Genomic DNA, 288,358 nt, shown 5'->3' with positions numbered 1-288,358 from the left:
GGTAGTAAATAACCGGAACGCCGCATCAATGTCTGTTTTGGCCATTAGGGTGACCCTTCCCAACTTCTTGATCCGCCTGATTGCCTTCTCAAAGGATGTACAGTATATACTACTGTACTTGGTTCCGCGTCGATGTTCACGTTTACGTTTTTGGCACAACTCACAATGGGGATACCGCCATTCTACCTAAAGATATTTCTTTTTTTAATTTTCTTGTCACGACGTCTGGGTGTTGGTAGGCTGATTTTAGATTTTTACTCCAGCCTTTCTTGATTTTAGAAGGGCATGACATGCCTATATCTGTGTCTCCCCCTCCTTTTACTCCTCCACCTCTTTTCTTTTCGCATGACTATATGTACTTGTCACTTTTCCATGTGTTAGTTGTGTCTTCTGAGCAGTTTGTCAGCTTCTGGACACCTTTGAAGTGTTTTCTATGTGTTTTCTATGTGTTCCTATGTGTTTTTGTTTGCCTGCCATTGGTTTTAACGGTGTTCGAAGGTGTTCGACGAACAGTTCGACGAACAGTTCGGCGAACATACGGGTGTTCGACGAACCGAACCGAACTCGAACACTACGGGGGTGGCTCAACACTAATGATAAGGAGTATGCAGTGCCACTGTTGATCCGATCATGGTACATATTTCTTGATACACGCATGAGGAAAAGGCTGGTCCCTGATCACTTTCAATAACTTCTGGGACTCCATACCGGTAAACAGCTTCAAAGACCAGCTTCTTGGCGGTAGTCTTGGCAGTCATGTTTGGAACGGCGAATGCTTCTGGCCAACTAGAAAACATATCCACTACCACTAAGCAGTATTCATATCGTCCTGCTTTAGGGAGAGTGCTGTGATCAACTTGCAATCGTTGGAACGGATACTCTGGTTTGGCACGGCGTTTTGTTGGTACATTCTGTAATCTACCTGGGTTACAGGTTTGGCATATTGTGCAACCTTTGTTCTGTGCACTCAACACGGTGGAAATTCCTGGAGCCCAATACAGCTTCTGTACCAGTAGCAAAGCTTGATTCTTCCCTCGATGCACCGGTCCATGGGCCCAGGCTGCAACGGCTGGATAAGGAGTCGAGGCAAACAATACAGTTGTTCCTTCTTCCATAGCCCATCTATCAACTTAGCACCTGCCTCCTTCCATGGCTGGCGTTCTTCTTTAGAGACTTTTTGCTGTGTGGAGCGTAGCTTTGTGATTGGAGGGACCGGTTGATGCTCTTCTGCAGGTTGATCCTGGGTTGGCACGGAATTTAGCTGTTTAGCCTGTTGCCGCGTAACAGCCATGGACATGGATGTCGGAAGAAGAGCTGCTCGCTTAGCATGGAGATCAGCAAGTGCATTACCTCTTGCTTCAGGGGCATCTGGCCGGGTATGAGCTTTTACTTTTACGACAGCCAACTGTCTTGGTAGTTGTACTGCTTCCATCAACTGTCTGACGCTTTCAGCATTTTTCACAGGAGAACCTGCAGCCAGAGCTTTGAGCTCTGCTTCCTGTGTTGACATACTGGGAGGTAAGGCTGCAGCCTTTACAAATGTATCTTCAGTTGTGACAGCATTTTCAGTATGAAACCTGCCAGTGTCTTCTTTTAATCGTCATATAGGGGCTGCATCAGACGTGAGGCGTCTGTGATCCTTTGTCTGCAATATGTACATAGTCCGAGGAACTGTTGCAGCTCTATGGGATCTTTTGGGAATGGTAGCAGGTAGATGGCCGTCTTCCTTTCTTCTGTGAGATGTCTGGCACCCTGAGTAAGGCAGTGGCCTAAGAGGACCACTTGACCGAGGCAAAACTGAAGTTTCGAGGCTGAGACTCAACAATTCAGTTTTGCTAGATGCTTGAGGAGGCTAACACTGGCCCTGATGGACACTTGCTCCGTGGGGGCACACAAACGAGGATCATCCACTTATTGTAAAAGTACTACCTCAGAGTTGTCCAGCTGCCACGGCAGCAGACAGCTAGACATGTTCTTTGCAAACTGATTAGGGCTATTCTGCGCACCCTGCAGCATTACTGTCCAAGTCAATTGCCTGCCCTGATATGTAAATGCAAACAGAAACTGACAGTCTTTGTGTAGTGGAATGCTAAAAAAACAAAACAAAAAAACGTTTGCTAAATCAATTACTGTAAACCAGACAACGTGTATGTGCATCTATTAGGAACTTAAGGATACATGACCATCTAGAGAATTAGTTTACATCACCATATTTAAGCCCTAATGTCAAAGTGGACATAAATATGTGCTGTTGAGGGTAGTAGATTGATCAGCCAACTTATCCTGAGCCCATATTTTAAGGGCTTGACAGAAGTCAACCCCACTCTCATACGTATTGGCGTCTAAATGCTCTGTCACACACTGATCATGATGATCTTCCTCATGCACATTCCGGGTGTAGTGTGTATTGCTGCCTGTATTCCGGGTGTGCCAAGATGGCCGCCACCAGAAGGAAGCACACTACAGGAGGGGTGCACCAAAATGGCCGCCGCCAAAGGGACATCTGGTCAGAGGCCGGAGGTGATTTAATGGGTGTAGCAACATGGCCGCTGCAGGAAGGGTTGGAACTTTGGGCGGACATAGGTATAACAGATGAGGATGGGGCACTAGGAGTGGCTTGGGTAGTAGCGAGGGGTGGGCCTCCTGAACGGGGTACGTGACATGCAACACAATAATCTTTTCACAGGAATTTGTACAGGTACATCCCCCCGTCCGCCATTATCGGGCAGTGGCTGGAGAGCAGTATCTTTGTAATACACATAACATGGCATTTTTCCCTTATTGTCTGTATTTTCTTCCTCCATCCACCTTTTTTTTTTTTTTCACAAATTCTCTGCTGTTCCGTACCAAGCCAAAGCTATTTGTAACAATCCTTTATCTTCTAACTTGCCCTTTTTCTTCTTCAAAATTAACCGGCCCTTATCTGGTAGCACGCATAACTTTTCCCTTGTTTCAATAAACCCAGCGCAGCATTTTTTCAGCTGCATTTTGTAGCACAAACAGTCAGACACTCCTGTTACAGTATCAGAAGGAAGATTAGAACCGAGTGTATATATATCATAAATATCTGAATAATCTCCATACTGCAACCTACTCTTAGGACCATATATCTCAGGCCATTCGTATACAGAACAATATATACTGAGGTGACGAAGCAAGAAATACTACGAATGTATGGCCAATATATTGGAAAAATAGAAAATCACTTTATTGAGAAAAACTTTTTTAAAAAGATCATTAAAGTCATACGGGACTTCGGTGGCACAACATATGTCAAAAATAAATTACACATAGATAATTAAAACATAATTAAGAACAGACATCAGGTGTTGCCACAGGGTGCAGATATCACATCCATCATTATATTCAATTGCATTTATATTGCACAAGGGGACACTGTGAGGATTGTATGTATATTCATATACATGGGGGCTGGAAGGAGGTATCATAACAAGGTATACATGGCCACAAATAGAGCCTCACTTATGGACCTAAACCTAAAATCCACCCGTCATAGATGTAAATAACTCACAGAACACATATCAAAAAAAGAGAGAAAACATGATTCACCTTGTGTAAACATAGAAGCTGCATGCTGTGTGGCTCACCATTTTTTCACATCAGCTGCATTTTGTAGCACAAAACAGTCAGACACTCCTGTTACAGTGCTAGATAATTCTCCCTTCTTTACATAAAAATAATTAAAACAACCAGGCTTCGTCTCCTCCTCTGCGAGCGAGATGGCGGATGGCAGGCTGAGGTCTCCCTCCCACAGGAAAATGTAACACCTTAAACACTTTTGGTGCATTCTTAAATGATCTTTTCTCTTCTCGACCGATCATGATATTCATCACATCCTCTCCCTCCTGTCTCTCTCTCTCACCTCCTGTCTCTCTCTCTCACCTCCTGTCTCTCTCTCTCTTTCTCACCTCCTGTCTCTCTCTCTCTTTCACCTCCTGTCTCTCTCTCTCTTCCACCTCCTGTCTCTCTCTCTCTTTCTCACCTTCTGTCTCTCTCTCTCTCACCTCCTGTCTCTCTCTCTCTCACCTCCTATCTCTCTCTCTCTCACCTCCTGTCTCTCTCTCTCTTTCTCACCTCCTGTCTCTCTTTCTCTCTCACCCAACAACAAAGATCCTTAATTTTGTGCACAGCGGAGTCAGGCCAGAACTCCCAGCTGTTCCACTGACTTTTTTCACCCCCTCCCATCGGGGAAGTCTTTCACGACAAATGAAAGGAGGAGCGCTTTTGCAGCTTTGCAGCGCTCCGGACACTCGATATATGTATATCTACGTGCGTGCCCTACCCAATCTTCGATCACCTGCCGCGACTGAAACTAACAATGTCCAGTCTCCTAAGAATCTTTGTCAGAAGTTAAGGAAGGGAAGATTCACACAATATTCACTTGTCAATCCGAGGTGATACTGTTTTGAAAGTAAATAATATCAGACCCCTAATGGGACTACACCCCTTATAGTCTCACCTTTGACTATATCCAACCAGGACGTCCGGAGATACTGCAAACAACCACACACCACGTGGAAACCACGCCAAATGGTCAGTAACACTAGTAAAGAACTGGTGCACTTACCGTGGCTTTTTGTGGGGGATGATCAGTCCCAATTCCAGTGAGGGAGGCTGAAGGCAAGTCTCTCTTTGTGGACGTCCAGAGGTGGTGGGGCGTCCCTGGTTAGGGATCCGAGTCACGACACCAGCTGTTGACCTGCTAACCCCCAAATCCAAGCGACACTACTCCGTCCTCCTCCTCCTGGACCTGTCATCTGCCTTTGACACAGTGGACCATTCCCTCTTACTACAGACTCTCTCATCTCTTGGCATCAACGACTTGGCCCTATCTTGTATGTCTTCATACCAAACAGACCGGACATTCAGCGTCTCCCACCTCCTCATCTCGCTCCCTATCTGTCAATGCCCCCCAAAGCTCAGTTCTATGGCCCCTGCTCTTCTCCATGTACACCTTTGGCCTGGGACAGCTCAGAGTCTCATGGATTTTAATATCACCTCTATGATGATGACACACAGAACTACCTCTCTGGACCTGATATCAACTCCTTACTAACCAGAATCCCACAATGTCTGTCCGCTATTTCATCTTTCTTCTCTGCTAGATTTCTAAAGCCTAACAGGGGTAAAACTAAATTCATCATCTTTCACCCACCTCACTCAACAACCCAGCAGCAGGACCGCTACCTCCTCCTTTGTGCAAGGAGAAACAGGAGGAGCACTGCCAGAGCCCTGCAAAATGACCTCCAGCAGGCCACAAATGTGCATGTGTCTGCACAAATGGTTAGAAACCGACTCCATGAGGGTGGTATGAGGGCCCGACATCTACAGATGGGGGTTGTGCTCACAGCCCAACACCGTGCAGGATGCTTGGTATTTGCCACAGAACACCTCCACAGTCACCAGACCTGAACCCAATCGAGATGGTTTGGGGTGAGCTGGACCGCAGAGTGAAGGCAAAAGGGCCAACAAGTGGTAAGCATCTCTGGGAACTCCTTCAAGATTGTTGGAAGACCATTTCCGGTGACTACCTCTTGAAGCTCATCAAGAGAATGCCAAGAGTGTGCAAAGCAGTCATCAAAGCAAAAGGTGGCTACTTTGAAGAACCTAGAATATAAGACATATTTTCAGTTGTTTCACACTTTTTTGTTAAGTATATAATTCCACATGTGTTAATTCATAGTTTTGATGCCTTAAGTGTGAATGTACAATTTTCATAGTCATGAAAATACAGAAAAATCTTTAAATGAGAAGGTGTGTCCAAACTTTTGGTCTGTACTGTATACATATACATATCAGAGCTAGGCAGGCAGGCAGTGTATGTGGCAGACTGCAGTGTTTAATACAGCACAAGTGGGTCCACTGAACGTCCTGTCTGCTTCTGCTGTAATAATTACAAATATTTCTAGACATAGCCCCAGATATCAGGGGCCAGGGCACATTTTTTTATCTTAATCCTGGTTATTTGCTTAAAAAGCAATCCAGAGTATACCATTTTTCTGCTCACTGCAGAATAAAGCCAGATCTGTTCCATATTACAGTGATAAAAATCCAGAAATTTGAACTGAACGTGTAAAATATTGTCCTCCTTTTCCATTCCGTTGCAGTGTGTCGGTGAAGCTATTCACACTAGGTCTCCGTGTAGTATAATATTAGTAAATTACAGGCCTACAATTTAAAGCCGTGGTTCTCTGTCAGACATATCACCAAAAAGACTTCAAAAATCATACATTTCTTCCATTTTCATTCCGTTGCAGTGTGTCGGTGAAGCTATTCACACTAGGTCTCCGTGTAGAATAATATTAGTAAATTACAGGCCTACAATTTAAAGCCGCGGTTCTCTGTCAGACATATCACTGAAAAGACTTCTAAAATCATACATTTCTTCAATTTTCATTCTGCTGCAGTGTGTCGGTGAAACTATTCACACTAGGTCTCCGTGTAGAATAATATTAGTAAATTACAGGCCTACCTGAGGAAGATAGCTTCTGCTATCGAAATGCGTCGTGGTATTAGAGAGCGTGCTAAACAATAAAAGGTTTGTGTGTTATAACCTAATCCCCTGACTAGTTGTTCTAGCGCTTCACTAACACCGCTCAATTCCTTCTTTCTTGATTGCTAATCTCCCCTGTGGAGAGCGGTGGAAGCTGCTCTGCTTACAACTAGCCTACTACAGGACCTTCCGTGATGTCATTGTGGAACGCCCACTTCGGTCACACGGTCCTGGTCATGTGACCGCTGAAGCAGACAGAAACTCCCTACAGCAGTTCCTGCTAAGCTGCGGTCATCATACAGACTCCCACCTGGAAGCGTTTTCCCTTGTTGTGCGGGGCTCCTTTGCACAACAGGACCAGGTGAGTGGTCACAACATCCTCCCCCTTCATTCCCCTCCCAAACCTCAGGCTCTTCACCATTGGTGCTCCAACTGCTTTTATTTTCCAGATGTATCACATATAACTGCATTCCAAAATCAGCCATTTCTCGCAAACGTGGAAAATATTGTCCTCCACTTAAAATGGGCAAGGTGCGTGGCAATGGACAGGGAAGTGGACGTGATGGTGATGGTGCATGCAGAGGCTGAGGATGTGGCCGTGTGCAAGGTGAAATTGTGCTACAACAAACACCCACATCTTGTTGCTCGACCTTCCTGTCCCAATTACTAGGGGACCGCAGAGCACCACTATTGAACACAGAGCAGTGTCAAAAGGTTATTGGTTGGATAGTAGATAATGCTTTCAGTCACTTGGCCACCACCACCTCCACCCTGTCTTCCACACGGTCAAGTCTCAGTAGCCGTGAGTCTGGACCGCATATTCCTCACCCTGATCCTACTTCCTCCCACCATGCCGAGTGCCTGGAGACAGCTGATCCCACACTTGGACACTCAGAAGAGCTGTTCACTTTTCCATTTGTAGATTCGGGCCTCTAGCCCAGCCAGTTTCAAGAGAGTCAAGGGGAGAACGCGTGTAGCGATGCCCAAGTATTGGGGCAGCCATGGTCACATGAAGGCGACCGTGGTAAAGTGCAACTACTGTTGCAAGAGATAGATGATGATGATGATGAGACACAATTGCCAGAAAGTCAGGAGGAGGACCAGGGTGCGGAAGTGAAAGACAAGGTGGTGAATGATATAATCACTGATACAACCTGGCAGGGGTACACACAGAGTGAGAACAGCAGCACACAGGGGGAGGGAGGCGTATCACCACAACAGGCAGGAATAAGCATGTGGTGGCCGCAAACACAAGGCGGGAAAGCATTCCTCGTAATGCCAACACGACGCAAGTTGCCAGTACAACTGTTAGGTCTTCCCAAGTCTGGTTATTTTCTAAAGACTCTGCAGATAACCCCAAAAAGGCCATTTGCACCACCTGCCAGGCCAGCATCAGCAGGGGTAGCAAAACTAGCAACCTGAGCACCACCAGCATGATCAGGCACATGGCAGCAAAGCACCCGACTAAGTGAACCGAACCCCAGGGTCCAGCAACAGGGTCTGCGGGTGACACCACTGCTTCTTTCGGTGTTGTGCGTGCATGCCAATCCCCTGTCCATGGCGCACGCCAAGATGCCTTCCACCCTGCACCTGTCGTTACACACTCTCAAGTAGCAGCTTCAGCAAGCATGGAATAACAATAAGAAATATTTCAGTGAATAACAGTACAGTCCTTTGCAACAGTGTGATGCACCCAGTCGTGGGAGACACCACGTAAGTTTGCTTTCTCTTTATATAGCCCTAGCGGTGGTCACCGGTTCTTCCCACTAGGCCGCAAGTCTCTTCCAGATAAAATCTATCAGATCCCGTTTAGCCTCCCATGCACCAAACAGCCCCCACCCAACCTGAGATCCTAATCCCAACTGTCCCCAATATCAAAGGTGAGAGTTGTAAGTGACAGCTCTGTTCACTTGGGTGGTTCCTCCACTGCTGCTGGCACGTCTTTCCTGTCACGGTCTTCTCTCAGCTCTTCTCGGCTTGACCGTTGATGGTAATCGCTCATGCTTGGGGGAAGGGAGTCCCGACCTCGGCTCTCGACGGCAGCGTCGGGTCCCAGGAACTTACTCAGTATGGGGAGCAGGTCCTGACTCTGACCAACATGCTCAGGGCTCAGGGGGGGCTTCTGTGAGGAGTGTGGAGCCTCTCAGGCAATGCTTAACTCTGGTGCAACACAGCCCTCCGGATGAGGCCTGTCACGCTGGGCTCTGCTGTCCCTCTGGAGCATGTCTGCTCCACTCTGCAGCTTGGTGCCAAATCTCTGGCTGCAGCGTCTCCTCCGGTGCACATCCACACCCTGCGCTCTCTTGGCGCCGAAAGACCCCTGCAATCTGGCACACAGGGCCTTTATACCCAGGAAACTCTCTGGGTCACATGATCAGGTCCAGTGCACAAAAATCCCTCCCCTTGCAAAAACTGCTAGGAACATTTGGTTCCTGCTAACACAATTCTTTGTTTCACTTTAGGTTTGTTCCAGGAGAAGGTGGTGTTTGCTTACAGTTACTTAGTCTCTCTTGTCCATCTCTCTACAGCAGCACTGCCTCGGCCAAGCGGCAGCAGGCTGTGCTGAAGCTAATATGCTTAGGTGACAAACCACACAATGCTGAAGAGTTGTGGACAGCTCTGAAAGACCAGGCAGATCTGTGGCTGACATCGCTGAACCTACAGCTAGACATGGTCATGTGTGACAATGGCTGGAACCTGGTGGCAGCTCTGAGGCGAGGCGAGCTCACACATGTACCATGCCTGGCCCATGTGCTTAACCTCGTGATTCAGCGGTTTCTCAAAACCTACCTGGATCTGCTGGATCTGCTCTTCAAAGTATGCCGCCTATGTGCCCATTTTAGAGAGTCAGCTACAGCTTCCGCCGCCCTTGCTGTGCTTCAGCAGCATTTGCAACTTCCAGCTCACCGACTGATCTGCGATGTCCCCACGTGTTGGAACTCTACATTGCACATATTGGGAAGGATTTGTGAGCAGAAGAGTGCAATTGTTGACTACCAGCATCAACAAGGCCGTCAGTACTCAGGTCAGACTCCAAACATAAAACCTCTGTAGCGGACATGAATGTCAGACATCTGTACCATCCTCCAAAACTTTGAGGACTCCACCAAGATGGTGAGCGGCGATGACGCCATAATTAGCATCACCATCCCGCTTTTCTGTCTTCTGAAACGCTCTCTGCTCTCAATTAAAGAGGATGCATTGCATGCGGAGCACGATGAGATGGAGCAAGGAACCCTACAGGGTGATTACACACATCCCAGCCTCATGTCATCCCAACTTAGATTGGGTGACAATGAGGAAGAGGAGGAGGAGGAAGAAGAAGAACAGGAGCTAGTTTCCTGCGCTATAGAGGGTGCTACCTGCACAACCGTCATACAGTCTGTTCAGCGCGGATTGCCTGAGGACCACGAGGAGGAGGTTGAAGAGCAGAGCATGGTCACTCATCCTCTTGGTGAGGACATGGAAGTCTTGCCTCTTTGCAGTCTGGCACACATGGCTGAGTTTATGTTACGCTGCCTTTCCCGTGACCCTCGCATTGTCCAAATTTTGGGTGACAGTAATTACTGGTTGGTGACGCTTCTAGCCCACACTTCAGGGAGAACTTTCTGTCTCTTATTCCCTTGCAGGACAGGCCTAATAAAATGGTGCAGTACGAGAAGGCCCTTGTTGTGGAATTATTTTAAAAAAATTCCTAAAAACTCTGGCAGCAGAGGTCACAGTTCGTTCGACAACCAAGGAGTACAGGTGAGAGAGACACAAATGCAATCCAGCAGAGGCAGGGGAACACTGTCAAAGTTCTGGGACAGTTTTCTCAGACCCTCTCATCGGACAGGCCCGGAGGCGCGGGGTACTCTCACAAGGAGTGCAAAGTTTCGGAAGATGGTGAGGGAGTACCTTGCCGACCGTACCAACGTCCTCCGTGATTCCTCTGTGCCTTATAATTATTTGGTGGGTAAGATTGGCGTGCACTCTGTCACAGGTTGAGGTGCAGATGTAAAGGGCCAGTAAGCCCAGGTTGAGTATAGTAGAGTTAATACATCGCACTCTCGTATAGATGCAAAGTGTGGTTTATTAAAACAGCATATAGCGAACAGTGAAGACGTTTCGGCTCACTCGGCCTTATTCAATTCAGTCGCTATTTCTACTGGTTAGTATATGTATAGAAATGATAGCTGTTTATTCAGGTAGGTAGGGTTCTTTAGAAGCTAGACTCTTAGTCCAGGTAAGCGTGTAGGGACTGGTAAAACATCCGGTTATAGGCTGTCACGTAATGCTGGATAGCGGTGCTGCCAGCTGATCCACAGAGCAAGGTGCTGGCAGCACCGCAATCCAGCATTACCTGACAGACTATAACCGGATGTTTTACCAGTCCCTACATATACTAACCAGTAGAAATAGCGACTGAATTGAATAAGGCCGAGTGGGCCGAAACGTCTTCACTGTTCGCTATATTCTTTGTATTGTCGCCTTCTACCACTGGTCTGGTTTAAGTATTTCTACTTATGCTGTTTTAATAAACCACACTTTGCATCTATATGAGAGTGCGATGTATTAACTCTATTATAATCATTTGGTAGCCAAGCTAGACACATGGCATGAACTGCCTTGGAGGTCCTGCCCTGCCATGCCACTAGCGTTTTGTCATAGTGAGTTTTTAGTGCCACCGGTGGAATTATAACCGAAAGGCGCATCCGCTTGTCAACTGAAAATGCTGACAGGCTGACTCTTATAAAAATGAACAAGGGCTGGATAGGGCCAGACTTCTCAACACCACCGAATGATAACAGCGTAACATAAACTCCAATACAGTGTCTTTTTTTGGTGAGGTCTAACTCTATTCCCATGCACCTCTGTCTTTACACCCAGACATGGGTATACGATTCCTGATTTTGTCTATTTCCTCTTGTCCTCCTCCTTCTCCGCATCCTCACCCTCCACCACCATATGTACCATATCAAGATACAGTATCTACATACTTGTGCTTGCATTCCAAGGAATGGGTTATGGATAACAGAATGCTGCACTGGGACAAGAACGTGGACGGTGATTATTGCAAGTCTGCATCGACAGGTGCATGGCGGGAGGCATTTTGCATGCGCCTAGGATCACTTATGATGGGCACACTTTTAGGCAGTGACCTGGGAGTCAGAGATGCTTCCAGGGGTCTTCTCCATGCTGTTTCTATGTCTTTTCAGCACTGTATTTATGTGTCTGATGATATGTCACACGCCACATGGCCAGATAAGGTTGTAAAATGTTAAAATTACATTTCCCAGTGAATGCATTTGTCTTGGTTGAAAGAAACGCAAAAACGCACCAAAAACGCTGCGTGTGAACATAGCCCAAGGTGTGGAGAAACATTTTTGTTTTAGCTTATTTATTTTACCTTATATACAAGTCATTACCCTGGAAACGATGTTCCTTAACATTTTTCGCAGGAAAATCCATTTTGGTTTCATTTTTGCATCTTTTATTGTGAGTCCGTAAAAGTGGCGTAATACCTCTGACAACATTGTTGACAGCAGTGACCTGGGTGTCCGAAATACTTCCAGGGGTCTTCCCCGTGCTGATCCCATGTCATTTGAGTACTGTTCCCATCGATTTGGGCAATTTTTAGGCCCTCTGCAGACCGCCGGAGGGAGCCACCGGAAAAATGCTTGAGTTTCCCATAGACTTACATTGGGCTCGTTACTCAGTCCGAGCACTCAAGCATTCCAATTTGCTCGACTCGAACAATGAGTACTCAAGCATTTTAGTGCTCGCTCATCACTATGCAAGACCATAACCCTGTCATACAAAGCCATCCACAACCTGTGTCCCCCATACATCTGGAACCTAGCCTCCCGGTACGTACCTACACACAACCTCCAATCCTCACAAGGTCTCCATCTGTACTCCCCTCTTCTCTCCTCTTCCTACAATCGCATACAAGATTCCTTCCGTGCATCCCCCCTATTCGAACTCTCTACCCCAACATATCAAAGACTCTCGCCTAGCATGGAAACCTTCAAAAGGAACCTGAAGACCCACCTCTACAACCTGCAGTAACCATCGCTCCACCATACTGCTGCACGACCAGCTCTACCCTCACCTACTGTATCCTCGCCCATCCCTTGTAGATTGTGCGCCCTCACTGGCAGGGTCCTCTCTCCTCCTGCACCAGACTTTGACTCGTTTTATTCAAGATTATTATGTTACTGCTATGTACACCCGTTTTTCACATGTAAAGCGCCATGGAATAAACGGCGCTATAATAATAAATAATAATAAACGCCCTGCGATCTCCAGATGGCTTTTAGGCTAATTTTGGATGAATCCATTCCTCTGGATTATGACTTATCTTCAGAGCTTCCACTAAACTGTTGATGTTGTTGCTTGCCACCAGATAGCTCTCCATGAAGTAGCATTGGAAAAGATCTTCTGTATGTGGTACTGGGTGTATTGCAGATGGAATGTTTGGATACTGTAAAGTCCAAAACTCTTTTCCTCATGGGGGGCACCATGCAGAAATAGCAACTGGCAGTGTGATCAGGTGGCTCTCTCTAGATCATTGGGACTGCAAAAAATAGAATTAGTCCTTACCGGTAATTTGGTTTCTAGAAGCCTTCCACGACAGCATTGGAGGATGTTGTCTACGCCCTATTGGGGGACAGGAACACAGAGAGATTAAAAGCCCCTCCCCACCGTCAATCCCCAGTGTTTACCAAGATCACCTGGAAAAAATGGTTACCTGACAGTTATATGGAATCCATAGGGAGGGAAATTCATGCTGTCATGGAAGGCTTCTAGAAACCGAACTACCAGAAAGGACTAATTCTATTTTCTCCATACGCTTTCCACGACAGCATTGGAGGAATACCAACGATATTTTATTAGGGAGGGACAATAGCTTGTAGGACTTTCGTACCAAAGGCTAAATCCCTAGTGGATGATAAGTCTAATCTATAATGTTTAGAGAAAGTATGAAGGGAAGACCATGTGGCTGCCCTGCAAATCTGCTCAGTAGACGCGCCCGCTCTTTCGGCCAATGAAGTTGATGCGGATCTGGTAGAATGAGCTTTTAAGGCAATCGGTGGATTCATTTGTTGATTGCTATAAGCTTCCACAAGCCTTTTTGATCCAGTTTGCTATAGTGGACTTAGCCGCCTTCCTTCCTCTGTTCTGCCCTGAGTGTTGTATAAATAGGTTTCCATCCAATCTCCAAGACTCAGTTTGTTGAACATAATAAAGAACAACTCTTCGGACATCTAGGAGGTGGAACTCTGCTTCCTTTGGATTGGAAGGATTCTGGCAGAAGGAAGGAAGGATGATTTCCTGGGAACGATGGAAGGCCGTAACTACCTTTGGGAGAAAGGAAGGGTCCAGGCGAAGCGTAATCCTATCTTCGGTCACGTTCATGTAAGGTTCCCTGATAGAAAAGGCCTGAAGTTCTCCTACTCTCCGTGCTGAAGTGATGGCTACTAAGAAGGCAGTCTTATGAGACAGAGTCTGTATTGAGCTAGAGGATAGAGGCTCAAAGGGAGAGAGGGCTAAACCCTTGAGTACCACATTTAGATCCCAGGATGGGACCTGAGACTGAATTTTTGGGTGAAGCCTGAGTGCTGAAGTTATGAATCTCTTGATCCACCTATGAGAGGCTAAATCTTGGTCGAATATGGAACTTAGGCTGAAATCTGCACCTTAAGAGTGCTAGGTTTGAGACCCAATTACAATCCACTCTGTAGAAAATCAAGGATCCGAGCAATGTTGGGGTGTGAGGTGTCAGAAATATCTGGAGCGTACCATGATAGGAATTTTTTCCATATTTTGCCATATATAGCGTTGGTTACTGGTTTCCTACTCTGTTGAAGAGTTTTTATAACTTCTTCCAAGAGACCTTTGGATCTTAAGATCTCGGCTTCAGTAACCAGGCTGCAAGGTTTAGCCACTGAGAATTGGGATGAAACAGGGGCCCTTGAGAGAGAAGATTGCTGACTTGTGGTAGTATTACCGGACCCTCTAGGCAAAGTTCTGTGATAGCCCCGAACCAAGGCCTTTTGGGCCACAGAGGGGCCACCGGAATGGTTGCCACTCTCTCTATCCAGACTTTCTGGATGGTTCTTGCTATCAGCGGTATCGAAGGAAACGCATAGACCAGCCTGAAATGCCAGGGATGCGCTAATGCATCTGAACTCATGGCCTTGTCTCGTCTGTCCAAGGAAAAGAAGAGGGGAAGTTTTGTGTTTGACCGACTGGCAAAGAGATCTACCTCGGGGAGACCCCATTTGGCTACCAGCAACTGGAAGATCTGAGGATTCAGGCTCCATTCTCCTGGCTGGATATCTTCCCTGCTTATAAAGTCTGCTTGGACATTGTTTGAGCCTTTCAGGTGGATTGCTGAGAGTGATAGGAGATGACGTTCTGCCCAAAAAAATATTCGGCCTGCAATCTGTTTTAGGCTGTGTACCTTCGTACCTCCTTGATGATGAAGGAAGGCAACTGTGGTCACGTTGTCCGAGAGAACCCTGGATTAAGTCGACTGCCACACTGAGCGTTTTTTTCTACTGCCATTAGCTCCCTGAAATTGGAAGATCTGGCACTGATCTCGGGACTCCATCTGCCTTGAAAGGGAATCTGGGCCACCATAGCTCCCCAGCCTCGTAGACTGGCATCGGTAGTTACTGTAATCAGAGGGTCCTGGGTCCAAGAAACCCCCCTCTGGAGATTTCGGGAGCTTAACCACAAAAAAAGAGAAGTTTTTATCCGACCGTGGGTCCTGCACCGTTTGTTTAGGGAGTCCCTTTGTCTGTTCCAGGATGTTAGGATATGATCCTGGAGAGGCCTTGAGTGGGCCTTGGCCCACAACACCGACTGGATACAGGCTGTCATGGACCCCAATACAGACATTGTCGCTCTCAACGTTGGATTCTCTTGGTGTCTGAAATTTGAGATTTTGGATCTGAGAGCTGTCTGATGCCCCAATGGTAGAAAGGACATCTGTTTGTTGGAGTCCAGAGATACACCTAGGAATTTTCTCTTTGATGAAGGGAGAAGTTCCGATTTTTTTAGGCTTGGAATCCAACCCAGAGACCGTAGGGTTCTTAAGGTTACAGAGACGTGAAGATTGAGAGCTGCTACTGAGGGAGCGACAATCAACATGTCGTCCAAGTATGGAATTATGCACACGCCCTGTTTCTGGATGAGTGCGATGAATTCTGCCATGATCTTCGGAAACACCCGGCAATCTGGATGGCAGATTTCGGCTGCGATCGAGCCTGTCATGTGAATGTAGCAGAGCTGGAGCCGTGGTGGGAACCATGGAAAGGTAAGGATGATGTTGGTTTATTATTTTACTTTTATTGCAGAAGACATTAGCTTCAGCTGGAATGGGCGTGGTGGTAAGTTTGGTTTAATTTAGAACAATGAAGAATTGTGTGTTTAGTTCAATTAAAGGACTTTATTCTGGGTATTTGTGTTTTTTTTTTTTTTTTTAACTTTGACTATGGGGTTAGTAATGGGGGTGTCTTATAGACGCCTCTCCATTACTAACCTGCGCTTGATGTCAGCTGGCATTAAAAGCTGACATCAATCCCAGCCCTATTACCCCACTGCCACCGCTACAGGACAGTGGGAAGAGCGAGGCTAAGTGCCAGAATTGGCGCATCCTATGGATGCGCCATTTCTGGGGCGGCTGACGGCTGGTGTTTCTAGCCTGGGAGGGAGCCCAATATTCATGGCACCCTTCCTGGGCTATTAATATCAGCCCCCAGCGGTCTGCCTAGCCTTTGCTAGCTATTAACCCCTTAAGCCCCGCGGGTGGTTTGCACGTTAATGACCGGGCCAATTTTTACAATTCTGACCACTGTCACTTTATGAGGTAATTACTCTGGAACGCTTCAACGGATGCCCCTGATTCTGAGATTATTTTTTCGTGACATATTGTACTTCATGATTGTGGAAAAATTTCTTCGATATCACTTGCGTTTATTTGTGAAAAAAACGGAAATTTGGCGAAAATTTTGAAATTTTCAAAATTTGAATTTTTAAGCCCTGAAATCAGAGCGATATGTCACACAAAAGAGTTAATAAATAACATTTCCCACATGTCTACTTTACATCAGCACAATTTTGGAACCAAAATTTTTTTTTGTTAGGGAGCTATAAGGGTTAAAAGTTGACCAGCGATTTCTCATTTTTCCAACAAAATTTATAAAACCATTTTTTTAGGGACCACATCACATTTGAAGTCACTTGGAGAGGTCTTTATGACAGAAAATACCCAAAAGTGACACCATTCTAAAAACTGCACCCCTCAAGGTGCTCAAACCCACATTCAAGAACTTTATTAACCCTTCAGGTGCTTCACAGGAACTTTTTGAATGTGGAAGAAAAAAAATGAACATTTAACTTTTTTCACAAAAATGTTACTTTAGACCCAATTTTTTTTATTTTCACAGGGGTAACAAGAAAAAATGGACCCCAAAATTTGTTGTGCAATTTCCCCTGGGCACGCAGATACCCAATATTTGGGAAGAAACACTGTTTGGGCGCACGGCAGGGCTCGGAAGGGAAGGAGCGCCATTTGACTTTTTGATTGTAAAATTTGCTTGAATAATTAGCGGACGCCATGTTGTGTTTGGAGAGCCCAAACATTGGAGCTCCCCCACAAGTGACCCCATTTTGGAAACTAGACCCCCCAAGGCACCTTTATAGATGCATAGTGATCACTTGGAACCCCCAGGTGCTTCACAAATTGATTCGTAAAAATGAAAAAGTGAAAAAAAACACTTTTTCATTTTTATGAATCAATTTGTGAAGCACCTGGGGTTCCAAGTGCTCACTATGCATCTAGATAGGTGCCTTGGGGGGTCTAGTTTCCAAAAGGGGGTCACTTGTGGGGGAGCTCCAATGTTTGGGCACACAGGGGCTCTCCAAACGCAACATGGCGTCCGCTAACAATTTGAGCCGATTTTCCATTCAATTTGTTAGCGGACACCATGTCGCGTTTGGAGAGCCCGTGATGTGCCTAAACAGTGGAGCTCCCCCACAAGTGTCCCCATTTTGGAAACTATACCCCTCAAGGATTTTATTAAGGTGTATAGTGAACATTTTGAACCCAAAGGTACGGCACAGAATTTGTTTACATTAGGTCATCATATTGAATAAGTTGTCATTATTCTTGAGCACAAGTGCTCGCTACTTGAGTTTGCATTGGGTACTCAGGTATGCACCATGTACAGCGTGTGCTTGAGTGACATGCTCGAGTCCCTGCTCCGCATGTTTCACGGTTATTAGACACCCAAAAAAAAACATGCGGGGATCGCTCGTGCATGGCAGGCAATCCCCGTAAAGTTTTTTGGCCGCGAAGCATATGGGGCAGAGACTCGAGCATGTCACTCAAATACCCACGATACTCAATGCATACCAGAGCACCCGATGCAAACACAAGTAGCGAGCACTTGCTCTCAACACTAGTCGCCATATCGTCATCTTTTTTTCTTACTTTTGAAAAAAATCCCAACCCCAGCCCTAACCCTAGCACAACCCTAGCCCTAGCACAACCCTAGCCCCAGCACAACCCTAGCCCCAGCACAACCCTAGCCCCAGCACAACCCTAGCCCCAGCACAACCCTAGCCCCAAACCCAGCCCTAACCCTAGCCCAATCCTAACCCAAGAGTTTATTTTTGACGCCGTTCCTTGTGCGGTATAAGTGATTAGACGACTTTATTCTTCGGGTCGGTGTGATTACAGCAATGCCAGAATCATATGGGGTTTTTATGACTGACAGCTGTCACACACTAAAAGACGCATTTTTTGTAAAATCTAGTTTTTGCATCGCCATATTTTGAGAGCTATAATTTTTCCAGATTTTGGCAGACAGTCATGTGACGGCTCGTTTTTTGCGGGATGACTTGACGTTGTTATTGGTGCCATTTTCAGGCACGTGACATTTTTTGATCGCTTTCTATTCCGATTTTTGGGAGGCAGAATAAACAAAAACCAACAATTCAGGAATTTTTTTTTTTTTTTATTTATTCTGTTCCGCGTGTGGTAAAATTGATGAGGTAGCTTTATTCTTCGGGTCAGTATGTTTACAGCGGTACCACATTTGTATCATTTTTCTATGTTTTGGCGCTTACACAATAAAAGCTATTTTATAGAATAAAATATTTTTTAGCATTGCTTTATTCTGAGAGCTATAACTTTTTTATTTTTCGGCTGATGGAGCTGTATGGCAGCTTGTTTTTTGCGGGACGAGATGACGTTTTCAGCGGTATCATTTTTATTTACATGCATCTTTTTGATCGCGTGTTATTCCACTTTTTGTTTGGCGGGATGGTGATAAAGCATTGTTTTTTGCTTAGTTTTTTTTTTTTTTTTTTTTTTTTTACCGTGTTCACTGAAGGGGTTAACTAGTGGGACAGTTTTATAGGTCAGGTTGTTCCGGACGCGGCGATACCAAATATGTGTACTTTTATTGTTTTTTTTTTTATAATAATATTTATTGATGGGTACATTATATTTTTATTTTTGGTGCATTATTTTTTTTATTTTTTTATAATATTTTTGCACTTTTTTTTTTTTTTTTTTTTTCCAGTTTCAGACAGTTTGTACACTTTATTACTTTGTCCCACTCTGGGACTTTCACTTTTTTTTTTCTGATCGCCTGCATGGCACAGGAATGGAGCACCATCCCTATGCCATGAAGGCTGTCAGAAGTGCACAGTGTGAAGATTGCTTGGAGATGCACTGTGTGACACCCCAGGGGTCTGGTTGCCACAGTGATAGAGATATTACGTCTGAGAGCAGGTGGGAGGTCTCTTGGTCAGGAATCCTATGCATGCCACACCTCCTGCACAGTCCTGGGAGGGGAAGAACTTCCCCTATATAAAACTGGGGCTGAGGCAGGGTTAGTGAGTAGAGAAGAAGTAGAGACAGAGAAAATAAGCAAATATAGGAACAGAACATCAGGAGCTCTGTGGGAGCAGTGTTACAAGGAGTCAGGGGCTGGCAGCTGCAGAGCTCGCCCTGACTGAGAAGATTTCTTACCGGACCCGGAGTCCGAGGCTGTGGGGACTAACTCCTACCCAGCAGCAGAATCCGTCAGGCAGGGGATTCCAGGTCCTCTGGCCAAGAAACCCGAAGGCACGGTCACACGCATGGGACCAGCACCGCCGTCGTGGAGCGGAAGCTACTAGAAGGCCCCGAGTCACCGGCCATACGGGTGAGCACCACACGGTACACTGAGGGACGTGGGCTACTTATACCCGCCTCTAGCAAGGTAGCCAGAAGAGTACAGTTAGTTTGGGAGGCCTACAACTCCGCCTGGCCAGGGGAGATCCCATCTGCTCAAGGACTGACCAGTCCCCAATCGCTAGCCAGTACTCCGGGAGGGTCTATCTTTGTCACCAGTAAAGACCCTGAACTACACCGTACCGTCTCCGAGTGGTTCCTGCTATCCCCATCATCCACGTCGGCTGCCCTGAGGCCATACCCCTCCCGTTGGGGGTTATACTATCACGCTGCACAATCCTACCACCGGCCTCAGCTGTCTGCCCTGCAGCAGCAGCTCCTTAGCTGTACTCAACGGGTGGCGTAGTCGTCCAACATCTACCGCTGATACATCGCCGCTCAGTTTGACTCCCTGGGCACGGACCGGGTCACCGCCACGAGACTACAACCCTCAACAGATCCGGCTCCGGGTAAGCTCCCGCGTGCGCAACGCAGCGCGACACAGGCCCAGGGGCGCGTCACACTGCGCATGTCCAAGCAATCTTCCTGCTCTCTGGTGACCCGGATGTTGTCATGACGACATCGGGTCGTCATGGCAACACCCAGGAAGCCGCTGCAGACTGCGCTGGAAGCCGGAAGAGGAGGTGAGTATCGCCGATCACCTCCCCTTGCCCCCGCAACGCCGCGATCGATTTCGATCGACTTCGATCGCAGCATAGCGGGGGTTAATGTGCTGGGAGCGGTGCAGGACCGCTCCCTGCACATTGTCACAGCTGACACCCGGCGGCGATCGCGCCCGCACAGCCTGTGTGCACGCGCGATCGCGATGACGTACTAATACGGGTCTGGCTCTTAAGTCCCAGGGCACAGACGCGTATTAGTATGTCAGATGTTAAGGGGTTAAAATAGGGGGACCCCACGTCATTTTTTTTTTTGGGGGGGGGGGGGTCCCCCATTTTAATAGCTAGTAAAGGCTAGGTATTCAGCTGATGGCTGATATTAGTAGCCTGGGAAGCTCCGTGGGTATTATCCCCTTCCCAGGCTTCAAACATCTGCCCCAGCCGTCTGCTTAACCTCTGCTAGAGACTAAGATTACGGGGAACCCCACGCCAATTTTTTTTTTTAATAAATCCTTTATTTTAACACTAAATGACAAGTTCTGTAATCAACACCATCACTGTACTTCTTATATATGTGACTGACATGTTTCTATGTATCTAATCTATGTGTGATGCTCTATTCTTTCTGTTATAAATTGTCGGGTACCGGTGTACGCCGCTGCTGAATTGCCGGCTTTTCATGTAATACATTCTACATTATTCTTAGTTGTTTTCCTTCATGTAGAATTAACCTACAAGGAAAGAAAGGGTTTATTTTCATTCCGATATTTGTGTCCCATTGACTTGCATTGGTTTCCGTATCGGAATCGGCGATATCCGATATTTTTTGAGTATCGGTCCGATCCAATCCGATATTTCCCGATATCAGAAGGTATCGCTCAACACTATTGGTCACCCTAAGAAGATAAAATACTGAAGGCTCAATAGATGACGTGATAGACTACTAACAATGAAATAAAGATGCAATTTTTCTATAAGCCTGCATGAAAGGTGTCATACGTGATTGCTTCTAATTTTCAAGATCCATAGGACGTTGTAATCAGCAAATTTAAGCATCATATTCATTCTCAGCACCATAAAATTAGTTGCGTTCAACTGTTTTCATTTCTGAGCCAGTTTGGCTGTAGAACAGTGTTATCGCAGCCATCATCTGCCGGCAAAGATGCAGGCTCTACTTGAGTGCCCGTATCAAAGACAAGGTGGCAGCGTATGACGTAATCTCTATGTCATATATGGTTAAGGATTTAAAATTAAAATACAGCTATATAGCTACAGTACATGTCATGTCACATCACAATATTCTATCTAATGATTTCCTAGTGTCACATTGCAACCACTCTCCACTCCAAACAAATTTGGAAGCACTTGCAACTATGTTGACTTTGCTGCTGGTAGCAAGTTGCATCAGACTCATTTGCTTTAGAGTTCAATCCAAGTCACATATGACTTGTCTGCAATTTAGCCATTTTACAGCAAACTCACATTAGTAAAATAGCCATGCAACAGAAAGCCACTGGCAAGTTACATTAGTATTTTTGGTCATGTGTCTTTGACGCGCCCCTGGGCCTGTGTCGCGCTGCGTTGCGCACGCGGGAGCTTACCCGGAGCCGGATCTGTTTAGGGTTGTAGTCTCGTGGCGGTGACCCGGTCCGTGCCCAGGGAGTCAAACTGGACGGCAGTCTGTTAGCGGTAGAAAATGGTTGATGACTACGCCACCCGTTGAATGCAGCCAGGGGGCTGCTGCTGCAGGGCAGACCGCTGAGGCCGGTGGAAGGATGGTGCAGCGTGATAGTATAACCCCCAACGGGAGGGGTATGGCCTCAGGGCAGCCGACGTGGATGATGGGGGTAGCAGGAACCACTCAGAGACGGTATGGTAGCGTTCAGGGTCTTTACTGGTAACAACGATAGACCCTCCCGGAGTACTTGCTAGCGAACGGGGCCTGGTCAGTCCTTGAGCAGATGGGATCTCCCCTGGCCAGGCGTAGTTGTAGGCCTCCCAAGCTGACTGTACTCTTCTGGCTACCTTGCTAGAAGCTGATGTAAGTAGCCCACGTCCCTGAGTGTACCGTGTGGTGCTCACCCGTATGGCCGGTGACTCGGGGCCTTCTAATGGCTTCCGCTCCACGATGGCGGTGCTGGTCCCACGCGTGTGACCGGGCCTTCGGGCTTCTGGGCCAGGGGACCTGAAATCCCCTGCCTGACGGATTCTGCTGCTGGGTAGAAGTTAGTCCCCACAGCCTCGGACTCCGGGTCCGGTAAAGAATCTTCTTAGTCAGGGCGAGCTCTTTAGCTGCCAGCCCCTGACTCCTTGTGACTCTGCTGCTTCCTATGCTGCTCTTGTCTCTACTCTTCCTGGACTCACTAACCCTGCCTCAGCCCCGGGTTTATACAGGGGAAGTTCTTCCCCTCCCAAGGCTGGGCAGGAGGTGTGGCATGCACAGGATCCCTGACCAAAGGACCTCCCACCTGCTCTCAGACGTAATATCTCTATCACTGTGACAACCAGACCCCTGGGGTGTCACACTCCCCCCTAGTGAAATTTAGTACTCCGGGACTAAACACTTTTTAGAAAAATATAACAAGGTATATCAAAGAACAATAAAATACAATAAGGAAACACAATAAGATGGTCACGGATGTCCGCAACCGGGTGCAGTCTTTGAAGAAAAGCAAAGGTGTCCATTTCACCAACACAGGGAGACGTAACCAGGTAGGGGTCTGTCCTACCCCGAGTCCTTATCAGTCTCTAGTCCATCCTGGGTTACGCTCCAACTATATACAAAGGATTCTCGGTAAATCCACCGAAGACTCCTAAAAACAACTAGAAACACAAAATTACACACAAGCAACAATAAACAGGTAAACATTGTAAAACAACTTAAACATTTAGATCCTCCAACGTGCGGGTAACTGGCCTCTAGTGGCCCTAGTGGACCTACGGAGCTGACTGTCTGGCCCTGAACTACAGGGTGTAGGAGCTGTCAAGGGTAAACTGGGCAGCTGTCTACCGGCTCTTTGTCTCACTAGGGGTACGGCAGGCTCACTATAAGCAGAGGGTGGATTCTCCTGTTCCGCTTGGGTGGAGTCTTCTGCCTCCTGGACCGGCTGCTCTTCCAGCTCTACCCGTTGCTCCGTAGGTTCTTGGGATGATGGTTGGAGGAAGGTGAGTACGGGTACCACAACTGCACCATTGACTTGAGTCCAAGACCGAGGGAAGTCCCCGAGCACGGTACTAACCATATCTTCCCTTTCTTCCACGGGTCGATGGTCTTCCTGTTCCTCCTCAGGGTTCCTCAGTTGTTCGGGGCACTTCTTCAGGTGGTCCCGGGATACAATGGCTGTGGTTTCCCCTCCGTCTTTACTGATGGTACAGACCTTCGGGTTCTCGTGGCTTGAGGGCAGTACGGTGTACGGGTCCTTCTCCCACTGGTCGTCCAACTTGTGGAGCCGTCTCTTCCTCTTCAAGACCTTCTCTCCGGGTACCAGGGGAACAGCGGGAGCATACTGGTTGTAAGTCTTCTCTTGTCTTTCCCTAGCCTGACAGAGACTTCGCTCCACGCTCTCCTGTACTTTCCGGTACTGCTGCTGCCTCTCTGTGTCCCAGTCTGTTTCTGGTGAAGTGTCCTCGGGCGTCAGGACTCCCATTTCCAGGTCAACAGGTAACTTACCAGGTCTTGCCCTCATTAGGTAAGCCGGGGTACAGTTGGTGGAACCTACCGGGATGTGGTTGTATAGGTCCACCAGATCGGGCAACTTCTCAGGCCACAGACTGCGTTCTTCCAGGGGCAACGTTTTTAGAAGATCCATTACCACCTGGTTCATTTTCTCACAAAGTCCATTAGTTTGCGGATGGTAGGGTGTCGTCCTTATCTTCCGGCAGCCATACAGATTGCAGAATTCCTGGAAGACCTCCGCTTCAAAGGCAGGTCCCTGGTCCGTCAGCACTTGGTCCGGGTACCCGTGTGGACGGCAAAAGTGCTGCTGGAAGGCTCTAGCTGCTGTTCGAGCCGTTAAGTCCTTGACGGGGACGACAACCAGAAACCGGGAGTAATGATCCACGATGGTTAACGCGTAGACGTAGCCACTTCTGCTGGGGGTCAGTTTTACATGATCCAAGGCTACCAGTTCCAACGGTTGCCGGGTGACGATGGACTGCAGGGGAGTCTTCTGGCTGGCCCGGTCCTTCCTTCTCAGATTGCACGGGCCACAGTCTCTGCACCACTTCTCGATGGTTCCCCTCATGCCTACCCAGTGGAACCGCTCGCGCAGCAGGAACTCCAGCTTTTTCCACCCGAAGTGTCCAGCTCCGTCGTGGTATGCCTCCATCACCATGGCTGCGTCTCTTCGTGGCACCACTACTTGCCAGAGTAGTTCATGCGTCCTGGAGTTAACCATTCTGCGGCACAACTTCCCCTTGTAAAGGAACAGTCGACTCTTCTCTGCCCATAGTTGTTTGGCTTCCTCTGGAGCGTCTGATTCCAGGCTAGCCTCCGGGCGAGTCAGCATCTCCTTCACCAGTCGGACGGCAGGGTCGCTGTCTTGCGTTTCCGCCCAGTTGTAGTGAGGTAAGGGGTTCAACGTAGCAGCGTGCTTACTCCTTACCCGGTGGGAATACTGGATAGTCCCATGACGGTGGAACGCAGGGAGTTCAACTTCTTCCAGTCCCTCCGGATCTTCTCCTCCGTCCGGCAGGTTGGGCATCCTGGACAGGGCGTCCGCGTTGGTATTGGAGCGCCCTGCCCGGTATTTAATTGTGAACTCGTAGTTGGACAGACGGGCCATCCACCTCTGCTCCAGGGCACCGAGTCTTGCCGTGTCCAGGTGTGTCAGCGGGTTGTTATCCGTGTATACGGTGAACCGGGAAGTAGCGAGGTAATGCTTAAAGCGCTCGGTGACTGCCCATACCACGGCCAGGAACTCTAGCTTAAATGAGCTATAATTCTCGGGATTCCTTTCGGTGGGTCGCAGTTTTCGGCTGGCATAGGCGATTACTCGCTCTTTCCCCTGCTGAATCTGGGACAGTACGGCTCCTAGCCCGACGTTACTGGCGTCGGTGTAGAGGATGAAGGGCTGGCTATAGTCCGGATACGCCAAGATTTCATCCCCCGTGAGGGCCATCTTCAGCTGGCGGAAGGACTCTTCCTCTAGCTCTTCCCATTTGAAGGGCGGCTTCTGGTTCTTGGCCTTCCGGGACTGGCCTATCAGGAGGTCCTGCATAGGCGCCGCCTTTTTGGTGAAACCGGGAATAAACCTTCGGTAGTAGCCTACCAACCCTAGGAACTGCCGCACTTCTTTTACGCTGGAAGGGCTTGGCCATCCTTTGATTGCGGTGATCTTATCGGGGTCGGGAGCCACTCCGTCAGCGCTCACCACGTGTCCCAGGTATTGCACCTTTGGTTTCAGGAGGTGACACTTGGAGGGTTTCACCTTTAGGCCGTAACTCGCCAGAGCTTCGAACACCTCCGCCAGGTGTTTCAGGTGGTCCTCATAAGTTTTGGAGTATACGATGACATCGTCCAGGTACAACAGGACCGTCTCGAAGTTTCTGTGGCCCAGACAGCACTCCATTAATCGTTGGAAGGTTCCTGGGGCGTTGCAGAGTCCGAACGGCATGCAGGTGAACTCGCTAAGTCCCATCGGGGTGGTGAATGCGGTCTTCTCCCGGTCCGCCTCTGCTACAGGAACCTGCCAGTACCCGCTAGTGAGATCCAAGGTAGAGAAGAAGTTAGCAGATCTTAAAGCAGCCAATGACTCCTCTATCCTTGGTAAGGGGTACGCATCCTTGTGTGTGATACGGTTGATTTTCCGGTAATCTACACACATCCTCATGGTGTTGTCTTTCTTTTTGACTAAAACTAGTGGGGCTGCCCAGGGGCTACAGCTATCCCGGATTACCCCAGCCTCCTTCATGTCTCTAAGCATCCCCTTGGCGTGTTGGTAATGTGCAGGGGGTACGGGTCGATACCTCTCTTTTATGGGAGGATGATCTCCCGTGGGGATGCGGTGTTCTACCCCCTTGACTCGCCCGAAGTCTAACGGGTGTTTACTAAACACTCTCTCATACTCTTGAACCACCCGATAGACTCCTTGTTTCTGGTGTGAGGGAGTGGAGTCAGTACCCAGATGTAGTTGCTGACACCAGTCCTCCATGTCTTTCTTAGAGCCGTTACCTTCCTCCGGGTGAGATGGAGGCAAGGGTTCCACAGATTGTATAGAATTTTGATTAGTGGTATATAATTTGGCTAGCGTGGCATACCGGGGCAGGTACACTTCCCTCTCCCCGATATTTATTATGCGAACGGGCACCCTCCCATGGCGTACATTGACCACCCCCCGTGCTGTCAAAATGGTGGGCCTACTGTCTGAGTAAACTGGTTCTACCATTGCCTGGTAATCTCTACCTCTCAGACCAATAGCTGCCCGGCACCAAATCATCATTTCACTTTTTGGGGGCATGGCAATAGGAAAAGGGTCACACATTCTTACGCTACCAATCTCACCGCCGGAGAGTTCCACTTGTTGCCGTTGCATCAGTGCCCGGATCTCTTTCTGGAGCACCCGCTGCTCGCCGGAGCTGGCATTCTTGGCAACCTGCTGTAAAAGGAAAATCACCTCTGCAAGACAATTTTCAATTACATTAGTTCCTAGAGTTATTTTTGGGTGACTCTCATGTTTGTCAATATCTACAATGATCAGTCCCTGTGCGGCCAGTTCGACTCTACCAATTTTGATGGTCACCTCTTTAAATCCGATCTGTGGCACGGGCTGACCATTGCTGGCGATGATACTCAAGTCGTCGTCAGGGTAGCGGGTAATATCCGAGTCATTCCAGTACTGCTTGAAGAGCACGTACGGGATGGTGGTGACCTGTGACCCGGTGTCCAGTAGGGCACTCATGGGAATGCCATCCAGTACCACAGGCAAGACTGGACGTCCTCCCACATATCTGTCGCGCCAGTTCGATGGGCCTGGTGATCTTTTTCCTGGGGGTTGGCCCTCTACCCCAGGTTGTGCCCGTTTAAAGAACAGTACCTTTCCATATGTCCGGGTTGATTGCAGCGGCGGCAGATGGGTCGTCCGTCCTCGCTGTATCGGTCACTGGGTCTTCCTCTGGCCGGTGGGGTCCTCCTTGGTCGACGCCACGGGATGTCCTCCGGTCCGGATGCCAGCTGGATCTTCCCTGGAGTGGAAACCTGTAAAGACTGCACAGTTCGGGTTAGCGCAGCAACGCTTTTAGCTAGCTCTTGGACCTGATGGTGTAGGTCTGGAGCCGGGTCATTGTCCAAAGCCTGCGCATCAGCTCCCACAGGCCCTGCTGACAAGGGCGCCGCCTCCTGGTAGTAAGTGGTAGTGGGGCGTCTGTGGGTCACAACGCCACCTGGTGCCGGTTCTCGGAGCACCCGGATGGCTCTGTCCTTGAACTGTGCAAATTCTAGATGAGGGTCCTGTAAGGCCATTGCCCGCAACTGGGTGCGGTGGGCATTGCAATATAAACCCTCTATAAATTGTTCGGTCAACAGCCTGTCCTCGTTTCCCACTCCATTAGGGTCGGTCTGCTTAATGGCCCTCAGGGCCTCTTGTAGGTTGAGTGCATAGTCCCTTATACTCTCATGCGCTCGCTGCTTGCACCCGTAGAATCTAAGTTTAATCTCGGCTGAGGTGCGGGTATCAAAGGTGTCCTTCAGCCGGGTTAGTATCCCTGCGACAGTCTTCCTCCCAGGTGGCCAGGATTTTACTTCCCTTTTGGCTGCCCCAGTTAGTTGGGCCACCAGGATGCTCACTTTTTGCTCTTCTGTGAGGGGGTACACCTGGAAGAGGCTATCCAGCTTTTCTCTAAAGTCATGCAGGGTATGTGACTCCCCTGAGTACTGGGGTAGCCAAGATGCACCCGGGATATAGGGCATGGTGAAGGGCATAACTGCAACAGCGGTAGCGCTGGCGGGGGTTGAGGCAGTGGAGCTCCCCTCCGTATCCGAAATCTTCCTCCCCCCTAGTGGACCGTGGCCTACCTTGCGATGATCCTGTTCCGTAGGCCGCGGCTCCGCAGTGGATCGTCAGGGTTGAGGACCTTCCGTCGCGCTCCTGTGACGTCGGCGTCTGCTGGGCTCCTTCCAGGACCTTACGCAACGTCCGGACGTGAGGCGGGGCTTCAGTTCTCGCGCGCTTTCGGAGTCCACGCCCCTCTTCTTCCCGCGCGGCGTCCTCAAGATGGCGTCGGATGGCGGGAAGAAGGCTGAAGATGGCGCCGGATGGCGGGAATCTTCACCGATGGCGGGAATCTTCACCACTGGTAAGTTTGAACAGTCTTTGCTTTTCAGGCACGCAGTACCCGGTGGTTGCGGGCACGTGATCCTGCCGACTACGCCAAAGTTGACGCGCCCCTGGGCCTGTGTCGCGCTGCGTTGCGCACGCGGGAGCTTACCCGGAGCCGGATCTGTTTAGGGTTGTAGTCTCGTGGCGGTGACCCGGTCCGTGCCCAGGGAGTCAAACTGGACGGCAGTCTGTTAGCGGTAGAAAATGGTTGATGACTACGCCACCCGTTGAATGCAGCCAGGGGGCTGCTGCTGCAGGGCAGACCGCTGAGGCCGGTGGAAGGATGGTGCAGCGTGATAGTATAACCCCCAACGGGAGGGGTATGGCCTCAGGGCAGCCGACGTGGATGATGGGGGTAGCAGGAACCACTCAGAGACGGTATGGTAGCGTTCAGGGTCTTTACTGGTAACAACGATAGACCCTCCCGGAGTACTTGCTAGCGAACGGGGCCTGGTCAGTCCTTGAGCAGATGGGAACTCCCCTGGCCAGGCGTAGTTGTAGGCCTCCCAAGCTGACTGTACTCTTCTGGCTACCTTGCTAGAAGCTGATGTAAGTAGCCCACGTCCCTGAGTGTACCGTGTGGTGCTCACCCGTATGGCCGGTGACTCGGGGCCTTCTAATGGCTTCCGCTCCACGATGGCGGTGCTGGTCCCACGCGTGTGACCGGGCCTTCGGGCTTCTGGGCCAGGGGACCTGAAATCCCCTGCCTGACGGATTCTGCTGCTGGGTAGAAGTTAGTCCCCACAGCCTCGGACTCCGGGTCCGGTAAAGAATCTTCTTAGTCAGGGCGAGCTCTTTAGCTGCCAGCCCCTGACTCCTTGTGACTCTGCTGCTTCCTATGCTGCTCTTGTCTCTACTCTTCCTGGACTCACTAACCCTGCCTCAGCCCCGGGTTTATACAGGGGAAGTTCTTCCCCTCCCAAGGCTGGGCAGGAGGTGTGGCATGCACAGGATCCCTGACCAAAGGACCTCCCACCTGCTCTCAGACGTAATATCTCTATCACTGTGACAACCAGACCCCTGGGGTGTCACATCTTTTCTAAAAATTGCTGTTGCACATGTAAAGCCCCTGCTTTATGGCTCATGCAGATGTCAGCTGCAGCTAGTTGGTGCATTGTGGTCTAAGATCGGACTGAAATCCAAGGACATCTGAATGAGCCGTAACGCAATCCAAGTATTCACTACACAGGACAAAGTATGGTACCTCAAAAATAAAAATCAAGCTAAATTCCAGATTGAAATAGGTACATTATATATATATATCTATAAATTGGTTATTATCTCATATGAATAAAATGTGAGGAAGTCTGTATATTCCATTTATTAACATGCAAAGTTGCTTCTGTCAATACACAAGTAAAGTGCTGCATCACATGTACAATGTCAGAGGTGGCAAAAAGAAGGAATACAGTGGTATTAGAAACTAAACTTTTCCTATAAAGCAACCAGCATCTCTGAAAAGATTTTAGAACCTACCAACAACTGCAGTAATTAATTAAAATGTGATATGCAATAAGATTATAGATATTAGTTCCAGTGAAGTGTCATTATACTCAATGTGTGGATTGATAAGCTAATAGCAGGGTGTCCTGCTGCCTCAATTTCCAGGAATCAGCAGCTATCTGTGAGGAAAATCAAGTGTCTATTCTTAATTCCTTTGTAGCGCCACCACCAGGAAAATTTACAGTGTCTACTTAAATTGTCAAATTAATGCATGCACATATTGGGTCCTCCACACTTTATATCTATTCTTTTTCAAAGAGGATTTATTCACCCCCCCCCCTTAATTCCTTCAAATTTACTAGACAATTAATACAAGCAAACTTTCAAACGCTGTATGGCTATGTGCACATTGAGTTTCTGCTCTGAAAACTCAGCAAAAAAAGACTCCAAAGTTTTTGAGGAGGATATGGAGAGTTTCCACTCAGTTTCTGCTCCAAAAACTCTTCTAAAGAACTCCATGTGCACACACACCTTATAAAAGCACACTGATTACTTAAGGTAATTTTGCTGAGGCACTATTAAAACTTCGTTGTTCAACATTTGAATATAGCCACAGCTACAAAAACTGCCAAGACACACAGAGCTCCAAGTACTTTGGTGATGGATAAGAAACTTGGATCATCTTTTTTTACAACACGAGTCTTTGTTGGCTTTAGAATTCGATCCAATGTTGTTAAGATGGATTTCCTGGCAGGGCTCCACTTCCCTGGGCCATTCAATCTGTAGTGCGCTGGTGTACAAGGGCCAAAGAAGAGTGCTAGGGCAAGCAGAGGATCGTATAGAAATAATGGAAAAATACTCGGCTTCACGCCAACAGCAGATGCCAGTTCATCCAGGTATTCCACATAATCCACTTGCAAACGGTTCTCCCTACTTGTTCCAAATCTGTTATGAGAAAAAAAAAGGGATTGATAAACTTCCATAATATACACACACATCCATCACTTATTCATAGAAGAGGTTATATTTCATATTTGTTACTCCAACTTTTCACATCTACTTTAATTATGTTAAAAGTGGTGGTCCGGTCCAAATTGTTAAGTTTGCAGTTACCCTGTGCAATTGCAGACTTCTGAACCCCACCAGCTCATGCACTATGCGCTTCAGAGATTTGCCGATTTGAGACTCTGGACTGGAGGGCATGTATGCATTATACAAACTCCCAGCCAGGGCCAGTCTAGTATGCGAGGCCCACTCCAAACACTTGTACGGAGCGAGGCTGACACAGGTGTGTCAGAAGATACAGTCACCCTGCAGTTGGTTGCAGGAGATCTCTTCATTTGGCATTACAGACACCTTCTTAGAGGCTGTCTCTCTAGGATCCAGCGGCTACCTTCCTCTTGATAATTAACACCCTGGCCTGGGTGTACAAATACTTGCTATCTGCTACAGAGAGGTGCCGGCAATATTCACATTACTCCTTGTGAAGGCTCGGAGCAAGTGCAAGTGCATTACTTCTTCCTCTGGAGCTATGAGTATGGGTGTTCATCTCTCTCAAGTAGACTAAAAGCCAAGTGTGAAGACCCGGGGTCTTCCGTGGGCATAACACTACTCAGACAACACAGGGTGAGGGTAAAACAGAGTGGCAATACTTTACTGAACCACCAAGTGGACAATAAACACATAGAACAGTCCCAGCAAGTACCCAAGATGGTACAACATTACACAGTCTCACCCTTTCTTCTCCGCCCACCTGGGATAGAATAGCAGCGACTTTGGAGACTTCCAGGGAAGACTACCTCAACCAGTGGCCCCTTGCTTCTTGCGGGCCCCCACAGAGACTGTAGCGGCAAGCTTAGGAACTAGCAGTCCATTGAGGTACAAGACTAGGATATCCATGGGTCCCAACCTGTCCTCAGAGTTTCCATGGGGAAAGATGGCCAGTGGGACAGAATCTGGCTTCTCCGAATGTCTCTGTGGGTTGCAGGTGACTGGTGGGTCCCTCCTGGCAACCCCAAACATATCCATGAGGCCAGGTGACTTATTCGTCCCAGCCCTGGTCTCCCCAAAATGTATCCATGTCTCTCTGATGGTCAATGGAGCAGGTCGGAATCTTTCCTGTCAAGGTCGATACCTTTAGACTAGAATCATGTAGAATTCAAATCTGTGTCTCTTTGGGCAATGCCATACAATTTATCTACTTTCCTGGATGGTGGCTCTCATTCTAATTGTAAAGCCTTTCTGATTCTAAGTCCCAAGTCTGACTGCAACAAAAACACAAGTCCCTTCTGCTTCTCTGGTCTCAGCCCCTTGAATGGCTGAACTGCTCTCAGCCTCCCTCCCCAAAGCTCAATGTGCATTAGTGGAGGCATCTCTCTCAGGTTGACTGCATCACCTGGGTCTACATGTGAGACTCCCTGTGGTGAAGGCTACGCCAGAACTTCTTTCAACACTTACGCAATGGGTCTAGACAATTTTTGAACAATGGTTAGAGGCTCCTGAGATACTAATGAGATTGTTGGAATGCTGGACACTTTACAAGTTAAATTAGTGTACATAAACTGATGAGCAAGCAGAGAATTAATAAAGCACAGCCGCAATCTCTAATAAAACACAAGGTATTTTTCTTGAATTAACAAATCTAAACATCTGGCTTAAGATTTTAGGCTGTATCGTCACACTAAGCCATCGTCCTTCTTGTTGTCTTTAGTTGTCAGTGGGGATCGACTAGTGCTCATCCCCCTCCCTTCGCTAGCCAGGGCCTGACACCAGGGAAAGACAGGGTGAGGATCGCGTGCGACAATTTGTGAAGAACAAATATAGGAACGTTAGTGGAGACAGGGTGATATTAGATCAGCCTAGATCTCCACTCCCCCCACCCCCACAGTCAGGGCTCCCTTTCCCTCTCCCCTTTGTGCAGCACTAAGTATTTCCCATACCTTGTGTGACAGAGGTCTAGTTACACAGTCATCGAGTGGGCATGGCCAATTAGAGGGCGTGGCCTTCCTCCATACAAGTGTATGGAAGAGTCCGCGCCCACTGGCCGGGAGCATGTAGAATGCAAAGAACACATTTAAACATTTATGACATACTTCTACAGTGCCCGGGTGGAGCGAGCACATGCCCATCCTCAGCATAAGCCATCTATTACATACAAGCTGTCTCCAATCCTAGCCATTTAACCTCTTAGATGATGTAGTCACTAGTGACCATGTAATTGTGGGGAAGGACGTAGCCTTCCTTCGGCACTGATGTAGTTGAAAGAGAATGTTCCCGGAGTTAGATCTCTCTGAACTGTTGGTAGGCCAAGCTAAGGGGTTAGCTGCAGTGGTCCAGTCAGTAGAGTAGAGGGGGAACTTCGTGCCATGAACAAGCCTCGAGTGTTTATAGATAGAGATGAGCGTTGTTCTACTCGAACTGTTCGCCAATCTCAAATTCGAGCTGTTTTGGGCGGTGTTCGAGCCGTTCGGCGAACACGAACAATTTGAGAAAAATTCGGCTGTTCGAGGTTATGTTCGATAACTGTTCGTGCACCAAAATCATAACTGGATTTTTTCTCAGTAATGATGAAAATTAATGTTAATACGCAGTTTGAGTGTACAGCGGGGTGGGGGGAGGGGCAGGGGATGGATCTCTGCAGGAACAATGAAGATCTCCATTTTTTTTTTCTCTTTCCCGCATTTACAGTGGGGAGGTGCAATCTGTCAGCCTATCAGCAGCGCACACACGGAGCGAAGTGCTTTTTTTCACACAAGCAAGGGCATGTGTCATTGGCAGTGTATGTCACATGTCCTTGCCCTATAAGGCCAAGCCATTTTCCCCGTCGCCACCATTTTCTCACTGCTGCAGCTGCGTGTTAGACGGCACCGCTGTTGCTGTGTGCGCTATACCTTGTTAATTTCAAGCCAATTTTCGCATAAATCTACAGATAGCTTGGGAGTAGGGAATAGTTGTGATTGCAGTCCTTTTAAGGACTAGGTTACAGCATTTCCTATGACTTTTATCAGGCAGGTCTGTGCTCTTAAATAGATAGGTTGTGGGAGTAAAGACTAATTGTAATTGCAGTCCTTTTCAGGACTAGGTTACATCAGTTCCTATCAGTTTTTGCCAGGCAGGTCTGTGCCAGTGCTGTGCAAGTTTTTTTCACAGCATTTGGCTGAATCTAGCAAAGCTAATCCTTTTTGGCCTATTGCAGAGTGTGTTAGTCAGTGGAGTAGCCTATCTGTGTTGCAAGATATACCACCTGTGTATAGAATACCAATTTTTTTACTGCACCTAGTGAAGTAAAATCTTTTGGGCATAGCATCATTCTATTAGTCCATCTATACTGACCTCCATCAGGTTGCAAATTGAATATAATTTTTTTCTGCATCTAGCTCTGAAAAAATATTGGGCTTCTAGCTGTGTGTGGGATTTGTTGTATTAGTCCATCTATACTGACCTCCATCAGGTTGCAAATTAAAAATAATTTTTATCTGCATCTACAGTACCTCTGAAAAAATATTTGGGCTTCTAGCTGTGTGTGGGACTTGTTCTATTAGTCCATCTATACTGACCTCCATCAGGTTGCAAATTGAATATAATTTTTATCTGCATCTAGCTCTGAAAAAATATTTGGCCTTCTAGCAGTGTGTGGGACTTTCTCTATTAGTCCATCTATACTGACCTCCATCAGGTTGCAAATTAAAAATAATTTTTTGTCTGCATCTAGCTCTGAAAAAATATTGGGCTTCTAGCTGTGTGTGGGACTTGTTGTATTAGTCCATCTATACTGACCTCCATCAGGTTGCAAATTAAAAATAATTTTTATCTGCATCTAGCCCTGAAAATAATTTTTCCCAATAGTGGTAGCAATAGAAATATGGGGCGCGCGCCTGGCTAACAAAAATATACGCTTCATAACACAAAACACCAGCCTAGCGCACTGCATTAATAAGATGGCATCATCGTCTCTCCCAGTGCTAGGCCTACTACGCAGGCTAGTATTCCTGTGCCTAAAACACAATGTATGGGTCCGCGCTAGCCACTATGCTGAGGGGTATAAAGCTGCTGCTAACGCTTTATAACAATTCAATTGGCAGATTTTCACAGAGCTCTTCCACAACGCCCACCCATCGGGCAACAGTTGCCCACCCTCCCTATGGGATCTAATGGCGAATAGTTGATGCCATTAATCAGAGCGTCAGTTGCCCCGTCAACGTGGCAAGCATACGGTAAGGCATGGGAAGAGTGGACACGACTAGTAGCAGGCAGACGGGTTGACCAATGTGAACAAGCCAGATCACAAGTCACCATAGAATTTCTCCACCAGCTAATGATGAGGGGCATATCAGGGGCGTCAGCGCAGCGGTGTCTGATCGGAGTAGCATTTCACTTCCAACTACTGAATTAGGGAGATGTGACAAAGATTCATCATCAGACAATCCATAAAAGGGTGGAAAAGGGGTCAGCCAAGTCAGGAATGTAGACGTCCCGTCCCGTGTCACTAAAACTGATTTCTCACATCATATCCCTAACACCATTAACATGACACTCCCAATTTGAAGCAACACTAATGTCTACTGCATTTGTGATCGCCTTCTTCGGGGCGCTATGTATAAGCGAATTAGTCCCTCAATCCAAAATTACCACCAGTGGACGCTTATTACACCAGGAAGTAGTCATAGCCAATAATGCAATACGTGTACGCATACACCAATCGAAAACGGTTCCAGCGGGCAGGGGTACTTGGGTACTTCTACAACCCACAAACGGTACACTGAGTCGGGTAACAATAGTAAAAACATATCTAACCATCAGATCACAAAGTAATTTCTTCGTATCACACATTGATGGAATGCCATTATCAAGATACCTGTTCCAAGCTATATTTAATAAATGCAAAACATCGGCAGGGAACCACCCCAAAGATTACGGGACACACTCATTCCGCATAGGTGCGGCCACGGAAGCAGCAAGAGCTGGACTGTCAGAAACGGAAGTTCAGAGGATAGGGAGATGGCGATCCACGTGTTTGGCGAGATACATAAGACCGGACTTGTTATCCTAATGTGGTTTGTTTCTTTTACAGGTGACGCTAAGCCAACAGTGTGAGTGATAGGCCACTCGTATATATATTGGGCACAAAAAAGGGCGAAAGTCCGCCCAGGCGGGAGGAAATTAGAGTTTCATAACACATATTTCAACTGGAGAGGTATTAGAGGCCTGCTATGGCCACAGGTACTAATGGAGGTAATCAAGGTAGGGAGAGAGGCAAGAGGTCCGGTCATCTTAGTTATACAGGCCGGGGGAAACAACCTAGGTCATCACAAGAGCGCATAACTAATGGCAATAATGAAACTAGACACTGAGCGCTTCAGAGAATTTTTCACAAAATTAGCTATAGTATGGTCAGAGATTGTGCCGATAGCGGTATGGCAAGGTGCGCGAGACATCACGGCCATCGAATGGCCAAGGCGGGTAATAAATAGTCGGATGGCAAAATTTAGAAGAGACAAAAGCGGTGTAGTGATACAACACCGACAACTGGAAGGAGATAAAGCAGGCCTCATACGGCCCGACGGTGTTCACTTAATAGATATTGGACTGGACATATTCCTGTCAGGACTCAAGGACGGAGTGGAACAAGCGTTAAGAGTGATGGGTGGGGGTCAGAGTCCTGCATACGAGTACGCTGGATCCTTCATGGCCTGGAAATAGAAAGGACATGTTGGAGAGTTACACTTGTTGGCCAACTTGCCGGAGTGGGGACCCAGGGCATGCTGCAACAAGCTGAATTATTTTAGAAATAAAATGCCTTTCTAATGGAATGAGTATAAAGAGTTAATAAAGCTGTGACCGATCCTCACCCATCCAGTTGTAAGAGTTACATTATTGGGTTGTCCATGAAAGGGGGACGGTAGGGGGGCTGAGCATCTGGGTTTGGTTGGGGGTCCCCACAGTCTGCCTAGGCTAGATTAATTTAAAAATTCTTATTAGATACACAGGCGGTGCAGCTTGCTTCGCAGCTGGGCTACTACGCCCAAAGTATTGCCTAGGCTAGATGCAGTTAAAAATTCTACACTGACTAGCAGACACTGAAGATTTGGAGCAGACCTCTGAGTAAACAGCTCTTCAGACTCAACCATCTGTGTTACCCCAAGCCATAGTGTATGTAGTTTCTTACAGTTAAAAGGGGGGGGTGCGACCCAACCCACCTGGAATTGACGATGCCAACGTCACGTAAGCCACAGCAAGGGGACTCCCAAAATTGTGGCACAGACACCACTTAACCCTAGAACGCATACCTGTGGCCTTGCAGGCCCGCCCAGTTAATTGTTTTCTATTTTCTGCAAGATTGCTTTAGTTAGAATTTTGAAACTCTAGGTATTCTTCATGTATATAGTTGTTTGTCATTTGAGTTTGAGTTATTCCATGTTATTTGCACACGGGCCTAAAGGGCCCCAGGTATGTGAAAGTGTAGATTTTTATGGTCATGCGTTCTAGGGTTAAGTGGCATCAATTGCCCCACTGTTGCTTAAAACGGTTGGTGAGGTGATTTTACCAAATCCCCAAGCTTTTAGTCTCCCAAGGATGACACAGGGGTAGAAATGTCCTTGCGAATCCATGATTTGATCTTTATGAACGTGAGTCTGTCTACATTCTCAGTGGACAGCCGCGTGCGCTTATCTGTCAGCACACCACCAGCAGCGCTGAACACACGTTCAGAGAGAACGCTGGCTGCATGGCATGACAAGATCTCCAAGGCGTGAGTGGCGAGCTACGGCGATTTTTCAAGATTGGAATACCAAAATGAGCAAGGGTCCAGTGACACAGTCATGGCTTCGATGTTCACTTGGAGATTCTCCTGTACCATCCTCTCTAGGCATTGACTATGTGTCAGACTTCTTGTCTCCTGTGGCCTTGCAAAGGATGGTCTAAAAAAGTGGTGAAACGATTCCACAAAATTGCTGTTACCAGCAGATACTGTGTTACTGTTACTGTTTGAGTGATGAAGACTCGACAGTCCCACCGTTGGCAAGTTAGAACTGTGAGATTCACTACGTGCACCACTGGTGTCTTGTGGAAAAGCACATGTAAGATTCTGCAACAGATACTCCTGCATTCGTCAATACCTTTTTATGGCAGGAATTATTTCGGCAAGTATACTTTTGTACCGGGGATCTAAGAGTGTGGCAACCCAGTAGTCGGGATTACTTCGAATTCTGACAATCCGAGGGTCATGTTGCAGGTAGTGCAGCAAGAAGGCACTCATGTGTCTTGCGCATCCAGAAGGACCAAGTCCTTGTTGTGTTGGTAGCGAGGTAAGAATCATGCTTCCTTCCTCTGCCCTCTCCCTCCAACCTCGCACAACAGAAATGTGATCAAGGTCTCCCTCATCTGTTGAGTCTTCCATGCCCATTGCCAGTTCATCCTCCACTTCTTCCTCGGCTCCTGCACCTTCCTCAACAGTTTGGCTGCTACCATGCGCCCTGGTTAATCCCTCTACCCCACCCTCCCATGCCTGCCGCCTTGGTGCTGCCAACCGTCTGGACCTTGGAGATGTTATCCCTTCCGCATACGACTCCTCCTCTACTTCCTCCACCTCCTCTTGTCCCACCACCTGACTCCGAATTCTGTTTAACATGTGCTCCAGCATGTAAATCACCGTAATAGTCATGCTGATAATGGCATCGTAAGCACTAAACATCTTCATCGCCATTTCAAGACTGTGCAGAAGGGTGCATAGGTCTCTAATCTGAGACCACTCCTCCAGCATGATTTGCCCCACCTCTGGATCTCGTTGGCCCAGGCTATACGTCAGAACGTATTGCACCAGGGCTTGTCGGTGCTGCCACAGTCGCTGCAACATGTGCAGAGTTGAATTCCACCGTGTCGGCACATCGCATTTCAGCCGGTGAACTGGCAGGCCCAACGACTTCTGTAGAGATGTAAGTCGTTGAACTGCGGGATGCGAACGGCGGAAGTGAGCACACAGCGACCGTGCACTCTGCAGAAGGCCATCTAGTCTGGGATAGTGGGCTAAAAATTGCTGGACAACCAGGTTCAACACGTGAGCCATACAAGGCACGTGTGTGACATTGCCCCGGCGAAGTGCCGCACCCAGGTTTGCAGCATTGTCGCACATGGCCTTCCCTGGTTGCAGGTCCAGTGGAGACAACCTTTCATGAAACTGGGTCTCCAGAGCTGACCAAAACTCCCCAGCTGTGTGACTCACATTTCCCAGACATTTCAAAGTAAACACTGATGCGTTGAGCCCCGCTGCCAGCATAGTAAGGAGGTGTGCAGGATTCCTTCTGCGCAGTTAGAAAGCAGGTGGCATTACCAGACAGGCTTTGGGTGCAGGTGGAGGACCGAGAGGAGGTTGAGGAGGCAGAAGCAGTGGAGGAAGTTCGAGATAAAGAGGATTAACACACAACTCGTGGGGACAGTAAGACTTGGACAGCAGCCCCTTGTCCTGCTGTCACCATAGTTACCCAGTGCCCAGTCAGCGACATGTAACGCCCCTGTCCATGCCTTCTCGTCCAAGTGTCTGTGGTGAAGTGCACCCTGTCACACACAGAGTTTCTCAAAGAAGCGGTGATGTTGTGTGCGACATGCTAGTGGAGCGCAGGCACACCTTTCTTTGAGAAGTAGTGCCGACTGGGCATCTGGTACTGGGGCACTGTGACGGACATAAGGTCTTGAAAATCCTCTGTGTCCTCCAGGTGGAAAGGCAGCATTTCTGTAGCCAACAGCTTGCAGATGGTGAAATTCAACCTCTTAGCTTTCTCATGGCTAGGAGGAAATGGTCTTTTACTTTTCCACATCTGAGGGACCGAGGGCTGGCTGTTGTGCTTAGACGGTGTTGAGTAGGGTGTCCCCGGCAACTGCCGGTCTGTGAGGAAGATGCAGGCGGACATGTTAGGTTGCCTTGATCCAAAGGTGGTGCTCTCGATGTCGGAGAGCGCTCAACACTAGCAGGTGTTTCCACTTCCCAATGAACTGACGACCTGCCAATCACACTGGCTGTTGCGGGTAAAGAGGTGGCAGGTCTGCGTCCAAAAACATGTGTGACTGCTGTCCCCCCAGTCACAGAGGATGAAGAGGCTGCGGATGCACAAGATGGGGCAGACGGTGGTTGGCCCAGCCGGCTAGGCCGAATTGTAGCACAGTGAGCTTCCCACTGCAACTTATGCTTCATATCCATGTGACGGTACATGCATGAAGTACTCAAACTATGTATTTTTTGGCCTCTACTTAGCTTTTGCTGACAAATATTACAGATAACACGAGTTGGGTCATCCTTATCGATCTGAATAAATGCCCAGGCTATGCAAGGCTTAGAGCCCATGTGACCTGAAGAGCCACTACGACTTGTGGTCAGAGGCAGAGTTGTGGTTGAGGATGCAGTTGTTGACGTGCTTCCAGTACTCCGTCTCTGTTCAGGAAGGCGCAACCTAACCTCGTCGTCAATTGCATCTGTGATGCCCCGCTGCGCTTGGTATCACAGATCCTACAAGAGTGCATTGATGGAATCCTCCACAAGAGGCCCCCATAAACATTCACACATCTCCACCTTCCACCTCAGACCAGCAGAAGGAGCCCGTTAGGGATATAAATAGGGAAGGTGGAGCTAGGCAGTTCAGTTCTTCTGAAGAGTTCCTGCAGTAGAGAAGCCTAAGAGAGGTCAGTCTGCAGTGGAGCTCAGTCTAGTCTAGAGAACGCAGTTAATAGTTCAGCAGTGGAGCACGAGGCTCCTGCTTGCTAGATTCAGGGAGCCCAGATAGAGCTTAAGGTGTGCCGGTGCCGTAAGATCAGTGAAGCGCGGCAAGCTGCCATTAGTGTGTATAGCCTAGTGAGGGCCCGAGCAGGCCGAAGGCGAGTGGCGAGTTAGTACATAAGGGGCAGAGGAGCTTAACCAGCTCACCCCGAAGCATTTACCGGACACAGGATCCGAGCTTACCGGTATCTCTATGACCCAGTAAGGCATAACCGGAATCCCTGGAGAACTACGAGTCCCAGGATCGCTAAGGTGCTGATATGTAACAGAGCCAGGAGACGCTTAGGCCCCGCATACTGGGAGCGTGAACTCCAAGACAAGGCCCTACCACAAGGTCAGCCAGCGCAGGACAGAGACAAAGTTAGGCCTAGCTCCAGGCAGGTCAGAAACTTACTACGCAGAGGCAAGAAACAGGAGGCCCTACACCCGCTCATTGGGGAGGATCCTGATATGCACCCTTCACCCTACAGTGCTCCGGGATGTGCCTGAATTTCCACCAGTAAAAGGTACTGAAGTGACTACAGTGTCCGTTCCCGTTCTTGCTCTGACCCAGCTGGGTCTCGCCTGTCCTGCATTTCCCCTGCATACGCTGCCCTGAGACCTAGCTCCACCTGTGGGGAGCTATACCATCGAGCTGCCTTATCACCGGCCTCAGTGGACTGCTGCAGCGCTGGTGCTTGTCACCAGATACCACAGGTGGCGTCATGAACTCTTATAAAATTAACAATTATCCACCCTTTTAAAGAGAGACCCCAGGGTACGGGCCTGGGAGCCGACCACCGCGACATCCCCAAGGCCAGGCAAATGCCCGGGTACCGAGTCATCCCCATCCCCAGGGCTAGTCACATCCTCCTCCACCTCCTCTGCTGACCTCATCGACTGTCTGACTGTGGGTTGACAGTAAGTGGGATCTCCAACCTCGTCATCATCACCCTGTGTGTTATCACACCCGTCGCCCTTCCTGCCCTGACCGAAAAGTCAAGTTGTCGCTCCAATCAGGTATTTGAGTCTCATCATCGTCTTCATCATTGTCTCCACCAACAGGAGTTACAGTTTGGGAACAAGGGTCTACATTATGCTCAGAACCTTCTTCATCTGGTCCTGGATCCAACTTATAAAGATTCTGGGCATCGGATCAGATCATTTCCTCATCTGGATTAACAGAAGCTCTGGAGCAGACCTCCGTTTCCCAGGCTATAGTATGAGTATACAGCTGGGCAGACTCAGCCATCTGTGTTACCCCATACTCAGACGGGCAGCTGGAGACTTGGGAGCTGTGAGGAAGCAAGTGCGATTGGGGTGACACCTCTGAGGACTGGAGTATTTGTGATGTTGAAATTGAGGTGATGGAGAGCCCACTTGAAGGAGCACTTGATATCCGTTGAAGCACCTGCTGTTTTTGTGCCTCATCTAGAATTTGTAGCGATGGGCGTGTCCGTAAGAATGGGATCGTATCACATTGTCCACGAAAAGAAGTCGACATCTTAGTTTGGCTGGAAGATGGTCTTTCTTCTGCAGATGTTACTCCCTCCCCCACCGTGGGGGGCCTTGACCCACCGGCGGACAGGCACCAGTATTGGGATAGGGGGGCTGGCCGTCAGGGTCCACCGCGGCTCTGGCACAAACCCGGCGACACAGAGGTGGCACAGGCAGGAACGGACTGGCCGTGTCGGCTTCTCACTTTTTGGATTTTAGAAGGGCATGACATGCCTATATCTGTGTCTCCCCCTCCTTTTACTCCTCCACCTCTTTTCTTTTCGCATGACTATATGTACTTGTCACTTTTCCATGTGTTAGTTGTGTCTTCTGAGCAGTTTGTCAGCTTTTGGACACCTTTGAAGGTGTTTTCTATGTGTTTCTATGTGTTTTTGTTTGCCTGCCATTGGTTTTAACGGTGTTCGAAGGTGTTCGACGAACAGTTCGGCGAACACACGGGTGTTCGACGAACCGAACCGAACTCGAACACTACGGGGGTGGCTCAACACTATTTATAGAGCTTGTTCCTGACATAATACCTTGTGGGCTGCAGTACTGGTAACCAGCCACAAGATGCCACGTTGGGTCTGCCAGCAGTATTGCAGACAGTGATTGGGTTAATGGTGTGTGATGACAGCCCACAGAGGGTGGGCACATTAGGAAAATCACTGCTTAGTTTCCAGAAGCAGGAAGTGATGATTCACTAAGGATTAGGACAGTGAATCATACGGGCAGCCTGAGTATATGGTGGCTGCTAAGGTAGATGGGAGCTCCATACCCTCAGATAGTGGGATCATCAGTGTAAAGATCTCCCTGCACAAGAGTCCTGTTAGCCGGCCGGAGAAGCTCAACGGAGGTATTGAGAACCCTGTGCACTTCTAGTCTGCAGGTAGCAGAGGAAGATAAATAGGACTCCAGGATAAGACGTGGGGTAGATATTGGATCCGGAACACTGCCGGTATTGCAGAAGAGTCTCTTGGGCTAGAGATTAGAGTCACAGAGATGCTTCACCTAAAGAGGGAGCCAGGGCTGAAGATGTTACCAGCGCCTGTGAGGGAGATAATACAATGGATAAGGCCCGACAGGTTATCTGCCTGTAAATATTGTACATATTCCTCTTCCCCAAGTAAAGTCCAAGTTATGATTGAGAATCTCGTGTCCTCTGAATTTATTGCTGCCCTGGTCCCAGATGAGAAGTGCCTGAAGTAAGTGGAGAGTCCCACATACACAGCCACACATCAGAGGGAGGACACGAATTGTCTGTAGGGTGCCAGAGCGAGATGGGGCTACAGCCCGCCCACGACTGCATCGCCGGGGCTCCTTACAACCACATCTTCAGGAGGAGTTGATAGTGGGAGAGGGCTCCCTCTCATCTCATGCTCCCTTACACGCTAGAGGCTGGATCTGATTGGCTGTATTTCAGTATAAAGTCTTATTCACATGTTTTTATTTTGAGCAATGTCTTCAAAACACAATTCAATTATAGTCTCTCCTATAGGTTCCACCTCTTATTTTGGCTTATAAATACTGATGAAACACTGACAAGTAGAGCAGTGTTTTATGCATGTCTGTTTTGGGCAAAGTCCCACTACCAAGTGATCAAAGAATTTGCATGTTTGTCAGGTCTCAAATGTAACAAAAAATAAAAAGCCTCCTGGACTGGCATTGTTCCTTTGCTCTGAGCGCCGATGTCCTTTGCATTCTTTAGCTCACCTGAGCATTGCAACCTACTAGCAACAGCCAATGGGCTGCAGCCTTCATACTTTGACAGATAAGACCGTTCTGTCTGATGGAAGTGTGAATGGCACAAGATCACCAGTGACCGTGTTCGAATGGCCACAGTTTGGGAGGAAAGTGTGTTTTTTTTCTATTTTTTAATTTTAGTAGGCACATTAGTGAAATTATTTAAACAAAACATTGACTTCCTGAAACCTGAATACCCTGTTAAGAATTTACCACCAAGATTAGTAATCACATACCTTTTTATAAAGATTTTGTTTTTCTTTGCCATGTCATCCATCACAATCTTTAAGGGAGGATATGGACACAGTCCTAAGGTGAAGAGATGCAACATTTAAACATCCCAATATTGGAACATTGTAAGGATGGAGACTTTTGCACCACAGGAGGTCCTAGGTTCAAATCTGACCAATGAAAAAGTCTGCGTGAAGTTTTGAATGTACTGACTATGTTTGCCTGGATTTCCTCCCATATTAAAGATTAACCCTCAACTGGTGAGGTGCGTTTTTTGTCACGCAACTGGTGATGTAGGGTTTCCTATACCCCAGTGTTTAGAAATCCCTTATTTTTACAGAAAATGCAAAGATCACATTTGTTTTAATCGTTTTCTTATTGGCGATTGATTGCACATGAGTATAACAAATTTTTGACACCCACAAATGGATGGAAGCTAGCGAGACACGTATCCTCATACCAGCATTTTTCAAAGAATGGCAGCCGAACAAAAATTCCCTGGGGTGTGGCAAACCCCACCTCATCTGTTGAGGGTTAAGCTCACAATCTAGATTCCCTATTGGGAAAAGTGACCAGTGGTCCCCAACCTTCCTTGATACCCACATTCAGGTCAGAGAAGGTCGCAAGCTACATCCAGGACTTTCCCTACCCCTCCCTGAGTAGTGACATTCAGCGCCCACCTTCATCACAGTAGTGACACCAAGAGCCTACATTATCAGCATAACGACAGCCAGAGGTTCCCCACAGAAATAGCATGGAAGTATACTTTCATCCAATGGTTCCCACCATTGGGTATTTTCACATCAAGCGTCTATCACCTACTCCATCATCCCATCTCCAATTTAGCACTTAATTTAGTTCTCCAACCTCAAGGCCAGTAAATGAGCATCCAGATCGTCACTTCTTTGCATGGCTACTGCTAAAAAAGTCACCAAAGGGACACCTGTCATTTGAAGTGGTTTGCTAGACAGACGTAGTGCTAATGCACCAAGCTGGCAGATAACCAGCAGCTACACATGGACCCACAAGCCACATATGGCTCAAGAGCAAAATTTTTGGCGATTCTTGGTGTAAAGGAATATGTTGGCACTATATAAACAATAGAATTACACTTGAAAAATGTCCAAAGTTTTAGGGATCATGCAGACATCCGTGAAACTCCATCCAAGCATGACCTCAATGCATTGACTGTCTGGGGGTCTCCAGACCCAAACAAGAAAGCATTATACATCCATATCAGACTGTCAAGCTTGGGTCAAGAGACCCACAGACAGTCAGTACATTTTGGCCCATGCTAAGAGTTTCCCGGATGTCTGTATAAACCCTAAGGATATGTTCACACAGTTTCCATTCCAAAAACTGTGCAAAAAAAAATTCTGTTTGAACACCTACCGGTAGCACCCTTGCCATTTAGAGGTCTTTTAGCAGAAACTGTAAATCATGTCTGGATGGCAGACACTGAATTTAAGAGCCCATTGGGACCATATGGCTTTCACAGTATTAGGTAGTTATCTTACCACCACTACCTCCAAAAAAACTTGTTACAGCAAGGAGCCAAATTGAGGTGCCGACTGACGAAACTCCTAAAAGGATTGTCGAACTTCAACTAAAATTGCTAAATTTAAATATAATATATTTCATTTTACATTTATTTTTGAAAAAAAAAAAAAAATAGGAGCAGCATTTCATATTATGTGAAAAAACGCTAATATCACAGAGGAAGAGAAAACTCTGTGTTGACAATCTAAAGCAAACACAGTTGCCAATAATGTGACCCCCAGTTTGAATTCTGCATTTAATCCATATGGTTTTAATGTATTTAATCTCCTAATCCATTGAAGTTTTTATTTTCAAATATAAAATTTTCCAAAATGGTAGGGAATGTTATAATGTGTTTACATTTTACATTACATGCTTTAACCCTGATGGATTCACCACCACCACCGGCTGCTTCCTATAAAACTGAGGCAGAATTGCTATTGAAATGATGGCTTTGAAAAGTCAATCCTTCATGTAGATAGCAATTCACTTAATGAATTAAGCGCATCTTACAACTGCCGTGCGCTTCCGCCAGAAGTGTTACAACATCCATTATTGGACTACACAAATGTGGTATAAAATTTGATGAGTTTTGTCGGGACCCACCCCATTCTATCTTCACCCACTTTGGCAAAGCTGGCGTAAAAACTCCCAAAGTCGCAGAATTTTTGAGCAATTTCAAGTTGCATAACTTATTATTATAAATGTATATTAGCTACACTTAGTCTTAAAATGCCTTCACTTTACCTTTGAAAACTCTGGTTAGCCAGCGTCCTTGTAGCTCTGCTGTTGGCATGATGGGTCCAAGTGGTTGAATAAGGCCTAAAATTCCCAGTGTTGGCTTTTCAAGGGTAGGTGGAAAAACATTTTTGTATAGGTGGATTTTGTTTTTTTCCATATTGATGACGGATTCGTCCAAGAACGGGAACGAAAAGGAATATCCTGTCGCAAATATAACAACATCAATGTTGTCCTCAAATGACCCATCTTCAAATTTTGCAACAGTTTCAGTGAAGTCCAAGACAGATGGTTTTACCACTACAAAGCCGCACATTATACGGCTTGGCAGCTCATCATTAAGCAAAGGCTCTTTAAATTGTGTCCTGCAAATTGGAGAGAGAAAATAGAGAAAGGCAAAATTGGTTTGGTTCTCTACTGAAAACAGCAACCATCTACAAGAAGATTACATTGTTGAGCGCTATTGAACTTAAACACTGGCAGCACTGTAAACTTTGGATTAATTTGGGAAGGACAGGAGAGGTCCAGGTGTAAGGTCACCTGAGGTCAGCATATGACAAGGGACATAGCCATTATGAGCCGATTGCTGGTAATGACTGAAACATAGTGCCTATGTCTCTATATTCTCAACAGTTTTAAATATAAGCTTATGTTAATATAATTGGAAGTTTTAATATATATATATATAATATTATACACACACACACACACACACACACACACACCTCTAAAATATTCACATAATATTTAAAATATACACATACAGTACAGACCAAAAGTTTGGACACACCTTCTCATTTAAAGATTTTTCTGTATTTTCATGACTATGAAAATTGTACATTCACACTGAAGGCATCAAAACTATGAATTAACACATGTGGAATTATATACTTAACAAAAAAGTGTGAAACAACTGAAAATATGTCTTACATTCTAGGTTCTTCAAAGTAGCCACCTTTTGCTTTGATGACTTCTTTGCACACTCTTGGCGAGCTTCAAGTGGTAGTCACTGGAAATGGTCTTCCAACAATCTTGAAAGAGCTCCTAGAGATGCTTAGCACTTGTTGGCCCTTTTGCCTTCACTCTGCGGTCCAGCTCACTCCAAACCATCTAGATTGGGTTCAGGTCTGGTGACTAAAGGCCAGGTCATCGGCGCAGCACCTCATCACTCTACTTCTTGGTCAAATAGTCCTTACACAGCCTGGAGGTGTGTCTGGGGTCATTGTCCTGTTGAAAAATAAATGATGGTCCAACTAAATGCAAACCGGATGGAATAGCATGCCGCTGCAAGATGCTGTGGTAGCCATGCTGGTTCAGTATGCCTTCAATTTTGAATAAATCCCCAAAGGTGTCACCAGCAAAGCACCCCCACACCATCATACCTCACGGTGGGAACCAAGCATGTAGAGTCCATCCGTTCACCTTTTCTGTGTCGCACAAAGACACGGTGGTTGGAACCAAAGATCTCAAATTTGGACTGATCAGACCAAAGCACAGATTTCCACTGGTCTAATGTCCATTCCTTGTGTTCTTTAGCCCAAACAAGTCTCTTCTACTGGTTGCCTGTTCTTAGCAGTGGTTTCCTAGCAGCTATTTTACCATGAAGGCTTGCTGCACAAAGTCTCCTCTGAACAGTTGTTGTAGAGCTGTGTCTGCTGCTAGAACTCTGTGTGGCATTGACCTGGTCTCTACTCTGAGCTGCTGTTAACCTGCGATTTCAGAGGCTGGTGACTCGGATAAACTTATCCTCAGAAGCAGAGGTGACTCTTGGTCTTCCTTTCCTGGGGCGGTCCTCATGTGAGCCAGTTTCTTTGTAGCGCTTGATGGTTTTTGCAACTGCACTTGGGGACACTTTCAAAGTTTGCCCAATTTTTCAGACTGACTGACCTTCATTTCTTAAAGTAATGATGGCCACTCATTTTTCTTTACTTAGAATTTGTATTATGGCAAGAAAAAAGCAGCCAACAAGCTGCACAACACAACTGATGGTCCCAACCCCATTTATAAGGCAAGAAATCACACTTATTAAACCAGACAGGGCACACCTGTGAAGTGAAAATCATGTCTGGTGACTACCTCTTGAAAGCTCATCAAGAGAATGCCAAGAGTTTGCAAAGCAGTCAAAGCAAAAGGTGGTTACTTTGAAGAACCTAGAATATAAGACATATTTTCAGTTGTTTCACACTTTTTTGTTAAGTGTATAATTCCACATGTGTTAATTCATAGTTTTGATGCCTTCAGTGTGAATGTACAATTTTCATAGTCCTGAAAATACAGAAAAATCTTTAAATGAGAAGGTGTGTCCAAACTTTTGGTCTGTACTGTACATACAGTATACACATACTGACATTTTGGGCGATTTTGGGCAGTTTACCAAATCTTTATCCAATTATCAAAGTATGCAGAAGGAGCTAATTTTAGGTTTGGATGTGAATCACTGAATGGCTATGACTAAATAATAGGTTTAAAAATGAAATTGTACCGATCAATAGGCTGGAGCCCATAGTTAGAATGGCTAAACCACGTGTTTATATTTGTCTCAGTCAAATGTGCCACAATTGACATGGGGAGATTGTTTCTTTTGAAAGTCTCAAACCGTGTATCGTAACAGAAATCCCATGGGTATCCATGATCATATACACGGCTCATCACCCATGCACCTCTCCTCGTACTGAGAAATACCTGTAAAGAAAAGGAGAAGCAGATCTTTACTTATACACAAATTAGGAGAGAACTTTCAAATCAAGCAGGACAGAGAAAATTGAAGAAGTTGGATTGACCTTAAAATCTACTTTTGTGGAACTTTTGAGTGCATATAAAGAAAACATCAAATCATGGTGGCAAATGCAATCACTAGAAAACTATAGCAAGCATAAAATGGTTCCTCGTGGACTTAGGATCTACATTACTAACAATGAGGGGGATCTGTATCTAGGTGCACGAGTAAAGTGGTAAGAAGAGTCAATATCTTCTTCAGTACGATTTATGCAAATCCTGTTAGAGGAAGAGAAAGCGAGAAATCTTCATTAAGATTAAAATAAATCATTGAGAGGGCATTAAAACATAAATCTGCTCTAGATTTCTGTAATAGAGAGGAGAATCTAAAACTAGCAGTAGAATGATATCATCTGAGTATAAAGGAAAAGAAGCATAAGCGGTTTGTTAGGAACTGTTCTGAGTTTAAGGAAAAGCAAGGCTATCCATCTGTATTAGGGGTAATCAAATTTACCCACAGATGTTTCAACATTTAAATAATGAAGGGACATGACCAGGGCTCTTTGGTTGTAAAAGGGAATCAAATTATTAATTTGTCCTCATATTATACACAACTTTGATTTGGAAAGGTCAGTTTAGAGTAAAGGGTTGACATTTCTCTACAACCAGATTTGATCTATTTACATGGAAAAACGATAACCTGTTCATGAGGAAACTTAAATAGAAGATTTTTTGTACACAATGATGGGGCTAAATGTCAGCAATTGGGTATATCTCCTGATGAGCTTTCAGATATTTACAGAGCTTTCGGAGGAGGGTCAAAAGGTATTGGGTAAGGACCCTTCTCGGACCTAAAACCTAAAAAGCACAAAGATGTCTCCCACTGCAATATGTGAAGTATAGACATTGTTTTGAAATTCATTACAGAGGAGATATGTAACATTAATCTCAAATATGAACCTATCTGACCAACTTTGTCATTCACAGAAAGAAGAGCTCTTGATATGCTAAATGGGAACAGTCAGATCGTCATAAAACAATTAGACAAAGGTGAGAACACTGGTTATGGCATGTGTAAAATATGTGGATGTGTGTCTTCCAATTTTATCAGTCATACGATTCTACATATGAGATTCTCCAAAGTGATCCTACTAAGGAGTATATCACAGAATTATCTGGGTCACTTCTGGAGGCTCTCCATACAGGCTTTTCTTCTAAGAACAAGTTTAAATTTCTAGTTCCAAAGTACCCCCTAACAGCAACCTTCTATGAACTTCCGAAGATTCATAAAGGCATCAATCCCCTTAGGGGAGGACCTATGGTCTTGGGGATTGATGCCATTTGTCAAAACTCAAGTATTTACCTAGACAGGCTTTTAAAACCATTCGTGACAGCACACCCCTCATATTTAAGGGATACAACGGATCTTTTAAATAAGTTAGAAAGTATTACAGTCAATCCAGGCTCCATTCTGGCCTCAATAGATGTTGAGATGCTTTATAGTGGTATTCAACATAATGTAGATCTTAAAGCAGTGAAGTACTACTACCTTAACAGTACATATCTAGGGCCCCACAATAGGTTTCTCCTCGAGTTGTTGGATTTGGTTTTACAGTATGACTTTTCACTTCAATGGCAAGTATTTCCACCAACTCAGGGGCACGCCAATGGCGAGTCCATGTGCCCATAGGCCAATTTGCTCCTGGGTTGGTGGGAAAACACTGTAGTCTTCAGAGATGGGGGTTGCTATATATTGACGACATCCTTGTCATTTGGGCAGGTGACAGAGCGTCATTTGAATCCTTTATTGAATATCTAAACTAACAAACTGAGCCTGTCTTCTACACATGAGGTTGGGGAGGACAAGATTGTCCTTTTGGATGTCTGTATATTGAAAGAAATGAGGACTCTGATATTTCAAAAGCCCACTGCGACCAATAGTTTACTTAAGTGGGAGAGTCACCATCCAACCCCACTGAAAAGATGTATTCTAAAGAGGGAGTTTTACGGTCAGGAAAATCTGCTCTTTGAATGATTTTCAGGTCCAATCAAAACCTTAGGAAGGTTTCTGGATAGGGGATACCCTAGGCATATTGTTGAATCAGCATATGAACATGCATTGGGAGCCAATAGACCATTCTTACTGACCACCAAATCAAATTCTGATTCAGACCCCATAACACAATTAATAGGGACTTAAGATTATGGAAATTCTGAAAAGGTACTGGCAAATTTTAAGAGCTGATCCACATATCTTCAGGTTTGCTTCCTCTAAACCATCTGTTACCTTTAGAAGGGCGAAATCGATTAGGGACCATGTGGTACACAGCCACTTTACTCCATCAAAAAAGGAGGGGACTTGGCTGGACAAGAGATCTTCAGGTACTTTTAGATGTCGTCATTGTAGCATTGAGCACAAGAGTTTGTCTTTTTGTATTTATTGTTTGCTTGTTAATACATCTTTGTTTTGGTCCACGGATACGAATCCATCTATTGGAAGTTGGTTTAGGGTGGGATAAATGGGGAACTCCCTTTTTTGTCCTAAATGTGTATTGCCCCGCTACATAATCATTTCAATAATTGGGCCGGGGCATAAAGCAAATCTTTAACATATGGCATTGCAGGTTTATATCATATCGGAATATGTGTCCCTTTTAATAGCTGGACCGCAGGCAGCGCTCATTAACATTGATTTTTCCTGTGGAGCGCATTTCCGTTCCATACCCAAGTTGAGGACATCATATCCGGTACATGCGTTTGGTATAGTGATCATGGAACGCCTTAGGTGTTTCATGCGCCCCTTTGTATGCAGTTCACGCCTTTGGATGAAACCTCGAGCACTTCGATAAGATGACAGCGCCCGAAAAAGTTTTCAATGAGTCTCTATCTGGTCCCCTGATGAACCCCAATGAAGGGTGGGAGTGGGGTGAAGGGGAGGGGTGGGAATGCATCAGGACATGAGAGATTATATATATATATTTTTCTCTGCGGTATCTGTGCATCATGAATCGTGGTATGTGTTAAAGGGGCCCACAGACTTTCGCCCGGGGCCCAGAAAAACCTGGAGCCGGCCCGGTTTTGAGAGCTTTTTTTTACATGAATTTTATCAAGTTTTTGATGCTGTGTATTATCTTTTTGCTAGGTCATGTTTTAAATAAAACTGCTTTGTTTTTTGATAGTTCCTCGTATTTCACTGACAAAACTTTGTATGTTGATTACATGCATTTTTAATGCATTTCCGGAGTGGAAACACTAAAAATTAAAAAATACCGGCAAGACAAGTTGACATGTGAATTTGAAACTGGTACCCAAGAGGTCAATTTACACAGAGAAAAAAAAATAAAAAAAGCACAGTGGACATGAGATTTCTATAAATCCCATCCACTGCTGAAATTCTAAGATGCTACATTTTTGAAGGAGAAAATATGCAATGTCAAATACTCACCAAGAACTCATCATGGGCACAGCCTCAAAGTCTTGCCAAAGTGTACAATTAATTTTACATTTGTCTGCAACAGACTGTTCTTTGCTTGCAAATTAATAAAATGTATCTAAGGTTTCTTATTTTGGTTACCTGGGAAGCAGTACGACTGAGCTCGACAGCAATATCAGCTGCAGAATTCCCCATTCCAACAATAACAACCCGTTTGCCTTTGAAGCCATCAGAATTCTTGTACTCTCGGCTATGGAAGCATTGTCCTTTAAACGTTTTAATGCCTGTAGAACAGTTAATCATTTATATTATATATTCAAGTAAGATTTTTTACTACTTTTGATACTAAAAGGAAGGAGAGGTTGTAGCAGAGAATGTAGATTGCACCTATTGACAATGTATTCCATAGAAGCAGAGGGTAAAATGGGAAACTACTGTAATATTACATCCATTTGGAATCATTAGCAATGGAGGGAACGGTAAATGATTAATGTCATTGGAATATGCTTTTAGGATTCCATTGGATTCATGCTAATGTCAATTGGCCATTACTGTACTAATCACTGATTTCAATGTAGATATAGTTCAAGATTTTTACTGGATAATAAACAAACAATACATTGTAGTAAGGGAATTCTTACCGGGATAGGATTCCAGTGGATAGAATGGATCAGTATGGTGACCAGAGCAAACCATGACTGCATCAAAAATAGTTGTTTCCAGCTTCCCATCCATTTCGGTGGTGACATTCCACCGGCCACTGCTTTCAAAGTCTTCACATTTTCGCACACTGACGACAACAGTCTTGAGGAGGACAAACGGGATAGTGGCTAATGTTATCGTTCAATGTCCACATGATATTGATGTAATCTATTTTCTGGCATTCCCCACTTGTTAAAAAAAGTATTTGGACATTGGAGAGAAGTTGTCCTGTATTTAGAGAATCATCATGTGGAAGAACTATAATTTGTGCTGAAAACTTATGTAATCACTAGAGACCAACTCATACAAATGAAGCAATTTCATCAGGGGTGTAACGATCACAGTTGCAGACAGAGTGAATGCAATCAGGCCCGTGCGGGAGGGGTCCCATCAACACCAGCAGCTATTTCAGCTGGATGTGCATAAGAGGATGCACATTCAGCTGAAATGTATTGTGGCACAGAGACTCACTGGGTCCCTGCACTGCAATAGACTGCCAGCAAATCAGATGCTGGCAGCTGAAGTCCGTGTGCAAGCTACTGGAGACACATGGCTGCAATGTCACGTACTGGCTGTTGCTTGCACTCTGAAGTCAGCTGCAGTCATCTGTGCTGGCTATGGAAGAGGATGCAGCGCAGCGTGGCAGCGGAGGAAGGCAAGTAGAATTTTTTTTATATTTGCTGGAGAAGAGCAGAACAAGGACATTATGGCTAGGTGCCCATGATAAAGTTACAGCAGCGTTTTGGATGCAGCATATTTTCGCAGCGTCCAAAGTGCTGCGTCAGATCCCGCAGGTAATCCGCATGGTTCAATGAACACATGCAGATTTAGTGCATTTTATCCATTCTATTGTGGAAATTTCTGTTGCCGAGACCAGCGTCACCACAACAGAAATTAACATTCTGCTGCGACTTGTAAATAGTGTTGAGCCACCCCCGTAGTGTTCGAGTTCGGTTCGGTTCATCGAACACCCGTGTGTTCGCCGAACTGTTCGTCGAACTGTTCGTCGAACATCTTCGAACACCGTTAAAACCAATGGCAGGCAAACAAAAACACATAGAAACACATAGAAAACACCTTCAAAGGTGTCCAAAAGCTGACAAACTGCTCAGAAGACACAACTAACACATGGAAAAGTGACAAGTACATATAGTCATGCGAAAAGAAAAGAGGTGGAGGAGTAAAAGGAGGGGGAGACACAGATATAGGCATGTCATGCCCTTCTAAAATCCAAAAAGTGAGAAGCCGAGACGGCCAGTCCGCTCCTGCCCGTGCCACCTCCGTGTCGCCGGGTTTGTGCCAGAGCCGCGGTGAACCCTGACGGCCAGCCCCCCTCTCCCAATACTGGTGCCTGTCCGCTGGTGGGTCGAGAGAGCCCCCCTGTGGTGGAGGCAGCTCTAAGCTTTTTAATTTAAATTGTCCCTCTAATTTGAATGAATACACTTTAAATCCATTTACAAGGATCTATTGGAGGGCAAGTCTCATGCCAGCAGCCGCGTAATTCCAACTCCAGTAGCGTCCACTAAAGCTGCTGCAGTTAAAAAGCTTTTATAAGGATCGAGCTCGGCTGTCCACCGCAAGGCATCCTAATGCCAGTCCCAGCCCCTATGCCTTGGGGTGCCTCCTGATGCTCTTCACTAAGTATCCCGTGGTCCCGAAGCATTTCCTTTGAAAAAATTAAGTGTCCAAACTACAGGTGGTGTAGCTTGCTTAACAGCCGGGATAATCCGCTGACTAGCAGACACTGCTACTAGGCACAAAGTATTTCCTGGGCTAGATGCAGTTAAAAATTTGTAAGTAGATACTCTCGTTGGATGCTGAGAAAGCATTCCATAGAGTCTCCTGGCACGCCATATATGATTCTCTTAAAAAGCTTGGGGTAGGGGTCTAGGGGACCCTTTTATAGCCAAAATCATGGCCCTGTATCACAATACGTCACCTAGGCTGAAGATAAATGGAACTGTAGCACCGAGGGCTCGGTTGCTACAGACGTATTGCACCTCACCCAGAGGTGTGATATCTCACTCTCAGATAAGGATGGAGTGTGGATCAGGACCCGACACCTGCATGCATTACACCACATTGCCGTGGGGCAGGGCGACCAATATGCCCCTGAGATGGGCACGACAGTCCCTGTCCCTGGCTGGAGTGGGGGGAGGGAACACTGAGGAAGGGGAACCCTGCAGTGCAGGAGCAGGGAGGAAGCAGTTCCTGGGTGCATTGAGAAGGGAGTATAAAAGGTGGGCACCATCTTAGTTCAGTGCAGAGAAGTCTGAGCAGAAGTGGCAGGGAGCAGGGGCTCTGCATGAGCTCTGCTCCGGAGGCGGGCCTAGTAACAGAGGCCCAGGCCTGCAAGAGGGAGAAGGAAGGAAGAGGAGCGGAGAAGGCTCCAGGAACGAGGAATGAAGGGATCCCAGGGGTGCGGACGGGCGAGTCGCCACCGCACGCCCGAATCCACCTGCGTGGAGGGGTCAGGCCAAAGGGGGAGACCGGTCCCCGAACTAGTGGAGGCAGGAAACGACCCTCAGCTAGAAACCGGAGGCTCTGACATTTTAGGTGGCGCAGCCCCTTGCTCCACCCGCTAGGAAGGCACCACATAGGGTCAGGGAAACTGGCGCCAAGTTTACCAAGAGGAGGCCCGAGGCAGCCGGACAGAAGTGTTGGTAAGAAAGGCCAGACAAAGGACACACAAAGGGGGTCCTGTGAAGCGCTCCAAAGTTATCTGGGAGTTGTCTGAGCCCCTCACCTGGTGAGCACAGTACGACGTGGGCAGCCGTTACCTGCAGACGTGGTCTGGATAATAAGAACTGTGAGTAAAGGCCCTGAACTGCATCACTGACTCCGTGTTGTTACTGCTGCTGCCCTGCACCATCACCCCCATCCTCCGCATACACTGCCCTGAGGCTATACTCCTCCCGTGGGGAGTTATGCTACGCTCTGCTGCACCCACAACACCAGCCTTAGCGGTCTGCCCTGTAGCGGCGGTTCACTCTGACCGCAATCCACGGGTGGCGTAGTCGGACATTTAAACATCAAAACCACATAAATAGTTCCGCCACTGGTTTGACCGCCCTGAGCCACGGAACCGGATGGCCGCCACGAAGACTACAACCACCAGCATCCACCAAAAAGGGTCCGGCTCCGGGTGTCCCAAGGCCCAGGGGGTGCGTCAGAACATTTTCATCACCTTTCACAATCACCAATGGGACAAGGCAGGGATGTCCTCTGTCCCCTCTCTTATACATCCTAGTGACGGAGCACCTGCTCTCATCAATTCGCCATAACCCCAATATTAGGTGCATTGAGGTGGGAGGCACCGAGTACAAGTGCTCTCTATTTGCTGATGATGTCCTAGTATATATCACTCAATCACATATATCCATCCCTGCTGTTATGGCTGAAATAGATCACTTTGTTACATGGTAAAATTTTAAAATCAATGCAGCGAAGTCTGAGGCCCTCGATGTCTCCCTCCCTAAATCCATATAGGATTCCATCCAGTCCAACTTTCCCTTTGCCTGGCCCTCACAGGGTATCAAATACTTAGGAATTCCTATTCATAGAGACCTCTCCCATCTATGTTATCTTAATTTTGGGCCCTTTATTGAACAATTCCATACAGACCACGGTTGGCAAGTTAGAACTGTAAGATTCACTACGTGAACCACTGGTGTTTTGTGGAAAAGCACATGTACACCGCGTTCCAAATTATTATGCAAAAAGTGTTTAGGAGTGATAAGGGAAGAATTTGTTTGTTTGTCAGTTAAACTCATTGATGGTGATGTGTGTCAGGGCTCTTTATATCACTGTAAGCAATTGCAGACACCTGTGCTAATTAGTTTGGCAGGTGTGTCCAATGAAAGGCAAGACTACTTAAGAAGGCTCTCTCACATTATTAAGCAGCCTACATTTTCTGCCAAAATGGGAAAGAAAAAGGATGTGTCGGCTGCTGAGAAGCAACAAATTGTGGAGTGTTTAGGTCAAGGCATGACTACAATCAACATTGTGCGATGATCAGGATGAAGTGTCTTGGCAATCAAGAAGTATGTAGCTGATTCACAGTACACACGTGTGCGTGCTGATAAGGGCAAATTGAGGACTCTTTCCTACAGGCAATTACGTCAGGTTGAAACAACAGCGGCAAAAAAGCCTTGTCATAGCAGCAGACAAGTTTTTGAAGCTGCTTGTGCCTCCAACGTCCCCCGAACAACAAGATGCAGGGTCCTTCAGAGGTTTGCAGCTGTGCATACGCCATCCTGTCGACTTCCTCTATCCACTTCACACAAGCAGAAACGGCTCCAGTGGGCCAAACATTACATGAAGACTGATTTCAAAACTGTTTTGTTCACGGATGAGTGCCGTGCAGCGCTCGATGGTCCAGATGAATGGAGTGGAGGATGGCTGGTTGATGGACACCCCACGCAAACACGGCTACAGCGCCAACAAGGAGGAGGTGGAGTAATGTTTTGGGCTGGAATCATGGGGAGAGAGATTGTCGGCCCCTTTAGGATCCCTGAAGGCGCTAAAGATGAACTCCATAATGTATGTGGATTTTCTCAAACAGCACTTCCTGCCATGGTTCAAGAAGAAGAACCGTGTATTTCACAGCAAGATCATTTTTCTGCATGATAATGCACCATCTCATGCTGCACATAAAACATCTGCATCTCTGGCTGATATGGGCATAAAAGGGGACAAACTTATGGTGTGACCCCCGTGCTCCCCTGACCTCTACCCCATTCAGAACCTTTGGAGCATCATTAAAAGGAGTGTCTATGATGGCGGGAGGCAGTTCACATCTAAGCAACAGCTCTGGGAGGGTATTCTGTCCTCATGCAAAACAATTGAAGCAGAAACCATCCAAAACCTGACAAATTCAATGGACGAGAGAGTTCAGAAGCTCCTTTCGAACAAGGGGTCCTATGTGAAAATGTAACATCACCTAGAATAAAGTTTTGAGTTGAAAACTGTTTGATTTCAGTTTCTAACAACCTGCTAATGCTTATAATTTCAAAAATGACCATTTTTTTGGTCTTTATTAAAATTAAAAGGTTGATCGAAAAGTTTGGGGGATCTAAGAGTGTGGCAACCCAGTAGTCATGATTACTTCGAATTCTGACAATATGAGGGTCATGCTGCAGGTAGTGCAGCAAGAAGGCACTTATGTGCCTTGCGCATCTCGGAGCCCCAAAATTATTTTCTGGGCTAGATGCAGCTAAAAATTATTTTTAATTTTAAATCTGGTGAAGCTTTAGTATAGATGGCCTAATAGGATCAGTGCTGCACACTGCTACAAAGCCCAAATTATTTTCCAGTCAAGATACAGATAAACATGATTAGTAATTTGAAAGCTTAAAACGTTTGGTAGGGTGATTTTAACCAATCATCAAGCTTTTACTCTCCCCAGGATGACACAGGGGTAGAAAAGTCGTTTCGGATCCATGATTTGTTCATCTTTATGAACGTGAGTCTGTCTACATTATCAGTGGAGAGCCGCGTGCGCTTATCTGTCAGCACACCACCAGCAGCGCTGAACACACGTTCAGACAGAACGCTGGCTGCGGGGCATGACAAGATCTCCAAGGCGTAAGTGGCTAGCTCCGGCCATTTATCCAGATTGGAAGCCCAAAAAGAGCAAGGGTCCAGTGACACAGTCATGGCTTCAATGTTTACTTGGAGATACTCCTGTACCATCGTCTCTAGGCGTTGACTATGTGTCAGACTTCTTGTCTCCTGTGGCCTTGCAAAGGATGGGCTAAAAAAGTGGTGAAATGATTGCGCAAAATTGATGTTACCAGCAGATACTGTTGTTCTGTTACGGTTTGAGTGCTGAACACTTGACGGTCCCACGGTTGGCAAGTTGGAACTGTGAGATTCACTACGTGCACCACTGGTATTTTGTGGAAAAGCACATGTAAGATTCTGCAACAGTCTCTGCTGATACTCCTGCATGCGTGCATCCCTTTCTATGGCAGGAATAATTTCTGCAAATTTACTTTTGTACCGGGGATCTAACAGTGTGGCAACCCAGTAGTCAGGATTATTTCTAATTCTCACAATTCGAGGGTCATGTTGCAGGTAGTGCAGCAAGAAGGCACTCATGTGTGTTGCGCATCCAGGAGCACCAAGTCCCTGTTGTGTTGGTGGCGAGGTAACAATCATGCTTCCTTCCTCTGTCCTCTCCCCCCAACCTCGCACAACAGAAATGTGATCAAGGTCTCCCTCATCTGATGAGTCTTCCATCAGTTCGTCCTCCACTTCTTCCTGGGCTCCTGCACCTTCCTCACTAGTTTGGCTGCTACCATGCGCCCTGGTAAAACCATCTCCCCCACCCTCACATGCCTGCCGCCTTGGTGCTGCCGACCGTCTGGACCTTGCAGATGTTAGCCCTTCCGCATACAACTCCTCCTCCTCTACTCCTCCACCTCCTCTTGTGCCACCACCTGACTCCGAATTCTGTTTAACATGTGCTCCAGCATGTAAATCACCGGAATAGTCATGCTGATAATGGCATCGTCAGCACTAAACATCTTCGTCGCCATTTCAAAACTGTGCAGAAGGGTGCATAGGTCCCTGATCTGAGACCACTCCGCCAGCGTGATTTGCCCCACCTCTGAATCTCGTTGGCCCAGGCTATACGTCAGAACGTATTGCACCAGGGCTTGTCGGTGCTGCCACAGTCGCTGCAACATGTGCAGAGTTGAATTCCACCGGGTAGGCACATCGCATTTTAGCCGGTGAAGTGGCAGGCCCAACGACTTCTGTAGAGATGTAAGTCGCTGAGCTGCGGGATGCGAACGGCGGAAGTGAGCACACAGCGACCGTGCCCTCTGCAGAAGGCCATCTAGTCTGGGATAGTGGGCTAAAAATTGCTGGACAACCAGGTTCAACACGTGAGCCATACAAGTCACGTGTGTGACATTGCCCCGGCGAAGGGCCGCACCCAGGTTTGCAGCATTGTCGCACACGGCCTTCCCTGGTTTCAGGTCCAGTGGAGACAACCATTCATGAAATTGGTTCTCCAGAGCTGACCACAACTCCTCAGCTGTGTGACTCACATTTCCCAGACATTTCAATGTAAAAACCGCCTGATGACGTTGAGCCCTACTGCCAGCATAGTAAGGAGGTGTGCAGGATCCCTTCTGCGCAGTTAGAAAGCTTGTGGCATGACCAGACAGGCTTGGGTGCAGGTGGAAGACCGAGAGGAGGTTGAGGAGGCAGAAGCAGTGGAGGAACTTTGACATAAAGAGGATTGACGCACAACTCGTGGGGACGGCAAGACTTGGACAGCAGCCCCTTGTCCTGCTGTCACCATAGTTACCCAGTGCCCAGTCAGCGACATGTAACGCCCCTGTCCATGCTTACTCGTCCAAGTGTCTGTGGTGAAATGCACCCTGTCACACACAGAGTTTCTCAAAGAAGCGGTGATGTTGTGTGCGACATGCTGGTGGAGCGCAGGCACACCTTTCTTTGAGAAGTAGTGCCGACTGGGCATCTGGTACTGGGGCACTGCGACGGACATAAGGTCTCGAAAATCCTCTGTGTCCACCAGGCGGAAAGGCAGCATTTCTGTAGCCAAGAGCTTGCAGATGGTGAAATTCAACCTATTAGCTTTCTCATGGCTAGGAGGAAATGGTCTTTTACTTGTCCACATCTGAGGGACCGAGGGCTGGCTATTGTGCTTAGACGGGGTTGATAAGGGTGTCCCCGGCAAACTGCCGTTCTGTGAGGAAGATGCAGGCGGACATGTTAGGTTGCCTTGATCCAAAGGTGGTGCTATCGATGTCGGACAGCGCTCAACACCAGCTGGTGTTACCACCTCCAAAGAAAATGATGACCTGCCAATCACGCTGGCTGTTGCGGGTAAAGAGGTGGCAGGTCTGCGCCCCAAAACAGGTGTGACTGCTGTCCCCCCAGTCACAGAGGATGAAGAGGCCACGGATGCACAAGATATGGCAGACGGTGATTGGCCCGGCCGGCTAGGCCGCATTGTAGCACACTGAGCTTCCCACTGCAACTTATGCTTCATGTCCATGTGCCGGTTCATGCATGAAGTACTCAAACTATGTATTTTTTGGCCTCTACTTAGCTTTTGCTGACAAATGTTACAGATAACACGAGTTGGGTCATCTTTATCGATCTGAAAAAATGCCCAGGCTATGCAAGGCTTAGCACCCATGCGACCTGAAGAGCCACCACGACTTGTGGTGAGAGGCAGAGTTGTGTTTGAGGATGCAGTTGTTGACGTGCTTCCAGTACTACGTCTCTGTCCAGGAAGGCGCAACCTGACCTCGTCGTCACTAGCATCTTCCTCCACCTCCTCTGCTGACCTCATCTCTTGGCTGACTGTGGGTTGACAGTAAGTGGGATCTCCGACCTCATCATCATCACCCTGTGCGTTATCACACCCGTCGTCCTCAGAGCCAACCTGTTCCTGCCCTGACAAAAAACTAAAGTTGTCGCTCCAATCAGGTATTCGAGTCTTATCATCGTCTTCCTCATTGTCTCCACCAACAGGAGTTACAGTTTGGGAATGAGGGTCTACATTATGGTCAGAACCTTCTGCGTCTGGTCCTGGATCCGACTCATAAAGATTCTGGGCATCAGTGCAGATCATTTCCTCGTCTGGATTCACACAAGCGCTGGAGTCGACCTCTGATTCCCAGGCTATAGTATGAGTAAACAGCTCTGCAGACTCAACCATCTGTTCTACCTCATACTCAGACGGGCAGCTGGAGATTTGGGAGCTGTGAGGAAGCAAGTGCGATTTGGGTGACACCTTTGAGGGCTGGAGTATTTGTGATGTTGAAGTTGATGTGGAGGAGAGCCCACTTAAAGGAGCACTTGATATCCGTTGAAGCACCTGCTGTTTTTGTGCCTCATCTGGAATTTGTAGCGATTGGCGTGGCCGTAAGAAAGGGATCTTATCACATTGTCCGCTAAAAGAAGTAGACATTTTAGTTTGGCTGGAAGATGGTCTTTCTTCTGCAGATGTTACTGTTGCTTTAACACCTACCCCACGGACACAACCTTTTTTCCCCTTCCCAACACGCCTATTCCCCTTTCCACCAGCAGCAGGCCTTTTTCCACTCATTTTGGTGGTTAACTAATTCACAACTCTGGAGTTGTTTGCACAAAAAAACAATGGATGGTAACCGAGCAGAGCTGAGTGGCCAAACTGTGGTATTAGGCCAAAACTATTGGCTGGGTTAGATGCAGAAAAAAATTATTTTGAATTTGCAACCTGATGGAGGTCAGTATAGATGGACTAATACAAATAGTCCCACACACTGCTAGAAGCCCAAATATTTTTTCAGAGGTACTGTAGATGCAGATAAAAATTATTTTTAATTTGCAACCTGATGGAGGTCAGTATAGATGGACTAATAGACCAAGTCCCACACACTGCTAGAAGCCCAAATATTTTTTCAGAGCTAGATGCAGAAAAAAATTATTTTTAATTTGCAACCTGATGGAGGTCAGTATAGATGGACTAATAGACCAAGTCCCACACACCGCTAGAAGCCCAAATATTTTTTCAGAGCTAGATGCAGAAAAAAAATATTTTTAATTTGCAACCTGATGGAGGTCAGTATAGATGGACTAATAGACCAAGTCCCACACACCGCTAGAAGCCCAACTATTTTTTCAGAGCTAGATGCAGAAAAAAATTATATTCAATTTGCAACCTGATGGAGGTCAGTATAGATGGACTAATAGACCAAGTCCCACACACTGCTAGAAGCCCAAATATTTTTTCAGAGCTAGATGCAGAAAAAAATTATTTTTAATTTGCAACCTGATGGAGGTCAGTATAGATGGACTAATAGACCAAGTCCCACACACTGCTAGAAGCCCAAATATTTTTTCAGAGCTAGATGCAGAAAAAAATTATTTTTAATTTGCAACCTGATGGAGGTCAGTATAGATGGACTAATAGACCAAGTCCCACACACTGCTAGAAGCCCAAATATTTTTTCAGAGCTAGATGCAGAAAAAAATTATTTTTAATTTGCATCCTGATGGAGGTCAGTATAGATGGACTAATAGACCAAGTCCCACACACTGCTAGAAGCCCAAATATTTTTTCAGAGCTAGATGCAGAAAAAAATTATTTTTAATTTGCAACCTGATGGAGGTCAGTATAGATGGACTAATAGACCAAGTCCCACACACTGCTAGAAGCCCAAATATTTTTTCAGAGCTAGATGCAGAAAAAAATTATTTTTAATTTGCAACCTGATGGAGGTCAGTATAGATGGACTAATAGACCAAGTCCCACACACCGCTAGAAGCCCAACTATTTTTTCAGAGCTAGATGCAGAAAAAAATTATATTCAATTTGCAACCTGATGGAGGTCAGTATAGAAGGACTAATAGAACAAGTCCCACACACTGCTAGAAGCCCAAATATTTTTTCAGAGCTAAATGAAGAAAAAAATTATTTTTAATTTGCAACCTGATGGAGGTCAGTATAGATGGACTAATAGACCAAGTCCCACACACTGCTAGAAGCCCAAATATTTTTTCAGAGCTAGATGCAGAAAAAAATTATATTCAGTTTGCAACCTGATGGAGGTCAGTATAGATGGACTAATAGAATGATGCTATGCCCAAAAGATTTTGCTTCACTAGGTGCAGTAAAAAAATTGGTATTCTATACACAGGTGTTATATCTTGCAACACAGATAGGCTACTCCACTGACTAACACACTCTGCAATAGGCCAAAAAGGATTAGCTTTGCTAGATTCAGCCAAATGCTGTGAAAAAAACTTGCACAGCACTGGCACAGACCTGCCTGGCAAAAACTGATAGGAACTCATGTAACCTAGTCCTGAAAAGGACTCCAATTACAATTAGTCTTTACTCCCACAACCTATCTATTTAAGAGCACAGACCTGCCTGATAAAAGTCGTAGGAAATGCTGTAACCTAGTCCTTAAAAGGACTGCAATCACAACTATTCCCTACTCCCAAGCTATCTGTATATTTGTGCGAAAATTGGCTTGAAATTAACAAGGTATAGCGCACACAGCAACAGCGGTGCCGTCTAACACGCAGCTGCAGCAGTGAGAAAATGGTGGCGACGGGGAAAATGGCTTGGTCTTATAGGGCAAGGACATGTGACATACACTGCCAATGACACATGCCCTTGCTTGTGTGAAAAAAAGCAGTTCGCTCCGTGTGTGCGCTGCTGATAGGCTGACAGACTGCACCTCCCCACTGCAAATGCGGGAAAGAGAAAAAAAAATGGAGATCTTCATTGTTCCTGCAGAGATCCATCCCCTGCCCCTCCCCCCGCCCCGCTGTACACTCAAACTGCGTATTAACATTAATTTTCATCATTACTGAGAAAAAATCCAGTTATGATTTTGGTGCACGAACAGTTATCGAACATAACCTCGAACAGCCGAATTTTTCTCAAATTGTTCGTGTTCGCCGTCCGGCTCGAACACCGCCCAAAACAGCTCGAATTTGAGATTGGCGAACAGTTCGAGTAGAACAACGCTCATCTCTACTTGTAAAGTCGTGCCGCGGGTGAGTTTACGCAGTGTCAAATAAAAGCACAGTGGTCATGGGATTTCTATAAATCCATCCACTGTGCTTCTACTACACAACCCAGCATAGGTGAGCTGCATCCAAAACACTGCCATTATGGATTGTGGGCACATAGCCTATTACTGGAAGAAGCCCAGGATGCGGGACATATTACCATGGTGGATGACATTATACAAGGATGGGAGACATTACTGGAGGGGACATTATTTACATGAGTGGGCTAACATTTCTTCACAGGATCTGGAACGCTACAAATGCCCGTACATGTGACGAATATGTAGGTGGGGGAATCTGGTCCAAATTGTGCACCAGGGTCCATTGGACTCTAATTATGTCACTATTTCATATTATATATTGTAAGGCGGCGGTGTTCACACCGTGCAGTAACTGAGGCAGTGACCCAAGCAAGTCCAACACACAGCTTTATTCAGCAACTCACAGGTAAACAGAAGAGTCCTCCGGTTCGCAGCCGGGATAACAAGAGTCCTTAAACAACGGTTGCCGTGGGCAACGGCCGCGCCAGGCCGCTCAGAGCCTGACGGGTGCAGAGCCTTCCCAGGCGTGGGTTCAGCTACACACAGGCCCACCGAGCTTTCCTGCTATGTTTCTAACAGGTCCCAACACTGAACACCACTAATCCTTAGTGCAGGGTTTTTAAAGGACCTGTGGCAAGAGCCACTGGAAAACCCGGGTTGGAGGGAGGAGGCCGCCCCACTGCCTCCTGTGACCTCCTCCAAGAAATGAAGGGTTTTACTAATCTGCCTTAGCCAGATAGCCTGACGAGGTCAATGCTCACCTCCATTCAATTATAGCCACAGGTGAGTTTGTGACTGCAATGCACTCCAATGGCTTTAATAAGTATCTGTACACATTCTGGGGGATATATAACGTGCCTCACAATATATATTTGACCCCAATGAATTTATCCATCTGTAGTAATCTTTCCAGTGATACATGTACTAGATCAAAGTGCAGATAGGGTACCTTCATGTAAATGATCTGGGAATGGCCAGTGATGCAAGTTCACAGGTCAATTTGTTCCTGAGAGTTTGTCCTCCAGTGAATTGTCAGCTGGGTTTGGAAATGGATTTGATCCTCAACAAGTATGGAAGACTCTTATAAAGATTATTTATGTTTTATGCTAGAAATTGTCTTATAAAAAAAAAACCTCTTAAAATGCTCTCCTTTATGAATATTGAGCAAAAACACCTTTCCCTTAATTCATAAGCATATACAAAAGTAATAGATAACCAGTACCACAGAAATTGAATAGCCACCCACCAGAATTGGCTTCAATAGGAACCTATTTGTCCTATAGAAACAATTCCTAGGCAAGCCTCTGCCTTCCGTGAAGGTTTGTACCCTAAAGTTTACGTAAATGGCACTCCGCTCACCAAAGACTATCCCTTTATATTCCTTATTAACTCTCTCATATACATATCTTAAGAGGGTATAAGCAACCATCGATACATATAACAAATCAATGAGTATAAATAGGGTTACAGAAACTTTGATAATGTGTAATAAAGAGTTCCACAGGTGTGTTATGGACATCTTGAAACCAATTCTGGTGGGTGGCCAATACATTTCAGCGCTACTGGTTATCTATTAATTTTGTATATGCTTATGAATTATGGGAAGGGTGTTTTTAATCAATAAAAGGATAAAATTAAGGCTTTTTTTCTAAGACAACTTTTGTTTACCCGTTACTGAAACTTATATTGTGAACCGGTTTATGCTAGAAATTTAGTTTGAATTGAGACTACCACTTGCGTAAGACTACCTACAAGGGTTGCCAACTTGACTTATTTTTCTCTGGACAGCTCATCAAAAATATCATGCACACACAATATTTTTTATGAACATATTGTAAAACCTTAATAATCCATTATGATAAGTGATACATGTCTACAGCCCATAATTCTGACAAGAGATTTGCTGCATTTACTGTCAAAACAATTTGTTTAAGTTTCTTCAGTTTAAAAAAAAAAAAAAAAAAGTCCTATTTTTATGGAATTTCTAGACTGTTGGCAACCCTGCCACCTCATTAGTCAGTGAGCACAAATTGTAGAAGCAGCCCTGCCTGTGTAGAAGTTGACATACTCTGCTGAAGAGACCCCTAACAGATTCCTACACATTTTGGAGCCATTCAATGACGGCTTTGCTTTTGCTCTGAAAAAGAACAATCTTAAGGAATGGTTTATGAATAGCTTTAAGTGAACATGTTTGCTCTGTGACTGTACTCCGGTTTCCCTAAGTGTTGGACATACTTTGTCTGATGTCTGTATATCCAATTTTCAATTACATTAGTCGCTAATAGACACAGAACAGTATTCTTAAGGTCAATTGGGAACAAAATTGCAAAAAATACAAACTATTAATAAATGTGTGGACCTTAAATTTTTTTTTTTACCTTGAATTGGACATATTTCAGGAGATTAAAATGTTCTGCATATTTTCTTAGGTACTCCAGTAGCTTGGAATTAGGAAGAAAGTTTGGAAAGTCCTCTGGGAACGGGAAATCACTGTAACACATAATTTCTTTGCTAGTATTGCTGACAACAGATTGATAAATGCTGGCTCTGCCATCCTCTATGTTGTCCTAAGGAAGTAGATAGAAAGGATGATTTATGCAAAGGAATTTTCATAGATTTACATAAGCATATTAATTTTAGTTAAGAGGGTGTCCTGTATGCTCAGTTAACCTTATACCAGCGATGTTATCTGTGGACCTAGTTGCCAGACAACCACAAATGCTGCTTCATGGCACCACACTGGTGTTTTTTTTTTATTTCACTACTGTAATGGGATCATTGTTCCATGTTCCCTGTGCCTCATAATATACTTACAAGCCACCATGTTCTCTTCTTCCCGGCGCTGCTCCAGTCCCTCTCCGCCATCTTGTAACTGCAGCTTCTAACTGGCTGAAGGTTAGAGTGAATGGTCACAATTGAGAAGTGACCTTCAGCTGATTAAAGGGAATCTGTCACACCCTGGGACTTTTCAGACCTCTAATATGGACATACAGGTGATAGAAATGTAAATCTCTACATACCCGTATGTCCCATATTAGAGGTTTGCTTGCTTTCAACTTCCTTTTTATTAAATTTGTTTTAACATGCTTCCCATCCGGGGGACGTAAAGAAATCTCTGCCTATTAACTTAATTTCCATATCCCCCCCCTCCCCGTCACAGTGCCCTGTGACACGAGGTTCCCATGGCTGGATCCCGCACCTGCGCAATTTACCTTGACCACAAGGCGCAGTAATCCCTGCTGTCTGTATAGCCTTGTAGAGCAAGGAACTTGTGCGCAGGCGCCGGGAAGGCTGAGTGACAATTCGAGTAATCCTGTCTACCTAAGGAACTCCCCTGGCTAAATTTTGGTCCTTAAGACATTCCATTGTAGTTCCCTGGTGTGAAACTGGGCCCACAGTACAGTCGGAATACAAGAGGTCAGGGAACTCAGCTGTGACATGGCTTTCCTCAGGGACATGGAGGGGGATTTCAATACCTGTGATACCTGGCCGATAATACCTTCTATTTTTTCTTCCGGAAGGAGACATTCCTGTCCAGTATAAGACAGAGGAACTCCTGCATGTTTTTTTTTTGGGCTGTAGTTTTGACTTTAAATTTAAGAGCCATCCCAAGGAAGTCATAACCCCTTCCAATTGATTTCTTCAGTCTTGGACTGAGTTGCCTACTATCAAATAGTCACCTAGAGAAGGAATAATCAGAATGTCTTTCTCCCACAAGTGCGCCATCACTTCCACAGTTTAGTAAATACTCGGGGAGCTATTGCTATGCCGAATGGAAGGGCTCTGTACTGAAAGGGTCTGATCATTCCCTTTATGGAAATCGCTACGCTGAACTTTTGGTGATTCTTACGTATGGGATATGATAATATGCGTCCTTCAGGTCTAAGACTCAAAGCAATAAGGGAAAATAATTTTTACAGTCTTTATTAATTCCATTTCTAAAGTCTGAATTCTCAGGAATTTGTTCCAGCTTTTCAGGTTGATGATCATCCTGAAGGCTCCACCCGGCTTTTTAACCAGAAATAATGGGGAATAAAATTCTCTCTCTCCTTCACCTGGAAGGAAACCTCCTTAAAAGGGCCGGTTCCAGGTTTTCATGGGCCCTGGGTGAAAGTCTCAGTGGGCCCCTTTAACACATACCACGATTCATCCACGATTCATGGTGAACAGATACCGCAGAGAAATAAAGGTATAGTACAATGCCGAAGATTTCACTTATATCTTACGTTACATGAGTGATATCTATTTTAAATCCTATAATAGCTCAGAAACCGGCGAATCCTCGCAGCGCACAGTGCATGCCCTGAGGGGGATTCAAAAGATTTCATTTTAGACTGGAGTGTATAGTCCTCCACGCAGAATTATGGGCACCACAGTCTTACACACAGTATAATGAACCCCATATAATGCTCCATACAGTATAATGAGCCCCATATAATGCTCCATACAGAAAAATAAAAAATCAAATGCTCACCTCTCCCTCGCTGCAGCTGCTCTGGACTCCTCAGCATTGCTGTCTTACCACTCTCTGCATTGTGACTGCTCAGCAGAGGGCAGACTGAAGTGACATCATCACGCTCTCTTCCCTGAGACGTCACAGTCCGGAGATGCTGAACCTGCGGAGGAACGGGCAGAGGCAAGTATTGCAAGTACCGGTGCTCTGAGCAAGCAGGGGGGGTGGGTATCCCCAACAGAGAGTGGGCCCCCCCCCCACTTGCCCGGGTGCTGACACCAGACCTGCAATGCTGGCCCAAACAAAAATTTGCCCTCACAGGGAATAGAACAGAGTTTAGATTTTGTTTGAAGATCCCTGAGCCAACATTTTAGTCAGATGGCCCTACTAGCCTCATTAGAAAAAGCCACCGACTTGGCTGCCAACCTAACTGAATCGGCAGAGGCATCTGCAATACAGCTGCCTCCCGCATCAGAGGAATGGTGTCTAACACATGGTCCCTTGTACCTTGTCCCAGATCTGTTTCTCTAAATGATCTATTCAGATCATTAATGATCTCACCGTCCAGGTTGCTGCTACAGTTGGCTTCAGACCCCCACCTGGAACCTTTAAAGGAGTTGTCCACTACTTTCATATTGGATTCCCTATCCGTAGGATGGGGTATCAATGTATGATTGGCCAGAGTCCCACACACGGCACCCCCACTGATCAGCTGTTATCGGTCCTGGGGGCGACGGTCAAAAGTCCTTACCTGTGGTGCCTGGCCGTCAAGTTGTAGTGGCCAATGCTTGTTACTGCACATCTGACTCCCATTCAATTGAATGGGAGGCGGATGTGCAGTACCCCGAGGCGGCCACTACAGATGGACCGCCAAGCACCGCAGGTATGGACTTTCGGCCGGCATCAGTAACAGCTGATCGGCGGGGGTGCCGCGTGTGGGACCCGAGTCGATCATACATTGATGCCCTATCCTATGGATAGGGCATCAATGTCAAAGTAGTGGACAACTTCTTTAAGGAAGGCATGTTCCTCTTTATATCGGGGATCTTTCAACACCACCATGTCCTCAAGGGGTAGGGAAAACTTTTCAAAGGCTTTAGTTATTGCTACATCTAATTTTGGAGCTTTGTCCCAGGATGATGGGGATTAATCTTCAAAGGAATACTTCCTTTTTGAAAGATGGGAGAGAGTGATTTTTCCCTTTAAATTTTTTCCCACCCATTCTCTTTTAAATTAATGATTGAATTTTCTCATTATAGGGAAAATGAACGGCGCTTTTTCTGCTCTAGACCGCCGAACATTATGTTTTGTATAGACCTTTCTGGTCTTAGATCCACAATGGGTGTAGTAGAACCAATGGCTTTAACAAGTTTATCAATCTCTTCCACCGGAAAGCAGTGATGCCTTCTTAGGTCTTCTTCTGATGAAGTTGAAGTAGATGAGCCTGTGTCCCTCTTTTCCCCTTCTTCCTCTGAAGGATTGGAAACATCAGACTGTGCACCATTTCCTAGATTTCTTATCCCTACTACCCTCCCTTTGGGACAGGGATGTAATGGAATTTTTTACTTTAGTTTTAAATTATTGATCTTATTTCGGAGACAAAGTTAAAGGTCTCCTCACAACATTTGTTTACTGCATGACTGGCAGAGTTTTTTCTCCCAGGTAACTGGCAACTCATTCTCTCAAAGTGCACAATCCCTGTGCTTGGCCTTCGTTACACAATTTCTTCCCTACAGCAAATGAGAAGAAAGGGGACCCCTATTACAAATTGAATTTTTCCAAAGATCACTTACCAATCAGAAGTAATCAGGGGTACCGGATTTGGAGGAGGGATCATATCGGCTGATAGATCTCCTCTGGAGGTCGGAGATTTGTCCACCGTGCTGGAGCCTCTGCTCTTCTGCGTAGACCTGCTGCTTCTTCCACCCTAAAGTCCACTGCCATGCTCACGACGCTGTGAAGTCGTCTGGGAATCCTCATTCTGCCGCACCTTTTGCTGCTGCCACTGTTTCTGCTGCTGCTGCCACTGCTTCTGTTGCTGCTGTTCTTCTGGCTCCTTAGATTCCTTTATTTTGCCTGAAGGGATTGCAGAAGCTGGACAGAACACCTTCCTGGTATTTCAACTGCTTTTCAAAAATGGAACCAGCCTCCAGCGTGTTCCTCCCGGCATCTTCCGGCTCCATCGTCCGACACTACTTTGGGACACACAACCCTGGTTCCCACATCAAAGCACCTCCGGCACACCCCCCCCTGTAGAACGGGATGCGTGGAAGCTGGCAACCCACAGTTGTGGTGCCACGGCTGCGCTCCTCTGCTCACCCATGATGGCCCCTGGACCCAGTGGTGGTGCTTCAGGATCCTGCACCAGCCAAGGCAGGGGCATCCCTACTGCCTGAATCGACCTGGCCAGGCCTGGAAAACTTCCTGATGTCCATTTTCTTTCAGGTACGCCCACTAAAGGTTCACCCATCAAAGACAGGAAACCAACTGATGTGAGGGAGACGTACCGCCCTTTTATTCTGTAGGTTTCCTGTCCTTGAATGGCGGATCCCCTCTCTGAGGTGCTGTCATTGATGAGAAAAATAAAAAATAATCATTTTAGTTGTGATCTCAGGCGGCCTATTTCTTGCATTTCCATTGACAATGAATGGAGAGAATGCTGAGCAAGATCTATTCAGGATTAGGCTGCAGAGCTTCATTCTCAGTAGTGATGAGCGAGCACTAAAATGCTTGGGTACTAGTTGCTCGGGTTGAGCAAATCGGAATACTCGGGTGCTCGACCCGAGCAACGAGCCCAATGTATGTCTATGGGAAACTCCAGCATTTTTTCAGGCGGCTCCCCCCGGCGGTCTGCAGAGGGCCTAAAAATTGCCCAAAATCGATAACAGTGCTCAAATGACATGGGAACAGCATGGGGAAGACCCCTGGAAGCATTTCTGACTCCCAGGTTACTGCTGTGAACAACGTTGTCAGAGTATTACGCCACTTTTACGGACTCACAATAAAACATACAAAAACTAAACCAAAATGGATTTTCCTGGGAAATATGTTAAGGAACATCCTTTCCAGGGTAATGACTTGTATATAAGGCAAAATAACCAAAAATACTCCTCCACACCTTGGGCTATGTTCACACGGTGCATTTTTGATGCGTTTTTTGCACTTTTGCATTGCTTTCAACCAAGACAAATGCATTCACCAGGAAATGTCATTTTAACATTTTACAACCTTATCTGGCCATGTGTGTGACACATCAGACACATGCATAAAGTGCTGAAAAGACATGGTAACAGGATGGGGAAGACCTCTGGAAGCATCTCTGACTTCCAGGTCACTGCCTAAAAGTGTGCCCATCATACGTGATCCTTGGCGCATGCGAAGATGCCTCCCACCATGCACCTGTTGTTGCAGACTTGCAACAATCACCATCCACGTCCTTGTCCCACTGTAGCGTTCAGTTGTCCCTACCCCATTCCTTGGAATGCAAGCGCAAGTATGCAGGCAGCCAGCCACCCACAGGCTGCAATACTGTACTGCCAAATTTTTGACAGCTGCTTGCACTTGAAATGTGGCCTATTAAGCTCGTGGAGGCGGAAGCTTTACATAACCTCATGCCGGCGGCGGCCGGGTGTCCATACTCTGTCCCCAGCCGCCACTATATTTCCCGGTATCGCCTTAGCCTTCCACAAGCACGTGTCCCACAACATTACCCGTGCCCTCCCCAGTGCACTTACTGGGAAGGACCGCCTAACCACAAACACATGGACAGGTGAATGTGGCCAGGGACGGTACGGAGCCAGTCCACAACTTTTTTTTGCTAACAGTTGTATTTAGCTCGGTGAAAGGACTGGCATAGAGGGAAACCCTATCTAGCCTGCATGTCAGTTCTCCCAGGAAGTCCTATAAAGCTGCTTGCACTTGAAATGTGGCCTTTTAGGCTCGTGGAGGAGGAAGCTTTTCACAACCACATGCCTCGTGTCCATACTCTGTCCCCAGCCGTCACTATTTCTCCCGGTGTTGTCTGTCTTCTGCAAGCGCGGGTCCCTGAACATAACTGCTGGTACTTTTCTGGGGGAATTTGCTTGCCTCCTACCAGCCTGGAATATTTCCAGCAAACTATGGTACGACACCATGGTATTAGCATTGCCCCCAGTACCAGTAGAGAAGCCATCTCCAATTTCCTTCTCAGTAATTTTATTTGGTAGACTGAGTGGCTGCCCAAATACATTTTCTCACAAAGGAGCTGAAGATAGAGTGGCAGTAGGTGCAAGTTTCTCCAGCCAGTTAGATATTAGAGGGTGAACGGCAGCACATTGGATCAGTGGTTAGCACTGAAGACTTGCAGCGCTGGGATCGTCGGTTCAAATCCCAGCAAGGACAACATCTGCAAGGATTTTGTATGTTCTCCCCGTGTTTGCGCATGTTTCCTCCTCAGTAAAAATAGAGCGTCCGGGAACCTTCCACACAGTTTTCTTAGCCAGGACTGCTTCTCAGCAGGGTTGGACGGTCCCACCAGAGAATCCTCTGGTGTGCCTTGGCTTCTACCTCAGGAGAGTTCATGATAGTGCTAACTTTGCAGCTGCTGTGGGGTTCTTGAGCGAGGGAGAAAGGTTAGCCCTCAGAATCAAATCCTCTGGTGGGCACAATGTTTTTCAATCTGAAACAGCTTCTCAGTGGGAGTTGTATTTCACCACAGCCATATTCTTTAGCTCGGTGAAAGGACTGGCGTAGAGGGAAACCGTATCTACCCCGGCTGTCATTTCTCCGTCACCAGGTTCCACCCATTGTCACACACGACCATGCCTGGCTGTATGTTCAGCGGTGAGAGCCACAGTTCAGGCTGCTGTGTTACAGCTTTCAACAACTCTGCAGCGCTGGGCGGTTTGTCAATTAAGCATTAAGTATGTTATCTTCAGCACAGCCTGTTGCCGCTTGGCCAAGGCAGGTGCTGCAAGCTTGTAACTGATGTGGTCATTTCGGAGATGGAGGAGGAGGTGCATGAGCTGAACAATGTGATTACATTGTTGGTAAATTGGCGACGCTGTTTTTTATACTAAAGAAAGATCATATTTTGTTTTGTTTTGTTTTTTAAGACAAATGCATTCACCGGGAAATGTCATTTTAACATTTTACAACCTTAGCTGGCAATGTGGTGTGTGACACATCATCAGACACTTCCTGTTTTATTTATGATGGAGGGACTCTGAAAGTCATAAAGCCTATTTTTATAGGGACATCAGACGGCCCTTACTATTCTAAAAAGGCTAGCAGTCGGCCCTAGCTATTGTTAGAGAGCCATCAGCCGACTATGCTTTGTTGTTCCCATTATTAACAAGTGGGTCTCCCATACTGTTATTGCGTATCCAGTGACTGCAAGGGCTGCCAAAATTTTGGACGCAACCCAATACCCCTTTGAAGAGACAGAGGAGGGTCTCAGTATAAAAAAAAAAAAAAAAAAAATGTTCCCATTATAAAGGAGAGGGTCTCCTATAGTGGTAATGCCCATGCTGTGACTGCAAGGGCTGGCAAAATTTGGGAAAAACCCCACTAAATTTAAAGACACACGGAGCAGGTCCACAGTAACCTGGTACGACATGTTCCCATTATAAAGGAGAGGGTCTGCTATACAGTTATAGGGTATGCAGTGAGTCCAACAGCTGACTAATTTTAGGAAAAACCTCACTAAGAATTTAAAGACATAGAGCAGGGCCACAGTAATGACAAATTCCCATTAGAAAGGAGAGAGTCTCCCATAGTGTTGGCCTATGCAGTGAATGCAAAAAATTTGGAGGCACTTCAATGCCCCTTGGAAGAGACGTGGAGGAGGGCCTCATAAAAAAAAAAATGTTCCCATTAGAAAGGAGCGGGCCTCCTATACTTGTAATGCCCATGAACTAAGTATATGGGCTGACAAACATTTACCCCTGGGGGGTATACATGAACATACTGTATCAAAAAAAAAAAAATTCATTACAGGCATCATAAACACCCTTTAAAAAAATTAGGTGGGTGTTGCATCACGGACCATGGTCACCGTGATGATATGATGGTTGAGGATGAGAAGAAGGAGGAGGATAAGAGCAAATAGCCAAAATCAGGAAGCGTATACCCATGTGTGGGTGTGAAAAGGTGCATGGGAATACACCTCTCAAGAAAAGACACTGGATTGGAGTTTGTAACGCTGCTATCATTCGGTGGTGTTGAGAAGTCTGAGAAGTTAGCATTTTCAGTTGACAGGCGGATGCGCTTATCACTTATAATTCCACCAGCGGCACTAAAAACCCGCTCTGATAAAACACTGGCGGCAGGGCAGGCAAGGACCTCCAAGGCATAGAGAGCCAGTTCATTCCACATATCCAGCTTGGATACCCAATAATTATAAGGCACAGCGGAATCATGGAGGACATTGGTACAGTCAGCAAGGTACTCCCTCAGCATCGTCCCAAACTTTGCACTCCTTGTGAGAGTACCCCGCGCCTCAGGGCCTGTCTGATGGGAGGGGCTGAGAAAACTCTCCCAGAACTTTGACAGTGTTCCCCTGCCTCTGCTGGATTGAAGTTGTGTCTCTCTCGCCTGTACTCCATGGTTTTCCAACGAAGTGTGCCCTCTGCCGCCAGCATTTTCAGATGGGAATTTTTTTTTTTTTTTTTTAATAGTTCCACAACAAGGGTCTTCTGGTACAGCACCATTTTTGTAGACCTGTCTGCCTCAGGAATAAGAGATATAAAGTTCTCCTTGTAGCGTGGGTCTAGAAGTGTCACCAACCAGTAATGGCTGTCACCCAAAATTTTCCACGCTGAACAGATGGTATGACAGCTGTGCAGGTAGTACCATCTATAGTGCATGAAACTAGCTCCTGTCCTTCCTCCTCCTCATTGTCACCCAATCCACGTTGGGATGAGATGAGGCTTGGCTGTGTGTAATTACCCTGTATGGTTCCTTGCTCCAATCTTTGATTGTGAGCAGAGAGCATTTCAGAAGACAGAAGCGGGAAGGTGAAGCCAATTATGGAGTCATCGCCACTCACCATCTTGGTGGAGTCCTCAAAGTTTTGGAGGATGGTACATATGTCTGAAATCCATGTCCACTCCTGAGCTCTTATGTGTGGAGTCTGAACTGAATACCGACGGCCTTGTTGATGCCGGTACTCAACAACTGCCCTCTTCTGCTCACAAATCCTTCCCAACATCTGCAGTGTAGAGTTCCAACGAGTGGGGACATCACACACCAGTCTGTGAGCCGGAAGCTGCAAACACTGCTGAAACACTGCAAGGGCGGCGGAAGCTGTAGCTGACTTTCTAAAATGGCAACACAGGCGGAGTACTTTAACAAGCAGATCCGACAGCTCCAGGTATGATTTCAGAAACTGCTGAACCGCAAGGTTAAGCACATGGGCCAGGCATGGTACGTGTGTGAGCTCGCCTCGCTTCAGAGCCGCCACCAGGTTCCGGCCATTGTCACACATGACCATGCCTGGCTGTAGGTTCAGCGGTGTGAGCCACAGATCTGCCTGCTCTTTCAGAGCTGTCCACAACTCTTCAGCCTTGTGCAGTTTTTCACCTAAGCATATAAGCTTCAGCACAGCCTGTTGCCGCTTGGCCGAGGCAGTGCTGCAGGGCTTCCAGCTTGTGACTGATGTTGTCATTTCAGAGATGGAGGCTGAAGAGGAGAAGGAGGCTGAGGAGGATAAGGTGCAGGAGCTGTAGACCGTGGGGGCAACCCTGATTGACCTAGGGCCCGCAATCCTTGGTGTCGGGAGGACGTGTTCCATCCCAAGATCCTCCTGGGTCCCGGCTTTCACTATGTTAACCCAGTGTGCCATCAGCGAGATGTACCGTCCCTGCCCACAAGCACGTGTCCATGGTTAGGTGGACTTTACCTTTAACTGCATTGTTGAGAGCACGGCTAATGCTTTGGGACACGTGCTTGTGTAATGGGGGACGGCACACTGGGAGAAATAGTGGCAGCTAGGGATAGAGTACCGAGGGACGGCTGCCGCCATTAGGTTGTGGAATGCTTCCGTCTCCACGAGCCTAAAAGGCAACATTTCGAGTGCAAGCAGTCGGGAAATGTGAGAATTTAGTAGTGTGGCCTGTGGGGCGTTAGCTGCATATTTGCGCTTGCGTTCCAAGGACTGGTGCTTCCTGATGCTGCTACTTGAGAGTGTGCAACGACAGGTGCAGAGCAGGAGGCATCTTCGCATGCACCATGGACAGGGGATTGGCTTGCATCCACAACAGCGGAAGATGCAATGGTGTCACCCGCAGACACTGTTCCTGGACCCTGGCATTAGGCTCAAAGTCGGGTGCTTTGCTGCCATGTGCCTGATCATGCTGGTGGTGGTCAGGCTGGTCATTTTGACACCCCTGCTGATGATGGCCTGGCAGGTGGTGCAAATGGCCTTTTTGGGGTTATCGACAGAGTCTTTAAAAAACAACCAGACTCGGGAAGACCCAACAGTTGTACTGGCAACTTCCTTAGTGTTGGTGTTATGGGGAACGGTTGCCTGCCTTCTGTCTGCGGCCACCACACTGCTTCTTCCTGCCTGTTGGGGTGCTCTGCCTCCCTCCCCCTGTGTGCTGCTGTCCTCGCTCTGCATGTCAGGTTTGATCAGTTACTATATCGTCCACCACCTAGACTTCCACTTCCGCACCCTGGTCCTCCTCCTGACTCTCTGGCAATTGTGTCTCATCATCATCCACCTCTTGTGACATTTTCCCACCGTCGCCTTCATGTGAACGTGGCTGCACAAATATTGGGGCATCGCTACACGCGATCTCCTCCTGCCCCGCTTCAAGTGGACCGGGCGAGAGGCCCGAATATATAAATGGAAAAGTGAACAGCTCTTCAGAGTGTCCAAGTGTGGAATCAGTTGTCTCTGGGTACTCGGCATGGTGGGAGAAAGGAGGATCAGGGTGAGGAATATGCAGTCCAGACTGGAAGCATTATCCGCTATCCAACCAACAACCTTTTGACACTGCTCTGGGTTCAATAGTGGTGTGCTGCGGTCCCCTAGAAATTGGGACAGGAAGGTCAGGCGAGAAGATGTGGGTGTTTGTTGTGGCACAATTTCGGCTTGCCCACGGCCTTGTCCTCGGCCTCTGCATGCACCATTACCATCACGTCCAGTTCCCCGTCCCTTGCCCATTTTAAATGGAGGACAGTATCTTCCACGCTCACTACACATGACTGAGTTTGGAGCGAACTTATATGTGATCCGTGGGACGGAGAAAACAGTTTTAAATACCTGGCCTGTAGGTAAGTAGTTTGAACAGCAAACTGCTGTGAATTGCTTCACTGACACTGAAATTTTTTTTTAATGGAGGCCAGAAATGGCAGTATTTTTTGAAAATGTATATGTGAGCCATGTGACGGAGAAACACCAAGGTTACTTACCGGTAGCCGGTTTTTCCTGAGCCCATGACAGCACACCATGAGAGGATCCGCCCCACCAAGGACAGGAAACCGTCTGGAATAAAAGGGAGGCACCTCTCCCTCGCTTCAGTTGTTTACAGAGCATTGAGAGGACCTCCCTAAACAGGTTAGGCACATAACCAACACCACAATATACATATACACACCACCCCAAACAGTGCACACCAGGGTGTGAGAAACATAGAAAAAATAAGGGGGGGAAACTACGGGTGCTGTCATGGGCTCAGGAAAAACCGGCTACCGGTAAGTAACCTTGGTGTTTTCCCCTCCCCCATGACAGCACACCTTGAGAGAATTTTGGAGAATTTATGAGCACCCTAGGGAGGGACCACCGCCTGAAGTACCCTTCTCCCAAAGGTGAGATCAGAAGAGGATAGATCCAACCGATAGTGCTTAAAGAAGGTGGATGGTGTAGACCAAGTAGCAGCCCTACATATCTGCTCGATCGAGACGTCTGCTCTCTCTGCCCAGGAGGTTGCAACGGCTCTGGTGGAATGAGCCCTCACATTGTCCGGGGCTGGAACCCCTGTGGACGTATAGGCTAAGCAAATGGCCTCCCTGAGCCACCTAGAGATGGTACCCTTGGACACCCCGTGACCTTTCCTACACCCTTGAAAGGCCAGGAACAGAGAACAGTCTTTCCTCCACAGACTAGTCATGTGAATGTACTGTAGCAGGGACCTCCTAACATCTAGGCTATGGAACCTGACTTCCCCTGGGTTCTTGGGATTGCTGCAGAACGAGGGTAGCACAATCTCCTGACTACGGTGAAATCTAGATACCACCTTGGGAAGGTATGCTGGATCTGGCCGCAAGGTGACCCTATCCTCAAAGATTTGTGTGTAAGGAGGATTAACCGAGAGGGCCTGCAGATCACCCACCCTACGGGCTGACGTTAAGACCATCCTCCTAGTGGCCTTAAGGGTGAGAATTTTTGGAGAAACCTTGTGTAGGGGTTTGAATGGTTCACTAGTAAGAGCGTTCAAGACTAAGTTCAGGTCCCAAGGAGGAACACCCATGGACCTAACCGGTCCTGCTCTGGCACAGGACTTGATAAACCTCGAGATCCACCTATTCCCAGCCAGATCACAGTTGTAGAGTGCTCCCAAAGCTGAAACTTGAACCTTAAGGGTCCCTGTAGCTAGACCCAGGTCCCGCCCCTTTTGCAGAAATTCCAGGATCCCTCTGATCGGAGGTTTGCTCGATAGCGGGATATCTATAAACTCTAGGAATTTACCCCAAACCCTGCTATAAATCTTAGTTGCAATTGGTTTTCTGCTCCCCAATAAAGTAGAAACTAAGCCTGGTGAAAACCCCTTGCTACTCAATAGCGACCTCTCAAATTCCATGCCGAAAGATGGAACCCCCTGGCCTGGGCATGGAATACTGGTCCCTGCATGAGAAGGTCCGGCCTCTCTGGTAGAATCCAGGGATCTGACACGGACATTAGCCGAAGCAGAGAGAACCAAGGCCTCTTGGGCCAAAAAGGGGCTATCAAAATCACCCTGGCGCCTTCCTCCCGGATCTTCCTCACCACTACTGGAATCATCACTAAAGGCGGAAAGGCATAGGCCTTCCTGAACCCCCAAGGAATCTGGAGGGCATCTACGGCATGGGGATTTTCTGCCGGATTTAGGGAGCAAAATCTCTGCACCTTTCTGTTTGCCCTTGTGGCGAACAGGTCTATGTCTGGCTGCCCCCATAACTGGACAATCTGATGGAAGACCTCCGGGTTCAACCCCCACTCCCCCTGTCTTAGGGTATGGCGGCTTAGAAAATCTGCTTTCACGTTTTCTATCCCCTTTATGTGAAGAGCGCTGAGGGTTAGGAGGTTTCGCTCTGCTAGACCAAGGATCCTGTCTGCCACCACCATCAGAAGGCGTGACCTTGTCCCTCCTTGGTGATTCACATAGGCTACTGCTGTCCGGTTGTCGGACCTGACCTGGACATGGTGATTTTGGATGTGAGGGAGGAAGCCCCTGAGGGATCTTTCTACTGCCCAAAGCTCCTTTAAGTTTGAGGATGCTCCCCCCTCGTGGTAAGCCCAGTGACCCTGTATTGAGAGTTCTGCCAGATGACCCCCCCATCCGGAACTGCTTGCGTCGGTCGTAATTACCCGATCTACTGGTCTGGACCATTGAACGCCTGCGGTCAGATTTCCCCTGACTGTCTACCACGAAAGGGAATCTACTACTTCTGGGGAGAGAGAGAGCCTGCCTTCTAAACGCCCGTTGCAGGACCTCTGTGCTGACAGGACCTCCCACTGAAGCCGCCTCATATGCCCCTGGGCCCACATTACTGCTGGGAGACAGGCAGTCATAGAACCCAGGAGGGACATTGCCTCTCTCAGAGACATCTCTGGAGCTTGAATGGCCTTAGAGACTAATGCAATCAACCTGCAGATTTTGTCCTCTGGGAGGAAGCAGGTTTGGTGACGAGAGTCTAGGATTAGACCCAGAAAGGTCTGAGTCCTGGAGGGGGTTAGTCTTGATTTTTGGAAATTTACTAACCACCCCAGCTGATGCAACACTTCCGTGACCACTAGGAGCTGACTGGAGCAGTGGGCTTCTGTTTTCCCTATTATCAAGAAGTCGTCTAAATATGGCACGATCACTACATTCTTGATCCGTAGGAAGGCTGTCACTTCTGCTATTAGTTTCGTAAATATTCTCGGGGCAATGGAGAGGCCAAAGGGTAGGGCAGCAAACTGAAAATGCCTCAGCTTCCCCTGAATAAACAGGGCTACTCTCAGATACTTCTGATACTCCGGATGGATTGGGACGTGATAATATGCGTCCTTCAAGTCTATTACAGCCATAAAGCAGTTGCGATGTAAGAGCTTCACTGCCGAGCTTACTGACTCCATCTTGAAAGTCTGGTTTTCTACTACTTGGTTCAGACTCCTGAGGTTGATGATGGTCCTTAAGGACCCGTTTGTTTTTTTTATCATGAATAGTGGGGAATAGAACCCCCTCCCTCTCTGTGTTGCTGGTACTTCGAGAAGGACCTGCTTTCCTACTAACTCTAACACTTCTGTTTCCAGGGCTAATTGTTCTTCCTGGACCTTTCATAGGGGGGTAACCACAAAGGTCCGCCAGGGGGTCTGGCTGAATCGGATCTTCAGGCCCCCACTGATAATTTTCAGAATCCAGGGGTTTGCTGTTATCGCATCCCAAGCTGGAAGAAAGTGGGAAAGCCTTCCACCCACTTCCAGCCTGGCGTCATTGGGAGGATCTCTTCAAACTCGAAGATGGTCCTCCAAACATGTAGCCCGATTCTTTTTTGGACTTGGCTTCCCATTTCTTTTTGTCTCCCGGAGGACGACCCCAGTTAAATTTTCTCCTCCGAAAACTAAATCTTCTTGGTTCCCCCGAAAATCCCGGGAACCCTTTGGTTTTATCGCCTGCTTTTTCTAACAGGTCTTCTAACTTTTGGCCAAACAGGAGTCTACTATCACACGGGAGGGAGCACAGTTTCTGTTTCGAAGGTAGGTCGCCTGGGCAACCTTTGAGCCACAAGGCCCGCCTGGCTGCGTTGGATAGTCCCGCTGCCCTAGCTGACAGTCTGACCGAGTCAGCTGAAGAGTCGGCCAGGAAGGCCGATGCTGTTTGTATTAGAGGTAGCTCTGCAAGTATTGCCTGTCTGGAGACCTTTTTATCTTTAAGCTGGTCTTCCAGCTGTTGGAGCCACACCATCAACGACCTCGCCACACAGGTGCTAGCCACCGCTGGTTTTAGGCCACCTGCCGCCGCCTCCCACGTGTGGCGCAGGAAGGAGTCAGCTCTTTTATCCAGGGCATCTTTTAGGACGCCAGAGTCCTCCAAGGGCAGGGAAGATCTTTTCGATGACCTTGCCACAGTCCCGTCCACCTTGGGGATCTTATCTCAAGGTTCCGCATCCTTCTCTTCGAAGGGGTACCTTCTTTTGGCGAAGGAGGGTAAAGCCCCTGATCTCTCAGGTCTCCTCCACTCCCGGTCAATGAGGCCCTGAATCTTACTGTTAACCGGAAATGAGAGTCTCTTCTCTCCCAAGCCCGCAAACATGATGTCCTCCCGGGATTTAGATGCTCTCTCTTCCTCCAGACCCATGGTTGATCTTACTGCTCTAACCAGTCTGTCTGTATTCTCAATGGGGAAGCAGGGTCTACCGCCCCCCGATGAGGAAGAGGACGATGAATCCCACTGCTCCTCGGACTGGGAGGAATCAGACGGAGGAAACCTCTCTACGGGGCCTTTTCTTCCCTCTAAGGAACCCTTTCAGGGACCCCTGAACTTCTGCATGTACTATGGACTTTAAATTTGCAGCAAAATCCCGGGAATTCTCAGCTATGGTTTTGGTCACACAGCCCTGGCAAAGTGGTTTCTGCCACTCTACTGAGAGAGAAGCTTGGCAAAGGGCACACATTCTATGCTTTTGCTTGGCACTACTCTTCTTAGGCTCCTAAAAAAAGGAAGCACATAAGAGACTTCCCGTTACTAACCAGTGACATTCACGAAGCTCACTCACCCTCGGAGGTCACAAACGGGTACCGGATTCCGAGGCTGTCGCGGAACCGATGATTCCATTCTAGATGGTCCCGAGGCACTCGAAGCCTTACTCCTGCGGCTGCCACTACGATTACTCGAGCGGCTGTCTGTATACGATGCATCCCTCTGCTTTTTCTGTTGCTGAGGTGGGGGGGTAAGCTGCTGCTGCTCCTGGCTATCTGGATCAGCCATGTCTCAGAAGCGCACCACGCTTCCAGGATAGCTCCCCCCCCCCCTTAAATATAGGGCCATCCAGCCTCCTCCGGTCTGTGGGCCCTCCCCCTTCCTCAGGCCGGAGCGCCGTTGAAAAAAACCGGCCTGGGACGCACCGATGGGCGCCGCCATCTTGGATCGGCGCCGCCTCCTGACGTCACCCAGCGCGCCGCTCCCAGCGTGCCCTGCACCGTGACGTCAGGCGCGTCACACCCGGAAGCATTCCACACTGCAGGGGGAGGACGGCGCCGCGATCTCCGGGAGGACAGAGCCTGCCTCACCTCGTGCGCCCCGCTCAGCGCAGAGACCCCAGGGGAAGCTGCGGACGGCGCTTCTGGGATACTGAACCCGGTGCACAGGCCAGTGCCCGCTCTTCCACACTGGGACAGCCTCAGGTAAGTCTTCTTTCTTCCAGACAGGTTCCCCATCAAGGACCGGAAACCAACTGAAGCGAGGGAGAGGTGCCGCCCTTTTATTTCAGACGGTTTCCTGTCCTTGGTGGGGCGGATCCTCTCAAGGTGTGCTGTCATGGGGGAGGGGAAAAACAGTTTTAAATAGCTGGATTTTTAGCACTGTAATATGGAAAGAACCTGGCTGTATTCTGCAGTGCCAACAAGCAAATGGCGCAGAAAAACTGAGTTCTCTGGATTGCTTTTTAAGCAAATAATGAGGATTAAGATGCAATTATTCCTGGCCCCTGAGACCTGGGCCTATTTCTAGAAATATAACAGCAGCAGAACGAATTACTGGAATGGAGCCTCTTGTCCTATGTGCACTGCAGTCTGTTATATATCCTGCCTGCCTATATACACTGCCTGCCTGATCTCTCTGCAGATGGATTAGTTAGTCCTCAAAAGGACTGTTTGTTAAGATGGATGTGTAATGTACGGTTTTTCTCCCTACACTACCTAATACACGATTAAATCTCTCCCTGACACAGCAGCAGCTCTCCCTACACTGTCTGATCCAGAGTGACTGACGAGTATGGCGGCTTCAGGTCTGATATAGACCTGATGACGCTGTGCAGCCAGCCAATCACTGTAATGCCCACAACGAACATGGCTACGGCATTACAGTGCACGTATCATTGGCTCTCTAAAGAGCGCCAAACATGCTGGGAGGGGACCCGAGTTCCCGCCCGAGCAACCCGGAAATACTTGCAGAGCGCCAAGCACCATGATGCTCGGGCGAGTACCGAGTAGTGGCGAGCGGGTTCGCTCATCACTAATTCTCAGGGCTCCCAAGACCTAATCTTGCAATCACTGGGAGATTTGGTGTTTGAGCACCTACCAAGCAATCCTCTACCCAAAAAAGATCCTAGTTACTTACCGGTAACGGGATTTTACAGAGCCCATGACAGCACCACCTGAGAGAGGGTATCCGCCCACCAAGGACAGGAACCTACTGAATAAAAAGGCGGTACCTCTCCTCCGCATCAGTTTTTTGTTTCAGAGCATGAGAGGGCCTCCGAAGACAGGTTAATACATAACCACCACCTCAACATATGTACTAAACACCTTAAAAAAAGTGCACACCACAGTGATAAAGGGGAGGGAATTAATAGGGTGCTGTCATGGGCTCTGTAAAATCCCGTTAACGGTAAGTAACTAGGATCTTTTCCCCTTCTCCCATGACAGCACCACCTGAGAGATTTATAGAGATTAAATACCAGAGGGAGGGATCACCGCTTGCAACACCCTTCTACCAAAGGACAGATCAGTAGAAGAGGAAAGGTCAAGACGGTAATGTTTGTAAAATGTAGCAGGGGATGACCAAGTTGCCGCCTTACATATAATGTCGATGGGCACATCCGCCTTCTCAGCCCAGGAAGCAGCTACCGCTCTGGTGGAATGGGCCTTCAGGTTCTCAGGAACCGGCAGATTGCTAGAAGAGTAGGCTAAGGTAATAGTATCCCTGACCCATCTAGCTATGGTCCCCCTTGTAACCTTAAGTCCTTTCCTAGCCCCCTGAAAGGATATAAATAAAGCGTCACTCTTTCTCCAGGCTTTTGTCACTTCCAAATACTGGACTAACACCCTCCTAACATCTAAGGTGTGAAGCTTATATTCCTCAGAATCCCTAGGATTAGGATAGAAGGAAGGGAGAGTGATTACTTGAGTCCTATGGAACTTGGAGGCTACCTTTGGAAGATAGGCCGGGTCTGGTCTTAAGATTACTCTATCCATACATACTTGAGTGAATGGATGGTTAATGGATAGTGCGTGTAAGTCACTGACTCTACGAGCTGATGTCAGGGCCACCAATAGCGCAGTCTTTAAAGTTAAGATTTTTTCTGAAACCTTCTCTAAGGGCTCGAAGGGAGGTTTGGTTAATGCTTCCAGAACTAAATTAAGGTCCCAAGGAGGCATTCTTGGAACAGGAATAGGTCTGGATCTATGACAGGCTTTAATAAATCTAATGATCCATCTATTTGCTGCCAAGTCATAATTATACAGTGCCCCCAGAGCAGATACCTGTACCTTAAGAGTACTGGTGGCTAGTCCCATGTTTAACCCCTTCTGGAGGAATTCTAGTATGGCCTCAATAGGAACCCTCCCTTTGGCAGACTGACCCGAGGTAGACAAGAACTTAGCCCAGGTTCTACCATAGATTCTAGTTGTTATCGGCTTTCTACTTGCTAGAAGGGTAGCAACAAGATCTGGAGAAAACCCCCTTTGCGTCAATAGCGACCTCTCAAAATCCAAGCCGTCAAATGCAGGCCCGCTCTTTGGGGATGACAGACTGGGCCCTGCCTGAGGAGATCCGGGATGTCCGGAAGAACCCATGGATCTGCTTGGGACATTCTCTTCATCCAAGTGAACCATGGTCTCTTGGGCCAGAACGGGGCGATCAATATAACCCTCGCCCGTTCCTCTCGGATCTTCCTCAGGATAGTAGGGATCAGTACTAAAGGGGGAAAGGCATAAGCTAGAGTGAAATCCCACTGAATCTGCAGCGCGTCCACCGCAAACGCCCCCTCTTTTGGATTCAGGGAGCAAAAGGTTTCGGTCTTCCGATTGTGTCTGTTTGCAAACAGATCTATCTGGGGCTGTCCCCACCGATCCACAATCTGCTGAAAAACGGCTGGATTCAACTCCCACTCTCCTTGTTTCAAGATGTGACGACTCAAGAAATCGGCCTTTATGTTCTCTTCCCCTTTTATATGCAGTGCCGAGAGCGTAACCAGCCGACTCTCGGCAAACCTGAAGATCTGATCCGCTATTAACATCAGAGGGAGAGACCTGGTACCCCCCTGATGATTGATGTAGGCGACTGTTGATCTGTTGTCTGACATTATCCTGACGTGAGGACCCTGAAGAACAGAACTGAATTCTTTTAGCGCGTTTCTGGCTGCCAACAGCTCTTTCATGTTGGAAGAGAGGCTTGTCTCGCTGTTCGACCAGAGGCCTTGTACAGAACGATCCCTTAGGTGAGCTCCCCAACCTTCCGCACTTGCGTCTGTTGTAATTGTATCCGACACCTGGAAGGTCCAAGGAACCCCCAAAGATAGGTTGACCGGAGATGTCCACCAGTCCAGGGAGTTGATCACAACATCTGGAAGAGATATTTTCCCATTCAGGCGACCTTTGAGCCGCCTGTCCGCTGCCAGAATCTCCTGTTGAAGACATCTGGAATGGTGCTGGGCCCACTGAACCGCCGGAATGCAAGACGTCATTGTACCCAACAGAGACATTGCACTCCTCAGGGTGATGGTCGGATTGCTGACAATCTGAGATGTTAGGGATCTGATCTTCAGTTTCTTTTCCTCTGGCAGAAGACAGGTTTGGTTTTCCGAGTCCAGAATGAGACCCAGGAAAGACTGAACCCTCTTTGGTTCCAGCCTTGACTTCTCCAGATTTAACAGCCAACCTAGGCGTCTTAGACTGGCCATGACGTCCGCCAGGGCTAGAGCACAGAGTTGACTTGATCTGCCCACTACTAAGAAGTCGTCCAGATAAGGGATGACTAAAATATCTCTTTCCCTCAAGTGCGCTGTGACCTCCAGAATGATTTTTGTGAAGACTCTCGGCGCCATGGAAATGCCAAAGGGAAGAGCTGCGAACTGAAAATGCCTTACGTGCCTGCCGAATTGTACAGCTACTCTTAGAAACTGTTGATGATCTGGCAAAATCGGGACGTGGTAGTAGGCGTCCTTCAGATCGAGGACGCACATAAAACAGTCCGGAAATAACATCTTTATGGCTGATTTTATTGTTTCCATCTTGAAAGGCCTGTAGATTAAATGGTCGTTCAGTCTCTTTAAGTTCGCAATGGTCCTGAAGGAGCCGTCCGGCTTCTTTATTAGGAAGAGGGTCGAATAGAATCCTCTTCCTTGCTCGGGTGCAGGTGTTTCCACCAGAACTCCTTTCCTGAGCAGAGAGAGAACTTCCTGCTGTAAGGCTATCTGTTCCACTAAACCTCTGGGGGCTGATATTTTGACAGTGTTCTTGGGCCTGCTCTTGAACTCTAGTGTGAGCCCCCTCCTGATTATCCCTAAGATCCAAGAATTGGATGAAATTTTCTTCCAGGCAGGCAGGAAGTGGGACAATCTTCCTCCCACCTGGGGGGAACTGTCACTTAGGGGCTTTCTTATTCTCGGAGGAGGGACCCCCAAACATGAAGCCTCTGCTATACGGATTTCGGTCTTTCCAGCTACCTTGGTCTCTGGGAGCTTTACTGCGGCTGTATTTTCTCTTCCGAAAGGAACTGTTAAATCAGGAACCAGACACCGTGGGAAATCCATGTTTTTTGTCTGCGGCTTTATCTAGGATGTCATCTAGACCTTTGCCGAACAAGAAGTCCCCCTCACAAGGGATTGAGCACAGTTTAGACTTTGACTGCACATCTCCTGGCCAACTCTTGAGCCATAGCGCCTTACGGGCTGCATTAGAGAGGTTTGCAGACCGGGCAGCCAGCCTAACTGAATCTGCCGATGCATCTGCCAGGAATGCAGCCGCTCCCTGCACAAGAGGAAGGTCTGATAGAATTTTCTCCCTGGACACATTCCCCCTGATCTGGTCTTCCAATTGTTGAAGCCAGATCATCATAGATCTAGCAGTGCAGGTCGCTGCTACTGCCGGTTTAAGGGCCCCTGCTGACGACTCCCAGGTTTGCTTAAGGAAGGACTCCGCTTTTTTATCCAGCGGGTCTTTTAAGGCTCCTAAATCCTCAAAGGGCAGAGTGGATTTTTTTGAAGATTTTGAAATGGCCACGTCAATCTTAGGGGTTTTGTCCCATTTAGCCGCATCCTCATCCTCAAAGGGGTACCTCCGCTTGGAGGATGACGGCAGCTGACCCTTCCTCTCCGGTTTCTTCCATTCCCTTTCTATCAGAGATTTAATCCTGTCATTGACCGGGAATGAGCGTCTCCTCCTTTGGTCTAAGCCCCCGAACATAACATCCTGGACTGTTCTGGGCACTTTGGTATCGGTAATACCCATAGTCCCTCTGACGGCTTTAACTAGTCTCTCAGTATTATCAACCGAAAAACAAGGTCTGCCCCCCCCCATTATCATCCGAAGACTCCGATGACGATGAGGAGTGATTAGAGGAGGAAGGCAGTTCTCTCGTAAAACGGGACTCCACTGATTCCTCTGATTCTGAAGAAACTAGTTTTCGCTTCTTCTTTTTGAGTGAGGTTAAGCCTCTTAAAGACTCTCTGACCTCTGTCTGGATTAGATCCTTTAATTCTAAAGAAAACCTGGGGGACTCCTCTGCAATGGTTTTCTGAATACAGTCTGAGCATAGGTTTTTGGCATAGGAGGTGGGAAGACCGATTTTGCATAAAGCACACTCCCTGTTTTTATTTTTAGCACTACACTTCTTCGCCTCCTGCCCCAAGAAATAAAAGGAGAAGAAGGAGGAAAAGAGAGAGAGAGAGAGAGAGAGAGAGAGAGAGAGAGAGAGAGAGAGAGAGAGAGAGGAGCACATTATTCAAGGTGAGACTTTCACGAAGATCACTCACCACACTGCCGTTCAGACTAGGGTACCGGAGGCGGTGGTTGCCGTTCACATGAGGGCTCCCATCTGGCGGAGGTGGACTGACGAAGTCTTTTCTGACCAGTCTTGCCGGAACTCGTACGCCCCTCACTGCTGTGACTTTGTCGATGGGAAGATTCCCGTTCCATTTGTTTGAGCTGCTTGCGCTGCTTTGATGGCTGTGGCTGCTGCTGTACTTCCTGTGGCGGTGACAGCTGCTGCCCAGGTGACTGCGGTTCCTCATTCATCATGGCGGGGATGCAGACACCGCCATCCTGATTGCTCCCCATCCTTAAAAGCAGTAGGGCTCCACCTCCTTTAGGCTCCTCCCCTTCCGGCAGCGTGCTCATCTCTTTTTTTTTTTTTTTTTTTTTTTAATTTTAGCCAGCTGGCGCGCTACCCGCAGATCCACCTGCCTCTGCGCGTGCGCAGCCCAGCGGCACCCGGCGCGCTTGCAGCGGGATGACAGCTTCCCACCCGCGCATGCGCAGACCCGGTTTCCGGCGCACTCCGTGATAGGGCGCGTCAGCACCCCGCGCGTGCGCAGCCCGGACTTCCGGCGCGCTCCGTCAGAGGGTGCGACGCGACCCCCACGTGCGCAGCCCGGAAGACCTGCCGGCCGGCGCGCTCAGTTCATCTTTGCGAGGTGCAGACCCGGCCGCAGGCCCCGGCGCACGCGGGGAGGCATCTGAAGGAAAACAGCACCTCCTCCCCACACGCAGACCCGGGCAGCAGCCAGACGGGCTGGGAACAGGGACCATCTGCTGCTTCCACGGCCTCCAGGCCGCACCGTCCATAATCCAGGTACGTGAGGTACCACCTGGTGAGGCTCCCATCAGGGACAGGAACCAAAAACTGATGCGGAGGAGAGGTACCGCCTTTTTATTCAGTAGGTTCCTGTCCTTGGTGGGCGGATACCCTCTCTCAGGTGGTGCTGTCATGGGAGAAGGGGAAAAATAGGGGATTTTTTTTTTTATTTTTTTTAGGGGGGGTATGGTGTGGGAATAATCTCCCCAACCCTGATAGACAAAATTCTGATGTAGTTCTTAAAGAGATGGACTATAAGGCTATGTTCCCACCATGAGCTTTTGATGTTGGAGTTTCTGCACCATTTCTGTCCCTATTAAAGCGAATCTGACAGGTGATTTTTTTTTTCATAGCTTACCAATAGAGATGAGCGGTGTTCGACTAGAACTGTTCGCCAATCTCAAATTCGAGCTGTTTTGGGCGGTGTTCGAGTTGTTCGACGAACCCGAACGATTTGCAAAAAATTCGGCTGTTCGAGGTTATGTTCGATAACTGTTCGTGCACCAAAAGCGTGTCCTGCATGTCTGGCGCTATTCAGAGCACCAATCATGCAGGGATTGTCTGCCACTCACTGTAATGCCACAGCCATGGTGGTTGTGGCATTACAGTGATTGCCCAAATCGATGGGAACAGTGCCAACAGTGAAACATGAAAAGCCGGCAATTCAGCAGCGGCATACACCTGTACCCGACAATTTAGAACCGAAAGAATAGAGCTTCACACATAGATTAGATAGATATAAACATGTCAGCCACATATATACGAAGTACAGTGACAGTGTTGCTTACTGTACTTGTCATTTAGCGTAAAGGATTTATCAAAAAAAATAATAGTGTTTTCATGCACCGTCTCTTTAAAAAAGCCGGACGGCAATTCAGCAGCGGTACCCGACAATTTATAACAGACAGAATAGAGCTTCACACATAGATTAGATAGATAGAAACATGTCAGTCACATATATATGAAGTACAGTGATAGTGTTGGTTACTGTACTTGTCATTTAGTATTAAAACAAAGGATTTATTATTAAAAAAATTGGCGTGGGGTTCCCCTTAATTTTAGGCTCTAGCGGAGGTTAAGCAGACGGCTGGGGCAGATGTTTGAAGCCTGGGAAGGGGGTAATACCCACGGAGCTTCCCAGGCTACTAATATCAGCCCCCAGCTGAATACATAGCCTTTACTAGCTATTAAAATGGGGGACCCCCCCAAAAAAATGACGTGGGGTCCCCCCTAATTTAATAGCTAGCAAAGGCTAGGCAGACAGCTAGGGGCTGATATTAATAGCCCAGGAAGGGAGCCATGAATATTGGCCCCCTCCCAGGCTAGAAACACCAGCCGTCAGCCGCCCCAGAAATGGCGCATTCATAGGATGCGCCAATTCTGGCACTTAGCCTCGCTCTTCCACGCTGCCCTGGTGCGGTGGCAGGGGGTAATAGGGTTGGGGTTGATGTCAGCTTATAATGCCAGCTGACATCAAGCCCAGGTTAGTAATGGAGAGGCGTCTATAAGACACCCCCATTACTAACCCCATAGTCAAAGTTAAAAAAAACACAAACACCCAGAATAAAGTCCTTTAATTGAAATAAAGACACAATCCTTTATTGTTCTAAATTAAACCATACTTACCGTCACGCCCATTCCAGCTGAAGCCAACGATCTCCTGCAATAAAAGAAAAATAATAAAGCAACCTCATCCTTACCTTTCCATGGTTCCCACGACAGCTTCAGCTCTGCTACATCGAGATGACAGGCTGGACCGCAGCAGAACGCTGCCATCCAGCCTCTCATCCCGCAGACACTGAGAAGCGCAGGCTTGCTTGCGCTGCTCAGCGTCTCTCTGTGACGACATCCAGATGAGCCGAGTTCATGTCCAAAGAACTCGGCTCACCTCATGCACGTCACTGACAGCGTGGGAAAATTCTCACGCTGAAGCGGTGAGTGCAGGAGAATTCTCCCACGCTGTCAGTGACGTGCATAAGGTGAGCTCATGTCCAATGAACTCAGCTCACCTCCTGCACGTCACTGACAGCGTGGGAGAATTCTCCTGCACTCAGCGCTTCAGCGTGAGAATTCTCCCACGCTGAAGCGCTGAGTGCAGGAGAATTTTCCCACGCTGTCAGTGACGTGCATGAGGTGAGCCGAGTTCATTGGACATTAACTCGGCTCATCTGGATGCCCTCACAGAGAGACACTGTGGAGCGCAAGCAAGCCTGCGCTTCTCAGTGTCTGCGGGATGACAGGCTGGATGGCAGCGTTCTGCTGCGGTCCAGCCTGTCATCTCGATGTAGCAGAGCTGAAGCTGTCATGGGAACCATGGAAAGGTAAGGATGATGTTGCTTTATTATTTCAGGAGATCGTTGGCTTCAGCTGGAATGGGCGTGATGGTAAGTATGGTTTAATTTAGAACAATAAAGAATTGTGTGTTTATTTCAATTAAAGGACTTTTTTCTGGGTGTTGTGTTTTTTTAAATACTTTACTAGAAATTCATGGTGGTCATGTCTAATATTGGCGTGACCCCATGAATTTCGGGCTTAGGGCCAGCTGATAATGCCAAGCTGGCCCTAACCCCTTTATTACCCAGTGAGCCACCGCATCAGGGCCCTGGATGAGTTGGGTACAGCGCCAGAAGATGGCGCTTCTATGAACGCGCCATTTTCCGGGGTGGCTGCGGACTGCAATTTGCAGCGGGTGGGGCCCAGAAAGCTTGGGCCTCCCTGCGCTGCGGATTCCAGCCCCCAGCTGCCTAGTTGTACCTGGCTGGACACAAAAACAGGGTGAAGCCCCACGTCAATTTTCTTTAAATTATTTCATGAAATAATTAAGAAAAAAAGGGCTTCCCTATATTGTTGTGTCCGGCCAGGTACAAATAGGCAGCTGGTGGTTGGGGGCAGCCCGTTCCTGCCTGCTGTACCTGGCTGGACACAAATATAGTGCGAAGCCCCACGTCAATTTTTTTTTAATTATTTCATGAATTTCCTGAAATAATTTAAAAAAATTGAAGTGGGGCTTCGCACTATATTTGTGTCCAGCCAGGTACAGCAGGCAGGAACGGGCTGCCCCCATCCACCAGCTGCCTATTTGTACCTGGCCGGACACAACAATATAGGGAAGCCCTTTTTTTCTTAATTATTTCATGAATTTCATGAAATAATTAAAAAAAATTGAAGTGGGGCTTCGCACTATATTTGTGTCCAGCCAGGTACAGCAGGCAGGAACGGGCTGCCCCCAACCACCAGCTGCCTATTTGTACCTGGCCGGACACAACAATATAGGGAAGGCCTTTTTTTCTTAATTATTTCATGAATTTCATGAAATAATTAAAAAAAAAAAGACGTGGGGCTTCGCCCTATTTTTGTGTCCAGCCAGGTACAACTAGGCAGCTGGGGGCTGGAATCTGCAGCGCAGGGAGGCCCAAGCTTTCTGGGCCCCCCCCCCCCGCTACAAATTGCAGTCCGCAGCCACCCCGGAAAATGGCGCGTTCATAGAAGCGCCATCTTCTGGCGCTGTACCCAACTCATCCAGGGCCCTGGTGCGGTGGCTCACTGGGTAATAAAGGGGTTAGGGCCAGCTTGGTATTATCAGCTGGCCCCAAGCCCAAAATTCATGGGGTCACGCCAGTATTAGACATGACCGCCATGAATTTCTAGTAAAGTATTTAAAAAAAACACAACACCCAGAATAAAGTCCTTTAATTGAAATAAAGACACAATTCTTTATTGTTCTAAATTAAACCATACTTACCATCACACCCATTCCAGCTGAAGCCAAGGATCTCCTGCAATAAAAGAAAAATAATAAACCAACCTCATCCTTACCTTTCCATGGTTCCCACGACAGCTTCAGCTCTGCTACATCGAGATGACTGGCTGGACCGCAGCAGAACGCCGCCATCCAGCCTGTCATCCCGCAGACACTGAGAAGCGCAGGCTTGCTTGCGCTCCTCACTGTCTCGCTGTGACGGCATCCAGATGAGCCGAGGTCATGTCCAATGAACTCGGCTCACCTCATGCACGTCACTGACAGCGTGGGAAAATTCTCACGCTGAAGTGCTGAGTGCAGGAGAATTCTCCCACGCTGTCAGTGATGTGCATGAGGTGAGCTCATGTCCAATGAACTCAGCTCACCTCCTGCACGTCACTGACAGCGTGGGAAAATTCTCCTGCAATCAGCGCTTCAGCGTGAGAATTTTCCCACGCTGTCAGTGACGTGCATGAGGTGAGCCGAGTTCATTGGACATGAACTCGGCTCATCTGGATGTCGTCACAGAGAGACGCTGAGCAGCGCAAGCAAGCCTGCGCTTCTCAGTGTCTGCGGGATGACAGGCTGGATGGCGGCGTTCTGCTGCGGTCCAGCCTGTCATCTCGATGTAGCAGAGCTGAAGCTGTCGTGGGAACCATGGAAAGGTAAGGATGAGGTTGCTTTATTATTTTTCTTTTATTGCAGGAGATCGTTGGCTTCAGCTGGAATGGGCGTGATGGTAAGTATGGTTTAATTTAGAACAATAAAGGATTGTGTCTTTATTTCAATTAAAGGACTTTATTCTGGGTGTTTGTGTTTTTTTTAACTTTGACTATGGGGTTAGTAATGGGGGTGTCTTATAGACGCCTCTCCATTACTAACCTGGGCTTGATGTCAGCTGGCATTATAAGCTGACATCAACCCCAACCCTATTACCCCCTGCCACCGCACCAGGGCAGCGTGGAAGAGCGAGGCTAAGTGCCAGAATTGGCGCATCCTATGAATGCGCCATTTCTGGGGCGGCTGACGGCTGGTGTTTCTAGCCTGGGAGGGGGCCAATATTCATGGCTCCCTTCCTGGGCTATTAATATCAGCCCCCAGCTGTCTGCCTAGCCTTTGCTAGTTATTAAATTAGGGGGGACCCCACGTCATTTTTTTTGGGGGGTTCCCCATTTTAATAGCTAGTAAAGGCTATGTATTCAGCTGGGGGCTGATATTAGTAGCCTGGGAAGCTCCGTGGGTATTACCCCCTTCCCAGGCTTCAAACATCTGCCCCAGCCGTCTGCTTAACCTCCGCTAGAGCCTAAAATTAAGGGGAACCCCACGCCAATTTTTTTAATAATAAATCCTTTATTTTAATACTAAATGACAAGTACAGTAACCAACACTATCACTGTACTTCATATATATGTGACTGACATGTTTCTATCTATCTAATCTATGTGTGATGCTCTATCTTTCTGTTCTAAATTGTCGGGTACCGCTGCTGAATTGCCGGCCGGCTTTTTTAAAGAGACAGTGCATGAAAACACTATTATTTTTTTAAATAAATCCTTTACACTAAATGACAAGTACAGTAAGCAACACTATCACTGTACTTATTATATATGTGACTGACATGTTTCTATCTATCTAATCTATGTGTGAAGCTCTATTCTTTCTGTTCTAAATTGTCGGGTACCGCTGCTGAATTGCCGGCCGGCTTTTTTAAAGAGACGGTGCATGAAAACACTAATATTTTTTTTAATAAATCCTTTACACTAAATGACAAGTGCAGTAACCAACACTGTCACTGTGCTTCTTATATGTGTGACTGACATGTTTCTATCTATCTAATCTATGTGTGATGCTCTATTCCTTCTTGTCTAAATTGTCGGGTACCGGTGTATGCCGCTGCTGAATTTGCCGGCCGGCTTTTTTAAAGAGAGTGTCTTCTGAGCAGTTTGTCAGCTTTTGGACACCTTTGCAGGTGTTTTCTATGTGTTTCTATGTGTTTTTGTTTGCCTGCCATTGGTTTTAATGGTGTTCGACGGTGTTCTAAGGTGTTCGACGAACAGTTCGACGAACAGTTCCTCGAACATCCCGGTGTTCGACGAACCGAACCGAACCCGAACACTACGGGGGTGGCTCAACACTACTTACCAATAGTATCCTGAAATTTGGCTTGGGCATCCCTTTCAGAATATGTAACATTTATTGCTGTACCTTATCCCTTTGTCTTGCTGTAAGATCCAGACAATTCAGAGTCGTGCGCCGGCTAGTCAAGTGTATGTAAATATTCATGCCCACTGTCTGTATTGACGTCAGTGATGGGGTGTAGTCAGACTGCCATATTACTCGCTCATCGTTCGCATCGTAATCCTCGGACTGGCAATCATCTTTCCTGACCTGAGCATGACAGCATGTATTTCTATGCAGCTGTCAAGCTCAGGTCAGAAGATCCAACAGCCAGTTCGAGTATAATGAAGTGTGAGTAATATGGCAGTTTGACTGCAGCCCGACCTCTCAGAAGGCGTGATAACGTCACTACAGCGTGCCCTCTGTACTGAGCAGTGCAGAGGGCCAGAAGACGGTGAGGAGACTGGAGCAGTGGGGGAACAGGGAGAGGTGAGTATTTGATTATTTATGTATGGAGCACTATGTGGTGCCCATAATATTATATGGAGCACTATGTGGTGCCCATAATATTATATGGAGTACTATGTGGTGTCCATAATACTTAAAGGGGCCCACAGAGACGTTTGCCTGGGGCCCAGGAAAGTCTGGAGCCGGCCCATGTTATAAACATGCCCCGACACTTTGATAGCTCGCTCGGTACTCAACAAGTTGTCAATGTGCCCTGACAAAGCCAGAGGCTCCCAGGAGTAAATAAGTTTTTTTCTTTTGGTGGCTGTGTTTCTAGTAAGGTGGTTGGACAGCATTGTAAAGCTATTTGCCTGCAGATTAACCCTAAATTTGCAAGTAAATATAGTATTTTTTGAGGTGACAGTTTACCTTTAATAGCTCAGTTGGGGACTCCAATTCAATCCTGTTTTTTATGCACCACATTTGCTACTGTACAGAAAGCTAAGCAAATTTCCAAGTATTAACCGTTCAGGACATGCCATGTTACAGATCTATGCTGTAAGGATTCATAATAAAGTGCCTGTCAGTGGAATTTTCTTCCTTAACAATTCGTAATCGTCCACACCTGAATTCGTAAAATAATCTGTTATTTATTGATCATGCAGCATGGAGACAGAATGAATGCCAATCATTAGCATAATCATAATGTCTACCCTTATTTCATTCCATGGCAGTTCTATAGGTAAAAATAAAGGCGTGTCATAATAATGATTCTAGTACAGGAAAATATAATTAACAGAAGATGAAATGCAGCTGTTCTGTGAAGGTCAAATAATCTGGCTGTAACCTCTAATTATTGGATTTTAACGAGTGAGCGAAGAAACCAGCTAACTAGAAAGGAATTCAACAACAAACCCAAAGATGTTCACTTAGAGATAATAATTAGCTCATATAAGATGGAGTCTAATATATATGTACCTTCTAAAAATCTATATAATGAGGATTATTAAAATAAGCAAGAAATTACAATTATAACCGCAATATTGCTATGGGTCTATACTGTATATATTTTTGTCAAAAAATAACCATAATCTCATGATCAAGAAAATACTGCCGCACACAGGCACCATATGGTGGCAAACTGAATCTACAGGTCTGTAAGACTGGCCTGTATGATCTAGTTCCATCAAACAAGCTCAGCGTGCACAACATAGCCATGTGTGAGCCTGACGCATGTATTGTACACACTTCCTCAGGGGGCGTCTGAGGAAGTGTGTACGAAATGCACGTCGGGGTAGAGAGAAGTCTGACAGCCCTTGCCATTGCCTGCATTAGCTTCATATTATTGGTATACTTTTTCTTATATATTGTTTAGCAATTTATTTTCTCCTAATCACTGACACTTTACTAGCCACGGGCTTATATTGGAGATATATATTTGCTGACTTTAAATGCACCTGCTCTTTCTATGATGCTTACATATATATGAATATGACAGAGAGACTAAGAACTCTCTTTAACCCATCATAATGACAGGCATGGGGGTCACCAGCAGACCCCCGGCCGTCATGACAATCCATCGGCACCCCGCGATAACATCATAGGGGCGCCAATAGGCGGGATGAATGTTGCACTTCCGGCCAGTGTGTGTTAAATTCCACTGTCAGTGATTGACAGCAGGATTTAACTGGCTAACAGCTGTGGGCGGAGATATCCACATTTTTCTAAATATGTAAATGAGCTGTTCTGATCTATATGTGGCCTACCCGTAGTTCTTGCAGGCACCATAATGATTAGTGAAGGGGCCAGGGACTGCGAGGGTTAAAAAAGAGAAAGGATGGAATAGGATGTGCGGTGGGCTTGAGATCAACTAAGAGGGCAGATTGGCTATGGAAAAGAGAAAGTGTCAAGAGGGGTATATAAGGTCAGGAGCGGGGGAAATCTCCCTCTTTCACCTCTGACCTGAGGACAACAACCTTAGACCTGGCCACCACTATATAGTGACATGCTTGAGAAGTCCATATTGGAGCGGATGCAACAGCAGGGATCTGCCTGGTTACTGCAGCTCATGGCACGTTCGCAGCACCAAGGGCCCAGCGATCAGCCACTGGACGGACCTAGAGAAGGAGACCCGTGCCATTCTGGACCCCTGAATTCTCGAGATAGACCTTGACAAAGTGCGGGCCCAGACCCATTTATCCCCAAGCATATATCAATGTTCGCTCTAGGGCCCCAGCGCATGTAGCATCGCAGCCCAGTTCAGGAAAGGAGGTGTCGGCAGGACCTCTAGTCACGTGGCAATGTGGCCAGACGCAGGACCTTTATGGTCTGCGGGTCCACAATCGGTCGGCAGTAGCGTGTGGCCATGAGGAGGAACTACCAGGGGCTGCCAACCCGGCGGCAGCACAGCAAAATAACAGGGGAGGCGGTCGGGAGAGGAGACAGGGGGGGGGGGTAACGACACATACCTGAGCGCCGATGTCCATGTGCAGACGCTGAAGCGGCGGGAGGCACATGCATAAATCCCATTCTGAGTGCGGGCACACGTGGTGAAGCTGCAAGAAGTGCTAGCTGCCCCATTGCCCCCAAAAATAAGGACCAAACCACAAGCTACAATAAAAATGCTAGTTGCCCTGTTGCTAACAGAGAAGGGCAGTGCCACCTTTCTGGCTAAGGGAAATGGGCCGAGGGGTGGGTAAGCAGGACAGCAAGAAAACGTTGTGCCTGCTATTCATAACCACAACATTTCTTAACCTACCGAACCCGGATCATTCACACCTACAAGGCAGCAGCGTACGGCTGTGCCTGGCATAAACTATCCCAACTATTGGTCACCCATTACTGTCACCCCCGCCACTGCCAACCTGGGGAGGCGGAACTCCGCAGGGCCAAGCAGGCAGGCTGAGGTTGCAACCTACACCAGGCCAGTTTTTTGTTCTTTAATCTCCTCAACAGGCAGTGATAGCAGGAGATGCCACCACAGCAGTCAGCGATGGCACAATGAGTGTAGACGGCGCAGATCAGCCCGATCAAGACACATGCATCACTAGGATGACCAGTCTTCAAGCACAGAATCTTCGCCACCCTACACTTCGACCGAGGACTCATCCCCGGTTAGAGGTTGGAAGAGGCGGCACCAATGCAGGAGGAACCTGGACCATGGCCGCCGGACGCCTATGGGTCAACCCAGCCATCGCTCAACTGCATCCGCCCATGGCTCACCCGACGTAAGACCGCAAAGTTCCGCTCCGCCATCACAGCCTGAGGCAGCAGCCAGGATACCTGATTCGCCTGCTGGGGGCGAGTCGGCCTGCAATAGGGCCTGGCCCTCGGCAGACCTTAATAGTCTGGATAACCCATACAACAACTTCCTTGACACCTTAAAATATTTGGTAGCAAAGTTGGAACAGAGGGATGGTGGCCCGTTGCACACAGGCCCTCCCGGGAATGTATCATTCTGCCGAGCCAGCCAGACCCCGGCACCAACTTCGCCTTTCGCAATACAATTTTTTGCATTAGGCACGCATGTGTCCTCGGAAACTAGGGGAAAAAAAATAATCAAGCATGAATTCGTCGATGTTTGGTCCCTTGTTCCTGTCGATCTTGTGACAAAGAACATAATTTTGAACGCGGATCGGACAAAAGGCCCAAGGTAGCAAAAACATTTGGATCCAGGGTTTTCCTACATTAGCCTTCATACTAGCGCACAGTTTCTCCGAAAAAGGGGAGGAGCTCTTCGTCTATCTTGACACTATACACAGCGTATAAAAGCTGCACGGAGGTACAGCTTGGTGGCGGTACGATGAGGAATTCCGCCGTCGTTTGGCCTTATCACCTACAATCGGTTGGGCAGCAAAATCTACCAATGTATGGATCCAACTGATGATGTCACAGCGGCCACACCCCCGCCCTTTTCACAGGGGAGCCGCTGTGCGAGCATCAACACCCACAGTGGCACAGCGACCCTCTTCAACGAGGGTCAGTGCAAGTTTTTGCAATATGCAAATTCCGGCATGAGTGCACCATATGTGCCGGTCCTCACTCAGCAATCCAATGTTTTAGAAGGAATATGCAGCACGAAAAAATTGCAGGACCCAGTCATGAAAACGCCAGTCCGCATCAACGCGATGCGCCATTGGCTAGACAAGTACTCATGGAGAGAGGGAACAAACATCATAATTAACAGCATTTCAACCGGTTTTCACATACCGTTCAAGTTGTCCCACGTCGGTAGCTTCTCAAAAAATTTGAAGTCAGCGTGCGAAAAACCGGAGGAAGTCAAGAAAAAGATAGAAGAGTTAACTGAGTCGCACATTGCAGGCCCCTTCACCGCTCCCCCATACAAGAATTTGCGGGTTTCCCCACTTGGCCTCGTTCCCAAGAAGGAAAAAGGCAAATTCCACTTAATACAACATTCATCGCACCCGCGCGGCGAGACAGTAAACGACGGACTATCAAAAGAAGAAGTGGCGGTGTCATATACGTCCTTCGACGTAGCAGTTCAATGGCTAAGATGGTGTGGAAAACGCGCGCTACTAGCTAAGGCCGACATCGAATTGGCATTTTGCTTGCTACCCATTAACCCATCATGCTATCATCTCCTTGGCTGTAGTGTAGAAGGGCTTTATTTCGTAAACATGTGCTTGCCCATGGGATGCTCAATTTCATGTTACTACTTCAAAGTTTTTTCAGCCTTCATAGAGTGGGTGGTGCGCATCGAAATGGGCATCCCATCGGTCATACACTACTTGGACGACTTCTTGTTCATAGGTCCTGGGAATGTCCACACATGTGCGTACATGTTACACGTATTTCACCAGCTAATGCATAGGATCGGCGTCCCAATTGCAGAAGAAAAAACAGAAGGCCCAGTCACTACCCTTTGCTTTTTATGTGTTGAGTTAGACATGGTAGAAATGTTTTTTTTGGTTGCCCCAAGATAACCTAACAAAACTCACTTCCTTAATTGATCAGTTCATAGCCGCCAAGAAGGCCAACTTGAAGCAGGCACAATCACTGTTAGGCTTATTGGTCTTTGCTTGTAGAATAATCCCCATAGACCGGGTATTTTCTAGGCGGTTGTCGCTAACAACCAGAGGAGTGCAGATCACTTTATAAGAATTTCGAGAGTCATAAAGGAAGACTTGTGGGTCTAGCAAACCTTCTTGCACATATTTGATGGGAGACTTTTTTGTCAGGAGTTGGAAGTCACAAGCTGCGAATTCAAATTTTTTACGGAAGCGAATAACTGGGGTTTTTCCGTCATGGTGGGACCTCAATGGTGCAAGGCCAATTGGTCATTGTCGTGGCACGACCAACCTTAACGGGTGATTCGTTGTAACAGGACTTATTCCCAATAGTCGTGGCGCTGGAGGTTTGGGGGCGTACAATGGAAAACAAAAGAATCCATTTTGGGTCAAAAAAAACAAAACAAACAAAAACAAAAAAAAAAAAACCACCAACACACAATCTGCTGTAAATGCAATCAACTCTTTGACATATACGTCAATGCTAGTCCTAGCCCTGCTCAGACATTTAGTACGTAGATGCCTCCAACTTAATGTATGCTCAGGGCCTGATGGGTCCCAGATTTCAACAAACAAATAGTGACTGCTTTGTCTCATTCGCAGATGGATCAGTTCAGGGAGCTATACCTGGGTGCAGCCAAAACAGGCTGCAACTACCCAGATCACTTATGGACTCTAGTAGAAGCGACCTTAAGGCTTACTTGAGGGCTTAGTGCAGTCTTCAGTGGCACGCACAACGTGGCAAAGCCACGCTGCCGCATGGAAAGCTTGGTTGGTGGTGGCAGGTCATAGATTTCCCATGAGTGATCAGTTTCATCTAGAGGTAACAATGTCATTGCTAGTTGATTGGAGAAAAAGGCATCTCTGGAACCAGTGCTTACAAAAGGTATCACCGGTGTGGCACTCATGTTAAAACTTTGGGGCATAAGAGATATTACAAAAGGAGTTTATTGTACGTCAGATCTTAAAAGGATGGAAAAAGGAGCACATAACTAGCAACAGCAGGCACCCAGTATCCTTCACGTTGTTGATTAAGATCACTAGATGATGGCCCGATTCTAATGCATCGGGTATTCTAGAATAGGTATGCGGCCGACCGGGCGCAATTAGCAGAGCGGTGTTTAAATTTTGCGCCAAAATCGCTGATTGGTCGCGGTTGCCGAACGAGACCAATCAGCAAAGCGGTGTTTAAATTTGGCGGCAATATTGGTGATTGGTCGCGGCCGCCGCCCGCGACCAATCAGCGTACCGTGTTAGTGAGGACTGGAGAGCGTGTTTAAATTTGGCACCAAACTCGCCGGCGGCGACCAATCAGCAGAGCGTTGCTTAAATTTGGCGCCAATACTGCTGATTGATCTCGGCCAGCGACCGCGATCAATCAGCAGAGCGTTGTTTAAATTTGGCGCCAATCTCGCTGATTGGTCGCGGCTGGCGTCCGTGACCAATTAGCACAGCAGTGTTTAAATGTCGCGGCAAGATCAGTGATTGGTCGCGGCCGCTATTTAAATGTGGCGCCCAAATCGGTGATTGGTGGCGGGCAGCGGCCGCGACCAATCAGCAGAGCGGTGTTTAACTTTAGCGCCAAGATCACTGATTGGTCTCGTGCAGAGAGCACGACCAATCAGCGAATCGTATTGGTGAGGAGCGGGGAGCGGAATCGTATTAGTGAGGACCGGGGAGCGCCGCTGACTGTGCGGCTACTTCCACTCCGAGAAGCCAGGAGATGAGCGACTGCTCGCAGCAGAAGTATCCCGACCCGCAGCGCCGCTCCCCGGTCCTCCCTTCACACCCTAGCCGCTGATGTCCCCACAGTATCCGCATGGTGTTACTAAGGTCCGGACATTTGTGTTAAAATCGCTGATTGGTCGCCGACGCTGTGCACGACCAATCACCGATTTGGGCGGCACATTTAAATAGCGTCCGCGACCAATCAGTACAGCGGTGTTTAAATGTGGAGCCAAGATCGGTGATTGGTCGCGGCCGATATTTAAATTTGGCGCCAAAAATCGGTGATTGGTCGCGGGCAGCGCCAGCGACCAATCAGCGATATTTAACACAAATGTCCGGATCTTTGTAACACCATGCGGATACTGTGGGCAGATCAGCGGCTAGGGTGTGAAGGGAGGACCGGGGAGCGGCGCTGCGGGTCAGGATACTTCTGCTGCGAGCAGTCGCTCATGTCCCGGGTTCTCGCAGCGGAAGTATCTGCACAGGCAGCGCCGCTGACATCTATGCGGCTAGGGTGTGAAGGGAGGAACGGGGAGCGGCGCTGACATCCATGCGGTTAGGGTGTGAAGGAGGACTGGGGAGCGGCGCTGACATCCAATTGGTCGCGGCCGCTATTTAAATCTGGCGCACAAATCGGTGATTGGTCGCCGTCTTGGCCCGCGACCAATCACTGATCTTGGCGCCAAAGTTAAACACTATTGTGCTGATTGGTCGCGGATGCTGCCCGCGACCAATCACCGATTTGGGCGCCAAATTTAAATATCGGCCGCGACCAATCACCGATCTTGGCTCCACATGTAAACACCGCTGTGCTGATTTGTCGCGGCCGATATTTAAATTTGGCGCCCAAATCGGTGATTGGTCGCGGGCAGCGTCCGCGACCAATCAGCACAGCGGTGCTTAACTTTTGCGGTAAGATGAGTGATTGGTCGGGTCCAAAGACTGCGACCAATCATCGAATAGTCTTGGTGAGGACTGGGGAGCGCCGCTGCCTGTGCGGCTACTTCCGCTGCGAGAACCCGGGACATGAGCGGGCGCTCGCAGCAGAAGTATCCCGACCCGCAGCGCCGCTCCCCGGTCCTCCCTTCCGCATGGATGTCAGCGACGCCGGTGGTCCTTCCGCTGCTACCAGCCGGGAGATGAGCGCCTCGCGCCGCTCATCTCCCGGCTGCATCTCCGTCCTGCAGATGGGTCCGGCGGTCGAGGTCCTTCTGCCGTTACCGGCCGGGAGATGAGCGCCTCGCTCCGGTCATCTCCCGGCTGCATCGCCGCTGAGCTCAGTCCGGCAGATGAGCCGCTAACGGCAGCCATGTTTTTTCAGAAATCCAGCGGCGCTGATTGGCCGCTGGCGGACCAATGAGCGACGCGGGATTTCCTAGACAGACAGACAGACGGGATAAGACGATTATATATATATAGATGAGGACACTGCCCGTAGTGACCCCTAGCGCCTTCGAAGCATCCATTGTTTCAGCAGCCTTCACACTGGCCTTTTTTGCAGCATTACGGGTAGGCGAGTTGGTAGCACCAAGCGCAGAGCGATCAGGAGGGTTGACAAAAAACGACCTGCTTATACAACATGGGTGCTTAATAGTTTGCGTGCGTATATCCAAAATAGATCAGCACGGAGTTGGAAGTTGGCTATCGATAAAGGCCATAGATAATGCCTTTTGCCTAGTACAGGTCGTACAGGAGTACATAGAGAAACACCCTGTGTGTACGCAGTTCCTGGAACATCAGGCACATTCCTTACGCTCTATCAATTTAAAGCAATGTTCAATTCTTGCTTGAGGAACCTGGGCATGGATGTGTCACAGTTCGGGACGCATTCTTTTAAAATCGGGGCAGCAACCAAAGCAAGCATGTTGGGACTGAGTGACAATACAATAAGTAATCTGGGGAGATGGAAATCATCATGCTTTAATACTTATGTACGACCGGACTTGTTAGTAAAGCCAGATGATATCGTTTTATGTTTGTTGTTTCCGCAGACAGCTCAATTCCCCATGTATGGATCCTGGGACACTTTTACATATATTGGGCCGAAAAGAGGGCGATGATTCGGCCAATGGGATCCACGCTAGGTCAGACGAACACAGTAGACCACTGGGAAAGTTATCGCAGCTTGTGGTGGTTGGAGGTGTTGGGACAAGTCTAATCCATAAGTCAGAGGTGCAGAGGTCAGGTGGTTTTAGTTATCCATGCGGGCAGCAACGACCTGGGGAAGATAAAATTGGCTGAACTCCTCAGCCTAATAAAAACAAACAGACTGTGCCCGGTTTAAGGGGTTTTTCGAACAACGTTGTGTTTTAGTGTGGTCGGAAATAGTGCCCCGACAGATCTGGAGAGGAGCCCGCAATCCCTCAGCCCTGGAAAGGGCACGTAGGTTGTTGAACATGAGGGTCTCCCGCTTCATACGATCTACAGGGGGGATAGCAGTTAGACACCGGATGCTTGAGGGCGACAACAGCGATCTTCTGCTAGTTGACGGGATTCACTTAAACTACATTGGCAATGACATACTGCTGTCTGGCCTGAGAGATGGTGTGGAATACACTTTATTTTTGTTGGGTGGCGGTGGTCGGAGGGTCGAGGAGGGGTCTCGGCCTCCTCCCATGGCAGAAAGTTTTTGCTCCTAAATTACATGCTCACTGGTGGTAAGTGACAGGCATGTGCCTTATAGGAGCATAAACAATGGTGTTATATAAAAGAAATGTTAAATAAAGCTGTGGCCACTGTTTTATCCAACAAAGCTGGTTAACTGTGAATTATTAAATTCGGTAAGAGCAACATCCGAGAGATCAAGAGCATGATCAAAGCAGTCTTAAGAGCAGACAGTCAGTTACTACATGTCTCATACTGGTATGGTCTCCTTTTATTTAAAATTAAGCTTTGAAGGTAACTTCTCAGGTAGATGAATGTCCGGCCCATAGATCTTAACAGCTCATTTATACATTAAGAAAAATATTTAATTTCTCTTGAATAAGATATTGGATTGTAGATATCAGTGTCATTTTATTCAACTCTCTATGACCTGCATGCTCATACACATTAGGATGGTTGATCCTACATTCAGATTCCCTTTTAAGAGCTGTATACATGTTTTTCAACATTTTTCACGAATACCACATGTATCAATTATAATCTATGGTGCAATTCACTTGTCTGTTTTTCAATGGACTGAGGCGTGTCCATGCAAAACAAGTGGAGACATGTCCATTTTTTCTGGCAGTATGGATGACAATGGTCAGTACAAGTCTATAAGTCCATGAAAAACACATACAGCACACGGATAGCATCTGTGTGCTCTACATATCTAACATTGCAAAAGATAGGAGAAGCTTTTATATTCATTCAATTCTTTATCCATCCGTGAAAAAAAAACACTGATGACACACTAATGGTAAAAACAAACACGTGGATGACACACTGACTGACACCAGTACTATTTTTGCACATACGTGTTTAAACACGGACATGTGAATGAGGCCATAGGTTGTTTTTAATGATGATGATTAGTTAGGAATGCAGGCATCATGAAAAGGAACTTTCCCTGGGAAAGTACTGTAGATTGCAGGGCAAAAGCTCTTTTTTGCATGTGTCTTATTCCTTCTTAATACCACAATGCTGCTACAGAGAACACAGAACATACATCACATCAACGGATGCTACAGTCAGATAAAAAAAAAAAAAGGAAAACCTAAATTGTGGTATAGAAGCTATCACTACCAGGGTCGGACTGGGGCACCAGGATACCGGAGAATTCTCCGGGGGCCCGGGTCCTCGGCGGGCCCCTGAGCAGGACGCATGGGGCCTGCTGGTTAACATGGCTGCCGGTGCACCTGCATAGGGGTCCGAAGGAAAAGGGGGAGGCCCCTGCAGTGCGGCTGAGGGCAATCTGGCCTGCTTCGTGGACCCCCAGGCTCTGGCAGGCCCATGGCCAGATTGCCCTCATAGTGTGTGGCGGGCAGGGAGCGATGCGATTCCTCCCACTCCGCTGCTGACGGGAGGAAAATGGCAGCTGCCTGACATCACAATGCAGCATGGGCCTGTGTCAGGGAGAAAGATGCCTGGCAGGAAGCAGAGGACGATGCTGCGGGGGAACGAGCAGAGAGGGCAAGTGTTTTTTTTTTGTTTTTTTCTTTTAACTAATACAGTGGTGATTGAGGAGGCGTAGGGGGGGGAGATGAGGGAGAGCAATAGTGATGGAGGAGGTGGGGCGGGGGATATGGCAATGATGATGGAGGAGGTGCGGGGGGGGAACAATAATGGGGGAGAGCAATGATTTAGGAGGTGGGGGAGAGAAATGATGTGGAATTATTTGGACCCTATATGCTGTTGATATCTGGTCTGGTCACGGTGTGGTGGTATTTCTCACTTGTATGTGGTATTATTCGGTCACTATGTGGTGGTAATATATAGTTCAGTCATGGTGTGGCAGTATTTCTCCCTTGTATGTGGTACTATTGGTGTTGGTATAGTGGATTGTGTTGTATATGGCAGTCTCTCTGATATTAATTAGAAGATTCCTTATTTCCATTAGTGATTAAATACTTGGAACAAGGTGCACTTACAAGGGTTCTCCAGGGAAAACAAGTAATCACCTCTCCACAGGATAAGTGATAAATTAGTGGGGATCTGAATGCTGGGACCTTCACCGATTGGTAGAATGTGGAGCTTTTATCCCCATTAGACTGGAGCTCATGTGTGACTTGACCACTAATCCATTCATTCCCTCAGTGGCTGTTCTTGTTTTTTCCTGGAAGCCCCAAAGAGAATGAATGGAGATGTGATCAGACGTCCCACCTGCCGCTGCATTTTAAAATGGGGATAACTTAGTGTCCTGTCAGGGACAAAACGTCCCCATTCTTCTCATCAGTGCGTTTTCCAATGTTCGGACCCAAATGATCAATAAGTTACTACCTATTTTGTGGAGTCCATGGATCGGTGATAACTTGTTTTAACCAAAGAACCCCTTTAATGCAAACTAACATAATTGTACTTCCCAGTTATAGTGTGGGCACAGTAGATGTACAGGAGCCGCCTGTGATTTACAGTCGATGCTACACTATAACAAGGATAATGGCTAACAGGTATTTGCATGTTGCTGTAGGGTGGGCCCTGAGGATCAATGCCTCCTGTGGGCCCCAGACACCCTAGTCCGACACTGATCACTACTTACAGTAAACCTCCACAGCCCACCGATATCATCGCTCCTTTCAAAGCAGGTGGGTTCCAACCCTTCATCCAGGCAGCATTTAATGGATGGCAAGCCACTTATGCCTGCTCCAATTACGGCAACCTTCATATTCACGGCAACTTAAGAAGAAAAGTTCAGAACAACAAAAAAAAGTTAATATAGCCACATTTATTCTTAACAATATTGTGCATAATTACAAAAAACACACACACACTTTACCTTTATCAACCTCAGTAAAGAAGGATAAAATATTGGGACATCTGAAGAACAAAATAAATACAAATTTAAGGATAGATATGGCAATTCTTTAAGAAGCACATTCAACAGAAAGGGAAAAAAATTAAAAATTGCTTGGGTTGGAAGAATTCTCTTTTTTTGTAAAAAACAAAAAAACAAAAATGCATGTGCAAAAACACATTAGGCTGTATGCCCACGATCAGGCTATAGCAGCACATTGGAAGCAGAGTATTTTTGCTGCGTCCAAAACACTTTGTCTAATCACGCAGGTAAATCTGCATGTGTTCATTGAACAATGCAGATTTACTGCATTCTATTGGTGAAATTTCTGTTGTCGAGAATTGTGTCTCCGCAACAGAAATTGACATGCTGCGGATCATAAACCTGCGCCACGGGTGATTTTATGTGGCATCAAATAGAAGCACGGTGGGCATGGGATTTCTATAAATACCATCCACTGTGCTTGTATTTTACAACAGAGCATTTTGCACGCAGTACAGGTGAGCTGCATCCAAATTGCTGCTATTACGGATTGTGGGCATGCAGCCTTATAATTATAAGGGCTTCCTTAATAATACCAATATACTGCAGGATGCAGACAGATCATGGTGATAAAATGCAGATGGAGTACAGCTGCAAAATACTGATGAACAAGCCCTTAGGGTATGGTTACTTGTTTTCTTTCCAGAAGTTCTTGGAGTTAAAACACTCCAGAAACATCACATGATCTTTCATGATTGGAGAGTTTAACTACTGGGTATTTTCAGTTTTCTCAGGAACTTTGTTGCAAAATGTCTTCAAATCAAAAAATCATGGATTTTGAACTGCTTGTGATTTTTTTTGGAGAGTTTTTGCTCCAAAAACCCCTGAGTAAAAACTACTGCGTGAACATACCCAAAGGGTTCATTCAGACGTCAACATTTTCTTCAAACAAGAAAAATGGACATATTACTTTGGCCCAAGTATCAGTTTTTCTTGCTCGTGGAGACACACACACACTATGTACAAATGCTATCCGTGACAAAGCACAGATGGCACTCATGAGAAAATCAGATGTGTGAACGAGCCTTAAGACTCGTTCACAAGATATTTCTATCTCCTTTAGGCCACATTCACACATTCAGTATTTTACCTCAGTATTTGTAAGACAAAACCAGGAGGGTAACAATTAGAGGAAAAGTATAAGGGTATGTGCACACGATGCAGAAATGCTCAGGATTTTTTCCTGAGCGTTTCTGCATCTCCCTGGCAGGAAAAAACGCATGCGGATTGTACATGCGGATTGTGCATGCGGATTCCTGCCAGGGAAATGCGGAAATGAAGCGTTCTTCACCTGCATTTCCGCATGCGGGTTGACAAGCGCTTCCCAAGCGATTTTAGCATCACTTGGAAAGTGCTTGTCAACTTCACACTATATAAATCCATGCGGGTTGCATGGATTTATATAGTGTGTGAATGTCAAAAAATAAAAAAATAAATAAATAAATATATACTTACCCTCCGATAGCCCCCGGTGTCCTGCTTCCCTTCGTCCCGGCTGCCGGCAGTGTAAGACTGAAGGACCTGCCGACGTCAGCGTCACGTGACCAGTCACATGACTCTGACGTCAGCGTAGGTCCTGCATTCAACCGCGAAGTGCCCGGGAAGCCAGGAGGACGCTGGAAGGTAAGTAATATATATATATATATATATATTTTTTTTTTTAAATGGTACCTGGGTCTGGATGAGAGTCCTCTCATCAAGACCCGGGTACCATCCGCACATTAGAACGCATGGAATGTGCATCTACATATACAGTGATGCAGATTCCATGCGTTCTAATGCAAGTCAATGGCGGCGAAAAAGCAGCGTTTCCGCAAAATTAATGGACATGCTGAGGATTTTTGATCGCAGCGTTTACGCTGCGGAAAAATCCGCATCATGGGCACAGCACATGCGGATTTCCATTGGGGAACATTGCTGCCCTTCTACCATGCGTTTTTAATGCGTTTCCGCAGCTGCAGAAACACATTAAAAACGCATTGTGTGCACACAGCCTAACAAACACGTCACCACTTCTGTATTTATCAAACACTCCTGGCTTTGGCTTACAAATACAGATACAGAACGTGTGAACGTGGCCTTAAAAGGAGCATGGCAGAGACTACAAAATGTTTGCATTTTCATTTTTATTTTTCCCTTTCACCATATAATAAATATTTTTATATTTTATTAGTTTGGGCGATCATGCAAACAGCAACATACCAAATATGTTACTTTTTCTTTGCTCCCTAAACATAAATCATGAATTGAAGGAATGTATACATTAAGAAAAAAAATTTAATTTTTACTTAGCTTACAGGAGATTTGAACCGGAGATCATTTATGTAATATATTGTGCGGTATTGATAAATGTACCATCTTCAATGAAACAGAGCCACAGCCTGGGCACCATGAGAGATCCCACATTGCAGACATATAGGCCATCAAAAGACCCTCAGCTGTCATGGCAACCAGTTGGCACCCCTGTGATTATGTTGCGCAGGATACAAAAATGCCACCATTTTTTAAGCCTTTCAAAAATCCACTGTCATGCTTGACATCAGCATTTATAAAGTTAAACTGATGTGACAGGAGATAGCTGGAACCAGACAGCAACTACAGCTATGGAATACTACATGAGGTGGGCCATAGGCCACGACCCCACCATCAGTATTCCGTCAGTATTTTTTCTAAGGAGTGGGAGCCAAAACCAGGAGTGAGTGATAGATGGTGATTTTTTTTTATTTTTTATTATATCTTTTCTCTGATTGTTCCTCACCTGGTTTTAGCTCCCACTCCTGAGAAAAATACTGATCGAATACTGACCAAATACTGATAGTGAGGCCGTGGCCATACAGTAAGAGCGCATGGCTGCCATACATCTATAAAAGTAACTTAACGTAATTTATAGTAATATATTTCTAAAGCACAAACATTCTCAGCACTTTACAATTCAATAAGGCTGTGTGCCCGCAATAGGATTTATAGAAATCTCATGCCCTACAATGTTTTGATGCTTTTTATTGTATTTTTTTGGTTGGTATTGCAGAATGTCAAGTGTTTAAACACTCCAAAGAAAAAAAAAGATTAAAACACTTGACATTCCGCAATACAAGTACCCATATACTACAATGGTTGATAAGCATCATGTTAATAATTTTTTTCTACTAATTTTAGTTGATTCCCATATTAATGGGTATGCTTATGCATGTTCCTGACTATGGGATATGCAGACTGACAAGTATCTTGAATTTTGTCTTTTGATTATATGAATAAGGATACAAACTGTGTATACAACTGCATACCTGAAAAGTCTATTGCTTCTTTGGGACATTATTTCAGAGCCTAGAGATTGTGTGATGAGCAATATATGTATACTGAATCTTATGTGTTCCTTCATATTGATGGATATTGCTTCCTGCATAATTTGAGTAGTTGCTAAATGTATTGTTTCATCTATACATTTGTATGGATACCTCAATATGATATATTATACTACTGGCAGACATATACATGTTTTATATTTTGATTACACATACATGGTATTCATGAATTTTTTTTACTATCTCTGCTATATACTGATTATAATTTAGGTGTGTAATAGGGTATTCAGGGATAACAATGTTGAGTGGGGGTGCCATATCGCTAGCATTAGAGTGCCAACGTCTGTGGCAAGGTAGGGTAACTGGTAGTAAATTAATAGCCCCCCATATACCCTATCATAATATATTTGTATTTTTGGTCTACCCTGGATACTCTACTTTTTACCTAGTCACATCTCTATAATATCATTTTTTTGGGTGTCTTTTTGTGAGAGTTTTGTGCTTTTTAATATAAATGATAAAGGTTATTTTTTAGGGGTCTATCTTTTTTGCTGGTTCCGAGGTTCTTGAGGCCCTGCTGTTTATCAATATTTTGTTTTCTATTCTATATTTGTATCCCAAAGAAAAAGTGTTTCAATTATGCAGTCATTTATATATACCTGAAACCCCCACTGAAAAATACTACAGTTTGTCCCACTTAAAACCACATCAACAAAAAAATAAAAAAATGATGGCTGCCTAATAGAGGAGAAGGAAAAAAGAAAAACATTAACTGGTTATTAAGGCCCATTCAGGGATTAATAATATATCTTTGAGAGAGGTCATCAATGAAAAGATGTCATCAACATGCATAAGAGAATCAGAGCACACTGAGGAGAAGATGGAGACCAAAGTGTCTCCATCTTCTCCATTGTGTCAGTGTGCAGAAATCAGACTGCATTCTAATGTTATCTGAGTGCAGTCCAATGATTTCCATGCACTCATTGACTTGCATGGCTGAGTGCTATTTGAAATATTGGATCGAATTGAAAATGTGCGTGACCCCATAGAATAACATTGGTCCAAGTGTGATCCGATGTTTTGTAGGATCGCACTCGGACCGAAAATGCGGTCATCTGCACCTGGGCTAATGGCAGTGCTAGACATCGGACCCTCACATATCTGATATTCATGATCTAAGAAGTATAGATTCACTGACACATTATTAGATGAAAATCAACTTTATTAGAAAAGTTCATCAATGATTTGTACAATTAAAATAGAAAGCTTTTTCAATTGTTTTTTTTTTTCATTACAAAATTAGCATAGAAAATATATTCTAACCTCTAATCAGTTAAACCTGTTCAATCTCTTAAAAGAGGACCTGGTACCAGATCAAAAAGTGGCCAGTTTTTTGCTCTTGTGAGGCCATGTACACATTCAGTATTTGGTCAGTATTTTACATCAGTATTTGTAAGCCAAAACCAGGAGTGGGTGATAAATACAGAAGTGGTGATGTGTTTCTACATTTCCTCTGATAGTTCCACTCCTGATTTTGGCTTAGAAATACTGATGTAAAATACTGATCACATACTGAACATGTGAACTTGGCTTTAGATTCCTGCTACTCCCCTGAGTATTCCGATATTTTTTGTTTATTTTTTTTAATCCATAGGCTCCTTTTAATTTAATGTTTATTTTTATTATCTTACCAACAGGGCATGGCACAAAAAAAAAGTTGAAAAGTCTATAGAGCAACAAGAATAAAATAAGAGCAAAACTTCCCACTTTTGATCTGGTAACAGGTCATCTGTAAATACCCATTCTTCCAATCACTGTCTGATAATATACATATATTACATCAAAATGTTAATCTTTCATATGAATTTACTGTAATTATAACCACATATGCATTAGTTATTTTCCAGCCGAAAGGGCTGATGTCCAGCGTCTAAAATCAATCTACAAAATATAGGAAAAACAATAGAAACAAGAAGAGGCAATTAAGAGTATACTTACTGTTTGAAGCCTGAACTTTCTTTTCAACAGACTAGAATTCTTTGCTACACAAGAGTAATGCTAGGGGATACAATTAAGACTAGAGAACAAGATGATCCTCTTATAAGACATAATAGTTTGAAATGTTCCCTTAGGCAGATGTGATGAAATATATTACTCCACCCAGTAAAAAAAATCTTTTAGTGCGGTGTAGTAAACACAATGCAACATCCTGTATACAAAGCAGAGGGAAAGTCAGGAGTACTTCATTTAAAGCACCACTCATGAGATTTTTTTTTTTACTTCTGGAGTGTGCTTAAAATCCAAGTCTGATACTCACCTTCTGGCGTTTTCATCTGTTTTCGCCCCCACTCCGGTCCGTCTCCTGCAGTTTGTGACCTGCCGGCTGCTCCAGTGTTTCATGTAGCGAACCGGAGGTCACTAATCAATGTAAGTCTGCTAGAACCTCGTTCTGGCTCTCATAGACATGCATGGAGAGCTTGTGATGTAGCTTCTGAGTTCCGGCCAGTCAGAACCTGCGATCAGAAGATGTCACCACAGCGGAGCGGTGCTGAAAAATGGGGGCCCGGTACAGGTGACTTAAGTTTAAAGCACCACTTCAACGGTGAAAAGAAATGCTGGAGTGGTGCCTTAAAGGGGCTGTCCACTACTAAGACACCCCTTTTCATACCCCACGCTTGGCCCCGATAAAATAAAAAAGCTTATTCTCACCTCTCATGCCGGCGCCGTTCCAGCAGTGTCTGCACCTGCGGTCCGGGGGCTCTTATGCGATTGTGGTAACACGTGACACTGGCGCCCAATCAGCGCTAGCGTCACTGTCTCCACCTTCATACATTTTGAACATGAAGAGGAAGTCTGGGCTGCAGCTAATCTCTCATTTCCTCTTCATGTTCAGATCGTACAAACGCGGGGACGGTGACGCCAGCACTGATTGGGTGCCGGAGTCACGTGTTACCACAACCGCACCAGAGCCCCGGGGAGAGCGAGTGCTGACAGCATGAGAGGTGAGTATAAGCTTTTTTATTTTATCGGGGCCAAGCGTGGGGTATGGGTACGGTTGTCCTGGTAGTAAACAACCCCTTTGAGGGAATAAATGACAGAATAACAATTTAAAAATGCATGATAAGGGAGTACCTTGATTATATGTATGGTATATAAATAATACCAAGAAGTTTTTAAAATGTATGATCAGAATCCAGATAATAATAAATTGATATTATATAGATGAATAACAATACATAAAGTGACTTCAGATATGTAAACAATTAAAGAAAAGTGACTAGTACAGTGACATGCTGCATGATTGAACTGTGAGGAAATGTTATGCCCAACTGATAATCTAAAATAAAGTGCAAGTGCACACCACATTGTTGCATTTCATCATGCAGGAATGTGAAAACATGTATGTGGCAACATGAAAAAATCTGAAGAGAACATTGAATATATAAAGTAGGTACTGACCCCTATACAGAGATGTTGTGCCCCTCTGCACAACACAATGCAGCACCCTGTGTACAAAGCAGAGCACCTAAGTGCGATACCTACCAGCGCTGCATTAGGACTTTTGTGTATAATGGTAAAATACCTTTCTTTAGACCTAACTTAGCAATGGGCAATGCGCCAAGGACAGCACAACATGACAGATTTACGAAAACCTTGTGATATCTGCATCCATAACTGTAAAACTTGTGAGCTATTTTATTGGTGAATTCATTACATATTTTGAATCTGCAGAACAACATACTAAGTTTTGTTTCTTAAACAACAGTATCAAGGTCCCAGGGATATGTGTAAAATGTGGAATATAAAGAATCTGAACAATGTATATGTGGAGCTGGGTTACTTTGAGGGTTATTATTTGGGTGTGTGGCACCCTGCTGTGCACAGGTACCACAGGACCCAGGGGGCATGGACGGACTTCTCCACAAGAGGCCCTCATTACATACAAACACCTCCACCCTTCCACCTCATACCACCAGAGGGAGCCCGTTAGGGATATACAGTGGTGGCCAAAAGTATTGGCACCCCTGCAATTCTGTCAGATAATACTCAGTTTCTTCCTGAAAATGATTGCAATCACAAATTCTTTGGTATTATTATCTTCATTTAATTTGTCTTCAATGAAAAAACACAAAAAGAATTGTCCTAAAGCCAAATTGGATTCAATTCCACACCAAACCTAAAAAAAGGGGTGGACAAAAGTATTGGCACTGTTTGAAAAATCATGTGATGCTTCTCTAATTCGTTTAATTAACAGCACCTGTAACTTACCTGTGGCACCTAACAGGTGTAGGCAATAACTAAATCACACTTGCAGCCAGTTAACATGGATTAAAGTTGACTCAACCTCTGTCCTGTGTCCTTGTGTGTACCACATTGAGCATGGAGAAAAGAAAGAAGACCAAAGAACTGTCTGAGGACTTGAGAAACCAAATTGTAAGGAAGCATGAGCAATCTCAAGGCTACAAGTCCATCTCCAAAGACCTGAATGTTCCTGTGTCTTCCGTGCGCAGTGTCATCAAGAAGTTTAAAGCCCATGGCACTGTGGCTAACCTCCCTAGATGTGGACGGAAAAGAAAAATTGACGAGAGATTTCAACGCAAGATTGTGCGGATGGTGGATAAAGAACCTCGACTAACATCCAAACAAGTTCAAGCTGCCCTGCAGTCCGAGGGTACAACAATGTCAACCCGTACTATCCGTCAGCATCTGAATGAAAAGGGACTGTATGGTAGGATACCCAGGAAGACCCCACTTCTTACCCCGAGACATAAAAAAGCCAGGCTGGAGTTTGCCAAAACTTACCTGAGAAAGCCTAAAACGTTTTGGAAGAATGTTCTCTGGTCAGATGAGACAAAAGTAGAGCTTTTTGGGAAAAAGCATCAACATAGAGTGTACAGGAAAAAAAAAGAGGCATTCAAAGAAAAGAACACGGTCCCTACAGTCAAACATGGCGGAGGTTCCCTGATGTTTTAGGGTTGCTTTGCTGCCTCTGGCACTGGACTGCTTGACCGTGTGCATGGCATTATGAAGTCTGAAGACTAACAACAAATTTTGCAGCATAATGTAGGGCCCAGTGTGAGAAAGCTGGGTCTCCCTCAGAGGTCAAGGGTCTTCCAGCAGGACAATGACCCAAAACACACTTCCAAAAGCACTATAAAATGGTTTGAGAGAAAGCACTGGAGACTTCTAAGGTGGCCAGCAATGAGTCCAGACCTGAATCCCATAGAACACCTGTGGAGAGATCTCAAAATGGCAGTTTGGAGAAGGCACCCTTCAAATATCAGGGACCTGGAGCAGTTTGCCAAAGAAGAATGGTCTACAATTCCAGCAGAGCATTGTAAGAAACTCATTGATGGTTACCAGAAGCAGTTGTTCGCAGTTATTTTGGCTAAAGGTGGTGCAACCAAGCATTAGGCTGAGGGTGCCAATACTTTTGTCTGGCCCATTTTTGGATTTTTGTGTGAAATGATCCATGATTTGATTTTTGCTTCATTCTCTTTTGTGTTTTTCCTTGCAAGCAAATTAAATGAAGATAATAATACCAAAGAATTTGTGATTGCAATCATTTCAGGAAGAAACTGAGTATTATCTGACAGAATTGCAGGGGTGCCAATACTTTTGGCCACCACTGTATATATGGAGGGTGGAGCCAGGCAGCTCAGTTAGTTGTTTTAGTCAGACTGAGAGAGAGTGTGAGAGCGTGCTGACGCTGAGAGCAGCGAAGACGCAGAGCATCTGCTGCTCAGTTCTGAGGGCCCCGAGTGTGGCCGAAGGCAAGAGGAGAGAGGAGTTGAGGGGGCAGAGGAGCATCATAGGCTCACTCCAGTATACAAACCGGACACCGGGTCCGTGCCTACAGGGTCGCTTTATACCCAGTAGGGATCACCGGCATTCCAGGAGGACTACAAGTCCCTGGCAGACCTGAAGCTAGACCCATCACAGGACCAGGAACCACGAAGGCCCCAGCGTTACCAGGGATAGTGGTTGCCAGCAGAAGGTCCTACTACCGAGCGACAGGTGAAGGAACAGCACGACACATAAGCTAGGCCCAGTTGCAGGCTGGCCAAGAGCATACAGAGAGGCAGACACGGACCAGGAGGCCTTATATCTGCTCACTGGGGAGATGTCCTGAAGTGCACCTGTGGCGCCCCTGAGGGTTCAGTCGCCACAAGGGGGGATTCTGCAGCCTGTCAGCAGGTGTAGTGTCTCCTCACCCAGGTAAGGAAGGTACACTGGTCAGGACCCTGATCTACATTCAACACTACACACACTCCTGACGTATGGGAGGCAAGTATGCACCATAGTGCTGCCTCAGCAGGATCACAAGTGAGGGGACCCAAAAGTAGGGGGAACCATGTAGTGGGTGAAGGGTAGAACACAGTTTTAGTTTGCACACATAATTTGCTATTTAATAGCCAGCCATCTTAGGCAAAAGGTTCTTGTCCTTGGTTCCGTTCTCGATTCTGAGTCCTATTGATGGAGTGTGATCTTCACAGCTGACAGTGGCCATGTGTTGGAGCCTGCAGCATGTTGAAGATGCACGGTCCTCGTGCCCTGACCTTGACACGAGGAGTGGGTATGAGTTAACAGTGTCTCTGCCCCGGTCAAGTTCCCTTGCTCAAGAAGGTTGGGAGCTATAGTGAAATAGCTCCACAAGCAAAAGGATCCCATGGACTATGAACGGAGCGGCGTACGCCACCTGTACTCTCCATCCTGGCCCTGCCACGGGGGTTCCTGCTGCAAGAGGGGTACCGGCCCCCGACATCTGACTTTGAAACTTCATGTCTCTGTCAGAGAAGCCCGGAAGGATCCCGTCGCGGGATGGACGGAACAGCAATTGCCGCCGTGCCCCAAATCTGTGCATAGTCCAGAGGGAGACCCAGCCTTTGCACGTACGTGGACAGGAGAGGTCGAAGGGGACAGTTTAGGAACACTCAGAGGGTCCTGATCGAAGTGCCTGAATATCCTGGGTGCGCTGAGCCCTCGTCTCTGGTGACCGCAATGATCCGTGAGGAGCAGGGAGAAGCCTTGCTGCTGCTTACAAGAACGTGAGTAAAAGACCTGGAAGACTACCCCTAAGGCCTCTGGACTCTTTATTCTGCACCGCACCACACAGCACCAGGGTATTCCTATAACTACTCCTTCCATCCTCCTGCTCCCCTGCCCTGAGGCCCTGCTCCACCTGTGGGGAGTCATAACATCTCAAGCTGCCATAACATCCAGCCTCAGAAGACTGCTAGCAGCGCTGGTGGCGCATCACCATACACCGCAGGTGGCGTAGTCTCAATTCCACCACTCGTCCTCACCAACACCGATAGCCCATTAATTTTTAAATGTTACGGCCCTGGGCACGGAACGGGTCCAGGCCACGGCTACATCCCCCTCGTCATCTGACCCGGCTCCGAGTACCCCCATCATCTTCCCAGGGCAGGGCTGCGAGCGTCACACACCCATCCTACTGAGTACCCTGTACCATACCTGACATCCGCACCAGTAAACGTATTGAAGTGAATCCCCTGTCTCTGTCAGTTACTCCTGCCACGCCATCTGCATGCACTACAAGTCCCAGCATCACCACCATCAAACTCCACACCGCCCCGTGGGCCCGCTCCACCCGTGGGGAGCAGAAACACCTCAGCTGCCATCCCGTCACCCCCCGGAGGTCTGCAGCAGTGCTGGTAATCCTTACCAGGTACCACAGGTGGCGTCACAAACTATTTATTTTTATCCAAGTTACAATCCCCCTTTTTGGTTGACCGCCCTGGGCCACGGACCGGGCCAGCCACTGTGACATATCCCTCACCAGCATCCATAGGCCCGGCTACCGAGTACCCCACAGCCCTGGGAGCGCATCAGGTGCACTCTTCATCTTAGGTCTCGTGCAGATGACTGTATAAATCGGACGAGTGCTATCCATGGTTTTGATAAATTGCATTTGTCCCCATTTTATTCCATGGGGCTGTGATTTTTCCTTCCGACCAAGTGATCCAAGGAAAAAAATTGCAGTATGCAAGATTTTGCCTCCAAGATTCAGATGGCATTCGCTCATGCATGTCTAGTGCGGACCGATTTTCATAGACTAACATAATAGAGAGGGTGGAAAAACTTTTTTTTTTTTTTTCTCCATCTCCGAGAAAATTGGCTCCCACTCTGATCACGCTCTCATCAAACTCTGATCAGAGTCTGATTAACATAAATTGGACCGATTTTCTCGAATGTGAGAAAATTATTGTCTTCACCTTCCCTTGCAGATACAGTTGCCATCAAAATTATTTAAAGTGAACCTGATATGTTCTGCCCATGGATTGGGCAGCATGTATCAGGTACTGGCTGTACAACCTTAGCCAAGTATAATTGACTCTGAAATACTATGTCACTTCAGAGCAAAACACAATCTAATAGCCGCCGGGGATTGAGACACATGGCATATTAATTGGACAGTTGGGTCCCTGATGGCTTCTCCTACTCGCTACCCTGCATTGACAGGCCTCTGCCTACGTGCACGTATATTCAGAGACCTGTCAATTCAGGGCAGCGAGTGGGGAGAAGCCACCAGGGACCCGCCTGTCTGACTAGTCTATAGCGCAAGCTTGGTCCTATTAAAATTATGTTTTTCTCTGAAACACCAACGTGTTTCATAGTCTAACATACTGTACATAGCTGTTTTCAAACAGCCAGTGCCTGATACATGCTACCCAATCCTTGGTTAGAATGTATCAGATGTCAGATTCTCTTTAAATCCCATTGCTTATTAGGTTTACAAGCAAAACATAAACTTTTTTAGTATACAATAAACCAATGAAATAAGAACACCACAAGATGTTACTTTTTTTTAAACTCATTCTATTGAAGATTATACAACATAAAAACATTACATCATAGAACAAAAGAACAAACAGTACTTCTCATTGCTTATTAATTCTGTCTTGCTAAGGTTAACCTTGCCCTTAACATAAAATGAGTCTAATAACTTATCCAATACCATAACACAGGGTTCCCCAACTCCAGTCCTCAAGGCCCACCAACAGGTCATGTTTTCAGGATTTCCTTAGTATTGCACAGGTGATGGGATTGTTGCCTGTGCAGGTGATGGAATTATCACCTGTGTAATACTAAGGAAATCCTGAAAACATGACCTGTTGGTGGAACTTGAGGACTGGAGTTGGGGAACCCTGCCATAACACACCCAGGTCAGGCACCAAATATCACATACTTTATCATGAGAGAATACTCCTTATTGCCTGGGAACTAATGTGAGTCAAAGGGGAATCAAACCAAGGCTTCCATGCCTTATCAAATTTTTCAGCTCAGTTTTTATTTTTATATACCACACTCTCCATAGGAAGCCACAGTACTTACCATATTGAACCAGTGTAAAATTCACAGAGGTCTTCTATCCATCCATCTCATGGCGATAGCCTTGTGAGCCAAAAACAATGTTTCCCTGAAAAGAGTGCAAGGATAGTGAGGCCAGGTCTCCTCAAAAAGGTTTCCTAATAAACACATCTTAGGGCAGATTTATACAGAGGATTATATGATTTTGATGAGGATAACTATGACCTCTTTCCAATGGTTTTCAATATGAGGGCAATACCACATCAGGTGTATAAAATCTGCAGCCTCTTCCCCACACCTATGGCAATCTGCAGTGGTGGATCTACCCACTTTATATAACCTGCTAGATGTCAGACGGCATTAATGGACTGTATACATTTGGACTAGCTACTATTAATTGCTGGTGAAACATATTGTGGGGAGGTCAAGGCCTCGCTCCACTCCTCCTCTTATAAAGAGGGTATTACTGTCCTAAATTTGGCCTCAACCAACAATGGCGATGAGGACCATCTCTTGCTTAGTAACTGGGTGAATAAAAAGGAGATCAGCCCATTGGGTCCCTGACTCCTTAGAATCCCAATCAGGTGGTATGAGAATATAAGAGAATTTCCAATGGCTGGGAACTGGGTATTTAGGGCATGTCTTAGTTGCAGATACCTAAAGAAAGCATGTCTGGGGACATAATAGAGCTGTTCAAAATTTGCAGTCTTGTGTCTTAGTCAACAATTTTAAGATAAGCATCTTTATTCAACTCACATTTCATTAGGTTTATTAGTAATATTTTCAAATTTTATGATGTTCACAATAAATCAATAAAACAATAACAACTTTATTAGCTCAACGCAACTAATATAACAAGCAGTTTCTCCAAATTCATCAAAAATGCCACTTTTAATTGCAACTATAGCACTAAAATAATTGAACTCCTACATGACAAGTTGCGTTAATATTCAGTAGAGCACCTTGGGCTGTTATGAGCTGCTGCAAGCATGATGCAAAACCAGACACCAGCTTCTAGCAGCATTCCCATTAGGAATCTTAATTAGTGATGAGCGAGCGTGCTCGACACTGCTAAGTAGTCACCCGAGCATCTCACTGCTCGACATGCTCGGCAAGTATTTCCGGGATGTTCGGGTGGGAGCTCAGGTCCCCGCCCTGCATGTTTGGCGCTCTTTAGAGAGTTATTGAACATACAAGGATTGTCTGCCACTCACTGTTATGCTGTAGCTATGTTGGTTGTGGCATTACAGTGATTGGCTGGCCGCACAGTGTCATCGAGTCTATATAAGACCTAGTGCCCCTAATCTCGTCACAGTCCACCCCAAAAACAGAGTAGGGAGAGGTGCTGCTGTGTGAGGGACAGAATTAGTGGTGAAATAGCTAGGTATGGATATTCCACACCAAGATACATATCCATCTGAACTAACAGTCCTTCTGAGGACTAATCCAGCTGCATATATTCAGTAGTGATAGCAGGAGTTAGGCAGGCAGAGAAATTTGTGAATACTATGTAATAATGGGGAAGGGCGTAGCCTTCCCTTGGTACTGAGATAGTTAAAGGAAGTGTTCCTAAGTCGGACCTCTCTAACTGTGGTAGACCAAGCTAAGGGGGTTAGCTTTAGTGGTCCAGTTAGTAGAGTAGAGGGGGAACTTAGTGCCCGGATCAAACCTTGAGTGATATAGATCTTGTTCCTGGCATAATTCATTGTGGGCTGCAGTACCTGTAAACAGCCACAAGATGCCACTGTCCTGGGTGCAGATGTCAGGTTGAGTCTGCTAGCAGTGTTACAGACAGGAATGAGTTAATGCTGTGTGATCACAGCTCACTGAGGGTGGGCACATTAGGAAAATCTCTGTTTAGTTTCCAGAATCAGGAAGTGATTCTTCAGTAAGAGATTGGACAGCAAATCGTTCAGGCAGCCTGACTATAGTGGCTGCTAGGGTAGACGGGAGCTCCATACCCTCAGACAGTGGGATCACTAGTGCTACAGTCTCCTTACGCAAAAGCACGAGTCCTGTTAGCCACCCGGAGAAACTCATCAAAGGTAGTGAGAACTCGGGGCACTTCTAGTCTGCAGGAAGCAGAGGAAGACAAACAGGACTCCAGGCTAAGACGTGGGGGAGATATCGGATCCAGGTCACTGTCAGTGTTACAGAAGAGTCTCTTGGGCCAGAGATTAGAGTCACAGAGATGCTTCACTTAAAGAGGGAACCAGGGCTGAAGGAGTTACCAGCGCCTGTGAGAGAGATGATAACCTGTCGGGCCTTATCCATTATATCTGCCTGTAAATATTGTATATATTCCTCTTCCCCAAGTAAAGTCCAAGTTCTGGTTAAGAACCTCGTGTCCTCTGAATTTATTGCTGCCTTGGTCCCAGAAGAGAAATGCCTGGAGACAGCCATGATCAGATGGCTTGAAGTAAGTGAAGAGCACTACATACACAGCCACACTTCAGAGGGAGGACACGTATTGTCTGTAGGGTGCCATAGCGAGAGGGGGCTACAGCTCGCCCACGACTACCTCGCTGGGGCACCTTACAACTATAACGCACAATAGTGTCCATTGCACGTTCTGTCTGCTTCTGCTGTTACAGATATCCATAGACATAGCCCCAGATATCAGGGGCCAGGGCTAATTTTTTTTTTATCTTAATCCTGATAAGTAGCTTAAAAAGCAATTCAAAGTACACCATTTTGCTGCTCCATTTGCTTGTTAGCAGAATACAGACATTTTTTTTTTCATTTTATTCACATTGCTATATTGTAGAAGCCGAGACAATTTTCCATCATCACATATGATTCCATATTACTGCCGTAATAATGCAGACATTTTGTGGAGCGTGCCAAATGTACTCGGTTTAAAGTCAGCCAGCTGGGTGTTGTTGAACCTATTCACACTTGTCGCTGAACAATACTATACTAAAAGGCCACAGCCTAATCCATTTTCGTCATACCTGATCCCATATTACTGCTGTAATAATAGACATTTTGTGGATGGGACTCATTCACATTGTATGTTGCTCAGACGCAGCTTTGATTGTTCCATTTTCTCCCTGTGTAGATTCTTCTTCTCTGACTCGGAAAATTGGGTGAAGTGCCCTCCTTGCTCAGTAGATTTTTTCATTTGTAGTCAATAAAGTATTTTTTTTTTAAAATATGGTCTGTCCTGGAGGTCACATAGCAGGCATGAGTGTTAGCTGCGAGCCACAGGCTGTACTTCTATCACCCTGAGTATACAGAGTGGCCGCTGTAACCGCGCCCCCGGCACTGACTGTTACTGGTTCTACATTGAGGGCAGCTGTCAGTCAATGCTTGGGGCGCGGTTACAGCGGCCGCTCTGAGGGTGACTGAACCTGCTGTGCCCCAGACCACATGACTTCCCCATCCTGGTCCCCCATCATGGTATATGCTCCCTCATCCTGGTATATGCTACCCCATCCTATTATATATGCTTCACCATCCTGGTATATGCCCTCCCTTCTGGGTATATGCTCCCCCATCTTATTATATGCTCCCCTAGACTGCTATATGTTCCCCCATCATATTATATGCTCCCCCATCCTATTATATCCTCTTCCATAGTGGTCCCCCATCCAATTATATGCTCCCTTTTTCTGGTCCCCCATCCTATTATATACTCCCCCATTCTGGTCCCCCATCCTGGTATATGCTCCCCCATCCTGGTATATGCTCCACCATGCTGGTATATGCTCCCCCATTCTATTATATGCTCCTGCATACTGGTCCCCCATCATATTATATGCTCCCCCATCCTATGATATGCTTCACCATCCTGGTTCCCCATTGTATTATATGCTCCCTCATCCTGGTCACCCATCCTGGTATATGCTCCCCCAACCTGGTCACATATCCTATTATATGCTCCCCATCCTGCTATATGCTCTCCCATTCCAGGCTGCCATTCTATTATATGCTCCAAATCTTGCCTGCACTGCTTTTGTTCCATACATACAGTGGGAAAAATAAGTGTTTGATACACTGGCAATTTTGCAAGTTTTCCCACCTGAAAAATATGGAGAGGTCTGTAATATTTATCGTAGTTACACTTCAATTGTGAAAAAAATCCAGAAAATCACAATGTATGATTTTGACATAATTAAATTTCATTTTATTGCATGAAATAAGTATTTGATCAACTACCAACCAGCAAGAATTTTGGCTCTCACAGACTTGTTAGTTCTTTAACAAGCCCTTCTACTCTGCACTCATTACCTGCATTAAATTTCACCTGTTTAAACGCCTTACCTATATAAAAGACACTTGGCCACACACTCAATTAATCACACTCCAACCTCTCCACCATGGCCAAGACCAAAGAACTGTCTAAGAACACCAGGGACAAAATTTTAGATCTGCACAAGGCTGGGATGGGCTAAAGGACAATAGGCAAGCAACTTGGTGAGAAGGCAGCAAATGTTGGCACAATTATTAGAAAATGGAAGAAACATAAGATAACTGTCAATCTTCCTCGGTCTAGGGCTTCATGCAAAATCTTGCCTTGTGGGGTAAGGATGATTCTGTGAAAGGTCAGGAATCAGCCCAGAACTGGACCCGGTCAATGAACTGGACAGAGCTGGGACCACGGTCTCAAACATTACCGTTAGTAACACACTACGCAGACATTGATTAAAATCCTGCAGGGCACGCAAGGTCCCCCTGCTCACTCCAGCACATGTTCAGGCCCGTTTGAAGGTCGCCAATGACCATCTGGATGATTCATCCTGGATGATCCTTCCCTCAGTAAGAGAATTGAACATGAGTCCTGGCTGGGTCTTCCAGCATGACAATGACACAAAACACATAGCCAGGGCAACTAACAAGTGGCTCCGCAGATGCATTTCATGGTCTTGGAGTGGTCTAGCCATTCTCCAGACCTGAACCTAATAGAAAATATTTGAGGGAGCTGCAACTCAATGTTGCCCAGGGACAGCCCCAAAACTTGAAAGATCGGGAGAAGATCTGTATGGAGGAGTGGGCCAAAATCCCTGCTGCAGTGTGTGCAAACCTGGTCAAGAACTACAGGAAACGTCTGACCTCTGTAATTGCAAACAAAGGTTTCTGTACCAAATATTAAGTTCTGTTTTTCTATTGTATCAAATACTTATTTCATGCAATAAAATGCAAATTAATTATGTAAAAATCATACAATGTGATTTTCTGGATTGTATTTTTAGATTCTGTCTCTGACAGGTGAAGTGTACCTACTATAAAAATAACAAACCTCTCAGTTCTTTGTTGGTTGGAAAACTTGCAAAATCAGCAGTGAATCAAACACTTATTTTCCGAACTGTACATACATGCAAACAACAATAACAACAAAAAAACACTCCTTCTCACCTTTCCCCAATCCCCTGCAGCTAGTTGTCTGCGTTAAATATTTAAATAAGACACTTATTTTGAAGACACTTTGTGCAAATTTGTCTTCAATAAAATGGCACCGGAGATTGCGCTATGTGCAGGCACTAACTCCAGCGCTACACTCCTCATCCAGCCTCACCGGCGATCTTGGTATGTCGTCATAACGCCGGAGACCGCAGTATGCGGTCAGCGCCTACACATACTGCGATCTCCGGTGCAACATTTCTCCTCCCGTTCTATTAACGCTGGAAGCGTCCTTCTGACCCTGGCCACACTGCGCAGGCACAGTCTATACCACTTCTGACAGAAGGACGCACCAAGCGTTATATTATAGATGATAATCCTTCTGGTGGTAGAATAGTTTTACAATCGTGGCACAAAATTCTAAGTGACTTTATTGCAGAAAATAGATCCCTTGATTGAAAAACCACAAATTATATCAACGTTTTGACCCGTTTGGTCTTTTTCAAGATATTGAACGCTGACGCATCTGACGCGCCCCTGGGCCTTCGTCGCGCGGCATCGCGCGCACGGGAGCTTACCCGGAGCCGGATCTGTTGAGGGTTGTAGTCTCGTGGCGGTGACCCGGTCCGTGCCCAGGGAGTCAAACTGAGCGGCGATGTATTAGCGGTAGATGTTGGACGACTACGCCACCCGTTGAATGCAGCGAAGGAGCTGCCGCTGCAGGGCAGACCGCTGAGGCCGGTGGTAGGATTGTGCAGCGTGATAGTATCACCCCCAACGGGAGGGGTATGGCCTCAGGGCAGCCGACGTGGATGATGGGGGTAGCAGGAATCACTCAGAGACGATGCGGTGTAGTTCAGGGTCTTTACTGGTGATAAAGATAGACCCTCCCGGAGTACTGGCTAGCGATCGGGGCCTGGTCAGTCTTTGAGCAGATGGGATTTCCCCTGGCCAGGCGGAGTTGTAGGCCTCCCCAACTAATTGTACTCTTCTGGCTACCTTGCTAGAGGCGGGTAAAAGTAGCCCACGTCCCTGAGTGTTCCGTGTGGTGCTCACCCGTATGGCCGGTGACTCGGGGCCTTCTAGTGGCGTCCGCTCCACGACGGCGGTGCTGGTCCCACGCGTGTGACCGTGCCTTCGGGTTTCTTGGCCAGAGGACCTGAAATCCCCTGCCGGGCGGTTTCTGCTGCTGGGTAAAGATTAGTCCCCACAGCCTCGGACTTCGGGTCCGGTGATAGCTTCTCAGTCAGGGCGAGCTCTGCAGCTGCCAGCCCCTGACTCCTTATAGCACTGCTCCCACAGAGCTCCTGATGTTCTTTTCCTATATCTGATTCTCTTCTCTGTCTCTACTTCTTCTCTACACACTAACCCTGCCTCAGCCCTAGGTTTATATAGGGGAAGTTCTTCCCCTCCCAGGACTGGGCAGGAGGTGTGGCATGCATAGGATCCCTGACCAAGAGACCTCCCACCTGCTCTCAGACGTAATATCTCTATCACTGTGGCAACCAGACCCCTGGGGTGTCACATTCCCCCCTAGTGAAATTTAGTACTCTGGGACTAAACATATTTTTAGAAAAACATAACAAGGTATAAACAATAATAATACAATAAGAAAAACACATAAAGATGGTTACGGCGTGTCCGCAACCGGGTGCAGTTTTGAAGAAAAGCAAGGTGTCCATTTCACCAAAACAGGGAGACGTAACCAGGTAGGGGTCTGTCCTGCCCCGAGTCCTTAACAGTCTTTAGTCCATTCCCAGGTTACGCTCCAACCAATTGTACAAGGATTCCCGGTAAATCCACCAAGGACTCCTAAAAATAACTAGAAACACATAATTATTTACAAGTAACAGACAGGTGACCACAAATAAAAACAATTTAAACACTTCAAATCCTCCAACGTGCGGGTAACTGGCCTCTAGTGGCCCTTGTGGACCTACGGAGCTGACTGTCTGGCCCTGAACTACAGGGTGTAGGAGCTGTCAAGGGTAAACTGGGCAGCTGTCTACGGTCTCTTTGGCTCACTAGGGGTACGGCAGGCTCACTATGAGCAGAGGGTTGATCCTCCTGTTCTGCTTGTGTTGTGGAGTCTGCTGCCTCCTGGACCGGCTGCTCTTCCAGCTCTACCTGTTGCTCCGTAGGCACTTGGGATGCTGGTTGGAGGAACGTGAGGACGGGTACCACAACTGCACCATTGACTTGAGTCCAGGACCGAGGGAAGTCTCCGAGCACAGTACTAACCATATCTTCCCTTTCCTCTACGGGTCGAGGGTCTTCTTGCTCTCCTTCTGGGTTCCGTAGCTGTTCGGGACACTTCTTCAGGTGATCCCGGGATACAATGGCTGTGGTTTCCCCTCCGTCTTTACTGATGGTACAGACCTTTGGGTTGTCATGGCTTGAGGGCAGTACGGTGTACGGGTCCTTCTCCCACTGGTCGTCCAACTTGTGGAGCCGTCTCTTCCTCTTCAAGACCTGCTCTCCGGGTACCAGGGGAACAGCGGGAGCATACTGGTTGTAAGTTTTCTCTTGTCTTTCCCTAGCGAGACAGAGACTTCGCTCCATGCTCTCCTGTACTTTCCGGTACTGCTGCTGCCTCTCTGTGTCCCAGTCTGCTTCCGGTGAAGTGTCCTCGGGTGTCAGGACTCCCATCTCCAGGTCAACAGGTAGCTTACCAGGCCTTGCCCTCATTAGGTAAGCCGGGGTACAGTTGGTGGAACCTACAGGGATGTAGTTGTATAGGTCCACCAGGTCGGGCAGCTTCTCAGGCCACAGACTGCGTTCTTCCAGGGGCAACGTTTTCAGAAGATCCATTACCACCTGGTTCATTTTCTCACAAAGTCCATTAGTTTGCGGATGATAGGGTGTCGTCCTTATCTTCCGGCAGCCATACAGATTGCAGAATTCCTGGAAGACCTCCGCTTCAAAGGCAGGTCCCTGGTCCGTCAGCACTTGGTCCGGGTACCCGTGTGGACGGCAGAAGTGCTGCTGGAAGGCTCTAGCTGCTGTTTGAGCTGTTAAGTCCTTAACGGGGACGACAACCAAGAACCGGGAGTAATGATCCACAATGGTTAACGCGTAGACGTAGCCACTTCTGCTTGGGGTCAGTTTTACATGATCCAAGGCTACCAGTTCCAACGGCTGCTTGGTGACGATGGACTGAAGGGGGGTCTTCTGGCTGGCACGGTCCTTCCTTCTTAGGTTGCACGGGCCACAGTCTCTGCACCACCTCTCGATGGTTCCCCTCATGCCTACCCAGTGGAACCGCCCGCGCAGCAGGAACTCCAGCTTCTTCCATCCGAAGTGTCCAGCCCCGTCGTGGTATGCCTCCATCACCATGGCTGCGTCTCTTCGTGGCACCACTACTTGCCAGATTAGTTCATGCGTCCGGGAGTTAACCATTCTGCGGCACAACTTCCCCTTGTAAAGGAACAGTCGACTCTTCTCAGCCCACAGTTGTTTGGCTTCCTCCGGAGCGTCTGGGTCAAGGCGAGCCTCTGGCCGAGTCAGCATCTCCTTCACCAGTCGGACGGCAGGGTCACTGTCTTGCGTTTCCTCCCAGTTGTAGTGAGGCAAAACCGTAGCGGCTTGCTTACTCCTTACCCGATGGGAATACTGGATAGTCCCATGACGGTGGAACGCGGGGAGTTCGACTTCTTCCAGTCCCTCTGGATCTTCTCCTACGTCCGGTAGGTTTGGCATCCTGGACAGGGCGTCCGCGTTGGTATTGGAGCGTCCTGCCCGGTATTTGATTGTGAACTCGTAGTTGGACAGACGGGCCATCCATCTCTGCTCTAGGGCACCGAGTCTTGCCGTGTCCAGGTGTGTCAACGGGTTGTTATCCGTGTACACGGTGAACCGGGAAGAAGCGAGGTAGTGCTTAAAGCGTTCGGTGACTGCCCACACCACTGCCAGGAACTCTAGCTTAAATGAGCTGTAATTCTCAGGGTTTCTTTCGGTGGGTCGCAGTTTTCGACTGGCGTAAGCGATAACTCGTTCTTTCCCCTGCTGGATCTGGGACAGTACGGCTCCTAGCCCGATGTTACTTGCGTCGGTGTAGAGGATAAAGGGCTGGCTGTAATCAGGGTACGCCAGGATTTCATCCCCCGTGAGGGCCATCTTCAGCTGGCGGAAGGACTCTTCTTCTAACTTCTCCCATTTGAAGGGCGGCTTCTGGTTCTTGGCCTTCCGGGACTGGCCTATCAGGAGGTCCTGCATAGGAGCTGCCTTTTTGGTGAAACCGGGGATGAATCTGCGGTAATAGCCTACCAACCCGAGGAACTGCCGCACTTCCTTTACACTGGAGGGACTTGGCCATTCCTTAATTGCGGTGATCTTATCAGGGTCGGGAGCCACTCCGTCAGCGCTCACCACGTGTCCCAGGTACTGCACCTTTGGTTTTAGGAGGTGACACTTGGAGGGTTTTACCTTTAGGCCGTAGTTTGCCAGAGCTTCGAACACTTCCGCCAGGTGTTTCAGGTGGTCCTCATAAGTCTTGGAATATACGATGACATCGTCCAGGTACAACAGGACCGTCTCAAAGTTTCTGTGGCCCAGACAGCACTCCATTAATCGTTGAAAGGTTCCTGGTGCGCTGCAGAGTCCGAACGGCATGCAGGTAAACTCGCTAAGTCCCATCGGGGTGGTGAATGCGGTCTTCTCCCGGTCCGCCTCTGCTACAGGAACCTTCCAGTACCCGCTAGTGAGATCCAAGGTAGAGAAGAAGTTAGCAGATCTTAAAGCAGCCAAAGACTTCTCTATCCTTGGTAAGGGGTACGCATCCTTGTGTGTGATACGGTTGATTTTCCGGTAATCTACACACATCCTCATGGTGTTGTCTTTCTTTTTGACTAAGACTAGTGGAGCTGCCCAGGGGCTACAGCTATCCCTGATCACCCCAGCCTCCTTCATGTCCCTAAGCATCCCCTTGACGTGTTGGTAGTGTGCAGGGGGTACGGGTCGATATCTCTCTTTTATGGGAAGATGGTCTCCCGTGGGGATGTGGTGTTCTACCCCCTTGACTCGCCCGAAGTCTAACGGGTGTTTACTAAACACTCTCTCGTACTCTTGAACCACCCGATAGACTCCCTGTCTCTGGTGTGAGGGAGTGGAGTCAGTACCCAAATGTAGTTGCTGACACCAGCCCTCCATTGTTTCCTTAGAGCCGTTACCTTCCTCCGGGGAAGATGGAGGCAAGGGTTCTACGGACTGTATGGAATTTTGATTGATGGTATACAATTTGGCTAGCGTGGCATACCGGGGCAGGTACACTTCCCTCTTCCCGATATTTATTATGCGAACGGGCACCCTCCCATGGCGTACATTGACCACCCCCCGTGCTGTCAAAATGGTGGGCCTACTGTCTGAGTAAACTGGTTCTACCATTGCCTGGTAATCTCTACCTCTCAGACCAATAGCTGCCCGGCACCAAATCATCATTTCACTTTTTGGGGGCATGGCAATAGGAAAAGGGTCACACATTCTTACGCTACCAATCTCACCACCGGAGAGTTCTATCTGTTGCCGTCGCATCAGTGCCCGGATCTCTTTCTGGAGCACTCGCTGCTGGCCGGAGCTGGCGTTCTTGGCAACCTGCTGTAAAAGGAAAATCACCTCTGCAAGACAATTTTCAATTACATTAGTTCCTAGAGTTCTCTTTGGGTGACTCTCGTGCTTGTCAATGTCTACAATGATCAGTCCCTGTGCCGCCAATTCGACTCTACCGATTTTAATGGTCACCTCTTTAAATCCAATCTGTGGCACGGGCTGACCATTGCTGGCGATGATACTCAAGTCGTCGTCAGGGTAGCGGGTGATATCCGAGTCATTCCAGTACTGCTTGAAGAGCACGTACGGGATAGTGGTAACCTGTGACCCGGTGTCCAGTAGGGCACTCATGGGGATGCCATCCAGTACCACAGGCAAGACTGGACGTCCTCCCACATATTTGTCGCGCCAGTTCGATGGGCCTGATGATCTTTTTCCTGGGGTTTGGCCCTCTACCCCAGGTTGTGCCAGTTTAAAGGACAGTACCTTGCCATATGTCCGGGTTGATTGCAGCGGCGGCAGATGGGTTGTCCGTCCTCGTTGTATCGGTCGCTGGGTCTTCCTCTGGCCGGTGGGGTCCTCCTTGGTCGACGCCACGGGATGTCCTCCGGTCCGGATGCCAGCTGGATCTTCCCTGGAGTGGAAACCTGTAAAGACTGCACAGTTCGGGTTAGCGCGGCAACGCTTTTAGCTAGCTCTTGGACCTGATGGTGCAGGTCTGGAGCCGGGTCATTGTTCAAAGCCTGCGCATCAGCTCCCACAGGCCCTGCCGACAAGGGTGCCGCCTCCTGGTGGTAAGTGGTAGTGGGGCGTCTGTGGGTCACAACGCCACCTGGTGCCGGTTCTCGGAGCACCCGGATGGCTCTGTCCTTGAATTGTGCAAATCCCAGATGAGGGTCCTGTAAGGCCATTGCCCGCAACTGGGTTCGGTGGGCATTGCAATATAAACCCTCTATAAATTGTTCAGTCAACAGCCTGTCCTCGTCTCCCACGCCGTCAGGGTCGGTCTGCTTAATGGCTCTCAGGGCCTCTTGTAGGTTCAGGGCATAGTCCCTTATACTCTCGTGTGCTCGCTGCTTGCACCCGTAGAATCTAAGCTTGATCTCGGCTGAGGTGCGGGTATCAAAGGTGTCCCTCAGCCGGGTTAGTATCCCTGCAACAGTCCTCCCCCCAGGTGGCCAGGACTTTACCTCCCTTTGGGCTGCCCCGGTTAATTGGGCCACCAGGATGCTCACTTTTTGGCTCTTCTGTGAGGGGATATACCTGGAAGAGGCTATCCAGCTTTTCTCTAAAGTCATGCAGGGTATGTGACTCCCCTGAGTACTGGGGTAGCCAGGCCGCTCCCGGGATATAGGGCATGGTGAAAGGCATGACTGCAGCAGTGGTGGCGCTGACGGGGGTTGAGGCAGTGAAGCTCTCCTCCGTATCCGACATCTTCCTCCCCCCTAGTGGACCGTGGCCTACCTTGCGATGATCCTCTTCCGTAGGCCGCGGCTCCGCAGTGGATCGTCAGGGTTGAGGACCTTCCGTCGCGCTCCGGTGACGTCGGCGTGTGCTGGGCTCCTTCCAGGACCTTACGCAACGTCCGGACGTGAGGCGGGGCTTCAGTTCTCGCGCGCTTTCGGAGTCCACGCCCCTCTTCTTCCCGCGCGGTGTCTTCAAGATGGCGTCCAACGGCGGGAAAACTCCACGGATGGCGGGAAGAAGGCAGAAGATGGCGCCGGATGGCGGGAAAACTTCGCGGATGGCGGGAAGAAGGTAGAAGATGGCGCTGGATGGCGGGAAACCTCCACGGATGGCGGGAATCTTCACCACTGGTAAGTTTGAACAGTCTTTTTCAGGCACGCAGTACCCGGTGGTTGCGGGCACGAAATCCTGCCGACTACGCCAAAAGTTGACGCGCCCCTGGGCCTTCGTCGCGCGGCATCGCGCGCACGGGAGCTTACCCGGAGCCGGATCTGTTGAGGGTTGTAGTCTCGTGGCGGTGACCCGGTCCGTGCCCAGGGAGTCAAACTGAGCGGCGATGTATTAGCGGTAGATGTTGGACGACTACGCCACCCGTTGAATGCAGCGAAGGAGCTGCCGCTGCAGGGCAGACCGCTGAGGCCGATGGTAGGATTGTGCAGCGTGATAGTATCACCCCCAACGGGAGGGGTATGGCCTCAGGGCAGCCGACGTGGATGATGGGGGTAGCAGGAATCACTCAGAGACGATGCGGTGTAGTTCAGGGTCTTTACTGGTGATAAAGATAGACCCTCCCGGAGTACTGGCTAGCGATCGGGGCCTGGTCAGTCTTTGAGCAGATGGGATTTCCCCTGGCCAGGCGGAGTTGTAGGCCTCCCCAACTAATTGTACTCTTCTGGCTACCTTGCTAGAGGCGGGTAAAAGTAGCCCACGTCCCTGAGTGTTCCGTGTGGTGCTCACCTGTATGGCCGGTGACTCGGGGCCTTCTAGTGGCGTCCGCTCCACGACGGCGGTGCTGGTCCCACGCGTGTGACCGTGCCTTCGGGTTTCTTGGCCAGAGGACCTGAAATCCCCTGCCGGGCGGTTTCTGCTGCTGGGTAAAGATTAGTCCCCACAGCCTCGGACTCCGGGTCTGGTGATAGCTTCTCAGTCAGGGCGAGCTCTGCAGTTTCCAGCCCCTGACTCCTTATAGCACTGCTCCCACAGAGCTCCTGATGTTCTTTTCCTATATCTGCTTCTCTTCTCTGTCTCTACTTCTTCTCTACACACTAACCCTGCCTCAGCCCTAGGTTTATATAGGGGAAGTTCTTCCCCTCCCAGGACTGGGCAGGAGGTGTGGCATGCATAGGATCCCTGACCAAGAGACCTCCCACCTGCTCTCAGACGTAATATCTCTATCACTGTGGCAACCAGACCCCTGGGGTGTCACACATCCACATGGAAGGCATTTCCTAAACTTGCAGCCATTTACATCCAGCTCCCATAACTCACAAAAACCCTATATTCAAAAATATCTTGAAAAAGACCAAATGGCTCGAAACGTTGATATAATTTGTGGTTTTTCAATCAAGGGATCTATTTTCTGCAATAAAGTCATTTTGTATTAATATTACTGGAGTGCCGAAGTACTTTTTGCAATCGGAACACTTTTTTTCTTCAGAGCACCTAAACAGAACAGTGAGCGACCCCTCTTTCTATTTTCACAAAATTCTAAGGATTCATTTTACTTCCTCTATATTTCCAACTGTTCCGGCATCTGTGGGATGTGCTAGAAATAAAAAAAAAACTTCCAATTCATGGAGGTCACACCTCGCAAATTACAGGTCCTAAAGAATCTGCTGTTTATATTGCGAGATATCACAGGAGACAATTTTATAAGTCTTGTGGAGTCCATACCTCAGTTTGTCAACCCAGGAGCTCACTCTGCGAGTAGAGGAAATAGCCCACGAGCATCATCTCTGCATATCAACAAAATTCTGCTAATAGTATCATGGAGGACACTGCTTTCCACACGCTTTGCACCCCTCTCATCTGAATGCTGCAGCTCAAAACTAGATGCCCATGTTCATTTTTTGCCATAAGAAGTGATTATACATTGTTATTGAGAAATTAATCCAAGAAGTATTGCTAAATTGATTTCTCAGTGTTTTGGTGCAACCATTGTAAATGATGGATTCTTTGCAGTCAGTTAGGAATTGTGAGCTTCTACTTTGGCCACCGTTGTTATTTTTAGTGTGAGCTTAGGCAGGGATTTCCCGATTCAACCCCTAGAAGAAGAGGAAAAACTCCTGTAATCCTACAGAGATTCCTACAAAATTTGAGTGGAAGCAATGTGTTAAAGTGAAGAGAGAATTGCAAGACACTCTGCTTTCAGAGGTTGACACAAATGTAAAGATGCATTTATAATGGTCAATTATGGGTAATGAGTGGTCTTAAGAATCCTGTTTTCCGATAATTGGCCAGTGAAAACAGGCCTATTATCAGTTACTCAATGAACAAGCAAAATGGTCATTTGTTGAGTGAAATGATTTTTAAAGGGAATCTGTCTGTAGAATCTACCCTCCTAGCCGTCTACATGGACATGTAGATCATAGGACGCTGAATAAAATGATAACTTAATATCTACAATCCAATCTTTTACTCCTGAGAAATCCACATTTTTTTTTTATGTAAATGAGCTGTTAAACGTTATGGACCAAACATAGATCACCTTGAGAATCTGCCTCCAGAGCTTATTATAGATGAAAGGGGGAGTTATCAGTGTGAGATATGTAGATCAGGAAAGTGGACTGTCAGTCATTACATGTCTCACACTGATAATGCCCTCTTTCATTTAAAATGAGCTCTGGAGTCAGATTCTAAGGGAAATCTATGTCCGGCACACAAATTTTAACAGCTAATTTACATTTTGAGAAAAATGTGTATTAATTTGAAATAAGACATTGGATCGCAGATATGAAAGTATAATTCTAGTCAACTTTCTATGACCTACATGCCCTCATAGATGGCTTAGTAGGGTTGATTCTACTGACAAATTCCCTTTAAGCTTGCTTACAAATCTTCATCCTTGGCAGCACATTATCCTGTTCTGCTAAGAACAATTGCACACTATGAGCACAGAATGATTGTATTAACAAACATTCTATGTACATAAATGTGCAGTCGGCCTGTATAAACAGGCTACTAAATGACTGCCAATCAGCATGTATGCAGCCGTCATTTTATATTTGAGATCATTTTGTGTAAATGCACTCTTACATCAGGCGTTGGCAATATTTTAGAACTAAAAAATGTGGCCCATTACATACGAGATTACAAACCATACATAATTAATTAGCATAGTCAGTGAAGTTTACTGAGAAATATCTGCAAGTTATAAAAGCAATAACTTACTAATCATATTAAACAAACAATTAACATAGGTTTCCTTCACATTTATTCAGCATAAGTGATATATAGACTTAAGAAAACAAGTGATAAATACATAAAACTTATATCAAAACACATTATAGTAAGTTTAACATTAGAAAATAGAAATCAAAGAAATGTATGGAAGATGAATGCTCAGTTCTATAACGGGTCTTATCATATAGTGGGACTGTGCGATTATGAACATCATGCTTGAGGCTGCAGATCTGCATGTTCAAATACAATAACACCATGCTTCCAATAGTTGGCGCTATAGGGTTCAAGTCCTCTTTTACTCTGAAAAGGCAATTTGCATAATAGAATAAGAGAGATATGATTTGGAGCCGGTAAAAAAGCAGCAGAGCAGACTGAATTGAGGGTGATAGCCCACAAATACGATTGCATATGGTTAGGATTCTTGATCGGTTAGGATCCAACTGCATAGATCTCTAGTAGTGTTGAGCATTCCGATACTGAAATATCGGGTATCGGCCGATATTCGCGGTATCGGAATTCCGATACTTAATTCCGATACTATTGCAATATCGTATACCGGAATCGGAAGTTCCCATAATGCAATGAGACATTTTCATTTTATTCAGCCAATGAGGATCCTAAGAAGTGTGGGCACATCCTGTTAGGCATGTAGGCATCTTAACTAATGGCATGGCTGTGATTGGCTGCTGAAATGATGTCATGATGCACTATAAAAGCCACCGCCGCCATTTTGAGCTCACTCTGCTGTGAATTCAGTTAGGGATAGGACGCTGTTGTTCTGAGGGACAGTTTTAGCTACCTATTTGCTCTATACTGCTTTACCCAAGCTACTTTCTAAATCACTGTGCCTTGCAGTGCTAGTGCACAGTTCCCTGTGCTGTTCACCGCTATCTGCAAGGTCTGTGTGTGTGAGTGCAGCTCACCCTGTAGTGTGTGCTTCAGCCAAGTCTGGTTGTAGTGCACTCAGTGTGTGTCACTGCCTCATACATTGTCCTTTTTTGCCAATTCATAATTTTTCCTGATATCTCCTATTAGTGTGGTGGTTCCATCTGTATTCAGCTAAATTGGTTCCAAACACACTATATAGGAGTAGATAGAGAAATTTTTTTCCGTCTTGCAGCACTAGTGCACAGTGCTCTGCATCTGTACTGTTCACCGCTGTCTGCAAGGTCTGGTGTGTGAGTGCAGCTCACCCTGTAGTGTGTGCTTCAACCCCGTCTGGTTGTAGTGCACTCAGTGTGTGTCACTGCCTCATACATTGTCCTTTATTGCCAATTCATAATTTTTCCTGATATCTCCTATTAGTGTGGTGGTTCCATCTGTATTCAGCTAAATTGGTTCCAAACACACTATATAGGAGTAGATAGAGAATTTTTTTTCCGTCTTGCAGCACTAGTGCACAGTGCTCTGCATCTGTACTGTTCACCGCTGTCTGCAAGGTCTGGTGTGTGAGTGCAGCTCACCCTGTAGTGTGTGCTTCAACCCCGTCTGGTTGTAGTGCACTCAGTGTGTGTCACTGCCTCATACATTGTCCTTTATTGCCAATTCATAATTTTTCCTGATATCTCCTATTAGTGTGGTGGTTCCATCCATATTCAGCTAAATTGATTCCAAACACACTATATAGGAGTAGATAGAGGAGCCTTTCTGCAGCATTGGGCCCTGCAGCCCCAGCCAGATTAGTATTAGCCTATTTTTTGCAGCCTCATCTATTGCATTGTAGGTTACCTTCCTACATTGTAATAGCTACAAAAAGTTTGTGATACTATCGTTATTACATCTTTAGGCACATCCAGTGTCTTTTTGTGACAAAAAAAACCTAAATAAAGTTCACCAAACACTCCACTTTACAGTTGTGTAGGCCACATTAGCTCATATTAAAGTCTAGTCCACACTTTATAAAATTAGTGTTTCTTATACCTGTTAGCAGCTGTTCAGGAATAAGCACACTAAGCCCTTAGTACTTTTCTGCCTATCTTTATCAGTCTACCAAGATGAAGAAGGCAGGGAGTAAGGCATGTGGTCGAGGTCGTGGGCGTGGGCGTGGAGTTTCTGCAGGGAGAGGACGTGAGGATTCTGTGCCTGCAGGGAGAGGACGTGGGGATTCTGTGCCTGCTGCGGGCACCAGTGACTCAGCATCCCCCAGTTTTACCAGGGAACAGTCCTTTATGCGCAGCTTTGTAGGAGCTAGCCGTACCCCACTGCTGCGCGAGGACCAAATTGAAGCCGTTGTCGGATGGATGGCAGCTAACGCATCGACTTCAATTAGTTCCAGATCCTCTCAGGTCCTGAGCACTGAAGAGCACCCATCTGTCTCTTCACCACCTGCCAAATTGCCCAGGCAGTCAGAGAGCCCTGGACAGGAGCCATCTCTACTTCTGTTCTCTGAATCTCTTGGCTTGGAAAGAGGAGGCCAGCCAAGCAGAATTCGAGAATTTGAAGAAGAGGTAGTATGCAGTGATGCGCAACCGTTTTGTCTCTCTGAATCTGAAGAGGCGGGTGGGCCAGTGCCTATGGTCAGCAGCACACCTCAGTACGCATCTGATGATGAGACTCAGGTGCCACTTTCTGGTGCGTACTGTGCTGTCGAGACTACCCAGGAGAAGCAGTTGTTTGAAGAGGGTGGTGTAGATGATGAGGTCCTTGACCCATCATGGCGTGAGGGACAGGAAGGTGGTGGGAGCAGCTCTGAGGAAGAGATTCCCCGAACGGCCCAAAAAGGAGGGAGAGGGAGGGGGCAGACTTGGTTGCCTGTAGCCTCCACTTCGGCACCCATTAGGAGCATGGCTCTTCCAAAATCCAAAGCGGGCGCTCCCAAGACTTGCAGTGCCTGGTCCTTTTTTGACACAGTTGCAGATGACATTTGCTTTGTCAAATGCAAGCTGTGTAATCAGAAGGTGAAAAGAGGGAAAAGTGTCAGCAACCTCAATACCACAAATATGTGGAAACATGTGCGGACCAAGCACGTGGTGGAGTTACACAAACACACTGAAGACCTAGGCCAACCTACAGCGCCACCTACCACCTCTTCAGCTCGTGTTGTAGCCTCTTCCTCCAGCTCACACACAGCTGGTTCGGCTTCCTCACAGGATCGCCATGGAAGAATCTCTGGCACTGTTGTACAGAGACACAGTGTAATTCCACCCACAGCACCACTTTCCCAGTCATCCTCACACTCCCAGGCCAGGAGAAAAGGCGCCCATACTCGGCAAACCACCCCCGAGCACAGGCTCTGAATGCTGGCATTGCTAAACTACTGGCCCTTGAAATGCTATCATTCAGGCTGGTGGAGACTGACACATTCCGTAACTTTATGGCATTGGCAGTCCCACAATACAACGTGCCCAGCCGCTTTTATTTCAGCAGGCAAGCCGTCCCTGCCCTGCAACATCATGTGGAGGGAAAAATTAAACATGCGCTACAAAACGCCGTCAGTAGCAAGGTCCACCTGACCACTGATGCGTGGACCAGTAAGCATGGACAGGGACGATACCTTTCCCTCACTGCCCATTGGGTAAATGTTGTGGAGCCGGGTACAGATCTTGAGAGTGGCGCTGTACGTGTTCTGCCAACTCCAAGGATTGCAGGAATCCAGTCTGTACACATTGACTCCTCCTCATACTCCAGTTCCTCTGAATCAGCGCTGCAGGAGCCGTCACGGTCTACCTCCACATCGACCCGTGAACGGTTACCTGTTATGATGACCGATATGAGCACAGCCGTGGCCAAACGTCAACAGGCCGTATTAAAATTAATTTCTTTGGGGAATCGAAGCCACACAGCGCAGGAGCTCTGGAATGCCATCAAGCAGCAGAGTGACGTGTGGTTTGTGCCAGCGAATCTCCAGCCAGGCATGGTAGTGTGTGACAATGGCCGAAATCTGGTGGCAGCTCTGGGCCTAGGCAACCTCACTCACATCCCATGTCTGGCACATGTGCTCAACTTGGTCGTGCAGAGTTTTTTGAGGGACTATCCGGATCTTGATGCACTGCTTCACAAGGTCCGCATAGAGTGCGCTCACTTGCGGCGTTCCAGCAATGCAAGATCACGCATTGCAGCTCTGCAGCGCCGATTATGTCTTCCGGAACATCGCATCATATGTGACCTACCCACCAGGTGGAATTCAACGTTACATATGTTGGAGAGGTTGTGTGAGCAGCAGGCAGCAGTAATGGAGTACCAGCTGCAGCAGGCGCAAACAAGTCGCAGTGCGCGCCGTTCACACTTCACCACCACTGAGTGGGCCTCTATGAAGGACATTTGCCACGTTTTGCGTGCCTTCGATTATTCCACGCGGATGGCGAGTGCAGATGATGCACTAGTCAGCATGACTATCCCCCTTATCTGCCTGCTTGAAAAAACACTGCAAGCACTAAGGGACGAGGTTTTGGAAGAGGTGGAGGATGAGGAGTCACAAATGCCATCTGCTTCTCTACAGTCTGCGCAACGTGGTTCCTCACAAAGGCCTAGGCAGGGGACACTTTGTGAGGAGGATGAGGAGGAGTCAATGGATGAGGAAGACATCTGTCCAGAGGAGGGAGGTACACAATGCTCTAGTAGTCAGTATCTAGAGCGAGGGTGGGGTGATGCAGAGCAGGCAGAGATCACGCCTCAAGCAGGGGACAGCGTTTCTTGGCCAGTTGGCAGTCTGCAGCACATGGTTGATTTCATGCTGCAGTGCCTCAGAAACGACCGCCGCATCGCCCACATTCTCAACACGGCTGATTATTGGGTGTCCACCCTCCTAGATCCTCGCTACCGGGACAACTTACAAAGCCTCATAACACCATTGAACCGGGAGCGTAAAATGCGGGAGTACCAAGACGCACTGGTGCATTCCATCATGTTCTCCATTCCAACCGAGAGCAGTGCTGCTAGTGCTTTACAAAGCAGCTCAGTGCGTCGAGGCAGTGGAGGAAGCTCTGCACAAAGAGGGAGCAGAAGCAGCGCCTCAGCACAAGGCAAGACCAGTATGGCCGAAATGTGGCAAAGTTTTGTGTCCCCGCCGCCACAAATGTCTACACCATCACAGACAGCTCCAGTCAGCAGGAGGCAACGTTTCCGTCAGATGGTGACAGACTACATGTCTTGCCCTCTTAGTGTACTCCCAGACGGCTCTTCTCCCTTCAAGTTTTGGGTCTGTAAGCTGGATACATGGCCAGAGCTTAGTCAGTATGCACTGGAGGTGCTAGCTTGCCCTGCTGCTAGTGTATTATCGGAACGCGTCTTTAGTGCCGCAGGTGGTGTACTAACAGACCGTCGCATGCGACTATCCTCCGATAACGTTGACCGGCTTACTTTTCTCAAAATGAACAAGGCCTGGATCTCTCATGAATTTGCCAGTCCTCTTCCAGAATAAATAATTGGTTGGCAACAGTATCCAGGTCTCCTGTTCTGTTCATGTTTCTACCACCTGAACTGTAATCCCTGAGCTCCAACACCGCCAGTTGGCGCTCGGAAGTGCCGTCTGCACAGTCAACACTTGCTGCCGTGTTATTGGGGTTCAGTAACGTCAGCTGTTCTCCTGCTGTGCGGACGGCAATTTCTCCTGATTTGTCCACATCCACTGTACTACACATTTTAAAGTTGCTCCAATTACTCCTCTGGCTCCTCTGTTTTCATTCTTATCCCTGGGCTCCAGCACCGCCAGTTGGCGCTCGGAAGTGCTGTCTGCACAGTCAACACTTGCTACCATGTTATTGGGGTTCAGTAACGTCAGCTGTTCCCCTGCTGTGCGGACGGCAATTTCTCCTGCTCTGTCCACATTCTCACTACTACAGATTTTAAAGTTGCTCCAATTACACCTCTGGCTCCTCTGTTTTCAGTATTATCCCTGAGCTCCAACACCGCCAGTTGGCGCACGGAAGTGCCGTCTGCACAGTCAACACTTGCTGCCGTGTTATTGGGGTTCAGTAACGTCAGCTGTTCTCCTGCTGTGCGGACGGCAATTTCTCCTGCTTTGTCCAAATCCACTGTACTACACATTTTAAAGTTGCTCGAATTACACCTCTGGCTCCTCTGTTTTCATTCTTATCCCTGGGCTCCAGCACCGCCAGTTGGCGCTCGGAAGTGCCGTCTGCACAGTCAACACTTGCTGCCGTGTTATTGGGGTTCAGTAACGTCAGCTGTTCTCCTGCTGTGCGGACGGCAATTTCTCCTGCTTTGTCCACATCCACTGTACTACACATTTTAAAGTTGCTCGAATTACACCTCTGGCTCCTCTGTTTTCATTCTTATCCCTGGGCTCCAGCACCGCCAGTTGGCGCTCGGAAGTGCCGTCTGCACAGTCAACACTTGCTACCATGTTATTGGGGTTCAGTAACGTCAGCTGTTCCCCTGCTGTGTTCACGGCAATTTCTCCTGCTCTGTCCATATTCACTGTGCTACTTATTTAAAACTTGCTCCAATTACACCTCTGGCTCCTCCGTTTTTAGTATTTACCCTGGGCTCCAACACCGCCAGTTGGCGCTCGGAAGTGCTGTCTGCACAGTCAACACTTGCTGCCGTGTTATTGGGGTTCAGTAACGTCAGCTGTTCCCCTGCTGTGCGGACGGCAATTTCTCCTGCTCTGTCCACATTCTCACTACTACAGATTTTAAAGTTGCTCCAATTACACCTCTGGCTCCTCTGTTTTCATTCTTATCCCTGGGCTCCAGCACCGCCAGTTGGCGCTCGGAAGTGCTGTCTGCACAGTCAACACTTGCTACCATGTTATTGGGGTTCAGTAACGTCAGCTGTTCCCCTGCTGTGCGGACGGCAATTTCTCCTGCTCTGTCCACATTCTCACTACTACAGATTTTAAAGTTGCTCCAATTACACCTCTGGCTCCTCTGTTTTCATTCTTATCCCTGGGCTCCAGCACCGCCAGTTGGCGCTCGGAAGTGCCGTCTGCACAGTCAACACTTGCTGCCGTGTTATTGGGGTTCAGTAACGTCAGCTGTTCTCCTGCTGTGCGGACGGCAATTTCTCCTGATTTGTCCACATCCACTGTACTACACATTTTAAAGTTGCTCCAATTACTCCTCTGGCTCCTCTGTTTTCATTCTTATCCCTGGGCTCCAGCACCGCCAGTTGGCGCTCGGAAGTGCTGTCTGCACAGTCAACACTTGCTACCATGTTATTGGGGTTCAGTAACGTCAGCTGTTCCCCTGCTGTGCGGACGGCAATTTCTCCTGCTCTGTCCACATTCTCACTACTACAGATTTTAAAGTTGCTCCAATTACACCTCTGGCTCCTCTGTTTTCAGTATTATCCCTGAGCTCCAACACCGCCAGTTGGCGCACGGAAGTGCCGTCTGCACAGTCAACACTTGCTGCCGTGTTATTGGGGTTCAGTAACGTCAGCTGTTCTCCTGCTGTGCGGACGGCAATTTCTCCTGCTTTGTCCAAATCCACTGTACTACACATTTTAAAGTTGCTCGAATTACACCTCTGGCTCCTTTGTTTTCATTCTTATCCCTGGGCTCCAGCACCGCCAGTTGGCGCTCGGAAGTGCCGTCTGCACAGTCAACACTTGCTACCATGTTATTGGGGTTCAGTAACGTCAGCTGTTCCCCTGCTGTGTTCACGGCAATTTCTCCTGCTCTGTCCATATTCACTGTGCTACTTATTTAAAACTTGCTCCAATTACACCTCTGGCTCCTCCGTTTTTAGTATTTACCCTGGGCTCCAACACCGCCAGTTGGCGCTCGGAAGTGCTGTCTGCACAGTCAACACTTGCTGCCGTGTTATTGGGGTTCAGTAACGTCAGCTGTTCCCCTGCTGTGCGGACGGCAATTTCTCCTGCTCTGTCCACATTCTCACTACTACAGATTTTAAAGTTGCTCGAATTACACCTCTGGCTCCTCTGTTTTCATTCTTATCCCTGGGCTCCAGCACCGCCATTTGGCGCTCGGAAGTGCTGTCTGCACAGTCAACACTTGCTACCATGTTATTGGGGTTCAGTAACGTCAGCTGTTCCCCTGCTGTGCGGACGGCAATTTCTCCTGCTCTGTCCACATTCTCACTACTACAGATTTTAAAGTTGCTCCAATTACACCTCTGGCTCCTCTGTTTTCATTCTTATCCCTGGGCTCCAGCACCGCCAGTTGGCGCTCGGAAGTGCCGTCTGCACAGTCAACACTTGCTACCATGTTATTGGGGTTCAGTAACGTCAGCTGTTCCCCTGCTGTGTTCACGGCAATTTCTCCTGCTCTGTCCATATTCACTGTGCTACTTATTTAAAACTTGCTCCAATTACACCTCTGGCTCCTCCGTTTTTAGTATTTACCCTGGGCTCCAACACCGCCAGTTGGCGCTCGGAAGTGCTGTCTGCACAGTCAACACTTGCTGCCGTGTTATTGGGGTTCAGTAACGTCAGCTGTTCCCCTGCTGTGCGGACGGCAATTTCTCCTGCTCTGTCCACATTCTCACTACTACAGATTTTAAAGTTGCTCGAATTACACCTCTGGCTCCTCTGTTTTCATTCTTATCCCTGGGCTCCAGCACCGCCAGTTGGCGCTCGGAAGTGCTGTCTGCACAGTCAACACTTGCTACCATGTTATTGGGGTTCAGTAACGTCAGCTGTTCCCCTGCTGTGCGGACGGCAATTTCTCCTGCTCTGTCCACATTCTCACTACTACACATTTTAAAGTTGCTCCAATTACACCTCTGGCTCCTCTGTTTTCATTCTTATCCCTGGGCTCCAGCACCGCCAGTTGGCGCTCGGAAGTGCCGTCTGCACAGTCAACACTTGCTGCGGTGTTATTGGGGTTCGGTAACGTCAGCTGTTCCCCTGCTGTGTTCACGGCAATTTCTCCTGCTCTGTCCATATTCACTGTGCTACTTATTTAAAACTTGCTCCAATTACACCTCTGGCTCCTCCGTTTTTAGTATTTACCCTGGGCTCCAATACCGCTAGTTGCTGCTCAGAAGTGCCGTCTGCACAGTCAACGCTTGCTCCAGTGTTATTGGGATTCAGTAACGTCAGCTGATCCCCAGCTGTGTGTCCGGCAAATTCTCCTGCTTTGTCCACATCCACTGTAGTACGGATTTAAAACCTCCTCCAAATACACCTCTGGCTCTTCTGTTTTTAGTATTTACCCTGGGCTCCAGCACCGCCAGCTGGTTCTCGGCAGTTCCATTGGCTCTTGTACCTTCTGCTACCCATCCGGGTTCCAGTACCGTCAGCTGGTTCTCGGCAGTGTCTTTGGCACGGGTACTCCCTCCTGCCCAGCCTGGTTCCAGCACGCCAGCTGTTTCCGGGTAGTGTCAACGTCACTTTGCCTCCAATGCGTTGTCCTGTCGTGTTGCGGTCGGGTTAGCCGACTCTATGGTGCCTGCAGTTTAGGTGACTCCTATGTGGGCTGCGGGATCTGGCAATGAAGGCTGGTTCCATAGTGCCAATAGGACAAGCACCCTCTGTAGGACTGTGGGTTTTGGTAACTGCGGCCGGCTCGCGGCCTTGAACTTTTTTTTTACATGGGTACCTTCTGCTACCCATCCGGGTTCCAGTACCGTCAGCTGGTTCTCGGCAGTGCCTTTGGATTAGGTGCCTCCTTCTCGGTATCCAAGTTCCACCAACGTCTGCTGGTCCTTGGTAGTGCTTTCTGGCACAGGTACCTCCTGCTTAGTAACCGAGTTCCAGTAACATCAGCTGGTCCTCGGTAGTTCCATTGGCTCTTGTACCTTCTGCTACCCATCCGGGTTCCAGTACCGTCAGCTGGTCCTCGGTAGTTCCATTTGCTCTTGTATCTTCTGCTACCCATCCGGGTTCCAGTACCGTCAGCTGGTTCTCGGCAGTGCCTTTGGATTAGGTGCCTCCTTCTCGGTATCCAAGTTCCACCAACGTCTGCTGGTCCTTGGTAGTGCTTTCTGGCACAGGTACCTCCTGCTTAGTAACCGAGTTCCAGTAACATCAGCTGGTCCTCGGTAGTTCCATTGGCTCTTGTACCTTCTGCTACCCATCCGGGTTCCAGTACCGTCAGCTGGTCCTCGGTAGTTCCATTTGCTCTTGTATCTTCTGCTACCCATCCGGGTTCCAGTACCGTCAGCTGGTTCTCAGCAGTGTCTTTGGCACGGGTACTCCCTCCTGCCCAGCCTGGTTCCAGCACGCCAGCTGTTTCCGGGTAGTGTCAACGTCACTTTGCCTCCAATGCGTTGTCCTGTCGTGTTGCGGTCGGGTTAGCCGACTCTATGGTGCCTGCAGTTTAGGTGACTCCTATGTGGGCTGCGGGATCTGGCAATGAAGGCTGGTTCCATAGTGCCAATAGGACAAGCACCCTCTGTAGGACTGTGGGTTTTGGTAACTGCGGCCGGCTCGCAGCCTTGAACTTTTTTTTTACATGGGTACCTTCTGCTACCCATCCGGGTTCCAGTACCGTCAGCTGGTTCTCGGCAGTGCCTTTGGATTAGGTGCCTCCTTCTCGGTATCCAAGTTCCACCAACGTCTGCTGGTCCTTGGTAGTGCTTTCTGGCACAGGTACCTCCTGCTTAGTAACCGAGTTCCAGTAACATCAGCTGGTCCTCGGTAGTTCCATTGGCTCTTGTACCTTCTGCTACCCATCCGGGTTCCAGTACCGTCAGCTGGTCCTCGGTAGTTCCATTTGCTCTTGTATCTTCTGCTACCCATCCGGGTTCCAGTACCGTCAGCTGGTTCTCGGCAGTGTCTTTGGCACGGGTACTCCCTCCTGCCCAGCCTGGTTCCAGCACGCCAGCTGTTTCCGGGTAGTGTCAACGTCACTTTGCCTCCAATGCGTTGTCCTGTCGTGTTGCGGTCGGGTTAGCCGACTCTATGGTGCCTGCAGTTTAGGTGACTCCTATGTGGGCTGCGGGATCTGGCAATGAAGGCTGGTTCCATAGTGCCAATAGGACAAGCACCCTCTGTAGGACTGTGGGTTTTGGTAACTGCGGCCGGCTCGCGGCCTTGAACTTTTTTTTTACATGGGTACCTTCTGCTACCCATCCGGGTTCCAGTACCGTCAGCTGGTTCTCGGCAGTGCCTTTGGATTAGGTGCCTCCTTCTCGGTATCCAAGTTCCACCAACGTCTGCTGGTCCTTGGTAGTGCTTTCTGGCACAGGTACCTCCTGCTTAGTAACCGAGTTCCAGTAACATCAGCTGGTCCTCGGTAGTTCCATTGGCTCTTGTACCTTCTGCTACCCATCCGGGTTCCAGTAACATCAGCTGGTCCTCGGTAGTTCCATTGGCTCTTGTACCTTCTGCTACCCATCCGGGTTCCAGTACCGTCAGCTGGTTCTCGGCAGTGCCTTTGGATTAGGTGCCTCCTTCTCGGTATCCAAGTTCCACCAACGTCTGCTGGTCCTTGGTAGTGCTTTCTGGCACAGGTACCTCCTGCTTAGTAACCGAGTTCCAGTAACATCAGCTGGTCCTCGGTAGTTCCATTGGCTCTTGTACCTTCTGCTATCCATCCGGGTTCCAGTACCGTCAGCTGGTCCTCGGTAGTTCCTCAGCTTTCTTGTACCTTCTGCTACATTTCCAAGTTCAAGCTTTTTGAAATGGTTCTTGGTAATCACTCTGGATCTCCCTGACGAGGACCCTGAAGACGAGGACCCTGAAGACCAACCCTAAGAAGACGAGGACCCCGAAGACAATGACCCTGAAGACGAGGACCCTGAAGACCACCCCGAAGAAGACGAGGACCCTGAAGACCACCCCGAAGAAGACGAGGACCCTGAAGACCACCCCGAAGAAGACGAGGACCCCGAAGACGAGGACCCAGAAGACCAACCCGAAGAAGACGAGGACCCCGAAGACGAGGACCCCCGAAGACGACGACCCTGAAGACCACCCCGAAGAAGACCAAGAAGATGACCCTGAAGAAGTTGACCAAGAAGACAAAGAAGAGAAGACAAGCACCAAGATACAGAAAAACAAGAGACAGAAAACCAAGAAGCAGAAATACAAGAAGCTGCAGAACAAAAAGCGGAAGAACATTAAGCATAAGACTAAAAATCAGAGCAAAAGATAATATCTAAATTATAAGCAGAAGATGACTAAGCAGTGTATGGGGGTGAGTCCGTTCCTCCTCGTGGTGCCCCTGGAAAAGACCTGCTGCTGCAGGCCAAACTGAACGCGGACAAATCCTGTTGTAAATCTTTTGTGACGGGCAGAACGAAAGGTGTAATGTCCAACCTTTTATAGATAACAACTACAGGAATGCCTGTCACAAATAAGAATATGATGAAGAAGAAGAATATGAAGAAGATGAAGAAGTAGAATATGAAGAATGTAAAAAAAAGAATAATACGAAGAAGGTGAAGAAGAAGAAGGTGAAGAAGAAGTGGATGAAAAAGATGCTGAGGATGATGAAGGAGAAAGTGTGGGAGAAGTAAAAAAGAAGGTGAAGAGCATGGAAGTAGTGAAACATAAATATCTGACAAAATATAAAAATACTTAACATAGTTAATATTTCCGTAACTCAGAACATAATAAAAAAATATTAATTCCTGCTATTCCATTTGACTGGGCTAAACCTCTATGCCTTTATTGTCTCCCCCACCTCCCCCAATACATTCTACATTATTCTTAGTTGTTTTCCTTCATGTAGAAATAACCTACAAGGAAAGAAAGGGTTTATTTTAATTCCGATATTTATGTCCCATTGACTTGCATTGGTTTCCGGTATCGGAATCGGCGATATCCGATACTTTTTCGGTATCGGTCCGATCCAATCCGATCCGATATTTCCCGATATCGGAAGGTATCGCTCAACACTAATCTCTAGTAATATTCAAAAGCAAGGGTCTTCTGTAATGATTTAGGGCTACATCCCCTCAATGCCTTTACCTGCGCAGCAACATTCCTGCTGTTCAGGAAACTGTAGTAAAGTAAAGGGATGGACAAGAGCGCTGATGCATTTCAAAAAATCAATGTCCAGTATTAGCTGGGTTTACAGAGGTTAACGTCACATTTATCATGATGGTTATATAATAATTATTGGCCGTACTATTTATCAGTAGTTAACAGGATATTCTCGAATTGTCTCTTCTTACTTCCTGGTTGCTTGCTGGTGCTCCTCCTTGAGTGAATGTTCTGATGAGTACCTGAGTCCAACTACAGCACATTAAATTTGATCGGTGTCTACACTGTTATCACTGTATTTACATATAGAGATGACAGTCCATCTGAACAAGTACACAGCTCAGGAAAGTGAGAGCTGTGATTAGGAGAACTACTCTAGAAACTGCTAACTAGGGGAGAGGGGAGTATTATTGTTACGCAGTAATGATAAGAGATGCTCAATCAGGAGCTGAGAGAGAGGGAGGGAGGCAAGCAGCTGACTGCTGTATAAAAATCAAGGGCTAGAGAGAGCTAACTGGGATTTTAGAAGTTAATTCCTCCAGCTACTGGGCACATTCGCCACACTGTGGTGGCCAAGCTCCTTGGAAAGAAGTTGTACATTATGTAAGATAAAAGCAAATAGAAAAAGCAAGTAAATTGAAAACTTGCTTATGCTCAAGCTTAACTGAAGCAATTTATTAACAGGAGACTACCCCTTTAACGCATAGCCGAAACTGAAAGCTAAGCAGTAGCACCTAAAATAAAGAAAATGAATAGTAGGTAAGCACTACACAGCACATATCATCTGTATTTTTAAGGCCATAACTATGTCTGCTATTAATGTATGTTATTATAGTATAATACGTTTTTTAATTAGATCATATTACACTGATGTAATAGTAGGCTATTTTTCAATTTATGATTATATTTGTATATATACAGAATATATACACTCAGTATATTGGTTTCTTTGGTTAAGTAAGGCCCAATTGTATTATATGCTTAGGGTATATTCACAAGATTGGGAATGTTTTAGATATAATCACATGTATTTTATGTATATTTCTAATACTTTAACTATAAGTGTGGTAAAACTGTAGTAAAAACCTCATCTATTAAAGATGCTGTTTTTGTCAAATATTTTTTTAAAAATATGTGACAACCTAACGTACTATTCCAACTTTTAGTCATATCTAACAGTTCTTGCACATAACAATAGCTAATAGAACAGCCAGAACACACAATCCCCAAAGCCAAAATATCATTGACATTAAGCCCTGTTCTTGTTTTTTTATAACACGGGTTTTAGTGGGCTTTAAAATCCGGTCCCATGTGGTCATTATTTGTTTTCTCGCCAGTGGCCATTTTCCTGGACCTGTCAAGCGGAACTGTGCTGGTGTGCAGGGTCCAAATACAAGATTAAGTGCAAGAATTGGGTCAGTCATGAAAAGCCTCAAAATATTAGGCTTGCAGCCTATATCTGTTGTCAGCTCATCCAAGTATTCAATGTAATCCACAAGCAGTGTGGTTTCTCTTCTTGGGCCAAACCTGTGTAATATAAATAATGGTTTATGAATACTCCACAGTTGTCATGTTATTTATATTTGTGTTTATCTTTATATTTGCTACATCTAAACAGTAAAGATTTAAAATGATTTTAAAATTACAAGATCACCTAATTTATGTATCAGTTATTTAAAATACTACATTTCTGCATATTTAATAGCTGAAAAGTTGTGAACACTGCCAAAACACAACAATCATCATCAGAAGAATTATTAAACTAGCACTCCCACCTCCAAGATCCTATTCCAATATGTAGTAGGTATAATAATAATATTAGCAAGTACCTCCAATTAGAAATGTAGCATAGTTCTTCTGATTCACTATGTTGCTTAGCACATGTGCAGTGCAGTGCACTAGCTTAGCTATCCATGGTTATAACCACTCTTATAGAGGCAGTTAGTGGTCGTAACCATGGATATCTAAGCCACTGCAATGCCCTGCACATGGGGTAAGCTACATATTGAATCAGAAGAACTATACTACATTTCTAATTGGAGGTATTTGCTAATATTATTGTTACACCTACTACATATTGGGATAAGATCTTGAAGATGCACAGGCTCTTCACAAATACGCACAATTCAAATGAACACTGTGTGTTTGTTCAGGTTACTGATATGTAGCATAGCCGCTTCAAGACAGTAATTGAGCTACTGTTCAATGCAGTACGCATAGACTTGTCACAGAAGTATTATAGGCATTTGTTATATCTGTGATTGGTCATCCTATCTGTAGCTAAACCACATTAATTGCCTGCTATGTCTTCCTTGGATGTCCTCACTAAGTGTCCCCATTTTTAATAATGGAGGGGTTTCTGAGTTCATAATGGCTATTCAAGGGTGCACACAATGAAGAAATCCAAATGTTATCCTTACTTCCTATCCATACTGAGCTATACTACTTTCAGGTTGGAAAAACTATGTTTCAATAAAAAATAAAAATATTCAAGTACTAAAATAAAACAAGTAAACTAAGTATGAAATCTAGACAGATAAGCCATCAGTGTATGATTGATTGGGGTTCAACCCCCTGTGTTGCTGCAGAAACAGTGGCACATTTATACATTCAGCTGTGCCCAGTATTGCAACTCCGTTGCATGCAACTCTCATAAGGCGACAATAACTACCTGCTTATGGTTATTTTCCTTTTCTTTTCAATGTCCTTCATGACATCATCTGGAGGAGGTAATGTACACAAACCTGAAGAGCAAAACACAATTTCATTATTAGTTTTTGCTTTATTGAAGTGGTACTACAAGTTTTTTAGGTTGTAAATGTTATCTAGCCTGTACTAATGCAGCTAACCTGATTTTATCTACCTATTTGATGTTGTGATGTCTTTTCACCATGATATCATGCTAAACAAATCCTCAAGGATAACAGTGTTATTACAAAAATAAATTCACAAAAACTCTGCAGTTAAAATTTAAACAATTTGTCATTCGCTTTACACAAATTGCCTATAATGGCCACCTCCATTTTACATATTGCAGAAGATTGTATCAGCCAGAGAAGGCTCACATGTCCTTGGGGACGGAAAGAATTCCTTGCAGTTATCAAATCACATATTATATCTCTTACATCTGGCAGAGGCCACAGGCTCAAAAAGGCTACCTCAGACAGACTTGGCACAAGCCACTCTGTCTGGCAGATTCCAGAGGAACCACAACCTTCACCCTTTAACCCTTATATAGGGATCTGTTCTTACAACAGAGTCCACTGGATTGCTTCTACAGAAGGGCTGCCAGATGGAGGAGGCAAGAATGGTCATCACGCGGGGTCAAAACTAAAAGGTCACGTCAGGGACAAAATCAGAAGGCAAGCGATTAATCAAGATTAGTGATGGGAGAGCACTAAAATTATTGGGTGCTCGTTGCTCGGGCCGAGCAAATTGGAATACTTGGGTGCTCGACCCGAGCAACGAGCCCAATGTAAATCTATGGGAAACTTGAGCATTTTTCCGGCTGCTCCCCCGGCGGTCTGCAGAGGGCCTAGAAATTGCAGAAATCGATGGGAACAGCGCTCAAATGACATGGGAACAGCATGGGGAAGACCCCTGGAAGCATTTCTGACTCCCAGGTTACTGCTGTGAACAATGTTGTCAGAGGTATTATGCCACTTTTACTGACTCACAATAAAACATACAAAAACGAAACAAAAATGGATTTTCCTGGGAAATATGTTAAAGAACATCCTGAAAAGGGTAATGACTAGTGATGAGCGAGCACTAAAATGCCCGGGTGCTCGAAGCTCGGGTCGAGCACATTGGAATACTCGGGTGCTCGACCCGAGCAACGAGCCCAATGTAAGTCTATGGGAAACTCCAGCATTTTTCTGGCGGTCCCCCCCGGCGATCTGCAGAAGGTCAAAAATTGCCCAAATCGATGGGAACAGTGCTCAATTAAACGTCAGGCAGGCAGAATATATAGGCAGACAGGCAGGCAGGGTATATAGGAGGGTGCATGAAAAACATAGCAGGGCACTTGGAACACACTAGTGCCCTCCGATTTTCATGCACCCTTCTCTTTAAAAAAGCCGGCAATTCAGCAGCGGCATACATCGGTACCCGACAATTTAGAACAGAAAGAATAGAGCATCACACATAGATTAAATAGATAGAAACATGTCAGTCAGTCACATATATAATAAGAACAGTGACAGCGTTGGTTACTGTACTTGTCATTTAGTGTTAAAATAAAGGATTTCTTAAAATAAAATAATAGTGTTTTCATGCACCCGTCTCTTTAAAAAAGCCGGCCGGCAATTCATCATCGGTACCCGACAATTTAGAACAAAAAGAATAGAGCATCACACATAGATTAGATAGGTAGAAACTTGTCAGTCACATATATAATAAGTACAGTGACATTGTTGGTTACTGTACTTGTCATTTATCGCTAAAATAAAGGATTTATTAAAAAAAAAAATTGGCGTGTGGTTCCCCGTAATTTTAGTCTCTAGCGAAGGTTAAGCAGATGGCTGGGGCAGATGTTTGAAGCATGGGAAGGGGGTATTACCCACGGAGCTTTCCAGGCTACTAATATCAGCCCCCAGCTGAAACCTAGCCTTTACTAGCTATTAAAATGGGGGACCCCCAAAAAAATGATGTGGGATCCCCCCTATTTTAATAGCTAGCAAAGGCTAGGCAGACAGCTGGGGGCTGATATTAATAGCCCAGGAAGGGTGCCATGAATATTGGCCCCCTCCCAGGCTAGAAACACCAGTCGTCAGCCGCCCCAGAAATGGCACATCCATAGGATGTGCCAATTCTGGCACTTAGCCTCGCTCTTCCCACTGCCCTGTAGCTGTGGCAGTGGGGTAATAGGGTTGGGGTTGATGTCAGCTTATAATGCCAGCTGACATCAAGCCCAGGTTAGTAATGGAGAGGCGTCTATAAGACACCCCCATTACTAACCCCATAGTCAAAGTTAAAAAGAACACAAACACCCAGAATAAAGTCCTTTAATTGAAATAAAGACACATTCCTTTAATGTTCTAAATTAAACCCTACTTACCGTATCGCCCATTCAAGCTGAAGCCAACGATCTCCTGCAATAAAATAATAAACCAACCTCATCCTTACCTTTCCATGGTTCCCAGGACAGCTTCAGCTCTGCTACATTGACATGACAGGCTGGATCGCAGCAGAACGCTGCCATCCAGCTTGCCATGCCGCAGACACTGAGAAGCTCCTCAGTGAAGCTCCTCAGTGTCTGGCTGTGACGGCATCCAGATGAGCCTAGTTCATGTCCAATGAACTCAGCTCACCTCATGCACGTCACTGACAGCGTGGGAAAATTCTCCTGCGCTCACCGCTTGAGCAGGAGAATTCTCCCACGCTGGGATGGCATTGAGGTGACAGGCTGGATCGCAGCAGAGTGCTGCCATCCAGCTTGTCATCCTTCAGAGACACTGCAGAGCGCAGGCATGCTTGCGCTCTGCAGTGTCTCTGAGGCGCTACCTGCAGTGTCTCTGAAGAGCTGGATCGCAGCAGAGCGCTACCATCCAGCTTGTCATCCTTCAGGAAACACTGCAGAGCGCAAGCATGCAAAAAAAAATGAAAAATACTCCTCCACACCTTGGGCTATGTTCACACATAGCGTTTTTGATGCGTTTTTGCAGTTTTACATTGCTTTCAACCAAGACAAATGCATTCACTGGGAAATGTCATTTTAACATTTTACAACCTTATTTGGCCATGTGGTGTGTGACACATCATCAGACACATGCATACAGTGCTGAAAAGACATGGGAACAGCATGGGGAGGACGCCTGGAAGCATCTCTGACTCCCAGGTCACTGTCTAAAAGTGTGCCCATCAGAAGTGATCCTTGGCGCATGCGAAGATGCCTCCCGCCATGCACCTGTCATTACAGACTTGCAACAATCACCGTCCACGTCCTTGTCCCACCGCAGCGTTCAGTTTTCCCTACCCTATTCCTTGGAATGCAAGCGCAAGTAGGCAGCCAGCCAGCCACCCACAGGCTGCAATACTATGCTGCCACATTTTTGGACAGCTGCTTGCACTTGAAATGTGACCTTTTAGGCTCGTGGAGGCGGAAGCTGTCCACAACCTCATGGTGGCGCCACTATTTCTCCTGGTGTCGTCTCCGCCTTCCACAAGCACGGGTCCCACAACATTACCCGTGCCCTCCCCAGTGGACTTACTGGGAAGGACCACCTAACCACAAACACATGGTCAAGTGAATGTGGCCAGGGACGGTACAGAGCCAGTCCACAGCTTTTTTTGCTGAGAGTTGTATTTCACCACAGCCATATTCTTTAGCTTGGCAAAAGAACTTGGGAAACGGTATCTACTCCAGCTGTCATTTCTCCCAGGAAGTCCTCTAAAGCTGCTTGCACTTGAAATGTGGCCTTTTAGGCTCGTGGAGGCAGAAGCTGTCCACAACCTCATGCCGGCGCCGTCTGGCTGTACATACTCAGTCCCCAGCCGCCACTATTTCTCCCAGTATCATCTCCGTCTTCCACAAGCAAATGTCCCTGAACATTACTGCTGGTACTTTTCTGTGGGAATCTGCTTGCCTCCTACCAGCCTGTAATATTTCCAGTGAACTATGGTACAACGCCCTGGTATTAGCACTGCCCCAAGTACCAGTAGCGAAGCCATCCCCAATTTCCTTCTCAGGAATTCTATTTGGTAGACTGAGTGGCTGCCCAAATACATTAGTTTCTCACAAAGGAGCTGAAGATAGAGTTGCAGTAGGTGCAAATTTCTCCAGTCTGCTAGATATCAGAGGGTGAGCGGCAGCACATTGGCTCAGTGGTTAGCACTGAAGCCTTGCAGCGCTGGGATCCTGTGTTTGAATCCCAGCAAGGACAACATCTGCAAGAACTTTGTATGTTCTCCCCGTGTTTGCGTGGGTTTCCACCTCAGAAAGAATGGAGCCATAGAGTGCCCGGGAACAATCCCACACACTTTTCTTAGCCAGGACTGCTTCTCGGTAGGGTTGGACAGTCCCACCAGAGAATTCTCAGGTGGACCCTGGCTTTTCCATCAGGAGAGTTCATGATAGTGCAAACTATGCAGCAGCTATAGGACTCTTGTGCGGGGGAGAAAGGTGAGCCCTCAGAGTCAAATTCTCTGGTGGGCCCAATGTTTTTTAGTTTGAAACTGCTTCTCAGTGGGAGTTGTATTTCACCACAACCATACTCTTCAGCTCGGTGAAAGGACTGGCATAGAGGAAAACTGTATCTACTCCGGCTGTCATTTTCCGTCACCGGGTTCCGCCCATTGTCACACACGACCATGCCTGACTGTATGTTCAGCGATGAGAGCCACAGATCATGCTGCTGTGTTACAGCTTTCAACAACTCTGCAGCAGTGGGCGATTTGTTACCTAAGCAGTAAGCATGTTATCATCAGCATAGCCTGTTGCCGCTCGGCCAAGGCAGTGCTGCAGTGCTTTCAGCTTGTGACTGATGTGGCATTTCGGAGATGGAGGCCGAACTGGAGAAGGAGGTGCAGAAGCTGAACAATGTGATTACATTGAGGTTACATTGGCGACTCTGGTTTTTATACTAAAGAAAGATCCTACTGTGTTTTGTTTTTTTTTACGTTATTTTTTAAGACAAATGCATTCACCGGGAAATGTCATTTTAACATTTTACAACCTTATCTGGCCATGTGGTGTGTGACACATCATCAGACACATCCTGTTTCATTTATGATGGAGGGACTCTGAAAGTCACAAAGCCTAATTTTATAGGACCATCAGTCCATCACTTACAATTCTTAAAGGGCCAGCAGTTGGCCCTTGCTATTGTTAGAGAGCAATCAGCTGGCTATGCTTTGTTGTTCTCATTATTAATGAGTGGGTCTCCTATACTGTTATTGTGTATGCAGTGACTGCATGGGCTGCCAAAAATTTGGACGCAACCCAATACCCCTTTGAAGAAACATAGAGGAGGGTTTCAGTAAAAAAAATGTTCCCATTATAAAGGAGCGGGTCTCCTATAGTGGTAATGCCCATGCTGTGACTGCAAGGGCTGCAAAAATTTGGGAATAACCCCACTAACCATTTAAAGACACATACAGCAGTTCCACAGTAAAAACATATTCCCATTAGAAAGAAGAGGGTCTCCCATACCTCCTGAAAACAATGATCCCATTGTTAGGAAGTGGGTCTCCCATAGTGTTTGCCTATGCAGTGAAGCAACGGCTGCCAAAAATTTGAAGGAACTCCAATGCCCTTTGCAAGAGTTGTAGATATGTTGATATGGTACATATCGTGGTGATATTGTGGTGGAGGATGAGGATGCGGAGAAGGAGGAGGACAAGAGCAAATAGACAAAATCAGGAAGCATATACCCATGTCTGGGCGTGAAGACAGAGGTGCATGGGAATAGAGTTAGACCTCCCCAAAAAAAAGACATTGGATTTCAGTTTGTTACGCTGCTATCATTTGGTGGTGTTGAGAAATCTGGCCCAATCCAGCCCTTGTTCATTTTTAAATTTCACATAGGTAGTCCAAATATATAATTAAATAGTAGTACTCCCAATATCAATTATAAATACATATTTTTACAAAGGTGTATAGTAATCACCAAGTAAAAAAGGAGTAACAAAATAAATATTAAAAAGAATATTTTATTTGAAACATGTATAAAAATAAATAATAAAAAGATAAAAGGGAAAGGTACCAATCAAGGGAAGACACAATAGGAGCTTTTTAGTCTATGGGTGGGATATCAGATGAAAAATAATGCAAATCAGGCTAAAATCGTCCTTCAACAAAATTTCATGGTGGAAAATATCTCCACAACAGTATTCTTTGTAAATACAGTCAATAACATTCCAACATGATTGGATCAATCAATGAAAAACAAAGAAACACCCAGGGTTGACCTATATGTTCCACATGACGGGGTGAATCACAGACAGCAGCATATCAGGTGAGGGAAACAGCAGTGTTCTCGTGCCATTGAGCACATAGAATAACACAGCCAATAAATATACAAGGTTCCCCTCTAACTGATATGCCAATTACTCAAGTGAATCTTCCGATGAAAAGTGGAGTATCAAATATTAATGTCAACACATAATAAATAATTCACAGTTAGATCATCAAAAGTATCCCATACCGATGTGAACGCTCCTGCTTCCTGCCCCAACGCGTACGTTTCGCATTAGCTTCTTCGGGAGGCGTGCCAAAGTGGGGGGCAAGTGTGTTTTTTATGTGACTGAGGGCCAATCAGACAGTGATGGGCGGGGGAAAATAGAGTGACACAACCCATGTGGATCCAATGGCTCATGAGCAGGTGGAGGCCGCTGCTGATGAATGAGTCTCGATACCAGCGGTCACGTGCTGAATGACGCTCTCGCTTTCAGCTGACAAGCGGAAGCGAGGCGTAAGCAGCACTAACAAGCCACAGTATACGGGGCTTAGCATTGCGACAACCCGCGCATGCGCGCCAACCACAGGAGAGAGGTGGAATATTCTTAAAGGGCAAGGAGAAGAATAGAGAGGGGGTGAGTGAAAGGAAGAAAGAAAAAAAGGGAAAGAAAAGAAAAAGACAAAATTAGGAAGAAAATAATAAAGGATGAAAAAATGTGAGTAAGAGGCAAATATAAAAAAAGAGGGGGGGAATGAATGAAAAAGTGTTATCCAATAGTTGTCCAATTGTGAAGTGACAATGTTATGCCAATGCATATTCTAATTTATATCTATATGATTGAAAATGCAGTGCAGTTCAAATGGATGAAGTATATATAAATATCACATCATAAATATTGGTATAAAGTGACAGTGCTGTGCAAAAGAATAATATCCATATTATTAAAAAATGACAGTGTAATATTAATAAATAAAGGGTATCATAAATAACATCGTATAAAATGGTATAAAGTGACAGTGCTGTGCAAATACAGTCATAATTCATATCATAAAAATAGAAAAGTAAAAATATATAATGAAAAATAAAATGGCATGATAGGTGCACAAAAATATTATATTTCTTGTCAATAACATGAAAGATGCATAAAGTGACAAAAGTGAGGGGAAAAAAAAAAAAAAAAGAGAAGGGGGAGGGGGAAAATCAGTCCTTAATGTCACAACAAGAGTGAAAGAGGGCGAAATTCCAGAAGTCCTCATAACAATTTAGTTTGGCATCTCTAGTTTGCATAGGTGCGTCACAAATCGATCTGCATCAATATTCATCCAGTCCCGGTACCATATACTAAAACTGAAAAAATAAAATGTTAAAACCAACACATACAAAACACAAAATGCCCACCACGAAAAAAATTTTGTGTTTCAAGTCTCATATAGATCACAGAAAGACCCCAAACCCAAAACTTTCATTGAGACCTTGGGGGGCCAGGGAGCCCAGACGATAAATCCATCTGCTTTCGCATTTAGCTAATTTCTTATGTAGATCTCCCCCCCTCTGATGCCCATGGTGACAACATCAATCCCCCTAATTTTCAATAAATGGGGATTACAATTATGATACTGACGCGCCCCTGGGCCTGTGTCGCGCTGCGCTGCGCATGCGGGAGCTTACCCGGAGCCGGATCTGTGGAGGGTTGTAGTCTCGTGGCGGTGACCCGGTCCGTGCCCAGGGAGTCAAACTAGACGGCAGTCCATTAGTAGTAAATGGTTGATGACTACGCCACCCGTTGAGTGCAGCCAGGGGGCTGCTGCTGCAGGGCAGACCGCTGAGGCCGATGGTGGGATTGTGCAGCGTGATAGTATAACCCCCAACGGGAGGGGTATGGCCTCAGGGCAGCCGACGTGGATGATGGGGGTAGCAGGAACCACTCAGAGACGGTACGGTGTAGTTCAGGGTCTTTACTGGTAACAACAAAAGACCCTCCCGGAGTACTTGCTAGCGGATGGGGCCTGGTCAGTCCTTGAGCAAATGGGATCTCCCCTGGCCAGGCGTAGTTGTAGGCCTCCCAAACTGACTGTACTCTTCTGGCTACCTTGCTAGGAGCTGATGTAAGTAGCCCACGTCCCTGAGTGTACCGTGTGGTGCTCACCCGTATGGCCGGTGACTCGGGGCCTTCTAATGGCTTCCGCTCCACGATGGCGGTGCTGGTCCCACGCGTGTGACCGTGCCTTCGGGCTTCTGGGCCAGAGGACCTGAAATCCCCTGCCTGACGGATTCTGCTGCTGGGTAGGAATTAGTCCCCACAGCCTCGGACTCCGGGTCCGGTAAAAAGTTTTCTTAGTCAGGGCGAACTCTGCAGCTGCCAGCCCCTGACTCCTTGTAACTGCTGTTTCTTCCTATGCTGTCTCTACTTCTTCTCTTCTTCTACTCACTCACCCTGCCTCAGCCCCAGGTTTATATAGGGGAAGTTCTTCCCCTCCCAAGACTGGGCAGGAGGTGTGGCATGCACAGGATCCCTGACTAAAGGACCTCCCACCTGCTCTCAGACATAACATTACGTTACTGTGGCAACCAGACCCCTGGGGTGTCACATTCCCCCCTAGTAAAATTTAGTACTCCGGGACTAAACACATTTAGAAAACATAACAAGGCAAAACATTAATAATACAATAAGAAAACATATAAAGATGGTTACGGCGTGTCCGCAACCGGGTGCAGTCTCTGAAGAAAGCAAGGTGTCCATTTCACCAACACAGGGAGACGTAACCAGGTAGGGGTCTGTTCTACCCCGAGTCCTTGACAGTCTTTAGTCCATCCTGGGTTACGCTCCAACTATATACAAGGATTCCCGGTAAATCCACCAAGGATTCCTAAAAACAACTAGAAATACAAAATTACACACAAGCAACTATAGACAGGTAAACATTATAAAATAGCTTAAACATTTAGATCCTCCAACGTGCGGGTAACTGGCCTCTAGTGGCCCTAGTGGACCTACGGAGCTGACTGTCTGGCCCTGAACTACAGGGTGTAGGAGCTGTCAAGGGTAAACTGGGCAGCTGTCTACCGGCTCTTTGTCTCACTAGGGGTACGGCAGGCTCACTATAAGCAGAGGGTTGATTCTCCTGTTCTACTTGTGTGGAGTCTTCTGCCTCCTGGACCGGCTGTTCTTCCAGCTCTACCCGTTGCTCCGTAGGTTCTTGGGATGATGGTTGGAGGAAGGTGAGTACGGGTACCACAACTGCACCATTGACTTGAGTCCAAGACCGAGGGAAGTCCCCGAGCACGGTACTAACCATATCTTCCCTTTCTCCCACGGGTCGATGGTCTTCTTGTTCCTCTTCAGGGTTCCTCAGTTGTTCGGGACACTTCTTCAGGTGGTCCCGGGATACAATGGCTGTGGTTTCCCCTCCGTCTTTACTGATGGTACAGACCTTCGGGTTCTCGTGGCTTGAGGGCAGTACGGTGTACGGGTCCTTCTCCCACTGGTCATCCAACTTGTGGAGCCGTCTTTTCCTCTTCAAGACCTGCTCTCCGGGTACCAGGGGAACAGCGGGAGCATACTGGTTGTAAGTCTTCTCTTGTCTTTCCCTAGCCTGACAGAGACTTCGCTCCACGCTCTCCTGTACTCTCCGGTACTGCTGCTGCCTCTCTGTGTCCCAGTCTGTTTCTGGTGAAGTGTCCTCAGGTGTCAGGACTCCCATTTCCAGGTCAACAGGTAACTTACCAGGTCTCGCCCTCATTAGGTAAGCCGGGGTACAGTTGGTGGAACCTACCGGGATGTGGTTGTATAGGTCCACCAGATCGGGCAACTTCTCAGGCCACAGACTGCGTTCTTCCAGGGGCAATGTTTTTAGAAGATCCATTACCACCTGGTTCATTTTTTCACAAAGTCCATTAGTTTGCGGATGGTAGGGTGTCGTCCTTATCTTCCGGCAGCCATACAGATTGCAGAATTCCTGGAAGACCTCCGCTTCAAAGGCAGGTCCCTGGTCCGTCAGCACTTGGTCCGGGTACCCGTGTGGACGGCAGAAGTGCTGCTGGAAGGCCCTAGCTGCTGTTTGAGCCGTTAAGTCCTTGACGGGGACGACAACCAAGAACCGGGAGTAATGATCCACGATGGTTAACGCGTAGACGTAGCCACTTCTGCTTGGGGTCAGTTTTACATGATCCAAGGCTACCAGTTCCAACGGTTGCCGGGTGACGATGGACTGCAGGGGAGTCTTCTGGCTGGCCCGGTCCTTCCTTCTCAGATTGCACGGGCCACAGTCTCTGCACCACTTCTCGATGGTTCCCCTCATGCCTACCCAGTGGAACCGCTCGCGCAGCAGGAACTCCAGCTTTTTCCACCCGAAGTGTCCAGCTCCGTCGTGGTATGCCTCCATCACCATGGCTGCGTCTCTTCGGGGCACCACTACTTGCCAGAGTAGTTCATGCGTCCGGGAGTTGACCATTCTGCGGCACAACTTCCCCTTGTAAAGGAATAGTCGACTCTTCTCCGCCCATAGTTGTTTGGCTTCCTCCGGAGCGTCTGGTTCAAGGCGAGCCTCCGGCCGAGTCAGCATCTCCTTCACCAGTCGGACGGCAGGGTCGCTGTCTTGCGTTTCCGCCCAGTTGTAGTGGGGTAAGGGGTTCAACGTAGCAGCCTGCTTACCCCTTACCCGGTGGGAATACTGGATAGTCCCATGACGGTGGAACGCAGGGAGTTCAACTTCTTCCAGTCCCTCCGGATCTTCTCCTTCGTCCGGCAGGTTGGGCATCCTGGACAGGGCGTCCGCGTTAGTATTGGAGCGTCCTGCCCGGTATTTGATTGCGAACTCGTAGTTGGACAGACGGGCCATCCACCTCTGCTCCAGGGCACCGAGTCTTGCCGTGTCCAGGTGTGTCAACGGGTTGTTATCCGTGTATACGGTGAACCGGGAAGAAGCGAGGTAATGCCTAAAGCGCTCGGTGACTGCCCATACCACGGCCAGGAACTCTAGCTTAAATGAGCTGTAATTTTCGGGGTTCCTTTCGGTGGGTCGCAGTTTTCGGCTGGCATAGGAGATTACTCGTTCTCTCCCCTGCTGAATCTGGGACAGTACGGCTCCTAGCCCGATGTTACTGGCGTCGGTGTAGAGGATGAAGGGCTGGCTATAGTCCGGGTACGCCAAGATTTCATCCCCCGTGAGGGCCATCTTCAGCTGGCGGAAGGACTCTTCTTCTAGCTCTTCCCATTTGAAGGGCGGCTTCTGGTTCTTGGCCTTCCGGGACTGGCCTATCAGGAGGTCCTGCATAGGCGCTGCCTTTTTGGTGAAACCGGGAATAAACCTTCGGTAGTAGCCTACCAACCCTAGGAACTGCCGCACTTCTTTTACGCTGGAGGGGCTTGGCCATCCCTTAATTGCGGTGATCTTATCGGGGTCGGGAGCCACTCCGTCAGCGCTCACCACGTGTCCCAGGTATTGCACCTTTGGTTTCAGGAGGTGACACTTGGAGGGTTTCACCTTTAGGCCGTAACTCGCCAGAGCTTCGAACACCTCCGCCAGGTGTTTCAGGTGGTCCTCATAAGTTTTGGAGTATACGATGACATCGTCCAGGTACAACAGGACCGTCTCGAAGTTTCTGTGGCCCAGACAGCACTCCATTAATCGTTGGAAGGTTCCTGGGGCGTTGCAGAGTCCGAACGGCATGCAGGTGAACTCGCTAAGTCCCATCGGGGTGGTGAATGCGGTCTTCTCCCGGTCCGCCTCTGCTACAGGAACCTGCCAGTACCCGCTAGTGAGATCCAAGGTAGAGAAGAAGTTAGCAGATCTTAAAGCAGCCAATGACTCCTCTATCCTTGGTAAGGGGTACGCATCCTTGTGTGTGATACGGTTGATTTTCCGGTAATCTACACACATCCTCATGGTGTTGTCTTTCTTTTTGACTAAAACTAGTGGGGCTGCCCAGGGGCTACAGCTATCCCGGATTACCCCAGCCTCCTTCATGTCTCTAAGCATCCCCTTGGCGTGTTGGTAATGTGCAGGGGGTACGGGTCGATACCTCTCTTTTATGGGAGGATGATCTCCCGTGGGGATGCGGTGTTCTACCCCCTTGACTCGCCCGAAGTCTAACGGGTGTTTACTAAACACTCTCTCATACTCTTGAACCACCCGATAGACTCCTTGTTTCTGATGTGAGGGAGTGGAGTCAGTACCCAGATGTAGTTGCTGACACCAGTCCTCCATGTCTTTCTTAGAGCCGTTACCTTCCTCCGGGTGAGATGGAGGCAAGGGTTCCACAGATCGTATAGAATTTTGATTAGTGGTATATAATTTGGCTAGCGTGGCATACCGGGGCAGGTACACTTCCCTCTCCCCGATATTTATTATGCGAACGGGCACCCTCCCATGGCGTACATTGACGACCCCCCGTGCTGTCAAAATGGTGGGCCTACTGTCTGAGTAAACTGGTTCTACCATTGCCTGGTAATCTCTACCTCTCAGACCAATAGCTGCCCGGCACCAAATCATCATTTCACTTTTTGGGGGCATGGCAATAGGAAAAGGGTCACACATTCTTACGCTACCAATCTCACCGCCGGAGAGTTCCACTTGTTGCCGTTGCATCAGTGCCCGGATCTCTTTCTGGAGCACCCGCTGCTCGCCGGAGCTGGCGTTCTTGGCAACCTGCTGTAAAAGGAAAATCACCTCTGCAAGACAATTTTCAATTACGTTAGTTCCTAGAGTTATTTTTGGGTGACTCTCATGTTTATCAATATCTACAATGATCAGTCCCTGTGCGGCCAGTTCGACTCTACCGATTTTGAGGGTCACCTCTTTAAATCCGATCTGTGGCACGGGCTGGCCATTGCTGGCGATGATACTCAAGTCGTCGTCAGGGTAGCGGGTAATATCCGAGTCATTCCAGTACTGCTTGAAGAGCACGTACGGGATGGTGGTGACCTGTGACCCGGTATCCAGTAGGGCACTCATGGGAATGCCATCCAGTACCACAGGCAAGACTGGACGTCCTCCCACATATCTGTCGCGCCAGTTCGATGGGCCTGGTGATCTTTTTCCTGGAGGTTGGCCCTCTACCCCAGGTTGTGCCCGTTTAAAGAACAGTACCTTTCCATATGTCCGGGTTGATTGCAGCGGCGGCAGATGGGTCGTCCGTCCTCGCTGTATCGGTCACTGGGTCTTCCTCTGGCCGGTGGGGTCCTCCTTGGTCGACGCCACGGGATGTCCTCCAGTCCGGATGCCAGCTGGATCTTCCCTGGGGTGGAAACCTGTAAAGACTGCACAGTTCGGGTTAGCGCAGCAACGCTCTTAACTAGCTCTTGGACCTGATGGTGTAGGTCTGGAGCCGGGTCATTGTCCAAAGCCTGCGCATCAGCTCCCACAGGCCCTGCCGACAAGGGCGCCGCCTCCTGGTGGTAAGTGATAGCTGGGCGCCTGTGGGTCACAACGCCACCCGGTGCTGGTTCTCGGAGCACCCGGATAGCTCTATCCTTGAACTGTGCAAAGTCCAGATGGGGATCCTGTAAGGCCATTGCCCGCAACTGGGTTCGGTGGGTATTGCAATATAAACCCTCTATAAATTGTTCAGTCAACAGCCTGTCCTCGTTTCCCACCCCATCAGGGTCGGTCTGCTTTATGGCCCTCAGGGCCTCTTGTAGGTTTAGTGCATAGTCCCTTATACTCTCATGCGCTCGCTGCTTGCACCCGTAGAATCTAAGCTTGATCTCGGCTGAGGTGCGGGTATCGAAGGTGTCCCTCAGCCGGGTTAGTATCTCTGCGACAGTCTTCCTCCCAGGTGGCCAGGATTTTACTTCCCTTTTGGCTGCCCCGGTTAGTTGGGCCACCAGGATGCTCACTTTTTGCTCTTCTGTGAGGGGGTACACCTGGAAGAGGCTATCCAGCTTTTCTCTAAAGTCATGCAGGGTATGTGACTCCCCTGAGTACTGGGGTAGCCAAGCTGCTCCCGGGATATAGGGCATGGTGAAGGGCATAACTGCAGCAGCGGTAGCGCTGGCGGGGGTTGAGGCAGTGAAGCTCTCCTCCGTATCCGACATCTTCCTCCCCCCTAGTGGACCGTGGCCTACCTTGCGATGATCCTCTTCCGTAGGCCGCGGCTCCGCAGTGGATCGTCAGGGTTGAGGACCTTCCGTCGCGCTCCTGTGACGTCGGCTTCTGCTGGGCTCCTTCCAGGACCTTACGCAACGTCCGGACGTGAGGCGGGGCTTCCGTTCTCGCGCGCTTTCGGAGTCCACGCCCCTCTTCTTCCCGCGCGGCGTCCTCAAGATGGCGTCCAATGGCGGGAAAACTCCACGGATGGCGGGAAGAAGGTCGAAGATGGCGCCGGATGGCGGGAAAACTTCGCGGATGGCGGGAAGAAGGTAGAAGATGGCGCCGGATGGCGGGAAACCTTCACCACTGGTAAGTTTGAACAGTCTTTGCTTTTCAGGCACGCAGTACCCGGTGGTTGCGGGCACGAAATCCTGCCGACTACGCCAAAGTTGACGCGCCCCTGGGCCTGTGTCGCGCTGCGCTGCGCATGCGGGAGCTTACCCGGAGCCGGATCTGTGGAGGGTTGTAGTCTCGTGGCGGTGACCCGGTCCGTGCCCAGGGAGTCAAACTAGACGGCAGTCCATTAGTAGTAAATGGTTGATGACTACGCCACCCGTTGAGTGCAGCCAGGGGGCTGCTGCTGCAGGGCAGACCGCTGAGGCCGATGGTGGGATTGTGCAGCGTGATAGTATAACCCCCAACGGGAGGGGTATGGCCTCAGGGCAGCCGACGTGGATGATGGGGGTAGCAGGAACCACTCAGAGACGGTACGGTGTAGTTCAGGGTCTTTACTGGTAACAACAAAAGACCCTCCCGGAGTACTTGCTAGCGGATGGGGCCTGGTCAGTCCTTGAGCAGATGGGATCTCCCCTGGCCAGGCGTAGTTGTAGGCCTCCCAAACTGACTGTACTCTTCTGGCTACCTTGCTAGGAGCTGATGTAAGTAGCCCACGTCCCTGAGTGTACCGTGTGGTGCTCACCCGTATGGCCGGTGACTCGGGGCCTTCTAATGGCTTCCGCTCCACGATGGCGGTGCTGGTCCCACGCGTGTGACCGTGCCTTCGGGCTTCTGGGCCAGAGGACCTGAAATCCCCTGCCTGACGGATTCTGCTGCTGGGTAGGAATTAGTCCCCACAGCCTCGGACTCCGGGTCCGGTAAAAAGTTTTCTTAGTCAGGGCGAACTCTGCAGCTGCCAGCCCCTGACTCCTTGTAACTGCTGTTTCTTCCTATGCTGTCTCTACTTCTTCTCTTCTTCTACTCACTCACCCTGCCTCAGCCCCAGGTTTATATAGGGGAAGTTCTTCCCCTCCCAAGACTGGGCAGGAGGTGTGGCATGCACAGGATCCCTGACTAAAGGACCTCCCACCTGCTCTCAGACATAACATTACGTTACTGTGGCAACCAGACCCCTGGGGTGTCACAATACCTCTTAAAGTGTTTTGGTATAGTTTTGAGGAGAGAGTCATTGATATTAGTTTTGGCTTTCTCAATATCCAAATAATGCTCACGTGTCCTTACCTTTAATTCTCTGCTGGTTAACCTCACGTAGATTTTGTTACAAGGGCACTCTGCTACATAGATGACTCCCTTGGCTGCACACGTAATGTGATGTCGGATTTCAAAAATCTGCGACCCATCATGATTTCTAAAGCTCTTGGTTTTAATTAAATTGCCACAAGCCTTACAGAGGCCACAGGGGAAGAATCCATAATTGTCTTTGGATGCTGTGTGAACCTTGGGTTCATAATGACTATGGACCAAAATATCATTCAAATTACGAGACCGTTTGGCCACAATTGATGGAAAATCAGGTAGAATTCGCTTGAGAATTGGGTCAGTCGACAGGACATTCCAATGTGTCATAATGATGGTTTTGAACTTTGTCCATTGAGTGTGATAGTTAGTGATTAGCCGTACTTGATTTCCATCCTGGTTGATTTCTTGGTAAGTTGATTTTTATATAGTAAGGAATTTCTGGAGGTAATCTTGGCTCGTTGGTAGCCTCTTTTGATCACACGGTGACTATAACCTCTGACCTTAAATCGTTCTGACAATTCATGTGATTGTTTCTCAAATTGTTCATCACTAGAACAAATCCTTTTAATGCGTAAAAATTGTCCAATCGGAATACCATTAATAGTGGATTGTAAGTGTGATGATGAGGCATGGAGCAAAGAGTTTGTTGCTGTGGGTTTCCGGAACAAGGTGGTAGATAGATAGCCATCTGGATTTGTAGAAATTAAGATGTCCAAAAATTCTGCAGTTCTGCTAGATTTGTAGGTAAGTTTTATGTTATACTCATTTTGATTCAGGCAGTCCATAAACACTTTTAGCTCTTCACTGGAACCCTCCCAAATAAACATGAGGTCATCGATGTAACGAAGCCAATTGTGGATTTTGTCAATGCCAGGTCTTGTTCCTTCTTGCAATAATTGACGTTCCCAAAAGCCCATGAATAGATTGGCATAGGAAGGGGCACAGGATTCCCCCATGGCGGTCCCCTGTAATTGTAAATAAGTTTTTCTGTTGAAAGTAAACACATTATGCGTTAATATAAATTCCAATAAAGTCAAAATTAATTTTACCAAAGAGGGGTCAATGTTGCTAGATCGAAGAAACCAGGAGACCACCATGAGGCCATCACTGTGCCTTATAGAGGTGTATAAAGCCTCCACATCAGCAGTCACAATTAGCATGTTGTCATTTAAATGTATATTGTCAAGACGGCGCAAGACCATGGTGGTGTCCTTAACAAAAGATGGCAATTCAGAAACAAGAAGTTTAAGGTAATAATCCACAATTTTGCATACAGTCTCGCATAGGCTTTCGTTTCCGGAAACTATGGGTCTCCCTGCAGGGTCCAGTACATTTTTATGCACTTTGGGGATCAAATATGGTGTAGCCAATCTGGGACTCAGATTTTTATATAGATCAAGAAGTTTTTTTGGGATGATGTGGTCTTCAAAAGCCGACACCAAAATATTCAAAAGTTCAGAATGGAATGCAGTGGTGGGATTATAAGTCAACTGTTTGTAACATTTACGATCACTAAGCAATTTGTTAACTAGTTTCTCAGACATTGAATTAGGCCACACCACTACGTTACCACCTTTGTTGGCCATTTTGAAGACCACATCATGCCACTCCTTCATTTTTTGTATGTCTTTCCTTTCTCTAAAACTGAGATTAGACTGGGGTTTGGACTCATGGGCCAATTTTTCAACATCACGTGAGACCATTTTAGTGAAAATTTCCACCACCGGTACAAGAGAAAGAGCAGGAAATTTTTTAGATTGACCTACCAGATGTGTAGGAAAAGCGCTTTCATCTGTGGAATTTTCATCAACCAATGATTGCAAAGTAGCCAAAGCCTCCTGTTCTTCCATAGAAGGGAACATATCAAAAATATTTGATTTGTAATGAAGCTTCTTCAAAATTAGTTTGCGAGCAAATAAATGTATGTCTTTTATGGCCGTGAATGTGTCTAAATGAAATGAGGGGGAAAAAGTTAAGCCTCTCTGTAAGACTGACATTTGGGTTTCAGTTAAAAGATGTTAAAAATTTGATCCCCAAAGTGCATAAAAATGTACTGGACCCTCCAGGGAGACACATAGTTTCCGGAAACTGTATGCAAAATTGTGGATTATTACCTTAAACCTCTTGTTTCTGAATTGCCATCTTTTGTTAAGGACACCACCATGGTCTTGCACCATCTTGACAATATACATTTAAATGACAACATGCTAATTGTGACTGCTGATGTGGAGGCTTTATACACCTCTATAAGGCACAGTGATGGCCTCATGGCGGTCTCCTGGTTTCTTCGATCTAGCAACATTGACCCCTCTTTGGTAAAATTAATTTTGACTTTATTGGAATTTATATTAACACATAATGTGTTTACTTTCAACAGAAAAACTTATTTACAATTACAGGGGACCGCCATGGGGGCATCCTGTGCCCGTTCCTATGCCAATCTATTCATGGGCTTTTGGGAACGTCAATTATTGCAAGAAGGAACAAGACCTGGCATTGACAAAATCCACAATTGGCTTCGTTACATCGATGACCTCATGTTTATTTGGGAGGGTTCCAATGAAGAGCTAAAAGTGTTTATGGACAGCCTGAATCAAAATGAGTATAACATAAAACTTACCTACAAATCTGGCAGAACTGCAGAATTTTTGGACATCTTAATTTCTACAAATCCAGATGGCTATCTATCTACCACCTTGTTCCGGAAACCCACGGCAACAAACTCTTTGCTCTATGCCTCATCATCACACTTACAATCCACTATTAATGGTAGTCCAATTGGACATTTTTTACGCATTAAAAGGATTTGTTCTAGTGATGAACAATTTGAGAAACAATCACATGAATTGTCAGAACGATTTAAGGTCAGAGGTTATAGTCACGGTATGATCAAAAGAGGCTACCAACGAGCCAAGATTATCTCCAGAAATTCCTTACTATATAAAAATCAACTTAGCAAGAAATCAACCAGGGATGGCAATCAAGTACAGCTAATCACTAACTATCACACTCAATGGACAAAGTTCAAAACCATCATTATGACACATTGGAAAGTCCTGTCGACTGACCCAATTCTCAAGCAAATTCTACCTGATTTTCCATCAATTGTGGCCAAACGGTCTCGTAATTTGAATGATATTTTGGTCCATAGTCATTATGAACCCAAGGTTCACACTGCATCCAAAGACAATTATGGATTCTTTCCCTGTGGCCTCTGTAAGGCTTGTGGCAATTTAATTAAAACCAAGAGCTTTAGAAATCATGATGGGTCGCAGATTTTTGAAATCCGATATCACATTACGTGTGCAACCAAGGGAGTCATCTATGTAGCAGAGTGCCCTTGTAGAAAAATCTACGTGGGGTTAACCAGGAGAGAATTAAAGGTAAGGACATGTGAGCATTATTTGGATATTGAGAAAGCCAAAACTAATATCAATGACTCTCTCCTCAAAACTATACCAAAACGCTTTAAGAGGTATCATAATTGTAACCCCCATTTATTGAAAATTAGGGGGATTGATGTTGTCACCATGGGCATAGAATCATAGAATCATAGAATCATAGAATGGTAGAGTTGGAAGGGACCTCCTGGGTCATCTGGTCCAACCCCCTGCTCAAAGCAGGATTCACTAGATCATCTCAGACAGATGTCTGTCCAGCCTCTGTTTGAAGACGTCCATTGAAGGGGAACTCACCACCTCTCGTGGCAGCCTGTTCCACTCATTAATCACCCTAAATGTCAAAAAGTTTTTTCTAATATCTAATCTGTGTCTCCTCCCATTTAGTTTCATCCCATTGCTTCTAGTCTTTCCTTGTGCAAATGTGAATAAAGATGATCCTTCTACAATGTGACAGCCCTTGACATATTTGTAGACAGCTATTAAGTCTCCTCTCAGTCTTCTTTTTTGCAAGCTAAACATTCCCAAATCCTGCAACCGTTCCTCATAGGACATGGTTTGCAGACCAGTCACCATTCTGGTCGCTCTTCGTCAGGGGGGGAGATCTACATAAGAAATTAGCTAAATGCGAAAGCAGATGGATTTATTGTCTGGGCTCCCTGGCCCCCCAAGGTCTCAATGAAAGTTTTGGGTTTGGGGTCTTTCTGTGATCTATATGAGACTTGAAACACAAAAATTTTTTCGTGGTGGGCATTTTGTGTTTTGTATGTGTTGGTTTTAACATTTTATTTTTTCAGTTTTAGTATATGGTACCGGGACTGGATGAATATTGATGGAGATCGATTTGTGACGCACCTATGCAAACTAGAGATGCCAAACTAAATTGTTATGAGAACTTCTGGAATTTCGCCCTCTTTCACTCTTGTTGTGACATTAAGGACTGATTTCCTCCCTCCCCCTTCTCTTTTTTTTTTTCCCCTCACTTTTGTCACTTTATGCATCTTCCATGTTATTGACAAGAAATATGATATTTTTGTGCACCTATTATGCCATTTTATTTTTCATTATATATTTTTACTTTTCTATTTTTATGATATGAATTATGACTGTACTTGCACAGCACTGTCACTTTATACCATTTTATACGATGTTATTTATGATACCCTTTATTCATTAATATTACACTGTCATTTTTTAATAATATGGATATTATTCTTTTGCACAGCACCGTCACTTTATACCAATATTTATGATGTGATATTTATATATACTTCATCCATTTGAACTGCACTGCATTTTCAATCATATAGATATAAATTAGAATATGCATTGGCATAACATTGTCACTTCACAATTGGACAACTATCGGATAACACTTTTTCATTCATTCCCCCCCTCTTTTTTTGTATTTGCCTCTTACTCACTTTTTTCATCCTTTATTATTTTCTTCCTAATTTTGTCTTTTTCTTTTCTTTCCCTTTTTTTCTTTCTTCCTTTCACTCACCCCCTCTCTATTACTCTCCTTGACCTTTAAGAATATTCCTAGTTAATGATTATAAATACAATATCGGCTGTCCACCTCTTTCCTGTGGTTGGCGCGCATGCGCGGGTTGTCGCAATGCTAAGCCCCGTATACTGTGGCTTGTTAGTGCTGCTTACGCCTCGCTTCCGCTTGTCAGCTGAAAGCGAGAGCGTCATTCAGCACGTGACCGCTGGTATCGAGACTCATTCATCAGCAGCGGCCTCCACCTGCTCATGCGCCATTGGATCCACATGGGTTGCGTCACTCTATTTTCCCCCGCACATCACTGTCTGATTGGCCCTCAGTCACATAAAAAAACACACATGCCCCCCACTTTGGCACGCCTCCCGAAGAAGCTAATGCGAAATGTGCGCGTCGGAGCAGGAAGCAGGAGCGTTCACATCGGTATGGGATACTTTTGATGATCTAACTGTGAATTATTTATTATATGTTGACATTAATATTTGATACTCCACTTTTCATCGGAAGATTCACTTGAGTAATTGGCATATCAGTTAGAGGGGAACCTTGTATATTTATTGGCTGTGTTATTCTATGTGCTCAATGGCACGAGAACACTGCTGTTTCCCTCACCTGATATGCTGCTGTCTGTGATTCACCCCGTCATGTGGAACATATAGGTCAACCCTGGGTGTTTCTTTGTTTTTCATTGATTGATCCAATCATGTTGGAATGTTATTGACTGTATTTACAAAGAATACTGTTGTGGAGATATTTTCCACCATGAAATTTTGTTGAAGGACGATTTTAGCCCGATTTGCATTATTTTTCATCTGATATCCCTCCCATAGACTAAAAAGCTCCTATTGTGTCTTCCCTTGATTGGTACCTTTCCCTTTTATCTTTTTATTATTTATTTTTATCCATGTTTCAAATCAAATATTCTTTTTAATATTTATTTTGTTACTCCTTTTTTACTTGGTGATTACTATACACCTTCGTAAAAATCTGTATTTATCATTTTTATAAGAGTCAGCCTGTCAGCATTTTCAGGTGATAGGCGGATGCGCCTATTGGTTATAATTCCACCCGCGGCACTAAAAACCTGCTCTGACAAAACGCTAGCGCCAGGGCAGGCCAGGACCTCCAACGCGTAGAGAGCCAGTTCATGCCACGTGTCCAGCTTGGATACCCAATAATTATAAGGCACAGAGGAATCACAGAGGACTTTGGTACGGTCGGCAAGGTACTCCTTCACCATCTTCCGAAACTTTGCACTCCTTGTGAGAGTACCCTGCGCCTTAGGGCCTGTGCGATGGGAGGGTCTGAGAAAACTATCCCAGAACTTTGACAGTGTTCCCCTGCCTCTGCCGGATTGCATTTCTGGCTCTCTCGCCTGTACTTCTTGGTTGTCCAATGAACTGTGACCTCTGCCACCAGAATTTTCAGATGGGAATTTTTTTAATAATTCCGCAACAAGGGCCTTCTCGTACTGCACCATTTTATTAAGCCTGTCCTGCAAGGGAATAAGAGACATAAAGTTCTCCCTGTAGCGTGGGTCAAGAAGCATCACCAACCAATAATGACAGTCACCAAAAATATGGAAAACATGAGGGTCACGAGAAAGGCAGCGTAACATAAACTGAGACATGTGCCAGACTGCAAAGAGGCAAGACTTCCATGTCCTCACCATGCTCCCTGCTCATCCTCCTCATTTTCCTCCTCCTCCCTGTCCTCAGGCCATCCATGCTGAACAGACGACAAGACAGTTGTGCAGGTAGTACCGTGTATAGCGCAGGAAACTAGCTCCGGTTCTTCCTCCTACTCCTCTTCATTGTCAGCCAATCCATGTTGGGATGAGTTGAGGCTGGGTTGTGTGTTCTCACACTGTATGGTTCCTTGGTCCATCTCATCATGCTCCGCTTGCAATGCATCCTCTTTAATTGAGAGCAGAGAACATTTCAGAAGACAGAGAAGCGGGATGGTGATGCTAATTATGGCATCATCGACGCTCACCATCTTGGTGGAGTCCTTAAAATTTTGAAGGATGTTACAGATGTCTGACATCCATGTCTACTCCTGAGGTCTTATGTGTGGAGTCTGACCTGAATACCGACGGCCTTGTTGATGCTGGTAGTCAACAACAGCCCTTTTCTGCTCACAAATCCTTCCCAACATCTGCAATGTAGAGTTCCAACGGGTGTGGACATCACAGTCGGTGAGCCGGAAGCTGCAAATGCTGCTGAAGCACGGCAAGGGCGGCGGAAGCTGTAGCTGACTTTCTAAAATGGGCACACAGGCGGTGTACTTTGACAAGCAGATCCGGCAGATACAGGTAGGTTTTGAGAAACCGTTGAACCATGAGATTAAACACATGGGCCAGGCAAGGTACGTGTGTTAGCTCGCCTCGCCTCAGAGCTGCAACCAGGTTTCAACCATTGTCACACACGACCATGCCTGGCTGTAGGTTCAGCGGAGTTAGCCACAGAGATACCTGCTCTTTCATAGCTGTTCACAACTCTTCAGCATTGTGCAGTTTGTCACCTAAGCATATTAACTTCAGTACAGCCTGTTGCCGCTTCACTGAGGCAGTGCTGCAGTGCTTCCAGCTTGTGACTGATGTGGTCATTTCGGAGATGAAGGCTGAAGAGGAGAAGGAGGATGAGGTGCAGGAGCTGTAGAAAGTGGGGGCAACCCTGATTGACCCAGGACCCACAATTCTCGGCGTCAGTAGGTCGTTTTCCGTCCTAAGGTCCGACTGGATCCCTGCTTCCACTATGTTAACCCATTGTGCGGTCAGCGAGATGTACGTCCCTGCCCATAAGCACTTGTCCACGTGTCCGTGGTTAGGTGGACTTTCCCAGTAGCTGCATTGTTGAGGGCACGGCTAATGTTGTGGGACACGTGCTTGTGTAATGCAAGGAAGGCACACCGGGGGAAATAGTGGTGGCTGGGGACCGAGTACCAAGGAACGGCTGCCGCCATTAGGTTGTAAAAAGCTTCCGTCTCCACGAGCCTAAAAGGCAACATTTCAAACGTAAGCATTCTCGAAATGTGTGACTTTAGTAGTGTGGCCTGTGGGGCGTTAGCTGTGTATTTGCCCTTGCGTTCCAAGGACTGGGGTAGGGACAACAGAACGCTGCGCTGGGACAAGGACATGGACATGTTTGCTAATGGTGCTAGTTGAGAGTGTTCAACGACAGGTGCAGGGCTTGAGGCATCTTGGCATGCGCCATGGACAGGGGATTGGCTTGCATGCACAACAGCGGAAGAAGCAGCGGTGTCACCAGCAGACACTGTTGCTTAACCCTGGGGTTCGGCCCACTTAGTCGGGTGCTTTGCTACCATGTGGCTGATCATGCTGGTGGTGATCAGGCTGATAGTTTTGCTACTCCTGCTGATCCTGGCCTGGCAGGTGGTACAAATGTCCTTTTTGGGGTTATCGGCAGAGTCTTTAAAAAACAACTAGACTCGGGAAGACCTAACAGTTGTACTGGCAATTTCTGTCGTGTTGATGTTACGGGGAACGGTTGCCCGCCTTCTGTCTGCAGTCTCCACACTGCTTGTTCTTGCCTGTTGTGGTGCTATGCCTCCCTCCCCTTGTGTGCTGCTGTCCTCGCTCTGCATGTCACTGACTCGCCCCCAGAGCCGTGGGATACTCGGCAGCCGGGCCTATGGATGCCGGTGGGGAGTATCACGGTGGCTGGCCCGGTCCGTGGCCCAGGGCGGTCAACCAAAAGAAAAGGGGGGTTTTGGGTATATATATGGGATGTTGGAATAGTTCGTGACGCCACCTGTGGTGCCTGGTAAGATCTACCAGCGCTGCGACAGTCCTCTGAGGCAGATGTTAGGGCAGCTTATTATGGAACGGCTCCCCACAGGTGGAGCGGGCCTTAGGGCAGCGTGGTGAAATGGATGGTGGTGCAGGTGAGAGACGGCCAGGACGGTTCAGGGAGAAATGACAGACACTCACACGGGGGTTCGCTTCGGTACCTTTACTGTTGTAGATGCAGGTATGGTCCAGGGTACTCGGTACGAAGGGTGCACTTCTGGACTCTCCCCAGTGAGCGGGTATAGGACCCCCTGATCCATTGCTTTCACTCGCTAAGCTTCTGACCTGCCTGGAGCTAGGCCTGACTTAATTACTGTCTCTCTCTCACTTGCACCCGCTGACCTGGTGGTAGGGCCTTCTCTTGGAGATGACTCTCCCTGGTCGCTGGGGCCTCCGTGACTCCTAGCCCTGGTACAGTAGTCAGCGTTGGTCGACCTGGGACTTGAAGTCCTCCAGGTATCCGGTGGTCCCTACTGGGTATAAAGGGACCCTGTAGGCGCGGACCCGGTGTCCAGTGTATAGTTCGGGGTGAACCTGGTACGCTCCTCTGCCCCCTCGTTGCTTCCTCTCCCCTCTTACCTTCGGCCACACTCAGGGCCCTCACTAGGCTTCAACTCGTGCTGTAGGCCTTGGCTCGCCTAAGCACAGCAGCCTGCGTGCTGCTTCTTCACTGATCTCCTAGCGTCAGCACACTCTAACTACCTAACTCCACCCTCCAGTTTTTATATCCCTAATGGGGCTCCCTCTGGTGGTCTGAGGTGGTAGGGTGGAGGTATGTGAATGTGTGAGGTCCTCTTGTGGAGAAGTCCATCCATGCACCCTACTGGGTTCTGTGGCACCTGTGCGCTGCAGGTCGCCACATCAACTTGCCAGGTTGGGTCAGTGACTTTATCATCCACCTTCTCTTCTTTCACTTCTGCACTCTGGTCCTCCTTCTGACTTTCTGGCAATTGTCTCATCATCATCCACCTCTTGTGACAGTTTCCCACCGTCACCTTCGTATGACCGTGGCTGCTCAAATATTTGGGCATCGCTACATGCAATCTCCTCTTGCCTCGCTTCAAGTGGACCAGGCGAGAGGCCCGAATCTATAAATGGAAAAGTGAACAGCTTTTCAGAGTATCCAAGTGTGGGATCAGTTGTCTCTGGGCATTCGGCAAGGTGGGAGGAAGGAGTATCAGGGTGAGGAATATGCGATCCAGACTCATGGCTACTGACACTTGACCATGTGGAAGACAGTGTGGTGGTGGTGGCTAAGTGACTGGATGTGACGTGCCCCCTGGGGCCATGGGGTACTCGGTGCCGGGCCTGTCAGTGCTGAGGATGTCACAGTGGCAGTGACCCCGTCCGTGACCCAGGGCGGTCAATTAAAGGAAAAGTAAAAGGGGGAATAAAGTTTTTTTGGAGATAATGTTCGTGACGCCATATGTGGTATGCGGCTCTATGGGGCCGCCGCTGCGGTGCAGATCCGCTGGAGCTGATGGTGACGCAGCAGGGTTGGTTCAGCTCTCCACAGACAGAGCTAAGCTCCAGGGCACTATATGAAGAATTGTGGAGGTAGATGTTGTTGGCGCGGTGTAATGCAGGGCTGGTGACGCAGTAATGATTCAAGGACACAGTGGGGTGCAGTCTTCAGGCTTTACTTACAGTTATTAAGCTGCTCCAAGTTACAATGGCCAGGTTATAACCGCTCACGTCGTCCTGTGTCCTCCGGGGAAGTGATCCAGCCAACTCTCAGGTATTTTGGAAGCACTTGAATGGGACCCCTTTCTGTGTACCTCTCCAGGTCGTCTTCTCTGCGCTGGCTCTCGCCCTCCTGCCCTGAGCCTCACACCCAGTGTCCCAAGCCAGTGGCCCTCTATGGCCACCTTTTCGGTGATTAAGTGTGGAGTGTGGCTACAGCACCTGAAATACTGCAACCTCCGGTTTGCTAGCTGAGACTTGAAGTACTCCACTAGGCTTGGGCCCATCCGCTACTGCGGCCTGATCCCTCCACGTCAGCGTGAATTAGGGCGCATGGGTGGCAACCTGCAATCGCCGTGCCCCTGGGATCTCTTCTGTCTCTCTGGAGCCCTTCTCACTGCTCCCGTCTTATTTCCTAACTTTCCTCCTGGGCCTCTCTCAATAGGCCCAACTCCTCTCTCACTCCTTCCTTGCTCTCCTGAGCAGAGCTCCTCCTGAGCTCCCAACTCCCAACTGCCTCTCCTCTGAACCTCTGAAAACCCCTTCTAGAACTTTCTACCCTTCTTTTTATACTCCTACCCTCTGTGTTCCACTGAACTTCTTCCTCCACCCACACCCACTACATGGTTCCCCCTCTCTTGGTTCCCCCCTTCCAGCCAGGGACAGGGCTCAGCAGTGAACAAGTGCATCTTGCCCCGCCTGCTGGTCTGGAGTGGTGTAGTGTTGGATGTAGGTGTGTGAGTCCCGGGTAGTACTCCCTCCTTACCTGAGAGTGGGGTACTACACCTCTGTCTGAGATGCAGTACCTCTGTGGCAACTGGACCCGCAGGGGCGGCACAGAAGAATTATCTGCTATCCAACCAATAACCTTTTGACACTGCTCTGTGTTTAATATCGAGTGACAAGATGTGGGTGTTTATTGTGGCACAATTTCAGCTTGCCCACTGCCTCGGCCTCATCCTCTGCATGCCCCATCACCATCACATCCACTTCCCCATCCCTTGCCACACGCCTTACCCATTTTAAATGGAGGACAATATTTTCCACGTTCACTACAAATGGCTGGACTTGAACCGCAGTGATATGTGATATGTGTGACGGAAAACCATAATTTTAAATAACTGGCCTGTCGGTTACTATTTTTCACAGCGACCTCGTGTCAATAACTTCACTGACACACTGCAACAAAATTTAAATGGAGGCCAGAAATGGCTGAATTTGGAGCGTACTTATATGTGATTCGTGTGATGGAAAACCGCAGTTTTAAATAGCTGGCCTGTAGGTTACTATTTTTCACAGCGACCTCATGTCAATAACTTCACTGACACACTGCAACAAAATTTAAATGGAGGCCAGAAATGGCTGAATTTGGAGCACATTTACTGTATATGTAAGCGTAAGTGCAAACGAAAGTAAGTGTGTGACTTGTTTTTCAGTGAAGAGGTATTTGGGAATCCTGCAGAAATACCTGTGTGAATTGCGGTGAGTTGCTGAATTGTGACCTGCTGAGTGCTTTTCTACCTGTTTAGTTTTATTGGGCTTTTTAAAACCTATTTTCTCACTACAGTTTTACAGTTTCTTAGTTTACTACCTGTGTATTTAAGGGTTAACTACATTGCACTAAAATCCTGAGGTGTAGCTATACTCACAAGGGGGTTAATTAAGGGGGAGGGGTCATAATTAAGTGTTTATAAGCGGCAGCTGGTTGGGGCATCCAGTCCTTTGGAAGTGCATTGAGCTGTAGGGTGCATTGCTGCAAAAGGGGAAAAAAAACCTCTTTAAATCTTCTTCCTTAGCGAGTGTGAATGAGCTGAGTGTGACTGGAGTGTAAGTGCAAACGAAAGTAAGTGTGTGACTTGTTTTTCAGTGACTTTGGATTCAGGGAGTTTGGAAGGGAGGAATTTGGACTGAATTGCTGTCTGTATTTCATTAATTCTTTACATTTCTTTTTACTTAACATTTCTGTCTAGTGCAATCCCCATTAGGAAATGAGCTCCATAATTGGCAATGCTACCCAGTGTACATCTTGCCACATGTATGCAATCCTTGAACAGCCGGTCGGGGCTGCATACTGCTGCGCGAGATGTGTGCACGTTGTGCGTTTGGAAACCCAGGTACTGGATCTAAATGAGCAGCTGGCAACACTGAGATCCATTGACAATATGGAAAGGAGTCTGCTGCTCACTGAGCAGCTGCTCACTGTGGTAGATGTGGGGGAGGGTGGTAGTAGGGAGCTGCAGGACAGTGAGGCAGCTAGCTGGGTGACAGTTAGAAGGGGGGGTAGAGGGAAGAGTGCCAGGGAGGCTAGTCCTGATCTGGCACACCCCAATAAGTTTGCAAAGTTGGCAGATGAGGGGGGTGACGGTACAAGGGTAGCACTGCTGCAGCAAGGCATGTCCCCTGAAAGCCGGAGGAGTGTCAGCTCCAGTAAGGAGGGAAATAGGAGAGCGGGGCAGGCCAGGCAGGTTCTGGTAGTGGAGGACTCAATTATTAGGGTAACAGATAGGGAAATCTGTCACAAAGACAGGGATCGTCGAACAGTGTGCTGCCTACTTGGCGCTCGAGTCCGGCACATCGCTGTTCGGGTTGACAGATTACTGGGAGGGGCTGGTGAGGATCCAGCAGTCATGGTGCACATTGGCACAAATGACAAAGTTAGAGGTAGGTGGAAGGTCCTTAAAGATGATTTCAGGGAATTAGGCTGCAAGCTGAAAGCAAGGACCTCCAAGGTGGTATTCTCTGAAATACTACTGGTACGACATGCCACACCAGAGAGGCAACAGAAGATTAGGGAGATAAATAAGTGGCTCAAGAACTTGTGTAGGAAGGAGGGATTTGGGTACCTGGAGAACTGGGCCGACTTCTCAGTTTGCTACAGACTCTACGCTAGGGACCGGCTGCACCTCAATGGGGAGGGTGAAGCTGTGCTGGGGGAGAAAATGACTAGAAGGTTGGAGGAGTGTTTAAACTAGGGATTGGGGGGGAAGGTATTTATTTTATAGGTGGGGAAGATAGTGCAGATAGTGACCTGGGCACAAATAAAGAAATTGGGGGTGGGGTTAGAACAGTCAATAAAGTAAGAAGGAATAGAGGTACAGAGAGATATATAAAATGCATGTACACTAATGCCAGAAGCCTCACCAACAAAATGGAGGAATTAGAATTAATTTTGTTGGAAAATAATTATGACTTGGTGGGGATATCGGAGACGTGGCTGGACGAGAGCCATGACTGGGCAGTTAATTTACAGGGCTATAGTCTGTTCAGAAATGACCGTACAAACAAGCGAGGGGGGGGTGTGTTTATTAGTGTTGAGCAAGCACTAAAATGCTCGGGTGCTCGAAGCTCGGGCCGAGCTCACCGTGATACTCGGGTGCTCGACCCGAGCAACGAGCCCAATGTTAGTCTATGGGAGACCTGAGCATTTTTGCGGTGGCACCCCCGGCAGTCTGTAGAAAGCCTAAAAAGTGCCCAAAACGATAGCGACAGTGCTCAAAAGACATGGGGGCAGCATGGGGATTGCCCTTGGAAGCATTTCTGACCCCCAGGTCACTGCTGTCAACAACGTGGTCAGAGGTATTAAGCCACTTTTATGGGCTCACAATAAAACGTTCAAAAACGAAACTGAAACGGTTTTCCTGTGAAATATGTTAAGGAATTTCCTTTCCAGGGTAAAGACTTGTGTATAAGGTAAAATAAATAACCAAAAACAAAATTACTCCTCTACACCTTGGGCTATGTTCACAAGTATAATTTTTCATGCGTTTTTACACTTTTGTATTGCTTTCAACCGTGACAAATGCATTCACCAGGAAATGTAATTTTAACATTTTACAACCTTATCTGGCCATGTGCTGTGTGACACATGCATACAGTGCTGAAAAGACATGGGAACAGCTTGGGGAAGACCCCTGGAAGCATCTCTGACTCCCAGGTCACTGCCTAAAAGTGTGCCCATCAGAAGTTATCCTTGCCGCATCAGAAGATGCAGACTTGCAACTATCCCCGTGCAAGTCCTTGTCCCAGGGCAGTGTTCAATTGTACCTCTCCCATTCCATGCAATGCAAGCGCAAATAAGCAGCCAACCACTCACCCACAGGCTGCAATACCATACTGCTAGCTTTCACTTGAAATGGGGCCTTTTAGTTTGGAGGAGGCCGAAGAAGGCCACTACCTCATGGCTGCTTGGGCGGCCTGGTATCCATACTCTGTCCCCAGCCGCCCGGCAGCCGGGTGTCCACACTCGGTCCCCAGCTGCCAGGGGGCGGCCGGGTGTCCTTACTCGTTCCCCAGCCGCCCCGCGGCGCGTGTCCACACACAGTCCCCAGCCGCCTGGGCGCGGCCGGGTGTCCATAAACGGTCCCCAGCCGCCCCTATTTCTCCTGTCACCTTCCCACACACTTTTCTTAGCCTGGCCTGCTTTAGAGCAGCATCGAACGAGCCCACCAGAGAACCAGATTCCTCCGGTGGGCCCTGGCTTCTCCATCAGGGGAGTTCAGAGTGCCAAGGTGAGGAGCATGATGATGATGATAGAAGTTAGCATCTGCTTTGTTTTCTTGGAATGCAAGCGTAAGTATGTAGCCTGCCACCCACCCACCCCCAGGCTGCAATGCCATACTGCTAGCTTGCACTTGAAATGGGGCCTTTTAGTTTGGAGGAGGCTGAAGCTGGCCACTAACTCATGGCTGCTTGGGCGGCCTGGTATGCTTTGTTTTCTTGGAATGCAAGCGCATGTATGTAGTAGCGGCTAGGCCTGAGGTGGTCAGCGTTTTGGCGCATATCCTACCTCCTCCGAGGATTGCTGGATGTTTTCCTGCTACTATCCCAGTTCTATTACTCCCGTTAAAACAAAGCTTCAGGTGATAAATGATGGATGAGGTGGTGGCAAAGGAGAAAGAGCAAGAGGAACAGGGACCATTCACATCAATATCAGGCCAGTCAACCACGCATGTCTTGTAGGATATGTTTCTGTACCAAAAGGAGCGGTTCGGCTACAAACTCATAGGGCATACAGTGAGTGCGATGCCTACCAAAAATTTAGAGGCACTCCAATGCTCCTTGGAAGTGACATGGAGGTCAAAGGGCCTTAACTAAACCATTTTTTCCATTTATAGCAACTGGGTCTCCTGTGCACTGTGTTGGCCTAAGCAGTGAATGGAAGGCTTTCCAAAAATTATGAGGAACTGCAATGCCCCTTGAAACAGACGTGGATTACAGCGTACTAAAAACCTTCTACCCATTATTGGGGAGTGGGTCTCCCTTAGTGCTCGCCTATGCATTGAAAAGCAAAAGCTGACTAAAATTAGGAGGAAATGCAATGCCCGTTGGAAGAGTCGTGGAGGTCGCAGTAGCTTAACAAGGCGGTTTTAATGCCCCTTGGAAAAGTGGTGGAGGTCAAACCTGCCAAAAATTAGGACGGAGAAACTTGCAATGCCCCTTACAAGAGCCATGCAGTACAGCATATTACAAACATTATTCTCATTATTGGGGAGTGGGTCTCCCATAGTCTTTGCTTATGCCTTCCAAGCAAAAGCTGCCAAAAATTAGGACGGAGGAACTTGCAATGCCCCTTACAAGAGCCATGCTGTACAGCATATTACAAACATTATTCCCATTATTAGGGAGTGGGTCTCCCATAGTCTTTGCTTATGCCTTCCAAGCAAAAGCTGCCAAAAATTAGGAGGAAATGCAATGCCCGTTCGAAGAGTCGTGGAGGTTAGAGTTAATTAAAAACAACATTTCAATGCCCCTTGGAAGAGCTGTGGAGTTCAGAGTGGTTTAACAAGACGCTTTTAATGCCCCTCGGAAGAGACGTGGAGGTCCCAGTAGCTTAACAAGATGGTTTTAATGCCCCTCGGAAGAGACGTGGAGGTCGCAGTAGCTTAACAAGATGGTTTTAATGCCCCTTGGAGGAGATGTGGAGGTCCCAGTAGCTTAACAAGACGCTTTTAATGCCCCTCGGAAGAGACGTGGAGGTCGCAGTAGCTTAACAAGACGGTTTTAATGCCCCTTGGAATAGTGGTGGAGGTCGCAGTAGCTTAACAAGACGGTTTTAATGCCCCTTACAAGAGCCATACAGTACAGCATCTTAAAAATATTATTCCCATTATTGGGGAGTGGGTCTCCCACAGTCTTTGCTAATGCCTTCCAAGCAAAAGCTGACAAAAATAAGGATGGAGGAACTTTCAATGATGGCAACACGGACCACAGTCACCCTGGTGGTATAGTGGTGGTGGAGGCTGAGGATTAGGAGAAGAACATAAAATAGCCGAAATTAGGAAGCGTATACCCATGTGTGGGTGTGAAGCGGTGCATGTGAATATACCTCCCGAAATAACACAGTGGATTTGACTTTATGTTACTCTGCTGTCATTTGGTGGTGATGAGAAGTCTGGCCCAATCCGGCCCTTGTTCATTTTGATAAGGGTCAGCTTGTCAGCATTGTCAGTTGACAGGCGAGTGCGCTTATCAGTTATAATTCCCCCAGCGGCACTAAAAACACGTTCCGATAACACGCTAGCGGCAGGGCAGGCTAGGACCTCCAAGGCGTACAGAGCGAGTTCATTCCAAGTGTCAAGCTTGGATACCCAATAATTAAAAGGCACAGAGGAATCATGGAGGACGCTGGTACGGTTGGCAAGGTACTCCCTCACCATCTTTTGAAACTTTCCACTCCTTGTGAGAGTACCCCGCGCCTCAGGGTCTGTCCGAAGGGAGAGTCTGAGAAAACTGTCCCAGAACGTTGACAGTGTTCCCCTGCCTCTGCTGGATTGGAGTTGCGTCTCTCTCGCATGTACGCCTTGGTTGGGCAACGAACTGTGACCTCTGCCGCTAGCGTGTTCAGATGGGAATTTTTTTAACAGTTCTGCAGCAAGGGCCTTCTGGTACTGCCCCATTTTTGTAGACCTCTCCACCTCAGGAATAAGAGAGTGAAAGTTCTCCTTGTAGTGGGGGTCTAAAAGTGATGACTGTCACCCAACATTTTGACAACGCGATGGTCACGGTTAAGGCAGCGTAACATAAAGTCAGCCATGTGTGCCAGACTGGTAACGGGCAAGACTTCCATGTCCTCTCCAAGATGACGACTGACCATGCTCTCCTCCTCCTCCTCCTCCTCCTCCCCCCTGTCCTCAGGCCACCTACGCTGAACCGACGGTACAGGTACTACCGTCTACAGCGCAAGATACAAACTCCTGTTCTTCCTCCTCCTCCTCCTCTCCCTCATTGTCCCCCAGTGCACGTTGGGATGAGATGAGGCTGGGCTGTGTGTAATCGACCGCTACGGCTTCTTGATCCATCTCATCATACTCTGGCTGCAATGCCTCCTCTTTAATTCTCTGCAGAGAGTGTTGCAAAAGACAGACAAGTGGAATGCTGACGCTAATGATCGCCACTCACCATCTTGGTGGACTCCTCAAAGTTCGTCAAGATGGTACATATGTCAGACATCCAGGTCCACTCCTGAGGTCTTATGTGTGGAGTCTGACCTGAACATCGACGGCCTTGTTGCAGCTGGTACTCCACAACTTCTCTCTTCTGCTCACAAATCCTTTGCAACATGTGGAGGGTGTAACGGGTCTGGTAGGTGGAACCTCTGAGCAATAATACAAGGGGGCAGTCCTTGTAAGGAAGCGGGTGGCTCCCAGGGAAGGCGGGCAGGTAGTCACGGCTAGTGACAGGGACAGTCTCTGGGTAGAAGGGCAGGAGGTCACGGCAAGTGACGGGGACAGTCTCTAGACAGGCAGGTGGCAGTGCCGGCAGAGCCTCCAGGTAGGCTAGCAGGCAGGTAGCAGGTGGACGCTCCCAGGTGAGCGGGCAAGAGTCTCTGGACAGGCAGGTGGTCACAGCAAGTGACGGCGGAGCCTCCAGGTAGGCTAGCAGGCAGGTAGCAGGTGAGCGCTCCCAGGTGAGCGGGCAAGAGTCTCTGGACAGGCAGGTGGTCACAGCACGTGACGGCGGAGCCTCCAGGTAGGCTAGCAGGCAGGTAGCAGGTGAGCGCTCCAAGGTGAGCGGGCAAGAGTCTCTGGACAGGCAGGTGGTCACAGAACGTGACGGCGGAGCCTCCAGGTAGGCTAGCAGACAGGTAGTAGGTGAGCGCTCCCAGGTGAGCGGACAGGCTGGTCCATAGACAGACTGACAGGTGTCGGAAGGCAGACCGTCGGACCGCAGGCTTGCAAGCAGGTAAGCGGATATCAGGCAGGTATCAAGCAGGAATCTGGCAGGTGACTGGCAGGTAACAAGCAGGAATCTGGCAGGTGACTGGCAGGTAACAAGCAGGAATCTGGCAGGTGACTGGCAGGTAACTGGTAACGGGACCTGAGGGCTGAAGCAGAGTGAAGGCTTTGCAACAACATTGCTCGGGCACCTCCATTTTGGAGGAGGTGCCTTATATATGGGAGGTCCTCCGGCAATTGGCCGGGGACTCCTTAGGACGGCGCGCGCGGTCCCTTTAAGAGAGGGGGAGCGCGCGCGCGCCCTAAGCACGCTGCCGGGGAAGGAGCGCGTGCCGGAAGCAGCGGGGAGAGAAGCGCTGGAGGACGCCGCGCCTAGAGCGGGGAGGTGAGAGGGACGGAGTCTCTGCCTAGTACGGGGCAGAAGAGAAGATCCTGGCGCCCTTGAGACGGTCAAACAATTCGGAGATGAGCCGTCTTTCTTTTAGACAAAGAAGAATCCGGCTCCAGCCGGGGAGGTAGATTTTCGGATAAATCCCCTAGCCAGATTCTCTTCAATGTACTCAGACATGGACCGGGTCTCGGCTGCAGACAATGGGTAGATACGCCCACAGAGAGGAGTGGTGCCAGGTACCAAGTCAATCGGGCAGTCATATGGCCTATGGGGTGGCAACGTCTCTGCTTCCTTCTTACCGAAGACGTCCGCATAGGGCCAGTAAGGAGCCGGAAGACCGGGTAAATTAGCTGGAGTAGGCGGAGGGCGAGCTGGGCGGACCGGAACCAGGCAGGTCCTATGGCAGTCTGGACCCCATCGGAGTACTTCACCGGATCGCCAGTTCAATACGGGTTCGTGTGTCTGGAGCCAAGGTAGACCTAGCAACAGGGAGTGAGAAAGTCCGGACAGCACATGGAATGAGATTTCCTCAGAGTGCAGCATTCCCACCTGCAGGGTTATGGGTTCAGTGACGAGCAGGATGGTCTCCGAGAGAAGTCTTCCATCCACGGAGGCGACTGACAATGGTTCAGCCAGGGGCTTGGTGGGAATACGGTATCTCTCTACCAGAGACTGGGAGATGAGGTTTCCAGCAGCTCCAGAATCCAGGTGGGCGAGTTCAAAGTGACGGTTTTCTCCCCAAGCAATAGAGACCGGTAAAGTCAGAGACGGAGAGGGCTTACTTTTGTCTAGGACGACCTCTCCGAGCGGTCCTAGACACTGGCGTTTCCCGGCTTTTCCGGGCAGGAACGGATGAAGTGCTCCATATTGCCACAATAGAAACAGCTTCCCTCGGCTCTGCGAGATTCTTGGCGAGATCTGACCATCTTGGTCTGGTCGATCTGCATAGGTTCAGGCGAGGGCGCCCGCGGGGTGACTGATTGAGAGGCAGGTCTCAGGGAAGTAGGAGCAGAGCAAGAAAAGTCTTTCTCCCAGGCAGTCTCTTTGGCACGTTCTTGGAACCGGATGCCTATCCGGGTAGCTAGTGACACCAGGTCATCCAGAGTGGTAGGAATATCCCGACCAGCTAACTCGTCCTTAATCCGACCGGAAAGACCCTCCCAGAAGACGGACACCAGAGCCTCATTTTCCCAGGTAAGCTCAGAAGCGAGGGTGCGGAACCGTATGGTATATTGGCCCACGGTGAGACTCCCTTGGTGGAGACGTAGCAGAGAGGAGGCAGAAGAGGTTTTCCGTCCAGGTTCATCGAAGACTTTCCGGAAAGCAGCGAGGAAAGACGGCAGGTCGGACACCAGGGGATCCCCTCTCTCCCACAGGGGAGTTAGCCATGCCAGTGCCTCCCCAGTGAAATGGAACATGATGAAGGCCACCTTGGCCTGGTCGGAGATGAACTGGTATGCCAATAGCTCAAAGTGCAGGGTGCACTGGTTTATGAAACCCCGAGCTAAAGTAGGTTCGCCGGCAAAGCGTGGAGGTGCCAGAAGCCGAGGTCCATAGTCGGGTACCATGAAGGGACTGGATTGCGGTACCTCAGGAATGGGCACGGCTGGACCAGAGGTAGACAAAGACGAGTCACACAATGCGCCTAGACGAGAGTTAACGGACCGTAGATAGGACAGTACCACCTCCTGCTGAGTTTTCTGACGTAAGACTTCCTGGTGCAGATCGGAGTTTGGGGACCACCGGGTTCCATGGCCCGAGCAAACTGTAACGGGTCTGGGAGGTGGAACCTCTGAGCAACTATACAAGGGGGCAGTCCTTGTAAGGAAGCGGGTGGCTCCCAGGGAAGGTGGGCAGGTAGTCACGGCTAGTGACGGGGACAGTCTCTGGGTAGAAGGGCAGGAGGTCACGGCAAGTGACGGGGACAGTCTCTAGACAGGCGGGTGGTCACGGCAAGTGACGGCAGAGCCTCCAGGCAGGCTAGCAGGCAGGTAGCAGGTGGACGCTCCCAGGTGAGCGGGCAAGAGTCTCTGGACAGGCAGGTGGTCACAGCACGTGACGGCGGAGCCTCCAGGTAGGCTAGCAGGCAGGTAGCAGGTGAGCACTCCCAGGTGAGCGGGCAAGAGTCTCTGGAAAGGCAGGTGGTCACAGCATGTGACGGCGGAGCCTCCAGGTAGGCTAGCAGGCAGGTAGCAGGTGAGCGCTCCCAGGTGAGCGGGCAAGAGTCTCTGGACAGGCAGGTGGTCACAGCACGTGACGGCGGAGCCTCCAGGTAGGCTAGCAGACAGGTAGTAGGTGAGCGCTCCCAGGTGAGCGGGCAGGCTGGTCCATAGACAGACTGACAGGTGTCGGAAGGCAGACCGTCGGACTGCAGGCTTGCAAGCAGGTAAGCGGATATCAGGCAGGTATCAAGCAGGAATCTGGCAGGTGACTGGCAGGTAACAAGCAGGAATCTGGCAGGTGACTGGCAGGTAACAAGCAGGAATCTGGCAGGTGACTGGCAGGTAACTGGTAACGGGACCTGAGGGCTGAAGCAGAGTGAAGGCTTTGCAACAACATTGCTCGGGCACCTCCATTTTGGAGGAGGTGCCTTATATATGGGAGGTCCTCCGGCAATTGGCCGGGGACTCCTTAGGACGGCGCGCGCGGTCCCTTTAAGAGAGGGGGAGCGCGCGCGCGCCCTAAGCACACTGCCGGGGAAGGAGCGCGTGCCGGAAGCAGCGGGGAGAGAAGCGCTGGAGGATGCTGCGCCTGGAGCGGGGAGGTGAGAGGGACGGCGTCTCTGCCTAGTACGGGGCAGAGACGCCGATGCTACAGAGGGTAGAGTTCCAACGTGTGGGGACATCACACACCAGTCGGTGTGACGGAAGCTGCAAACGCTTCTGCAACACAGCAAGGGCGGCGGAAGCTGTAGCCGACTTGCGAAAATGAGCTGACAGGCGGCGTACTTTGAACCACGAGGTTAAGCACATGAGCCAGGCATGGTACGTGTGTGATCTCACCTCGCCTCATAGCCACCACCAGGTTACGGCCATTGTCACACACGACCATGCCGTGATGTACGTTCAGCGGTCTCAGCCAGAGATCTGCCTGCTCTTTCACAGCTGTCCACAACTCACAAGCAGTGTGAGGTTTATCACCTAAGCTTATGAGTTTCAGCACAGCCTGTTGCCGCTTGGCAGAGGCAGTACTGCAGTGCTTCCAGCTTGTAACTGATGTGGTGATATCTGAGATGGAGGCTGAACATGAGGAGGAGGAGGAGGATGATGCGCAGGAGCTGTACACTGTGGGGCCAACTCTGACTGACATAGGGCCCGCAATTCTCTGTGTGGGGAGGATGTGTTCTGTCCCAAGGCCCGACTGGGTCCCGGCTTCCACTATGTTTACCCAGTGTGCCGTCAGGGAGATGTACCGTCCCTGGCCACAAGCACTTGTCCACGTGTCCATTGTCAGGTGGACTCTCCCAGTATCTGCTGCGTTGTTGAGGGCACGGCAGATGTTTTGGGACACGTGCTTGTGTAGTGCGGGGATGGCACACCGGGCAAAATAGTGTCGGCTGGGGACCGAGTACCGAGGGACGGCCACCGCCATAAGGTTGCGGAAGGATTCCGTCTCCACCAGCCTAAAAGGCAGCATTTCCAACGCAAGCAGTCATGAAATGTGCCAATTAGGACTGTGGCCTGTGGGGCGTTGGCTGCGAATTTCCGCTTTCATTCAAAGGTCTGGGATATGGACAATTGAACGCTGCGGTGGGACGTGGACGTAGACGTTGATGCTGTTTCTTGAGAAACTGCCATAACAAGTGAAGACTGAGAGGAGGGGGCATCTTTGCATGCAGTATGGACAGGGGATTGCCTTGCACACACAACAGGGGGTTCTATTGCACACACAACAGCGGAAGAAGCTGTGGTGACACCCGCTGACACTGGTCGTGGACCCTGGGTTTCACCCCACAAAGTCGGGTGCTTTGTTGCCATGTGCCTGATCATGCTGGTGGTGGACAGGCTGGTAGTTTTGTTACCCCTGCTGATGCTGGCATGGCAGGTGGTACAAATGGCCTTTTTGGGGTTATCAGCAAAGTCTTTAAAAAAATTCCAGACTCTGGAAGACCTACAGGTTGTACTGGCATCGTCCCTCGTGTTGGTGTTACGGGAATTGTTGCCTGCCTTCTGTGTGCGGCCACCACACTGCCTGTTGGGGTACTCTGCCTCCCTCACCCTGTGTGCTGCTGGCCTCGCTCTGCATGTCCTCCTGCCACGTTGGGTCAGTTACTAGATCATCCACCACCTCCTCCTCTTCCAATTGCGCACCACGATCCTCCTCCTCACTTCCTGGCAATTGTGTCTCGTCATCGTCCACCTCTTGTGACAAATTGCCAGCGTCAACTTCCTGTGGCCGTGGCTGTTCAAATATTTGGGCATCGCTACATGGGATCTCCTCTTCCACCACTTCAAGCGGAGCAGGCGAGGGGCACAAATCTGGAAATGGACCAGTGAACAGCTCTTCAGAGTGTCCAAGTGTGGGATCAGTTGCTGTCTGACGACACTCGGCATGGTGGGAGGAAGGAGCATCAGGGTGAGGAGGAGTATGTGACGCGCCCCCTGGGCCATATTCGTTAGTGGGAATATCCGGAGCCGGATCAGATGGGGGTTGTAGTCTTCCGAGTGGCTGTGACCCGGTCCGTGCCCAGGGTGTCAAACTCAGTTGTATGTGGCAGTCATACAGATGTTATAAGTTCTTTATTGTCGACTACGCCACCCGTTGTGTTGCGGTCACTGTGGCCGCCGCTGCAGCAGGGTCCGCTGAGGCTGGTGGTGTAGGTGCAGCTTTGGTGATATAACCCCCAACGGGTGGGGTATAGCCTCAGGGGGATCAGGTGCAGAGGATGGGAGTTGTGGTGATGCAGTGTAGACGGCAATCAGAGACAGTCGGGTTATGCAGTTTAGGATGTTTTACTCACTGCTGATGTTCTGGTCACTCCAGCTTCGAGTGACCTCCCGAGCCGTGCTGCGTCCACCAGGTTCTGGATCCAGCCAACTCCCAAATAAGTCCGGAGCGTGACCCTGAGCTTGGGTTCCCTGACCCTCCTCGTGGTATGCCTTCGTGGTGGATGTGGTGGGTGACCGTGGCAAACGCTGCCCACGGTCTCCGGTCTCTGGCTGGGGAGTGTTTTTACCCCCACCAGCTTGGGTTCCGGTACCCTGTGCCGACTCTTCACCCGGGGATTTAAGTTGGGTTCTTGGAGTCCTTTTCTTCTGGTTCCCCCTCTGGGTCTCTCTCTCTCCTCTCTCACTCTGGGTCTCTCTTCTCCTCTGCTCCTGACTTTCTCTCTGCAACTGACCCTGTTCTTAGTTGGTGCCCACCTTATATACACCCTCTATGTGTGAGCTCAGGTGACCAGCACCCAATGAGCTCCTATCTTTACCCAGGCTGCTCCCCCTATCTGCCCCTACACTACTTGGGATGTTCCACCCCCCTCCCACTCCAGCCAGGAACAGACTCGGTCGTACCTGCACATTTCTAAGTGGGAGTACCGTCGGTCTGCTCCTCGGAAATGGGATGTGTGTAGTGCATGCAGCCTACCGAGCTCAGATCCACACTCCATCCTTACCTGGGAGTGGAATATCACACCTCTGGGTTGAGGTGCAATACCCCTGTAGCAGCCGAATCCTCAGGGTGCTACATATGCGGTCGAGACTCACTGCTACTAAGATTTGACCGTGTGGAAGACAGACCAGAGGTGGTGGTGCCCAGGTAACTGGAAGTATTATCTGCTATCCAATTAATAACCTGTTCACACTGATCAGTTCGCAATACTGGTGTTGTTCTGTGCTTCCCTAGTAATTCGGTCAAGAAGTGGGAGCGAGAAGATGTGACTGTTGGTTGTGGCACATTTTCACCTTGGCCACGGCCCCGTCTGTAAGGAGCTGAATCATGTATCTGTTCTGTCCGGTTTTTGCCCTTATCCAAAATGGAGTTGACAGCCTCGGGGGCCATCTTGTTTCCTCTCTGATATCTCCTGTTTCCTGTTTGCTATATATATATAAAGAGACTCAGGCCAACTATACTTTGCTTGTGTATCTTGTATCTTACCTGCTGCCAAGCTTGAAGGACTTGCATCGTGCCTGTTGCTTCTCTACATTGGGATTCCCCACCTGTTACCTGCCTGCCGTTTATCCGGACTTTCATCTGTGTGCAAAGACCCGCTCTGCATCCACCTGCAGTTCAGCTTGCTCTCTGCAAGGAGCCTGGTCTGGGCTCAGGATCTTGTGGACTGTGCGTTTCTGGACCTGGGACATCTATCGGTTTGTACTGACATCACAACCGTTTCCAGAGACTGTTTACTGATCGCTTGTTGCCTATACCTGCCTGCTATAATATATGCTTGCCTGCTTCAATATATCCTGTTAATACGATATATCGTGTTTGTCTTCACTCCGACCCATGCTATCGATCTCCATAAGTATAAAGTATGTAGCATACAGAATACACAAGCTTCAAAAGAATGGAGTTCGCTGGGTCAGATACTGTGGAGGTGCGTCTAAAGAAAATATGCACATATATCACAGGACTTCATGGGGACCTGCAGGCTACTAAAACAAAACTAGCAGCATTAGAGACTCAAATTCATCATAATGCTAATGTGGCCGACTCGTCCATTCACGCATTAGCAAATCGCCTGTCAACTCAAGAGACTGTAGCCGCAGCTCCGGTTCCAGTATCAATGCCAACTTCGGCTCTGGCTTTTCCTAAACTCCCGCCATTCAGGTTTGGCGGAGAAAGAGAAAAATTCCGTGGGTTTTTAAATCAGTGTCAACTGTATTTTTCTACACAGGCAGCTCACTTCCCAACTGAACGAGCGAAAGTATTAACCATGATAATGCTCTTAACTAACAAAGCTCTTGCCTGGGCAAATTCTCTGATTGAAGCCGATGATATGTGTTTAAATTCGCTGAAAGACTTTATTGCTGCAATGGGTCAAATGTTTGGTGACCCTAATCGGAGTGCCACAGCAGAAGCCGCACTATTGACACTCCAACAGGGAAAGCGCTCTGTCGTAGAATATGCAATGGAGTTTCGGAGGTGGGTGCTGGACACTACGTGGTACAATTCGGCAAGATATGCAGTGTTTAGGAGGGGTTTATCCACTGCAATTAAGGATGAGCTGGCATGAGGGGAGTCACCTGTTGCCCTGGGAGACTTTATCAACCATTGTGTTCGGATAGATGTTCGCTTCACAGAACGTCGGCAAGAGAGATGGGCAGATGCTAATCGTAACAACTTGCTATCTTTTTCTCCTCCCTCCAGAGAAACTCAGAATAAGTCCTCTCTTCAGGTGGAGTCGGAACCTATGCAGGTGGATGCAATTGAAAGAACTCGCCCTGACGCACGCAAGGAACATCGTTTCAGAGAAAATTTATGCTTCTATTGCGGAAAATCTGGTCACTATATTTCAAATTGTCCCAGTGAAATTCGCAGGACTACGGCTGCAGTGATCGAATACGACGTCTCAGATGAAGTCTCAGTAATTTCTCATCAAATTCCTCCTCGGAATAAAGAAACCAACCAGGATTACGATTTCTCCGACTGTGCTTCAGAAACATCTTCACCCGTGAGTGCAGCCGTTCTTTCAGTAGGCTCCACTACTTCGGCCTCGGAGAGCTCAAAGAAAAATTCACACTGCTACATTCCTCTCAAGATAAAGATTCAGTCCGGCTGGGTTACTAGTTCTGCTATGGTTGACTCTGGAGCCAGTGGTAATTTCATGGACATCGCATTCGCTAAAAAACACGGTATACGTCCACAGAGGAGAATCGCACCGGTATTAATGGAGACCGTGGATGGGTCCCCGTTAGCTTCCAGGCCTGATGATCTTGAAACAGCAGCATTGAATGTTCGTATGGGGGCGGACCATGCAGAAAGACTGTCGTTTTTGCTGATCTCTTCTCCCCACTTTCCTGTAATCTTAGGCTTACTGTGGCTACAATTACAAAACCCTACTATCAACTGGGCAACAAAGGAATTGCAGTTTCCGGAACGGCAGATGTCTTCCAGGGAATCAGCTTTAATCGGGTCAGCATGTGTAAGTGATCTAAAACTACCAATGGAATATCAAGATTTTGCAGAGGTATGTGATAAAAAGAACGCGGACAAGCTGCCACCACACCGGCAGTATGATTGCCCCATAGAACTCTTACCTGGCGCCGCAATTCCGTTTGGTAGCATTTATCCTTTGGCCGGACCTGAACTAAAAGCTCTCAAAGAGTATATCGATGAGAATTTAACTAAGGGGTTTATACGACCATCTTCCTCTCCAGCCGGTGCCCCAATCTTCTTCGTGAAAAAGAAGGACAGCTCACTTCAACCATGTATTGATTATCGTGAGCTCAACAAAATTACGGTCAGAAATTCTTATCCACTTCCACTAATTCCTGAATTACTTGAGAGGATACGACATGCCAAAATCTTCACAAAATTAGACCTTCGTGGAGCATACAATTTAGTACGGATTCGCCCTGGTGACGAATGGAAAACAGCTTTCCGGTCACGTTACGGACATTTTGAGTATCTTGTTATGCCTTTCAGACTTCGTAACGCACCGGCTACTTTTCAACACTTGGCAAACGATATATTTAGAGACATACTCGATATTTTTGTTGTGGTTTATTTGGATGACATTTTAATTTTTTCCAGCAACTTCGAGGATCATCAGCGGCATGTGAAAATGGTGTTGGATCGTCTATGGCAAAATCAGTTGTACATCAAGTTGGAGAAATGCGAGTTTTACAAGTCAGAAATTCAATTTTTGGGGTATGTTATATCGTGTTTGTCTTCACTCCGACCCACGCTATCGATCTCCATAAGTATAAAGTATATAGCTGACACCGTCCTCTGCACGCACCATCACCAGAACGTCCAGTTCCACGTCCCTTGCCACGCGCCTTGCCCATTGTAAAGGAAGTAAAATAGCTTACACTCGCACTATCAATGGAAAAAGGGTAATAAAAAGGAGATTAGAACCGTGGAAGAGGAAAACCACAGTTCTTTCTCTCTGGCCTACACCCGACTCTTTTAAACAATCTGAACAATCAGGGAGAAACTATTACTGTTTTTCTTTACGGAAAAAATACCAAAAGCTAAATAATAGAGATTTTTTACCGTGGAATGGCAAAACCACAGTTATTGTTTACTGGGGTATACCAGACTATTTTAAATAGATATATTTGCGGCTGAACAGTGAGCGACACACTCAAACTGTTTTTTTTTAGGTAAAAATGGCCCAAAAGTGGATAATACAGAGGTTTGAACCGTGGAACTGCAAAACCACACTTCTATTTCTCTGGCCTACACCAGACTATTTTCAACAAATATATTTGTGTCTGAACAATCAGGGAGACACTATTAAAAAAAAATTTTTACGGCAAAAAATGGCAAAAGCAGGATAATAGAGATTTTTTACCGTGGAATGGCAAAACCACAGTTATAATTTACTGGTGTATACCAGACTCTTTTAAACAGATATATTGGTGTCTGAACAATCAGGAGACACTATTACTGTTTTTCTTTATTGAAAAAATACCAAAAGCTGGATAATAGAGATTTTTTACCGTGGGACTGCAAAACCACAGTTATTATTTACTGGTGTATACCAGACTCTTTTAAACAGATATATTTGTGTCTGAACAATCAGGAGACACTATTACTGTTTTTCTTTACGGCAAAAAATGCCAAAAGCAGGATAATACAGAGATTTGACCAGTGGAACTGCAAAACCACACTTCTATTTCTCGGGCCTACACCAGACTATTTTCAACAGATATATTTGTGTCTGAACAATCAGGAGACACAATTACTGTTTTTCTTTACGGCAAAAAATGCCAAAAGCAGGATAATAGAGATTTTTCACCGTGGAACGGCAAAACCCCAGTTATAATTTACTGGTGTATACCAGACTTTTTTAAATAGATATATTTGCTGCTGAACAGTGAGCGACACACTCAAACAGTTTTTTTAGGTAAAAATGGCCCAAAAGTGGATAATACAGAGGTTTTAACCATGGAACTGCAAAACCACACTTCTATTTCTCTGGCCTACACCAGACTCTTTTAAAAAAATATATTTGTGTCTGAACTGTCACAGACACACTTTTTTTTTTGGGGGGGGGACACCAAAAGGTTAATAAGATGGGTATTTGTACAGTGTGAAGGAGGAAAAAAAAAAAAAGAGGATTTAGATGAAAAAAAAAGGATTTTTCCTGGCCCCCGAGACCTGGAGCTAAGTCCAGCAATTTCAGCAACAGGAGCACACAGGACTGTAATGCAGCGTTTGCTGGTATAACCACTGCGTCTCCTATACAGCCTGCCTGCCTACCTGGATATTAGTCCTGAGAAGGACTGTTTGTTTGATCTTGCAGCCTTTACAGACCCTACACTAACTATTTCTCAGTATATATCTCTCCCTAAATCAGCAGCGCTGTCCCTACACTGTCTGATCCCAGCCGTCTGTTGTGTCCAAGATGGCGGCGCCCAGTTTTAAATACTCGAGGTGACGCTGTGCTGCCAGCCAATCAATGTAATGCCCACAACCAACATGGCTGCGGCATTACAGTGACTGGCTGGCAATCCCTGCATGTTCATTGGCTCAGTAAAGAGCGCCAAACATGCAGGGCGGAGACCCGAGCTCCCGCCCGAGTAACCCGGAAATGCTCGGTTCTCGCCGAACATCCCGAGTAGCGTGATGCTCGGGCGAGTACCGAGCAGTGTCGAGCATGTTCGCTCAACACTAGTTATTATTCATATTCTCTGAAACAAGGCCAAGAAAACAAAAATTCTGCCAGGGTATTTAAACTTTTGAGCACAACCATAAAAGCCAAACTGCCACATGCTGCCAGTGTCCAGCAGTAATTGTGGTATTAATGCAGCACTGTCTAGTGACCAGGGCAAGGGTTGAGAAGTGTGTTTAGACACAGATGTGACAATAGCACAGCCAATCAGAATAGACTATCATAACCTGTATAAAAACCGAGGCAGGGAATGCAGCAGCTATTTTTTGGTGTGAATCTAGATAGTGAGAAAAAAATCACAGTTCACAGCTCAGCAATAGAAATAGGAAGAGAAAGCCATAAAACACTGAACAAATTGTACAAATAGTGTGTGACAGCACAGCAGTGAAGAACAGTTACCATCTGTGCAAGCATAGTCATTTATCTTGAGGTTAATTTGATATTAATAAGTCTGTGTTTGTATTAAAGAGCTTGAAATGAGTTTGATACAGTTCTATAAGACCTCAGAGTATTATACATGTCTTTTCAAGACAAATGAATTATTTGCAGTTTGTCACAAATCAAATCTTTTTGAAAAATTCAATGGAGCTGGTGAACTGAAATTTCAAAAGCGTCACTTATCTCAACTTATGAGATTTTTTTTCACACTGAAATGATTGAAATAATATGCTACTATTTACCCAGTAAATGTAACCCATTTGTCTTACCTTTGAAAACCCTGGTCATCCAACGAGCTTGAATTTCTGAAGAAGACATAATAGGACCAAGAGGCTGAACAAGTCCTATTACACCTAGTGTGGGCTTTTGCAGGTTTACTGGAAAGATGTTTCTAAATAATGTTGTTTTATTGTCTTCAACCTTAATAATGGATTCGTCCAAAAAGGGGAAGGAGAAGCTATAACCTGTGGCAAAAATGACAACATCAATGTTGTCCTCAGTTGTCCTATCGTCAAACTTCACAGATGTTTCCGTAAATTCTGTAACATTTGGTTTTACTACCACATATCCACAAGTGATACGACTTGGAAGTTCGTCATTGAACAAAGGCTCTTTAAATTGGGTTCTAGAAAACAGTGGAAAAATATCAGTCTAATAGCATATTGGCATTTATCATAATTCAATACAGAATAATCTGCATCTTATTTGTCTCAAGTAAAAAAAATACATTAATTAACCTTCTAAGAAATTACCTGTCTTGAGGCTGAAGACCATAATTTGCATGGTTGAACCATTCATTCATTTTTTTTTCTGTTTTCCATATAATGAAAGATGATGGAAGAGTGTTCCTCATCCAGTTCTGAAATCGCGTGTCAAAGCAAATGTCCCACGGATAACCATGCTCAAATACTCGACTCATAACCCATGATCCTCTCCTTGTGCTAAGAAATACCTACATGACAATAAAAGAAAATCACACATAAATCACACATAAAACATAATAATGACCCTTCGGTATGGGGTATGTTCACACATTGCAGATTTTTTTGCGAAAAGTTGTGCAACTGTCCCTTTCATCTGTAACAGTCTTACTCAGATGAGTGGAATTGAAGTGAATTTTCAGTCACATGCATATGGTAAAATAAATGGTGTCTTTAGAAGCCAAAACATGTCCTGCGAAAAAAACAAGCCCTCATTCTGCTATGTAGAAAGAAAAAAATATGGCTTCTGGAAAAAGGAAAGGAAAATACCAAAATGTAAAATAAGAAAAATGGTCTCATAAGTGAAGAAAATAGATGAGTAATGAGATTGCCTTATATAAGGTACAGTATATACAGTATGTATTTGCTAGTGATGAGCGAGCACTAAAATGCTCGGGTACTCGTTGTTCGAGTCGAGCAAATTGGGACTCAGACCAAGTAACGACCCCGGCGGTCTGCAGACGGACTAAAAATTGCCAAAATCGTTGGAAACAGTGCTCAAATGGGAACAGCATGGGGAAGACCCCTGGAAGCATTTCTGACTCCCAGGTCACTGCTGTTAACAATGTTGTCAGAGCTATTATGGCACTTTTACAGACTCACAATAAAACATACAAAAATGAAACCTAAATGGATTTTCCTGGGAAATATGTTAAGGAACATCCTTTCCAGGGTAATGACTTGTATTTAAGGTAAAATAAATAACCAAAAACAAAAATGCTCCTCCACACCTTGGGCTATGTTCACACGTAGCGTTTTTGATGCGCTTTTGCACTTTTGCATTGCTTCAACCAGACAAATGCAGTCACAGGGAAATGTAATTTTAACATTTTAAAACCTTATTTGGCAATGTGGTGTGTGACACATCATCAGACACATGCATACAGTGCTGAAAAGACATGGGAACAGCATGGGGAAGACCCCTGGAAGCACCTCTGACTCCCAGGTCACTGCCTAAAAGTGTGCCCATCATAAGTGATCCTTGGCGCATATGAAGATGCCTCCCGCCATGCACCTGTCATTGCAGACTTGCAACCATCACCATCCACTTCCTTCTCCCAGTGCAGCATTCAGTTGTCCCTACCCCATTCCTTGGAATGCAAGCGCAAGTATGCAGCCAGCCACCCACCCACCCACCCACAGGCTGCAATACTATACTGTCAAATTTTTGACAGCTGCTTGCACTTGAAATGTGGCCTTGTAGGCTCGTGGAGGTGGAAGCTTTTCACAGCCTCATGCCGGCAGCGGCCGGGTGTCCATACTCGGTCCGCAGCCGCCACTATATCTCCCGGTGTCGTCTCTGCCTTCCACAAGCCCGGGTCCGACAACATTATCCATGCCTTTCCCAGTGGACGTACTGGGAAGAACCACCTAACCACAAACACTTGGTCAAGTGAATGCGGCCAGGGATGGTACGGAGCCAGTCCATAGCTTGTCGGTGAGTTGTATTTCACCATAGTCATAATTTTAGCTCGGTGAAAGGACTGACTTTTGGAAAACCGTATCTACTCCAGCTGTCATTTCTCCCAGGAAGTCCTCTAAAGCTGCTTGCACTTGAAATGTGGTCTTTTAAGCTCATGGAGGCAGAAGCTTTTCACAACTTCATGCAGGCGGCGGCCGAATGTCCAAACTCTGTCCCCAGCCGCCATTATTTCTTCCGGTATCGTCTTCGCCTTCCACAAGCAAGGGTCCCTGAACATTACTGCTGGTACTTTTCTGTGGGAATCTGCTTGCCTCCTACCAGCCTGTAATATTTCCAGTGAACTATGGTACGACGCCATGGTATTAGCACTGACCAAGTACCAGTAGTGAACCCATCACCCATTTTCCTTCTCAGGAATTCTATTTGGTAGACTGAGTGGCTGCCCAAATACATTAGTTTCTCATAAAGGAGTGTAACATCCCTGGCGGCGTGCTTGCATGGCGCACCACCTCCCACCATGCAAGACCGCAATCTTACCTGTCAGTCCATGCTGCACTCTTTGCTCCAGTACCTGCTCTGTCCATGTCTCTTGTCTGATTGCTTAGGGCGTCGGCGTGGCTTTCTGCTTGTTTCTTATTGCTACTGTGTGCACAGTCCTAATGCATCCCCAGCCTATTGCTGTGAGTCACTGGATACTTAAACCCCCTCCACCCAGTAGGAGGTGCCTGAGCAACACTTTCACTCAGTTTGTCTTTTGCAACTGAGGTGCCAGGTCTTGTCCTGACTCTAGTCTGTCCGCCACCCTGGGAGCTGAGTACCCAGGGTCTTTTCCTGTACCTGTGACTTCTAGTCTGTTTCCGCCACCCTGGGGGCAGAGTACCCAGGGCCGCTACCTGTATCTCTGACTTCTAATCTGTTTTCGCCACCCTGGGGGCTGAGTTCCCAGGCTCGTTCCTGTATCTTGTTCCCAGTTCAGTTCCTGTCTGAACAGTGTACTAGCCCCTTACTTGTTTCTCTCTATGTCCGTACCTTCCCTTTGCCTGCAGTGTCTGAACCTGCACCTAACTCCAACTTGTTGTCTCTGTACTTCTCTTTGTGAGTTTTGTGTCCTCTCGCTACTTCATTGTAAGTACCTTGTGTATATCTGGTTCTGCTTGTCCCCTTTCCCTGCCTCCGTATCTACCTCCTGTGTTCTAACCATCTTCCTGTATTTTCCAGTCTGTTCCATGTGAACAGAGCCCTGTCCTGTCTGCCTTCACCTTCTGCTCTGTTCTGCTCTGCTTGTTCACCGCTCCGGCGGTTCTGCTCTGCTCCGCTTGTTTACCGTACCTGCGGCTCTGTTCTGCTCTGCTTGTTCACCGCTCCGGCTGTTCCGCTCTGCACCGCTTGTTTACCGCACCTGCGGTTCTGTTCTGCTCTGCTTGCTCACCGCTCCAGCGGTTCCGCTCTGTTCCGCTTGTTTACCGCACCTGCGGTTCTGTTCTGCCCTGCTTGTTTACCGCTCCGACGGTTCCCCTCTGCTTCACTAGTTTACAGCACCTGCGGTTCTGCTCTGCTCTGCTTGTTCTCTGCACCTGCGGTTCTGTTCTGCTCTGCTTGTTCACCGCTCCGGCTGTTCCGCTCTGCACCGCTTGTTTACCACACCTGCGGTTCTGTTCTGCTCTGCTTGTTCACCGCTCCGGCTCTTCTGCTTTGTTCCGCTTGTTTACCGCACCTGCGATTCTGTTCAGCCCTGCTTGTTCACCGCTCCGGTGGTTCCGCTCTGCTTTGCTAGTTTACAGCACCTGTGGTTCTGCTCCGCTCTGCTTGTTCTCCACACCTGCAATTTTGCTCCACTCTGCTTGTTCACCGCACCTGCGGTTTTGCACCGCTCTGCTTGCTCACCGCACCTGCGGTTTTGCTCCGCTCTGCTTGTTCACCGCACCTGCGGTTTTGCTCCGCTCTACTTGTTCACCGCACCTGCGGTTTTGCTCCGCTCTGCTTGTTCTCTGCACCTGCGGTTTTGCTCCGCTCTACTTGTTCACCGCACCTGCGGTTCTGTTCTGCTCTGCTTGTTCACCGCTCCAGCGGTTCCGCTCTGTTCCACTTGTTTACCGCACCTGCAGTTCTGTTCTGCCCTGCTTGTTCACCGCTCCAGCGGTTCCGCTCTGTTTCACTAGTTTACAGCACCTGCGGTTCTGCTCCGCTCTGCTTGTTCTCCGCACCTGCGGCTTTGCTCCGCTCTGCTTGTTCACCGCACCTGTGGTTCTGTTCTGCTCTGCTTGTTCACCGCTCCGGCTGTTCCGCTCTGCAATGCTTGTTTACCACACCTGTGGTTCTGTTCTGCTCTGCTTGTTCACCGCTCCGGCGGTTCCAATCTGTTCCGCTTGTTTACCGCACCTGCAGTTCTGTTCTGCCCTGCTTGTTCACCGCTCCGGTGGTTCCGCTCTGCTTCGCTAATTTACAGCACCTGCGGTTCTGCTCCGCTCTGCTTGTTCTCCACACCTGCGGTTTTGCTTCTCTCTGCTTGTTCACTGCACCTGCGGTTTTGCTCCGCTCTGCTTGCTCACCACACCTGCGGTTTTGCTCCGCTCTGCTTGTTCACCGCACCTGCGGTTTTGCTCCGCTCTGCTTGTTCTCTGCACCTGCGGTTTTGCTCCGCTCTATTTGTTCACCGCACCTGCGGTTTTGCTCCGCTCTGCTTGCTCACCGCACCTGCGGTTTTGCTCCACTCCGCTTGTTCACCGCTCCTGCAGTTTTGCTCCGCTCTGCTTGTTCACCGCACCTGCGGTTTTGCTCCGCTCTGCTTGTTCACCGCTCCTCCGGTTTTGCTCTGCTAGTCCACCGCACCTGCGGCTCTGTTCCTGTATGCCAGTCTGTACTGGTCCCTATCCAGCCTGCATTCATACCTGCCAGTATCTGCCTGTCTGCATTCCAGCCGTGCCTGTCAGCACCCGCTTGTCTGCATACCAGCTGCGCCTGCCAGAACCCACCTGCCTACATACCAGCCGTGCCTGCTAAGTACCCACCTGCCGTCATACCAGCCATGCCTGCCAGTACCCACCTGTTTGCATACCAGCTAACCTGCCTGTTCCTGCATTCCCCGGTGTGGGTCAACAGCTGTGACCGGGGCCTGACCTGGAGTAGCACCTGGTCCCTCTGCTCGGTTCCTCCCTGGTTCACGGAGTCGACTGAGCTGCCGTGCGACCTTGGTCGGACCGGGTTGATACTTAGTTACGCCCCTCCAGGCACTCCTCGGTTCATGGTACAGTGGGATCACTAATCACGCTCACGCCAGTCAGTCCGGGCGCGAGCGTAACAAGGAGCTGAAGATAGAGTGGCAGTAGATGCAAGTTTCTCCAGCCTGTTAGATATCAGAGGGTGAACGGTAGCACATTGGCTCAGTGATTGGCACTGAAGCCTTGCAGCGCTAGGAACCTGGGTTCAAATCCCAGCAAGGACACAATCAGCAAGGATTTTCTATGTTCTCCCTGTGTTTGCGTGAGTTGTCACCTCAGTAAAAAAGGAGCCATTGGGTGTCCGGGAACCTTCCCACACACTTTTCTTAGCCAGGATTGCTTCTCGGCAGGGTTGGACAGTCCCACCAGAGAATCCTTGGGTGGGCCCTGGCTTCTCCATCAGGAGAGTTCATGATAGCACAAACTTTGCAGCAGATATGGGACTCTTGAGCAGGGGAGAAAGGTGAGCCCTCAGAATTAAATCCTCTGGTGAGCCCAATGTTTTTCAGTTTGAAACTGCTTCTCAGTGAGAGTTGTATTTCACCACAACCATATTCTTTAGCTTGGTGAAAGGACTGGCATAAGGGAAAATCGTATCTACTCCGGCTGTCATTTCTCCGTCACCAGGGTCTGCCCATTGTCACACATGACCATGCCTGGCTGTATGTTCAGCGGTGAGAGCCACAGATCATGCTCCTGTGTTACAGCTTTCAACAACTCTGCAGCGGTGGGCCCTTTGTCACCTAAGCATTAAGCATGTTATCTTCAGCACAGCCTGTTGCCTCTTGGCCAAGCTTTCGGCTTGTAACTGATGTTGTCATTTCGGAGATGGAGGCCGAACTGGTGGAGGAGGTGCAGGAGCTGAACAATGTGATTACATTGAGGTTACATTGATGACTCAGATTTTTATACTAAAGAAAGATCATACTGTTTTTTTTTTTACTTTATTTTTTAAGACAAATACATTCACCGGGTAATGTCATTTTAACATTTTACAACTTTGTCTGGCCATGCCTGACACATCATCAGATACATCCTGTTTCATTTATGATGGAGGGACTCTGAAATTCACAAAGCCTATTTTTATAGGGCCATTAGGCAGCCCTTACTATTCTTAAAGGGCCAGCAGTCAGCCCTCGCTATTGTTAGAGAGCCATTAACCGGCTATGCTTTGTTGTTCCCATTATTAACGAGTGGGTCTCCTATACTGTTATTGCATATGCAGTGACTAAAGGTCTGCCAAAAATTTGGATGCAACCCAATACCCCTTTGAAGAGACATAGAGGAGGGTCTCATTAAAAAATGTTCCCATTATAAAGGAGCGGGTCTCCTTTAATGGTAATGCCCATGTTGTGACTGCAAGAACTGTCAAAATTTGGGAAAAACCACACTAACAACTTAAAGACACATAGAGCAGGACCACAGTATTGACATGTTTCCATTACAAAGGAGCGAGTGTGCTATACAGTTATAGGGTATGCAGTGAGTCCAACGGCTGCCAAAATTTAGGAAAAACCACAATAACAATTTAAAGACACATAGAGCAGGGTCACAGTAACAACATATTCCAATTAGAAAGGAGAGGGTCTCCCAGACTGTTTGCCTATGCAGTGAAGCAACGGCTGCCAAAATTTTGGAGGAACTCCAATGCCCCTTGCAAGAGACGTAAAGGTCAGAGAGCCTCCTAAAAACAATGTTCCCATTATTACGAAGTGGGTCTCCCATAGTGTTTGCCTATGCAGTGAAGCAACGGCTGCCAAAAATTTGGAGGAACTTCAATACCCCTTGCAAGAGACGTAGAGGTCAGAGATCCTCCTAAAAACAATGTTCCCATTATTAGGAAGTGGATCTCCCATAGTGTTTGCCTATGCAGTGATGCAATGGCTGCCAAAAATTTGGAGGCACTACAATGCCCCTTGCTAGAGAAGTAGAGGTTAGAGAGCCTCTTAGAAGCAATGTTCCCATTATTAGGAAGTGGGTCTCCCATAGTGTTTGCCTATGCAGTGAAGCAACGGCTGCCAAAAATTTGGAGGAACTCCAATGCCCCTTGCAAGAAATGTAGATATGTTGATATGGTACATATGGTGGTGATATGGTGGTGGAGGATGAGGATGCGGAGAAGGAGGAGGACAAGAGCAAATAGACAAAATCAGGAAACATATACCCATGTCTGGGCGTGAAGACAGAGGTGCATGGGAATAGAGTTAGACCTCCCCAAAAAAAAGACACTGGATTTGAGTTTATGTTACGCTGCTATCATTTGGTGGTGTTGAGAAGTCTGGCCCAATCCAGCCCTTGTTTATTTTTATAAGAGTCAGCCTGTCAGCATTTTCAGTTGACAGGTGGATGCGCCTATCGGTCATAATTCCGCCAGTGGCACTATAAACCCACTCTGACAACCATTAGTGGCAGGGCAGGCCAGGACCTCCAAGGCGTAGAGAGCCAGTTCATGCCACGTGTCCAGCTTGGATACCCAATAATTATAAGGCACAGAGGAATCACGGAGGATGTTGGTACGGTCGGCAAAGTACTGCCTCACCATCTTTCGAAACTTTGCATTCCTTGTAAGAGTACCCTGCGCCTCAGGGCCTGTGCGATGGGAGAGTCTGAGAAAACTGTCCCAGAACTTTGACAGTGTTCCCCTGCCTCTGCTGGATTGCATTTGTGGCTCTCTCACCTGAACTCCTAGGTTGTCCAACGAACTGTGACCGCTGCTGCGTTTTCAGATGGAAATTTTTTAAATAATTCCGCAACAAGGGCCTTCTCGTACTGCACCATTTTATTAGGCCTGTCCTGTAAGGGGATAAGAGACATAAAGTTCTCCCTGTAGCATGGGTCTAGAAGCATCAGCAACCAGTAATGACTGTCACCCAAAATTTGGACAATGCTAGGGTCACAGGAAAGGCAGCGTAACATAAACTCAGCCATGTGTTCCAGACTACAAAGAGGCAAGACTTCCGTGTCCTCACCAAGAAGACGACTGACCATGCTCTCCTCCTCATCCTCCTCCTCTTCCTCCTCCTCCCTGTCCTCAGGCCATCCACGCTGAACTGACGGTATGACAGTTGTGCAGGCAGTACCGTCTAAAGCGCAGGAAACTAGCTACAGTTCTTCATTCTCCTCCTCCTCCTCCTCATTGTCACCCAATCCACATTGGAATGAGATGGGGCTGGGCTGTGTGTAATCACCCTATATAGTTCCTTGCTCCATCTCATCGTGCTCCACCTGCAATGCATCCTCTTTAATTAAGAGCAGAGAGCATTTCAGAAGACAGAGAAGCGGGATGGTGATGCTAATTATGGTGTCATCGCCGCTCACCATCTTGGAGGAGTCCTCAAAGGTTTGGAGGATGGTACAGAAGTCTGACATCCATGTCCACTCTTGAGGTTATATATGTGGACTCTGACCTGAATACTGACAGCCTTGTTGATGCAGGTAGTCAACAACTGCCCTCTTCTGCTCACAAATCCTTCCCAACATCTGCAATGCAGAGTTCCAATGCGTGGAGACATCACACACCAGTCGGTGAGCCGGAAGCTGTAAATGCTGCTGTAGCTGACTTCCTAAAATGGGCACACAGGCAGCGTACTTTAACAAGCAGATCCGGCAGATCCGGGTAGGTTTTGAGAAACCACTGAACCACGAGGTTAAACACATGGGCCAGGTATGATACATGTGTGAGCTCGCCTCGCCTCACCTCAGAGCTACCACCAGATTCCGGCCATTGTCACACACGACCATGCCTGGCTGTAGGGTCAGTGGTCTCAGCCTCAGATCTGCCTGCTCTTTCAGAGCTGTCCACAACTCTTCAGCGTTGTGTGGTTTGTCACCTAAGCATATTAACTTCAGCACAGCCTGTTGTTGCTTGGCCGAGACAGTGCTGCAGTGCTTCCAGCTTGCGACTGATGTGGTCATTTCGGAGATAGATGCTGAAGAGGAGGAGGAGGAGGTGCAGGAAATGTAGAATGTGGGGGCAAACCTGATTGACCCAGGGCCCGCAATCCTCGGCGTTGTGAGGACGTGTTCCGTCCCAAGGTCCAACTGTGTCCTGGCTACCACTATGTTAACCCAGTGTGCCGCCAGTGAGATGTACCATCCCTGCTCACAAGCACTTGTCCACGTGTCCGTGGTTAGGTGGACTTTCCCAGTAACTGCATTGTTGAGGGCACGGCTAATATGTTGGGACACATGCTTGTGTAATGCGGGGACGGCACTCCAGGAGAAATAGTGGCAGCTGGGGACCGAGTACCAAGGGATGGCCGCCACCATCAGGTTGTGGAAAGCTTCTGTCTCCATGAGCCTAAAAGGAAACATTTCATGTTCAAGCATTCGCAAAATGTGTGAATTTAGTAGTGTGGCCTGTGGGGCGTTAGCTCCGTATTTGCGCTTGTGCTTCAAGGACTGGAGTAGGGACAACTGATCGCTGTGCTGGGACGAGAACATGGACATGCTTGCTGAAGGTGCTAGTTGAGAGTGTTCAATGACAGGTGCCGGGCGGGAGGCATCTTGACATGCGCCATGGACAGGGGATTGGTGTGCATGCACAACAACAAGCAGTTGTGTCACCCACAGACACTGATGCTGGACCCGGGTTCAGCCCACTTAATCAGGTGCTTTGCTGTCATGTGCCTGATCATGCTGGTGGTCGTCAGTCTGCTAGTTTTGCTACCCCTGCTGATGCAGGCCTGGCAGGTGGTGCAAATGGCGTTTTGGGGGTAATTGGCAGAGTCAACAACCGGACTCGGGAAGACCTAACAGTTGTACTGGCAACTTCCGTCATGTTGATGTTACGGGAAACGGTTTCCCGCCTTGTGTCTGTGGCCACCACACTTCTTGTTTTTGCCTATTGTGGTGCTTCGCTTCCCTCCCCCTGTGTGCTGCTGTCCTCACTCCGCATGTCACCTTGCCAGGTTGGGTCAGTGACTTCATCGTCTTGCCCCTCATCTTCCACTTCCGCACCCTGGTCCTCCTCCTGACTTTCTGGCAATTGTGTCTCATCATCCACCTCTTGTGACAGTTTCCCACCGTCGCCTTCATGTGACCGTGGCTGCTCAAATATTTGGTTATCGCTACATGCAATCTCCTCTTCCCCCGCTTCAAGTGGACCGAGCGAGAGGCTCGAATCTATAAATGGAAAAGTGAAAAGCTCTTCGGAGTGTCCAAGTGTTGGATCAGTTGTCTCTGGGCACTCAGCATGGTGGGAGGAAGGAGGCTCAGGGTGAGGAATATGCAGTCCAGACTCACAGCTACTGAGACTTGACAGTGTGGAAGACAGGGTGGTGGTGGTGGTTGCTAAGTGACTGGAAGCATTATCTGCTATCCAACCATTAACCTTTTCACACTGCTCTGTGTTCAATAGTGGTGTTCTGCGGTCCCCTATTAATTGGGACAGGAAGGTCGAGCAACAAGATGTGGGTGTTTGTTGTGGCACAATTTCAGCTTGCCCACGGCCTCTGCATGCACCATCACCATCACGTCGACTTCCCCATCCCTTGGCACGCGCCTTGTCCATTTTAAATGGTGGACAATATGTTCCACGTTCACTACAAATGGCAGGATTTGAACCTCAGTGCTATGTGATACATGTGATGGAAAACCATAGTTTTAAATAGCTGGCCTGTAGGTTACTATTCTTCACAGCGACCTGGTGTCAATAACTTCACTAATAGTGTTGAGCATTCCGATACTGAAATATCGGGTATCGACCGATATTCGCGGTATCGGATTTCCGATACTGAGTTCAGATACTTTTAGAATATGGAATACCGGAATCGGAAGTTCCCATAATGCCTGCGCTCTGCAGTGTCTCTGAAGGATGACAAGCTGGATGGCAGCGCTCAGCTTACTGTACTTGTCATTTAGTGTTAAAGGATTTAATAAAAAAAATAATAGTGTTTTCATGCACCGTCTCTTTAAAAAAGAAGGCCGGTAATTCAGCATCGGTACTCGACAATTTACACTGTGTTCCAAATTATTATGCAAATAATATTTTCTCAGATTTTCCCAAATTACCTATATGAATTGCAGTCATTGTAATTTTCCATTCAAATAACTATTAGAGTACAATTGAAAGGTTTTTGTACAAACTGCCTATGATAACAGTATATTTTTAAAAAAATAAAAAACTCAAACTGCACTCAAAATGCATGTTCCAAATTATTATGCACAGCAGAGTTTTCAACCTTTTCATTTTAATAAAGAACAAAAAAATGGTCATTTTTGAAATTATAAGCATTAGCAGGTTATTACAAACTGAAATCAAACAGTTTTCAACTCAAAACTTTATTCTAGGTGATGTTACATTTGCACATAGGACCCCTTGTTCGAAAGGAGCTTCTGAACTCTCTCGTCCATTGAATTTGTCAGGTTTTGGATGGTTTCTGCTTTAATTGTTTTGCATGAGGACAGAATACCCTCCCAGAGCTGTTGCGTAGATTTGAACTGCCTCCCGCCATCATAGACACTCCTTTTGATGATGCTCCAGAGGTTCTCAATGGGGTTGAGGTCAAGGGAGCATGGGTGCCACATCATAAGTTTGTCCCCTTTTATGCCCATAGCAGCCAGAGATGCAGATGTGTTATGTGCAGCATGAGACGGGGCATTATCATGCATGAAATTATCTCGATGGTCCAGATGTATGGAGTGGAGGATGTCTGGTTGATGGACACCCCATGCAAACACGGCTACGGCGCTAACAAGGAGGAGGTGGAGTAATGTTTTGGGCTGGAATCATGGGGAGAGAGATTGTCGGCCCTTTTAGGATCCCTGAAGGGGTAAAGATGAACTCCATAATGTATGTTGAGTTTCTCAAACAGCACTTCCTTCCATGGTTCAAGAAGAAGAACCGTGCATTCAGCAGCAAGATCATTTTCAAGCATGATAATGCCCCGTCTCATGCTGCACATAACACATCTGCATCTCTGGCTGCTATGGGCATAAAAGGGGACAAACTTATGGTGTGGAACCCATGCTCCCCTGACCTCAACCCCATTGAGAATCTCTGGAGCATCATCAAAAGGAGTGTCTATGATGGCGGGAGGCAGTTCACATCTACGCAACAGCTCTGGGAGGGTATTCTGTCCTCATGCAAAACAATTAAAGCAGAAACCATCCAAAACCTGACAAATTCAATGGACGAGAGAGTTCAGAAGCTCCTTTCGAACAAGGGGTCCTATGTGCAAATGTAACATCACCTAGAATAAAGTTTCGAGTTGAAAACTGTTTGATTTCAGTTTGTAATATCCTGCTAATGCTTATAATTTCAAAAATGACCATTTTTTTGTTCTTTATTAAAATGAAAAGGTTGAAAACTCTGCTGTGCAAAATAATTTGGAACATGCATTTTGAGTGCAGTTTGAGTTTTTTAGTTTTTTAAAAATATACTGTTATCATAGGCAGTTTGTACAAAAACCTTTCAATTGTACTCTAATAGTTATTTGACTGGAAAATTACAATGACTGCAATTCATATAGGTAATTTGGGAAAATCTGAGAAAATATTATTTGCATAATAATTTGGAACACAGTGTAGAATAGAAAAAATAGAGCATCACACATACTGTAGATTAGATACATAGAAACATGTCAGTCACATATATAAGAAGTACAGTGATAGTGTTGATTACTGTACGTGTCATTTAGTGTTAAAATAAAGGATTTATTTAAAAAAATGGCGTGCAGTTCCCCGTAATTTTAGTCTCTAGTGGAGGTTAAGCAGACGGCTGGGGCAGATGTTTGAAGCCTGGGAAAGGGGTAATACCCACGGAGCTTCCCAGGCTACTAATATCAGCCCCCAGCTGAATACCTAGCCTTTACTAGCTATTAAAATGGGGGACTCCCCAAAAAAATGATGTGGGGTCCCCCCTATTTTAATAGCTAGCAAAGGCTAGGCAGACATATTTTTATGTCCAGCCAGGTACAGCAGGCAGGAACGGGCTGCCCCCAACCCCCAGATGCCTATTTGTACCTGGCCGGACATAACAATGTAGGGAAGCCCTTTTTTTTAATTACTTCATGAATTTCATGAAATAATTAAAAAAAAAAAAAAATAGCTTCCCAGGCTACTAATATCAGCCCCCAGCTGAATACCTAGCCTTTACTAGCTATTAAAATGGGGGACCCCAAAAAAAATGACGTGGAGTCCCCCTATTTTAATAGCTAGCAAAGGCAAGGCAGACAGCTGGGGGCTGATATTAATAGCCCAGGAAGGGTGCCATGAATATTGGCCCCCTCCCAGGCTAGAAACACCAGCCGTCAGATGCCCCAGAAATGGCGCATCCATAGGATGCGCCAATTCTGGCACTTAGCCTCGCTCTTTCCACTGCCCTGTAGCGGTGGCAGTGGGGTAATAGGGCTGGGGTTGATGTCAGCTTATAATGCCAGCTGACATCAAGCCCAGGTTAGTAATGGAGAGGCATCTATAAGACACCCACATTACTAACCCCATAGTCAAAGTTAAAAAAAAACACAAACACACAGAATAAAGTCATTTAATTGAAATAAACACACAATTTTTTAATGTTCTAAATTATACCATATTTACCATCACGCCCATTCCAGCTGAAGCCAATGTCTTCTGCAATAAAAGTAAAATAATAAAGCAACCTCATCCTTACCTTTCCATGGTTCCCATGATGGCTCCAGCTCTGCTACATTCACATGACAGGCTGGATTGCAGCCGAAAGCTGCCATCCAGCTTGCCATGTTGCAGACACTGAGAAGTGCAGGCATGCTTGCGCTCCTCAGTGTCTGGCTGTGATGGCATCCAGATGAGCCGAGGTCATGTCCAATGAACTCAGCTCACCTCATGCACGTCACTGACAGCGTGGGAAAATTCTCCTGCGCTCAGCGCTTGAGCAGGAGAATTCTCCGACACTGGGATGGCATTGAGATGACAGGCTGGATCGCAGCTGAACGCTGCCATCCAGCTTGTCATCCTTCAGAGACACTGCAGAGCGCAAGCATGCCTGCGCTTCTCAGTGTCTGTGGCATGGCAAGCTGGATGGCAGCGCTCAGCTGCGATCCAGCCTGTCATCTCAATGCCATCCCTGCGTGGGAGAATTCTCCTGCTCAAGCGCTGAGCGCAGGAGAATTTTCCCACACTGTCCGTGATGTGCAGGAGTTGAGCTGAGTTCAATGGACATGACCTCGGCTCATCTGGATGCTGTCACAGCCAGACACTGCAGAGCGCAAGCCTGCCTGCGCTTCTCAGTGTCTGCGGCATGGCAAGCTGGATGGCAGCTTTCGGCTGCGATCCAGCCTGTCATGTCAATGTAGCAGAGCTGAAGCTGTCCTGGGAACCATGGAAAGGTAAGGATGAGGTTGCTTTATTATTTTAATTTTATTGCAGAAGACATTGGCTTCAGCTGGAATGGGCGTGATGGTAAGTATGGTTTAATTTAGAACATTAAAAAATTGTGTGTTTATTTCAATTAAAGGACTTTATTCTGGGTGTTGTGTTTTTTTAAATACTTTACTAGAAATTCATGACGGTCAGGTCTAATATTGGAGTGACCCCATGAATTTCGGGCTTAGGGCCAGCTGATAATGCCAAGCTGGCCCTAACCCCTTTACTACCCAGTGAGCCACCGCACCAGGGTCCTGGATGCGTTGGGTACAGCGCCAGAAGATGGCGCTTCTATGAACGCGCCATTTTCTGGGGTGGCTGCGGACTGCAATTTGCAGCGGGGGGGGGCCCAGAAAGCTTGGGCCTCCCTGCGCTGCGGATTCCAGTCCCCAGCTGCCTAGATGTACCTGGCTGGACACAAAAATAGGGCGAAGCCCCACGTATTTTTTTTTTTTTTTAATTATTTCATGAAATTCATGAAGTAATTAAAAAAAAGGGCTTCCCTACATTGTTATGTCCGGCCAGGTACAAATAGGCATCTGGGGGTTGGGGGCAGCCCGTTCCTGCCTGCTGTACCTGGCTGGACATAAAAATATGTCTGCCTAGCCTTTGCTAGCTATTAAAATAGGGGGGACCCCACATCATTTTTTTGGGGAGTCCCCCATTTTAATAGCTAGTAAAGGCTAGGTATTCAGCTGGGGGCTGATATTAGTAGCCTGGGAAGCTCCGTGGGTATTACCCCTTTCCCAGGCTTCAAACATCTGCCCCAGCCGTCTGCTTAACCTCCACTAGAGACTAAAATTACGGGGAACTGCACGCCATTTTTTTAAATAAATCCTTTATTTTAACACTAAATGACAAGTACAGTAATCAACACTATCACTGTACTTCTTATATATGTGACTGACATGTTTCAATGTATCTAATCTATGTGTGATGCTCTATTCTTTCTATTCTAAATTGTCGGGTACCGATGCTGAATTGCCGGCCGGCTTTTTTAAAGAGACGGTGCATGAAAACACTATTATTTTTTTAAATAAATCCTTTAACACTAAATGACAAGTACAGTAAGCAACACTGTCACTGTACTTATATATGTGACTGACATGTTTCTATCTATCTAATCTATGTGTGATGCTATATTCTTTCTATTCTAAATTGTCGGGTACCGGTGTATGCCGCTGCTGAATTACCGGCTTTTCATGTAATACATTCTACATTATTCTTAGTTGTTTTCCTTCATGTAGAATTAACCTACAAGGCAAGAAAGGGTTTATTTTCATTCCGATATTTGTGTCCCATTGACTTGCATTGGTTTCCGGTATCGGAATCGGCGATATCCGATATTTTTTGGGTATCGGTCCGATCCAATCCGATCCGATATTTCCCGATATCGGAAGGTATCGTTCAACACAATCACTAACACACTGCAACAAAATTTTAATGGAGGCCAGAAATGGCTGAATTTTGAGCAAACTTATATGGGATACGTGTGATGGAAAACCGCAGTTTTAAATAGCTGGCCTGTAGGTTACTATTTTTCACAGCGACCTGGTGTCAATAACTTTACTGACACACTGCAACAAAATTTAAATGGAGGCCAATATTTTCCAAGTTCACTACAAATTTCTGGATTTTTATCAGAAAACGGTGTTCTCTGGATAGCTTTTTAACCAAATAATCAGGATTAAGATAAAAAAAATAGATATCCGTGGCCCCTGATACCTGGGGCTATTTGTAGAAATATCTGTAACAGCAGCAGCAGACAGAACTGGAATGGAGCCTCTTGTGCTGAATTATACACTGCAGTCTGCCACATACACTGCTTGCCTGCCTAGGTCTGATATACAGTGGTGGCCAAAAGTATTGGCACCCCTGCAATTCTGTCAGATAATAACCAGTTTCTTCCTGAAAATGATTGCAATCACAAATTCTTTGGTATTATTATCTTCATTTAATTTGTCTTCAATGAAAAAACACAAAAAGAATTGTCCTAAAGCCAAATTGGATATAATTCCACACCAAACCTAAAAAAGGGGGTGGACAAAAGTATTGGCACTGTTTGAAAAATCATGTGATGCTTCTCTAATTCGTGTAATTAACAGCACCTGTAACTTACCTGTGGCACCTAACAGGTGTTGGCAATAACTAAATCACACTTGCAGCCAGTTAACATGGATTAAAGTTGACTCAACCTCTGTCCTGTGTCCTTATGTGTACCACATTGAGCATGGAGAAAAGAAAGAAGACCAAAGAACTGTCTGAGGACTTGAGAAACCAAATTGTGAGGAAGCATGAGCAATCTCAAGGCTACAAGTCCATCTCCAAAGACCTGAATGTTCCTGTGTCTTCCGTGTGCAGTGTCATCAAGAAGTTTAAAGCCCATGGCACTGTGGATAACCTCCCTAGATGTGGACAGAAAAGAAAAATTGACGAGAGATTTCAATGCAAGATTGTGCGGATGGTGGATAAAGAACCTCGACTAACATCCAAACAAGTTCAAGCTGCCCTGCAGTCCAAGGGTACAACAGTGTCAACCCGTACTATCTGTCAGCGTCTGAATGAAAAGGGACTGTATGGTAGAATACCCAGGAAGACCCCACTTCTTACCCCGAGACATAAAAAAGCCAGGCTGGAGTTTGCCAAAACTTACCTGAGAAAGCCTAAAACGTTTTGGAAGAAGGTTCTCTGGTCAGATGAGACAAAAGTAGAGCTTTTTGGGAAAAAGTATCAACATAGAGTGTATAGGAAAAAAAAAGAGGCATTCAAAGAAAAGCACACGGTCCCTACAGTCAAACATGGCGGAGGTTCCCTGATGTTTTGGGGTTGCTTTGCTGCCTCTGGCACTGGACTGCTTGACCGTGTGCATGGCATTATGAAGTCTGAAGACTACCAACAAATTTTGCAGCATAATGTAGGGCCCAGTGTGAGAAAGCTGGGTCTCCCTCAGAGGTCATGGGTCTTCCAGCAGGACAATGACCCAAAACACACTTCCAAAAGCGCTATAAAATGGTTTGAGAGAAAGCACTGGAGACTTCTAAGGTGGCCAGCAATGAGTCCAGACCTGAATCCCATAGAACACCTGTGGAGAGATCTCAAAATGGCAGTTTGGAGAAGGCACCCTTCAAATATCAGGAACCTGGAGCAGTTTGACAAAGAAGGATGGTCTACAATTCCAGCAGAGCATTGTAAGAAACTCATTGATGGTTACCGGAAGCAGTTGTTCGCAGTTATTTTGGTTAAAGGTTGTGCAACCAAGTATTAGGCTGAGGGTGCCAATACTTTTGTCTGGCCCATTTTTGGAGTTTTGTGTGAAATGATCAATGATTTGATTTTTGCTTCATTCTCTTTTGTGTTTTTTCCTTGCAAGCAAATTAAATGAAGATAATAATACCAAAGAATTTGTGATTGCAATCATTTTCAGGAGGAAACTGAGTATTATCTGACAGAATTGCAGGGGTGCCAATACTTTTGGCCACCACTGTATATATATATATATATATATATATATATATATATATATATATACAGTTATATGAAAAAGTTTGGGCACCCCTATTAATCTTAAGCTTACCCCTACAATTCTCTCTGAACATGAGATCAGTATCTTAAGTAAAGGGACAAATTTTGTTCTGAATCAGGATTTTGATTTATTTCAAACGATTCTAGATATAAATAAACTAGCCAGATTATTGACAGTAAAAAAGCATTTTTATAATGATCTCAATGTCCCTGGGGAATTGTATAAGGAGGAGGATAATTGTGAAACCCTTGCACAATTGACGTTTGATGAACAATGTGCACGGCTTGCTTTGGAGGATTTAAAAGGTGAATCAGGTGATGTTGATCTTATACATGTTGATACTAAGGATTTTCATATTTTGAATCCATCTTTCTATCCAAAAGATTCTAAGGCTGAATGCATTTTAACTTTTCAGTCTTTAATTGAAAGAGATTTGATAGAACTTTCTCAAAAAATTAAACAGAGTGTATCAAATAAAAAAAAGAATTTAACCATAGATGAGAAAAAACAATCACCAGCTTATCAAAGAGAGATGACCTGGTGATTAAAAAATCCGACAAAGCAGGCTGTATTGTTGTTATGGATAAGAAACTCTATGAAAAATGTGTTTATGATATCCTGGGTGATAATGAGACGTATAAAAGGATACAATTTAATCCTACAGAATCATGCAGGAAAATCTTGAGTAAATTGGTTGAAGATGGAGTTAAAATGGGGGTGTTTACTGAAAAAATGAGTTATAATATAATACCTGATAATCCGATGACACCAATTTTTCATGGGCTCCCTAAAACGCACAAACTAGAATTTCCTACACCTTTACGCCCCATCATATCGAGTATTTCTTCTTTGAACGAAAATTTAAGTCGGTGGGTAGAATTTTATCTACAGCCATTAATTCCCAGAACACCGGGTTATTTAAAAGACACGTCATCAGTGATTGATTATATGAAAAATGTAAAATGGTCTGAAAAATCTAAATTTCTGTCTTGTGATGTGGTAAATCTGTTTTCATCTATTCCACATAATCTGGCATTAACTGCTGTGTTCCACCATCTACAAAAATATAGTGGCTATACAGATGAAACAAAAGAAATGATTATCCGGAGTATTGAATATCTTCTGGAGCATAATTTTTTTATGTTCAATGAAGAATATTATTTCCAAATCAAAGGTTGCCCAATGGGCTCATGTTTCTCCCCATCCTTAGCCATACTTTTTGTATCATGGTGGGAAGAAAGTACTATTTTTACAGATACAAATCCTTTCAAAAATGACTTTGAACTATATGTTAGATATTTGGACGATGTTTTGCTAATATGGGTAGGAGAAGTGGAAAAAATCCATACTTTTTATCTTATATCAATGCTAATGATGTTAATCTAAAATTTACTTATACTGAACCGCAGGATAAAATTAGCTTTTTGGATTTGTATCTCATGGGGGATGTAAAACAACAAAGGGTTAAATATCGCAACTATAGAAAACCTGTCAGTGGGAACACTACACTTAGAGCGGACAGCTGCCACCCCGCCCATACTGTGAATTCAATCCCCTATGGGGAATTAAATAGAATTTATGGGAATAGCTCTGATATCACACTATTTAATGAACAAGCAAAGGTAGCAACATCTAGATTAATGGAAAGGGGGTATAAGAAAAGACATATTGATTCAGCTTTAAAAAAAGTTCTTGCAAGAAACACTCATTTAAATAACAGAGATGATGGTATTAATAACAGCCAGAAACTAATAACAAAAAAAACAAACAATATGGACAATAAAAAACATCTTCAGTACCCCATATAGCTGCCAATTTCAGGAAATAAAAAATATTGTAAACAGATATGTCCCTATATTATTTCAGGATCGAGATTTAAACAAAATCCTGGAAAATGGATTAGTATGTGTGCCGAGAAAAGGGAGATCATTAGGTGCTACTCTTTCCCCAAGTCTATACATGCCACAAAAAAGTGATAAAAAAATCTGGCTCAGTTATAAAGGTCTTTTTAAATGTGCATGTTCCAAATGTACGATGTGCCAATATACATTGCAAACTCAAAAAATTGATGCAGCCAATGATATAAAAAGATTTATTAATTGCAATACTAACTATGTTGTGTATTGCTATTTTGCAAAGAATGTAAAATTAAATACATTGGCTGCACAATACGCAAATTAAAGAAAAGGATGGCAGAACATGTCACCAACATCAAAAATAAAAATGCATCCTATTCAGGAGCTTGCAAACATTTTGTAGAGAGACATAAAGGGGAATTAAATCATTTTTCTTTCTATGGGTTAGAAAAAGTGGATATTCCTATTAGAGGAGGGGATTAGAGGAAAAAACTCCTCCTAAGAGAGTTATTTTGGATTATTAAACTGAATACAAAATACCCCAATGGCATGAACTATAGGAATGATACCCTTTATCTATATTAGATCTCAGAGAATTGAATGTCGTTTTTTTTTGTTGTTTTTTTTTCTCTCTTTTTTTTCTCTGGCTTTCTTGGATTTAGCCTTGTGATTATGCTGATTATTCTCAAATGTGATTGATTGCTAACATATGTGTTTATTGATCAATGGTTGGTCACCATTTGTTTTTATACCATGTATAATAAGGAATCTGTATCTCAGTGAATAAGGGCTTTTGCCAGAAACGCGTTGAGATGTATCCCCAACCTGTATGATCTTTTAATTATTTTCTAATAAATTGAGGATTTTAATTATTCTTGGGACTCACCAAATTTATTTTTCTTAATCTTAAGCTTAATGTTTCATAAAAATTGGTGTTTTTGCAACAGCTATTTCAGTTTGATATATGTAATAACTGTTGGACACAGTAATGTTTCTGCCTTGAAATGAGGTTTATTGTACTAACAGAAAATGTGCAATCTGCATTCAAACAAAATTTGACAGGTGCATAAGTATGGGCACCTCACCAGAAAAGTGACATTAATATTTAGTAGATCCTCCTTTGGCAAAAATAACAGCCTCTAGTCGCTTCCTGTAGCTTTTAATGAGTTCCTGGATCCTGGATGAAGGTATTTTTGACCATTCCTCTTTACAAAACAATTCCAGTTCAGTTAAGTTTGATGGTCGCCGAGCATGGACAGCCCTCTTCAAATGATCCCACAGATGTTCAATGATATTCAGGTCTGGGGACTGGGATGGCCATTCCAGAACATTGTAATTGTTCCTCTGTATGAATGCCTGAGTAGATTTGGAGCGGTGTTTAGGATCATTGTCTTGCTGAAAGATCCATCCCCTGCGTAACTTCAACTTTGTCACTGATTCTTGAACATTATTGTCAAGAATCTGCTGATACTGAGTGGAATCCATGCGTCCCTCAACTTTAACAAGATTCCCGGTGCCGGCATTGGCCACACAGCCCCAAAGCATGATGGAACCTCCACCAAATTTTACTGTGGGTAGCAAGTGTTTTTCTTGGAATGCTGTGTTTTTTTGCCGCCATGCATAACGCCTTTTTGTATGACCAAACAACTCAATCTTGGCTACATCAGTCCACAGGACCTTCTTCCAAAAAGAAATTGGCTTCTCCAAATGTGCTTTTGCATACCTCAGCCGACTCTGTTTGTGGTGTGCTTGCAGAAACGGCTTCTTTCGCATCACTCTCCCATACAGCTTCTCCTTGTGCAAAGTGTGTTGTATAGTTGACCGATGCACAGTGACACCATCTGCAGCAAGTTGATGCTGCAGCTCTCTGGAGGTGGTCTGAGGATTGTCCTTGACTGATCTTACCATTCTTCTTCTCTGCCTTTCTGATGTTTTTCTTGGCCTGCTACTTCTGGCCTTAACAAGAACTGTCCCTGTGTTCTTCCATTTCCTTACTATGTTCCTCACAGTGGAAACTGTTAGGTTAAATCTCTGAGACAGCTTTTTGTATCCTTCCCCTGAACAACTATGTTGAATAATCTTTGTTTTCAGATCATTTGACAGTTGTTTTGAGGAGCCCATGATGCCACTCTTCAGAGGAGATTCAAACAGGAGAACAACTTGCAAGTGGCCACTTTAAGTAGCTTTTCTCATGATTGCATACACCTGGCTATGAAGTTCAAAGCTCAATGAGGTTACAAAACCAAAAAAGTGCTTTAGTAAGTCTGTAAAAAGTAGGTAGGAGTATTTAAAACAAGAAAATGATAAGGGTGTCCATACGCATGCACCTGTCAAATTTTGTTTGAATGCAGATTGCACATTTTCTGTTAGTACAATAAATCTCATTTCAAGGTAGAAAGATTACTGTGTCCAACAGTTAATACATATATCAAACTGAAATAGCTGTTGCAAAAACACCAATTTTTATAAAACATTAAGCTTAAGATTAATATGGGTGCCCAAACTTTTTCATATAACTGTATATATATATATATATATATATTTATATTTGTATGTATGTTGTGGAATACCTATACTAACAGAACGTTCAATGGACCCTTTTGTGCTGTACCATGCGCTGCAGTCTGCCACATACACTGCCTGCCTAACTCCTGCTATCACCTTCACCACTGAAAATATGCATCTGGATTAGTCGTCAGAAGGACTATTAGGGTATGTGCCCACGTAGCGTTTTTCAAGTGTATGTGCTGCGGAATTTCCGCAACGTAAACGCTTGTGAAACGCTATGTAATCCGCTCCCCATGGTCCCCAAGGGGATTCCGCAAGTTCAATGCCCATGCTGCGAATTTTTACGCAGCGTTTATGATGCGTGGAAAAATCTGCAGCATGTCATTTAATTTTGCGTTTCCGCAAGCGGAATTGCCTTTGAAATGCAATAAAAAACGCAAGGCAATTCCGCATGTGGAAATCGCGCGATAAACGCACGATAAACGCGGGCGGAATTCCGCATGCGTTTATCCGGGAGAGAACATGCAGAAATGAAGCAGAAAATTTCTGCTTCATTTCCGCAGCGTGGGCACATAGCCTTTGTTCAGATGAATATTATATATATATGTTGTGGAATACCTATACTAACTCTAAACAATGTGTCAAAGTTGACCTCTGTGTGAATAAGGGCAGACTGAGGCTCCGGTTCCGAACTGGGAACACCAGCCAAAGAACGCTTTTAAATGTGTTATCCAGCTCTAGGAAGGGAGGCCACACCCAGGTTTGCACAGAATGCAAAACATGCAAAGAAAAAAACACAAAATTTGAGCTTGGTTTAAAATGGTATACATGCAGCACATAAGTGCATGTTTCACAATGGCCATGAATCAGAAAAACCTACAAGAAGCAAAATGAAAATATACCCTGCTGTAAATAAATAAAAAACAAGTGCATTTAAACAAAATAGGGTTCTTAGTAACACTGTTTTTGATCTAAAAATATGAAAGCTATCCCACCAGCGAAAAGGTGAACCCGAACGGGTTTTTTTGATTCATGGTCAATGTGAAACATGCACTTATGTGCTGCATGTATACCATTTTAAACCAAGCTCAAATTTTGTGTTTTTAACTCTAAACAAGCAAATCTCTCCCTAGCTCAGCAGCACCTCTACCTACACTGCCTGATTCCAGAGTGACTGTGACGAGCATGGCGGCGCCCGGTCTTATATACACCTGATGATGCTGGGCGGCCAGCCAATCACTGTAATGCCACAACCAACATGGCTATGGCATTACAGTGCATGGTGGACAATCCCTGCATGTTCATTGGCTCTCTAAAGAGCGCCAAACATGCAGGTAGGGGACCCGAGCTCCCGCCAGAGCAACCCGGAAATACTCGCAGAACGCCGAGCATTTCGAGAAGTGAGATGCTCGGGTGAGTACCGAGCAGTGGCGAGCATGCTCGCTCATCACTAGTATTTACCTAAATATAGGAGAATAGAATCATCTTTTTGACTATTGTGACACTGGATTTAAATCTAGAAATCGGCCACGTATTAGTAAATCAGGAGTCAGCTGTAGACAACTTTTTGTGAATGAAGTTTTTTTTATTCACTTACAATATTATTGCCATCTATCTGTTTTGTTGCTTTTTTAAAAAGTGACAAGAAGTGCCACTCTATAAGAAATGTTTTCCTCAGAAGTGATCTGCAGCTTCAAAAGCTAATTCCTGGGGTTGGAGAAATCGCATTTGTAGCGATCAGCTGATCACTATGGTGACTTTATTCTAAGGGTCCCCATATACATTAGTTAGCTCTTGGCTAAAGACCAGCTGTCACTCCCATATACAGCAATTCTCAGCTTAGTCAAGAGCTCCGGTGAGATTCTTCTGCCAGTGAGCTAAGAAACTGTCTCTTCTGGCTTGAATGTCACATGACCACCATTACTAATTAGTTTCTTATTGACTCCAGCAGTCGCATGATGTCCTCCGATGGAAGAATAAGTGAACACATTGACAGGGTACAGTTAAATTAGTATGTTTTCTTTTTTTTAAATTTTTCTGAAGACTGTAAGCCAATTTTTAGAATACAAATCTCTATGGTCCAGTTGTAATGCTCGGATAGCCATTGTAGGCACTAGAAAGGCTATATTTTATCCTAAATGCATATGTGTATTGAGAATAAAAGCTAGCCTGTCTACTGCCTAAAATGGACATCTGAGCATCACAACTGAACCATGGAGATTTTTATTCTAAAATGGGCTTGTGGTCTTCTGAAAGTTAAAAAAAAAAAAGAAAACATATACTCATTTAACTTTACCCTGCCAATGACCCTGTAAGAAGTTCACATGTTGTCCTATCTTGGACCACTGGTCCACTGCATACTGGGGACACCCCATAAAATGTGATGTTTTGGAGATTCTTGACCCAATCACATAGAAATCACAATTTAAACCATGTCAGATCATTAGATTTGCTAATTTTTTCTGTCTTCAACACATCTTAATTAACCGCAGTCCACTATATTCTACCCCATAAAAAGCATAAAGTGGGAAGGCACCTCCAGTTAAAACAATCTTCTAACTTTATTTCATGTCAAAAAGGAGAATAAAAATTTCCACGTGTTGGCGGTATAAACACTATGATGTGTTTCTGACGCTGAGCGTGCCCTTAGTCATAGAGCATTCTAGTTACAAAGTGAAATGAAACTTTTAAAAGGAGAGAGAGAAAAGAAAAAAATTCACACATGTGCAACAAATTCACAATTATGCAAAGCACCTAACACAGGAAAAGCATATATATATATATTAAGAAAATACGTAGCAAATAGTATAGGACATCAATGGGAAAAAGCTACAATAAAGTATTATATTATTGTGAAATACATTTTAATAAATAAACATGGTGTCAGTTATATAGTTCATTCCACTGGGATGTTTTTTATCCAAAGCAACAATCCAGAAATCTTCCCTCATATATAACTTACGTTGCCAGCTACCATTTCGTTTGGGAGTGTAAGGCTGCGGTGTTCAAATAGTGCAGAAACTGAGGCAGTGACCCAAGCAAGTCCAACATAAACAGCTTTTATTCAGCAACTCACGGGTAAACAGAAAGTCCCCCGGTTCGCAGCCGGGTTAACATGAGTCCATAAACAACGGTTGCCGGGGGCCCGGGCCGCTCAGAGCCTGACAGGTGCAGAACTTTCCCAGGCGGTGGTTCAGCCACACTCAATCCTGCCGAGCTGTCATGCTATGTTCCTAGCAGGTTCCAACATAGAACAACACTAATCCTTAGTGCAGGGGTTTTAAAGGACCTGTGGCAAGAGCCACTGGAAAACCCAGGTTGGAGGGAGGAGGCCGCCCCACTGCCTCCTGTTACCTCCTCCAAGAAATTAAGGCCCTGACGGGTTTTACTTAATCTGCCTTAGCCAGGTAGTCTGACCAGGTCATTGCTCACCTTCATTCCTGCATTGCAGCTGCAGGTGAGTTTGTGACTGCAATGCTCTCCAATGGATTTAATAGGTCTCTGTACACATTCTGGGGGATATATACCGTCCCTCGTATACAATCCCCGTCACTGCCTCACATATCCCCCCCCTCTGTTCAAACTTGTGGGGTTGAATATTTGCCACCATACAGGGTGCCCGGGATAGGGCATCCGCGTTTGCTTGCAACCTCCCAGGGCGATGTTCTACAGAGAAACTGAAATTTTGCAGTGACAGGAACCACCGGGTGACTCGTGAATTCCTCTCCTTGGCATTCCTCATCCATACCAAGGGTGAGTGGTCCGTCACCAAGCGGAACTGACGCCCAAGCAAATAATAACATAGTGATTTCAAGGCCCACTTAATAGCCAAACACTCCTTCTCTACCACGCTATAGTTTTTCTCTGCCGGGACAAGTTTTCTACACAAGTATGTGACCGGGTGCTCTTCACCATTCACTTTTTGTGACAATACCGCCCCTAGGCCTACCTCCGAGGCATCTGTCTGTACAATGAAGGTTTCCTTGAAGTTGGGGCTGATGAGGACCAGCTGTCCACACAATGCCAACTTCATGGACTGAAAAGCTTCTTCTGCCTGAGGGTTCCACCGAACCATTACCAATTTTTTTCCTTTCAAGAGATCGGTCAGGGCCGCCGTTAGCCCAGCAAAATTAGGTATAAACCGGCGGTAATACCCAAGGATGCAAAGGAATGCCCTCACCGGTTTTGTACTTGACGGTTTAGGCCAGTTTTTTATGGCCTCAACTTTATTGATTTGGGGCTTGATAGCTCCTCTGCCTATCACATATCCCAAATATCAGGCTTCCTCTAGCCCTATCGCACATTTTTTGGGGTTTGCCATTAACCCCGCGGCTCTGAGAGAATCCAGCACCGCTTGTACCTGGGATAGATGCATATGCCAGTCGGTGCTAAAGATGATAATATCATCTAGATACGCGGATGCGTACTCCTGATGAGGCCTGAGCACTATGTCCATCAACCTCTGGAATGTAGCCGGGGTCCCATGTAACCCAAAAGGTAAGACCACATAGTGTATAGACCCTCCGGAGTTACGAAGGTGGTCTTTTCCTTCGCCGAATCTGTGAGAGGTACCTGCCAGTAACCCTTGGTGAGATCGAGCGTGGTAAAGTACTGGGCCTGCCCCAGTCTCTCAATCAGCTCGTCCACCCTGGGCATTGGATAGAGGTCAAACTTTGATACTTCATTCAATTTCCGGAACTCGGTACAGAAGCGTAACGATTAGAGATGAGCGGTGTTCGACTAGAACTGTTCGCCAATCTCAAATTCGAGCTGTTTTGGGCGGTGTTCGAGTCGTTCGACGAACCCGAATGATTTGCAAAAAATTTAGCTGTTCGAGGTTATGTTCGATAACTGTTCGTGCACCAAAAGCGTGTCCTGCATGTCTGGCGCTATTTAGAGCACCAATCATGCAGGGATTGTCTGCCACTCACTGTAATGCCACAGCCATGGTGGTTGTGGCATTACAGTGATTACCCAAATCGATGGGAACAGTGCTCACAGTGAAACATGAAAAGCCGGCAATTCAGCAGCGGCATACACCGGTACCCGACAATTTAGAATAGAAGGAATAGAGAATCACACATAGATTAGATAGATAGAAACATGTCAGTCACATATATATGAAGTACAGTGACAGTGTTGCTTACTGTACTTTTCATTTAGTGTAAAGGATTTATTTAAAAAAATAATAGTGTTTTCATGCACCGTCTCTTTAAAAAAGCCGGCCGGCATTTCAGCAGCGGTACCTGACAATTTAGAATAGAAGGAATAGAGAATCACACATAGATTAGATAGATAGAAACATGTCAGTCACATATATATGAAGTACAGTGACAGTGTTGATTACTGTACTTGTCATTTAGTGTTAAAATAAAGGATTTATTTAAAAAAAAATTGGCGTGGGGTTCCCCATAATTTTAGGATCTAGTGGAGGTTAAGCAGACGGCTGGGGCAGATGTTTGAAGCCTGGGAAGGGGGTAATACCCATGGAGCTTCCCAGGCTGCTAATATCAGCCCCCAGCTGAATACCTAGCCTTTACTAGCTATTAAAATAGGGGACCCCTCAAAAAAATGATGTGGGGTCCTCCCTATTTTAATAGCTAGCCAAGGCTAGGCAGACAGCTGGGGGCTGATATTAATAGCCCAGGAAGGGTGCCATGAATATTGGCCCCCTCCCAGGCTAGAAACACCAGCCGTCAGCCGCCCCAGAAATGGCGCATCCGTAGGAAATACAGTATCTGCACCGGGCTGTTGCCGCTGAGACTGCAGCTGCTGCTGCTGGGTAAGTACCAGCTGCTTTAACAGCTCGTCTATTTTGTCCACGGGGTGGAACTGAAAGGTGGCAGGTCGGATTGTGGTCATGTAGCTGATGGAGGGGGTATGCCTCAGTCACTATGCCCGCATTCTCCACCAAACTGTAAGGCCAACATAAACAGCTTTTATTCAGCACCTCACGGGTAAACAGAAAGTCCCCCGGTTCGCAGCCGGGTTAACATGAGTCCATAAACAACGGTTGCCGGGGGCAACGGCTGCGCTGGGCCGCTCAGAGCCTGACAGATGCAGAGCTTTCCCAGGCGGTGGTTCAGCCACACTCAATCCTGCTGAGCTTTCCTGCTATGCTCCTAGCAGGTTCCAACACTGAACACCACTAATCCTTAGTGCAGGGTTTTAAAGGACCTGTGGCAAGATCCACTGGAAAACCCAGGTTGGAGGGAGGAGGCCGCCCCACTGCCTCCTGTTACCTCCTCCAAGAAATTAAGGCCCTGACGGGTTTTACTTAATCTGCCTTAGCCAGGTAGTCTGACCAGGTCATTGCTCACCTTCATTATTGCATTGCAGCCGCAGGTGAGTTTGTGACTGCAATGCACTCCAATGGATTTAATAGATCTCTGTACACATTCTGGGGGATATATACCGTCCTTCGTATACGATCCCCGTCACTGCCTCACAGGGAGATTTAAACTTTTCTATGCCAAAAAAAGCAAAAACTCTCCTATTTTCCCTCATGTCACTTCAAAAAATGTCTAACTGCTCCGGAATAAGTGATGTTGTTGCTGTTAATCTTATAGATGTGTTCTGAGATCCTTTTTTTAAATTTACGACTAGTGCAGCCTATATACACTGCTCAAAAAAATAAAGGGAACACTTAAACAACAGAATATAACTGCAAGTAAATCAAACTTCTGTGAAATCAAACTGTCCACTTAGGAAGCAACACTGATTGATAATCAATTTCACATGTGGTTGTGCAAATGGAATAGACAATAGATGGAAATTATTGGCAATTATCAAGACACCCTCAATAAAGGAGTGGTTCTGCAGGTGGGAACCACATCTCAGTACCAATGCTTTCTGGCTGATGTTTTGGTCACTTTTGAATGTTGGTTGTGCTTTCACACTCGTGGAAGGATGAGATGGACTCTACAACCCACAGAAGTTGCTCAGGTAGTGCAGCTCATCCAGGATGGCACATCAATGAGAGATGTGGCAAGAAGGTTCGCTGTTTCTGTCAGCGTAGTGTTCAGAGGCTGGAGGCGCTACCAGGAGACAGGCCAGTACACCAGGAGACGTGGAGGAGGCCGTAGGAGGGCAACAACCCAGCAGCAGGACCGGTACCTCCACCTTTGTGCAAGGAGGAGCAGGAGGAGCACTGCCAGAGCCCTGCAAAATGACCTCCAGCAGGCCACAAATGTGCATGTGTCTGCACAAATGGTTAGAAACCGACTCCATGAGGGTGGTATGAGGGCCCAACGTCCACAGATGGAGGTTGTGCTCACAGCCCAACACCGTGCAGGACGCTTGGCATTTGCCACAGAACACCAGGATTGGCAAAGTCGCCATTGGCACCCTGTGCTCTTCACAGATGAAAGCAGGTTCACACTAAGCACATGTGACAGACGTGACAGAGTCTGGAGATGCCGTGGAGAGCGATCTGCTGCCTGCAACATCCTTCAGCATGACCGGTTTGGCAGTGGGTCAGTAATGGTGTGGGGTGGCATTTCTTTGGAGGGCCGCACAGCCCTCCATGTGCTCGCCAGTGGTAGCCGGACTGCCATTAGGTACCCAGATGAGATCCTCAGACCCCTTGTGAGGCCACACACAATACTGAGCCTCATTTTGACTTGTTTTTCCACTTTAATTTTGGGGGTGACTCCAAATCCAGGCCTCCATTGGTTAGTAAATTTGATTTCCATTGATGATTTTTGTGTGATTTTGTTGTCAGCACATTCAACTTTGTACAGAACGTAGTACTCAATGAGAATATTTCATTCATTCAGATCTAGGATGTGTTATTTGAGTGTTCCCTTTATTTTTTTGAGCAGTGTATTTGATTCCACAGATAGTACACTCAATGCAGTAAATGACATAACATGTTTCACAATTAATAAATGAATTAATATTATACTGGTCATTTATTTTTAAAGTTTTTTTTTGGCATATTGACAGATGTTACATTTCTTAGAAAAACATTTGTGAAATCCCTTGGTCATAAGCTAAGTTGCATTATCAGTGCATTTTTCATATAAACTTGGTGAAAGTAAATTGCCAATAGATTTTCCTCTTCTGGCAACACATCTATAGGTGCATCTCACTAAATTAGAATATCATCAAAAAGTTAATTTATTTCAGTTCTTCAATACAAAAAGTGAAACTCATATTATATAGATTGATTGCAAACAGAGTGATCTATTTCAAGTGTTTATTTCTGTTAATGTTGATGATTATGGCTTACAGCCAATGAAAGCACAAAAGTCTTAATCTCAGTAAATTAGAATACTTTATAACAACAGCTTGAAAAATGATTTTAAAAGCTGAAATGTTGGCCTACTGAAATGTATGTTCAGAAAATGCCCTCAATACTTGGTCGGGGCTCCTTTTGCATCAATTACTGCATCAATGCAGCGTGGCATAGAGGCGATCAGCCTGTGGCACTGCTGAGGTGTTATGGAAGCCCAGGTTGCTTTGATAGCAGCCTTCAGCTCGTCTGCATTGTTGGGTCTGGTATCTCTCATCTTCCTCTTGACAATACCCCATAGAATCTATGGGGTTAAGGTCAGATGAGTTTGCTGGCCAATCAAGCACAGTGATACAGTTGTGTGTAAACCAGGTATTGGTACTTTTGGCAGTGTGGACAGGTGCCAAGTCCTGCTGGAGAATGACATTTCCATCTGCAAGAAGCTTGTCGGCAGAGGAAAGCATGAAGTGCTGTAAAATTTCCTGGTAGACGGCTGCGCTGACTTTGGTCTTGATAAAACACAGTGGACCTACACCAGCAGATGACATGGCTCCCCAAACCATCACTGATTGTGGAAACTTCACACTAGACCTCAAGCAGCTTGGATTGTGGCCTCTCCACTCTTCCTCCAGACTCTGGGACCTTGATTTCCAAAGGAAAATTGGAACTCTGGGACCTTGTGGAGTGTGTCAATGACTGCCTTCTAGACATCTGTCAAGTCAGCAGTCTTCCCTATGATTGTGGAGCCTACTGAAACAGACTAAGGGACCTTTTTAAATGCTTAGGGAGCCTTTACAGGTGTTTTTTGTTAATTATTTTAATTTACTAAGATAATGACTTTTGTGTTTTCATTGGCTGTAAGCCATAATCATCAACATTACCAGAAATAAACACTTGAAACAGATCACTCTGTTTGTAATGACTCTATATAATATATGAGTTTCACTTTTTGTATTGAAGAACTGAACTAATTTAACTTTTTGATGATATTCTAATTTAGTGAGATGCACCTGTATATCCTTTATTTAAAATGTCATGCAATTTATCGTCTTCGTACAAAACTGGAATATATTTCATTATAATATTTTTAATTTTATTGAATTGGGTGCTATAGGGAGTACTAAATGTGATAATTTGGTTAGTATTTTTTGGGTGTCTGTTATTTTTCATTTTGGACTTTATAGATTTCGTAGATAGCATGTCTTTTCTTTCCAGCACTGAAGTTTTTTTGTATGCCCTCTCAATTTTATTTGTATATCCTCTTTCTTTCAACCTAGTTTTTATAATAGACGCTTCCCTCTGGTAGTTTTCAGTGTCAGAGCACAGTCTTTTTGCTCTGACAAATTCCCCATACGGAATGGCTGCAATGGTATGAAAAGGGTGGCAGTTATCTGTACGCAGTGTCATATTCCCACTGACAGGTTTACGATACAGAGAGTATGGAACTTTTTTTGATGTTATAATGCCAGTGAGTGAAATATCCAAAAATTCTATGTTGTTACTAGGAATATTAAATGTAAAACGCAAATTGACATCATGGTGATTGAGATAATGAATTGAAGTCTGGTATGGTCGCCACGCTGAAAGACCATGCAATGAATAATATTGCTAAATAGGGGGAGAATCACGACCCCATAGGAGCTCCTTTGATCTGGAAAAATAATTCCTTATTGAAAATAAAAAATTATGTTTAAGCAAAAAATCTATAGCCATCAGGATAAACTCCTTTAATTCAGTAGAATAAGCGCTATATCAGTTTAGATGAAAATAAATAGCCTGTATTGCAAATATATGTGGGATGCAGGAATATAAACTCTCTGTGTCACAAGATATGAAGCTATAGTTGTCTTTCCATTCAATATTGTCAAATGTTTGTAATACTGTGGTACTATGCCGTAAAAAAACAGGTGTGCGCAATACTAATGGCTAAAGGTGTGGATCGACCCATGTGCTTAGACCTTCACTTTAAAGAGTTAATGCTTGAAATAATTGGGCGGAGGGGGTGGTGGAAATATTTGTTTATGAAGTTTTGGCAAGCCATGAAAAATGACAACTGTAGGATAATCTTTAATAATAAAATGTTTTACTTTTTTGTCAATAACTCCATTATTTTCACCCTCCTCAATAAGATGTAATAATTTATCTTTATAAACATTTGTGGGATCTGTGGGTACTCTCTTATATGTGCTGTTGTCATCTAGAATAGAGTATACCTGATTTTCATATAAAGCCGCATCCATAACAGCAACACAGCTTCATTTGTCAGATTTTATGATTATTAAATTGAAGTTCTTAGTAAGATTTTTAATGGCAATTTTTTCACATTTATTAAGGTTGCTGCGTTGCGGCTCAGACAAGGCAATTCTGGAGGTCAATTTCCTCAAATTGTTTTCAACAAGAGATTGAAAAGTATCTAATACAGGAACCCGCGATTTTGGGGGGTAATAATTGGGATTTGACATTTGTACAACAACATGAGATGAATCAATATTATTTTCATCTGTATTTTACCTCAATAAATTGTCCAAAATGGACACAGCATACTGTTAGTTAAACAAAAAATTGCCATGAGTGTGAACACTGTCCTGTGGAGAAAGAGTGACAATTTCAGCCGGAGCTGCAGGGTAATAAATAGTATGGAAATGTCTCTTTACTGTCAGGGCTCAAACAAACTTGTTCACATCCAACAGCGTCTGAAACATATCAAAATCCTGAGTGGGAACAAAGTTCAATCCCTTAGACAACAAAGCAATCTGTTGCGAGTATGGTGAGAGTGAGTATTATTACATCATCATGGGTTAACACAGGGGTTAATACAATAATATAGAAATCACAACTTGAACCATGTCAGATCATTAGACTTACTCATTCTTCCTGCCTTCAACACATCTTAATTAACCACAGTTCACTATATTCTATCCCATAATGGAAGCCATCATCACATTATTTTGTTTTTGTGTTAGTGGTTTTAATGTGATGGCTGATTAGTGCATATGTACTGGACAGTGGACACACATATTTTATAGATTGTGGTCTTCATATTATTAGCCATTCATCTCATACCTGAGCTGCAGTGCGACTGAGCTCTACAGCGATATCTGTGCCTGAATTGCCCATACCAACAATCACAACTCGTTTTCCTTTAAATGCTTCAGCGTTCTTGTATTCACGACTATGAAAATATTGTCCTTTAAATTTGTTTATTCCTTTAAGAAAATAAAAATAATACATTTTTATTAAATATTTTTTTGCAGAAATCTTGCATTCATTGTATCTTAAAGAAGTATTCAGATCAAAGCCAATACACGGTCACCAGGTAAAGGTGGAGAAGATGGTTGAACATCCTCTCTGAAGACTCCTGTCATTATATCCAATGTGACCTGTTTATTATTATTGCTTCATCCTCATGTATGCTGCAGTTTCTGTTAGACAGTGGTTAACAGGTAAACAGGGTTAACTGTAGGGCCAGCCCATAGTTGGGGAGAAGTAAATGAGCATTAGTGGTTAGTTGTGTTTTTTTATAGTTAGTTAGAGTAGAGCTACAGAGAAAAAAAGATACCCTCAGTCAGTTCTTTCCATAATTGGGTGTGTGAAGAGCAGACCTGCAAGGTAGCATGCTTTCAGCATTCAAATAACAATGGTGGCGATCTCTCCTCATAATAAGCAAGTTGGGGCACGTATTGAAAGTGAATTTTAAGCAAGTAACAGTGTTAGCAAGACCTGGAGGTCTTTGTGAAGAGAAATGGGATAAACGAAGCTTTTGCATGTCCGTAAGGTTTGTTAGCTAGGAGAGCTCCCTTATGTAGTCACAGTACAGTGGTCACAGCAAAAAAACATCACACTATTTGGCCTTGTACTGGGAAGATAGAGGCCCTCAGAGTAACCTGTTATTTATTTGCAATGTTCTACACAAGTAATATGCCTCCGTTCACAACTATCAAGTGTGAATCTGTCATACTGTACAGATGAAAAAATTAACCATTATTACTGTTATCCATTGTACATATAGTGGGGAAAATAAGTATTTGAGTCACTGCCAATTTTGCAAGTTTTCCCACCTACAAGAAATGGAGAGGTCTGTAATTTTTACCGTACGTACACTTCAACTGTGAGAGACAGAATCTAAAAATAAAAAACAGAAAATCACATTGTATGATTTTAAAATAATTAAATGCATTTTCTTTCATGAAATAAATATTTGATCACCTACCAACCAGCAAGAATTCTGGTTCTCACAGACCTGTTAGTTTTTCTTTAAGAAGTTCCCTTTCTCTGCACTCATTAACTGTATTAATTACACCTGTTTAAACTCATTACCTGTATAAAAGACACCTCTCCACACACTCAATCAATCACACTCCAACATCTCCACCATGGCCAAGACCAATAGCTGTCTAAGGACACCAAGGACAAAATTGTTGACCTGCATAAGGCTAGGATGGGCTACAGGACAATAAGCAAGCAGCTTGGTGAGAAGTCAACAGCTGTTGTCACAATTATTACAAAATGGAAGAAACACAAGATGACTGTCAATCTTCCTTGGACTGGGGCTCCATGCAATATATTGCTTTGTGGTGAAGAGAGCTGGTACCACAGTCTCAAACGCTACCATTAGTAACACACTACACTGTCATAGATTAAAAACCTGCAGGGCCAGCAAGGTCCCCCTGCTCACAACAGCACATGTTCATGCCCATTTGAAGTTCGCCAATAACCATTTGGATGATCCAGTGGAGGCATGGTAGTAGGTCATGTGGCCAGATGAGACCAAAATAGAACATTTTGGTATCAACTCCACTCGTCATGTTTGGAGGAAGGAAAGGGATGAGTACAACCCCTAGAACACTATCCCAACCGTGAAGCTTGGTGGGGGAATATCATACTTTGGGGGTGCTTGTCTGCAAAGGGGACAGGATGACTTCACCGTATTGAAGGGAAGATGGATGGGGTCATGTATTGGAAGATTTTGGCCAACAATCTCCTTCCCTCAGTAAGAGTATTGAAGATCGGTTGTGGCTGAGTCTTCCAGCATATCAATGACCCGAAATACACAGCCAGGGCAACTAAGGAGTGTCTCCATAAGAAGCATTTCAAGGTCCTAGAGTGGGCTAGACAGTCTCCAGACCTGAACCCAACAGAAAATCTTTGGAGGGATCTGAAACTCAATGTTGCCCAGCGACAGCCCTGAAACCTGAAAGATCTGGAGAAGATCTGTATGGAGGAGTTGGCCAAAATCCCAGATGCAGTGTGTGCAAACTTGATCAAGAACTACAGGAAACATCTGACCTCTGTAATGGCAAACAAAGTTTCTGTATCAAATATTAAGTTCTGTTTTTCTATTCTATCAAATATTTATTTCATGCAATAAAATGCTGATTAATTATGTAAAAATCCTACAATGTTATTTTCTGGATTTTTTTTTGATTCTGTCACTCACAGTTGATGTGTACCTGCGATAAAAAATTACAGCCCTCTTCATTCTTTGTTGGTAACAAAACTTCCAAAATCGGCAGTGTATCAAATACTTAACTTCCCCACTGTATGTTCCAGACTTAGTAATCAAAAGTTTATTTCAGTCAGTTCATCTGAAAGGGAAAACGTCCTAGAATTTGAATGAATAAACTGATAGCCTCCAAGGAAGAGGGAGGCATCAACTTCCCATGCATTAGAAATTACAACCAAGCTTGCCTTTTTCGATATATAATAGATTGGCTTCATAAAAGACATACATATTCGGACTACTCGCTAGATTCTGACTATGCATCCACCTACATCTTAACAGCTCTCCTCCACTCACGTTTTACCTCGCTACACTTAGTAATCAAGAAATCCGTGATCTTTAGAGACACTATCTCTACATGGAAAGCAGTCAGGAAAAAATATGGCCTTTCATTCAGAATCTCAAAACACCTTCCGTTGTGGCACAACCCAGAATTTCCCCAAGGTAGTGAAAATAAATTCTTTATAAAATGGCAACAAGCTGGTGTTGTGAACATATCTCACCCTCTTCACCCAATTGAACAGAGATGGCTAACCTGTGCAGAAACTTTAGGAAAATATGAACTACCCCCACAGCACTATTTCCAATATGAACAGATCAAACACTCCGTCATGGCTAACTTAAGAGATGTTACCTTTGAAACTTCCCGAAATGAACTGGATAATATCCTGTCATCTCCAATGGGTACCCCCTCAATATCTACACCTATATTCATCAATGAAACCTAACCTTGTGGAAACACACCCAGATACCTTTTTTAAGTACTGGAAACAACAATTTGATGATGTAGATATCCCCGAGAAGATTAGAACGGGTTGGAGGATATTCAGGAAACATATTATAAATGAGTCGTGGCGAGAAACTCAGTTCAAAATCATGCATGGTGCGATATACGCCTTTAATCTACCAAAAAAAAGACCCACTTTCTAAAGGTCTCGAGTGACATGATACTGCTCGGTAACACCATTAACAAGGCGGCCACCATCTGCATCTGATCTGCGCAACAGTGAATGACTCACCGGTGGTGAACTGTCCTAGGGTTTAGTGTAGCTTTCTTTAGTTACGATGCTGAAGCAGCGTGGCCCAATTAGTGAAAAGCCAGATAGGAGACTAGCCTGTGTATGTGAAACTTGATGCGTACTTGTTGTATTGAGCTTTCATTGTCATAGCTGGAGCATAGCTCTGTGACTTGCTTCAGCTTTTTCTTCCTGTATTCATGTTATTGATATTGTCATTGTAAATACTGTTATTCTCACTTCCCGGCATATAATCCCTTTGTACATAATAAAGCTGGAGTTTTGTTCCAACCTTATCGTCTGCTGTGCCGTACTTGAATCCTGCCTTGCGGTGTTCTTTGTACACCGCTGCACTGAAAATAGAGAGGAATCCTGACAGTCTGTACATTGCACATTGTCATTATTTGTCATCCTACAGTAACATTGATTGATGCCAGGGGTGTACATAGAAATCTTGAGGCCCCATAGAATAATCCAAATTGAGCCAGTCCTCACCACAAAATAAATATTCTGCAGTGTAGGCAGGGTAAAAGCACATAGGCTTAGTCACAAAAGAGCATACCTCCCAAATTTTAAACACAGGGACAAAGAGATGTACACTACTATACACCCAATTCATAGCCCTATACAGTATGATGTCCCCAAACATTCCCCCTATTTACAGTATAATACTCCATAGTGAATTCCCCCTCACAATTTCCCCCACTGCCACCTCTCATGCATAGAATGACAAAGTCACCGCAAGGTTTCAAAGTATTGTGCCCCCACACTGACCCCTCATAAAATAATATCTGCACAGCAACCCCCCACAATATGATGCTCCCTTAATTCCCACCAGACACAGTGTGAAGCCCCCACAGTACATTCTTGTTACAGAGTATGCTGCTCCAACACTGACCCCCACACAGTTTAATACTCCCAGTGACCCACCTAACAGAATGATGTCCCCACTGTGCATTTCCTCCACACAGGAAATGCGATCAGAGTACATCAATCCACAGAATGTTGGCCTCCGAAGCCCCCCATAATTCCTTTCCAATGTCAAATGCCCTCACAGTTCCCCCATACACAATAGATTCCCCCATAACCTACCTACTGTATGATCATCAGATCCAACAGTCCCTAACACAATATAATTGCCACACAGCTCCCCCCACAGAATTATGCCCCAACAACTCACTTATAGTTCCCCACAAATGCAGTATGAAGCCCCCAAAGTACACCCCCAACACACTATGATGCCTCACAATGACGCCCAACAGTATAAGGCCTGCACCCACCCACAGTATGATGACTCTATAACCCACCTACACAGTATAATCATCCACAGCCCCCCATATAGTAAGATTTCACTGCAGCCCCCCCACAGTATGATGGTCCTACAGTATGCTGGCTTCCACAGATCCCCAAACCGTATGATACACCCCAAATATTATGATGGGGTCCCACAGTCCACCTACAGTATGATGGTCAAATAGCACCCAGTAGTATAGAGGTCCCACATGATAGTCCCACAGCCCCCACACTATATGATGTCCCCACAGCCCTCCACACACAGTATGGCCCCCCATGCACAGTATGATGCCCCCATAGTATGATGGTACTCACAGCTCCCCTCACAGATTGATGCCCTCGCAGTATCCTTATCCTTTAAAATGAATGGAAAGAAAAAAATACTATTTATTTTGCCACCTTCTTCTTGGTAGCTGCTGTAATCTGTATATTGTGTGAACTGAGGTGCAATTTAGTGACGTCATTGTACCTGCTGCATAGAAACTCAGAACTCAGACACACAAGCAGAATGGTGGAACAGCCTGCTGGCAGCTCCCTGTTCCATCATTGTGATTAATGGTATCCTGAGGCTGAAGATACCATTGAAATTTAAATGCCCAGTGGAAGGGAGGCACTGGAGAGGGGGGGGGGACATGAGGCTTTGGACGATATACTCCCGGTGACTGCAAAAACTGCTTTTGAGCTTGGAAAACTCCTCCTTTTTAGATTGGCAGCTATTTTCTATATTACATCTGCATCTAAAGCAAAAAATAATGAAACTTTTTAAATAGTTTGGATTTAAAAATATCATACTTTTTTTTGGTTACAACACCAAATAACCACTTTGTCGTTTGATTTTGCATGTACACTTACCAGGAAAAGCTTCCAGTGGATAATACGGCTCTGAATGGTGGCCACTGCAAACCATTACAGCATCAAATGCATTTGTCTCTTGCTTGCCATTTTTCTCTGTAGTAACTTCCCACTGTCCAGTGCTGGGATAACTGGGATGCTTCTTTACACTGAGCACAACCGTCTAAAGGAAAATCATTGAATGTTTTTATGAACACAGTCATGCAATCACAAAGTAAAGAATACATGCTGTGAATACTATTCCTAGATAATGGGTTATTAATTCACCCACTTTGTCATTTAACTTATATAGTAAAATGAAGACTGTCTCTTTTTAACCCTTTTTCCACCACCATATTGTGTTTTCACCGAGGCTTTCGGTGAGACTTCTGACATACCTCCCCACTTTAAATGGCAGTGCTTCAGATGAAGATTGTAGTGCTATGGGCTGCATAGTCTCGATGCCATGCTGTTAGTAAACACTTTGAACATTAGGCTCCAGTTAAGGACCAAAAAAGTTGCTGTCCAATCATTTAACCCCTTAGATGCTGCAGTCGTAGTTAGCGTGATATTTAAGTAATTTCTCAGATTTAGGTAGCTCCCTCTGTCGACGCAATAATCCTTGCAACACAATTACTGAAGGGGGTTAAAACATTGCTAAATTTTTTTAAAGGAGTTAACTGGGCATGTGACAAAAGTCTGTAGTCACTCCATGCTCCAACTCTCATCTCCTGTCTCTCAATTCACTTTTATTGAAAAAAGTTGAATGCATCTAGCTGGCACATAACTGCAAGTATGCAAATCACTAACACTGTGAATACCGGGGAATCGTAACAGTGTGTGCACTACATGCTGTGACAATTTGGCAGTCTGCAGTCGCATAAAGTGACTGCAGACTTTTGTTCCAAGCCTGGACAACCCCCTGAAGTGTTTTGCAGAAAATTTACTGAAAAGCATATACACTGCTCAAAAAAATAAAGGGAATACTCAAATAACACATCCTAGATCTGAATGAATGAAATATTCTCATTGAATACTTTGTTCTGTACAAAGTTCAATGTGCTGACAACAAAATCACACAAAAATCATCAATGGAAATCAAAATTATTAACTAATGGAGGCCAGGTCACCCCCAAAATTAAAGTGGAAAAACACACTACAGGCTGATCCATCTTTGATGTAATGTCCTTAAAACAAGTCAAAATGAGGCTCAGTATTGTGTGTGGCCTCCACGTGCCTGTATAACCTCCCTACAATGCCTGGGCATGCTCCTGATGACATTGCGGATGGTCTCCTGTGCTATCTCCTCCCAGTCCTGGACTAAAGCATCCGCCAACTCCTGGACAGTCTGTGGTGCAACGTGACGTTGGTGGATGGAGCAACACATGATGTCCCAGATGTGCTCAATTGGATTCAGGTCTGAGGAACGGGAGGGCCAGTCAATAGCTTCAATGCCTTCATCTTGCAAGAACTGCTGACACACTCCAGCCACATGAGGTCTGTCATTGTCCTGCATTAGGAGGAAACCAGGGCCAACCGCACCAGCATATGATTTCACAAGAGGTCTGAGGATCTCATCTCGGTACCTAATGGCAGTCAGGCTACCTCTGGCGAGCACATGGAGGGCTGTGCGGCTCTCCAAAGAAATGCCACCCCACACCATTACTGACCCACTGCCAATCCGCTCATGCTGAAGGATGTTGCAGGCAGCAGATCGCTCTCCACGGCGTCTCCAGACTCTGTCACGTCTGTCACATGTGCTTAGTGTGAACTTGCTTTCATCTGTGAAGAGCACAGGGCGCCAGTGGCGACTTTGCCAATCCTGGTGTTCTGTTGCAAATGCCAAGCGTCCTGCACAGTGTTGGGCTGTGTGCACAACCTCCATCTGTGGATGTCGGGCCCTCATACCACCCTCATGGAGTTGGTTTCTAACCGTTTGTGCAGACACATGCACATGCCTGCTGGAGGTCATTTTGCAGAGCTCTGGCAGTGCTCCTCCTGTTTCTCCTTGCACAAAGGAGGAGGTAACGGTCCTGCTGCTGGGTTGTTGCCCTCCTATGGCTCCCTCCACATCTCCTGGTATCTGCTCCATGCTCTGGACACTGTGCTGACAGACACAGCTACCCTTCTTGCCACAGCTTGTACTGATGTGCCATCCTGGATGAACTGCACTACCTGAGCAACTTCTGTGGGTTGTACTACAGACACCGCCTCATGCTACTGTACCTCTAGGGGCGAGAGCAATGGCAAAATGAAAAAGTGACCAAAACAGCAGCCAAAAAGGATGAGAACAGAGAAATGGTCTGTGGTCACCACCTGCAGAACTACTTCTTTATAGGGGGTATCTTGCTAATTGCCTATCATTTCTACCAGTTGTCTGTTCCATTTGCACAGCAGCAGAAGAAATTGATCCACAATCAGTGTTGCTTCATAACTGGACAGGTAGATTTCACAGAAGTGTTATTGACTTGGAGTTACATTGTGTTGTTTAAGTGTTCCCTTTATTTTTTTGAACATTGTATATTTTAACAAATTTGCCTAGCAGACATAAATTGGAGTGAAAATTTGTGCCATGTTTAGGCTTTCTTCTTTGTTATCACTTTTAACCTCTTCATGACCGGGCCATTTTCCGTTTTTGCATCTTCTTTTTTTGCTCCCTTTTTTCCCAGAGCCATAATTTTTTCATTTTTGCGTTAATATGGCCAAGTGAGGGCTTATTTTTTGTGTGACGAGTTGTAATTTTGAATGACACCACTGCTTTTAGCATATATTGTACTGGAAAAGAGGAAAATAAATTCAAAGTGCAGTGAAATTGCAAAAAAAGAGTAATTCCATAGTTTTTTTTTTACGATGTTCACTAAATGCTAAAACTGACCTGCCATTATGATTCTCCAGATCATTACGAGTTCGTAAATACCAAATACGTATAGGTTCTGTTTTATTTAAGTGGTTAAAAAAAATCTAAAGTTTGTTAAAAAAAATGGCGCCATTTTCCGAGACCCGTAGCGTCTCCATTTTTTGGGATCTGGAGCCAGGTGAGGGCTTATTTTTTGTGTGCCAAGCTGACCTTTTTATTGATACCATTTTGGGATAGATATGATGTTTTGATCGCCTGTTATTGCATTTTATTGCAATGTAGCAGTGACCAAAAAAAACATAATTCTGGCGTTTTTCTTTTTTTTTTTGTTATGCTATTTACCAATCGGATTAATTCTTTTTTTATATTGATAGATCGTGCGATTCTGAACATGGCGATACCAAACATGTATATTTGATTTTTTTTATTGTTTTATTTTGAATGGGACGACGGGGGTGATTTAAACTTTTATATATTTTTTCTTTTTTAATATTTTTAAAAACATTTTTTTTTACATTTTGCATGCTTCAATAGTCTCAATAGGAGACTAGAAGCTGCAATTGTCTGATTGCCTGTGTAACACACAGGAGATGATCAGATCGCCTGTGTGTAGCAGATTTGCTCACTTGCTATGAGCGCCGACGGCTAACTAGTAAACTAGTTAACAGCCAAGGATGGATCGCGATTCCACCCGCGGCTGTTAGGGGCACATGACAGCTGTACAGATCAGCTCTCATTTGCCCGGAAAGGTGCGGGCTCAGCGCCGGAACTCGCACCAAAGGTAGGGAGCCGACGTGTGTCGTACTATTACGCCACACGTCGGATAGGGGTTAAAATTTGGTGAGTGATATGAAAAGTTTAAAATAGTTGCATAATTTTACTCCAGTCATTTTTTTATTTTGAAAGTTTATGAGAAAAACTACCGTAAACTGATCCGTAATTGGCAAATGTAGGGGAAAATACTTGCACATTATGGCATGCAATGAAGAATGGAAATGAGCTAGAAAATCAAAACCATGTGGAGGTACAATTTTGCTCCTTAGGCTATGAACATTATATAACAGATCTGAACTGCAAAAATATGTGATAAAATCATGTGTAAACATTACATATTTGTTACTTTTTACCTTAAACTGAATGTATTTCATTAGACCAAACTTCTCTGCATATTTCTTGTAATACTCCAACATCTTGGAGTTGTGAAGAAAGTTTGGGAAACTTTCTGGGAAAGGAAAGTCACTATAACACATCATTTCTTTACTAGTGTTACTGACAACAGATTCATAGATGCTGGCTCTGCCATTCTCCACCTCTGGCTGAAAATAAATGACAAAGAACATGTAATTAGGTGTAGTATTTATGAGTTATGATATTGTTCATATTAAAGAAGAACTTCAGTAATGCACTACATTTTACTCCCAATCATCTAAAAGATTCCTTACTCTAATTAATGTAAGAGTTTATTTTCTTAGATACTAGAGACTTCGGCATCTAAGCAGCTAAACAAAGGGAGCCCCTGAGTATTAACTTATTGATACCTACACACATTGTCAGACTGGGGTGCCAATCCAGGGCCCCACTTTTCAGCTACATGCAAATGTGACATTATCCTCAATCACAAATGTATATAACAATGAACCAGGTAGATTGGTAAATGAATAAGATTCTGCCTTTGTCTGTACGTAGTGATTCAAGTATATAGTGCCAAGTACTGCTCATATAAGAGGGTGGTGGCCCACCAGAGGATTCTCCTGTTCTCCTATGGGCCAGTCCAAGCCTGCCTACACAATAGGGTGCTGATGGGTTGACATGCTGGCCAAGGGCCTAATGAATGTCCCCTGTGTGTACCATTTTAATATTTGGAGATAACACTGATCATGGCAATTGAGCATCCTGGATGCCTAGATTAGTAGCAGCCAATTCATGTAAGCAGTTTGACAGAGGAGAACCCACCAAACAGCTTGACCATGGGGCCCCGACTACCTATCATGGCAAGCAAAGGACACACACAGGGCTTTATAGAAGCACACTGTCAAGACAATGCACCGCACAAATATTACAGAAGTAGAGAAGTAATGCAATGTATTGTAATAGCAAACTGAACGATCGGAGGATCAAATTCCATAGTGTAACTGAAGAAAAACCTTTAAAACCAGTTTAGAAAATTAAAATCCTGGCAGATAGTACTAACACTCCAGACAGAACCCAATTCCCCATACACTTCAATGATGCTCAGCAATAACTCAAAAAGAAGTCCATGAATACTTGTAAGTAGTGGAGTAACCATAGAAACATCTGACTAAAAGATCTAAAAACTCTGAATCAGCAAATTTTGCGAAAACCAAAATTTGTGTCAGTCTCAAAACTTTTGACCATGACTATACTACAATGACAGCCACAGGGGATTTCAGCATGCCCCCGGCTGCCATACTAACCCATCGATGCCCTGCAGTTGCATCCTTGTTGGCCGATGGAAGTCGGTGCTTGATCATTGGGGGGTCCTAATCAGTGATAGATAGCTATCTCTGTATTTCCATTTACTTAGAAAAAGTTAGGATTGGAATTTTAATTAATAAAATAGAAGCTATACTGACTCTCTTTCCCACATTTAACAATCTAATCATCTTCCCCTGTTCTGTAACATGTTAAACATAGAGTATATAGTATTTTCAAGGTGACAAAACTCCTTTAATGATCCCATAATTATCACACATTTTAGATATATCATTAAACATCACCGTGAATTTATAAGAATTTATAACAGTTATAGATACTTGCAGTTAACCTTACCCTTATAGAAAAATTAAAGATCATCTCAATAAATATAAAATACTTTGCCTTCCCATAAAATAAGCAACTGACTCATTCACACAATGACTGCGGTTTTCTTACTGTGCATTTAATTATGCAACCCAACAACACTGTGCTAATGTCTCATGTACTGCATGCGAGTTACACATTATTATAATGATCCATGTACTGGTTTATATATATACTGTACATACTCATGCAGAATAGTTTCAATCCTCTTATAACCATGTGTTTTGATCAGCCGGATATTACACCCCTAACCAACGGTATCAGTATAAAGCCGCTTTAATGCTTGCTACCTTGCTAGTAGAATCTCGTTGGTCCTTTTTGAGAAATCTATTCTTTTAGCTTTATGCTAAAGTGCATCGGGACGGGCACTAAACTCCTCAGCTCTGCTGTACTTTGCTGTCCAATGCCAGCCTCTGGTCGTTGATTGACAGGTCACTCTTGCCTCAGTGACCGGTTTCCCCTGAGCAGGCACCTTCATTGTCTGGGTTCATTTCATCAGAAGGGATGACGCCTGAAGAGGGAGTTCCAGATGACAATGCAAGATCAATGTACCACCGCTCTCATCAGGAGTTCAATGCCCAAGTGCCATCATTGCAATGAACCCAGACCATGATGCCACCTGCACAGTGAGTTTCTAATGACGTTGCGGGAGCCGGTACATTAATTTCAGAACATCATCAGGAGCTCACTGCGCAGATGCTGCCACTTTCAATTAAACAAACCCAGGCAATGTTGGTGCTTGCACAGGAGAGACAGGTCACTAAGAGAAAAGGGACCTTTTAATCAACGACCAATAGCTGATGGTGGGCAGAGAAGTACAGCAGAGCCGAGGAGTGAGGTCCCTGCCCTTCTTCAGCTGAGCATAAAATTTCAAGAATAGATTTCTCAAAATGCTCCAACAAAATTATACTAACAAAATATGAATGTAACACAGCATTACACTTATACCTTTAGTAAGGGCTAAAATATCCTGCTGACAGGTCCTTTTGAAGGAATAGACACCACGTCCTGGTGGGCATTGGAACCAGTTGCCACTTGTATTGTACTTGCATGAAACTAGTTCATTAGGTTCTCAATAGAACTGTCAGGCCTTGAATTTTTTTAAACACTTCTACAAGGTAAAACAACCATATAACAATATATTCCCTCAGCTCTGCCCATACTAGGAAACCGGTACTATTAAATGCACGAGATAGTTAGAGGGGTGCAGATTGTTCACTATATAAAGTACTTTACTGCAAATTAAAACATTATTGTAAAACCACTACTTACTGTGAACCTCCAGAGTCCACCGATGTCTTCACTCATTTCATAGCACGTTGGCTCCAGACCTTCATCCAGGCAGCATTTAATGGATGTCAGTCCACTGTTCCCTGCACCAATCACTGCTATTCTCATGTTGCTTTATATCTAGGAATTATGAATGTACCATGAATTATTTTCACTTCACATCTATATGCAGTTATATACAGTACAGTGGTGCTTGGAAGATTGTGAACATTTCAAAATGTTCCATATTTTTTCTTAAATTTAACCTAACACTACATCTGATTTTCACATAAGTCCTAAAAGTTGATAAAGAGAACCAAATCAAACAAATGAGTCAAGATTATTAGACTTTGTGATACATGCACGCTGCTAGGTTCAGATAGGGCGAGACAGGTTTCATGGAATCCTGGGGGAACCATTACTCAGGGCGACCATAGGCTTCAGCTTCTCTCAGGCACACGATAGATTCAGTTGACTAGACACATCTTACAAGAGTCTTTTTCAACAGTTTAACAGTGGAATTTAATCTGAAGCACGGCCAGTGCAATCCAGGGATATTACAGCAACAATCTTCATTACAGTACAGTCTCATAAAGCAGGCACAGTAGCGTCAGTCTCTTCAGTAGCATAATTCAGCACAGATTAGATCTCTTGGCAGCACACTTCTATGCATAAATAGCAGGTTTTTCGTTCAAAAGGACTCACTAGTACACAGCATTCTTTATCCTGCATGGAGATGGAGGGGGGGAGGGTTTGTGAGGGAGATGACCCCTATGACACAATTCCTTACAGTCCTTATCTTTCTGCCGAATAATACTCCACACTGTTAGCTCAGGGAGTCTATCTGATGTTATGTTCTGCTACCAGCTAAGGAAAGAGAGGAGATCTGTCCCTACGATAGAACTCAGCTTGATCCCTACGATGTAACAGGGGACCTGATCCTGCGATCAGACCTGCTAAAGTCCTCAGCTAGTCTGTACGGAGACCTATAGATGTGGGGAAGGAATCCCTACAAGTACTAGGGACTGGAAGCAAAATGGACACCTCCTAACAGAAATAGTAGCAGACAGACGAACAAACAAAATATATAGAACACAGAGGTCCGAAGACCAAGCAAACTAACAGAGTTAGATACTGAGCACCGGCTAGCTAAAGAGTAGTAATACAATGAAGTCCAGCAAAGCCAGAAGGGCGGAGCAGGACTAAATAGGCCAACAAGGTCATGTGACCAGCAATAGAAAAAACCTAAGAGCAAGGTTCTAACAGTACCCCCCCTTCTAAGAGGATCCTCCGGATCCCCTAGGACCAGGCTTATCAGGAAATCTCCTGTGAAACGCTCTGATAAGTCTGGACGCGGAAACATCATCCGACCTCACCCATGAGTTATCCTCGGGTCCGAAACCTTTCCAGGCCACAAGATACTGCAAACTACCTCTATACCGTCTAGAATTAAGGATGCGAGAAATTTCATATTCCCCGTCCTCCACCACCGGAGGAACAGAGGCAGAGGCGTCACAATCCGACACAACAGCTTTTTTCAACAAAGAGACATGAAACACCGGATTAATTCTCCAGGAGGTAGGAACCTCCAACCTAACAGCAGATTGGTTGACAACCTGAAGCACCTTAAAGGGCCCTACAAACTTGGGACCCAATTTCTTAGAAGGAATCCTCAACCGCAGATTCCTAGAGGACAACCAAACCATGTCACCAACAGAGAACAAAACCTCCTGTCGTTTCCTATCAAAGTAGTCTTTAGATTTTCTGTTAGCCTCCTGAAGATTACCACGCACATCCGTCCAAACTCTCTCCAAATCGCCGGAAAAATTCTCCTCCTCAGGCACGGCAGATACCAACTTGGAGAACGACCCAAACGACAGATGTCTCCCAGAACAACAAAAAAAAGGCAAACAACCAGCAGAAGAAGATGTATGATTGTTCAGAGCAAATTCAGCAAGTGGCAGAAACTCAGACCACCCCTCTTGATTGTCTGCCACAAAACAACGCAAGAACTGCTCAACATCCTGGTTTTTCCTTTCTGTCTGGCCATTAGATTCAGGATGATATCCGGATGAGAACGACAAATGAACTCCCAACCTGTCACAAAAGGCACGCCAAAAACGAGCCACGAACTGAGGTCCCCTATCAGAAACAATGTCAGTAGGAACGCCATGAAGTCTGACAATTTCCTTGACAAAGGCCTTAGCGAGAGTCTTAGCGCAGGGCAGTTTGACGAAGGGAACCAAGTGACACATCTTGCTAAAATGGTCCACGACCACCCAGATGACAGTAAAACCCTCAGAGGGGGGAAGGTCAGTTATAAAGTCCATAGCCAAATGTGTCCAAGGAGCACTAGGAACCTCCAGAGGGCAAAGAAACCCCGCAGCAGGAGCATGTGAGGACTTAGATCTAGCACATATAGTACATTGACGCACCCACTTAATGACTTCCTTCTGCCACCCAGGCCACCAAAAACTGCGACCAACCAGTCTCTTCGTCTCAGAGATTCCGGGATGACCTGCCAACCGAGATTCGTGACACTCAACAAACAAATCTCTCCTAAAGGTCCCAGGCACAAACAACCTCCCATGGGGAGTGTTAGATGGGGCATTCTCCTGTGCTTTAAGAATCTCATCTTCCAAAACGGAGTCCAAAGCAGCTATCACAACACCTTCCTGTAAAATGTTCTCCTCCTTCTCAGCACCGACCATGGGAGAAAAACTGCGAGACAAGGCATCCACCTTAACATTCTTAGTACCTGGGATGTAAGTAACGGAAAAATTAAACCGCGAGAAAAACAGTGCCCACCTAGCCTGACGGGCATTCAGGCGCTTGGCAGCATCAAGATATATCAGATTTTTATGATCCGTAAAAACCTGAACGGGAAATTCAGCACCTTCCAAGAGGTGGCGCCAGTGTTCAAATGCGAGTTTAATAGCCAATAATTCCCGATTACCAATATTGTAATTCAGTTCAGTCTCCGAAAATTTTTTTGAAAAAAAGGCACAGGGATGTACTCCATCCCCGTTATCCTGAGACAATACTGCGCCAACCCCCACAGAGGAAGCATCAACCTCAACCAAAAACGGCTTAGTCACATCAGGCTGCATAAGGATGGGAGCAGAGGTGAACCTCTCCTTGAGATACACAAAAGCTTCAATGGCCTCAGAAGTCCACTGAACCGCATCAGCACCTTTCCTGGTGAGATCGGTCAGAGGTTTGACAATAATAGAAAAATTTTTAATGAATTTTCTATAATAATTGGCGAAACCCAAAAACCTCTGTATCGACTTCAAACCAATAGGCCTAGGCCATTCCTGCACAGCTTGAACTTTCACCGGATCCATCTCAAAACCTTCGCTGGAGATAATGTAGCCCAAAAAACTAATTCTCTGTACAGCGAACTCACATTTCTCCAGCTTAGCAAAAAGTGAATTGTCCATTAATAACTGTAATACCTCACGTATGCTCCGCCAATGAGACTCCAGATCCGGCGAATAAATCAAAATGTCATCCAAATACACAACCACATTTTTGCCGATCAAAGGTCTAAGGATGTCATTAATAAGATTCTGAAAAAATGCAGGAGCATTAGTAAGACCAAAAGGCATAACCAAATTCTCAAAATGACCCACAGGAGTGTTAAAAGCAGTCTTCCATTCATCACCCTCCTTCATGCGCAACAGATTGTATGCCCCCCGAAGGTCAATTTTGGCCCCCACTAACTGGTTAAACAGATCAGGAATCAATGGCAGTGGGTAAGGATTGCGTACAGTAATTTTGTTAATCTCACGAAAATCCAGACAAGGACGTAAACCGCCGTCCTTTTTTTTTACAAAAAAAAATCCAACCGCCACAGGAGACTTAGAGGGCCTAATGTGACCGGCGGCCAAACTTGTCTGTATGTATTCCTACAAAGCCTTTCTCTCAGGAATAGTAAGATTAAATAAACGACTCTTAGGAAGAGTCGCTCCAGAGACAAATTCAATAGTACAATCATAGTCTCTATGGGGAGGCAAAACCTGCGATTCCTTCTCAGAAAAAACTCTCCAAAAATCCTGAATAGGAACAGGCAATTCCCCCCTATCCACAGCTGCAATACGCCCGTTACAACACTTGTCATAACATTTATGGCTCCAGGATTTAATTTCATTGGTAGACCAATCCAGTACAGGATTGTGCAATTTTAACCAGGGCAATCCCAACACCACCGGAGAAGGCAAGTTATTCAAAACTACCAAATCCAAATTCTCATGGTGAACACCATTAATAGTGAGGGGAAATTCACAGACCTTGAGAGTAACATTCTTCAAAGGGGAGCCATCCACAGAAACCACAGCAATGGGGGATGACAAAGGTTCGGGTTTTAAATTGAGTTTTTTCAAGAATCCCCCATCAATTACATTCAGAGTAGACCCACAATCGACAAACACCCGAAATTCCATTAATTTTTCCTGAGCAATAGTGGAGGCAGCTAAAAATACACCCTTGGAATTTAAACAGGCAATACGGGCATGACTGACCATTTTTTTTCTTTCTTCATACGAAGCACACAGCTTTTAATGAAATGACAAGAATTTCCGCAATAGAAACACAAACCTTAAGAAAATCTGCGGTCTTTTTCTTGAAAGCGAGGTGCCATCGCTCCAATCTCCATCGGCTCTCCACTGTTAGTACACACATTCTCATGACCAGAAACTGACATAGCAGAGGATTTGCTCTCATTAACCCTTGCACGCAGTCTCCTATCCACCCGTATAGCTAATTGCATAGCCTGCTGCAAATCTTCAGGTGTGGGATAAGCAATTAGCAGATCTTTAACCCTTTCACTAAGCCCAGCAAGAAACAGACTCTCCAGAGCTGAATCGTTCCACCCTATTTGAGTAGACCACCGACGGAAATGAGTACAATATTTTTCCACATTACCTGATCCCTGTCTCAAACGTCTCAACTCAGTCTCAGCAGATGAGACATGATCAGGATCATCATATAATAGCCCCAAAGCAGAAAAAAACTATCCACTGATCTAAAGCATGTATCACTAGGTTGCAAAGAAAAGGCCCACTCCTGAGGCTCTTTGCGCAAAAGTGACATTATGAACCCTATGCGCTGGGATTCATCCCCAGAGGACCTGGGTCTCAACCGAAAATACAATAAGCAAGCATTTTTAAATGAAAAAAATTCTTGGTGTTCACCAAAAAATAAATCAGGCAAACGTACCTTAGGCTCCAAGAAATGTGCTCCAGAACAGTTACTCACGTGCTGATGGAGCTCGGCCACCTCCAGAGAGAGTCCCTGCAGGCGTTGAGCCAAATCCCGAACCGACACCATGATGGAACAGAAAAATCTTTCCTTAGAGAATTTGCGGGCTGGACTTACTGTTATGTTCTGCTACCAGCTAAGGAAAGAGAGGAGATCTGTCCCTACGATAGAACTCAGCTTGATCCCTACGATGTAACAGGGGACCTGATCCTGAGATCAGACCTGCTAAAGTCCTAAGCTAGTCTGTACGGAGACCTATAGATGTGGGGAAGGAATCCCTACAAGTACTAGGGACTGGAAGCAAAATGGACACCTCCTAACAGAAATAGTAGCAGACAGACGAACAAACAAAATATATAGAACACAGAGGTCCGAAGACCAAGCAAACTAACAGAGTTAGATACTGAGCAACGGCTAGCTAAAGAGTAGTAATACAATGAAGTCCAGCAAAGCCAGAAGGGCGGAGCAGGACTAAATAGGCCAACAAGGTCATGTGATCAGCAATAGAAAAAACCTAAGAGCAAGGTTCTAACATCTGACCTTTGTTTAGCTTCCCTCCTGACCTGAATTCTGTTACGTTATCTTCTGCGAGATACAGATCAAACACCACCTTTCTCTATGGCTCCAGCCAGAACAGTAAATGACTTCCCCACAATCCCCCTGGGGCTCTGCTAAAACACTCCCCTTCTCCTGTGACTGTATTAACCCCTCTAGTTGCTGGAGGCTTCTGGAGCACAACACTTTCTGTCTCCTGTGCATGTGTTACTTCTAATAGTTGCTGGATGCTTTTGAAGCAACAGCACTACTTCTGCATGTCACATTTGCCATTTTTATATTGAGTAAATTGATCCAATATCACATGTGAGTGAACCTTTGCTTTCAGTTTCTTGTGGCCTTCTGCAGCAAAAACTGCAAGAGCACAGTCAGATGGCCGCATTAATTGGACTGCGATCAGACCACAGTGCTCTAACTGGCCGTGAATCTCATAACTCGAGCGTGACAGCTGCATAAAAATATATAAGCTGTCACATTCAGGTCGAGAGAGCCATCAGATCTACGTTCCGATCTCGGCTCCATTTATACGGCCATCTGACTGCACCCTAAATGTTTCCGGTAATTGTTGATTTGTCCTGTACATCAGCTTGGAGGAATTTTTGTTTGTTTGTCCCTACAAAACAACTTCACCTCTGCCTCCGCACTTAAGGTCCTCCCACAACTTTTCTATAGGTTTAAAAGGGTGGTCCGATACATATAATGTCGTTTATAAATGTTTATCTTTGAGTTCTAAACACGTTTGTAATTAGCTTTATTATAAAATTCTTTATCGTTCTCCCTTTCCTGCTATTCAATATATCTGTTCTCTTACTTTACTTCATGTGACGTTTTGTTTGAGGGTAGTCTCGAAAGGGATATCACAGGAGGATGGTCATAGAATCATAGAATGGTAGAGTTGGAGGGGACCTCCTGGGTCATCTGGTCCAACCCCCTGCTCAAAGCAGGATTCACTAAATCATCTCAGACAGATATCTGTCCAGCCTCTGTTTGAAGACGTCCATTGAAGGGAAACTCACCACCTCTTGTGGCAGCCTGTTCCACTCATTGATCACCCTAGCTGTCAAAAAGTTTTTTCTAATATCTAATCTGTGTCTCCTCCCATTCAGTTTCATCCCATTGCTTCTAGTCTTTCCTTGTGCAAATGAGAATAAAGATGATCCTTCTACAATGTGACAGCCCTTGAGATATTTGTAGACAGCTATTAAGTTTCCGCTCAGTCTTCTTTTTTGCAAGCTAAACATTCCCAAATCCTGTAACCGTTCCTCATAGGACATGGTTTGCAGACCGGTCACCATTCTGGTTGCTCTTCTCTGTACTTGCTCCAGTTTGTCGATGTCTTTTTTAAAATGTGGTGCCCAAAACTGGATGCAGTATTCCAGATGAGGTCTGACCAAAGAGGAGTAAAGTCCGATAATGACTTCACGTGATCTAGACTGTATGCTTCTGTTAATACATCCCAGAATTGTATTTGCCTTTTTTGCTGCTGCACCACACTGTTGACTCATGTTCAGTCTATGATCTATTAGTATACCTAAGTCTTTTTCACATGTACTGTTGCTTAGCTCTATTCCTCCCATTTTGTATATGCTTTTTTCATTTTTATTGCCCAGATGTAGTACTGTGCATTTTTCCCTGTTAAAAACCATTCTGTTAGTTGCTGCCCACTGCTCCAGTTTATTTAGGTCTTTTTGAATACCCTCTCTCTCTTCTCTAGTATTAGCTATCCCTCCTAGCTTTGTGTCATCAGCAAATTTAATCAGTTTACCCTCAATTCCTTCATCTAAATCATTGATAAAGATGTTGAACAATACAGGTCCCAGGACAGAGCACTGTGGTACCCCACTTGAGACATTCATCCAACTGGATGTGAAGCCATTTACGACCACTCTTTGAGTCCAATCACTAAGCCAGTTATGAATCCACCTAACAGTTGCCTTGTCCATTCCATACTTGGTCATTTTTTTCAATAAGGATGGTGTGAGATACTTTGTCAAATGCTTTGCTGAAGTCAAGATATACTATATCTACAGCATTTCTCTGATCCACCCAGTCAGTGATTCTGTCATAGAAGGAAATTAAGTTAGTCTGACATGACTTGTTAGTTACAAAACCATGCTGACTCTGGTTAATCACTTCATTCTTATCCAGGTACTTGCATACATGTTGTTTAATAATTTGTTCAAAGATCTTTCCTGGTATAGAAGTCAGACTCACCGGCCTATAGTTCCCTGGGTCCACCTTCTTCCCCTTTTTGAAGATAGGAACAACATTTGCTCTTCTCCAGTCTTCTGGGACTTCTCCTGTTCTCCAAGAATTTTCAAAGATTATGGAGAGTGGTTCTAAAATTTCTTCTACGATCTCCTTCAGTACTCTGGGGTGTAATTCATATGGACCTGGAGACTTGAACTCATTTATGTTAGCTAAATATTCCCTCACAATCTCTCTGTTTACAGATAACTTGGATTCTTCTATTCCTTTAATAGGACAGTGAAGATCAGTTGATGTTACATTTTCTTTCTGAGAGAAAACAGATGCAAAATAGGAATTAAAAAGTTCGGCCTTCTCAACATCCTTTCTTACCATTTCACCATTTTCATCCTGTAAAAATCCTATAGCATCTTTGACTTTTCTTTTACTTTTGACATACCCCCAAAATCATTTTTTATTGCTTTTGACATCTCTTGCTTTAGCTAACCTGATACATGCCCTACAGGATCTGCAGACTGCATTATAATCTTCTTTAGATATGCCTCGCTCTTTCCATTTGATAAACATTTCTTTCTTTCATTTTATCATGTGTTTAAGTTCTGTGTTCATCCATCCTGGTTTCCTTAAATGCTTCCCATTCTTCTGACTCGCCCCCTGGGCCGTGGGGCACGCGGATCCGGGCGATAGGGGAACGATGGGGGTAGTAGTAGTGGCGGCCCGGTCCCGCGGCTCAGGGTGGTCAGGCCAATGGTAGTCTGCTATGCGCTCCAAATAATGTCCGACTACGCCACCCGTGGATTGCGGTTATTAGGAACCGCCGCTGCAAGGCAGTCCGCTGGGGCTGATGATGGGTGCAGCTGAGGTGATGTGACTCTCCACGGGAAGAGTGCAGCCCCAGGACAGTGTAGTGGATGTTGGGAGTGATGGTAGTGCGAGTCCCGGTGCTGATAGTGCTGGAGGCGCGAAGGAGCACACAGACAACAAGTTACAGTCCAGGGTCTTTACTCACAGTTCGTTTGTTCCAGGTCACTTCGGCCAGCAGTGACCGCCTGAGCCGTGCTGCGTCCACCAGGTGAGGGGCTCGGTCAACTCCCAGGCAGTTCAGGAGCATGGCACAGGACCCCCTTTTATCCTTTCTCTGGCCTGCCTCACCAGTGACCCACTTTTGTCCAGCTGCCACGGACCTGTGCGGTTAAACGTAGGCCCCGTCCTCCGCTGTCCTATATGGTGCCTTCCTAGCAGGTTTGATGAGGTGTCGCACCAATATATGATCACGACGACCGGTCTTTGGCTGAGGGTTGTTTCTCCTCCACCAACTTGGGATCCGGTACCCTTAATCTGCCTGACCCTGCACCCTGGATTCTCGTGGGTTCTTAGGGTCCCTTCCACCTTCTTGTTCCTGAGCCCTTCTGTTTCTCTGTCTCTCCTTCTTTGCAGTTCCTTTCTGTTCCTGTTCCTTTCTCTTGGAGCTGAGATGAGCCAGAATCTCAGCTCCCCTTCACCTCCTCCTCGGCCTCTTCTCCAGGCCCACTTCTCCTTCTCCTCTCAGGCCCCGGCCTCTTCCCTAGGCCTGCCTCTGGAGCAGCACTCAGCCTGAGCTGCTGCTCCCTGTCTTCTCCTCTCCACAGAAACTAGATCTAAGATGGTGCCCACCTTTTATACCTCCCTCTAGCCATGAGCCCAGGTGACCAGCAACCAATGAGCTCCTTCCTATGCTCAGAAACCAACCCCTATCTGCCCCTACAGCACTGGGTGTTCCACCCCTCCCTCCCCACTCCAGCAGGGACATGGTCGGTCGTGCCTGCACTTCTGTCTAGTGGGAGCACCGTTGAGCTGTCCCTCGGAAATGAGGTGTGTGTGCTGCATGCAGCTAACTGAGCCCTGGTCCATACTCCATCCTTACCTGGGAGTGGAATATCACACCTCTGGTCTGAGGTGCAATACCCCTGTAGCGGCCGAACCCCCGGGGCGCTACATTCCCCCCTGGTAAAGCACAGCACGTCCTCGGGCTGGAAAAGAGCAAAAACAGTTGATTACAGGACATGCAAAGACTTTTTCAATAACTTTTTACATTAGAAACAGACATTACGGTTCAACTCCCTTTATGGGACACACTTTTCTTTTCACTAGACATTATAGAAAACTTTTTCAATACTTCCGGAACTCTTTTGTATAAAACATTATAGAAAACTTTCACATGACTATTTAGCAGCATATAAAACCTTTTCACATAAAACATTTTTTTAAGTAAAGCACATTCTTGGATCCTGGCGGCGGTGCAACTTGCGACCAGGTGTTCTTTCTTTTTAAAGGTACAACAGTCCATTTTAACTTTAAGGTAGACGTTGCGGTTCTTGTATAAAACCAGTAGGGGGCGCTTTAAGAAGCTCAACTATATACATGGGAATGGCCGTTCCCAGTCCTCGGCCGGTGGGGATAGGGGAATGGCTGCTCACAGTCCTCAGCCTGTTAGGGGAAGAGGGGTGGCTGCTCTCAGTCCTCAGCCAGGTTACTTAGGGGATAGGGCATAACGTTCACACAGTCCTATATCAGACCCAACGGGGACCACACGCAATTTGAAACAGTCCCACACAGTTCCTTTGCACCCTTACGGGTAACTATTTACAATGCCACTTGACCGTTCACTGGTAACGGTGTCTTCGTGACGCTCCTTCTTCCTCCTCATACGGATCTTCAGGCCCGTCCGGGCCCTCCTGGTACTCAGCGTCCGAGTAGTGCTGTTCCTCCTCCTCTACTACTCGGCGGACGTGTAGGGCGTACCACCCCTTCACGCCTTGGTGTCGGGTGTAAGACACCACGTCGCCTGGGAATAGATCCCGCCCACGATGGCCTTCCGGTAGGTGACTCTCCACATCTCTCCTTGTCACAAACACGTCACTGATGGTCTCGGGGTCTCGGATGAAGCCCCAGCCGCGCTCCATCTGGAACTTCACCACAGTCCCGGTGACTCGGGGTCTGCGGGCAGTTCGGGGATCTCGTCGCGCCTTCATTTTCTGCTCCGCGCTCTGGACCTGCAGCTTCTCTTGCTTCACCCGCCGCTCTCGCTGCTCCTTCTCAAACATCTCCAGCTGTTGGCGGCAGGCCTCCCGCCGCTCAGCTGCGCCCGCTCGCGTTTCTTTCGTGAACCCCATCAGGTCCTCCCCTGTGGGGTCCCATTCAAACTGGGCATCTTCCAATGGCAGCTGGGGGATTTCCTGAGGCGTCGGAGCATGTATGAGGGGCTCAGAGGGTACTTCGACCTCCGCGGACGGGCTCCTCCGGAAGCGGGGGTTGACAAACTCGGGGGGCCAGATGAAAGGCAGCCCATCCGGAGTGGTGTATTGGGGGAAGAGATCCGCGCCCAGTGGTGGTACTGCAGCAGCAGGGGGCGCAGGTGGGTTGGCGGCGCCCGGGGGCACGTGACCTTGCGACCAGGCCCGTGCTGGTCGTTTCCTGGTTGCTCCCAAGGGCGGTACAGCAGGTGCAGGGGGTTTCGTCGGGGCAGCGGCGCCCGGGGGCGCAGGGCCTTGCGGCCGGGCGTGCGATGGTGGTTGGCTGAGCATGCCCGGGGTCAGAGGGCACGGCGTGGGGCGGGGCTCACCGGCAGCATCGACGGCCTGGGGGCCAGTTGATGGCGGCGGGGGCACGGTGTCGACGGCGGGTCCCGGTGCGTTGGGCTTCGTGACGGAGTGCAGGGGCAGGTCGGCGGCCTAAGGATTCAGTGCAGGGGCGTCTCCGTTACCTGCCTCTGCTGTCGCGGCCTCCTCCGCGGCGTCGTCCTCGGCCTCCGCTCGGCCTTCACTGCCCTCGGTGGCTGGTGCGCTGCTCGTCGATGGAGCCTTCGGCTGCAGGATCACAGCCCGCCGGGCCACTTCCTTCTTCCATCCGGCGATCACGTCCTGCTGCGCCCGGACCATCCTGCGGTCCAGCTCTTCCAACGCCGCCTGTGTATATTCGGGGTCCTCCTTGGGGAGATGGGCTAACAGCTCGGTGAGGCTGCATGGTGGTGTAGCTTGCAGCAGGCCCTTTGCCAGGGTACCGGAACTGGTTTCTCCCTCCATCTCCGGGTGCGGCCTGGCCAGACTGATCCAGACCGCGCCCTGCCCCACAGTTTTCTTCTCTCTCCGCCCCCAGAGGGGGTGGTCCTGGGGCATTCTGCTGACAATCACTTTCAGGGGCAGCCCCACCATGTTGATGGACATCTCCACTGCTGCATTCATGGCTGGTGGGGGCGGGCTCCTTCTTTGGCGCCATTCTGGGACCTGGCCCACGATGGGAGGTGGCTTCCTGCTGTCTTTTGGTGCGCACATAATGGCGTCCGCTTTGCCAGGGCGGGAAAAACGGATGAAGATGGCGGGAAACGGTCCAAGATGGCGTCTGATGGCGGGAATCGGCTCCGGATGGCGGGAAACGACTCCAGACGGCGGGAAACTTCTTTTTAAGGTACATGTGCACTTTTCTTCAGGCACGCAATACCCGCTTGTGGCGGGTTGGTAATGATCCTGCCGACTACGCCAAAGCTGACTCGCCCCCTGGGCCGTGGGGCACACGGATCCGGGCGATAGGGGAACGATGGGGTTAGTAGTAGTGGCGGCCCGGTCCCGCGGCTCAGGGTGGTCAGGCCAATGGTAGTCTGCTATGCGCTCCAAATAATGTCCGACTACGCCACCCGTGGATTGCGGTTATTAGGAACCGCCGCTGCAAGGCAGTCCGCTGGGGCTGATGATGGGTGCAACTGAGGTGATGTGACTCCCCACGGGAAGAGTGCAGCCCCAGGGCAGTGTAGTGGATGTTGGGAGTGATGGTAGTGCGAGTCCCGGTGCTGATAGTGCTGGAGGCGCGAAGGAGCACACAGACAACAAGTTACAGTCCAGGGTCTTTACTCACAGTTCGTTTGTTCCAGGTCACTTCGGCCAGCAGTGACCGCCTGAGCCGTGCTGCGTCCACCAGGTGAGGGGCTCGGTCAACTCCCAGGCAGTTCAGGAGCATGGCACAGGACCCCCTTTTATCCTTTCTCTGGCCTGCCTCACCAGTGACCCACTTTTGTCCAGCTGCCGCGGACCTGTGCGGATAAACGTGGGCCCCGTCCTCCGCTGTCCTATATGGTGCCTTCCTAGCAGGTTTGATGAGGTGTCGCACCAATATATGATCACGACGACCGGTCTTTGGCTGAGGGTTGTTTCTCCTCCACCAACTTGGGATCCGGTACCCTTAATCTGCCTGACCCTGCACCCTGGATTCTCGTGGGTTCTTAGGGTCCCTTCCACCTTCTAGTTCCTGAGCCCTTCTGTTTCTCTGTCTCTCCTTCTTTGCAGTTCCTTTCTGTTCCTGTTCCTTTCTCTTGGAGCTGAGATGAGCCAGAATCTCAGCTCCCCTTCACCTCCTCCTCGGCCTCTTCTCCAGGCCCACTTCTCCTTCTCCTCTCAGGCCCCGGCATCTTCCCTAGGCCTGCCTCTGGAGCAGCACTCAGCCTGAGCTGCTGCTCCCTGTCTTCTCCTCTCCACAGAACCTAGATCTAAGATGGTGCCCACCTTTTATACCTCCCTCTAGCCATGAGCCCAGGTGACCAGCAACCAATGAGCTCCTTCCTATGCTCAGAAACCAACCCCTATCTGCCCCTACAGCACTGGGTGTTCCACCCCTCCCTCCCCACTCCAGCAGGGACATGGTCGGTCGTGCTTGCACTTCTGTCTAGTGGGAGCACCGTTGAGCTGTCCCTCGGAAATGGGGTGTGTGTGCTGCATGCAGCTAACTGAGCCCTGGTCCATACTCCATCCTTACCTGGGAGTGGAATATCACACCTCTGGTCTGAGGTGCAATACCCCTGTAGCGGCCGAACCCTCGGGGCGCTACACTTCCTACTTTTCGGGATTGTTAACGATTGTGCTTTGAGAATCTCATTTTAAAAAATTTCCCATCCTTCCTGGACATTTTTGTCCCTAAGGACATCCAGCCATTGGATCCCTCCTATTCTCTTTCTGAGTCGCTTAAAATCTGCCTTTCTGAAATCTAACGTTGAAGTTTGAGTCTTCACATGTCTTCCTCCTCTAGTTATCCAAAATTCTATAATAGTGACTCGCCCCCTGGGCCGTGGGGCTCGCGGAACCGGGCAATAGGGAGACGCTGGGAGTAGTAGTAGTGGTGGCCCGGTCCCGCGGCTCAGGGTGGTCAGGCCAATGGTAGTCTGCTATGTGCTCCAAATAATGTCCGACTACCCCACCCATGGATTGCGGTTATTAGGAACCGCCGCTGCAAGGCAGTCCGCTGGGGCTGATGATGGGTGCAGCTGAGGTGATGTGACTCCCCACGGGAAGAGTGCAGCCCCAGGGCAGTGTAGTGGATGTTGGGAGTGATGGTAGTGCGAGTCCTGGTGCTGATAGTGCTGGAGGCGCGAAGGAGCACACAGACAACAAGTTACAGTCCAGGGTCTTTACTCACAGTTCGTTTGTTCCGGGTCACTTCTGTCAGCAGTGACCGCCCGAGCCATGCTGCGTCCACCAGGTGAGGGGCTCGGTCAACTCCCAGGCAGTTCAGGAGCATGGCACAGGACCCCCTTTAATCCTTTCTCTGGCCTGCCTCACCAGTGACCCACTTTTGTCCAGCTGGTTTGATGAGGTGTCGCACCAATAGATGATCACGACGACCGGTCTTTGGCTGAGGGTTGTTTCTCCTCCACCAACTTGGGATCCGGTACCCTTAATCTGCCTGACCCTGCACCCTGGATTCTCGTGGGTTCTTAGGGTCCCTTCCACCTTCTTGTTCCTGAGCCCTTCTGTTTCTCTCTCTCTTTCTTTGCAGTTCCTTTCTGTTTCTGTTCCTTTCTCTTGGAGCTGAGATGAGCCAGAATCTCAGCTCCCCTTCACCTCCTCCTCGGCCTCTCACTAGGCCCTTCTGGAGAAGAGCTCCTACAGAGCCTCTACTCCCTGTCTTCTCCTCTGGCTGAACTGACCCAGAACTAAGATGGTGCCCACCTTTTATACCTCCCTCTAGCCATGAGTCCAGGTGACCAGCAACCAATGGGCTCCTTCCTACGCTCAGGAACCGCCCCTATCTGCCCCTACAGCACTGGGTGTTCCACCCCCCCTCCCCACTCCAGGCAGGGACATGGTCGGTCGTGCCTGCACTTCTGTCTAGTGGGAGCACCGTTGAGCTGTCCCTCGGAAATGGGGTGTGTGTGCTGCATGCAGCTAACTGAGCCCTGGTCCATACTCCATCCTTACCTGGGAGTGGAATACCACACCTCTGGCAGAGGTGCAATACCCCTGTAGCGGCCGATCCCTCGGGGTGCTACATTCCCCCCTGGTAAAGCACAGCACGTCCTCGGGCTGGAAAAGAGCAAAAACAGATAATTACAGGACATGCAAAACTTTTTCAATAACTTTTCACATCAGAAAACAGGTAATACGGTTCAATTCCCTTTATGGGAAACACTTTTCTTTTCTTGTCACTGTTATAAAACACTTTGCTAATGCCTCTGGAACTCTTTTGTCATATAAAACATCTTGTAAAACATTTGCATTATCACCTAGCAGCATATAAAACTTTCTCATGTAACACATTTTTAAGTAAAGCACATTCTTGGATTCTTGGATCATGGCCGCGGTGCAACTTGCGACCAGGTAAAGGTGCAACAGTCCAGTAAATCTTGAGGTAGACGTTGCGGTTTTTGTATAAAACCAGTAGGGGGCGCTTTAGGAAGCGCAACTATATACAAGGGGTTGACCGCTCTCAGTCCTCGGCCAGTTTTGGGAAGGGAATGGCTGCTCACAGTCCTCAGCCTGGTAGGGGATGAGGGGCACACAGGTAACAGTTCAATCTTTGTCCCTACGGGGACCACACTTTCAAGACGGGAACAGTCCCAAAAACAGCTCTGATACCCTGACGGGTAACTATGTACACAGGTACTTTGCTACTTACTAGTAGCGGTGTCCTCCATATGCTCCTTCTTCCTCCTCATATGGTTCTTCAGACCCGTCCGAGTCCTCTTGGCTCTCCTCATAGCCGCGGTATTGTAGCTCCTCCTCGGTGAGCCGATGGACATGTAGGGCGTATGGTCCTTTTGCACCTACGTGGCGGGTAAAGGCGACCACATCACCAGGGTACAGGTCACGGCCACGATGTCCCTCCGGTAGATGACTCTCCACGTCCCTGCGGGTCACAAAGACGTCGCCTGCGGTTTCTGGGCCCCTGATGAAGCCCCAGCCGTTCTCCATGTGGAACTTGACTATGGTCCCTGTGATTCGGGGACCACGGGCTGCTTGGGGGTCTTGGCGGGCCTTGCGCTTTTGTTCAGCACTCTGGGCTTGGAGCCGTTCCTCCCTGACGCGCCTCTCTCGTCGCTCCCGCTCAAAGGTCGCCAGTTGCTGGTGACAGGCCTCCAGACGACGGACCGCGTCTGCCCGGGTCTCTTGAGAGAACCCCATCAAGTTCTCGCCGGTGGAGTCCCACGCAAATTGGACGTCCTCCAGTGGGGGTAGGGTGACCTCGACGGGTTCAGGAGCCGGTATCAGAGGCTCGCGCGGGGGCTGTGCCTTCCATGGCTGATTGCCGGTCACTTCAGCTGGCCACTCCAGCGGCAGTCCATCCGGACCGGTATGATGGGCAAACATTTGTTTCTGAAGCTTCAATCTCTGTGCAGATATACGCTTTTCTAACATACAATGCGACACCTCCTCCTCGTTTATCAAGTCTGTTTCTTGCAAACAAGTTGTATCCTTTTAGCCTTGTATTCCAATCGCTTCCCTGCAGCTTGTATCACAACCCTTAATAAAGACTTCATCGGGGGTCAGGCACTGTGGTCGCTTACCACAACTGTTTCATTGCCACTGCTGCGATAACATCCTGTTTCGGGGGGATGATGGAAAAGTGACCACAGCTTCAGTGGTCACTGTTACACTTTATCTGTGCCCACCATGTTCAACTTCAATGGTCATGACCACAGTCCCTGCTTCTATCACCGCCATCACTTTTCCCCAAATGAGATGTCATAAGGGGGTGGTGATAGACTATGGGTGAGTGACAGCAGTACTGGCCCACAGGTTCAATCACTGCCATCAAATGAATCATCATCAGGGGCAGCACTGGTGTCACTCATCTAGCTTTTACCAGCAATCCCTCAAGAAGTCTCATTTCAGAGAAAGAGATGGCGGTGTCAAAAGCGGAGTGAGTGACAGTAGCGTCGCTCCCTAAAGATGATTCTACTGAGCGTGGTGAAAGAACTTATGTGGTGGTGTTGGTATCACTTACCCTGCATCTATCACCGCCCCCTGGTGACAATTTGTTCGAGAGCAGTGATAGAAGCTGTGGAGCAGCACTGCTGTCACTCACCCTGCTGGTGTTGTTTCTGGAGAGGTAATAAAAGCTGTTGGGAAGTGACTGCAGGGCCATCCTCCAGAAACGCCATGGGAAACAAAGTAAAAAAAATAGATATTAGGAAACGCATGATAGGGAGAATGGTAGGAAACTTTATAATAAATTACAAAGGCTATTAGGGGCTAAAGTTAAATATTTATAAATAGCATTATAGATATCATACCACCCCTTTAAGGTCATGATTTTGAGACAGCCATTCCAAAATGTTAACTTTATTCTTCTCTAAACATATTTTTGTAGAACGACTTGTGTGCTTTGGGTCGTTGTCTTGCTGCAAGACCCATGTTCACTTGAGATTCAGCTCATGAACAGACGTCCACTCGTAACATTTTGATTTAGGTTTTTCTGATATAATTCAGAGTATATTGCTCCATCAATTGTGGCAAGCCATCCTGGCGCAGATACAGCAAAAAGTCCCTAATTTGATGCTACCACCATAGTGTTTCTCAAATGGTAAGAGGTTTTTAACCTTTGATGCAGTATTTTTTTCTACAAGCATAACACTTGCCTTCTCCTTGCAATCCTGCCATGCACCATTATTGTTCAGTGTCTTCCTTGTGGTATACTCATGAACTTTAACATTAGCTAAAGTGAGAAAGGTTCAATTGTGAACTTGCTGACTATTATATGTCTTGCTCTTGGAGTGATCTTTGTTGGTTGACAACTTCTGTGAAGCGTATTAATGGTCTTGAATTTCCTCAATGTGTACACAATCCATATGACTGTGGATTGGTGGAGTCCAAAGTTTTTAAAGATGGTTTTGTAACCTTCCAGCCTGATCTGCTTCAATAACTCTTCTTTTGAAGTCCTTGGAAGTTTCCTTTGTTTGTGTCGATGATACACTTCCACAAATGTGAAGATCAGACTTTGAGAGCAGCATAAAGTAGTGGCAGAGGCCCTTATTCCAGTGATGAATCACTTACTAGGCTGCTTGCTGTCATTTTGATGAATTCAGTTTTGTCTGTTGCATATCTATCCACCATTTCTCTGAATGCTGAATGCTTTATAACCCCATCCACACCACTGATTGGATGCTTTCAGCCTACATATAGTGTGCATAGAAAGCTGCCAATGAGTAATGGGATGGTTTACTAGTCCTCCAGTGATAATTTCCTGCTGATAAAAGAATGATTTAATCAAAATTAAAGCAAGCAGCCCTGTAAGTGACACATCACTTGAATCAGGGTCTCTGTCTCTAAATTATGCTCCTCTCAGATTAGGTGGCACAAATCTAGTGACAGGTTCCCTTTAAATATTTATGGACTGCCTATAGGCTTTACATGTCCAGAGAGTCTATACTGTACTCTGCACTGAAGTTCTAAAACGTCAATACAGAGTAAGCAGCGTACAGTGCCTTAACTTCTCATAGAGTATTTATTATCATATTCGCCTACCTGATTGCTGTGTACACAACGCTGAACAAAAAATATGTATTGATATTTGGAAGCTCTAACATTGTTTTCTCCTCCAGAACCAGCTGTCGTGTGATCACTGGGTGTAGGGAGGGACCTCAAAAAATCGCAGCATGTCCATTAATTTTGCGGAAGTGCGGCGTAATCGCCGCCATTGACTTGCATTGAGACGCATATAATTCGTGTCAGTACATTAGTACTCACGGATTATATGCGTTTCAATGTGGGGATTGTACCCAGTTCTGGAGGAGAGGAGACTCTCATCCAGACCTGGGTACCATTGTACCTGTAAAAAAAAGATTAAAATAAAAAAAAAGATTATATTCACCTTCCAACGGCCCCCGGTCTACTTCCCTTTGCTTGCGGGCAGGACTGTAGGACCTGCTGTGACGTCACAGTCATGTGACCGCAGGCCCTTCAGTGCAGTGTCCCGCGATCAGCTGGCAGCCAGGAACGAGCGCGGCAGCACACCCTGGGCCATCGGAAGGTAAGTATCAAGGTTTATTTTTTTATTTTTAAACAATCTTTCGGTCACACTATATAAATCCATGCTGTTTGCATGGATTTATATAGTGTGACCTAGTTGACAAGCACTTTCCAAGTGATGCTAAAATCGCCTGGAAAGAACTTGTCACTCCGCATGCGGAAATGCATGTGAAGAATGCTTCACAAACGCTTCTACCTGGTGGGAAAAACGCATGTACAATCCGCATGCGCTTTTCCTGCCAGGGAGAAGAGGAAAAAATATGCAGCATTTCCGCTACGTGGGCACATAGCCTTATTCATAGGATATACAGGAAATACTGGTGAATGCTGTTATATAAAGAGAACAAATGTTAATCAATTACATCAATTAGAAGAAATGAAATCAGCTGCAGGATTGCACAATAAGGACGAAAGCAAACCACATAATGATTTACAGTTGAATAATTCCCAAACAATATATATATATTCATGATCAGAGTTGAAAAACAATTAAGATGATAGATAAATAGCTCCACAATGAGATAGCAATGAATTTCAATTGTTATTCACATTACCGTGATATGCGAGTATTATGCATGCACATAAAATAAATATTGTACAGCTATGGCAAAAATTATGAGACCACTGCAAAATTTTCATTTTCTCTGATTTTTCTCTTTATTGGTATATTTTTGAGTAAAATGTACTTTGTTGTTTTATTCTATAAACTGCTGACAACATGTCTCCGAAATTCAAAGCTAAAAATGTTGTATTTATTTGCAGCAAATGAGAAATCGTCAAAATAATAAAAAAGAAACAGTGCTTTCAGACCACAAATAATGCAAAGAAAACAAGTTCTTATTCATTTATAAACAACAAATCTCATGTTTTAACATGTTTCAACTCGGGAAGAGTTCAGAAATCAATATTTGGTGGAATAACCATAATTTTTAAATCACAGCTTTCATATGTCTTGGCATGCTTTCCACCAGTTTTTCACACTGCTTTTGGGTGACCTTATGCCACTCCTGGCACAAACATTTAAGCAGTTCTTCTTTGTTTGATGACTTGTGACTATCCATCTTCCTCTTGATTACATTCCAGAGGTTTTCAATGGGGTTCTGGTCTGGAGATTGGGCTGGCCATGACAGGGTCTTGATGTGGTGCTCCTTCATCCACACCTTGATTGACCCAGTTGTGTGGCATGGGGCATTGTCCTGCTGTAAAAAAACAGTCCTCAGAGTTGGGGAACGTTGCTTCAGCAGAAGGAAGCAAGTGTTTTTCAAGGATAACCTTGTATGCGGCTTGATTCATACGTCCTTCGCAAAGATTAACCTGCCCAATTCCTGCCTTCCTGAAGCATCCACACATCATCACCGATCCTCCACCAAATTTCACAGTGGGTACAAGACACTGTGGCTTGTATGCCTCTCCAAGTCTCCGTCTAACCATTAGACGACCATGTGTTGGGCAAAGCTGAAAATTAGACTCATCAGAGAAGATTACTTTACTCCAGTCCTCTATGGTCCAATCCTTATGGTCTTTGGCAAACTTCAGCCTGGCTCTCCTTTGCTTCTCATTGATGAAATGCTTTTTTCTAGCTTTTCATGACTTGAGGCCTGCCTCTAGGAGCCTGTTACGAACTGTTCTTGCTGTGCCCTTCACCCCAGCTGCCATTTGCCATTCTTTTTGTAGGTCACTTGATGTCATCCTGCGGTTGCTGAGTGACATTCGAATAAGATGATGGTCATTCCGGTCAGTGGAGAGTCGCTTTCGCTCTCTGCCGGTCTGTAGCTTTGTTGTCCCCAATGTCTGCTGCTTGACCTTGTTGTAATGGACTGCCGTCTTCGAAATTTTAAGGATGGAGGCAACATGACGCTCACTGTATCCCTCTGCTAGTAAAGCCAGAATTGAGCCCTTCTTTTCCTCACTCAAGACTTTTCTTTTCAACTTCTTTGCCATGGATAAGTTATTTTTTCATTCAAATTACTTTTGGGCTATTCCTAGCACTTGTTTTGCCATCCAGCTCATCCTATTGCAAGAGGATTGTGAAGACCACAGCAGTGTTTTTTATACTTTCCCTCGTTACATAAGATTTGGTTCAGGTGATCATCTAATCCGAAGCACATTAAGTAGAATGAGGTGTACTTTGGTTGGAATTCACCTGACACTGGAATGGTATGGCTGTCAGACATGTAGAGATGGGGATTTTTATAAAACTGTGCAGTGGTCTCCTATTGTTTTCCAGAGCTGTATGTACTTATGATCAAAATTGAACAAACAAAATTAGTATGATAATGATAAATGAATAAATCCACACAAAAATGGCAGTGAATTTCAATTATTGTTAATATTACTGTAATACCTCCGTGTTGTACAAATCCGTTAAGTCAATATGGTTGTAATAAAAAACACCAGTAAAGCAATATATATTAAATAAACATGAATATTATATATATTTTTTTACATGTGTCTCTTTTACTCCTTGGTTCCATATGTGTTCCTTTGTGATTTTGCTATCTTCAGTCTAAATCTACAATGTGTACATTTCAATAAGAACAAGTAAAACCATTCCATGCATAGGTGTGCCTAAACTTGTGACAGATACTGTATGTATGTATATATTAGAATCAAGAAATGGATCTAGATTTGGAGCTTGAATTTAATACATACTTCAAAATTTTCTTTCTGACTAAATTTGTACATGTGATAACCAGATGCAGAACTGTGTTTAATTGTTCACTCATTAAAATGAATCACATACACTTGTCTGCTTTCCTGCAGTGACCTACCACACATTTTATTTTTTGAAATAACATGAAAGCTCCTTAGAAGTTCTTGGACTTTGGGGCTTTTTTTGATGTTGCCAGTTTCTCTGTCTGTACCATTATGTTATAATGTTTTTTCTCTATTGTTTAGTAATGTCTCGTGTTCCTTTTTATTTTTTTTCTTGTATTTCAGAAGTATAATGCAAAACGTTGTATGAAACAGCTTTCAAACTGAGTTTATAGAACACTGTGAATGTAGTTTTATGTGTGATTTTACTCATCTTAAGTAATAGAAAAATCCGGCAACAAATCTTCTCCCCACCAGTGCCGCCATCTCAGCTCCACGATCTACCATATTTCCAGTGTTCTGCACCCCTGGAGCCAGTCTGTATCCTGTGTCCTTATCTCCATGATGTGTGTGTATCTTGAAACTAAAAGTATGTATTCCAGAACTGCATACTCACCTGAACTTTCTGTCCGATCTTATCAAGAATCTTCACCATAATCCTGAATTCTGTATTTTCAACCTCAAACTGTATCTTGTTTCATATTTTATTCATGCTGGAATTCAGAAACATGTGTAGCAAACTCATCTGTGTCGTCCTTGTTTTCTACTCAGCTCAACAACTGTTATTCCTCCAGTCATGCAGCTGAGCCCGGAACATAACAAGTACCCATACCATCAATATAGCCAAAAATCATAATGTACTGTAACTTTATGTTAAAGTGATTGTCCCAGCTTGTGACAAAGGTCTGCAGTCACTATATGTTGATGCAGACTGCCAAATTGTGATAGTGTGCAATGTGCTTGCTGTCACGATTCCTCGGTATTCTTCATGCTAATCGGCAGTCAAGTGACTGCATGTATACAATTTGCATACTTTCAGTGACGTACTGGCTAGACTCTTTTGACTTCTCTCAATAGAAGTGAATTGAGTGAACCTGGATAAGTCTAGTTGACACACGACGGCAAACTTTTGTCCCAACCTAGGACAACCTTTTTAATATTATACTTCTTGCAAGCATGTCATCAATTAAACATAGCCAAGAACCATATGAAGCACACTAAAGACAGCACCGGAACAAAATAGACCACAGCCTAAACAATGGGTGCATGCCTTCTCAAGATAGAAATATTTAAACTATACGTGCATCTAACTTGGCCCATGTTCAGTGGCACAGCCACTAATAAATTACATGGATTCCAGTTGATGTTAACCCAATCCATTCGGGGCTCAGACACTGGCTCTGCCAATGCTTGAATAACTGAGTAATGAAGGAGGAAATTCAGCACTACAAACAGACTCTTCTCCATTCAAACAAAGTTCATACAGAGAACATAGGAGAATGTGAAGGCAGATAGATTAGCGCTGGCATTGCGCAGACATCTTCCGTTTCAGGTGTAAACACACCCTTAATCAAGAACAATCACTAATCCAGTTCACACCTGGTGTCCCAGAAGGTGATCCGCGTATGCTTATGCAGATGCTAAGCAGCAGTGGGTTTGTTACACCAAGCATGCGCGCACAACAGATACACATCAAGGAGTCATGTTGGAAGCTGTCAAGTTTTTTGGCAAATGAAATCTAAGTGATTTGTGGTGAGGTATTAGCAAGGATATATAAATAATTTGATTATGTGACATTATTACAAATTTCACAAGGTTCAACTTCAATTAATAATTATATGGGTTACACTAAATACCAATAAAATATTGTGAATAGAATTATTTATATAATAGGAACTAACTAAATCTCAAATATTCAGCCTTAATTGGAAGAATTTCTTCCACCCAGTACACTTTATTGGTGAATTAGTTAGCAAATCTGCAAAATTCACGTTTCATGTACATTTTTTTTTGCTGCATATTTTACCCTCTATTGAAAATAGTGAAATTCGTAGTGAAAATCTGCAACATACATTTCAAAATCTCATCCACTTGTCTAGCACAGTAGTATACTGATATCTGATTTACAAATGACAAAGTCCTTTATGGTGGGTGCTCAGTAGAGATGAGCGGTGTTCGACTAGAACTGTTCGCCAATCTCAAATTCGAGCTGTTTTGGGCGGTGTTCGAGTTGTTCGACGAACCCGAACGATTTGCAAAAAATTCGGCTGTTCGAGGTTATGTTCGATAACTGTTCGTGCACCAAAAGCGTGTCCTGCATGTCTGGCGCTATTTAGAGCACCAATCATGCAGGGATTGTCTGCCACTCACTGTAATGCCACAGCCATGGTGGTTGTGGCATTACAGTGATTGCCCAAATCGATGGGAACAGTGCCAACAGTGAAACATGAAAAGCCGGCAATTCAGCAGCGGCATACACCTGTACCCGACAATTTAGAACCGAAAGAATAGAGCTTCACACATAGATTAGATAGATATAAACATGTCAGCCACATATATATGAAGTACAGTGACAGTGCTGCTTACTGTACTTGTCATTTAGCGTAAAGGATTTATCAAAAAAAATAATAGTGTTTTCGTGCACCGTCTCTTTAAAAAAGCCGGCCGGCAATTCAGCAGCGGTACCCGACAATTTAGAACAGACAGAATAGAGCTTCACACATAGATTAGATAGATAGAAACATGTCAGTCACATATATATGAAGTACTGTGACAGTGCTGGTTACTGTACTTGTCATTTAGTATTAAAATAAAGGATTTATTATTAAAAAAATTGGCGTGGGGTTCCCCTTAATTTTAGGCTCTAGCGGAGGTTAAGCAGACGGCTGGGGCAGATGTTTGAAGCCTGGGAAGGGGGTAATACCCACGGAGCTTCCCAGGCTACTAATATCAGCCCCCAGCTGAATACATAGCCTTTACTAGCTATTAAAATGGGGGACCCCCCAAAAAAAATGACGTGGGGTCCCCCCTAATTTAATAGCTAGCAAAGGCTAGGCAGACAGCTGGGGGCTGATATTAATAGCCCAGGAAGGGAGCCATGAATATTGGCCCCCTCCCAGGCTAGAAACACCAGCCGTCAGCCGCCCCAGAAATGGCGCATTCATAGGATGCGCCAATTCTGGCACTTAGCCTCGCTCTTCCACGCTGCCCTGGTGCGGTGGCAGGGGGTAATAGGGTTGGGGTTGATGTCAGCTTATAATGCCAGCTGACATCAAGCCCAGGTTAGTAATGGAGAGGCGTCTATAAGACACCCCCATTACTAACCCCATAGTCAAAGTTAAAAAAAACACAAACACCCAGAATAAAGTCCTTTAATTGAAATAAAGACACAATCCTTTATTGTTCTAAATTAAACCATACTTACCGTCACGCCCATTCCAGCTGAAGCCAACGATCTCCTGCAATAAAAGAAAAATAACAAAGCAACCTCATCCTTACCTTTCCATGGTTCCCACGACAGCTTCAGCTCTGCTACATCGAGATGACAGGCTGGACCGCAGCAGAACGCTGCCATCCAGCCTCTCATCCCGCAGACACTGAGAAGCGCAGGCTTGCTTGCGCTGCTCAGCGTCTCTCTGTGACGACATCCAGATGAGCCGAGTTCATGTCCAATGAACTCGGCTCACCTCATGCACGTCACTGACAGCGTGGGAAAATTCTCACGCTGAAGCGGTGAGTGCAGGAGAATTCTCCCACGCTGTCAGTGACGTGCATAAGGTGAGCTCATGTCCAATGAACTCAGCTCACCTCCTGCACGTCACTGACAGCGTGGGAGAATTCTCCTGCACTCAGCGCTTCAGCGTGAGAATTCTCCCACGCTGAAGCGCTGAGTGCAGGAGAATTTTCCCACGCTGTCAGTGACGTGCATAAGGTGAGCTCATGTCCAATGAACTCAGCTCACCTCCTGCACGTCACTGACAGCGTGGGAGAATTCTCCTGCACTCAGCGCTTCAGTGTGAGAATGCTCCCACGCTGAAGCGCTGAGTGCAGGAGAATTTTCCCACGCTGTCAGTGACGTGCATGAGGTGAGCCGAGTTCATTGGACATTAACTCGGCTCATCTGGATGCCCTCACAGAGAGACACTGTGGAGCGCAAGCAAGCCTGCGCTTCTCAGTGTCTGCGGGATGACAGGCTGGATGGCAGCGTTCTGCTGCGGTCCAGCCTGTCATCTCGATGTAGCAGAGCTGAAGCTGTCATGGGAACCATGGAAAGGTAAGGATGATGTTGCTTTATTATTTTTCTTTTATTTCAGGAGATCGTTGGCTTCAGCTGGAATGGGCGTGACGGTAAGTATGGTTTAATTTAGAACAATAAAGAATTGTGTGTTTATTTCAATTAAAGGACTTTTTTCTGGGTGTTGTGTTTTTTTTAAATACTTTACTAGAAATTCATGGTGGTCATGTCTAATATTGGCGTGACCCCATGAATTTCGGGCTTAGGGCCAGCTGATAATGCCAAGCTGGCCCTAACCCCTTTATTACCCAGTGAGCCACCGCATCAGGGCCCTGGATGAGTTGGGTACAGCGCCAGAAGATGGCGCTTCTATGAACGCGCCATTTTCCGGGGTGGCTGCGGACTGCAATTTGCAGCGGGGGTGGCCCAGAAAGCTTGGGCCTCCCTGCGCTGCGGATTCCAGCCCCCAGCTGCCTAGTTGTACCTGGCTGGACACAAAAACAGGGCGAAGCCCCACGTCAATTTTCTTTAAATTATTTCATGAAATAATTAAGAAAAAAAGGGCTTCCCTATATTGTTGTGTCCGGCCAGGTACAAATAGGCAGCTGGTGGTTGGGGGCAGCCCGTTCCTGCCTGCTGTACCTGGCTGGACACAAATATAGTGCGAAGCCCCACGTCAATTTTTTTTAAATTATTTCATGAATTTCCTGAAATAATTTAAAAAAATTGAAGTGGGGCTTCGCACTATATTTGTGTCCAGCCAGGTACAGCAGGCAGGAACGGGCTGCCCCCATCCACCAGCTGCCTATTTGTACCTGGCCGGACACAACAATATAGGGAAGCCCTTTTTTTCTTAATTATTTCATGAATTTCATGAAATAATTAAAAAAAATTGAAGTGGGGCTTCGCACTATATTTGTGTCCAGCCAGGTACAGCAGGCAGGAACGGGCTGCCCCCAACCACCAGCTGCCTATTTGTACCTGGCCGGACACAACAATATAGGGAAGGCCTTTTTTTCTTAATTATTTCATGAATTTCATGAAATAATTAAAAAAAAAGTACGTGGGGCTTCGCCCTATTTTTGTGTCCAGCCAGGTACAACTAGGCAGCTGGGGGCTGGAATCTGCAGCGCAGGGAGGCCCAAGCTTTCTGGGCCCCCCCCCCCGCTACAAATTGCAGTCCGCAGCCACCCCGGAAAATGGCGCGTTCATAGAAGCGCCATCTTCTGGCGCTGTACCCAACTCATCCAGGGCCCTGGTGCGGTGGCTCACTGGGTAATAAAGGGGTTAGGGCCAGCTTGGTATTATCAGCTGGCCCCAAGCCCAAAATTCATGGGGTCACGCCAGTATTAGACATGACCGCCATGAATTTCTAGTAAAGTATTTAAAAAAAATACAACACCCAGAATAAAGTCCTTTAATTGAAATAAAGACACAATTCTTTATTGTTCTAAATTAAACCATACTTACCATCACGCCCATTCCAGCTGAAGCCAACGATCTCCTGCAATAAAAGAAAAATAATAAACCAACCTCATCCTTACCTTTCCATGGTTCCCACGACAGCTTCAGCTCTGCTACATCGAGATGACTGGCTGGACCGCAGCAGAACGCTGCCATCCAGTCTGTCATCCCGCAGACACTGAGAAGCGCAGGCATGCTTGCGCTCCTCACTGTCTCGCTGTGACGGCATCCAGATGAGCCGAGGTCATGTCCAATGAACTCGGCTCACCTCATGCACGTCACTGACAGCGTGGGAAAATTCTCACGCTGAAGTGCTGAGTGCAGGAGAATTCTCCCACGCTGTCAGTGATGTGCATGAGGTGAGCTCATGTCCAATGAACTCAGCTCACCTCCTGCACGTCACTGACAGCGTGGGAAAATTCTCACGCTGAAGTGCTGAGTGCAGGAGAATTTTCCCACGCTGTCAGTGACGTGCATGAGGTGAGCCGAGTTCATTGGACATGAACTCGGCTCATCTGGATGCCGTCACAGAGAGACGCTGAGCAGCGCAAGCAAGCCTGCGCTTCTCAGTGTCTGCGGGATGACAGGCTGGATGGCAGCGTTCTGCTGCGGTCCAGCCTGTCATCTCGATGTAGCAGAGCTGAAGCTGTCGTGGGAACCATGGAAAGGTAAGGATGAGGTTGCTTTATTATTTTTCTTTTATTGCAGGAGATCGTTGGCTTCAGCTGGAATGGGCGTGATGGTAAGTATGGTTTAATTTAGAACAATAAAGGATTGTGTCTTTATTTCAATTAAAGGACTTTATTCTGGGTGTTTGTGTTTTTTTTAACTTTGACTATGGGGTTAGTAATGGGGGTGTCTTATAGACGCCTCTCCATTACTAACCTGGGCTTGATGTCAGCTGGCATTATAAGCTGACATCAACCCCAACCCTATTACCCCCTGCCACCTCACCAGGGCAGCGTGGAAGAGCGAGGCTAAGTGCCAGAATTGGCGCATCCTATGAATGCGCCATTTCTGGGGCGGCTGACGGCTGGTGTTTCTAGCCTGGGAGGGGGCCAATATTCATGGCTCCCTTCCTAGGCTATTAATATCAGCCCCCAGCTGTCTGCCTAGCCTTTGCTAGCTATTAAATTAGGGGGGACCCCACGTCATTTTTTTTGGGGGGTCCCCCATTTTAATAGCTAGTAAAGGCTATGTATTCAGCTGGGGGCTGATATTAGTAGCCTGGGAAGCTCCGTGGGTATTACCCCCTTCCCAGGCTTCAAACATCTGCCCCAGCCGTCTGCTTAACCTCCGCTAGAGCCTAAAATTAAGGGGAACCCCACGCCAATTTTTTTAATAATAAATCCTTTATTTTAATACTAAATGACAAGTACAGTAACCAACACTATCACTGTACTTCATATATATGTGACTGACATGTTTCTATCTATCTAATCTATGTGTGATGCTCTATCTTTCTGTTCTAAATTGTCGGGTACCGCTGCTGAATTGCCGGCCGGCTTTTTTAAAGAGACGGTGCATGAAAACACTATTATTTTTTTAAATAAATCCTTTACACTAAATGACAAGTACAGTAACCAACACTGTCACTGTACTTCATATATATGTGACTGACATTTTTCTATCTATCTAATCTATGTGTGAAGCTCTATTCTTTCTGTTCTAAATTGTCGGGTACAGATGCTGAATTGCCGGCCGGCTTTTTTAAAGAGACGGTGCATGAAAACACTAATATTTTTTTTAATAAATCCTTTACACTAAATGACAAGTGCAGTAACCAACACTGTCACTGTGCTTCTTATATGTGTGACTGACATGTTTCTATCTATCTAATCTATGTGTGAAGCTCTATTCCTTCTTGTCTAAATTGTCGGGTACCGGTGTATGCCGCTGCTGAATTTGCCGGCCGGCTTTTTTAAAGAGAGTGTCTTCTGAGCAGTTTGTCAGCTTTTGGACACCTTTGCAGGTGTTTTCTATGTGTTTCTATGTGTTTTTGTTTGCCTGCCATTGGTTTTAACGGTGTTCGACGGTGTTCTAAGGTGTTCGACGAACAGTTCGACGAACAGTTCCTCGAACATCCCGGTGTTCGACGAACCGAACCGAACCCGAACACTACGGGGGTGGCTCAACACTAGTGCTCAGTAACTTAGTGTTAGAAACTGAGGTCAATTGAGAGATATCAAAATTCCTCTAGACGCCCACAATATACCAATATATTAAGAAAGTACTATGATTCCCAGACTTGGACTATTAAATCTAATGTACATTTAGAAGGTGAAGACAAGGGAACTTTGCAAATATAATAGGAAAACCAAATATTAATCATACAATATCTAACCACAGTAAATCATATTAATACTAACAATATGTACAAATAAGGAGCCAAAGGGCTAAACATTGGGAATTTTTTGTTTAGATGCTAAATATATTTCAAGGATTTTTTTTTAAGTAAAAGCTAAATGTCCCTTTTAAATAACTTAAATACATTCCTAAAAATCAATTTCATTAACTGTATTGAATACTGTTTTACTTACTGTACACTGAATCAGCTGTGGTCTTCTGCAGATGTCAGGTATCACTGTGATGGACTTTGGTTGCATCAGCTGCTTTATTCTCCCCCTCCCAAGCAGACAGCAAGCCCCACAGAAAGTCCGGTGATCTGCTTGTGATAAAAATGATAGTTTGGCATAACACTGAGTCATTACAGATGGGGGCTTGTTATCCGTGAGTTACATACAGCATCTTGTGAACACTATTATAGAACACTTTTTATTTTCACAAATTAAAGAGGTTAGTTATGAGTAACTTATTAGAAGGTGCCATGCTTTGTAATAAATCTGGTGCATTTGCAATTGAATGTTCAATGTTATTTTATGCTACACATATTGTTCATTTGCAATAATAAAGCTGAATTCACATTCATTTTTCTCATATGCATGCATTTTTTAACAGAAAACACATGGACACCTTATAGCCTATGTCTGCTTTATATAACTTATTTTTTCATGAACCACCAGTCCTTAAAAAAAATCAGACTCAAGTGAGTTGGCAGATCAAACTCACACGTTTCAATGAATGGGTCCATGATGTGACTTAAGGAGATGGACATACTGCCCACGTTCCCCCTTGAAGACATATGTGTGTAGTGTATTTTAATGTGTAAGGTGTATTGTGACATGCATTATTTATGGCAGTGTTGTGTTCTGACCGATATTAAGGAGAGTTAGGGTTAATCTTTGGACTAGCCCAGATTGGGAGGGGTGAAAGTGAAGGGACAGAGACAGTTTCTTGTAAGGACATCAGTTAGGGCCCAGCCTGTGCCATAAACAGACATAAGGTCTAACTAGTCAGCAGAGCCATATGAATTTGGTGTCCCTGATGTGAGTGGAGACCGAGACAGTGGACCGGGAGTTTAGAAAGGAAAAGTTACCGAAGTACAGAGTGATCAACTGGAGATGGGTCCTGGGACAGGACGTCTGGTCCCGAGTTTATAACTCAAAGAGTTAACAGGCCAGGATTGAACAGAGAATGTGAGATAAAGAACGTGCCCCCAGTGGGAGTTCCAAGGCATCAGCACATAGAGAAGCTAAGTACTGGCTATTTTGGCAAACTAGTTCCCTTAAGAGGGAAGAGGATGTGGAACTGCAGGTTGAGAATTGGACTCTCACTAACTGGGCTGTTGTAGTGTGCTGGGAGGTGGTGTGAAGACAGAGAAACATGAGTCAGGAGCAAGTAAACTGTTCAACATCCGTTAATGGTCAGCCAAAGTCACGGGCATCATGCAGCCTGCAAAGGCATAATGCCCCATAAACAAAGCCCTTACACCCAGCCAGGACCCCCTGGATGTAACATGCCGGTGCATAAGAGATGAGTACCTCGCCCACAGCTACCACCCAGCACCACTTTACAGTGATTCCATCCTTGTTGAGCCATGCACTGACCATTACACACACTGATGTGTGAAGATGGCAGGTAGTGATGAGCGAGCACTAAAATGCTCGGGTGCTCATTGCAAATTATAATACTCGGGTGGTCAACCTGAGCAACGAGACCAATGTAAGTCAATGGGAAACTCAAACATTTTTTCGGCGGATCCCCTGGAGGTCTGCCGGCGGCCTAAAAATTGCCCAAATCGATGGGAACAGTGCTAAAATGACATGGGAACAGCATGGGGAAGATCCCTGGAAGCATCGCTAACTCTCAGGTCACTGCTGTCAACAATGTTGTCAGAGTATTATGGGCTCACAATAAAACATCCAAAAACAAAACCAAAATGGATTTTCCTGGAAAAAAACATTAAGGAACATTATTTCCAGGTTAATGAGTTGCATATAAGGCAAAATAAATACCCCCCCCCCCCCAAAAAAAATGCTTCTCCACACCTTGGGCTATGTTCACACGTAGCGTTTTTGATGCATTTTTGTACTTTTGCATTGCTTGCACGGTGAAAAATACATTCACCAGTAAATGTAATTTTAACATTTTACTACCTTATCAGGCCATGTGGTGTGTGAGACATGATCAGACACATCCATACATTGCCGAAATGACTTGGGAACAGGATGGGGAAGACCCCTGGAAGCGTCTATGATTCCGAGGTCACTGCCTAAAACCGTGGTCATCAGACGTGATCCTAAATTACTGCGGTAATAATACAGACATTTTTGGCAACATGAGAAATATTAAACTCCGTTTAAAATGGCCAAGGCTTGTGGCATGGGACAGGGAAGTGGACGTAATAGTGATGGTGATGGTGCACGCAGAGGCCAAGGCCGTGGGCAAGATGAAACTGTGCGAGCACAACAAGCACCCACATCATGTCGACCTAGCTTTCTGTCCCACTTTCTAGGGGGCCGCAGAATACCTCTCTTGAAACCAGACCAGTGTGAAAAGGTTATCGGTTGGATAGCAGATAAATAAATAATGCTTCCAGTCAGTTTGCAACCACCACCATCCTGTCTTCCACACTGTCCAGTCTCAGTAGCCATCAGTCTGGACCACATTATTAGTATTATTATTTATTATTAGAGCACCTTACATGTGAAAAAGGGGTATACATAGCAAAAACAATTACAATAATCTTGAACAAAAACATGACGGCGACTCGTACACGAGGAGAGAGGACCCTGCCCTCGAGGGCTCACAGTCTACAAGCGATGGGTAAGGAATAGGATACAATATGTGAGGGTAGAGCTGGTTGTGCAGCGGTATGGTGGAGCGAGGGTTACTGCAGTTTGTACACTTGTCGGAAGAGGTGGGTCTTCAGGTTCCTTTTGAAGGTTTCAACAGTAGGCGAGAGTCTGATATGTTGGGGTAGAGAGTTCCAGAGTAGGGGGGATACACAGGAGAAATCTTGTATGCAATTGTGGGAAGAGGAGATAAGTGTCACACTGGGTATGGGGAGAACCCAGCATATAATGACAGGAAAAGGGAAGGGTGCCCTACAAGTGGGGAAAGGGGGAGTGGAGAGCCCTAAACAGCTCAAATGACAAACCCTGACTCCCCTATGGACCCTATAGAAGTTCTGCACCTATCGCAGAGCAGGAAATCTGGCCCTAGCTGACCCTAAAACAAGGCCCTAGGTAGGAAGGGGGAGAAATGAGCACTAGTCAGCCCCACTGCAAACTAAAGTACACACAATGGAAACAAACAAGGGAATCCACTTAGCTTAAAGATGACACCAGGAAAAACAAGGCAACAACCCACAAAGGAGCTCCAAGAAAATTCTAGCCGACTACTAAAATTCCAAGCCTGAATCGATAAGAACAGTCTATCACCAGGCACTCTCTGGAGAAACTGAGTGTATATAAGGATACAGCAAGGGTGTGGTAATTAGCAGCATAAGATGATGATCACCGCTGGGCCCTAATGGTATAATCCCCAAGCAAGGTGAGGATCACCACTGGGTCCTGGAGAGAGAGGGATCATGAAAGGATCAGGAAGACGTTTGCAAGGCCAAACGCAGTGATCTTTTACAGCCGGACCCCGTATGACTGTCTGTCAAACCTGACACACCCATGACTATAAGAGGGGAGTAAAGAAGGAGATCTTGTGTGGATCGGCGGTTGCGTGTAGGTATGTACCGGGAGTGAAGGTCACAAATGTATGGAGGAGACCGATCGTGGATGGCTTTGTATGCCAAGGTTAGGGTTTTGAACTGGAGTCTCTGGGCAATGGGTAGCCAGTGAAGGGATTGACAGAGAGGAGAAGCCGAGGAATAGCGGGAGGACAGGTGGATTAGTCGGGCAGCATAGTTTAGGATAGATTGGAGGGGTGCGAGAGTGTTAGAAGGGATGCCACAGAGCAGGAGGTTGCGGTAGTCGAGGCGGGAGATGATGAGGGCATGCACTTGTGTTTTTGCAGATTCTTGCTTGAGGAATGTGTGGATCTGGGAGATTTTTTTTACTTGGAGTCGGCATATTCCTCACCCTGATCCTCCTTCCTCCCACCATGCCGAGTGCCTGGAGACTACTCATCCCACACTTGGATACTCCGAAGAGCTGTTTTGTTCAGCTTTCCATTTCTTGATTCTGGCCTCTGGCTCGGTCCGCTTCAAGCGGGGCAACAGAAGATCGCATGTAGCGATGCCCAAATATTTGAGCAGCCATGGTCGCCTGAAGGTGATGGTGAGAAAGTGCAATTACTGTCGCAAGAGGTGGATGATAATAAGACGCAATGGACAGAAAGTTAGGAGGAGGACTAGGGTGCGGAAGTGTAAGACGAGGTGGTGGACGATGAAGTCGATGGGCTGAACGCCAGGTTCCAGAAACAGTGTCTGCGGGTGACACCACTGCCTCTTCCCCTGTTGTACGTGCACGCCAAGCCTCTGTCCATGATGCAGGCGAAGATGCCTCCCATCCTGCACCTGTTGTTTCACACTTGCAACCATCAGCAACCACGTCAATGTCCCAGCGCAGCATTCAGTTGTCCCTACCCCAGTCCTTGGAATGCAAGAATAAATACGCCGCCACCCACCCACAGGCCACAATACTAAACTGCCACATTTCTCGACTGCTTGCACTAGAAATTTTGCCTTTTAGGCTTGTGAATGAGAAAGCTTTCTTCAACCTCATGGCGGCAGCTGTCCTTCGGTACTCGGACCCAGCTGCCACTATGGCGTCCCCACATTAGACAAGCACGTGTCCCAAAACATTTCCTGTGCCCTCACCAATGCAGTTACTGGGAAGGACCACCTAACCACAAACATGTGGAAAAGTGCTTGTGGCCAGGGACGGTACATCTCACTGACGGCACACTGGGTTAATATTGTGGAAGCCGGGACCCAGTCAGATCCTGGAATGGAACATGTCCTTCTGACGCAGAGGATTGCGGGCCCTGGGTCAATCAAATTTCAACACAATGTTTACAACGTAGACAGCAGCGGTGGTCGGTCTCGAAGACAATGAGCAAACTCCTTTATGATGATAGAGGCCACCAAGTCCTTAGCTTGTTGCTTGTCACAAATAATTTGGCGATTTGTGGCAGCTCTGGTTATGCTGTAATTTAAATGTAGTTTTTTCCTTTTGGCCCAGCAAGGGTTAATTTTAGTCTCTTTCTGGCAGCCTTTTGTTAGCGGTCAGCTGATGTTGGTAGGTGCCACTCCCACCTACCTTTAAATAGCCACATGATCCATCAGCTGACCTCTGGTTATAGTTCATTCTATGCTTACCTCTTTGAAGGAGCCAGTCTCTGGAGAAGCTGTAGTGTTCATTTCTATTGCAGCGGTGAAGTTTTCTGTTGGAGAGATAAGTGTATTTTATGTTGTTATCTTCCCATTGTTTGTCTTCCCTTCCTTGTGTTGTCCTATTGTAGTGGTGAGACTAGTGTCTCGCTGGCCTGTGCACTAGCCAGGTTAACTCCATGGGCAGTGAGGGCTTAGGCACGTGATCGTGCATCGGGGGAAGGACCCATCTAGGGACAATAGGGGAGCTTAGGGACAGACACAGGTTAGTGTCAGGAGGGCCCTCCTTCCTCCTCTATTTCCCATTGCATCCGTGTGTTGTGCCGTCCACCGGGCATCCCCTTCTTGTTCCGTGACACTGGTACTTTTCTGTGGGAATGAGCTTATCTCCAACCAGCCAGGAATATTTCCAGTGAATTATGGCATGCCGTGGTTTGGTATTAGCACCCAGTACCAGAAGCAAAGCCATTCACAATTTCTATCTCAGGAATTTTATTTGGTATACTGGCTGAGCAAACATTAATTTCTCCCAAAGATGCTGAAGGCACTGAGTGGCAGTAGGTGCAAGTTTTTCCAGCATGACCCGTTTGTTAGATATCAGAGGGAGAACAGAGAGGGTAGCACGGTGGCTCAGTGGTTAGCACTGCAGCCTTGCAGTGCTGGGGTCCTGGGTGGAAATCCCAGCAAGGACAACATCTACAAGGAGTTTGTATGTTCTCCTCGTGTTTGCGTGGGTTTCCCTCGGGTTCTCCAGTTTACTTCCACACTCCAAAGGCATACTGATAGAGAATGTAGATTGTGAGCCCCATTGGGGACAGTGCCAATAATGTCTGTAAACTGTCTGAATTGTAAAGCACTGCAAAATATGTTGGCACTATACAAATAAAAAAATGATTATTATTATTATTATTATAATTTGGCTTTGCCAAGGTGCCAGATTGCAGATCTTAAGTCTTATAGTTTGCAAGAGCCAGTCCACAGTAAAAAAAAAAGCAGGCATAGAGTGTCTGGGAACCTTCACACAGACTTTTCTTAGACAGGACTGCTTCTCGGCAGGGTTAGGAGGAAGAGAACCGGAAAATCCTCCGGTGGGCCGTGACTTCTCCTTCAGGAGAATTCATAGTGCAAACCTTGAAGCTCATGACGATAGAGGCCACCATCTCCTTAGCTTTCTGGTAATTTTCTGTGGGAATCAGTTTGTCTCCAACCAGCCAGGAATATTTCCAGTGAATTATGGCATGCATAGGTTTGGTATTAGCACCCAGTACCAGAAGCAAAGCCATTCACAATTTCCATCTCAGGAATTTTATTTGGTAGACTGGCTGTCCCAACTTTAGTTTCACAAAAAAGAGCTGAAGACACTGAGTGGCAGTAGGTGCAAGTTTCTCCAGTATGACCTGTTTGTTAGATATCAAAGGGGGACCAGAGAGGGCAGCACAGTGGCTCAGTGGTTAGCACTGCAGCCTTGCAACACTGGGGTCCTGGGTTCAAATCCCAGCAAGGACATCTGCAAGGAGCTTGTATGTTTTCCCAATGTTTGCATGGGTTTGCCCCAGATTCTCCAGTTTCCTCCCACACTCCAAAGACATACAGATAGTAGATTGTGAGCCCCAATCAGCACAGTGCCTATAATGTCCATAAATTGTCTAAATTGTAAAGCACTGCAGAATATGTTGGCGCTATATAAATAAAAAGATTAACATTATTATTATTATAATTGGGCTTTGCCAAGGTCCTAGATTGCAGATCTTAATGTAAAGGACATATTCATATTCATGCTATAGCTACTCCATTTTTGCAGCTTGCTCCTAAAATCATGTTATTATTACTATATACATTCTTTCATTCTTTTATCCTGCTTCACACGCAATTTTCTCACAAGAACTTTTTCTCTCAAGAACATTCTATGAGACACCCTGCTCCTGTTATCTAACTAGTCTGAGCCGGGATGTGTAACCTTGTAACTGTCCATCATGCACCAAACTAACGATAATATGACCATATGTGTGTTTCCGTAATAATTGTACTAACATTGGTTCAAGCCTGTGGTATGGCTGTAGGTGATTGGCTATTGATGTACTCAAAACAATATATAATGGTAAGTAGAAATAAACTGGGTTAGAAATTTTCAAATCCTCCCATACAGAGCTTTGCCTCTGTCTGGTTTCCTGATAGCAATCAACCTTGTAACATAATAATTTGACACTCACTTGGTCAACCATGAAGGGTCATTGCTGCCCTTCCTCAACAGCTTGGTGCCGTGAATCGGATCCCTAACCAGGGACGCCCCACCACCCCTGGACGTCCACAAAGAGAGACTTGCTTTCAGCCTCCCCCACTGGAATTGGGACTGCTCATCCCCCACAAAAGCCACAGTAAGTGCACGAGTTCTTTACTAGTGATACTGACCGTTTGGCGTGGTTTCCAAGTGGTGCGTGGTTGTTTGCAGTATCTCCGGACGTCCTGGTTTGAGTCAGAGGTGAGACTATAGGGGTTTAGTCCCATTAGGGGTCTGATATTGATAAATTTTAAAACAATACCACCTCGGATTGACATGCAAACCATGCCCTATGAGGAACGGTTACAGGATTTGGGAATGTTTAGCTTGCAAAAAAGAAGACTGAGAGGAGACTTAATAGCTGTCTACAAATATCTCAAGGGCTGTCACATTGAAGAAGGATCATCTTTATTCTCATTTGCACAAGGAAAGACTAGAAGCAATGGGATGAAACTGAATGGGAGGAGACACAGATTAGATATTAGAAAAAACTTTTTGACAGTTAGGGTGATCAATGAGTGGAGCAGGCTGCCACGAGAGGTGGTGAGTTCCCCTTCAATGGACGTCTTCAAACAGAGGCTGGACAGACATCTGTCTGAGATGATTTAGTGAATCCTGCTTTGAGCAGGGGGTTGGACCAGATGACCCAGGAGGTCCCCTCCAACTCTACCATTCTATGATTCTATGATTCTATGGCAAATGAATATTGTATGAATCTTCCTTAACTTCTGACAAAGATTCTTAGGAGACTGAACACTATTAGTTTCAGTCGCAGCAGGTGATCGAAGATTGGGTAGGACACGTGTAAGGTGCCTCAGCGAGGTAGTGGTGGGTGGGCTGTAGCCCCCTCTCGCTCAGGCACCCTACAGACAATTCGTGTCCTCCCTCTGAAGTGTGACTGTGTATGTGGGACTCTCCACTTACTTCAAACCATCCGATCGCGGCTGTCTCCAGGCACTTCTCTTCTGGGACCAGGGCTGCAATAAATTCAGAGGACACGAGATTCTTAACCATAACTTGGACTTTACTTGGGGAAGAGGAATATGTACAATATTTACAGGCAGATATAATGAATAAGGCCCGACAGGTTATTATCTGGCAACATCTTCAGCCCTGGTTCCCTCTTTAGGTGAAGCATCTCTGTAACTCTAATCTCTAGCCCAAGAGACTCTTCTGCAATACCAGCAGTGTTCCGGATCCAATATCTCCCCCACGTCTTAGCCTGGAGTCCTATTTATCTCGCTCTGCTACCTGTAGACTAGAAGTGCCCCGGGTCCTCAATACCTCCGTTGAGTTTCTCCGGCCGGCTAACAGGACTCTTGCGTAGGGAGACCTTTACACTGGTGATCCCACTGTCTGAAGGGTATGGAGCTCCCGTCTACCATATACTCAGGCTGCCCGTATGGTTCACTGTCCTAACTCTTACTTACTCATCACTTCCTGCTTCAGGAAACTAAGCAGAGATTTTCCTAATGTGCCCACCCTCTGTGGGCTGTCATCATACACCATTAACCCCATCACTGTCTGTAACACTGCTGGCAGACTCAACCTGACTTCTGCACCCGGAACAGTAGCATCTTGTGGCCGGTTACAAATACTGCAGCCCACAAGGAATTATGTCAGGAACAAGCTCTATAAACACTCGAGGCTTGAACAGGGCACTAAGTTCCCCCTCTACTCTACTAACTGGATCACTGCAGCTAACCCCTTAGCTTGGCCTACCAATAGTTCAGGAGGTCTAACTATGGGAACACTTTCTTTAACTACTTCAGTGCCAAGGGAAGGCTACGTCCTTCCCCACTATTACACACGCACACAGATATAACTATATCGAGTGTCCGGAGAGCTGCAAATGAGAGCTCTCCTCCTTTCACCTAGTGCCGTACGTGACTCCCCCGACGGGAGGGGTGAGTCAGTGGAACAGCAGCTGATGCCGGCCGGACTCGTACTGTGCACAAATCAAGGATCTTTGTCAGTCGAAAGGCAGCAGTGCAGTGATTAATCAATGTTTCCGTGGAGCAGGAAGAAAGTGTCTCCCCCTCAGGAGGGAGAGGATGTGATGACTATCGTGGTCAGTCGAGAAGGGAAAAGATCATTTAAGAATGCACCAAAAGTGTTTAAGGTGTTAAACTTTCCCATGGAGGGGAGACTTCAGCCTACATTGTGGGACAAAGGAATCCGGCAGAGAAGGGGTAGACTAGTTGACTGTGGATTGTTGGAAGACGCTGAAAAGTTTAAGAAAGTTGCACATGAGATTTGTGATGAAGGATATGTTGAAATAGAGAAGGAGATGAAGCCTGGTTATTTCAATTATTTTTATGTCAAGAAGGGAAAATTATCTAGCGCTGTAACAAAGACTGGCTGTTTTGTGATACAAAAATGAAGCTGATGGGGAAAAGGTAGAGGAGGAAGTAGATTTCCCTTCCCAACTTATTTGTCCACAAATCGAATCTGAAGCCCCTAAAGAAGCATCCCCTACCCTCACAAATGTAGCCGTACCCCAGCCCCTGAACCCAGAAACTGAGCAATTTATACCTAAGGAGATTAAATACCCTGCACTTTCCATTGGTGGCCAGCCACCACCATATAACCCAGATGGCTGGCTCTGTAATGTGTGTTGGGCCACTAATCCGGGATGGCGCGAGACATGCTATAATTGTGGAGCACACAGACCCGGTGCTGCAGCACCAGCCTTCCCATTACTTAACGCTGATGCCGGGTATTATAGACCATTGCTCCCATCTGCTCCCGCGATGGTCCACACTCCATTCGGGGAGACCCAGGGTCCTCCGAACTCTACCCTATTCACCCTCTCCCGAACTGGGAAAATAGAACATGGACACAAGTACCAGGAGGTGGCGTCTGTTTTACTGAATGGTCCTTCTAAATTTTCCACTATACTGAGAATAGGCATGGGGAGTATACCGCAGCCTGGTTTACAGTAATTGATCTAGCAAACGCCTTTTTCAGCATTCCACTACACAAAGACTGTCAGTTTCTGTTTGCATTTACATATCAGGGCAGGCAATTGACTTGGACGGTGATGCCGCAGGGAGCGCAGAATAGCCCTAATCAGTTTGCAAAGAACATGTCTAGCTGTCTGCTGCCGTGGTAGCTGGACAACTCTGAGGTAGTACTATTATAATACGTGGATGATATTCTCTTGTGTGCCCCCACAGAGCAAATGTCCATCAGGGCCAGTGTTAGCCTCCTCAAGCATCTAGCAAAACTGAATTGTCGAGTCTCAGCCTCGAAACTTCAGTTTTGCCTCGGTCAAGTGGTTTTCTTAGGCCACTGCCTTACTCAGGGTGCCAGACATCCCACAGAAGAAAGAAAGACGGCCATCTACCTACTACCATTCCCAAAACATCCCATAGAGCTGCAACGGTTCCTTGGACTATGTAAATATTGCAGACAATGGATCCCAGACACCTCACGTCTGATGCAACCCTTATATGATGCACTAAAAGAAGACACTCTGGCTGATGTAAACAACAAGGACCACCAAGAACAGATGCAACAAGCCTTTGAGAAACTAAAATCAAGGATAATGACAGCACCTGCCCTTGGAAACCCGGATTATGCTCAACCTTTCCATTTGTATGTCTCTGAGACGGGAGGGCATGCAGCCGGGGTACTCACGCAGAGACACTGTACAAAGCAGCACCCAGTCGGTTATTACTCAGCGCATCAGGATCCGGTAGCCAGGGCCTCCCCCAGCTGTCTGCGAGCGATTCACGCCACACAGCAGTTATTTGAGAAGACGGCGGACATCATCCTTGGACATGAGACTAACATTTATGCTTGTATTATGAACATGAAAAATGGCTATTTTATATTTCAAATCCATATTGAAATATAAACCAGACATATCAGCATGTGTAGATGTCTTACCTCAAGTAGACTAGGGGTCATTAGTTCAGACATACTAAAGCATTAGGTTAAGTTTGCTGAGGTTTAATCTTTATTACTGAAGGGAATTAGCCTTTTGTATACGCTGTGCTTGCTAGAACCAGAGACAGACGATTGCACAATATTGTAAATAAAACTACAGATATATGGCTTAAGATGGAGAAGCTTATTGCAGTACCAAAAATATAAGTGGCTATCTGAAACCCATTGTGATGTATCCAACCTTTAATCAATATTCTAATTATATATTCTGTGTTAAGGTATACTTTATCAGTGAATGTATCTCACTGATACATAGCTTCTTAACACAATATACTGTCTGGGAAGAAAACCTTGTTCTGATTTATAACCCTGTGTAGCATTTACTCTTATCATATGTAAACATTCTGACAAAAGGAAAATGGTCCATGAACAGGTCTTGTCCGGCATTGTTTATCTGTGATAGCTGGCCACTATCACGGGATTTGAATGTTGGACAACAACCTATGAACTTTCATGCTTACGTAATATTAGGTTGGGTAAGCCTTTTCTAAAAAGTATAAAGCTGTTGAAGAATTCAGTTATGGCAGAAGCATTGTGGACCTGTGAAGGGGACGCCCTTCACAGTGTAGGGGACCTAGTATGCATTCTCTGCCCATCGCTGAGCACTTCTCCAGCTGAAGTTTCCAGACAGATGATGTATATGCTACTAGGGAAATCTTTTCCTTCTTCTATCCAATAGTAAGTATGTAACCTTTATAAGTATTTAGCCTTAGTAACCTTTAATCTACAAAACTGTACGCAATATCATAATATCATACAATTCCTTTGATTCTGTATTTTATCTTGCAAATTAACTATTGTAAATAAAATTGTGTTATATTACAAGTGGTTGCCTTCTTTAAAGCCGTATCCGAACCTTATTGCCAAAAACTTGGCAATACATAATTTGGCGTAGTCGGCAGGATACGCAGAAGGCTCAGAAGTTCTTTTTATTGGAAAGTAGAAGGGACTCTGTGTGATAGTGTGATATTGCGTAAAACATGCCTCTCTTTAAGAAAAAAGAGGTTGTAAGTGTTTCTGTAGAAATTCCAGGGTGGGAGCAGACTCCTTATCATAGTTTGGAAAAAGAGTGGTCGCAATGTGTTGGATTAAGTGAATCATGGGACAAATGTTTGAATGATGCTGAACCCGATGATGTGGTTGCATGCTTGCAAAAAGTGAGAGTGAAAAAAAAACAGGAATTGGGTGCTGTGAGCAGGAGAGGATGGATTTTGTTACATGCTTATAGGAGGCAGCTTGAGGAAAGGCTTCAATTGCTGCAAAGAATGCAAGTATTAGAACAACAAAGGTGTGAAATTCAGAGTGCTTTGACAGTGGTGCAATGTCAGAATAGGCTGCTAATGG

The 288,358-nt window shown here is 46.5% G+C and overlaps 2 protein-coding genes across 6 annotated transcripts; both read right to left on the bottom strand.

Annotated features, from left to right (window-relative positions):
• Positions 1–29,970: 29,970 nt before the first annotated feature.
• Positions 29,971–114,472, bottom strand: LOC141156753 (dimethylaniline monooxygenase [N-oxide-forming] 2-like). Of its 2 annotated transcripts, XM_073643101.1 has the most exons (10): positions 114,293–114,472; positions 108,933–108,973; positions 108,696–108,832; positions 67,420–67,608; positions 53,387–53,549; positions 52,887–53,029; positions 49,080–49,279; positions 46,607–46,962; positions 44,326–44,398; positions 29,971–31,053 (listed from the first exon to the last, which is right to left on the bottom strand). In XM_073643101.1, the coding sequence occupies exons 3-10, from the start codon at positions 108,819–108,821 to the stop codon at positions 30,702–30,704; spliced, it is 1,602 nt and encodes a 533-aa protein (XP_073499202.1). In that variant the 5' UTR covers positions 108,822–108,832; positions 108,933–108,973; positions 114,293–114,472; the 3' UTR covers positions 29,971–30,701. The 2 variants fall into 2 exon arrangements, with proteins under 2 accessions (XP_073499202.1, XP_073499203.1); XM_073643102.1 differs by lacking the exon at positions 108,933–108,973.
• Positions 114,473–149,538: 35,066 nt separating this feature from the next.
• Positions 149,539–275,762, bottom strand: LOC141156751 (dimethylaniline monooxygenase [N-oxide-forming] 2-like). 4 transcript variants are annotated; one of them, XM_073643098.1, is made up of 11 exons: positions 275,636–275,717; positions 255,436–255,541; positions 253,539–253,841; positions 245,511–245,648; positions 242,546–242,734; positions 238,583–238,745; positions 232,985–233,127; positions 199,585–199,784; positions 199,102–199,457; positions 152,856–152,928; positions 149,539–151,711 (listed from the first exon to the last, which is right to left on the bottom strand). In XM_073643098.1, the coding sequence occupies exons 4-11, from the start codon at positions 245,634–245,636 to the stop codon at positions 151,357–151,359; spliced, it is 1,605 nt and encodes a 534-aa protein (XP_073499199.1). In that variant the 5' UTR covers positions 245,637–245,648; positions 253,539–253,841; positions 255,436–255,541; positions 275,636–275,717; the 3' UTR covers positions 149,539–151,356. The 4 variants fall into 4 exon arrangements, with proteins under 4 accessions (XP_073499199.1, XP_073499201.1, XP_073499200.1 ...); XM_073643100.1 differs by lacking the exon at positions 255,436–255,541 and having other exon boundaries at positions 275,636–275,743; XM_073643099.1 differs by lacking the exon at positions 253,539–253,841.
• Positions 275,763–288,358: the final 12,596 nt, after the last annotated feature.

Source organism: Phyllobates terribilis, unplaced genomic scaffold (genome assembly GCF_046119375.1).
Source record: "Phyllobates terribilis strain yellow unplaced genomic scaffold, ASM4611937v1 Scaffold_8__6_contigs__length_399053987, whole genome shotgun sequence".
NCBI classification, from domain to species: domain Eukaryota; kingdom Metazoa; phylum Chordata; class Amphibia; order Anura; family Dendrobatidae; genus Phyllobates; species Phyllobates terribilis.
Note: the sequence above shows the minus strand (reverse complement) of the source record. Positions and strands in the feature narration are given on the sequence as shown.

Bases quoted from the DNA above. Each gene is read 5' to 3' on its own strand.
- LOC141156753 (XM_073643101.1), bottom strand. From the start codon at position 108,821: ATGAAGGTTGCCGTAATTGGAGCAGGCATAAGTGGCTTGCCATCCATT. The intron at 67,609-108,695 runs GTAAGTAGTGAT...CTACTTCCTTAG, and splicing joins GTGGGCTGTGGAGGTTTACT to GACAACATAGAGGATGGCAG. The intron at 53,030-53,386 runs GTAAGAATTCCC...ACTGTTCTACAG, and splicing joins TCCACTGGAATCCTATCCCG to GCATTAAAACGTTTAAAGGA.
- LOC141156751 (XM_073643097.1), bottom strand. From the start codon at position 245,636: ATGAGAATAGCAGTGATTGGTGCAGGGAACAGTGGACTGACATCCATT. The intron at 233,128-238,582 runs GTAAGTGTACAT...ATTTTCTTAAAG, and splicing joins TCCACTGGAAGCTTTTCCTG to GAATAAACAAATTTAAAGGA. The intron at 199,785-232,984 runs GTATGAGATGAA...ATTGTCATGTAG, and splicing joins TCAGTCGCACTGCAGCTCAG to GTATTTCTTAGCACAAGGAG.